This window comes from Hemicordylus capensis, chromosome 3 (genome assembly GCF_027244095.1).
Source record: "Hemicordylus capensis ecotype Gifberg chromosome 3, rHemCap1.1.pri, whole genome shotgun sequence".
NCBI lineage: Eukaryota > Metazoa > Chordata > Lepidosauria > Squamata > Cordylidae > Hemicordylus > Hemicordylus capensis.
Genome location: NC_069659.1, coordinates 120,214,203 through 120,473,748, shown reverse-complemented (window position 1 = coordinate 120,473,748; position 259,546 = coordinate 120,214,203). Strand labels below are relative to the sequence as shown.

General features: G+C 42.8%; 3 protein-coding genes and 2 long non-coding RNA genes across 15 annotated transcripts in view; 3 read left to right on the top strand and 2 right to left on the bottom strand.

Annotated features, from left to right (window-relative positions):
• Positions 1 to 11,733: 11,733 nt before the first annotated feature.
• LOC128348769 (uncharacterized) lies at positions 11,734 to 23,429 on the bottom strand. 3 transcript variants are annotated; one of them, XR_008318315.1, is made up of 3 exons: positions 22,478 to 23,429; positions 17,061 to 17,234; positions 11,734 to 12,143 (listed from the first exon to the last, which is right to left on the bottom strand). It is a non-coding gene; the product is annotated as an uncharacterized LOC128348769 (long non-coding RNA). The 3 variants fall into 3 exon arrangements; XR_008318314.1 differs by lacking the exon at positions 22,478 to 23,429 and adding an exon at positions 22,058 to 22,469; XR_008318316.1 differs by lacking the exon at positions 22,478 to 23,429 and adding an exon at positions 18,297 to 18,369.
• Positions 23,430 to 30,680: 7,251 nt separating this feature from the next.
• On the bottom strand, positions 30,681 to 34,380 carry LOC128348768 (claudin-34-like). Its single transcript, XM_053304401.1, has 2 exons — positions 34,116 to 34,380; positions 30,681 to 31,921 (listed from the first exon to the last, which is right to left on the bottom strand). Exons 1-2 carry the CDS (start codon positions 34,190 to 34,192, stop codon positions 30,934 to 30,936), a joined length of 1,065 nt encoding a protein of 354 aa, XP_053160376.1. The 5' UTR covers positions 34,193 to 34,380; the 3' UTR covers positions 30,681 to 30,933.
• Positions 34,381 to 36,914: 2,534 nt separating this feature from the next.
• Positions 36,915 to 48,515, top strand: LOC128348770 (uncharacterized). 2 transcript variants are annotated; one of them, XR_008318318.1, is made up of 3 exons: positions 36,915 to 37,106; positions 38,179 to 38,259; positions 48,197 to 48,515. It is a non-coding gene; the product is annotated as an uncharacterized LOC128348770 (long non-coding RNA). The 2 variants fall into 2 exon arrangements; XR_008318317.1 differs by lacking the exon at positions 38,179 to 38,259.
• Positions 48,516 to 76,245: 27,730 nt separating this feature from the next.
• Positions 76,246 to 212,287, top strand: WWC3 (WWC family member 3). Of its 3 annotated transcripts, none has more exons than XM_053308470.1 (23): positions 76,246 to 77,354; positions 111,986 to 112,095; positions 121,122 to 121,325; positions 134,558 to 134,634; positions 136,840 to 136,919; positions 137,346 to 137,475; positions 143,820 to 143,969; positions 149,722 to 149,795; positions 155,358 to 155,600; positions 157,935 to 158,024; positions 161,144 to 161,718; positions 174,254 to 174,374; positions 183,326 to 183,400; positions 183,976 to 184,062; positions 184,956 to 185,148; positions 193,166 to 193,333; positions 193,519 to 193,670; positions 194,253 to 194,409; positions 194,813 to 194,977; positions 203,366 to 203,458; positions 204,766 to 204,993; positions 206,309 to 206,436; positions 208,636 to 212,287. In XM_053308470.1, the coding sequence occupies exons 1-23, from the start codon at positions 77,083 to 77,085 to the stop codon at positions 208,700 to 208,702; spliced, it is 3,639 nt and encodes a 1,212-aa protein (XP_053164445.1). In that variant the 5' UTR covers positions 76,246 to 77,082; the 3' UTR covers positions 208,703 to 212,287. The 3 variants fall into 3 exon arrangements, with proteins under 3 accessions (XP_053164445.1, XP_053164446.1, XP_053164444.1); XM_053308471.1 differs by having other exon boundaries at positions 76,248 to 77,354; positions 174,254 to 174,302; positions 204,763 to 204,993; XM_053308469.1 differs by having other exon boundaries at positions 76,250 to 77,354; positions 204,763 to 204,993.
• A 17,708-nt stretch (positions 212,288 to 229,995) lies between these two features.
• The window catches only part of CLCN4 (chloride voltage-gated channel 4), a 63,543-nt gene continuing 33,992 nt past the window's right edge, over positions 229,996 to 259,546 (top strand). For 2 of the 6 annotated variants that reach the window (XM_053307137.1, XM_053307132.1), the window contains exons 1-6: positions 229,996 to 230,103; positions 234,420 to 234,494; positions 238,490 to 238,511; positions 243,202 to 243,353; positions 244,557 to 244,656; positions 253,198 to 253,385. In XM_053307137.1, coding sequence (XP_053163112.1) covers positions 234,468 to 234,494; positions 238,490 to 238,511; positions 243,202 to 243,353; positions 244,557 to 244,656; positions 253,198 to 253,385 — 489 coding nt within the window. In that variant the 5' untranslated portion in view covers positions 229,996 to 230,103; positions 234,420 to 234,467. The remainder of the gene's footprint in view (positions 230,104 to 234,419; positions 234,495 to 238,489; positions 238,512 to 243,201; positions 243,354 to 244,556; positions 244,657 to 253,197; positions 253,386 to 259,546) is intronic. The other 4 variants (XM_053307133.1, XM_053307136.1, XM_053307134.1 and 1 more) reach the window with 4 other exon arrangements.

The following is a 259,546-nucleotide window of genomic DNA, read 5'->3' as shown; positions in this document are numbered from 1 at the left end:
ACTTAGAACAACAGTCAGGAGTTATGTGAGGATTCCAAGTGTCATTTTCTCTGTCTCATCTCATTCTTTTTAAAAAACACGACTTTGTCCTAGAGGATCACCTGCCCAAATAGCCACTAGCAAAATAGGGGAAGAAGAAGGTGGTGGTGGGGTGTCTATAAACCAGTGAATGATTCCTGCCAGCCTTTGTCTTATGATGACTGTTGGCTCATGATGGGGTGGGTATATGTGCATTCACCACACCAGTGCTTCCTTTGACACCAAGAGGGAGGAGGATACATTAGTTTGCCACACTAGAAAGAGGCATTTGCAACAGGAGCAGACAGCCAAGTTCTGCCAGGGCCAAAACCAGCCCCTGCCAGACTAAGAAATCATTGTAATTTGCCCCTTCCTGTCACAAGCAGTGTGCTGTTCTTTTATTATTGACTCTAACTCTCAAATACCCCAGTCATGGATGGAAAAATTCAGGGTCAATTGACAAGAGACACATTTTCTACATGGAAGTTTCTTCTGTGCAGGTGTTGTGCAGAAACCCATGTGTAGTGACCGCCAGGGGCATAGCAAGGTTGGAATGGGCCAAGATGAGATTTTAAAATGGGGCCCCAGCCCCTCAAAGTCCAGGGCCTCCGCACATCCCAGGCCCCCAAGGATTTAAGTCTGATATCTCAAAGTAAGTATGCTGCCTGGAAATACATTTCACTGAATACACACATGCACACTTCACAGTATATAGTGATATACATTGAGTACTATATATTTAATGCCTAGAACACACTAGCAACGCTAATTATTAAAATGGCCCCCTCGCTGCAGATTAGCAAAGGAGACTTTCAACCAGCCAGGGTGAGCCTATGTCTGTTTTCTCAGAATTCTGAACAAATTCAGTAAAGTTTGATTCCTGGAGGTTTTTCACACGAGGCTTTTAAAGCGCTTTAACACACATCTCCTCTGGAATGGAGGTGCTGCATTCACATGTTGGCCAGATTTACCCTGAAGTCCCTGCAAGTTATTGGAGAGAAGTTCACACACAAGAAAAATAAAATAAAATAAAATAAAAGCACAACACATGCTTCACAGTTCTCACTCAGACCTTCTGGGTTGCAAAACAACTTGAACATAAGTGCATTTATAAATGAATGAGAGAATGAATGAATAAATAAATATTTGTTCCAGACGTTTTTGTAATTTTCTGACATGAAACAAGCCACTTATAGGCCTTAGATAGTTTTTGATTTTAAAGCCAGCACATTTTCCAGTCTGTTTTAAATGAAATATTCAGAGACTTCTCAGTCTCGCCCCACCCCCCATATCAGAGCCCTATGGCAAGCAGATCCCTATATATGGGGGTAACCACAAAAAGGAATTCACAGCCTACCTTGCAAAAGCTGTGCTGGATGGTCTGGTCTGCTGCAGGGAGGGTCTGCTGCAGGGAGCTCTGCCAGCCTCCTTCCTGCCTTTCTTGGGGCCTGCCGAGTTCAGGCTTCAGGGAGGCCTACTCGGAGGCCTCTCTGGAAGCCCCGCCGAGCCAACCATCAGCTGAGAGGCGGGGAGAGAAGAGCTCTGCAGTTTGCAGGCTGCTCCGATCCTAGGCCTCGCTGCCAATCCTAGGCCGGAGCTGGAGGCAAGTGGCTGAGCGCCCTGGGGCTGGGCAGGTGGGCAATGGGGTGGGGGTGGCAGGGACTGGCGTGGCGCCCCCACATTGGTGGTGCCTAGGGCACGTGCCCTCCCCCCCACCCCCAGTTCTGCCTATGTCTTCTGCACTTCAGGGCATGTTGAATGTAGGAGGGGAAGTGATATTCTGCTTGGGTACTACAGAGTAAAACTCCCAGCTGACAAGAAGCAAGATGCAAACACCTGCAACTACATCCAAGAATCCCCCCAGGAGGGGGGAAATGGATAATCTGAGTTCTGCAAATAATTCTCATAGAAATCTGTAAATTATTTGGGAAAGTATCATTATGTGGAATCAATGGAGTTACTTTCTAGTAATTTATTCCAAGCTTTGCCGAGGCCCTCTGCTTTCCCCCTGTGGTGGAGGTGAGAGAAAGGGGGCAGAAGGAGAAAACAAAAGCCCATGCAAGGAAAGGGGTGGCGGGGGCTGGGGGGGGGGGATAGTAGTTTAACTAGATAAGTGCCAGAGTGCTCATAGACTGTCCTTATGACACCTGCGTCCAGAACCAGGAAATTACTTACTAGAAATTGCCAGGCCTTGCTCCTCCCAACTTTGGCTTCAGAATTCTCACTGGGCAGACTCAGTTATGCTTTCAGCTAACCCCCTTAGTTACTTTCAGCAAAAGGCACCAGTCCAGTATGTACCTGAAGTTTGGGGTAATACTAAAAAGACATCAAACATTTTAAAAATATACATTCTATGTGGTGAAAAACATAGCCAGCACGTTTTAGGAGTTAAAAATGTAAAGTGAGGTATCTCATCCATTTTGCAACAGGTTTGCGCCAAATTCAGAGAAGTCGTGCCTCTCATCCCCTAGTTGATGTGTTCATGATTTCAGAGAGATTAGGTGGATACCTTTCACTTTATAAGCAACAGAATGTTCAAGGCTTATAATGACAGAATGTTGGAAATACTCACCTGAGCTTTACTGGCATGATTGTGCCACTATAATCCTCAGCATTCACCTCATGAAAATAAGGAGAAGGACGTGACTGTGTGCACATTATTTAGGGGGCATGGCTAAGGACCTGGGAGGTGTGGCACACAGTTCTAACTGCAAGCATGCCCCAAATAGAAAGCAGTTATCAGGTAGCTGAGCTCTGGACGACAGTCACTAGGAGCCAAGAAGGTTAGACACTGAAGCCAGAATAGGAGAGGAGAGCTGGTCTTGTGGTAGCAAGCATGACTTGTCCCCATAGCTAAGCAGGGTCTGCCCTGGTTGCATCTGAATGGGAAGCTTGATGTGTGAGCACTGCAAGATATTCCCCTCGGGATGAAGCTGCTCTGGGAAGAACAGAAGGTTTCAAGTTCCCTCCCTGGCTTCTCCAAGATAGGACAAGATTTTTTTGGGATTTTTTTTATAAGAAAAGATTTTTTTTATTGTACCAACAAACTACCAAAGCATACAGTATGTTGCTAAAGCACAATTATATAAAACGTGGTTGTTTGTACATCATATATCTACAAAGATTTACACACAAGGATTTGGAAACCAACAGGGTTATAAAGTATATGCAGGCAGTACTGTAACTCGGGGATGGGGGATTACAAGGCACATCAGGTAATCGGGGGGGTGGTTTACGTCCAACGTCCATTTCCATAATTTGTCCCATTGCTGTTGAGAAGAGATACACTTGTCTTTTTGCACATAACCATACAAACTTTTCCTGAAGAGATTTACTGTCTCATGCATGTGAACCTCTTGGTCACATCTTCCCTCCCTATTCCTATGTAGGAGCTGTTGGAAATGAACTTCCATGGCATTGACCTTTTGCACCAACTGTCCTAATGACCACTAGGGGCATTGGGAGTAGAGATAGTGAGTAAGGGTCTCCCTATCTGTCCCTACTCTATGACCCCTGAACTGACTCTGCAGCACTTCCTGTGCTGAGTCACAATCCTTCCTTTCCTCCTCGAGAGCAGATGGAAACATCTCTCTCTCTCCTTACCTATCCATTATGTAGTCCTTTAGATTAGATATAGGTCTTTCCCATCTACGTGTATTTAACCAATAAATATTTCGTGTTTAGTCATACAACGATCTCCATGTGTTTTCTCTAAATAGCTGCAATATCCAAACCATCCTCTGCTACCTACTCTGCAACTGGATTGTGTGCTCATTCCTTAGTGCTCTGCTGCTTTACATATTGTGGGTAAAAATCAACAACTTCTAACGGAATTGCATAAATGACATACAGGTTTACTAACCTGATTACGAGAAGGGGAACGTTCCAATTCCCTAGTATGAGGGCACCTGTTCCATCCCGTTTCCTTGAAGGTTTCTTTCTGGGACCTTGAAAAGAGGTTCTATCGCTCAAACCCGAGGTTAGTTCTTCCCAAGTCTGTTTTTCCAAATCAGGCCACTCTAACAACTTGCTTACTCCCTGCCACACTCTTTTGGCTACCACACACTCTTTTAAGAAATGTGAATGGGTTTCCCTGAATGTTTTGCCTAGCTCACTAGCTTTCTGTTTACAGGTAATTTTAGGGCACTCTTGCTGGTCCTCTGGGAGCCCTAGCTTAGCCGCATTAAGCGGTAGTACTTGGTGGTATAAACGCCACCTCATTTCCCATAAATGGAAAGGGACCCTTTTCTCCTTAAAAAGAGCGATAGGGTGATCAGGTTGCAACAAGTACTGTGAAGTGCGGTGTTTGTAGCGTTTACGTTCTAAATCAAGTTTTTAAAAACCCACTTCTAGAATCTCTCCATAAATTGTTTTCCCTAGCTGCTTAACTGAGAAGGATCCTTTAAATAGATCCGGTTCAACCTTCCATTTTTTAAAGTGTGAATAGCTGCCCTGCAAAATAGGGTTGCAGGACAGGTAGGGCTACGCCTCCCCGCTCAACCTCCTTAAATGCTACCGCATGGGCCAAAAGGAAGGACGCTGTGTGCCATACTAGACAGAAGATCTGGCTTTCAACTCTCTGAAGGAGATCGAGCGGAGGAGGGTAGACTACCACCAGGTTATGCACCCGGGGTATCAGGTAAGTCCGGATGTAAACCGCTTTCTGGTACATGGCAAGGCTCCATTTTTTCCACATGGTGATTTTAAGCATTACTTTTTCTTCCCAATCTGTCCAATTCCCCCCCCCCCAGACTTTTTCCTTAATCACATATTCAATCCCCAAAATGTTTACTGTACCTACCCACTTCAGCTTAAACCCTGGGGCCCCTTTGCTTTTACATTCAGAGATGGGTAGTCATGAGAGTTGCTGGCGTCCAGGGTCCATTTTAACAAATACACTTTTGTCAGCATTTAATTCTGAACCCGAGATCTTGCCATATTCCCAGAAGAGGTCTAGTATTACAGAGATTTCATTTTCATTCGATAACAGTAATGTAACATCATCGGCATGAGCTACAAATTTTACCCTAAACTCAGAATGCGGTTCTGAGTGGACTGGTGGTTCAGCTATCCCATCACTCTCCCTCCTCCTCCCTCCCGGGAAGATCTCGCAGGGCGGAGGGATAGAGACCATGAGTCCTTGCAGATGGAGTTCTCTCTGAACCCTGATCAGGATCGGATCCAGGGCAAAACCATAAAGTAATGGGCTCAGTGGGCATCCTTGGCGGACACCCAAATGCAAAGTGATCGGGTCGCCCCGCCATCCATTAATCTGCGCTGTCACCTTTGCATTCACATAGAGCAGCTGTATCCAAGTAACGAAGAAGGGTGGTATACCTTTAGCTTTCAACAATGTCCACAGGTCATTGTGGTTCACTTTGTCAGAGGCCTTAACTTGATCCAATAAGAGGAGGTGACCTTTCCAACTATCATTCTGTATAGAGTAAAAAAGTTCTCGCAGCAGATACAATGCGTCTGTCATCTTTCTTCCTGAGATGGTGCTTGTCTGCAAGCTGTGGACCAATTTAGGGGCAACTTTCGCCAATCTATTATTTAGGATTTTGGCAAAGATTCTATTATCAATATTTGTGAGGGTTATCGGTCTCCAGTTTTGTGGTAAAGTGGTGTCACCTTTTGAGGGGGGGCTGGAATTAAGAGGCCATCCCCAAAAGATTTATTTAAACACCCATTGTCTAGGACAAAATTAAATAATTTTACTAAGACTGGTAGTAGCTGGTCTGCATAAAACTTATAGAAAGGCCATGTCAGACCATCAGGCCCTGGGGCCGCTGTGTTCTTTCCCGCTGAGATAACTGCTCTGACCTCTTCTATCGTTACAGGATGGGTCAAAGAGCTTTCCCCCCCTCAGTGAGGGAATAGCTGAGACCATATTCATTCAGACTGCAGAACCTATCTAGATAAGATTGAGAGTCCTTTACAGAAATATCCTTCAATGCATACAAGTTTGTACAAAACTGGGCCATGATCTTTAACATATCGTGGGGGTCGGCCTTTAGTGGGCTACTTCCATCCGATCGCAGGCCTTGGGATGTCACACTAGATGCATTCATCTTGTCCTTTGCCCACTCCCCTTTTTCAACTACAGACCCTTTGAAGCAATACAACTTATTTTCTAAACGCTTGTGCCGCAGCTCATTTTGAAATGTCCTGGTTGTCTCTTTGTAGCAGCGGCATGATTCCACGTCGAAGGCTTCTCCCCGTTCATCTTATCGACAATCCTCAGATGTTGGGTGATCGCTTTCTGATAATTTTTGACCCCTATCTTATATGTCCAGCTGGTCACTGCCCTAGTACGGCAACCCACCCTCTTTTTAAATGTCTCCCATGCTCCCAAAGGATCACCTTCTGCCTCTAATAGCCGAGGGATCTGCCGCCTCAGTTCTTTCTGATAAAAGGACACCTTTGAGATATTCATCACTTAAAATTTTTGGGTGTAATCGCCAGAAGGGCTTACCATGTGGAAATACCTCAGAGAAATTACAAATAAATCCCACAGCCACATGGTCTGACCATGGGGTAAGTACTAGTTTACACCTGTAGACTTCAAAAGAAGGGGGAGCCCAGAGTCTATCTAGCCAGCTAGCTGATCTCGGGTGGTAATATGTAAATTTGACTCCAGGTTTAAATTTATGTCTATACTATGATTTAAATTTCTCTTCGTGACGGACTGGGGGAAAAATCAAAATCATTATATACCCCCAAGGCCTTATCATCTAAACCCAGAGTCTCACTCAGAAAACATTGGAGAGCTTTTTCCTCATTCGTTAGAGAGAGATTTGAGGGGGAGACTGGGAGGCCTCCTGAAAAGGCTTTCCTGTCACTCAGTTGGGCTCTGTTATTAAAATCCCCCGCGATCAGGAGGTGGTACTTGGTGTCACATATATCTTTTAGTTTAGCCCAAAGAGCCTTCCTAAGGTGTGATTGTCTGAAGGCTCGGTCAAACCTTTGAGTGGTTGCCAAGCTTGGGTCACCCCGGACAGTGAAATCTACATACATTAGTCTGCCCTGATCAATTTCTAACACCCTCTCGATTTTGAGATCAGGTCTGTCTTTAAACAATATCGCTACCCCTGCATTGCCGCTCCCATCGTAGGACCAGAAGGATGGGCCCACTGTCCATTGCTGTTCTGCCGAAAAGTGGTGGCTCTCATTTTCAAAATGGGTCTCCTGCAGAACATAGATGTGATAGTTCCATTTTGTTAAAAAGTGTAGGATCTCTTGCCTACGATTTGGTGACCTTAATCCATTAACATTCCATGTAAGTATATTATAGGAATTGGCCATACAACCCATGATAGGAGGGTGTTATGTGTAAGGCAAGGACCCATTCAGACAAAGAGTCGCTGTTCACATAGAAGCAAGGCAATAGAATGATAGGCATTTGTTCCTCAGATCTCGGATCATGTCGAGTATTGTTCAAAGGGGCTTATTGGGTTAATTCAACCCTTACCTCCACGTCTTCCATGATAACAGTATTACCTCCTACCCCTTCCATGTTTACTTCACGTGAAAGTGTAGACCTACTCTGAGGCAGATGGACCCCGGAGAGGGTGAGATTCCTGCCTGCAACCTTGGAGAAGCTGCTGCCAGTCTGTGAAGACAATACTGATCTAGAGAGACCAATGGCCTGACTCAGTATATGGCAGTTTCCTATGTTCCTAAGTCAGGAAAACATCAAGTCATCACCAGGAGCCAGAAGGTCAGACAGGAGCCAGGAAGAAGCCAAGGATTACACTGAGCAGCCCAGCATGAATAAGAGAACCTTGATACTGAGACAAGGCCTGCCTCAGCCAGGGAGAGTGGGGAAATGCTTGACTAAGAAGCAGAAGGTGGCCGGTTCGAATCCCCGCTGGTATGTTTCCCAGACTATGGGAAACACCTATATTGGGCAGCAGCGATATAGGAAGATGCTGAAAAGCATCATCTCATCCTGCATGGGAGGAGGCAATGGTAAACCCCTCCTGTATTCTACCAAAAGAAAACCACAGGGCTCTGTGGGCTCCAGGAATCGAAATCGACTTGACAGCACACTTTACCTTTACAGGGGCACTTTCCAGACTAGCTGCTGGAACGGCAGCAAAATGCCTCCATTCGGGCAAGTCGTATTCGGGATGTAAAAAATAGGGGGAGCGGTCTCACAGCAACTAAGAACCCAAAAGAACAGCAACTTTTTCATGCCGGATGTACACCGTCCTTGCTCTATATCGCAGCAATTACATTCGCAACAAGGCATCGGAAATGTGAACGGCACCCTGCTGTTCCCATAGGGACTGCAGTGTCACAATGCAGGAAGTGTGGAAGCACACTTCCGAGATATGTCCTGACCCTGTTGAAGAGTCTAGTCTGGAAAGCGCCAGGGAGAGGCCAACGAGCAGTTCCCCAGGGCAGGGCTTGCTCAGGGCTTTAAGAGACTATGTTTCTGCTTGCAATGTTAACAGCTGCCACAAGAGGCAGTGAGGTGCAGGACTTCAGAGCAGGCAGGGCATGACAGCAGGAAATCAAATGCAGGCAGAGCACAACATTTCAGATTACCAACGCAATTGAGACAAGCCCATACCTTCCAGCTAGGGATATGCATGAATTGATTGGGTGCATCCAGAAGACTAAAGGGAATGGGAATAATATTTCTGACTCTAATTTTTTGCTAATGCCATGTGATAAGCAATTTACCAAAAAAAAATAAAAAAAAAATAAAGACCCTACAAAATGACTGTTACAGAACCGCACTGTAAAGATGTGATGCTGGCAACTCTTAAAGGTTCATGGCAAACCTCATGATTTTTGTTTGGCTACGGGACTTGTGTGCATTTGTTTATAAAACAATGATTTTCTGGTTATAAAATGTAGGCGACAACTGGTTTTAACAGCATATTGAGAATTTTAAAAAACATTTATGCTTTTGAAAGCTGATGTTTTTGGAGCCCATCAAGACCATGGTGATGGTCTCACTTTTACAACAAACAAACAAACATAAAACCTGCCATGTTGACAGGAGAAGTGATAAATAATATGGAACTTGATAATGCCCTAAAGCTTCAGAAATCACACAAAACAAACTCTTCCTTGAGTTTTTTTAATGAGTCATAATGTAGAGAATAGGGATGTGCACGGAACCACGGAGGCGTGGTCCGGCACTGGAGGGGGGGATCTGGCTTTAAGGGCGGAGGGGTAGTACTTACCCCTCCCGCCGCTTTTCCCCCTCTGGCGCTCCACTTTGTTGCAAAGTTTTGGGGGCGGCAGAGTTCCTCCCTGCCTCCCCTGCCCCCATCATTGTTGGGGAAAAGGGGAAATTGCTGCCATGCATGTGCCCATCGCGGTGTGTGCATGCGCTGCACACATCATATGTTGCGTGTGTGATGTCATGCGCCCTGACGGATGCATGCATGGCAGCAACTTCCTCTTTTTCCCAACAATGATGGGGGCAGGGGAGGCAGGGAGGAACTCTGCCGCCCCCAAAACTTTGCAACAAAGTGGAGCGCCAGAGGGGAAAAAGCGGTGGGAGGCCTTAAAGCCAGACACACACACCCCGCCGGCCTGGCCCAATTCCAAACCAGTTCGGAGGCCTCTTACATGGCCCCGGACTGGTTCAATGCACACTCCTAGTGGAGAAAATACATGGAAGCAAGGAATGGCCAATGGAAGAAAAAGATTTATTTATTTATTTATTCAATTTCTATACCACCCTTCCAAAATGGCTCAGGGCGGTTTACACAGAGAAATAATAAATAAATAAGATGGTTCTCTATGCCCAAAGGGCTCACAGTCTAAAAAGAAACATAAGATAAACACCAGCAACAGTCACTGGAGGTACTGTGTTGGGGGTGGATAGGGCCAGTTACTCTCCCCCTGCTAAATAAAGAGAATCACCACCTTAAAAGTTGCCTCTTTGCCACGTTAGCAGAGGTAACATCCTATTTTCATGGCTTCAACAATTAACAGGACAACAACCAGGCTAAGTCAGTCATGAGTAAGTCCCATTGAAATTAATGGGTCTTAAGTTAGTCATGAATATTTTGTTTCCTTGATTTCAATTATGCTTACTCATGATTATCTAGCTTGGATGTTGCCCACTCTAAGTTGGCTGCAAATATGTTTTCTGATTTGCTGGATATTCGTGATGAAATTGGAATAGGGACATGTTTTACTTCTTCATAGAAAAGAAGTATATATAAAAGAAAAGAAGTATATACAAAATTTAAGTGCTGCTAGCCACTCATGAAACATGTAATATAGATCTGTTTTCAAGCACTAAATAGGTTTTGAGAATTAAAAAAATAATAATTTCAGAGGGATTGGGTGGATACCTTTGACTTTGTAAGCAATAGACTGTTCAGGGCTTATAATGGCAGAATGTTGAAAACACTCACCTGAACTTTACTGGCATGATTGTGCCACTATAATCTTCAGCATTCCCCTCATGAAAATAAAGAGAGGGCCGTGATTGTATGCACAATAGTTAGGGGGCATGGTTAAGGACCCGGGAGGTATGGCACACAGTTCTAACTGCAAGCATGCCACAAATGGAAAGCAGTTATCAGGTGAATGAGCTTTGAGCAACAATCCCTAGGGGGCACAAGTCCAAAGGCAGGACTGGGAAAATTAGGGGCTCGCCAGGGGTGAAACCAGGCAGGCCAGGGAAGCCAGGAGGATTAAACACTGAAGCGAGAGGTCACCAAGGATCAGAACCAAGTAATCACCAGGAGCCAGAGGGTCAGACAGGAGCCAGGAAGAAGACAAGAGCCACTTTTCCACCAGCAAATTAGATATGAAAATAGCTTCATTTCCTCTCTAACACAGAGCACATTCAAAGAGTCAGTAGATGTTCAATTGTAATAAGATAGGCAAATAAAAATGGTTGGATAAGCAAATAAAGGCAAATAAAAATGGTTGGATAAGAGGTAAAGGCGGCCCTTGACTTAAGATGCTCCAAGTTAAGAAAATTGGCACTTAAGATATGGTTAAGTTGCCACCTCATTTACACACTTGCTGAGGGAGGGGAGGCTCCCGCTAGATGACTACTGGTGCATGGGCTAGAAGAGAAGGAAGCGACCATGGCAGCTCAGGCTCTCAGATGACTACTGGTGCATCCAGACTAACAGTCCTGGTGGCAGCCACGACTCCACCTGCAGCTTTGGAGGAATTGCCTGAATCGCCCATCCATCCAGAAATGCCCTCCACCACACTGGTGCTGTTTTTGCGCCTCCTCCTTCAAGTTCAGCTGCAGCACTGTGATAATGAGAGGGAGACAGCATGGCCCATCCCTAGCTCCTACATCACTTCCTATCTACGCTTCCTCAGTTCTTGTCTAAGGGTTGCCCAGGAGGAGGAGGAAGAGGAGATGGAGACGAGCTAACTCTTCCTTCCATGGAAAAGTGAAAAAGAGCCAGGAAGGGAGTGGGAAGGGAACAGATGGCAAGCATAAGCAACGTCTGATTCACCGCCATCAATTCCTCTGCTGCATGGCTGCTCAGCTGTGACTGACACATCACCAGGTTTAACAACAACAGAAAAAAGAAGATATCTGGCCTTGGTTTAGTAGCCACACCCCCATTTATGACATTGTTTCCTATAGAAAAATAGGTTCTGAGTTACGACCTCTTGGCTTAAAACACATTTTTCAGGATCTAATTGTGTCATGAGGACTTCCTGTAAGCAGAAAGGATTGTACATACACTTTCAAAATTACAAGAGAAATGTAGTTTCTAATTCAACTTCAGGTTTAATACACTGCCTAGAGATACAAACAATATGATAGACAGACAAATAATTCCTTCCATTCTGTCTTCAGATTCATATCTTACCACTCTGAAATTCACTGCATGTTGCGTGTGCTTCAATAGGAATGACACCGAGTTGTCATTCCTATTTATGTCAAGCAGGAATGACACTGAGTTGACTGTATTGAAGATTGCATACGTTGTGAAGAACCTCACTAGCTGTTCCATGCACATAGAATGGGAGTCAGTGGCTTGGATGTTGACTCTGTTGAAATGCACAGTGTAGGCAATGCTAAAAAATGATGAAATTACAGCTTCTTCATACATGGGTAAATAAGTGGTAGGTTCAGGGTAGCCAAAGCATGTCCCCAGCTTGCCAAACAAGCACTGAAAAGAAGCAGAAGAGTTTTATTTATTTATTTTTTATTTTTACATTTCTATACCACCTTTCGTTAAAAACACAACCCCAAGGCGGTTTACAAAAATTAAAACATACAATAAAAAAGCAATAAAAAACATCAAGCTAAAAACATATAAAAACAGCCATAAAAACAATACAACAGATAAAAACACACAGAAGCTGCAGTAAAATTATGTAAAAGCCTGGGTAAAAAGCCAAGTCTTTACAAGCTTTCTAAAAGCTGTGATGGAGTCTGAGGAACGAATGGCCACTGGGAGAGCATTCCAGAGTCTAGGAGCAGCAACAGAGAAGGCCCTGTCCCGAGTGCACGACAGCCTGGCCTCCCTCATTGTTGGCACCCAGAGCAGGGCCCCCTCAGATGTCCTCGTCAGGCAGGCAGCAACCCTTGGGAGCAGGCGGTCCCTCAAATACCCCAGGCCCAAACCGTTTAGGGCTTTAAAGGTCAAAACCAGCACCTTGAATTGGACCCAGAAACGAACCCAGTGCAGCTCTTTCAAAATGGGGGTGATATGTTCCCAACTGGCAGCTCCGGATAAAACCCTAGCTGCCGCGTTTTGCACTAGCTGCAGTTTATTTATTTATTTGATTTATATACCGCCCTTCCAAAATGGTTCAGGGCGGTTTACAATTAAAACAAACTTATAAAACAATGAAAAGCTAAAACAAATTAAAAACAATAACACAACAACTAATTTAAAAACATTTTAAAACAAAAATTAAACATTGTCCCCAGACCCCAGCTCAAGAAGACACGTAGACTTAGTATGGAAGAAAAGGGCCACAACTCTGTTAACTATTACACAAGGCATGGCAGACTGGAACACCAGGTGATTAATCACCCTTAGAGAACAGTGCAGGCCAACAGAAGCAGGTCAGAACTCTGAAGTCCTACCCAGCACCCTACTGGGCGACACACCCTGGCTCGGGAATGGGCAGGTACACCCCACCCAATTCCTTCAAAGCCAACCCCCACTTCTGTAAGAGAGGATCTGGATACTTCTAGGCATTCGTCCACCCGGGACCGCACAGCCCAAAGGTTGGAGAAATCCTGAACAGGGTTCATGGCAATCATTCTCCCCGCGCCGCACAGGCTACAAAGGAGCGATTAACCAATCACCCCTTTTACATATCCAAGGGTGCTCACCGATGTTCTAACCCTCAAATTACCACCCCGCCCTCACTGTTCCTGCCATTGTGGCCGACCTAACTCTAACTACACACCCAGGACACAGAACGGAGTAGGCGGGGAAAAACCCAACAGTGGCCAATGCGTTGGGAACAAAAAATTCCTACTCGGCCCCTTCAGGCGGCCAGTCGCTAGACCCGCTCTGTACTGGGGAGGGAGGGAGGGGAGAGCTCCTTCTCCTGTGACTGCCTGGCCCCAACTGAAGAGAGAATGGAGAATGGGGCGGGGAACGGTCAATCCTGGCCGAAACCCCGCCCCTTAACCAAAAGGGTCAAACGGAACCCTTCTTGGGCTTCGTGCAGGACAGGCTGGGACAAACTCCCTCCCCTCTGCACAGTTTCCGGATATTCTTCAAGGGCAGCCCCACGTAGAGTGCGTTACAGTAATCCAGCCACGACGTGACTAAGGCGTGGGTAACCGTGGCCAGATTTGCCTTCTCGAGAAAGGGACGCAGCTGGCGCGAAGCCGTGCAAAGGCACCCCTGGCCACCGCCTCCACCTGAGCTTCCAAAAGCAGAGCTGGGTCCAGTAGTACCCCCAAGCTGCGTACTTGCTTCTTCAAGGGGAGTGCAACCCCATCCAGAACCAGTAGAATTGCCTCATCCCGATTGGCTCTCCTACTGACCAACAGTACCTCCGTCTTATCCGGATTCAATTTCAGTTTGTTAGCCTACATCCAACCCATCATGGCCTCCAGCCCCCGATTCAGGACATCCACCGCCTCCCTAGGATCAGATGACAAGGAGAGATAGAGCTGAGTGTCATCCGCATATTGCTGACAACTCAGTCCAAATGCCCGGATGACCTCTCCCAGCGGCTTCATGTAAATGTTAAACAGCATGGGGGACAAGACCGATCCCTGCGGGACCCCACAGGCCAACGGCCACGGGGCCGAGCAGTAGTCCCCCAGCACCACCTTCTGGACCCTCCCCCCAAGAAAGGACCGGAACCACTGCAACACAGTGCCTCCGATTCCCATACTCGAGAGGTGGCCCAGAAGGATACCATGGTCAATGGTATCGAACGCCACCGAGAGGTCCAGCAGAACCAACAGGGACGCACTCCCCCTGTCTAGTTCCCGGCGTAGGTCATCCACTAGAGCGACCAAGGCAGTCTCAGTCCCATACCCGGGGCGGAAGCCAGATTGAAAAGGGTCCAGATAATCCGTATCATCCAAGACCCTCTGCAGCTGGGACGCCACCACACGCTCCATCACCTTGCCCAGAAAGGGAAGGTTAGACACAGGTCTATAACTGTCCAGGTTGGAGGGATCAAGGGAGGGCTTTTTTAATAGTGGTCTTACCACCGCCTCCTTGAGGCACGATGGCATCCTGCCCTCCCTTAATGAAGCATTAACGATCACCTCCAACCATCTGCCCGTCCCCTCCCTGGCAGCTTTTATTAGCTATGAAGGGCAAGGGTCAAGAGCGCACAAAGTCACCCACACACTGCCCAGGATCTTGTCCACATCCTCAGGCCGCACCAACTGAAACGAATCCAACACAACGGGACCAGATGGTACCAGAGGCACGTCTGCCGGAACTGCCAAAACTCTGGAGTCCAGGTCAGCACGGATGCTAGCGACTTTATCTGCAAAGCGACAGGCAAACCGATCACAAAGAGCTGTAGATGACTCCTCCCCCATTGTCTGTGGGGATGTGTGGAGCAAGGTTTTTACCACACGAAACAGCTCTGTTTGTCTGCACTGAGCAGACGCAATGGAGGCAGAGAAAAAGCATTTCTTCGCCGCCCCCACCGCCACGGCATAGTCCCTAAAATGGGCTCTAGCCCGTGTTCGATCGGATTCGTGGCGACTCTTCCTCCAGCGTCGTTCTAGCCATCGTCCGAGTTGCTTCATCACCCTAAGCTCCGAGGAAAACCAAGGAGCAGATCGGGCTCCACCAAGCCGGAGAGGGCGTTTAGGAGCAACTGTGTCAACAGCCCGGGCCATCTCTCCATTCCAGAGGTCAACCAGGGCCTCGACAGGGTCACCAGCTCTGGACACTGGAAACTCCCCGAGGGCCGTCTGGAATCCAAGCGGATCCATAAGCCTCCGGGGGCGGACCATCCTAATCGGCCCACCACCCCTGAAGAGGGCAGACGGAGCAGTCAAACTAAACCCCACCAGATGATGATCTGTCCATGACAAAGGAGTGATCTTAAATTCCCCCACCTCCAGATTATTTATTTCCCGGTCTGCAAAAACCAGATCCAGAGTGTGTCCCGCCACGTGGGTAGGGCCTGATACCAACTGAGACAGGCCCATGGTTGCCATGGAGGCCATGAAGTCCTGAGCCGCACCCACTAAGGGGGTCTCAGCGTGAACATTGAAATCCCCCAAAACAATAAGCCTGGGGGAACCCAAAGCCACCTCCGAGACCACCCCCGCCAGCTCAGGTAGGGAGACTGAAGTGCAGCGGGGTGGTCGGTACACCAGCAGAATCCCCAGCCTATCTCGGAGGCCCACCCTCAAGGAAAAACACTCGAAATTCTGAGATTGCCTGACCGGGCACCTGGAAACGGGGAGAGTCTCTCGAATGATGACTGCAACACCTCCTCCCCGACCCTTGAGGCGGGGCTGCTGCACGATCTGGAAACCTGGAGGGCAGAGCTGAGAGAGACCAACCCCGCCCAGCGCATCCAACCAGGTCTCCGTCACACATACCAGGTCAGCACGCTCATCCACAATCAAATCGTGGATGAGAGAAGTTTTTGCATTAACTGACCTGGCATTCAGCAGCAGCACCCTAATCCTCGAGGGAGTGTTCTCAGAGCTCCCTGGGGTCAGAAGGTTGGGAGAAGGGCCGGAAAAAGGAACAGGCCTCAATTGCCTAGACCGATTTCCTCTGTAATGGCCTGCCCAACTCCCACTGCCATACCTCCCTCTGCCCGCTACCCGTGATATTGCCGCCCCCACTCCGTACCCAGTTTTTTGCTCTCCCAGACACATCTCCCCAGACTAACCCACCACGGCTTCTTGGCTTAATAAAAACCAGAACCAGATTCGCGTATAAGTGTATAGTGCACTTGTTCAGAAAGGCTTTTAGTGTGTTGTATTAGAGCCCAGGGTTTTTAATTTTAATTGTTTATTTTAATTGTTTTTATTCTACATTGTGTTATATATTTGTTTTATTGTGTTAAATTTTATGATGTAGAATAAAAACAATTAAAATAAAAGCCTTTCTGAACAAGGCTGAGAGCCACAAGGACGAGAGCCCTTGGGCCAGCCAGCCCTATATAGCAGCCAAAGCCCCAGCACCTAAAGCATGACCCAGGGCGGGGGGGTAGTACTTACCCACCCACCCCGCCGCTCTTCCCCCTCTGGTGCTGGACTTTTCTAAAACGTTTTTGGGGCAGCAGAGTTGTGGTGCACGCATGCCCGTCACATATTCCAAGGACAGATGCATGGCGCCAGCTTTTATTACTTGTAAAATCGGGAGACAACGACGGGGGCAGGGGTGGCAGGGAGGAACTCTGCCGCCCAAAAAACGTTTTAGAAAAGTCCAGCGCTGGAGGGGGAAGATTGGCGAGGGGAGCGGTAAGTACTACCCCCCCACCCTTAAAGCCACACTCCCCCTAGTGCCGGACCACGTCTCCGTGGTTCCATGCACATCCCTACAAAGCATACCATCAGCTCAATGATGTGTTAAGCATAGGTGCAGATGGGCCCTAAGAATGAGGAATCATACTGTGCTTACATTAAGCAAGTGGGATGTTCCTTCGATTGTATAGTGCAGTGGTTCTTGAACTGTCTCCCTTCAGCAAAACCTTTTGACATTAACTTCTCTTCCAAAGGATCAATGTGCATTGCATATGATTCTGGGTCATGCTTTAGGTCTGTGATCATCACTATTGTTCAAACAGAAGCTAGTCTGGCAAAACAAAAACAACAGAATAAACCTTCCATATGAGAGCTTCCCCCCACTGTACAGACCTCTGCACAACTTTGTGCAGACCACTTTGCCAGCCACCAGTGGGTTCCCTTTATGGGAAACAGAGCCTTGTTTGTGCTCCAGCACCATCTTGGAAAGCACACACAGCACACTTGGAAGTGTAGTCCTTCCTAGACTTTTCCTTGGGGGAATGGCCACACTTCCCAGCAATCTGTCCACACCTTCCAAGATAGCCCTGGGATGCGACGAAGCTCTGTTTCCCTTCAAAGAACCCCACTGGCACTGGGCAAAGTGTAGCACCGTGTGGTGGAAGCATTTGCTTCCGCATGTGCCAGGGCAGTTGTGTGGAGTATTTGCCTTCAGTGAAGTTTTGCACAGACTTAAGTGCAGTCAGGGAGCTCCACTTAGGGTCAACTGAAATTGAAACTGGCTCCCAGGCCTTGCAATGAAGAATACTCCTCTAAGTTTCCATGGTTCACATGGAGCTCTGGCCTCATCCTTGCTTTGCATCAGCTGAGGGTAGGCCATACAATCACCCCAACACTTGCTAAAGCTGGAAATGGTAGCAGGGGGCAGCTGTCTTTCAGGGAAGCTCACCTGCAATTGTTGATGCTCTCACTGAAGGAAATCTCAAGAAGCTTCCAAGGCATTCGAGGGTTCAGAAATGGGTGGGGAGGGGGGAGAATCATATTCATAATGCTCCAGCAATTTAAATAGCAGGGATTCTAAGTAGGGATGATGACCACTCTCCTGGCATTTAGTTTAAAACAAACTGCCAACTAAGGATGGGCACAAATCAATTTTTTAAATTTGATTTGTGTCTGAATCAAATCACCCCTGATTTATTTTGTGTCAGAATCTGGATTCTAACTATCATTTCCCCCAGATTCCCAGCTTTCATTAAAAAAAACAAAGCTAAGCTCTAGCCCTTGTAGAAGTGGAGCTATGGAGCAAAATGTGTGGTCACTATTTTTCGTGTTTGGATTCTTTGGTGTATAATAACTTTTCCTCAAAGAATCCCTATGAGGATTCATTACACACCTTCATTTCTTCTATTCATTTTGACTGTCTGGACCGTGCCAACTGTCAACTGCCATGTGCCAACTATACCCTGCTCCCACCCACAAAGCAGTGGGTTACTACTCAGTTTATGTTCTAGGAATTTTTTTAAGTGTTTAGACTCTTTGATGTCTAATATGTTTTCCTCATAATGAATCCCTATGAGGATTCATTGCATACCTTCATTTCTTATGTTCATTTTGACCGTCATTGGATAGTGCCAACTGTCATGTGCCCACTATTTATTTTTTTAATTTTTTAATTTTTACATTTTATATCCCGCTCTTCCTCCAAGGAGCCCAGAGCGGTGTACTACATACTTATGTTTCTCCTCACAACAACAACCCTGTGAAGTAGGTTAGGCTGAGAGAGAGTGACTGGCCCAGAGTCACCCAGCTAGTTTCATGGCTGAATGTGGATTTGAACTCAGGTCTCCCCGGCCCTAGTCCGGCACTCTAGCCACCACACCACGCTGGCTCCACTACCCCCCCCCCCCACCTGCAAGGCAGTGGTATACTCATTTTAATTTTTAGGAATATTGTTTAGATTCTTTGGCATCTAATAACTTTTCCTCATAATGAATCCCTATGAGGATTCATTACACACCTTCATTTCTTCTGTTAATTTTACCCCACTGCTTTGCAGGTGGGGGTGGGGAATTAGTGGCATCCCATGTGCCAACTACCTACCAACCCACAAGCCACTGGGTTCTCCATTTATATTTTAGGAATTTTTGAGGTGTATAGACTCTTTGGTGTATAGTGAATCCTCATAGGGATTCATATGAGGAAAAGGTTATGATTCACTAAAGAGTCTAATCATTTAAAAAAATTCCTAGAACATATACTGATTAGTTCCCCACTGCCTTGCGGGTGGGAGGGGGGTGTAGTTGGCATATGGCAGTTGACAGTTGGCACTGTCCAAAGACATTCAAAATGAATAGAAGAAATGAAGTTGTGTAATGAATCCTCATAGGAATTCATTGAGGAAAAGTTATTACACATCAAAGGATCCAAACACTTGAAAAATAGTGACCACACATTTTAGCAATAGCAATAGCAATAGCACTTACATTTATATACCGCTCTATAGCCGGAGCTCTCTAAGCGGTTTACAATGATTTTAGCATATTGCCCCCAACATTCTGGGTACTCATTTTACCGACCTCGGAAGGATGGAAGGCTGAGTCAACCTTGAGCCCCTGGTCAGGATCGAACTTGTAACCTTCTGGTTACAGGGCGGCAGTTTTACCACTGCGCCACCAGGGGCTCCATAACTCCACTTCTACAAGGGCTAGAGCTTTTAAAATTATTTTAAAATGAAAGCTGAGGATCTGGGGGAACTAATAGGAGGAATCTGAATCTCAAATTGATTCAAATTGAATCTAGCCAATGGACCACAGGGGTGATTTGTTCTGTCTCCAAATTGCCTGAATCAGCTAGATTCAGGTACAGATCAATTTGTACCTGAATTGATTCTCACATCCCTACTGCCAACTATTAAATTAATTGGCAGTCTGCCTTTTTTGCATACAAACTGTAAATAATTAATAGAACTGACAACATCTCAAAATGGTGATCAGGTATTTAAAAGATCTGGGACTGGGGCCCAGAAGTCCCCTTTTGAAAATTAAGCTTGATCATGCCCCACCCTGGCAAGAAAAAATATGCAAGTTATTACACAGGCAAATGTAAAGTTCTGCTATTTGTTTAAGAAAAACCAAATGCGTGGGATAGACCTGGCTTGGCAGTAGTAAAAATGAAAGGGACCTAGGTGTCTTAATATACAAGCTGAACCCGAGCCAGCAATGTATGCAACTGCTAAAAAAAATATGAATGTCAGGAATGTCCACTCTATTCTGCTGGTCAGACCTCACTTGGAATACTGTAGAGATGTGCAAACTGTTAGGGGTTGTTAATTCTATCCTCAGTAGGAAAACAGCAGAGCACGAGGGAACATAAGAACGTAAGAACAGCCCTGCTGGATCAGGCCCAAGGCCCATCTAGTCCAGCATCCTGTTTCATACAGTGGCCCACCAGATGCCGCTGGAAGCCTACAGGCAAGAGTTGAGGGCATGCCCTCCCTCCTGCTGTTACTCCCCTGCAACTGGGAAGAGCACACCAGTTACAGAGTAGTTAGCACAGAGTTTAGTTGTTGCAGCTATTTAGAGAAAACACAAGGAGATTATTGTAGAACTAAATACTAAGTATTTATTGGTTTACACTTTGGACAGGAAAGACTTAATCCTAATCTAAAGGACTACATAATGAATAGATAAGGAGGGGGAGAGATCTCCATCTACTCTCTAAGAAGAAAGGAAGGATTGTGAGACAACAGGAAATACCTGAAGAATAATATCAGGGGTCATAAAGTAGAGACAGGTAGAACAGTTAGGGAGACCCTTACTTACCATCTCTACACCCAGTGCCCCTAGTGGTCATTAGGATAGTTGGTGCAAATGATCAGTGCACGGGAACTCCATCTCCAACAGAACTGGCTTGAAATAGAGCGGCTTCACACTCAAACCTGTTCAGTTCAAAGGCTTGACCTCTAACTGAATCTGACCTTGAGCTGAACCGGGCCGGCTATCTCGGAACTGGCTTGAAGCCCTCCCAACAAAAGGGAATCCAGTAAGGATTCCTCTTAACCGCTAAAGGGGCCCGGGTGTGTATGTCCCTAACCACAGAGGGGACTCAGGCGAATGAACAGAAGTACTTACAAATCATGCTGCCAGCAGCTGCGCCAGCCATGGGGGCAGCAGCGTCATCTCCCTGACCCTTGCAGGCCTCCCGTCGAGGTTCCTGGGCTGGTGGTGGCCCATTTGGGGCCTTCTCCAGCCCGTTTCATGCCTCTGTGCAGGCATGGAAGCCATTTTGGGGACCTTGGTAAATGCACATGGGCCATTTGTATGACCACACAAAATTCCTTGTCATGTAAATGACCCATGCACACAGGTCCCAGAAGTGGCCTCCACACCTGCGCAGAAGCCCGAAATGGGCTGCTGCCAGCCCAGGACACTCAGGGGGAGGATAGCAGGGGTCGGGGAGTTGCCATCCTAAACCCCCATGGTCACAACTATAGCTACCGGGACTGCTGGTGTGATTAGTAAATGCTTCTGTTCACTTCCCTGAGTCCCATCTATGGTAAGGGAAGGCCTCCACCGTGGCTCCTGCCCCTTTACCGGTTAAATGGAGTCCGCACTGGATTTCCATTTGCAGGTAGGACTTTGAGCCAGTTCCAAACTAGTTCAAATTCAAACTGAACCGGGGAAACCAGTTTTGTGCACACCTCTAACACCAATTTGTTTAGTGGCAAAACAGGGCCATTGATTATAAGAGGGTGTTGCTACAAATCTGGGGGGACCCCCAAGTATGCAGAATGTGAATTACATTACTTCCCAAAGTCACCTCTCAAGAGTTTGCAAATGGGAAAGCAATTCAGCAGGCATTCTAACGGTGAAGCTGCAGCAACAGATCCTGGACTCACAGCTTTAACCCCTAAACTTCCCAATCCCAGAGAGCCTCCTCTTCATGGAGTGAATGATTAGGAACCCTCTTCACAAGCTACCCAAACCGACTCGCAGGAGTCTGATACAGCCCATGCCGACAAAATATGGAGAGGCACATTTGGCAGAATCCCCTCTAAACAGCGGAGGAGGAAAGGAGGTGTTTGGTTTTCCTTTCCCAATACTAAGCCTGTAGCAGAGGAGTTTAAAAAGCTTGTAGGAGACAAAGAATACCCACCTGATGCTATCAACTGTCTTTATGATAATCCTGTCAAAAAGAATCCCCAGACTCAAAAGCCCCCTCTCTAAACAGCAACGCCGTCTTGGAGTTCCAAGAGGACTCCTCAAATGAGGAAGCTCTGCCTGTAAACTCCATTTTTGAAAGCCTTGACTCTGAAGCAGGCACCCCAGCAGTCCTACCCCCATACTTAGCCACTTTTAACACCCTAAACCCAGATGCAGAGGAGTTTGTGCAAAAGCTGCATCCTCTTGCCAAACCACAAGAGGCCAGCTCCAGGCCAAAACGTGGCTGCAATTAGCTATGACCCAACTTAGATGCTAAGGTAGGAATACCCCCAAACCTAGCCCAGCGTCTTCTTGACACCAGCGCTGCCCTGAATATCCTGGCCACAGAATGGACTTCTGGTGGCAAACCCACCATGCTCCGCGAAGCTTAGTGGCTAGGGAGGTGAGGTATAGAGAGCCCCCGTCATAAAGGATGTCCCCCTTCAAGCCTCCAAATTGCAATGCAGTTTAGAATGTTCTGCCCATTAAGGCAATGAGAAAGGAATTTTGGGAGTTCCTTTCCTCTGAGCCCAAAATCTCATAACTGACTTAGCAAGCAGTCTTTTGTGGCAAGGGTTAAATCTCCCTTCAGTCATCACTCTGCGCAAGTGGCAAAGGTACAAGCAATCATAGCCAATTTCAAGTTTGAACCCCCAGATGTTCCTTAGCAATTTACAGAGATTCCAGCTGGACAACCAGACAGTTACAACATGGCTTCCGATCTGGTTGAGTCGTGAAATGGAGGCTTCAGATGTCCATCCCATTGCACACACAGAAAAATGGCAAAAATTAAAAGATTTAATCCAGAAAAACAACAACAGCTACCTAGTTCACCCATGTAGCAGCACATCAGAAAAAAGACTACAGCATCAGCACACTGGAATCACAAAGCAGATTCTCAAGCCAAAGAGGCAGCTACGCCCAGTAAACCAGATGAAGCTGAGTCTCTTGCTCCTGTCACTACCTGCAGCCAAAGTAAACCCTCAGAGGAGGACAAAATCCAACTCTGGATCAGAGTACCCTACAAGAAGGGGATCCAGAAATTGAATCACTTGCTTCAGAAGGAAAAGATTCCACAGGCAAATACAAAATAGAAGACAGGTGGATGGAATCTTGGTGCGCCATAGGCCCAGCAAAGACCACCATTGGATTGTCCTAGTCAAAACCAGACATGAGCTTATACAGTTTGTGCATGACATGGGACACAAAGACAAACAGCCCACAGTCGGAGGGATTTTGACATAGGTGGAACAGGGGGGGAGGCAGGCAGGGCACGTGCCCTAGGCGCCACTGAGGTGGGAGCGCCACACCAGTTCCTGCCACCCCAACCCCATTGCCCACCTGCCCAGCCCCAGGGCCCCTCAGCCACTTGCCTCCAGCTCCAGCCTAGGATCGGCAGTGAGGCCTAGGATCGGCAAGGCCTGCAAACTGCAGAGCTCTTCTCTCCCTGCCTCTCAGCTGATCGGTGGGTGGGCGGGGCTTCCAGAGAGGCCTCCGAGTAGGCCTCCCTGAAGCCTGAACTCGGCAGGCCCCAGCAAGCCAGGAAGGAGGCTGGCAGAGCTCCCTGCAGCAGACCCTCCCTGCAGCAGACCAGACCCTCCAGCACAGCTTTTGCAAGGTAGGCTGTGAATTCCTTTTTGTGGTTACCCCCATATATAGGGATCTGCTTGCCACAGGGCTTTGATATGGGGGGTGGGGCGAGACTGAGAAGTCTCTGAATATTTAATTTAAAACAGACTGGAAAATGTGCTGGCTTTAAAAACAAAAACTATCTAAGGCCTATAAGTGGCTTGTTTCATGTCAGAAAATTACGAAAACGTCTGGAACAAATATTTATTTATTCATTCTTTCATTCATTCATTCATTTATAAATGCACTTATGTTCAAGTTGTTTTGCAACCCAGAAGGTCTGAGTGAGAACTGTGAAGCATGTGTTGTGCTTTTATTTTATTTTATTTTTCTTGTGTGTGAACTGCTCTCCAATAACTTGCAGGGACTTCAGGGTAAATCTGGCCAACATGTGAATGCAGCACCTCCATTCCAGAGGAGATGTGTGTTAAAGCGCTTTAAAAGCCTCGTGTGAAAAACCTCCTGGAATCAAACTTTACTGAATTTGTTCAGAATTCTGAGAAAACAAACATAGGCTCACCCTGCATGATTGAAAGTCTCTTTTGCTAATCTGCAGCGAGGGGGCCATTTTAATAATTAGTGTTGCTAGTGTGTTCTAGGCATTAAAAGTAGCACAAATCTATAGTACTCAATGTATATCACCTATATACTGTGGAGTGTGCATGTGTGTATTCAGTGAAATGTATTTCCAGGCAGCATACTTATTTTGAAATATCAGACTTAAATCCTTGGGGGCCTGGGATGTGTGGAGGCCCTGGACTTTGAGGGGCTGGGGGCCCATTTTAAAATCTCATCTTGGCCCATTCCAACCTTGCTATGCCCCTGGCGGTCACTACACATGGGTTTCTGCACAACACCTGCACAGAAGAAACTTCCATGTAGAAAATGTGTCTCTTGTCAATTGACCCTGAATTTTTCCATCCATGACTGGGATATTTGAGAGTTAGAGTCAATAATAAAAGAACAGCACACTGCTTGTGACAGGAAGGGGCAAATTACAATGACTTCTTAGTCTGGCAGGGGCTGGTTTTGGCCCTGGCAGAACTTGGCTGTCTGCTCCTGTTGTAAATGCCTCTTTCTAGTGTGGCAAACTAATGTATCCTCCTCCCTCTTGGTGTCAAAGGAAGCACTGGTGTGGTGAATGCACATATACCCACCCCATCATGAGCCAACAGTCATCATAAGACAAAGGCTGGCAGGAATCATTCACTGGTTTATAGACACCCCACCACCACCTTCTTCTTCCCCTATTTTGCTAGTGGCTATTTGGGCAGGTGATCCTCTAGGACAAAGTCGTGTTTTTTAAAAAGAATGAGATGAGACAGAGAAAATGACACTTGGAATCCTCACATAACTCCTGACTGTTGTTCTAAGTCTTTTACAGAGATGGCTCATGTTTTCAGGTTTTGATCAACAACCATGTCTAGATGGTACAGTGTTCCTTTTAACAAGGATTTCCAGATATTGTTGACTACAAGTCCCATCAGTCCTGTCTGGACAGGGGCACAATTTCAGTGCTTGCCCTAGGCGCTATTTTCCCTAGTTACGCCTCTGGATTTTGAGTCGGGGGGATTCTTGAGAGAGAGAAACAGACTGGATGGTAGCCTGGTATGCGTGAAGCAGTGGATGCATTTTGTGACGGATCTTTGTTGTGTACAAGGGTAAATGCTGACCTCCAAACAATCAAAGTCCCCATCAGACACCAGTGCATGGACTCTGTAATGAGCCACGTTCAATTGGATTACAAAGGGCCATTTCCTCAGATGGCCAAAGGAAATCGGTTCTGCCTTTTAATTTTGGACCACTTCTCAAAGTGGATAGAAGCCTCCCTACAAGAACCAATTCTGCCTTAATTAGAGCCAAAGTACTTTTCAATGTGCTCATCAATCAATTTGGGGTTCCCAAATACCTTAATTCAGACAGAGGAAGTTCCTTTATGGGACACATCACACAGGAACCCCGCAAAGCTCTAGGACTCACACTAAAGCATCACATTGCCCATCATCCACAGTCATTTGGCTTGGTGGAAAGATCCAACCAAACTCTCAAGGAAGCTTTACAGAAAATGGTGAAAGCCGATGGTAAAAATTGGGATGAGGGCCTGCCTATCATTCTCATGGCATTGAGAAGTTCTAGAGCAGTATGTGGGTATAGCCTACATGAAGTCCTAACTGGACGCGCCATGAGGATGCCAGAATTGTGGTAGCTTGTGGTTGAAATCCCAAGATCGTGGGAACCCACAGTAATTACAGAAAAATGGATTCAAGAGCTTATTCAGAAGGTTTCAGACTTGCACTTCCATGTTGCTCAAAAACTAGGCATTATTCAGCAGGATACAGTCAGAAGACCAGGTTGGAACAAAAACAATGAGCCTGTAATGTGGGACGTTGGCCAGCCAGTCATGTAAAGAAAATTTTCAACCAAGGCTCATTCGCTCACTCACAAATGGGATGGCCCCACCTACATCACTGATAGCGCCAATGCAAGCGTTTACAGAGTGAAGCTCCCCTCAAAGACGGGAGGTGCTCCCTGGAAGAAATTGTTTTATTCATCACAGCTAAAAGTCTGGAAAGCGCCCCTGCCTGTACCAGCAGATGCCGTGCCTCTTGATAAAGCTTAGTTCAGATTTTTGTATGCCTAACATTGCATGTTATTCTCAGTCTATTTTTCAGCTTCCATGCTAATTGTTACCTTGAAATTTTTCTATCCTACAGCTATGTGTAGGAAAGCAGCATGCTTTCTTCTCAAAAAGAGATTATTGGAATTTTCCTAAAGTTAGATTCCCAGAGGAAGTTATGTGCCTATCGCCTATACTCCCCTCAGCCTGGCACGCACTCACAATAGCAACATGTTTTCAATTGAAGGGAAAATGCCCTTTCTGATGGCACTCCCTTATTTCTCCCAACAGTTAAATAAGCATGGACAGATGACATTCCTGTAGGACCCAAGCAAGACTATACACTACACATAGCTGCCACTCCTGAAGTTGCCAAAGCCCCTTTTTGCCCACATCTGCCCCCGCAAGAACCATTTGCTTGAACTATTTTTCAAACATATCCTGACAGTTGGAACTTCTCCCCCATTGGAGTTCTCCCACTATGGACAATTCAGTATTATTTTTGTATAGCTCATAACCTTCCCGCAACTCTGTATTGCATTACTTTGCTTTGTGGCTATATTGGTTAGTCACGTGCTTTTCAATTACCTTGTATTCTCATCTGTTGCTTTTAGAATTTTGCCTTAACTCATTATTGTTTGCTAGTTAACAATGTTTGCATGCTTCTTTAGTTACAATCATAGTTTAGAGCTTGGTACTCACCATTTTTGCCTTATGAGGAATTCTCCCTCATGCAGGTGTGGGAGAAGCCTAGTACTGTATATTAAACATTGCTTGAGAAGTGTTAATAGTTATTAGAGATGTTTACCGGTAGTATTTGGTAGTTAACACATATATTCATTCTAAGTTAGCTTTAAATTAGTAGTTGGTTAGTATTTTGTAAGTATCGTTAGAAAAGGGTATACATTTGCCAGCACTAGAGATATAACGTTTTAACCTTTAACTAACATCCCCCTCCCTTTTAACTTTCCCTCTTGATACTAAACTCTCTGCCTGCATGCAGGCGCGCGCAGGCACATGCACACACATGCGTGCATGCACACACATGGAAACACTACACAGGTGCCTTAAGTACCTTTTAGAGAATGAATAGACATGTGCAACATAATTCTGATAGTGATTGGCTTCACCTGCTTATTGACAGGACCTTAAAGTGCACTGTCAAAAGTTCAAGCAACAGCCTTAAGGTGATTTTGTGGCACATGGGGACAGGTCACTTAGTTGACAGTGAGCCAAATTCCCCTAGATTTGGCTCCTAATAAGCAAATTGGAAAGGGGAGCAGATGCATCCCCTCCCTCTCTGGGTATCCTAAGTCAGGGATTCTCAACGTTGAGTCCCCATATGTTATTGAACTTCAACTCCCATAATCCCCAGCCCCAGTGACCTTTGGTTGGGAATTAGGGGAGTTGAAGTCCAATAACATCTGGGGACTCAACATTGAGAATCCCTGCCCTAAGTAGACCCCAGAAGTTAAATGAAGCAAGTTAACTTCCAGCCAAGGCCACTCTGCACTTGGAGTGAACCTGCCGCAGCTCTTTCCCTCTTTTTGCAAAGAATAGCAGCAAGCTAATGTGCCAATTAACTCAGCAGGAAGAACGCAGATAACACTCTATGAGGTAAATCTCCCCCCTCACAAAAGAGGTTGAGTTGGCGATAAGGACCGAGGATGCACCCATTAAAAGTACTGATTGGATTACTGGACTCTCCGTTGGTGCAAATTTCCTCTTCTCGCATCTATGCACTCTATTTTCATGACAAACAGCCTTGGCGTGCCTCAGCAATTCCTGATGATGGGAGCTGTAGTTGACAACTTCTGGGAATCCTGGCTACAGGGAACATGGCCGCTGCTCAGTTCTTTGTGCCACTTGCCAGATCAGTTTTCTTGCCTAGCCTGATCTGCCCAGTCTTCTTCACCAACATAGGAACCAGGTTCCACAGAGGAAGCACCCTTGTGGATTCACCCCATCAACTAACCCTTCCATCCTTCTCACCCCAGCCTCTGACTGAGCTGTCCCCGAGGAACGAGGTCCTTTGGGTGTTCCAGGAGGTCTGAGGTCTTTTCGTCCAGATCAAGTGATATAAACATTTGCCCCTTGCTGGGTCCATATCTATCCCTATTCCTGTTCTAAAATCCCACCTCCTCCTGCTCTAAAGTCCTCTTTCTCTTGCCCACCTGGGGATTTATACAATTAGGACTTTAAGCTAAAAAGCCTCATTGCAGATGAGTGTATCTTTAATAGTAATACTGCTTTAACCACACATTTCTTTCAGCTGTGCCCCATCCTACAATAAAGATTTTTGATTTTGAAACTTGTATCTTGCCTCAGTCATTTCCTGGGTCCACAACTTTGAACAGATTTAATCTGACCTGGAACTGTCCTCTCTGAGCTAATTTCCCCATGCAAGCCCAAACGCAAATTTAGCGGTGTTCACCAATCGCCCCAGGACAGTTTCACTAACACCACCAGTGTTCCCTGTAACAGGGGTTCCCAGATGTGGTTGACTACAACTCCGTAATCTCCAGCCAGGGGCCATTGCAGCTGAAGATGATGGGAGCTGTAGTTAACAACTTTTGGGAATCCTGGCTACAGGGAACATGGCCCCTGCTCAGTGAGGCTCTATGAATGAATGAATCTATTATGGTCACTGACCAGCAATCAACAAATAAAAATAAAAGTAGCAATCAAGATAAAACAAATAAGATCAAAACAACAGAGCTAGATAATAGAACATCAAAGTATACGGAGATCTCAATCACAATTAGTCAATTGCTCCTGTCTCAGTTTACAAGCTGCCACATAGCATCTTGCTACTCCAGCTGTAATGGCTATATACTGGTCTGCCAGAAGGAAGGAGATAAGAGTTCTTTGGAACACTCTCCCCTCGCCAGATTCATTCAGCCCCTTCTTTTAAGGCCCTTCTTAAGACCTACCTGTTTCATCAGGTGTTTGCCCTTTTATTATTTATTTATTTATTTATTTATTTATTATTGTATTAATTGTTATTGGTATTGTTGTTCACCACCTAGAGTCTTTGGAGGAGGTGGTATATAAGAAAATTTGAATGAATGAATGAATGAATGAATATAGTATTCTTCCGATCAACCTGGCATATTTTTAGAAAGTGGTTCAATCTAGGCAATGTCCCTATAATTATATGAACAATATAGAACAACATGTGAAATGGTTTCAATATTGTCCAAGCAGCATGGACATAGCCAGTTCCTGAGCAGTATTTTCTTAAATCTGTCACCCAAAATGGCAGAAAGCAGGGCATTAAACCGCACCAGTGAGAAAGCTCTCCTCTGATTTAGAGTGGTCACATTTGTGAAGTACACAGCTGGCTGAAGGTAGTTTGGGAAACCGTCTGGAATACTACTGGGGGCAACATAAATTAAATCAACTTACTTCTCCATATCCACTATTTGTTTAATAATTTCTTTGGCAGCCTCATATCCCAATGAAAATAAGTAGTGTGGAGAGAAGCCATATTTACCCAATTTATCATAGAAGTTCTTACACCAGTTAGAGTGGAACTCATCCTTCAGTACCAGGGGGGCAAGGCCCTGATGGCAGAAATGTAATTTGAACCAGCAATTAAATGGCCCAGGCCATCCCAGGGCCTCCACTCTGGTTATGCTTAAAGGTATAGGATGGCATTCGAGACACATCTAGGCACCTGAAATATGGCATGAAGGAATCTAGACTGGACCACTTCCATAGGTTTGAAATTACAGGTGGAACAGATTTGTGCCAATATTTTAGCATGTTATACCTTAAAAGCCTCTGGGATAAAATATCCCCCTTTAGTGTGGAAAAAGGTTAATATAGCAGATGCGCTCCTCTGAGCACTTGCTGCAGCATGTTCCCCATGTCCCATTTGCATGAAAAACTAAACCTAAGTACTTATAGGTTCTAATCAGTGAGGCTCTAGATTCCATGCAATGATCTATGTGTTTTGCATGCAGGTACTTTGCATGCAGCACTTCTGCATGGTTAGTGAGAACATCGGTCCATGGTTCTTCTCACAAATATACTCTCGCTTTGTCTTTTCTAGCTTTAGAAACTAATCATCCCTTCTATCATTTTGGATAGTTAATTGCTTTCATTGGCAGATCAGCCAGAAACACTAGAGTAATAACCTTACAACATAGGTGTTCCATCATTAAAGTGGTAATTTTATGATAGTTGGAACTCCCCACCCCCTGAATTGCTTGTGGTTTGGGTATTCAGGCAGGGCAGTGATGTTACCGGGTGGCACTTTAGTTATCAAGGTATTGTACATTGTTTCATACTAATGAAATAGCAAGAGCCAACCATGTGATTAAAATAGGTGGATATTTTTAATAAAAGGTGAGAAACACAAAACTATCAAAGATAATAGTAGCCTATACCATGAAAACAACCATTATTGTTAACAGCACAAAAGTTATCCCCAAAGTATAAAAACAACCCCTACAGCAATAAACAAACAAACAAACAAATAAATATTCCTGCAACATAAACAGACCCACTATCCCTTTCAAAGGTTGCAATAACTTTCAAATGTTCACAGTTCATGTCCTGGTGTGTTTAGAATCTGATTATTTAGATTCATCACCAACTGTTGGTTCAATGTATGGAGTCACCAATATAATGTGACTTTGGGGCAATGATGGAACAGGCTCCCTGGGATTGGTCACGTCTTCAGAGAAGTTATCCATCTGGACAATCACAGATGGGTTTTCAGTGCGTCGCACGTCCAATGGGCTCTCGATGGTCACAGAAGCAGATTCCTCTGGCTTTGGGGTTTTAGGCACTAAGGACAATGAACACTTTTGACAAAGAGTGGTTTCACTTGCCCTTGCAGATGCCTCTGTTGCCATTGCTGATATTTTCTTGACTGCCAAATGCTTACTGCGCAGAATAAAACATCCGCTCAAGATCTGGAAAATAGCAGAAATCAGCCCAACCAAAAGCGCAGCTCCAACATACTGGTATTCTGGTTTATGTGGTAAATGGAAATCTTCAGGGAAGAAAATTGGTGCTTCTGACAAGACGGAAACCATATTCCAAACAATTGGAATGAAGACACCTATTCCCGATGATAAATTTAGAAGGCCTGCAATCAAAAAAAGGTTGGCAACATGTTTTCTCTGTTTTTCCTTCCTATATATATTTGAGAAGGCCACAGAGAGAAAGCCTGTTTGCACTGCCCCCGCAATGGTAGCGAGTACCATGAGATTCTGGGCAGCTATAATCTCACTGGGGAGGAAGGTGTGTAGATTGCTGAATGCTGTACAGTTCATGCGATTTTGCTTATCAATAGACGGATCTTCATCGACACGGCAGATTTCCCAAATCCCAATCCAAGCAATGCTGGTTCCACCATAGTGGTTACTAAAGTGCCACACTCTCCACTGGACAAGGATTGCGGATGTCATACACATAAGCCATCCACTAAGGCTCAGGAAAAAGGCACAAAGTTGAAAGAAGCTGACCTCAGCCAGGCATTTCTTAATTTTTAATACTGCACCAGTTGATGCTACAGTATTCATTACGACGTCGCCCATCTTGGAAACTGCAGATTTACTGGGATAAAACACACACACACACATATATATGTATATGCCATTATACACATGTAAGTACATCTTTTAAAGTTTGGACAAGGAGTGACACCAATTAGGACCCTGTTCAGCTTTGAACCTTGTTCTAGAACATCACATATCCCACCTGCAAACGTAAGAATGGAAGTCTGCTGCCTCTTCCATTATAAGTGTCAGGAACTGTTTCCCCACCTTTGAATGCAGACTTCTTGAAGCTACTTAAACTGTCCCACCACCAAGCTCCCAACAGTCCTTTTACAAGGAAGTAGAAAAGGCTCCTGGGAAAGCGGTCAACAGGTCAAGATTCAAATACTAGGTTGAAAGGTTATGTGCCCAGAAAAGGAGCGGATTCTATACTTTGAGCAGCATCTGCACCCACCCACACAAGCTTGGCTAGCTTGATTACCGTGAATGGTCCTTTTGCTGCAGTTTTCTCTCACAGACATCTAACCAAAGTCACTGGGTCATTCACACAACCAAAACCTGTGTTGTAGCAGGGTTTGGCAGGTGTGTACCATGTGCTCCCAATTTTGTGATTAAGCAAGGTAGGTGGAAACCCGGGTAGAAGTGATTCTGTGGAAACAATGTAGGAGGAAAACCTGGGTAGCATTTCCCACAACCTTGCTTCCACACAATCACTTCTACCTAGGATTTCCTCTTACCTTGTTCCTCACAACTGAAAATTTGGAGTTCCCAAAACCGGGGAGAACCCATTTTTTGATTGTGTAAATGACCTCAATGAATGGCCTTTTCTCAGCAGCCTTCAGTTGCTATATTTTTAAAGCAACTGGTGGAGGAGGATTAAATCAGTCAGAAGAGAGTGGGGGAATTCACAGATGCAGAGACAGGGAGAGAGAATCTGAGGTAGTTTAGGTTTAGCTGGACCAGAAGCAGCCTGGAAAGCTGTGAGTCCAAGCAATTGTTCTCTTTGGGAATCTGAGGCAGGACCAGCAGTTCTACTGTCTGCGACAGAAGTCCATGGCTTCAGCTATGCTCTACTTGTAGTCTTGGAAATACAACCCATTATTACATAGACAATATAATTCTCAAGTGCTTTCTTAGCCAAAGAAAATGGTGCAGCGCTGGACTTCTTACTCTTTGGGAAGGTGGGAGCTCTTAATAGTATATACTTACATGTATCTGCGAAGTACTGTAGCATGTACCAGTATGTATGGCTCAAGACCGTAGCGTGCAAAGATCCAGGTCTTCAAGCTGCCTTCCTCGCCAAAGGAAGACCTGTGAGCGTTTGAGCTGGGCGCCACGGCAACCCCTCTGTAGAGTTCTGAGCCGGTTAGAATGCTGCCAACCACCCTGCTAACTGCTAACTTTAAAAGGGGCACATTTTTTAAAGGGGAGATGGTCCTATTTTTCGCGAGGGGAGAGCAACTGTGCCTATTCAATTTAGAACTGCAACCTTCCCAGAGGATCTTGTTAATGTCTCCCTTGGGCTTCTTTTTAGAGAAGGAAGCCTTCTGGGACAGGGAATTGTTTCATATTCCATTTGCTATGTAAAATGCATTTAGAAATATTTGTTATTGCAAATTAGAGAGAGAGTGTGTGTGTGTGTGTGTGTGTGTAATTTGTAATCACAACCAAATGAAAGTACATGAAGGCCTGACTGCCTGACTTTAGAGTAGTGGTGTGCACGGAACCACTCCCTGCAGGTGCATTGTAAGCCCTTTGGGGACAGGGATCCATCTTATTTATTTGTTATTTCTCTGTGTAAACCGCCCTGAGCCATTTTTGTAAGGGCGGTATAGAAATCTAATTAATTAATTAATTAATTAATTAATTAATTAATAATAAAGCAACTTTACTGGGAACAGCCTATATTCTGCGACGATATCTATAACAATAGCAACAACATTGACAATAAAATTCAGCCATCCCAGCTCCTTGGGAAGGACTCAATGTCTGGATAAAACAAACCAGTCAATAACACCTGTCTGACTGTGTAAATAAATAAATAAATAATAATAATAAATCGTATATTTTTTCCGTTTAAGTGATGTTTCTTCCAGTAACCTTGCAGTCTCCAGCCCTGGTTGCTCAACTGAAGATCCTGAGTCCTGTAGCCCACTTGCCACCAGATGTCCAGGGACTCCAGCACCTGGCGTGGTCCTTGTTGACCCAGGCGCCGACCGATCCAGTATAGATTTATTAAAGTTACATCTCACCATATTGTTGATGGGAGAGGCACTCTTTGTCTGGCTCCTCTGGTGAGACCTGTCCAGTATGGTTGGACCTCTGGCATAGATGCTTTCAGGCAGCAAGCGCTGCCTGAAATGACACAGAAGCGCTCGCTCGGGCTCCTTGGAGCTTGAGGTCATGTCCCCTTTGCGCATGATGTCACATGATGTCACCTCTGGAGGGAGAGAAAGGAGAATAGACCCTTTCAGGCAGCAAACACTGCTTGAAAATGATTGGCAAGCACTCGCTTGTAGCTTGTAGGGGGGGTGTTCGTTCAGGGCACACCCTGTGTGCATAACGTCAAGTGCATGGGATATCATTGGAGGGGCCGTCGGACGGTGGTTGGACCCAGGCCGCAGCTTGGCTGGCTCCGCACCTGACCACACAAGGGGAGCTACTGCTCCGCACCATAGGAGTAGACTCTGCAGTAACTGCTCTGAGCTCCTCGGAGGAAGAGTGGGATATAAGTGTAAAAATAAATAAAATAAAAACTGTAGAGTCTAGTTCAGCTCGAATACAAGATATTTTATCTGCAAAGAACTTATTTAAAGGTTTTTTTAAAGGGTAACTGATGGGTATAAGTACTCATTCAGGGGATGAAGGACAAGTACTAGCCCTCTCACAACCCTAGATAACTCCACTGGACATGAGCTAACAGAATCAATGCGGGCAGAAATGAACTGCTTCTTTGCAGCACATGTTACAAGAGCAAAGACTTTCAGATGTGCTCTGTGTTGTAATCTGTCAGATTTGAGCCAAGTCTTTCTCCACTTGTGCTCAAGCTGTCTACCTTGCCACTTCAACCCCCTAAGTTCTTCTGTATACCAAGGGACTAATTTAGAAGCAGGTTGGAGAGGGCGCATAGGAGCAATTTATTTATTTATTTATTCGATTGTGTCTACTGCCCTAGTAAGTTCATTATTCCAAGTCTGAACAATGGCATCAACAGAATCACTGGCAGAACCAACCTTAAAGCCTTCCAAGGCTTCTTGGAATCCTATTGGATCCAATAACTTTTGGGGGCAACCATCCTAATGTGTCCTTCACCCCTGCGGAGGAGGGCTGAGGCTGAGAGTCTAACCTTAACCAGATGGTGGTCCATCCATGCCAACAGGGAAATCACAGGAGTCCCCACGCACAGAACACCTTTCTGATCAGAGTTTAAAAAAAAACCAAATCAAGAGCAGAGGCCATCTGCGCATGTGCGGGGGCCATTTTTTAAAAAAAAGTTTTAAAAAAAAATGGCCACTGCGCGTGTGCAAATGGCCTCTGCGAGGCCCTGGGCCATGCCAGGCCTCACATATGCCATTTGTACATGTATGGCAGCAGGCAACATGGCTGCTGCAACAGCTTACCATGGCCTGAATGGGCTGGAAAAGGGCTTAAAACGGGCCGCGGTGGTGATAAATGAGGCCAGTGGGGGGAGTGGGAACCTTCGCGGACCCCACCCCCCATGGCCTAGAGGAAGGCCCCCAAAGGGGCTAGAGGTAAAAAAAAAATTAAAATTTGTGAACTGGCCGGGGCGGGGGGGGGGGGCGGGCGTTGGTACCAGTCCAAACTGAACCGGTAGGGTTTGGTTCAACCCTGAACTCTCGAATTGGTTTGCACATCCCTAATGCAAAGCACCTAGACTGCATGCAATTTAGAGTCTCAATGAGCACGGGTCATGTTCTCTGTAGCAGGGATTCCCATAAGTTGCTAAATACAGCTCCCATAGTCTTTAATGGCCTTTGACTGGGGATTATGGAGTTGTAATCTACAGTCGGGATGTGCATGAAATGTATCATACTCTCTTTCAAGCTCGGAATGAAACACAAATGGCTGAAATGTTCCGTCAAAACAACCAGTCCAACCGGTTGTTTTGATGGAACAATCTCAAAATGTTTTGAGTGCTTTAGGAAACAAAGGGGTTTCCCCTAAAACCCCCTTAAGATCCAATGGGGGCTTGGGGAAAAGGTTAAACATTTGTTGAACATCTCCCAGTTGCCCATTTATTTTGTGGATTGGGTGGTAGGTAGAACCCATCATGCCCTAACATCCAACCCACTTTGGTGTCCCTAAGAGCTACCCATGGGGAACAATGGGGTGTTTCAAGTTTCTTCGTTCTTCCCTATGGCTGAAACACTCGAAACTTTTTGAGTTTGTTTAGTCAAAGCAGCCAGTTTGACTGCTATTTCATCAAAACATTTTGGCTGTTTTGTGTTTCATTTTGAACTTGAAACAGAATGCAAAATCTATTTTGTGCACATCCCTACCCATTACCTGTATGTGTATGCATGGTTGTAAGCTCCAGTTTTATCTCTCTGTGTGGCCAGGTATATCCTAGAAAAGCTGCAGCCTTAATTATGTTGGAGCACTGAGTTGGGAAATAAACAGGGCTTCTCCCTACCCACATACATACATGTAACAGTATTCCTTTATTCTTGGGCACCAGGTCAATGGTTGCATTGTCTGGTTGTCTTTGCTATTTGATAGCCCTTCTGCAAATGCTGCAGTTGCAGCCCTCTGCTGTGTCTTTTACCTATTGCTTCACCTAAAGAAGAACCATGTAGATTGAAAGCTACCACCTACTGATCAGGTTCTGATACTAAGTACCAAATGCATGCATTGCACAGCAGAGGGATAAAACAAAGCTTGTTTTCAATTAAGTAAATAAATAAATCTTTTGAATATTTTGAGGCAAGGAAATATAGAAAGATTTCCCCCAAATAATCTGAGAAGAACATCTGACAGACCATTGTTTCAATGTTCTAAGAACCTGTTTTTAGAATTAAGCAACAGCCAATCAGAAACATCTTTAGCTATACAGTTATAGGTTGAGAACATTTTTTCATTCCAAAGTTTACTGTCAGAAGACTACGATTCTGTATTCCTGGTTTTGAAGCTGTTGAACTATTTGCTTTATTGAAAAGTCTGCTGTTTCAAAATTATTATTTTGTCCAGAGTTTGGCTAGGAAGCAACGCTTTCATTTTTAAAGGTACACAATTTTCTTTCCTTTTTTAATGCATAACATAGTACTTATTTACATTGAGGATAGCTGAACTAGAATCCAGAGCACTGGAGTGGAAATCCCAGTATTTAAATAAGTTGGTAGAAGTCTAATGACCTGATCATGTGAGCGATTAACCAACACTGCAGGTGACAGAACTGAATGCAGAGGTACCAACACAGATGTGAGAGTGTACCTATACCTTTATGCCAGCATTTTGTATCTTTATGCCACCACATGAACCTGAACTTAACCAGGACTATCGCAAATGCTACTATTAGTGTGCCTGTTTCAGAGACTTCCTCCTACACTTCCTGTGGTAAACCAAGTCGGTTACATTGATTGGTTGTAGATAGAGTACAGTCTACCTAGGCTCTTATATAGCATTTTGAGGACCACAGAGACACACAGTGCAATGAATGTGGGCGGGGATATAACATAGATTTGAAAATATATTATTTGGTGCACACAAGTGTTTACCTGACTAACAAGAGGAAAGAACAACTTAGTCATCTACTTGGCTTTACTTCTCTTATTAGGAATTGTATTTCCTTCTCATCCTTCCTTTCTTAACAAGAAAACTAATCATTGTCCTAATCATTCATATTAGTAATTTTGTTGCAATACTGCCACATCATGATGAGTCACTGGGGAAAGGGTTCAGCATGTGCAATGGCTGTGGTCTCCACTATATATTTCAGCTGTGAGAACAATGCTGTGCATATGTGTGCAGAACTGTACCACTCTTGAAAGGAACAAAGACAAATGAGTACAAGACAGCTCTACGTCCATATAGGCACCTTTACGTCTGCAGGAAATCACTGGGTCAAGATGTTAGTCTTCACTGGCTAGATGAGTTGTAGATCATGCTGTGCTCTCAGGTGCATGTTGAACAAAATTGTCTTACCATCTCAATTCTAAAATGTGCTGGCAAATCAAGGAGAGGGACAGGACTACTATGGGAGACAAGGCTCTGAAATAGGTATGGGAAAGTCAGCATCAGATAAAAGGGGTACTACTAACTTCTATGCAAAAGAACCTGAAGCACTGTACTACACAGGTACAACAGTTATCAACAGGCACAGCTGCTGGTGTGAACCGGACCAGCTCCATGAATTATTTCCTGTGACAGATCATGCAGGTATGAGTTGCTGCAGAAATAATGCATGCCAGCATTATTGTCCTTTGTTGCTTTTTGTTATAAGAACATAAGAACTGCCTTGTGGGAGCAGACCATAAATCCTTTCAATGCAACATGGTTGTTGACAATATGGTAAAACAAGGGCTGATAATACTTTGATTAGGCATATTCGTAGCTGGACGAACAACCATAGCCAATGGAAATCCATTAATGGTGCGGAGTCAACCTGGAGGGAGGTAATGCTGCACAAGATTTGTATAAATGATTTTGATGAGAGAGTAGAAGGGAAGCTCACCACATTTGCAGGTGACATGAAACTGTTGGAGGTGCGAAGGGATGGGAGGGGCTAACACCTAAGGTTAGAACCTAAAGACAGAACAGGTGATGATCTTGAGAGGCTCAAACATTGGCCAGTCTATAGATCTGAGAAATACATACATACATGAGCATACAGTGTTCCCAACTAACTGCAACATGAATTGAGAACAACAGGAAGGCGTGATCAAATATGGTTAGTGCAATTGCTAACAGTGCAGATCACTCAGGGTAACCTTCGATGTGCCCAGGCCAGGACCAGCCAAAGCCTGTTTTTCCTTCATCACATACATACATACATGCTGCTCACTGGTCATTCTGTTCCTCACTGATGGAATGACCATTTATGCTGCTGTTGCACTGCAATTAATTGGTCTCTTTCTCCATAGTGTTGCGGGGAGGGGGCCACAGGGGGAGAGTGCTCTATGCAGTACACATTCCTAAGACACTTAAGAGGCTTTCAACAACTGGATTTTGAATTGATTCAGTAATTAGCAAGCAGTGATTGGTCACATGCCCATGTGTCTGCTTCTTCTGATGGGATTTCTTCACTCTGCCAAAGGCTCTGCCAGTCATAGTACCTGGAGGTTTTTCACACATGGCTCTATGCCTTGGGGTATCTGAAGAGCAAATCTGCTTCACAGCAGATTGGAGGCATTTTATTCAAGGGATTAGATGGCCATTCGCACAGCCAACAGCAACTCCTTCGCATTGCCATCAGCACCTCCATCAACACCTTCAGAGAAAGCAGAAGCCCCAGAGGTTTTTTCCCCAAAAGCTGCTGGAAATAGAGGATTTTTTTTACCCTGGACATAACTCAGGCTAAGCCTGAATTAACAGCTTCCTTTCAGGGAAAAACAAAGCCCTGTCTGTCCTGGTCCCTGATAGTCCACAGGGAGGTCAGGTTAAATGCAGCAAATATGTGGACTGGCACACTCCAATCAGGAGTGGATTTGGGGGGAAGGGGGAGCCCTGTCTGTAAAACTTCCTGGAGAATCTCTTGGGCAGAGGTGTAACTAGGGAAAATCGTGCCTAGGGCAAGCACTGAAATTGCGCCCCTGTCCAAACAGGAATGATGGGACTTGTAGTCAACAATATCTGGAAATCCTTGTTAAAAGGAACACTGTACCATCTAGACATGGCTGTTGCTCAAAACCTGAAAACATGAGCCATCTCTGTAAAAGACTTAGAACAACAGTCAGGAGTTATGTGAGGATTCCAAGTGTCATTTTCTCTGTCTCATCTCATTCTTTTTAAAAAACATGACTTTGTCCTAGAGGATCACCTGCCCAAATAGCCACTAGCAAAATAGGGGAAAAAGAAGGTGGGGTTGTGTGTGTCTATAAACCAGTGAATGATTCCTGCCAGCCTTTGTCTTATGATGACTGTTGGCTCATGATGGGGTATATGTGCATTCACCACACCAGTGCTTCCTTTGACACCAAGAGGGAGGAGGATACATTAGTTTGCCACACTAGACAGAGGCATGTGCAACAGGAGCAGACAGCCAAGTTCTGCCAGGGCCAAAACCAGCCCCTGCCAGACTAAGAAATCATTGTAATTTGCCCCTTCCTGTCACAAGCAGTGTGCTGTTCTTTTATTATTGACTCTAACTCTCAAATATCCCAGTCATGGATGGAAAAATTCAGGGTCAATTGACAAGAGACACATTTTCTACATGGAAGTTTCTTCTGTGCAGGTATTGTGCAGAAACCCATGTGTAGTGACCGCCAGGGGCATAGCAAGGTTGGAATGGGCCAAGATGGGATTTTAAAATGGGGCCCCAGCTCCTCAAAGTCCAGGGCCTCCACACATCCCAGGCCCCCAAGGATTTAAGTCTGATATTTCAAAATAAGTATGCTGCCTGGAAATACATTTCACTGAATACACACATGCACACTCCACAGTATATAGGTGATATACATTGAGTACTATATATTTGTGCTACTTTTAATGCCTAGAACACACTAGCAACGCTAATTATTAAAATGGCCCCCTCGCTGCAGATTAGCAAAGGAGACTTTCAAACATGCAGGGTGAGCCTATGTTTGTTTTCTCAGAATTCTGAACAAATTCAGTAAAGTTTGATTCCAGGAGGTTTTTCACACGAGGCTTTTAAAGCCCTTTAACACACATCTCCTCTGGAATGGAGGTGCTGCATTCACATGTTGGCCAGATTTACCCTGAAGTCCCTGCAAGTTATTGGAGAGCAGTTCACACACAAGAAAAATAAAATAAAATAAAAGCACAACACATGCTTCACAGTTCTCACTCAGACCTTCTGGGTTGCAAAACAACTTGAACATAAGTGCATTTATAAATGAAAGAAAGAAAGAATGAATAAATAAATATTTGTTCCAGACGTTTTTGTAATTTTCTGACATGAAACAAGCCACTTATACGCCTTAGATAGTTTTTGTTTTTAAAGCCAGCACATTTTCCAGTCTGTTTTAAATTAAATATTCAGAGACTTCTCAGTCTCGCCCCACCACCCATATCAAAGCCCTGTGGCAAGCAGATCCCTATATATGGGGGTAACCACAAAAAGGAATTCACAGCCTACCTTGCAAAAGCTGTGCTGGATGGTCTGGTCTGCTGCAGGGAGGGTCTGCTGCAGGGAGCTCTGCCAGCCTCCTTCCTGCCTTTCTTGGGGCCTGCCGAGTTCAGGCTTCAGGGAGGCCTATTCGGAGGCCTCTCTGGAAGCCCCGCCCACCCGCCGATCAGCTGAGAGGCGGGGAGAGAAGAGCTCTGCAGTTTGCAGGCTGCTCCGATCCTAGGCCTCGCTGCCGATCCTAGGCTGGAGCTGGAGGCAAGTGGCTGAGGAGCCCTGGGGCTGGGCAGGTGGGCAATGGGGTGGGGGTGGCAGGAGCTGGCATGGCGCCCCCACCTCAGTGGCGCCTAGGGCACGTGCCCTGCCCTCCCCCCCCAATTCCGCCTATGCTTGGGCTCTGCCCAAGAATTCCTCATCTTCTCTGATAAGTCACACTGTAGTTAAGCACTCCAAGTCCTTTCACCATCGCATCCAGCAGGGAAGATGCTAGCTTGCAATTGTCACAGGTGTTTGTTTATCACTCACTCAATCATATTTATATACCGCCAGGCGATGAGAGATAGATAGATAGATAGATAGATAGATAGATAGATAGATAGATAGACGTGTGTGTGGTGTACATAATCCAAGTTACAATATAAAAATAAAACAAAACACTTTCACAGAATAAAAACAATTAAAACAATTCACAGAGTTAAACAATTAAATAGTTTAAAGTTAGTTTTAATTAAAATCCTGAGAAAACAGGTAGTCTTAAGAGTCTTTTAAAAAGTAATCAGAGATTGATAAATTCTTATTTTGACAGGGTGTGCATTCCAAAGCCCTGGGGCAGCCACAGAGAAGGCCTAGCTCTGAGTCGCCACCAGACAAGCTTGCAGCAACCATTACCAGACTTCCCCAGATGATCTTAATAGATGGCAGGGTTCATGACAAAGGAAGCAGTCTCTTAAGTACTCTGGACATAAGTCATTCAGGGCTTTATAGGTAATAACCAGCACTTTGTATTTCGCTCAGAAACATACTGGCAGCCAGTGCAATTCTTTAAAAATCAGTGTTACATGGACCCTTGGGGTTGTTCCAGCGACCAACCAGGTTGCCACATTCTGTACCAGTTGTATTTTCCAGACCACATGCAGAGGCAGCCCCATGTAGAGTACATTACAGTAGTCAAGCCTGGAGGTTACCAGCATGTGTACTACTGTTTTAAGGTCATTTACCTCCAGAAATGGGCTTAGATGATGTATCAGCTGAAGCTGATAAAAAGTGCTCCTGGCTACTGCCTCAACCTGAGAAACCAGAGAAAGTTTTGGATCCAGGAGCACTCCCAAGCTACGTATGTGCTCTTTCAGGGGGAGTGTAACCCCATCTAGAACAGGCAGATAGAAACCATCTCTCACGTCTTGACTCCTCACAATCAGTACCTCCATCTTATTTGGATTCACTTTCAGTTTGTTATCCTTCATCCAGCCCATTACTGCCTCCAAGCAGGCAATTTGGGAATTTATGCCATTTACTGATGAAGTTGATAGGGAGAGATTTGAGCATCATCAGCATATTGATAACACTCTGCACCAAATCTCGTAATGATCTCTTCCAGCTGTTTCATGAAGATGTTAAAGAGCACTAGAGACAGTATGGAGCCTTGTGGAACGCCATATAGTAACTCTTGCTTTGTAGAGCAACAGTTTCCAATTGACACTATCTGGAATCTACCCAAGAGGTAGGAATGGAACCTCTGTAAAACTGTGCCATCTAATCCCACCTCCCTCAGGCAATTCAGAAGGATACTGTGGTCATGGTATTGAAAGCCACTGAGAGATTCAAAAGGATCAGCAGAGTCACACAGTAGGGTCAATACTTAGTTGGAGATCATCCATCAGGCTGACCAAGGCAGTCTCAACCCCATAGCCTGCTTGAAAGCCGGTTTGAAATGGGTCTAGATAATCAGTTTCGTCCACAACTGGAGCTGAGAGGCCACCACTCTCTCAATCACCTTGCCCAACCTTTGAACATTAGAGATGGGCCTATAGTTGCCTAAATCTGAGGGGTCCAATGTAGGTCCCCCCCCCAGTATATTCTAATGATAGTCTCCTTAAGACAAGGCGGCATCCTGCCCTTCCTCAGAGAAGTATTTATTATGTTTACCAGACCCTTTCAGATAATCTGATTGTTAGAGAAAATAAGCCAAGTTGAGCAAGGGTCAAGAGAATAGGTGATAGTTGCACAGTTCAAAACAGCTTGTCCACATCCTTAGGAGTCACAAACTGAAAGTTATCTAGTCTGACCGCATAAGAGGAATTGCTGTATATCCCCAAAAGGGATGTGCACGAGGCCATGTTAGAGGCCTCCAAACTGGTTCAAATGGGGTCTGGTCCAGCGGTCCAGTGCCAGTGGGGGTGGGGGTGGTACTTTAAGGGCTTGGGGTTGCACTTACCCATCCCGCCACTTTCCCCCCACCGGCACTCCCTTTTTCTGAAATGATTTTGGGGCAGCAGCATTCCTCCCCGCTGCCCCTGCCCCTGTTGTTAGCCAGAAATACCGGAAGTCACAAGTGCAAGTCCACCCGCTGCAGTGCGCGTGCGCCAACCACGCACGTTGCACTGATGTGCACGGTGGGGTCGTGGGTGTGGCAGCAGGCACATGTGCACTTGTGACTTCCGGTATTTTCAGCTAACAATGGGGGCAGAGGTGGCAGGGAGGAACACTGCCGCCCCAAAATCATTTCAGAAAAAGGGAGTGCCAGTGGGGGGAAAGTAGTGGGAGGGGTAAGTGCAACCCCCCCCCTTAAAGGGAGACCCCTTCCGGCACTGGACCACACCTCCACGGTTGGTGCACATCCCTACCCATAACAGACTCTGTCCTAATTATAGAATCCAGTTTGGCCTTAATATGAGAGATTTTGTCCACATGCAAAGATCATTAAAAGTGTCTCAGCAGATAACTGATGGTTCCAAATTTGGATTCAAGGGGGAGGGGCTTGTACTAGCCCCCTCACAACCCTAGACAACTCCTCTGGACATGAACTTGCAGAAGAAATGCAGGGAGAAGAGAATTGCTTCTTTGCTGCATGACAAACAGATCCAGACAACAGAACTTCAGATGTGCTTATTCATCTTTATTTATTTCTCTATACAAATCACTTTGGAAACTTGTATGGAAAAGTAGTATATAAATATTCATTGCTGTTGCTGCCCATGCTGTAACCAGTTGGATTCGAGTTGAGTCTTTTCCTTTATGCACTCTCGCCATCTATTTTGCTGCTTCAGCTCCTGCAATTCTTCTGAATACCACAAGGCTAATTTTGAAGCAGGTTTTGATTGTGTCTACTGCTCTAGTGAGTCTGTTATTCCAGCTTTGCACCAGAGTGTTGACAGAATCATCGGCAGAGCAAACTCAAAACCCTTCCAAGGCTTCTATTGGATCCAATAACGTTCTTGGGCAGACCAACCTAATGTGTCTTTCATCCCTATAGAGGTGAATTCCTGTTCTCTTAGGGTAAGAAAACAAACAGAGCATATTCCGTGCAGGTCACTCACTGTCCACATTCCTTGGCATTTGATGTGCCTTCCCAGCACAATTCTTTGCTAAGTTCACTTGCACAACTCCCTGATTCCTCTTTGCAAACACATATTCCAGATGGGAACTAGATGGACCACCATCTGGTTAAGGTTGGACTCACAGTCATGCCCCTCCTTCACAGGGATGAGGGGAGTATTAGGAAGTTCCATCTGAGAAGCCCATTGGATCCAATAGGATCCCAAGAAGCCTTAGAGGGATTTAGTGTTGACTCTGCTGGTGATCCTGTTGATGCACTAGTAGAGAACAGCAAGCTCACCAGGGCAGTAGACGGGATATCTTCTAGGCATCCTCTTTTACCCACTTCAAAACTGACCCCTTGGTACAGAGAAGAACTACGGGGGCTGAAGCAGCAAAGTAGATGACTGGAGCACAAATGGGAAAATATTCAACTCAAATCCAACAGATTGCAACACAAAGAGCATTTGAAGATCTATGCTCAGGCAATACATGTGGCAAAGAAGCAATTATTTTCTGCACGTATTGTGTTTGCAAGCTCACGTCCAGCAGAGTTGTCTAGGGTTGTAAGAGTACTAGTATGTGCCCCACAATTACTACAGAGTGTGATGTGGAGGTGTCCAGCAACTCCTCTTAAGTCGTTAAGTTGGATCAGTTCCAGTTTGTGATTCCTGAGGATGTGGACAAGCTGTTTGGAACGGTGCGGCTTACCACCTTTTCTTTTGACCCTAGCCCAACATGGCTCATACTATCGGGCGGGGGGGGGGGGGGTTGTTGTAGAAGGCCTGTGAGATTATAATGCTTCTCTGAGGGAGAGCAGGATGCCTCCTCGCCTTAAGGAGGCAATTATTAGAACTCCTCTGAAGAAGCCTGCCTTGGTTCCCTAAGAGTTAAGCAACTATAGGCCTGTCTGCAACCTTCCATGGTTGGGCAAGGTAACTGAGAGAACATAAGAAACATAAGAATATAAGAACAGCCTTGCTAGATCAGGCCCATGGCCCATCTAGTCCAGCATCCTGTTTCGCACAGTTGCCCAACAGATGCCGCTGGAAGCCACAGGCAGGAGTTGAGGGCATGCCCTCTCTCCTGCTGTTACTCCCCTGCAACAGGTGGCCTCCGAGCGTCAGGCAGTCTTGGAGGAAACTGACTATCTAGTCCCATTTCAGGTTGGCTTTTGGGTGGGCTATGGAGTGCAGACTGTTTTGGTTGGTGTGATGGCTGATCTCCAATTGGGAATGGACAGAGGGAGTGTGACTCTGTTGGTCTTTTGGGACCTCTTGGCAGTTTTCAGTACTATTGACCATAGTATCCTTCTGGAACATCTGAGTGGGTTTGGGGTGGGAGGCATTGCTTTGTGATGGTTCTGCTCCTACTTCTCAGGCAGGTTCCAGATGGTGTCCCTTGGAGACTGTTGTTCTTCAAAATCTGAACTTTTGTATGGTGTCCCTCAGGGCTTCATATTGTCTCCAATGTTGCTTAACATCTACATGAAACAACTGGGAGAGATAATCAGGAGATTTGGTGCAGGGTGTTATCAGTATGCTGATGACACCCAAATCTATTTCTCCATGTAAACATCATCGGGAGAAGGCATGACCTCCCTAAATAGCTTCCTGGAGTCATTGATGGGCTGGATTAGGGATAACAAACTGAAACGGAATCCAGTAGGACAGAGGTACTTATTGTGCGGGGTCGGAGCTTGGGACATCAATTGTGCAGGATATCGGAATTCAACAATTTTGATCTGCCAGTTCTGGATGGGGTCACACTTCCCTAAAAGTGTGGGGGTATACAGTCTGGGGGTGATTTGGGATCCAAATCTCTCCTTGGTGTCCAAAGTTGAGGCGGTGGCCAGAGGTGCTTTCTATCAGCTTCGGCTCATACGCCAGCTGCGTCCATTTCTTGAGATAAGTGGCTTCAAAATAATGGTACATACGCTGGTAACCTGCAGACGTGACTACTGCAATACTCTCTATGTGGGGCTACCTTTGCACATGGTCCGGAAACTGCAGTTGGTACAGAATGCGGCAGCCAGGTTGGTCTCTGGGTCATATTGGAGAGACCATATTACTCTAGTATTGAAAGAGCTATACTGGCTGCCAATGGGTTTCCAGGCAAAATACAAGGTGCTGGTTATAATCTATAAAGCCCTAAATAGCTTAGGCCTTGGAGATTTAAGAGAATGTCTTCTTTGCTATGAACCCCATCACCCATTGATATCATCAAGAGAGGTTTGTCTGCAGTTGCCACCGGCTCATCTGGTGGCTACTCGTGGACGGGCCTTCTCCACTGCAGCTCCGAGACTTTGAAATGTGCTCCCTCTTGAAATAAGAGCTTCTCTATCTTTGACAACTTTTTAAAGGGCAGTTAAGAAACATCTGTTCACCCAGGCTTTTAATTAGATATTGTTTTAATAGTTTTTAACATTGTTTTAAGTTTCAAATTATTGTAATTTTTTAACTTTTTAATTTTGTTTTGTTTATATTGTTTTAATGCAAACCACCCAGAGATGCAGGTTTTAGGCAGTATACAGATATTATTTATTTATTCAGATATTTATTTATTATTTATTTATTCAGATATTTATTTACAGATATTATTTATTTATTCATTCGATTTCTATACCGCCCATCCAAAAATGGCTCAGGGCGGTTTATACAGAGAAATAATAAATAAATAAGATGGATCCCTGTCCCCAAAGGGCTCACAATCTAAAAAGAAACATAAGATAGACACTAGCAACAGTCACTGGAGGTATTGTGCTGGGGGTGGATAGGGCCAGCTGGGGGTGGAGAGGGCCAAATATGTCAAATAAAATAAATAAATATTCACAACTCCCAGATATCTGGGTGTCTCTTAAGAGACAGCTGGTCTAGAATAAGATTTGCCCAGCTAAGAAATGTAGCTCCACTCCCAAGCTGATCAATAATGTATCAATGACTCACCTTAGTAGGAAGCACCACCCACTCTACCATTGCTAGTACACAGCGTCACACAAACCACCAGCCAGAAAGAGCATAAGCTCACACAGAAAGCTTACATTTATTTATTTATATTTATTTGATTTATATACCACCCTTCCAAAAATGGCTCTGGGCGGTTTACATTCTTCAAGGAGAATAGTTTGAACTTTTCAATACAAAAGGAATTTGAGCTACATTTCTTAAAGCAGTACAATATTAGCATTTTGAATGTGTTACAAAAGGCAGGTGGGGTTGGGGGAGAGATTCTGCAGCGCTGGAGAGGTCTTGTCCATAAAACATAACAGCAATTTCACACTATGAAACAGTGCATGTTTCAACACTCACCCTCTATTTTTCTCATCACCAATCCCACATAAAACTCCCTTATTCCTGTTTCAGATTTCCTGTTTGCAAGTTCTCAGTTCTGTGTGGTGTTTAAAAGAGAGAGCTGATGGGACAGAAACATTACAAATAATAATTAATTGAAGAAAATTATGGCATTGAAGTTGATTAAGAACGTGATAATTAGCAATAAAAGTAAAAATTAACACAATACTTTTTTTGTTTGTTTCAGGGCTCTTTGGTTTTTGATTTAACTGGTTTCAGAAATTGTTATCAATGTCAGTCCTGGAGTCAAACACTTTGCGAGTAGCTGGATTTACACTAGGATTGTTAGGCTGCATTCTAACATTCCTCACACTGATGGACCAACCCTGGAGGTTGCTGCGTGTTCACAACTCCACCAAGTATATGCCTGGTATCACCCAGCTGGGATTATGGAAGATATGCCTTCCTCCTACCCTGAAAGGAGCTGATAACTATAGTCTAATTTGTTGTCACAAGTTTAGATTTTATGAGCGATTCTTCCCAATGGAAATGAGGCTTGGACAAATCCTAATGATTGTTGCCTTTTTCTTTGCGTTGATGGGGCTATTTTGTTTATTGCCATTGAACGTGTTTTACCCACTATTTATGTCAAGGTCTAGATGGAAGTTCATAGCTGGAGGATTCTTGAATATAATTGCCAGCATTTGTATCTTTTTTTCTGTGGGCTGGAACACCTACACAGTAACACGGAATAAAACTCTCTCTTTCCCCTCTTCTTTCCATCTGCCCTCAGCATTAATTACACAAAAAATTGGACCTGCAATTTATACAGGTTATATAGCAGGCATCCTTTTGTTCATAAGTGGGATTTGTATTATTGTTAATAAAACCTACAAACCAGACATAATTATGCCCAGCTAGAAGACAAGTTAAACTACCAAATTAATGAGACATCTAACCATTCAGAAATGGTTCCAAAGAAGCAACCCAGATTATCTCCCACATGTCAATATAGTATGTGGATTATGAAATAATTAACCAAGTAGCTAATGCTTTTAAAACCAGAACAATTTTTTACAATTTACTGCAAAATGGTTGAACATTTCCAAGAATGTGTCTCATGGTTTGCTGTGCAATTATCTTTCCAAGTTTTTTCAAATGTTTTCACTGCATCTAATAAAGATGTTTTTATACAAGTATTTATTCATATTGTACTCTCAATGTAATGGAATTTTATCCAATTGTATACTGCATGCACACTGAGCAAACAAAACAGTAAAGAAGGAATTTTTGACTTTTATGTAATGACACATAAGGAGGAGAGCTGGTCTTGTGGTAGCAACAATGACTTGTCCCCTTAGCTAAGCAGGGTCCACCCTGTTTGAATAAGAATGGGAGACTAGAAGTGTGAGCACTGCGCAAGATATTCCCCTCAGGGGATGGAGCTGCTCTGGGAAGAGTAGAAGGTTCACTTACAAGTTCCCTCCCTGGCATCTCCAAGATAAGGCTGAGAGAGATTCCTGCCTGCAACCTTGAAGAAGCCCCTGCCAGTCTGTGTAGATAATATTGAGCTAGATGGACCAATGGTCTGACTCAGTATATAGCAGCTTCCTATGTTCCTATGACACAGGAATCACACACATACATACTTATTAGTAAATGTATTGGAATTGATTGTAATGTGTTTTGCTCAGTGGCACACCTAGGTAATTTTGGTGCCTGGACCACCTCTGCCACGATCCCCCCTCCTGCCATGAGGCCACCACCCCCGCCCTCTGCAAGACCCCTCCACACTGAACCGCCATTTTTCTGTGATTTTAGCCACCATGTGCACGGGGGGGTGAGGGTGGGGCGGAGTCAAGCAGGCCTCCCCCACCCCGTGGTGGCGGCGGCAGGGGATGGAGCGGCCACTGAGCCTGTCCATCTAGCCCAGTGGCCCTTGAAAACTGTAAGGAGCTCCAGCACACTTGTGCAGTTGGAATAGATAGTCGCAAACCTGTGATGTTAGGGGCTTGCGACTATCTATTCCAACTGTGCAGGTGCACTGGAGCACCTCGCAGTTTTCAAGGGCCTCTGGGCCAGCTGGACAGGCCCAGCAGCTGCCTGCCCACCGCCATTGGGGAGAGGCCTGCTTGGCTCACCCCCCCCCCCCCCTCACTGTGCACATGCTGGCTAAAATTACAGAAACATGGCGGTGCGGTGGAGCTTCATGGGGTGGAGGGCGCAGGGTGGCAGCAGAAGGAGCCCACCCAGTCATTTGGAGGTCACCCCGGAACTTTGAGGCCATGGACTGGGGCCTCAAAGTCCGGGGGTGAGAACTCCTCTGGTTTTGCTATGTATTTATGTATGTGATTCCTTTGTTACTTATTACATAAAGAGAAAACATTTCTTCTTTATCCTCTTGTTTGCTTAGGTTATATTGTTGTTATTAGAGAGCTTTTAACATACTAGCACTCATACTGGTAGCTATGAACAGTTACAAAAAATCTAGTGGTGATGGGAACTGGGAGTCTTGTGATGCTACGAGTGGGACAGCTAACGCTGGCCTACATCAGCCATTGCACAACCAAATATTGATGCTACAGCAACAATATGGCTTTACAGACCAAGAAAGCCATGCTATTAAATTCTTTTTTATGCCTTCAGTGAGGCAAAAAATATGAAAGTCACATATACACAGCCTCTTCATACCAAGAAGTATGTATTCTTCCACCACAGAAGAGACAGATAAACACCTTAAATGTTCAAAACAAACTTTGATAACACAGAATATGTGTGTGTACGAAAGTTGATATTAAAGATACATGCTTTTTCCATGGTAATATGCTTTTATCACGGTAAAGAACCCACTTCTTAAGAAGCCTTCCCTAGATCGCTCAGCAATGGAGAGTTATAGGTCAGTCTCCAATCTCCTATGGTTGGGCAAGGTGATTAAGAGAGTGGTGGCTGGCTAAGCAGTTCCAAGTGGTTTTGGAGGAAACTGATTATCTAGATCCATTTCAAACTGGCTTTAGAGCAGGCTAGGGGGTTGAGACAGCCTTGGTCAGCCTGATGGACGACCTTTTCCAGGAAATCGACAGAAAGCGTGCAACTCTGTTGGTTCTTTTGGATCTCTTGGCAGCATTCGATACCATCGATCATGGTACCCTTCTGGATGGGTGGAAGTTGGGGATAGGAGGCACTGCTTTCCAGTGGTTCCACTTCTATCTCTCATGTAGATTCCAGATGGTAGAGCTTGGTGACAGTTGCTTTGAAATTATTTGAAAAGGGAGAGATTATATGGAGTCCTTCAGGGCTCCATTCTGTCACCAATGCTTCTTAACATCTACATGAAATCGCTGTGTGAGGTCATCAGGAGATTTGGTGCTGGGTGTTATCAGTATGCTGGTGACATCCAAATCTATTTCTTGTTGTTGCTGTTGTTGTTGTCATCATCATCATCATCATCATCATCATCATCAGGAAATGACACTCATTCTCTAAATGCCTGCCTATAGGCAGTAATGGGCTGGATGAGGGATAACAAATTAAACCTGAATCCAAGCAAGATGGAGGTGCTCATTGTGGGGGATCAGAATTTGAGGGATGAGTTAGAGCTTCCTGTGCTGGATGGGATTACTCTCCTTCAGAAGGAACAAGTACACAGCTTGGGGGTGCTCTTGGATCCCCAGGCATGACCCTGGTATCTCAGGTGGAGGCTATGGCCAGGAGTGCTTTCCATCAGCTTCATCCATTCCTTGAAAAGAACGATCTCAAAACAGTGGTGCATCAGTTGGTAACGTCCAAGTTTGACTATTGCAATGTGCTCTACATGGGCTGCCTTTGTATGCAGTTTGGAAACTTCAGTTAGTTCAAAACGCAGCAGCCAGCCAGATCTCTGGGTAATCTGGAAAGACCATATTATGTCTGTTTTAAAATAGTTGCACTGACTGCCGATATGTTTCCGGGCAAAATGGTAAAGCCCTGAATGGCTTAGGTCTGGGTTACCTTAGAGAACACATTCTTCTGAATGATTCCCACCACACGTTGAGGTCATCTGGAGAGGTCCGTCTCTGAGTATGTCTGGTGGCAACTTGGAAGCAGGCCTTCTCTGTAGCCACTCCTGGGTTGTGGAATGCACTCCCAGCAGTAATTCATAATTTAAACTCATTGTTGGTCTTTAAGGTTTTAAAGTTGTTCTTAAATGTTTTTAACTGGTTTTATAATGTTTTTATATTGTTATAAGCTGATTGTTCTAAATCAAGCCTGCACAACATAAGGTCCAGGGACTGGATCTGGCCCTTAGGGATCTCCTTACTGGCCCCAGATAGGAATATCCTGTAGCAACAGCAGGAGCTATTGAAGAGTACTTGGTCTGTCCTGCTGATGAGCTATAGGGGCTCAGTGCAGTTGGCCACTTGAGATCAAATGTCCCCTTCCCGTGGGCTGGAGCCCACTACTAACACTACCCCTCAATTTTACACCAGACTCCAACACTGTGCCCTCTCCTTTTGATTATTATTTTTTTTTTTTAAGTTCAATGTAATGTGCTGAAAATTGACCTTGGCTCCTGAAAACTAAGTCATGGTTGAGTCCGGCCCATTTGAGTTGAGCACCCCTGTTCTTAACGGTTGTTTGTTTGTTTTTATTTTTGGTTGTTTTACACCACCCAGCCTTTGGATGAATAGGGCAGTATAGAAATGTAATAAACAAACAAATTAATTAATTAATACACACACACATACACACAAATAAATCATTTACACAGTGTATGAAATTACTTGATTCACAATATTTAATCTACAATTTATTACATATTTATTTGTTTGTTTGTTTGTTTGTTTGAATTAAATTTGTATACTGCCGTTCATTAAAACAATCCCAAGGCAGTTTACACAAAAATTAAAAACAAGACTTTAAAAATGACACAATTAAAATATTAAGCTAAAATAGAAAACAAATCTGACTAAAAAGATGTTAAATACAAACATAAAAACTGTACAAAATGCAAAGAAGCAGCAGTAGAGACAATCATATAAAAGCCTGGGTAAAAAGCCAAGATTACACATGCTTTCTAAAAACTGTGATGGAGACCGAATTGCGAAATAACCACCAGGAGAGCATTCTAGAGTCTGGAGGCAGCAACAGATAAGGCCCTGTGCCACATGCATGACAACCGGGCCTCCCTCATTGTCGGCACACAGAGCAGAGCCCCCTCAGATGACCTCGTCAAGTGGGCAACAACCCTTGGGAGCAGCGGTCCCTCAGATATCCTGGGCCCAAACTGTTAAGGGCTTTAAAGTTCAAAAACAGCACCTTGAATTGGACCCGGAAACAAACTGGTAGCCAGTGCAGCTCTTTCAAAATGGGTGTGATGTGATCCCACCAGGCAGCTCCAGATAAATCCCTAGCTGCCGGATTTTGCACTAGCAGCAGTTTCTGAATATTCTTCACAGGCAGCCCCACGTAGAGTGCATTACAGTAATCCAGCCATGACGTGACTAAGGCATGGGTAACTGTGGCCAGATCTGCCTTCTTGAGAAAGGGACGCAGCTGGCGCACTAGCCAAAGCCGTGCAAAGGCACCGCTGGCCACCGCCTCCATCTGAGCTTTCAAAAGCAGCGCCGGGTCCAGTAATGCCCCCAAGTTGCGTACTTGCTCCTTCAAGGGGAGTGCAACCCCATCCAGAACCAGTAAAATCTCCTCATCCCGATCGGCTCTCCTACTGACCAACATTACCTCCAGATTCAGTCTCAGTTTATTAGCCCACATCCAACCCATCATGGCCGCCAGCCCCCGATTCAGGACATCCACTGCCTCCCTAGGAACAGGTGATAAGGAGAGATAGAGCTGAGTGTCATCTGCATACCGCTGACAACTTAGTCCGAGTCCCTCTCCCAGCGGTTTCATGTAGATGTTAAACAGCATGGGAGATAAAACTGAGCCCTGTGGGACCCCACAGGCCAATGGCCATGGAGCCGAGCAATAGTCCCCCAGCACCACCTTCTGGAACCTCCCCCAAAGAAAGGAACGGAGCCACTCCAACACAGTACCTTCAATTCCCATACTCAAGAGGCGGTCCAGAAGGATACCATGGTCAATGGTATCAAACGCCGCTGAGAGGTCCAGCAGAACCAACAGGGATGCACTCCCCCTGTCTATAGGGATGTGCATGGAACCACGGAGGCATGGTCCGGCACTGGGGTGAGAGTGGCTTTAAGGGTGGGGGGGTAGTACTTCCCCCCCCCCGCCACCGCCGCTCTTCCCCCTCTGGCACTGGACTTTTCTAAAACATTTTTGGGGTGGCAGAGTTCCTCCCTGCCGCCCCTGTCCCCATCGTTGTCTTCTAAGTTTACAAGCAGTAAAAGCTGGCGCCATGCATGCGCCCGTTGCGGTGGCGGCGGGTGCGTGCGTGCCATGATGGGCGCATGCGTGGCACCAGCTTTTACTGCTTGTAAACTTGGAAGACAACGACAGGGGCAGGGGCGGCAGGGAGGAACTCTGCCGCCCCAAAAACATTTTAGAAAAGTCCAGCGCCGGAGGGGGAAGAGTGGCGCGGGGGGGGGAGTACTACCCCCCCCTAAAGCCACTCTTCCCCCCTGCCGAACCGCCGGACTGGTCGAATTCCGGACCGGTCCGGAGGCCTTTTGCATGGCCCTGGACCGGTCCGTGCACACTCCTACCTGTCTAGTTCCCAGCGTAGGTCATCCACTAGGCTAGAATGACCAAGGCAGTTTCAGTCCCATATCCGGGGTGGAAGCCAGATTGAGAAGGATCCAGATAATCTGTATCATCCAAGACCCTTTGTAGCTGGGACGCCACCACAAGCTCTATCACCTTGCCCAAAAAGAGAAGGTTAGAGACAGGTCTATAGTTGTCCGCGTTGGAGGGCTCAAGGGAGGGCTTTTTTAATAGTGGTCTTACCACAGCCTCCTTGAGGCACGATGGCATCCTGCCCTCCCTTAATGAAGCATTAATAATCATCTCCAACCATCTGCCTGTACTCTCCCTAGGTCCTTTTTATTAGCTATGAAGGGCAAGGGTCTTATTCACACTGCAATGTACTATAGGCTTACCATTATTAGCAGTGAAACAGTAGATCTGAAAGCTGAACACATCTAATGCTGACATATATAAAGAGTAGTTTTACATGATAATGGATTGAAGTATCGAGGATTCTTCTTGGAATTGCTAAATGCATCACAGTGTGCCAAACAAGCATGTAAATGAGAAGTAACTGGTATCCTCTATGCATGCTGGTTGTGAAGGAAACAAGTGGGGGATGTTTCTATTTTACAGGAAATTGGCAGCTTAAATCAACATGTTTGCATGAGAACATCATAATGAAATGTGCTGAGTGAGTGGTCATAGTATGACATCACCGAAGCCTTTCCTAGATCTACTTGCACACAAGAGATACTGGATGGGGAAATTCCTCGAAAATTTAAATAACATCTACATGAATAAGATTTCCCATCCACTCCCAAATGTTTCTCAGTTACTGCTGTATTTCTGGCACATAGCACTCTTGCATTGTTTGACCAGATCCTGCACTTTAAAACAAGACCTTAATGACTGTTATAGATTGCATAGATATCATTTTATGGCAAAAAGAATAAGCAGACATTTTATTCTTCAAAGTCAGCTTCATTGGGTTATTCTTACTCTACTGGAGGAGATATGAATATACAGAGGACATAAATTTATTTTACAAACAGATTAATGGGCATTACTCTCAAGAAAGTAATGGTTTGAAAGAAGCAAACCATGCTGGCTTGCCCCTATATTGGGGTATAGGTCCAATTGCAAATTATTTACAGTCATTTACTTATTTACTTACTTGCCAACCACAAAGTTATTTACTTGCCAACCACAAAGGTTCCGTTCTGGGAAAACCTCGCAGTTAGCGAATTTGCGGTTTGCGAGAAATTGAAATATATTGGAAACAGAGTTAGGGGAATCACGATCGCAAAAAAGACTGAAAAATAAAGGAAAAAAGACCCCAAAAATGCAATAAAAATGCTCGGAATCCCTTTAAATCAGCAACAGTTAGCAAGAGGAGGGGCAACTCCCAGAAATCACCCCTGAATCCCCCCAAATCACCCAAACCCTTGAAAATCACAAAACCCTCCAAAAAATTACCAAGAAATCTCGCCAAAACCACGGTTGGTGAGGGACGACTGTACTGGCAAGCTATCTCCATATTTTAACTATAGTTCCCATTTCACCTGTCTTAAAATAGTTAAAGAGGGACATTTTAATACTATTTAACATCTACATGAAACCTCTGGGAGAGGTGGGTGTGGGCTGCACTGCCATCAATATGCTGATGACACCCAGTTCTACCTATATTTTAAATCAGCAGACACCAGGGAGGCAGTGGATGCTCTGAACCGGAGCTTGGAGGCTGTTCTGGACAGAATGGAGACAAACAAGCTGAACCTTAATCCAGATAAGACGAAAGTGTTCTGGGTTGGTGAGACTGACCATCCAAGCAGTGAGGTAAATCTAGTCTTGGATGGGGTCACACTCCCTCTGAAAGACCGAATGGCAGCTTGGGCATGTTTCTGGACCCAACGCTGTCCTTGGAGTCACAGGTGGCGGTGGTGTGCAGAGTGCCTTTTACCAGGTACGGCTGGCACACCAGCTGCGACCCTACTTCAAGAAGTCAGACCTGACCTCAGTCACTCATGCTTTGGTAGCATCCAGATTGGACTACTGCAATGCACTCTTACATGCTTTTGAGGACAGTTCAGAAACTTCAGCTGGTCCAGAATGCTGCTGCAAGGATGCTCATCCCGAGGCAGTTTTGTTGGTTACCAGTCAGCTTCCAAGCTAGATTCAAGGTGCTGCTTGACCTTTAAAGCTCTACACGGCTTGAGGCTGGGGTCCTTGTCAGACTGCATTTGCCCATATGAACCTGCCAGGGCACTCCACTCATTATCTCAGGCCCTGCTCATGGCTCTACCACTAAGAGAGATCTGATTGGTGGGAACCAGAGGCATGGCCTTTTCAGTTGTGGCCCCTCAGTTTTAGAACACCCTCCCAGAAGAGCTTCGCCATACTTCCTCCCTCAGTTTAATTAAAAAAACACACAACATTTTAAAACACATCTTTTCAAGAGACTTTTAAATTTTTCATCTTATATATAATATCTGGTAGGTTATTTCGTTTTAATAGCTCTCAGTTTTTAGCTTTTAAAATAACTTTTAATTTGAAACTTTAAAAAAATGTAATTTCAGTTGTGGTTTTAGCCTAGTCCTTTAACTTGTTTGACTTAATTTGGTTACCTTTATTAGTCTTATTTTACATTGTATATATTTTATTAATGTTCTGAGCTACCCCGAGCAGTAGTGTACTGGAGGCTCAAAGTATCAATATTTTAAATAAATAAATAATAGACTAAGACTGTGCTCTTTTGAGTCAGGACTTGAAACAATGGAACAGGTTTTGTTAGAATACAATTTTTATAATGATAAGAAAACATTTTATAACTCCATTATTGATCGTGCTCCCTGACAGGACATCAGAGTTTTATGTATCATATCTACTGGCTGGTCTGGCAGTAACTGAATATGTAGTTAAATATTTTGCTGCTATTAAAACCAGATGCCAATTAAGTAACAGCTACAGTTTATTAATAGATTTTAAAGACAGGGAATTCTTATTCTTGTAGATATTAAATTTAAGATTTATCCATACATTTTATTTTACATTTTAATGTATCTTTTCTGGTTTATTTTATCTATATTTTGCTGTGGAAATGTCTATGAATTAAATAAACCACCAATTAGGGGTGTGCATGAATCGTTTTTTTGTGATTCAATTCAACCTTGAATCAGATCGCCAAAAATGAATCAATTCATCAAACATTCTATGAATCTATGTACAGAGTGAGCTTTCCAAGCCTGGAGGTTCAAACACAAGTGAGAGGGCTTCTGGGAGCCAACAGAAAAGGCTCTGCTAGCAACAGCCTTCCTCTGTGGTATTAATTCAAAAATTATTTACAATCCCTCAATATAGTTGTGTATAGTCAATGTTCTAATCCTGTGGCTCAAAATTAAAACAAAAAAAATCCTCTCTGGCACATTGTAAAGAATGTTTAGACATCTTTCTGGAACAATTCAAATCAACTCACAAATTTTTAAGGAACATCGATGGAGTTTCATTAAGGGCATTTATATTGACCTTGTTCACATTGACTGGAAATCTCAGAAGAAATGTCCATTTGGACTTTTAAATATTATTATAGGACTGAATTTATATACTCTTAATGAAGTATATTATTTTTAAATATGATGATTTGCAGTGGGTGCAGACAGCATGGTCTGGGTCCCCAGGGCAGTGCTCAGAATGGTCCCACACCACACTGCTCTCAGTCCGGGACAATTTTGGTGGTGGTGGTACTGGAGCTGCTGGTTCATTCTTGGGGCCAACACTACCCTCTGTCTGGGGCTGAGGAGGTCCAGAATGATTTCCTCCTGCTCCTCCTGAGTCCCAGATGAGGGGGGAGTGTTGCATGGAGCGCAATCTGGCTGGGTTGGCAGCCAATGGCACCTCCTCCTTTGCTGCCATGGAGAAAGCTTCTTCCCTGACAGAGGATGACCTACAACTTACTTCTACCTCAGCCGCCACAGGCAGCTCCTCCAGAAAGGAGAGCCTGTACACAACCACATCAGTGGGGACGGGGATAACTCAAGGAGTAATCCTCTCTTGCCATCACCCACCACGACCAGCAGCATTGCCCCTTCCTCTGCCTGCCACTCTGTTCCTGGCTCTGCTTCGTACCCTCCTGGACATCTTTAGTTTTTAAAAAAAAATTAAGCCCTAATCCTGATGGGTGGAAAAGAAGCACATTTAAGGCTGTGTGAGATTGATGGTGGTCTATTTATGCTCTGTGTGCCAACCAGAGGGCTATCTATAGCACTATAGTGCGCACAGAGAGCTTAGAAAAATTAAACACCCCCACCCCCCCCCCCCCAATAAAGAAGCAGGCTTTATTTGCAGGGTGAGAAACTGAGCAACAATGGGGAAAGTCCAAGGGAAGGGAAGGGAAGGGAAGGGAAGGCAAAGAAGGGCAGGGCATTACTGTGACCTCTCTCTAACCCACCCCTCATGTCCTAAAGTCCTGCTACAAAATCCCTTCCTTCTCCCAGCTAGGCCCTATTCAAATTGGTTAAGCAGCTCACAAGTTAGACAACTTGTGCCTCAAAAGTTTACACGTCCGTCATCTTGAATCGTGGTGAGGGGATGACATCATCACAAATTATGCCATTGAGATTTCCCCATGTGCCCCTACAGCTGCAGCAAATTTGGTTCAAATTGGTTAGGTAGTTTACAAGTTAGGTGGTTACCCATGTTAGCCCGCTTGTGCCTCAAAAGTTTACATGTCCCCCATCTTGGATCAGGGTGGATGACATCATAACAAAGTATGCCGCTAAGGTGTCCATATGTGTCCCTACAACTGTACCCAATTTGGTTCATATTGGTCTCGGCATTTTGAAGTTGATTAGGGGGCACCCACACACGGACACATGGAATGCCAAGTGATCTCATAAGCCTACTGGAAAGTAGGCTAAACAAGAAACCACACAAGGAAATAAAATCCAAACAGCACCCAGTTAAGCCACTGGCCTGCTGTTACTGTTAAAATAATTAGAGGGGGAGTGGGACACACAGCACAGCACCCCAGCTATATCTACTGGGTGTGGGGCTGGCTAGAAGCAAAAATAATAAAAATTCCAAGCAGCACTCAGTTAAAGCCGCTGGTGCTGCTAATACAATAAAACAGTAGTTGGCACTGCAAGTTTAAAGGATTAAAAAAATAAATAAAAATAGAGTGAGTCAGATAAGCCTCTGTCTCTCTCTCCACTCACAGTGTGGGGCCAGGCAGGCCGGCCCTGAACACCACCGCTCTGTTCTCAGTGCTGCTGCAGTCTCTCTCTGATAATGCTCTCCTGAAGCAGGAAAGGCAATGGCTCTCTCTGCCTTCAAGCAGCCCCTTATATACATTTTGAAACTTCTTCCTTTGGCCTCCCCACTCCCTGATTCCTCCCCCCCCCCACAGTCAATGGGGGCACAGTTGCTCATGCCAACACTTGATTTGAAAGACAAGACAACCAAGAAGCAAGGAGATCTCAAGCCAATTGGAAGCCAGTGCCAGAAAATCAATCAGCGATTGAAAAACACAAAGATCAAAATGGCATCTGCTAAGCGAATCACATGAATTAATATGCAATGAATAGCTGGCGATTCGATTCACAGATGAATCAGCCCCTTTATTCAATAGGTGATTCGAGTTGCAAATGAATCCATGGATTGCCTCCGATTCGCTGTGAATTGATTCACTAGGTAATCAAATTGCACACCTATGTCACCAATGATAAAATTGACCTTTGTTACATTTTTGGAGGGCTGTAAGGCTCCCCGCTCAACAAGATATTTTCTTTTTGAAATTTTGGTTGTCGATGCATTTCAATATATATAATTCCCTGAAAATTTCAACAAAATCAATTACTATGATGCGAGTTTGGTATGATGAGCACTCTTTGAGTATGGTTTACAACTGGTTGTGAATCCACCAAATAGTATCATAATCTGGCATGCATTTTACCAGTGTGCTATCCAAAATATTATGAACTTTGTTAATTGCTTTGCTAAAAACAAGATAAATTACATCCACTGCATTCCTAAATCTACAAGCTAGTAACTCAATTAAAAAAGAGATAAGATTAATCTGGCAGGATTTATTCTTGATGAATCCACACAGGCTTCCACTAATCACTGTATTATCATCATGATGCTTACAGATTAATTGCTTTATAAACTGTTCTTCTTTAATTTCCCTAGTATTCTCTTGTGGTAGCAAGCATGACTTCTCTCCCAAGCTAAGCAGTCTGACTCGGTATACCGCAGTTTCCTATCTTCCTATGTTCCTAACTATAGTTTCCAGATCCGCCTTTTAAATTGGGACATCAGCTTGGCTCCAGCCTTGTGATACTTCATGCATTTTCCAGGATTTCTAAAAGATTATAAACAGAGCAAGTTCAACAATTTCTTCTAGTAGCTCGAGATGTGGCCATGGTCCTGGAAGACTCCGATTTGGCCATGGAAGACTTGAACTCACTTAAGGTATTTCCTGACTAGCTGATTATCAATCTTAAACTGAAATCCTGATCTGTCACAATTATGCTGCTTTTGTGAAGTTCCCCCAGAGGGCTAGTGTTATGACATTTTTAATATCATTCAAAGCTGCTCTAAGAATGCATCCTAGTTTGGAATTAATGTGAACAGAAAGGAGATAATAGGCCTTTGTTAATGAAATGTACTTTCTAGAATGTCAATTATAAATTCAATACACAGATTCAGGAAATGCAAATTCCATGCAAACCACTTAATTTTTAAAACTTTGCATATCAATATCTTGCAAGCATTTCCTCCCCAATGACTGAATAGACTTGTATGGGACTGGTGACAGGACTGAGCAAGGGACAGAAAAAACACCAATGAGTAGTGTAAAGGTAAAGTGTGCCGTCAAGACAGTTTTGACTCCTGGCTCCCACAGAGCCCTGTGGTTTTCTTTGGTAGAATACAGGAGGGGTTTACCATTGCCTCCTCCTGTGCAGTAAGAGATAATGCCTTTCATCATCTTCCTATATCACTGCTATCTAATATAGTACCAGTGGGGATTCAAACCGGCAACCTTCTGCTTGTTAGTCAAGCATTTCCCCGCAGCGCCACTTAAGGTGACTAATTAGTGTAGAGATAATTTATTATTGGAGACATTTACTTATTGGTTAGCTGTCTGAAGAAAAAGCTTATTTGTGGACATACCCTAAGGTCACAAAGGAACACAGAATGGCTTGAGACTGCTCATCAAAGTTGTTCACTCTGCTTATTAAAAATTTATGCCACTACTCATTCCAGTTATGAATGTTTACGGACCCAAAAACATTACAAATAGCAATACTGAATTATTTTTACTCCTAACATTGCTGGGGCTCCATAGCAATAGAGATTCTACAGCCACCACTTCCTGGTCTGGTGGTAGCACCACTGGTCTGGTGGTAGCACCACCACTTCCTGGTCTGGTGGTAGCAAGCATGACTTGTCCCCTTAGCTAAGCAGGGTCCGCCCTGGTTGTGTCTGAGTGGGAGACTAGAAGTGTGAGCAATGAAAGATATATTCCCCTCAGGGGATGATGGAGCCGCTCTGGGAAGAGCAGAAGGTTCCAAGTTCCCTCCCTGGCTGGATCTCCAAGATAGGGCTGAGAGAGACTCCTGTCTGCAACCTTGGAGAAGCCGCTGCCAGTCTGTGTAGACAATACTGAGCTAGATAGACCAGTGGTCTGACTCAGTATACGGCAGCTTCCTATGTTCTCCCAGATACTCTCCTTACAGAGAGTCTTTGCCAGAACACAGTACCTAATATACTTAATAAGATCCTGCAAGGAGAATATATGGGGAGAGACAGCAATGGATCATTATGACGACTGGGTGGTACTTATAGACTCCATGGGGGGAAACCACACAGGAATGTTCTGTTTTGACTGTGGAATATGGTGTTCCACAGCCATATTGAGCACTTCATAATTTGCTAGTTTAGATCCTGTGCTTCCCATTATTTTGTAAAGATTTAGATTCCATCTAACATCATTTTTTTTAAACCTAGGGAAAATTTTGAGCGGGGGCAGACTGATCTTGGTTCATGATAACATCTATGTTAAATGCATAGCAAAGTTAGGATCAAACAATATTTTGAATATTTTAAATGAAACAGAAATTGTATATTTCATTCACTGTTATCAGTGCATTTTTAAAAGTTAGATTAACAACTTTTCTTGTATAAAATGCACAATTATTATTACATGCAGTAAAGGGAACACACACTCTTATACCTTTGTTGATTCTCTTAACTATTTTCTTTATTTTCTCTTTTGAGCATCCAATAAATGAACAGTATTGTATCCATTAGTAATATTCTCCTAGTGTCTCTTTTGAAGAGGATGCATCAGAAGAGGAGGAAGCAAGGTTTGAATGTGTGGATAGGTCTCTTGTGTATAGGTTGTTTACCAGTTTCCTGTAATTTCTTCTTTTCATAATCATCAGTAGTTATTTATTTTTTCAGCATTTGAATATTGCTGTTGGAGAGAGCTGGGCCAATTTTCTGAGCATACTTTTTTGATAGCTTTTATGAGCAGGGATTCCCCTCTACTCACAGAAAGTGCTACTGTGCCTTCCTCAAATAAGTGCATAGCTCTATGTAAAATCAGGGGATGGTCTTCCCCATGTTGCTTCACTAAAAGGGAATTCCAAGGTCATGTGGGAGGAAATGACAATGTAACTCTTTCCTTCTGGGGCGGCTCTCATACAGTTATGGTAATGCATAATGTCTCACAAACCTTACACTGTTTGCCACTTGCAAGTATTTGAACATATCAGAGCTGTTCATTACACATATGTTGGCTCTCAGATGACCATATTTCTGCAACTGATTGTTCTATTTATTTATAAGGTTAGTTGTACCCTACTTGTCCTTTGACTTTATCCTCACAATGACACTGTGAAGCAGGTCAGGCTAAGGGATAGTGAATTCTCCAAAACCACACAGAGAACTACATGTCTGAATGGAGTTTAAAATGTCAAGGTCTATCCAACACACTATCAAGGTCCATCCAACACACCACACTAGCATGCCAATTAATTACAAAAGTAGACACACAAAATAGATACATTTTGCCTTAACAAAATACTAACTTCATTCTAGCTTTTCCTTTTTCTTTTTGCCACATTCAAGTAAATAACAACCACCACCAAAGTAACTCAACTTAAAACAATAGAGAATTTTCTGTTTAAGGTTGAGAGATGGAGCAAGAGGAATAAGAAACAGAAGTGGACAAATGCCAAACTCCTACACCCAAGTTCTTGAGAAGCTATGACAGAGCCTCTGTCACAGAGGTTCACTAACTAGACTGGTTCATCCACATGCTGGGTTTATATCGTTATGTTTTGGAAATCTTTATAAACAGACAATGCAGTGCTGCTACTTAACATGCTAAGACAAGCTTAAGCCTTCAAGGATGCCTGATGCAACACACATTCCTTAAGCTATGGGAATGAAATAGGGTGTCAAAACATCAGAATAGCAATATATCTTGAGCAATTCTCAAGAAGAAATTAAAACTGTCTAGAAGAAGCTGAAATATATCAAAATGGAGACTGACTTTATAGAACAGGGATGTATTTTTGTGTGCAACAGTAATCCCTCTCTTAAAAGTATTAATGTTAATAATGATTGATGAGGTGGTTTGTAATGGATTAACAAGGACTGATAACTTAAATTACTAACTCTTCTTAGGGCAGATATATATTAATAAAACAATGTCTTGATTTTCAATAATCTTTCACAGCAGGGAAACTTGAAGAAGATCTTGTCGTTCCCTTCTCAATCATTTTGCTTTTCAACTAGTTTTTTGTTGGGTTCCTTTGCTTTTCAGAAGGTATCAAATTCAGAGAGCTTTGTCCATATTGCATTTAAATATAAAGCTGTGGCATTGTATGAGCTGTGCAACCCCTGATAAGAAGGTAGGATATGTTGCACTGTAGAGGATGGCCATGGAAAACGTCCGCTATGCGTCCACCTTTGAAAGATGGCGGATGCATAAACTTTGGAGGTGCAAGTGGGCTAACTTGTGAACTGCTTAACCAATTTGAAACAAATTTGCTACAGCTGTAGGGACACATAGGGATGCCCAAATAGTGTGGTGTGTGATGATGTTATCCACTCCAATTCAAGATGGCGGCCACATGAACATGACACAAGCGGGCTAATTTGTGGCCTGTCTAACCCATTTGAACCAAATTGCGTACAGTTGCAGTGAGTGACACACATGGACACCTCAGTGGCATAGTTTGTGATGATGCCATCCACCCCAATCCAAGATGGCAGACGCATACACTTTGGAGGCGGAAGTGGGCTAACTTGTGAACCTCTCAGCTGATTTGAACAAAATTTGCTACAGCTGTAGGGACACCTCAGTGGCATAGATTGTGACAATGTCATCCAACCCAGTTCAAGATGGCAGACACGTAAACATCTGAGGCACAAGTGGGCTAACTTGTGAACTGCTTTACCAATTTGAACCAAAATATGCTACAGCTGTAGGGACACATAGAGACGTTCCAATGGTGTATTTTATGATTATGCCATCCACCTTGATCCAAGATGGTGGACATGTGAACATACATCTATCTATCTATCTATCTATCTATCTATCTATCTATCTATCTAGTTTATACCCCGCCCAAACTTACGTCTCTGGGCGGCCAACTTACATCTCTGGGCGGTGCACTTGAAGCACAAGTGCACTAACCTGAGGACTGTCAAACCCATTTGAACCAAATTTGATATAGTTGTAGCGAGTGACACACAGGGACACCTCAATGGTATAGACTGCAATAATGTCATCCACCCTGATCCAAGATGGTGGATGCATGAACATTTGAGGTGCAAGAGATCTAACTTGTGAACCTCGATTTGAACCAAATTTAGTCCGGTTGTAGAGTCAGTGAAAGGAAAGTATGCTGAATAGTTCTTACTAGAACAACTTTTTATTAGTGTAATTAGGCTGCCCCCTGTGGTATTACAAACATCTTCTGTCTCTGAACCAAACACAATTCAAATACCACCTTGAGTTTCCCAGGACTGATCTTTTTCTTTTCTTTTTTTTTCTTTTTGCAAAACATCAGTCTGCCTTATATGTGCCCAGATGGCATGCCCTTTGGTTTGAACAAGTAAATGCCAAATGGTCTGGAGCTAGTGTGGTGTAGGGGTTAGAGTGCTGGACTAGGACCAGGGAGACCAGAATTCAAATCCCCATTCAGCCCTGATACTTGCTGGGTGACTCTGGGCCAGTCACTTCTCTCTCAGCCTAACCTACTTCACAGGGTTGTTGTGAAGAGAAACTTAACTATGTATACCGCTCTGGGCTCCATGGAGGAAGAGCGGAATATACATGTTTAAAAGATTTTTTAGATGGAAATGATGTGATTGTCCTCTTTTCTAATTTAAAAAACAGGAACCAAGAAAGCAAACTGGATTGGGGCTGTGGTGTTGTGGGAAGGTGGCTTTAAAAACAACCACCACCACCTGGCCCTCTAGCAAGCCTAACAGTCTTGTGGGGAGAGGAATCTCAAACATCAGGAGGGGCATATGACCTTTTAAAAACCAAATTTGCAGCCTGGGTCGCTTATATTGAAGTAATGCAAAAGTCAACAGAAATTGCAATTTTCTGAATTAGTGTCTAATAAATGCAATAAAATTTCACATTTCACAATAAAATTTCACTCCCCACTCTGTCTCACAAGAGTCCAAAAGTGCACTTTTTTGTCTTTAATAAATAGGCATAAAAAGAGAAGTTTGGTAGCTCCACTCTTCTCCAGCCCTCAAGTATTGTGAGCCATTTTCCTTAATATACTATAGCAGTGTCGAACTTGAGCACAGTAGCACTTAAGGCTTGATTGGTGGTCATGAATTACCCTCACTTTGCCTAGTTTAACCCTAACGATACTGCAGTATTAGTAAATGGAGCTTTCATTCTGGCTTTCATTCTGAGACGCTTGATTAAAGCATATTAAAACATCTAGAAGTTCCTTGTAATCACAGCTGCTCCGCTCCCCTCTATCAGTGATTTATGCATGAGCTATTATAAGCACTGAGCAGATGTTTTTAAGCTACTGCTGTAGTTCTTTTGAGGAAAACCAGAGGGGAGCTCATAAACATTTTTAATATCCTTGGTGTGGAGGGATACTTACTGCTTTGGGGACTTTTTAAATGTAAAAGTGATGTGTGTGTGTATATAAAGAAAGGAATGGTAGAGATGGCAGGCTATCCAAGCAAACCAGTTTAAAAGAGCCAGCGTGGTGTAGTGGTTAGAGTGATCCATATTATGGTAGCCCCAAAGATCCAAAAGACCCATTTGTCTTTGTGCTTCACCAGAGGGCTACACACATAAGATTACATATGCCATTGGCTACCAATGGAAATTCATGTTTACCTAAATCATAGGGTGGGTTCTCACATAACACAGAACCTGAGATTTTCCAGCTTGGGATATGGAGGAGACCTGAAGTTGGAATCACAAATAACCACATATCTTGGTTTGCTGAAAGTAACCAAGTTGAGCCAGAGTACACCTCCTGGATGGACCTCCCAGTAAGGTCCTGGATGCCATCACAGCTTGCCTTACACCACCTCAGGGCAACTGGTCCCAAAGGCAAAGGGGCATGCTCACTGGAATGAATCAGAGGTTTATGAATAGAGTGTAGAACTTGGTTTGGTTAGCCCACTTCAAATCTTGGTTACACATCTCAGTTTGAGACCCCCAAGTGAACCTCAGGTTCCTGCCTTGCTGTGGGTTGAAACAGTGACAGACAAGTTGGTTAATGACTTTGCAAGCAGGTTCTGTGTTATGTGTGAACTTGCCCATAGTCTGATTAAAGAATGTGAAGTGGCAATGGAATTTTCACAACACAACTTTTTGTCTCATATTATTTATTTTTATTTATTCATTTATTTATCAAATTTGTATACCGCCCCAAACTTTTATCTCTGGGTGGTTTACATTATCTATCTATCTATCTATCTATCTATCTATCTATGAACATATGGGGTGTGACCTGTGTCTGGATGGTTGCATCACTTCAAATTGCTGGTGGCAACACACAGTCCAGTGGTGGCGGCAGCAAGAGGCACCTTTAAGCATAAATTAGTAGGTGCTTACCTCCAGTGCCGCTGCACCTGAGTGCTGCTCCAAGCAGCAATGGGGATCGGCTCTGCCATTTGAGGACCATGCAAATGGCCTCCGTAAATGTGTGGTCAGGTGATTGGAGGTGCTGGGAGGCAAGCCACTGCTCAGAGCAGCTTTCAGAAGCAGCAGTACTGAAGGTAAGCAACTACTAATTGACGCTTAAAGGTGCCTTTCACCGCTCCCCTGGTAGCGCCCTCACTCCCACACAGATAGAAAACTAGATGTCAGGTTGTAGTGTTCCAGACTAATCTTCCACCTGACATGCTAGTATTTTATGTGGGGAAATTATATATATATCTAGTAAGGATGCTATTCATGTGAAGGCTGCAGTCTGTAGTCCATCCTGACATCCTTGCCTCCTGTCTGTGATAACACTAGGACTTGATTTCAGTAGGGACATAGATGGGTAATTTCATGTACATTTGGGACGCCGGGTCATCTAGGAGATGTCACGCCCTCGATCTCAGATAGCGAGGAGAAAAGAGAAGCTGACAGCCTTTCAGCTGATGCAGGGGTGCCTAAGAGGCAGAGCCCAGCTGTCAGTTCACAAGAGACGGCTGAGGAAGGTCCGGCTGATGTTTCGGAGCAGGCACAGCAGTCTAAGGCAGCAGAGACAGCGACAGACAGACTAGAAGATGAGCTGTGCAGGCAACCCCCACTGACTCCACAGCAACGGTGTGTCACAAGGTGGAGAGCACAGCTGGAAACTATCAGGAGGAGTAAGCGCCTCTTGCAGAGGGCTGATAAGCCTTGAATCCCTGCCAGCTGAGAGTTATCAGCTTGGACTATAAAGCACGACAGCAGCTTTCTGCTAGCTTCTGGAAGACAACATTTGTCAACCTTCATGTCAACAGCTTTCAGCCTGAGCCTGATATAAAGAACTATTCTGAGCCATGTTTCGTTTCTGCAGCCCAGTTAGTATTGTGGACTATCTTCCTGGACTTTCCTTCTGGGTGGTCAGAATGCTGACAGGAGAGACCATATTACCCTTGTATTGAAGGAGCTTCATTGGCTGCCGATAAGTTTCTGGGCAAAATACAAGGTGTTGGTCATAACTTATAAAGCCCTAAACAGCTTGGGCCCTGGGTATTTAACAGAACATCTTCTTTGTCATGAACCCCACCACCCGTTGAGATAATCAGGAGAGGTCCGTCTGCATTTGCCACCAGCTCGTCTGGTGGCTACTCAGGGACGGATCTTCTCCGTTGCTTCCCTGAGGCTTTGGAATACGCTCCCTAATGAAATAAGAGCATTCTCATCTCTGACAACTTTTAAAAAGTCTTTAAAGACGCATCTGTTCACCCAGGCTTTTAACTTATATTGTTTTAATGTTGTTTTTAAAATATTGTTTTAAAATTTTAAATTGTTGTTTTAAATTTCTTGTTTTTGTTTTAAACTAATATTTTACTTTTGTTTTTATCTTGTTGTAAACCGCCCAGAGACATAAGTTTTGGGCGGTATAAAAATATGTTAAATAAAATAAATAATAAAAATAAAATAAAAATAAACGAGAACTGTAATACTTAATGCAGGTAAGGTATTTGCTTCCCCAAAATATTCCTATGGCCACCATAAAACTATTCACTAATGATCCTACCTAGAATCTAAATGCCCTCCCTAGGCTACTGAGTAAATTATCTGGGACATGGAGTAAAACACAAGGAATATTAGAAGTAATTTTTTTAAAAAGGATATATGTATTCAAAAGAAATAACAAAAGGTAATAGTTGTGGGTTTTTTTAAAAGGTAATAGCTATTTATCAGGAAGAGTAGAATAGGAAAGGAATGTACCTAGGGCTAGGCTAGATACTATTCCCTATTGAAACTTAAAGCCAGATTTTGCCAAGCTTTCCCTTCCAATTCTACTTCCAGAAACGCTGAATGCTTTAAAGGGCCACTTTTTTCTTTTAGCCAGAGTGACACTCTTGGAATGTTCTACACGATTCTACAAAAGGGTTAAGCTACTGCCTAGTATCAGCTTAACTGCTGGTCGGATAGACGTCTTCCTTCTGGTCAGTTCCTCTTCTTCATTATCAGCACTCAGGAAATCCACTAGTCTACTTGTCTGTGATGAGTGAAAATGATGCCTGATGAGTGAAAAAATTTCTGACAAATATAAATGTACCAACATAGCTCAACAAGTAAAATTTTTGTCTGGCTGGTAAGTAGACCCAACATTTCTTGATTTCTGTTCGTCGACCAGTTAACACTTTCATTGCCACCAGCAGGCTTCTTATGTCTTCTCATTCCTTTGCTATTTTTTCAGCTCACTCAACACTCCAAATACCGTAGATGATGTTGCTCTCATGACTAAGTCTGCCAGCACTGAGAAGTGCAGTCTCTTTTTGAAGAGTCTATAGAGCCAGACCAACTCAAATCAGCTCCCCTTTGAAACATTTAATTAATTTAATCATCAAATTTTAGATTTGGAAGAGATGTTGGAAGTCTTCTAGTCAACCCTCTGCTCCTTGCAGGAAATGCTTACAGCATGCCTGACAGATGCCTCTCCAGCTTGTGTTTAAAAACTTCCTATAAAGGAGAGCCTACAATGTATTAGGCAGACTGCCCAATGTTGAACAGCTAATTAGGAAACTATTCCTAATGTCTAACCTAAATCTGCTTCCTTCAACCAATTGGTTGTAGTCCCATCCTCAGGAGCAACATGCTCTTTCAATGTGACAGCCCTTCAGATATTTGAAGACAGCTATCATATTTCCCCCTAGTCTTCTCTTCTCCAGGCTAAATGAATCCAGTTACTCAAACTGTTCCTTATAGGTTTCCCACATCATGTTGCCCTTCCCTGAATCTGTTCCAGCTTATCAATGTCCCCCTTAAAATGTGGGGCTCAGAACTGTAAACAGTATTTCAAGTGAGATCTGACCAGCACACAATAGGGTAGAAAGATTACCTCTTGTGATCTAGTCACTTTGCTTTTGTTATGTAGCTAAGATTACATTAGCTATTTTAGCGGCTGCATCACACTGCTGGCTCATGTTCAACTTGTTGAACATGTTGAACATCTATGCTCCTTTCACATGTATTGCTGCCAAGCCAGGCCTTTCACATCCTGTATTTGTGCATTTGATTCTTCTTGACCAAGTGCTTGATTCAGTTTTCTAAGGGGTTAATTACCGCCCTCTCCCAGTTCTGTGTCATCTGAAAATTTAATATGTAATCCCCTCTATTCCCTCCAATAAGTCATTTATGAAAATGTCGAACAGCACAGGGACTAGGCCTGTAACCAGCCTCAAAATTTTGGGGGGGAGATTGCAGAAGTCAGGAGATGCAGGTTATAAAATGTTCAGTGAAAATGTTCATGAGTCTGAGGAGGAAAGAGAATTTTTCAGTGTGGCATGTACACACTATGCCACCAGCTGGCTACGGGCCTGATAGGGACCAGTACAGAACCCTGAGGTACTGCACTTGACACGTTTGTCCAGGATGACATGCAGCCATTAATTAGTATTTTCTGGGTACGGTTGTTCAGCCAGCTGTTAGGTTGTTCAGTTCAAATAACAGTAGCATCATCTAGCCTACATTATCAGGTTGTCAACAAGGATGTCATGGGAGACTTTGTCAAATGTTTTACTACCGTCAAGATACATTATGGCCGCATCTGTCCCATGATCTCCTGAACCAGTAAATCTGATGGAAAAGGAGATGAGATTCACATGACTTGTTTCTTGCTATCGATGCAGCACTTCCCTCTGCAGCAAACTCAATCCAAACAGGGCCCTTGCAGCTGCTTTTTGAACAACAGAAAGATGTCAGGAGCTCCAATCAAGAATTGCTATGTCATAGCTAGTGGGTGCTTAAAGAATGCAATTTCAAGCAACTCTACATATTCATTGATTCATTCATTCAGTTTATATACCACCCTTCCTAAAGTGGCCCAGGGCGGTTGCATTAAAATGCACAACTTTTACATGTAATTGAGAAGACATTTTATTTTGCCTGTTTATTTTAGAGGGGCTAATCAGTTCCCATCAGTTCACATACCATATTAATCTTTCTGTACAGACTAAAAAGTGCTATTATCCTCCAAGGCATGCTGCAGCATTCCCACACATCCTGTTCCACACAGTGCCTGCCAAAAACCATCCCTCTAGTGATGCAGCACTTCAGCTGAATAGTTGTGCCAATAGGCAGAGGAAAGGACTATTCCACTAATATGCCCAAGTCAATATTTTCTTGGAATATTACACACAAATGTTACTCTTTGCCATTTCCTGGCACAAGAAGAATTCAGAAAAATTAAGGAATCTATCCCTTATTCCGAGTGAACAACGTATGATTAACTTCAGGGATTTTATTTTGTGACTTTAATTATGGCTTTCTATAAAAAATATGTCAGTGGCATATGCTTTTTCCAGAGAAAATTTCATGCCTTAGGAAATTTTAGTTTGTAATTTTTTCTTTATTACTTTCTCTGCTAGCAATGGTAACAAGAGGATAAAGATAAATTAATTACCACGTTTTTAGACAAGTCACAACTGTTCCTATCATTCTGTCAGCCTTTACCCAGACTCTAACCCAGAGGAGGAGGAAGAGGAAACCCCTCCCAGCCTGGATCACCAATTCCAATGTCCGTCCTCCAGATCCTTCAGAGTTAAAGTATCCAGAGCCAGTTGTCCCCTTAGCAAACCCCTGGAACACTGGAGACCCAGTTCCTCCTTGCAAGTCTCCTACCTATGGGCTAGGCAAATCACGTGTCATGGAGTCATGGTGCTTGGAAACTGAAATGTGGCACCTAAATTAGGATATTCAGAAGCAGAATTATTAAATAAAACCTTTCCTTGTGCCAGATAGCCCAGTTTCTGTTTTAAGTATGTTACTTGTAAAGGGATAAACAGAAGCCCAGTTACCTTTCCCCTATACAATATCTGTCACTAAGTCCTGTGATTTTGTCAAACGTCCTTTGTCTGGTTCCTACATTTGGGGGCTCTGAGATCCAAAGCAAAAGTTGTAAAGGCCTGCCCTCCCCTTTTCTTAGAACCCTTTCCATTGGCCCCAGATCCCCAGGAGTACCACCACAATAGTGCTAAACTCCAGCTCTGAAGGTGTTCAGGGTCTCTCTTACTACTATGGGCCTACCCAGGAGGGGGAAGCTAGCTCAGACATGTCTTCTGAACATGTCAGAATGGGGTCAGGGTTTGCAGGTATGCTCTCAGGATGCTGTAAGTGAGCGTGCTTCTTTTACTGATGTTTAAAGTAGGCTTGCTGAATAGACTTTATCTCAGTCTTTATCATTTTCTACCATCAAACCTCTGAACAATTCAAAAACCAACCCAGATAGTTGATGAACTTTTTACTGATTTTCTAATACAGCCAAAACAAGAATTGCATTCAGGCAGCTCAATCTTATGTATGGCTACTAGGAAGTAAGCTTCACTCTGCTGAGTGGTGGGCATAACTCCCAGAAATACATAGGATTACAATTAATAATTTAATGACATATGCCAAAAAAGATCAGTTTTCAAGTATATTTTTCTGCTGGTCATCGTATACAGAGAAATGCTCTGATGTTCTTTCCCACTGATATTTAATAAAGATTGATGGATATTGACATTTCTTCCACTTCCAGAAGCTTGAGTATCTCTCCCTATTTAAATTTTATCAACTTCCAAAACCTGAGGTCCCTTAAGAACTAAAGTGCATTAAGTGCCATAAAGAACGAAGTGCCATAAGAACTAAAAGTGGGTTTCTTCCACAAAAACCATTGGGAACATTTTTCTAATTTTTTTCACCTGTGTGAGGAATGGGTTTTGTTCTTGGCAGCAGCATCAAGGTAGTACGTGTGCACATGCATTCAGAGTGAGACCTTCCAGATTCAACCTGAGCGGGATCTAAAATTATCTGAGTGGACATTAAAAAATGTGCGAGTGCACATATGCGTGCACGCCTTAGAGGGAACACTGATTGGGAAGCTGGATCGTATGGCTTACCCAGCTTAAAACAACACGAAGGAAGAGCATGTATGGCAATCAAAATGATTTCCATTTTTCTACTCTAAAACATAATTGGTTTTTGTCTACTGGGTTCCATTCCATGTGATTAGGTTATTGACGAGGATGTAGTGCCTGGTGTTCTAGCCTTGGCCTTATAACGAGGCAGCATGGTGTAGTGGTCAGAGTGCTGGACTGGGACTGGGGAGACCCGAGTTCAAATCCCCATTCAGCCATGAGACTTGCTGGGTGACTCTGGGCCAGTCACTTCTCTCTCAGCCTAACCTACTTCACAGGGTTGTTGTGAGGAAAAACTTAAGTATGTAGTACACCGCTCTGGGCTCCTTGGAGGAAGAGCAGGAAATAAAATGTAAGATTATAAATAAATAAATAACGGATGGCTCTTAAGCAGGGACTTCTTACTTAATACCAGAGACAGGAAGTAGATATTATCCTTCCTTATGGATTTGAGTAGCATTCTCTGTCCACAATTATCTGTGAGTAGTACACACGGGTAACTCTGTGTTCTGAAGATGTTACTTTAATATCTCCATTTCCATTTGGGGGAACAGAAGTTTATATCACCTAAAGTAAGCTATAGCTACCAGCCTGCATTATTTAAACAAGAGCTTTCCTCTGTTCCTGTTATTTCCATTGAGATATATGTACTCTTATGTAACTACAGTAGTGATGTACTTAATTCTGAATAGCTTGATAGTGCCGTAATCAAAGCTCAAGCCTCAGCAGCTTCAGAAGTTTTGCAATAACATTTCTATTTGGATTGGCTTTCATGAGCAGGCATGAAGCTGGTAGGATTGTGTAATGTAGTTAATTCTATAGCTTTATCTGCCTTTATTTTATTTTAATTGGAAAATATCATTACTTCTGCTAGTGAACTTGGTGGTCCCACACCTATCAGTAGAAGAGCAATATAAGGCTACCCAAACAAGGTATGAATTTCTGCATACTTGGGAGACTCCTCACATATGACGAAAAGGAAGTTGTAAGTTTAAAAACAAGGGTGGTGGTGCGTGGGACACCAAATGCCTTAAGGACTGAGCAATACTCATTGCCTTTTTGGAACCACAGAATGTTCAGTGGCGAAGAGGGCTTTATTTAGCCCCTAATAGTATCCTGGGGGTGAAAAATTAGTTCAGGCAGTGTGTCTGAGCAACACATGCTCTAACTCTAATTTTCCCTCTCCCATCCAGGTTAGTAGCTGACATACTGAGCAGCATCCTGTGGGAATTCCTGGTAGCACAGGAATGGCTGCATGTGTATAACACTTGCACAACTGCAAACACAACTGTGTTTGAAATTGTGCAAACACAGTTGTGCAATAGCCAGCCCATTATTGCTAACCATGCAACTGTGTTTGCAGATTTTATGGCAAGTGTGCAAGTGTTACAAGCACACAGAGCTTCCACGGTGCCAGAAACGCCTGTGGAATGCTGTGCAGTGTGTGGACCACTATAGACTTTTTAAAGCTCTGATCCTTTTGATAATTTAAAAAAAGGCTTGTTGTGAGGGATGCATTATGAAAAGCTCTCCCTCCAATACAAATTAACCACCCTTTCAATGACTTTTTAAACTGAGAAAGAAGTAGAGACAGATTTTAAATATCCTAGGAGGGAAGAAATTAGGACTAAGGAATGTGTACCATGTGAGAACGAGAGGTTACAATAAGCCTTTCCCACACAATAGCTCTGGTCTGGTTTGGGCGTAGATGTACAGCTTTTAGAATATCAGTAGTTTGGCATAATTGTACTATAATAGGGTTGGAAATTTCCCACTTGCTTACACCTCCCATGATTCCTTGCAGGTCACCAACTTAGTATATATGTGTTTCTAATTTATTGTCAGCTATGCTGGGCTCTCAGTATGGAATATACTAGACATTTCAATAATCTAACATGCCTTTCCGTTTTTTGTGCATACACAGAGCAGCCATGGGCAAAATTATGGAATACCCTCACTGGGGTTATTTGTCAGGCTCCCTTCCTTCTTGCATTTAGATAGGTTATGAAAAAGTGCCCGTTTAAGCAACTCTTTTGTGTTGATGTATCTTGTATTTATGTATGCTATCAACTTTTACTTTTTTTTACAACTAAGCAGACTAAAATAGATTAAATTTTTAAAAATGCAGAGAGTAAACAGCATGATTGTCTTTTTTCTGATTGACAACAAATACAGTCTCTTTACAGATGCTTTAGTTATACAGCAGTTATATTTTGTGGCTTCTGCAACCACAGATCAAGTATGACTCAACCATACTTTATTTCACAGGATAAGAACCTGGAAACTTGATTTTCATGGGAGGAATAATCCTAGACACATTTGCTTGAGAGTAAGCCGCACTGAACTCGCTTACAAATAAATGCAATTCTATTTATTAGAGAAACTCATGGCAGCATACATAGTTCTCCCTTTCCCATTTTATTCTCACAAGAGCCCTGTGAGGCGGGAGAGTGTGTGACTACTTCAAAGTCCCCCAGTCTCATTGCGGAGTGGGGATTTGAACCCTTGTTATAGCTCACGGGGTGAGGGAGGCTTAAGCCTAGCTGGTACTCGGACGTTTCTATTTGGCTACAAAGAAAACCAGGCTATTTATTTATCAACCACTGCCAGCTTTTCCTCCTCATTCCCCAAGAGTAAAAAAACTGAATCCGAGCTGACTTCTAAAAACAAAACCCCAACCCATACATGATCACTCTAACGACAGCCCCATCTTTGGCCTCATCCTCCCTTTCAACGCCAGACGTGGGAACAAACTCCGACAACGACTTGCAGCCGAGGACTCTCTCAGCGCTTCCTCACGAGGGAGCCTCAGTGCGGGGCTGGTTCCAGACAGGCCGCACAGGAGCAGCAGGAGAAGGGAAGGGGCGGAGCGGGAGGCGGACGGGGAGTTGGGTTTTCTGTTGGAGGGAGGAAGATGGCGGGGCAGGCGCCCGCAGGATGGAGCTGAGGGAGCCGACGGGGCTGGGAGAGTGAGCAGCTGAAGCAGGCTGCCCGTGGGAAGGCAGAGAGGAAGGAAGGAAGGGCGGGAATTTCACCGTGGCGGCCTGTGGAGAGAGCGGCTCTTCGGACGGGAGGAGGAGGAGGAGGAGGAGGGCTGGGGTTGAAGGGATAGCAGCAGCAGCAGCAGCAGCAGCAGCAGCAGCAGCAGGGCTAGTCCCGGGGCCCGGCTAGGGGTGGAGGCGGGAAAGCCAGAGGATGAGGAGTCCGGCGCAGCGGCGCTGCTGCAGCCGGAGGAGCCGCCCGAGTCCTGCTCCACGCGGCTGGGCCGCTCGCTGCTAGTCAGTGCTGGAGGCGGCGGCTCAGGGCGGTCCGGGCCCCGCGGCCGAACAGCGGCTGCTGGAGGGAGAGCGCTTGCAGCCGAGGCTTCGGCCCGGGTGCGGGGCTATGCCGTGGCTAAGTGGAGGGCGGAGGAGGAGGCGGCAGCAGCAACAGCAGCAGCAGCAGCAGCAGCAGGCGACGGCAGCAGCGGCGGTGGCCACTATGGGACAAGGGACGGGACAGCCACCGGTCGTGTCCGCCGGCGGCGGCCCGCGGGCCCGGGAGAGCTCGGAATTGCCTTTGCCCGCAGGCTGGGAGGAGGCGAGAGACTACGACGGGCGCGTCTTCTACATCGACCACAACACTCGGCAAACTTCGTGGATCGACCCCCGGGACAGGTCAGGAGAGAGAGCGAGCGAGCGAGCGAGCGAGCTCTGATTAGGGGGAGAAAGATTTCATCCTTCCCTCCCTCCCACCCACCCACCCAGCTGGCTCAGAACCTGGCTTCTTCACAAGCCCCCACACCTACACACACACACCCTTTTCCTTCCGGAGCCGTCTTGACCCGGCCCTGTTTGAAGGCAACGGGGCCTATAATAACAGTGTTCGGAAGAGAAGGTCCTGGTGCTAGGAAATAGCATCCTAGGCCTGGCGTCTGACAAGCTCTCTGGTTGACGGGCCGGGCCGTCTTCTGAGGGCGGAGAAAGAGGCTTGACTGGCTCTTTGTGGCCTACGAGCTAACTTAGAGGGTCATTCTCTATTAGGCTTTTTCAAAAGAACTGTAGTATCGCCACAACAATCTTCCAGCATAGAGGTAGTATCTTCAATTTGTGGATACCGCAGCTCCGTTGTATTCCATGTATATAAAGCGCGACCTTTCTTTAAAAACCAAAAACTTTTATAGCCTTGTATGACTTATTGTTCTTCCTGAACATGGATGGTCTTTTTAAAAAGCCTGTGCTTTTAACAGATTGATAACAGAGCCTGAATACTAGTTGTGCCTGATGCAAAACAATTTCTGACCGTAACGTCCCTCCCCCCGACCCATTCTGTCTCTCCAGATCTTGAGGAGTGTGGAAAAAAGAGCCACAACAACTTTTTGACAGATAATTAATAGGCAGGCATGCCTTTTGTGGACTGTATCTTAATGTCTTTGTGTTGACCAGTGCGTTATGTTGAGTCTCCCTAGTAAATAGAGTAGAACATGTTACAAACAAACTACTGCATGCTTCATCATTTAAGTGTTCTAGGCTTCACACGAATTTTAAACATTAGTATTGCTGAATATCATTCTGGTTCTCTTTAAAATATACATGAGGAATAAGCACTAAAATACAGTATTGGCCACAATTTTTTTTTTCAGCATTAACAGCATCAGTCACTAAGAATGTCTTAGGATCCAACTGCTGCTATTTCTTTGTGCATATCTCTGTATTTATGATTGGATCTTTGAAAAGACAAAAACCTTTCGGTCCAGTTATATGTAATATATTGCTGTCAGCCTGCTCTGTGGGATAATCTGGTTTTCAAATTTGAACAGTCTTGCTGCTTTAGTATAAAAACCTTATGCCCTACATGCTGTTACTTTTAAGTAGGTCCTGTAGAAACTAGGGGAACTTAATTATGAGTCAACATGTACATTGGGGATTTTTAGCAGTACAAAATCTTATGCATGGTTACTGTGAAGTAAATTGCACTGAATTCAGTGGATTTGGTGCCTAGTAGGTTTAGGATTAACACTATAACCTTGGCGTTGAAGTTTAAACCTGGGTGCTATTGATACTAATGATAAAATGACTCAAAACATGCTCTCTGTGCAGTTGTCAACCGCTTATTTTATTGAATATGGTTAAAAAGCTGTAAGTCTCCTCTGTCAAGAGCCAAATAAAAACATTAGATTTGGATTAGAAGACTGGTTCCCAATCTGTATTTTAGCTAGGATCGGACAGAAACTGTAATTGATTCAATTTCCTATGTTTAAGCATGGGTGACATAGTAATGTGCTTGACAGAGCATGAGTGAGAAAACATGACATGTGCAAAGTAATTTATTACAAGTGCTATATAAATGATTACTGTAGAAACACTTTGATGATGCAATAGTGGATAAAATAATACTGGATTTATTTTTATGTTCTTTTAGATTAATCTTGTAAAATGGTAAAATTTCATTTAGTCATAGTTACAAAGCTTACTATAGTAGTTGTAAGGCTTGTGTTAATTTTTGAAGGATCGGGAACTTTGTTGGCTGACTTTTGTAATAAATTTCTCTCTCTTGTATTCATCACTATTGTATGTGAGTGGTAAGCAAAAGAGCAAGCAGTGTGTTCTGTGCTTAATAGCCTAACTGTTGTCAGTAAGATTTCCCATGAGAGATTGTGAGGCAGGAATAAAGCCATGGTTTCTGTGGAGTGAGCAGATAGATGCTATCTTTTTTTAATAGCAGAGGTATGTTTTAAAATTCTTTATTTAGTAGGGGCAGAGCAACTGGCCCTATCCACCCCCAGCACAGCATCCCTCCATTGACTGTTGCTGGTGTCTATGTTCTGTTTCTTCTTTAGATTGTGAGCTCTTTGGGAACAGGGGCCATTTCATTTATTTTATTTTATATCTGTGTAAACCGCTTTGGAAACTTTTGTTGAAAAGCGGTATATAAATATCTGTTGTATTCATATGTGTTTGCAGACCCTTTTGAAATATAGCCAAGTTAATCTAGAAAGAATAAGATGTTCTCGGTCACTGGGAAAATTAGAAAAAATGCTGATTTTCGGCAAAAAAAATTTGGGAGGAAGCAGGGGAAAGCTTCTTACCATGCTTTGCTGCTCCACTCCATGTTGCACTGTGCCCCTGGAATGCTTAAAAATCAGTCGGAAATCACAATTTTCTGTTTTTAAAACAGGAGCCATCTTGTGACTTCAAGAAACAAAATGGCGGCTGGAAATGACCTCTGTGGTTCTTTCTGGCCACCTCCAACCCACGGATACGTGAGGTCGATGTGGTTCCCCACATATGCCAAGGCCAGGTGTCTTTTACCCGACGTCCTCCTGTATATCAAAAATACTAGAACAAGATTGTGTTAAGAAGGCAGCTATACAAATTATTGTGCATTTATGATTAATTTAGAAAGAGGTTAGAAATGTTTGCTGTGATAAATTACTTAAACAACCTGCTCCTTTTTACATACATATGTTTAAGTAGCTAACATGCAGACTAATGAAGTGTTGGTGCAGTGAATACTTTGATTTTTGTTGATTTCCTTTTGCTTCTGACACCCACTCTGACTCCCAAAAATTTGCTTCTGAGGGCTGTACAACCCTCGATGGCATATTATAGTGGGGCACAGTGGGCTTCAGAAGGAAGGGGAAATCGACAACAATCGCCCTTTCCTTGTAGTGTGTATTGCACATTTGCTGCATTTCATTAGCCTGGATGTTGACCAGTGTGTCTTTCAGTAGCATACTATCCTTAGGGAATAGGGCATATATATCTTGCTTTGTCTTACTGCAACCTTTTGTTATGGCATACAACCACCAAATATTAGGTGTTTAGGGCTGTGTTAACTTTGATGAATTTGTGGTGGTAGAATTTGAGTGACCCCTAAGTTTTTCCTTGGTCCCACACTGCCATGCCCTTGGTGCTATGCTACCTTGTGCTGCAGTAATGACTGGTGAAATCTCGTTTGTTTTGACAGGAGGTGCTGAGCTTTGCCCACATTCTTTTTCTTTCAATGGCTAATTGTCACAGGCCATGATCTGAAGACACATGATGCAGCAGCTTCACAGAGGCTGAGCAGATGATGATGATGATGATTACATTTATATCCCGCTCTTCCTCCAAGGAGCCCAGAGCGGTGTACTACATACTTGAGTTTCTCTTTCACAAGAACCCTGTGAAGTAGGATAGGCTGAGAGAGAAGTGACTGGCCCAGAGTCACCCAGCTAGTTTCAAGGCTGAATGGGGATTTGAACTCTGGTCTCCCCGGTCCTAGTCCAGCACTCTAACCACTACACAACTCTCTAGCTGGTTCAGATCTAGTTAGTGCCAGCATAAGAGACTGGTTGGGAAACCTATGTATGACACCTTGCGTTCCATGGAATAAATATATAAAGGTTTTTATATACTTTGGGGGGGGGGATTATAACGGCCAACATCCAGACTAACCTTAGGCAGATGTGCCATGTTTTCCTGTTGTGTGAGTGGGCAAGGTGTGATTTTTGTTGATCTCTTCCCTTTGCAGCAGCTGTCTCTGGCTCCTGAAACCAAGTTCCTGAGAGTAGTGATAGCTTCTGTCTCTCTAGGCTCCCATTACAGAGGCTATTGAAGATGCTATGGAAACAGTGATATGAAAAGTCCTGTCCCAGTGCTGATTGCCTTACCAGGCTCACAGGGGAATAGTCACACTGCTCTAGAAGTGTGTTACCAAGCCCTAGAACCCATGCCACAACATGTTAATATCCAAAGAGGGCAGGGGCTTTTCCTCACTTGGGCGGATAGAATCCAGTTACTTCAAATTCAACTGGCTAATGGAGCAGTGGGGAAATGACTTGATTAGCAAGCCAGAGGTTACCGGTTTGAATCCCCGCTGGTACCTACTCGACGGCACACAGACTCGATGGCACACTTTACCTTTACTTAATATGTTCTGAAAACAGAGAGAAGACAAATACATAGATTAAATATTAGTGAACTCCAACCTTAGCAAAATTTCATTGTTTGTGTGTGTGTGGTTTTTTTTTTTAATGAAAATGAGTAATTTTGTAGGTGTGCATTTGTTTCTGTCATAAGCTGTCTAAATTGTAATGAAATTTTCTAAATTACATCCTACGTAAATGTAGAAACTACATTCCTATGAAACAAGAATATCTGTGTATTTTTCAGTACTGAACTGTGCTTTCATAAGTGGAAACTTTGAATATCAGCCAGAACTACCTTACCAAAAGTATTTATGGAATGTTAAGTAAGTCCTAGAAAGGTTTAAGTTGTGCCTTTGTTAGAGGGAACAGTAAAAATGTGTGCAATTCCTGTTTCTTAAACAATGGTGCAGAAAAGAGCACAGGCCAAACTTTCACTAAGTTTAACTTGACAAAATTGTCTTTATTATGTGACCATTTCTTCTGTGGTATACAGCTGAATTTGTCTAGTCTGTGGCCAGGATTCAAAGATCTTTAAGCTTGCCCAAAGGCTGGCATTCACAATAAGTTTGTGTGTGTGTGTGCTTCCTTTTTTGTTTTTGAACAGCAGACTCCCTTGCCATATTACAAAGCTTCTGTAGTTTCAAAAGCAGTTTGCCATGTGACAAGGTTGAAGGGTAGGAACATAGGAAGCTGCTATATACTGAATCATACCATTCGTCCATCTAGCTCAGTATTGTCTACACAGACTGGCAGCGGCTTCTCCAAGGTTACAGGCAGGAATCTCTCTCAGTCTTATCTGGAGATGCCAGGGAGGGAACTTGGAACTTTCTGCATCCCTTAAGGGAAATATTTTACAGTGTTCACACAAGTCTCCCATTCAAATGCAAACCAGGGCAGACCCTGCTTAGCAAAGGGGGAAATTCATGCTTCTGCTTGTAAAGGTAAAGTGTGCCGTCGAGTTGGTGTCGACTCCACAGAGCCCTGTGTTTGTCTTTGGTAGAATACAGGAGGGGTTTACCATTGCCATCTCCCATGGAGTATGAGATGATGCCTTTCAGCCTCTTCCTATATTACTGCTGCCCGATATAGGTGTTTCCCATAGTCTGGGAAACATACCATTTGAACCAGCAACCTCTGGCTTGCTAGGCAAGTCATTTCCCCGCTGCTTGTAACATATTTTAATTATGCAGCCATAACAAGATCTAAACGTGCTAATCCCAAAACATATTCATAGATTTAGTGGCTTGCACGCTGCACAGTGCCCTGCTGATCCAAGAGCAAGGCAAGTGTGTGGATTCCAAGCCACTGAGCAGTCCATCTTCCCAGCTTGCAAAGGTGGGCTTGTTGCATGCCTTCTAAGGAGTCTGTCATTGCTACTGCAGTGCTACTGAGGTTATTCCCAATGGCAGTAGCATCTCAGCAGTGATGTTGCACTCCTTAGAAAACATTCAATAATCCTTCCTTTGCAAACTGCAAAAATGGACTGTTTTGTGGCTCAGATGCAGCGTTTGCGCTTCTCTCTTGGATTGACAGGGCGCTGCACAGTATATAAGGTGGTGTATTTATGCTTGAATCAAACAATAAGTTAGTGTGAAGATAATGTACATTCTTCACCAAGAAAATTGTGCAGATTTTATATATTTGTTTTGCATGATTCTTTGTGTGCCACTTTGTAATATGGCTACTGCAGTCTATTAGTTAGAATATTGGACTTAGAATGAGGAATATCCAAGTTCAGATCCCTGGATAACCATGATGCTCACTGGCGAACTGTGAGGTTTTCAGAATGCTTAGTTATGCTACACCACCAGTTTCCTTGCCAGCACTGTTATAGAATCATAGAATGCTGATAGCTCTGAAGCCAAGTCCGTTGTATGCTTTTTGTTTGAAGTAGTTTAAATATTTTTAGGTTTGTTTTAGTGTTGTGCATTATTCAGAAACAAGCTTATCAAATAAAATCTACAAATTATAAGCTATACTAGATTCCATGACATAGATATCTGTGTTAGCCATTTGTGATGCAATGGTAGCGTCAAAAGAAAGAAAACATTCCAGTCTGTAAAGTGTTTGCCTTGAGAGACAGTGCTAACATGCACAGTTGTTAGTAGTCCTTAGTTAAGAAAGCAGTCCATGCAGATGGACACTGATAAGGTAAACTTTGGTTGCTTTTATCTGTAGGGGGAAATGCCTGTCTTGTAGTCTGAGGTATAAGAGATTGAGGAATCTCTTACTCTTTTGAGATTTCAGAAGAGGTTGCACATATCACATGGGATGCACTGTTGGTATATGCAGAACAGAAAGGAAAGGATTAAATGAGTATGGAATAAATTCATTGCATCTCTGAAGTCAGCAGTTAATTCAGTCCAGTATGCTTACCCAGTATTGTCAGGGGTATAATACTATTAAGTCTCCTTTTCAATTTTCTTCTTGTTTGTGAAGAAGACTTCTTTAATAGCATTTAATTAGGTCAGTCATTTAACTTGTTTAACTTGCTTTTGGCATGCAAAGACAGTGCAAATTCAGAATAGTCTGTTTAATATATTGAACAGTTAAGAGTTGTACAAAAGGTCAGATGAGACTTCTAAATAACTAAAGTTCTTTAATCTATAGTAAAATCAAAACCTTTCTCCTTGCTTACAAACTGAATGCAATATTGTTAGGTGATGGCTTGGTGAACATGGGCTCATGGATAAATGTAGGCACCTGCTTAATTTGTGTTCCAAACTGTGTAGTTGTAAGGTTGTGTCTTGCAGAGATGTGCCCCAAGAAACACTCAGATTCTTGTCTTAGAATGTCATAAGTATAAAAATGAATGAGATTTTAACCTTAAAAATAAAACAGTTTAGTAAACCAGGAATAAATAATTTAAGTTGGAAAATTTAGCTGCTATTGAATCTTGTGTGTAATTGTGTATAAAATCTTGTTTTGTGGCTTACGTAAGGCAAGCACCAATGGTGTGGAGTTGGGGGAATGATATTAAGATGACTAGTTTATATTGATCAAATAATGTACCAGAGGTTTGTTACTATAGCCAAGTATTTCCCTGAATAAAGACTATGGGCAGGATTCATACCAAGTTAGTAGAGTGAGTGAGTGTAAACAATATTCCTGCTAACTGGAATATTGTTTTTTCCCCAAGGTATGGGGAGGGCATCCATCACGTGATGGGTTGTCAAGCTCTGCATGGTCTGAGACAGGGCCAATTAAAATTCTGCACGTCCTCTATCCCTTCTGCTCCACCCCATCTGACCCAGTTCTGGTCCTGTCTTGCTCCGCAGTCAGTACTGTTTTCTTTTTGTGTGATCTCAGCCTTTCTAATTACATTTCTGCTGTGTGCAAGAGGGGGAAAGGAGTTGCCACATTGTTGGATGGTCAGCCATTGTGAGTCTGTGATCGTTTTTGTGGTTAGTTTGGTGCTCTATTGTGTGTTTCCAATCCCTGGTAGGTTTCCCTCCTCCTCCCCCACCCTCTCTCTCCTCCCATGTGTTTTCTCTATTGAATATTGGCTGTTTTCTCCTCCTTCCCCTCGTCGCTAAGAACAGTTCATGGAGCTGGCACATACTGGGGACATGCTCAGAGGTTCCCTTTCAGAGGGCCCTCTTTCAGTTTGTTACTATAGTCAAGTATTTCCCTGAATAAAGACTATGGGCAGGATTCATACCAAGTTAGTAGAGTGAGTGAGTGTAAACAATATTCCTGCTAACTGGAATATTGGTTTTTCTCGTGTGTGTGTGTGTGTGTGTGTGTAAAAACAAATTAAGAGTCCTTTTGGGACAAAGAATCACTTTCTATTTTGTTTTGCTATATAAACTTGATTTGAAAGCTGGTATATTAATATTTCTTAAAGTAAAAATAGTTAATAATATTCCATTGAAATAATGGGATTTAAGTTAATCACAACTAACTTGTTCAATTTTTTTTAATGATACCTAACTCAATATATTGTGTGGACCCTGCCCAGTTTTCTCAATTCTTTCTTGATTTTCATTTCAACTGCACTGTGTACTTATCCTTATTATCCATTCTAATAAAAAACCAAATTATTCTAGGTACAGTGACAGGGATCCTAACTGTGCCCAGTGGATTTTAAAAAAATCTCCTTCATGTCAGAGAAACCTTTTCTATATTGTCTTGTTATATAAAACACTTTGAGAACTTTTTGCTTTCCAAAGATATGTCCCTGATGGCTGCACGACTCTCACGTATATATTTAGTTGCTTTAAATATATATGCTTTAATGTGTGTGTGTGTATGTATGCTTTAAACATAGTCTGACCAAGTCAGACTATTCTGGCAATAATAAAAAAATAAGATAAATTATGTAGGCTGCAAGCTATACAGAAGACCCTGGTTTTTCGCAGGTTCTCCTATCGCAGTCCCTGTTCATGGGTGGGTCATAGAAACCCTGTTGCTATTTTCCGTCCATGAAAAAAGTTCTATTTTTGGCTATCTGCAGTATAGAAACCTGATTTCTTTGTTCACATGTCTAAAACTAAGGCTATTTCTGGGTATTCAGAGTATAGAGACCTAGTGGTTTTTCTTTCTTTTCGCACACTCAAATTTGGGTTATTTTCAACTATTTTGCTAAGTGGTGTCCGGCCACTGGAAATGACACCGGAAATGTCTATTTTGTGACTTTCATACAAACACCCCCAAATCCCCCAAATTGGAGGATTTGGGAGTTGAGGGGGGCATTACTGGAAGCAAGGTTATGTGCTTTACTACTCTTACCCCCCCTGCTTTTTAATGATATTTAAGCACATTTAAGTGTGTTGAAGAACTTATTCCCCCAATCCCCATAGGCTCAAGTTTTATTTTTTTGTGGTTTCTCTGTTCATGGCAATAGGCCAGAATGACAGGCCCATGAAAAAGGGGCAATATTTGAAAAGGCCCATGAAAAGGGGCTATACTATATTTCCAGTGGGGTTTGTTATTGTTGCATATGGGTTTTTGTTGTTGTTGTTGTTGTAAGGATAGTAGATTGTCTAAATATCAAGCAATTATGGAAGGCTTACATTTTCTCCCGCGGCAATTGCTGGGTTGTGAAATCAGAAAGCACATATTTTCAATTATCTGTAAGTTAATGGGCTTTTGTTGTTGTTGTTCCAAAGACCCTCACATCTTGCTAGAGAAGGTCTCTTCTTAAATTTAAGGAGGATACTGTGACCTGGATCCTTAAAAACAAAACAAAAAACAAAAAAACAACAACAAAAAACCCCCACCTCTAAAAAAGTTCCACATGCTCAAGAATGGTATCATGGCCAGCAGCTGTCCATGTAGGATAGTAAATGGCTTTTGAAATTGAAATTGAAATTTTAAAGGAGAGCCAGCGTGGTGTAGTGGTTAGAGTGCTGGACTAGGACTGGGGAGACCCGAGTTCAAATCCCCATTCAGCCATGAAACTAACTGGGTGACTCTGGGCCAGTCACTACTCTCTCAGCCTAACCTACTTCACAGGGTTCTTGTGAAAGATAAACTCAAGTATGTAGTGCACTGCTCTGGGCTCCTTGGAGGAAGAGCGGGATATAAATGTGGTGGTGGTGATGATGATGATGATGTAGCTAGATGGCTCCTCTGGATATCAAATTAAGCCAATGGACTTAGTTTGAATCCTTCTAGACTTCTGGGTGTATGTGGAGTATGTGTATACATACATAATTTGACATACATGTTTGTCCCTAATATAGATAGTGTATATAGATATTAATTTCCTCTAAAAAATTACCTTTAGCCTTCAAAAGACAAGCGTAATAAACATTTCAGTAATAAAACATATAAAAAAGACTATTGCATATTTTATGAAGAACTGTCTTGTAGAGCCTTGTTGTGGCACAATTTGAAAAGTTGTGTTTAATGGGGAATGGGGAATTATTCTGGGAGCAGACCCTTTTAACCTCTATGTCCGGTGATGGCAGAACTTGGATTATTCAGTGCTGCTGTCTCTGGACATGGAATCTTGCTGGCTGCAGTGGTGGGCAGAACAGTGAGATAGATGTAGAATTGACACATTATTACAATTGTTATGATTAGCAGATATGCCATTTGGTACTGATCTGCTTGGCAAACAACCCTTTGCTTCAGTGCTAAAATATAATCCTTATGCTCATATATATGGAAAAAAGACTTGTTGCTCTACTTAAACCATCACTCTCCTTTTCAAAATGCAAAAATGCATGTTACTTCTTTCATTGTGTTCAGAGACTTAATTAAGAGCTGATTCACAGCCCCACTGTATATGTTGCGCATGCCGCAGGACAAGTGAGTGAGCCTCACTCCACTCTGTCTAGAACCTTGTATGCGAACTGGGCTCTGTACACACAAATGTCGCTTGTCTTAGCCATGTAGCACCAATGAAAGAAGAAATTGATTGTGACTTTATTTAAATGCGTGCTTGGTTTGTTGCATCCTACAGAACTTGGTAATTCATTTTTTATAAGATGCAGCGCAACCTATTGATTTATTTGTTGTATATTTCATGTTCATGAAATATATGAGCACATCGGTCATTTTGAAAAAATCCAAAAGGTCTTAAAATTTGCAAAATTATTTCAAACATTTTTTTATGTAGAGTCTTCTCTGAAAACAGCATATACATGTTTCAGAGGGTTTATAAATGTACAGTTATGTAAAGAAAATTTAATGCCTGTTCTAGAAATTAAGTGTAAGGATATGTTTTAAAATTTGAAAATAAATTGCCAAGTGTGTACAGCTCTGGTTCCATGGAAAATATGTATCCTGCCCATGGAAGCACATTCATTTAACTTTTCCCTAAATATAATCTTTCAAAATACAGATTGTGAATATATTGGTTCTGGATTCTGTAATACTTATGTGCTCAGACATATATTTAAAAATATATATTGTTGGGAATGAAAAAGCTTTGTGGTGGCTATCTTGGTGGATATATAAAAATGAATGAGGACACTTATTTTTAAATGTCTTCATGTGTATCTTTTTTTAGTTTTTGATGTTCCATGATAATATTAATTTAACTGCTTGTGGCTTATATAAGAAGTTTAGAAAAAACAAAGCATCAGGATCATAATATAGAAGGATTTTTATTTTGTGTGTCATTTTGTTCGTTTATCACTGAAACACAACTTTTCACTTCAGCAATTAATATTGAATTTCAAATCTGGTGGCACAATATTTGAATAGTGTTTGGTGTTTATTGAGATGGGCTTATGGAAATATTTTATCCAGGGATTTATTTAATTTATTTTGGACATGTTCATTTTTCTGCCCTATTTTTGACAAGCAGGGCAGACTTCTACTTTTACTATTTAAGCAGGGTTGCTATATATAAGAAACATGAAGAGGACATTTATGACTTGTGGAATGAAAGGTATGCTTAGTCCAGCTCCTTCAGGCTGAATAGCAGAATATTTCCTATGTATCAGACAGTTGCATACATAGTATTTGCCTTTCTGGCTCAAAGTATGTCTCCTTCAGTAAAGCCATCAAAAATCCTTGCTCACTGGAAAAGGAACTCTTGCTGAGGTAATTAAATCCTGGCTTAGTTGTCACAAGCAGTTTGATGTATGCCTTAATTGTTAGGGTTACAATTGGTATAATAGCTGAAATTGTATGCTGCCATAGACAAGTGGACCAAGCCTGTTCAGTTCTGCCCCATTTGTTTTTAAAAAATTACCTTCCCCTTAATTGTGGTCTATAGAGAAGGACTGTTTTGAGTCTGTGCCCCTTAGGTAATCCTAAAACCATTGTTTTAAGGTTTAAATTTTTAGAGTTTCTATCTGTATTTTAAATTGTCTCCTCCCCTGGGTCTCATTTCCACTGCCACATTTGAGAAGGTATGAGACAGCAGGAATCTCTTCTAAGCAGTAGGAGAGGACTCCCAGTGTTTCTTACCATCTCCATATCCTAGTGCAAATGACAGAAGATTTGCTCCTCTCCTAAGCCCTCTGCCTGTGGTTAGAGTAGATTGGTGGCAACCAGAAATAATAGCTGACTAGAGAGCTAACCCTAAGTATGTGGAACCCTGTAGGGATGTGCACGAACCTGTTTGGAGGCCCTTTTATGGGCCTCTGGTTCAAACTCTGGGGAGGAGGTTGAAGCGAGGTGTGTGTGTCATATTAAGGGCGGGGAAGGGTGCACTTACCCCTCCCCCCACTTTCCCAGCTGGTGCTTGGTTTCCATAAAAGCCTTCGGGGCGGCAGTGTATCTCCCTGCCTCTCCCCCACTTTGGCTGGAAGTACAGGGTGCACGCGCCCCTCCGTCGCATGCGCGCCCCTCCGTCGCATGCATGTGCTTAGTACTTCTGGCCACTTTCAGCCAAAGGGGGAAGGGGCGGCAGAGAGGAACACTGCTGCCCTGAAGGCTTTTACTGAAACCAAGCACTGGCAGGGGGAAAGCAGGGAGGGGTAAGTGTACCCTCCCCTGCCCTTAAAGTGACACCCCCCCACTCCCTCGAGCCGCCTGGTTCTGTGCACATCCCTAGAACCCTGTTGAAAAGCACTTTCCTGCATCATGCTTGCCCTCCACTTGAGATATGGCATTAAAGGTAGGGTTGAGCAACTGATAGACAACTATAGATTGAATTCACCAGGTTTGATTATTTTGGGAAAACTGAATCAAAAAGTCACCTTCACACAAGAAAGGAATCCAGGATTGCACAAGAACAAGAATCCTTGTGTTCAGTTTCTTAAGTCATTTCTGTATTTACTGTAACACATTATTTTGAAAAGATATATAAAAGGTGGAAAAAAACTCCTCCAGTCTTTGCAAGTTCTTCCGGTTATGCTTCCTGTTCTTATGGTTGTTCATATTATCTGAAATTATCAATTTCCCTCTGGGATGATTCATAAACTTCTAATGTGGGGACAATTCATGCATCTTATGACAATTCATTCATCTTTTCACAGTTTGAAAAGAGATTAAAAACTATAGAAGTGGGAAGTACTGGTCACTTCCTGTTCTCCATCGCAGCAGAAGCCGTTCCTACACTATCTGTTGGTTGAATCTTTATTCACAGTTGGAAGAAGAGTTCTTAAACTCTTTTGTTTTAATGTATGATGTATTGGTACATGTACACTTCAAAACATGATCTTAATGTTGAAATCAAATGTTCAAGATCCCTGGTTTTCATGAATGACATGTTGGTGCAAAGCTTCCAGTTAAAAAGATGCTATGATGTTTCCAACCTAGCATCTTGCTTGGTCCACTCAGAAAATAATCATACAAATACATCTAGTTACAGATAAAAACAGGGTATTTTAGCATGTGTATTTGTAGGCATGGAATGAGACAAGAATGAGACAAGGAGACAGTGGCTGACATCCAGTGTAGTGTAATGTAGGTGGCTGGATTGTGCTGCTGCGGACTCACTGTGAAGTGCTGGCGGTTTTGCAAGAGCACAAGTACTTTGAGTAGTGTGCCTGCACTCCTGAAGTGCTAGTTAGATTGTAAACATGTGTAGGCATGCTACTTGTTGAGCTATAGCACAAAAGTGCAAGACTGCCAGTGCTTCATTATAAGCCTGCAGAAGTTAGATTGACACTGCCTGTCTTACTCTGCTCTGGACATCAATCACTGTATTTGATATCTGAAGCAGAAGATGTGCTACATTTAGTAGGGTTGTTTAATATTTCTGCTGTTGGACATTTTATGCATTGGTTGGCTTTTTATAGCTTCTTGGTTAAAGTGTGGAATTATCTAAAGTTTTAATCTTAAATTCAGTATGAATAGCACAATTATAATTTATAAGTTCAAAGTTTGAGTGCTCAGTTTAGTATTGTAGAGATTTTTATAACAGCAAATCTCTCTATTCTTAAAAATAACATGTTGAAAATATTGGCTTGGCTCTGAAGGTGCCTCTTCAGTGGAAAACCCTTCCACATGAAAGTGTTTCCACCTTAGTGGAAAGGTGCTGGAGGAGTAGTTTCACAATAGTTTCACAACTATTTGAGTTTGCAGAACAGTTAGCTATATGTGCTCTTTGTTGTTCTGGATTAAATTGCTTATAGCTTCCGCAAAGTGACCCAATGGCTGCAGCACATTTTGCCGTTGGAAAGCTTGCTTTGCATTGAAGAACTGTCCATTCTGGCCATCAAAGTTTGTGTTGAGTTTGGAGTGTTGGGATTTAAAGTGGTCAAGCTTGCCAACAGCTGCCAACTTACCAAGGGGGGAACTGTTTGTATACCAGCTACGAAGACTTGATTTGGTTGGGTGAACTAATGCTTGTGCTGTGGTTCTCAGAATTATGTAACCATGTCCTTCCACTTGCACTTGCTTCCCTCCAGTCCAGTATTTTTGATAAGTATTGGGGTCATTTTGTGGTGGCACCATTCCTTTAGATGTCTCTCTCCAGGGAGATGACAGATTCCCTTCCTATTTTTAGGAGATTATTGAGTACCTTTTCATTTTGCAAGGCCTTTTAGATTTGTCTTAATAAGCCACTGGATTTGTTTCATGCTGCCATTTAAAAAAAAAAAAAGATTCTGTCTTATTACATGTAATCTTATCCAATACTTCATTGTCATGGTCTCATTTTTATGGTAAAGGGTGGTGTGTGTGTGTAATGAGTGACTGAATATGGCGTGTGAGAGTGACTGGGGATAGGTTTGTATGTAGGGAAAGTGAATGGGGAGAGGTTTGTATGTTTGAAAACGTCACCACTTTTGAACAAGTGCTAGAACGCTCCAGCTAGCATCTGCTAGAGCCCTACAGTGTACATTGGGATTCTGCAACCTGATGATTTCCCTCTGCTGCCACACAGAAGAAAATTGGTACTAAATTGGTACTAAACTTATCCTGCCCACTTTGACAGACCCAGGAAACCTACCCACCCCTCCTTACATTGGCGCAGTGTTGAAATCACAGAGTATGACTAAAGAAAGTGGTACTGTCGAGTAGGTGTCGACTCCTGGTGACCACAGAGCCATGTGGTTTTCTTTGGTAGAATACAGGAGGGGTTTATCATTGCCATCTCCTGCACAGTATGCGATAATGCCTCTCAGCATCTTCCTATATCGCTGCTGCCCGATATAGTATGACTACTTACTCAAAAAATGAAAATCAGTTGCTTTGGGCTGTCGCTCAGACAGTCTCTACAGAGCATGACCAGACATACAACTATCAATCCTTTGAACTACCCTGACATGATTAGGCACTCCTGTTGACTCTCAACATCAAAGGAGAACAGAGAGAGGAAGAGAGTATGAAGAATGTTGAACAAAAGAGTTCACGCTGTAAACATAGGCACTGAATTGCACTGGTGCAAATCAGCAGCCCTTTAAAGTATCCACAGGGGTCAGGGTGTCCAACCAGGCACACCTCCGTCATTTTTATTTATGGTTTCCACAAAATTGTTCTGTCAAATTGCAGACACTGGACACAGGATTCATAGCTTAAGTTTCTGAATAAATATAAAGTATATTTCATAAAAATACATTTGAGCAACCTGAAATAAGTGAGCTGCATATAGTACTATTCCTTCCATATGTTACTGGAAGGAATAGTACGTAGGAAGTTACATTAGACATTCTGAGTGAAATCTGTCTGGCAGAAGTTACACTGCTTTCTTTACAATTCTTGCCGTAATACATGATTCAGAAGAATATACAAACAATCTGCTGATTTTCAAGGATAAAGATTTCTGTGGCAGTATCAAAGTGTTTTAAAATATGTACATAGGAAGTCGACTTACCAAATAAATACTTCTGGAGCCTGAGAAATAATAAGAGGAAACAGAAATGTCTATTTTTAAATGTTGCTTACTTGGGGGTGGTGGGGCAAGTGGATCTAGAATTCAGTCAGTCTTTATTACGTTATATGGAGTCCCTCAGGGCTCCATTCTGTCACCAATGCTTTTTAATATCTACATGAAACCGCTGGGTGAAGTCATCAGGAGTTTTGGTGCTGGGTGTTATCCGTATGCTGATGACACCCAAATCTACTTCTCTTTTTTATAAGCATCATCAGGAAATGCTGTTCATTCCCTAAATGCCTGCTTACAGGCAGTAATGGGCTGGATGAGGGATAACAAAATGAAGCTGAATCCAAGCAAGATGGAGGTGCTCATTGTAGGGCTCAGAATCTGAGGGATGAGTTAGATCTCCCTGTGCTGGATGAGGTTACACTCCCCCAGAAGGAGCAGGTACACAGCTAGGGAGTACTACTGGACCCAGACCTCACCCTGGTATCCCAGGTGGAGGCCATGGCCAGGAGTGCTTTCTTTCTACTTTGGTTGATTTGACAGCTGCATCCATTCCTTGAAGAGGACAACCTCAAAACAGTGGTAATCTCCAGGCTCAACTGCTGCAATGTGCTCTGTGTGGGGCTGCCTTTGTACGTAGTTCAAAAACTTGAGTTAGTTCAAAACGCGTCAGCCAGATTAGTCTCCGGGGCAACTCGGAGAGACCTTATTATGCCTGTTTTGAAACAGTTGCCCTGGCTGCCAATATGTTTCCGGGCAAAATACAAAGTGCTGGTTATTACCTTTAAAGCCCTAAATGGCTTAGGTCCAGGTTACCTCAGAGAGTGCCTTCTTCTGTATGATCTCCACCGCACGTTAAGGTCATCTGGAGAGGTCCGTCTCCAGTTACCACTGGTACGTCTGGTGGCGACTCAGAGGCGGGCCTTCTCTGTAGTCGCTCCTGGCCTGTGGAATGTGCTCCCTGCAGAAATCCGTAATTTGAATTCTTTATTGACCTTCAGGAGAGCCCTTAAGACTTATCTGTTTGGCCTGGCCTTCCAGTGTTTTTAAATTTTTGTAAGGTGTTTTAATGTACTGGGTTTTTTAAAAGAGTTTTTAAATTGTTTTTTTAACTGATTGTTTTTGGTATTTTTTAAATTTTTGTTTTTGTTGTTGACTGATTTTAACCGTTTTTTGTTTTATTTGTAAACCGCCCTGGGCCAAACTGGGAAGGGTGGTATAAAAAATTCAATAAATAAAATAAATATTATGGTCTTAGAGCAGCATAAAGTAAAAGTAAAGGTAAAGTTGTGCTATCAGGTCAGTGTCAACTTCTGGCGACCACAGAGCCCTGTGTGAGATGATGCCTTTCAGCATCTTCCTATATCATTGCTGCCTGATATAGGTGTTTCCCATAGTCTGGGAAACATATCAGTGGGGATTTGAACCAGCAACCTCTTGCTCCTTAGGCAAGTTACTTCCCCGCTGCGCCATTAGGTGACAGCGTAAAGTAAAAAGAGCATATAACAGGTGATATTAAAAGCTGTTAAAAATGATAGTCTGTGCCTATTAGCATAAAGACTGTGAGGTTACTATAAAATTACTGTAAGGCTAAAATCTGTGCCACCTAATGGCACAGCGGGGAAATGACTTGACTAGCAAGCCAGAGGTTGCCATTTCAAATCCCCGCTGATAAGTTTCCCAGACTATGGGAAACACATATTGGGCAGCAGCGATATAGGAAGATGCTGAAAGGCATCATCTCATACTGTGAGGGAGATGGCAATGGTAAACCCCTCCTGTACTCAACCAAAGACAACCACAGGGCTCTGTGGTCACTAGGAGTCGACACTGACTTGACGGCACACTTTCCTTTAAGGCTAAAATGCTAAAACAGTAGCATGAGGACTATAGAGTCACAGTAGGGCTAAAATGTATAAGATGCTGTTAAAAGTTGCATGCTATAAAATTGCTGCAGTGCTAAAATCTGTAAAACAATGTTTGTAAAATATTAAAGGATAAACTGAGGTAGTAAAAGCAATAGAGCTGAATAACTGAAGAACTAGTTCTTGCTGGCGGTCACAGCCCGGTGAATTCTGCATGCTGCCATGCAGAACTTGGCAGCATTTTGCGTTATAGAGGGATTACAGTCTGAGAGTAATAGGGAGGTGTAGAATTGGCGTGAGAATCCGTCAAGTAGTGGGAGACGAAGGCAACCTGTCAAGTAGTGGGAGAATAAGGGCATTTCATACGTCTCTATAGAATAAGCAGTGAAGGAAGACATGCTTGATAGTTTCAACTTGCCCTGAGTTGCAGGGGCACAGACATTCTGAAAAGGAAATCTTCCTGTATTTTCCTTCTAGGACAGTCGAGGGAAAGGCATCACAGCAGGCCAGGGTAAAGGCTCTTCTGTGATTAGGCACTTCTAGCTTTGTAGGGTATCTTGCAGGTGAGCTAGAATTTAGACAAGATTCTCTTTTCTCCCCAGTGCTGAATTTTGTGAAAAGTGAATTTGTTTTTCAGTTTCTTAAGGAATCCTATATAATAAAACCCTAAGGTACCTGCGTCCGTGTCTCTTGAAGGTGTTCTGCGCATGCGTGGCGCATGCGTAAAGGTGTCCGTGTATGCAGGGGGCACCTGATTGGTCCTGGGGGCACACCCAGGAGAACCAGCAGGCCAGGCTGTGGGCGGCCATGGTGGCTGCGGAGCCGAGGCGGCGGGCCTGGGGAAGCAGGGCGAGGTGGCGGCGGGCGGCGGGCCCGGCCGGAGCCACGGGCAACTCTTCTAGCGCAACTCTTCTAGCGCTCTTCTAACACAGCTCTTCTAGCGCACGTTAATGTAACGGGCCTAATGTCTACTAGTGGTGAATAAAGAAATAATTATGGTATAGTCCTTATAGGTTGGTAAACTCCTAAGCTGCTGAGAACACAGCATTTTGCAGTGTTTGAGAAGAATCATATGATTTTAATTTGTATACTGCTTAGAGAAATTTTAGTTAGGAAGTATAAACATTTAATGAACAATACTGAAAAATCAAAGCAAAACCTTTTCTGACTAAAGGAGAATATCCCATGATTTCATGCAAGTGCAGAAAAGCTGTAGAATCTTGGTATCCTGAAAATATCAGGTTTCTTTACTTTGAAACACAAGTCTCTAGTCCTTATGGTTGTGAAAATGTGCTTAAAAGTATGGATAATGTCTGGTGACATTCCAAAAATCGGAAGGGAGCTCATTAGGGTTACAGGGGTGTAGGCTAACGACCTTGAGCTCAGCTTTGCAAATAAATCCATAAAATGAACTAGTCAGCTTTTAAAAAAAAACACTATTATATTGGCCACTATAGTATAGATTAGTTGTGACATTCCAACAAGTTGGAGAGGTGAGGTGGGGATATTTCTATCAATTATTTTGTAACTTCCATATTTGTTTGCTTGGTTACTTATTTACTGAGATGGGAAAGAAGTGCCTGCCATAGCTAGTTGACTAGCAGAGGCAGAATAAATTATTCAAGCAAAGAAACTATTTGCAAATATACAGATTGCAGAAATCAGTTTGTAATGTTGCAGAATTTAATTACTTTCATGCAGATTTATATTTATTGGAGAAAACATGTAGTACACAAGAAATATAAGTTGCTGAAGAATCCACCATAAGAAATGTTTGTGTTTGAAAGGCATTTTGGGTGAAGCCCAAATTTGAGCATTATATTCTTTTTGCCAGTTATCTTTTATGTGCTGTCCTGGGGGGGGGGGAATAGAAGTAATATAGAAGCTGAGAATTAGAAAGTAGTTTGACAGAAAACAAGATAGGATAGATGGATAACATCTTAGCTGTATACTGAAAGAAATGAAAAGTGTAATAGTTGGAAACAGTTTGTGTCTTTTTTGGTTAAAGAATTGTGATTAGTCAACATAGAACACTTTATGCAGTTTATTTCATTTTAAAGGATGTTTTCATCCTTACAGTTTGGGACAGCTAGTGGTAATTTTGAAACGTGGCAAAATAAAACCAGCAAGCTGAAATTAACCACAACAAACAAGCAGATGAAAACTGTCCATAACTGTTTAAACATGCCCCTAAAAATTCACACCCACTGTGCAATGATATTGCAGTGATTTGAGGAAAGTTCTCTGGTTTAATCTGGATGGACTAGCAGTTTCATACTTAGACAGATATGAAGAAGCTATTTGTCCACTAGGGTTATGCATTCGTGCATGTCCGACGACCATGTCAGACCAGCATGTCCTCTGTTGGCTGTTATTGGAAGGGGTTTTGCAGTGAAGCAGGCAACTTCTGACAGGCAGAACTATTGGCAATGTAGTTGACTCTGAATTGCCCACATTACGCTGTAGAACATGCTGGCAGTTAACAAGATTGTGTCAAAAGTATTTATACTGAAAAAGAACTAGGTATTTTGTTGTTGGTATGAATACAATTCACACATATAGCAGCTGTAAATGTTCTTGTGCAGGCAGCCATGAGAAAAATTAAAGGAAAATGCACTTTCTGTCACAAGTAAAGTATCAATGGGTTCTCTAATCAATGCTTCATTTGTTCATTTAATGTTTAAAAGGGTGTTTTGGATAGCTGGAAGGATTTCCTGCAGGTATTCCTGCAGTAAAATAGACAGTAAAAATTTCAGACAGTAAAATAGTCTGATAACAAACTGCTAATGATTACTAGTTCAGTCAACAAATATTAGCATCCCATCTACCCACATATATGTGTGTCCTAAGGCAACTTATATGGTATGTTTGGCAAGCTAATTGCATGAGTAACATTTCCTTAAGCATCATTAAGAGAATAAGTCTCAGGTGCTTTCATTATTTATACTGTCCTGCTTTGGAAGAATGATGTATAAAAGTGTGATAATGCAAGTATACACAAAGACAACTGACCTGTCTATTTTGAGGAGCTGTTATGGTGATAACAAAAGCACAGTTAAACACACTAGCTTTTTTCCTAAGCTCTGGAATGTACCCCTAGTGAGTCTGTAGCTACAAAGGTGAAGGAAGTCGCTATAGTGCTTCAAGCACTGGAATGTGGCTTAAAAAAAAAAAAACTGTAGTAAGCAGCTTTTCTTGTGAAATACTTTGTGAAACAACAGAAACCTTAACCCCTGGTTTCCTCCTTGTGATTATTGTATTTGCCAAGTTCAAAAGAGATGTGGAAAATTTCAAAAATGTCAGCCAAGCAAAATGAAAAGTCAGAAGCCTGATGATTTGATTGTTACTATTTTTATATACCTTTATATGGAAGGTAAATATGCTGCAGCAAATAATGTATATTATAAAAATGCATGCTGTATAATACAGTTGTTTGACACATTCTTGTGTTTGTCTCTTATTCTGACTTTCTTTCCAGAAGCTGCTGGCAATGTGGTATTAATGTTACTGATTGGCATTCATATTAACTTCAGCATGCAATATCAGAGGGGTGAGCTTTTATTTTTGCTGATCCTTCCCTCTGCCTTATGAAAATATGTCCTTGAGGATCTCTCAGGGTCTTTCCCACTTTAGGGACATATTTTCAGGACACACAGAGGACTGTAGAAAGAAGAGAGGATTGGCAAATATCACCCTCCCCCATTGTTTGAGCAACATTAGTCTGGATGTTAGTCATTCTTTTTAATGATGCAAATTCAGTAGTCAGAGATTGTTCCTTAAAGATAAGTGTATTATCTCTCACTCTCCTTGCATAGGAAAGGAAAGGTTTTGCCATCGAATCGGTGTCGACTCCTGGTGAACACAGAGCCCTGTGGTTTTCTTTGGTAGAATACAGGAGGGGTTTGCCATCGCCATCTCCCACACAGTATGCGATGATGCCTTTCAGCATCTTCCTGTATCACTGGTGCCCAATAAAGGAGTTGCCCATAGTCTGGGAAACATACCAGTGGGGATTCGAACCAGCAAGCTCTCACTCCCTAGGATGGTGCTTTTGTCATAGCCCCATATTTGTCAGTCTGGTACCTTTTTAACCCTTCTCTAAACACTTTTTTTTTTTAAAAAACAACCTTGTATAGCAAGCACATAGCAATAGCAATAGCACTTACATTTATATACCGTTTTATAGCCGGAGCTCTCTGAGCGGTTTACAATGATTTAGCATATTGCCCCCAACATTCTGGGTACTCATTTTACCGACCTCGGAAGGATGGAAGGCTGAGTCAACCTTGAGCCCCTGGTCAGGATCGAACTTGTAACCTTCTGGTTACAGGGCGGCAGTTTTACCACCGCGCCACCAGGGGCTCTGTTTAATTAATATTTTGGTTTTCTCTATGTGCAAGAGAGCTGTACATTTTCTTTTGTTAAGAGCTAGAAGCATTTCTGCATGAGGGCAATTTAAAAGTGTATGGCAAGTCTACTCTTTTTGGGCTTTAAATACTTGCTAGGTTGCTGGTCTCTAATCTTTTAAAGAAGGATTTCCTTGCAGAATCCACAATATATTTTAGATTTCCCTTGCATCTCACCTATATCTAAGCAGGTTAGTAATGCCACTTTGGGTTTACTGAAAACTAATCTTTGATTTGGATGAGAAAATCATGAAACTTAAGAAAACAGCCTATTATTCTGAAGTTGCTTTGTTCAGTTTTGAATTAGAGTCCAGCAGTTCATGATTTGAAGACCTTTCAAACTTACTGATTCATATTTTATTAACCAGGACATGCAGGCTAATCTTGCTTTGTAGTTTGGTCTGTGAAGTAGCTTTGGTTTTTACCTGAACATAAGAACAGCTCTGCTTTATCTGGCCCAAGGCCTATCTAGTCCAGCATCCTGTTTCACACAGTGGACCACCAGTTTCCTCTGCAGAGCCCACAGGCAAGAGGTGAGGGCATTCCCTCTCTCTTGCTGTTGCTTTCCTGCAATTGGTATTGAGAGGCATTGTGCCTCTGAGGCTGGAGGTGGCCTATAGCCTTCAGACTAGTAATCACCATTGATAGACCTGTTCTCCATGAATTTGTCTAAGCCCCTATTAAAGCTATGCAAACTAGTGGCTATCACCACATTCATGGCAAAAAAATTCCATAGATTAATTATGAGTTGTGTGGAAAAAGTACTTCCCCAAAGCAGCATGAGTTTGGATGATAAAGATTGACCTGCACAATATTTTTTTTTAATAACTCAGGCTGCTCTAGGGTAGAATTCTCCCACTTCTAGCACAGTGATGCAATTGTTCTGAAGAATGAGTATAGCCACACAATTCATAGTGAAAAGTACTTCTTGTTTTGCCTGGTTTGGAAAAGTCAGAAGGGCTTGACCAGCCAAGTGCATAACCTGCACTCTATCGCTAACAAAGTTGTGCAATCCAAAATCCTCAGCAAACAGTCTGTTGTTCAAGCAGTTTGATGTCATGTCCCACTTGCAAATCTTACATAGGATGATAAGAGGCCTAAGTGCCAGGGACCCCAGAATTTCATTTGCTTCAGATTCCTCACTCTTCTGATTCAAATGAAAGAATATACCACCCAGTCAAAGAATAAACTAACATGCAAGAGTTGGGTTCTTTCATACAAACCCTCCATTTGAGTTCAAAGTGAAATTTTCAGATTTGGAAGTCATGGATCTTTCAGATACTGGTTTGAGAAATAAATGTATAATAAATACGTTATATTAAAATATGCTAGTATTTTCAAGGATTTATTTATAGAGGTGGATAGAAATTAAAATGAAATAAATATGGTTGAGGATAACACCTAGTTTTTTGCTACTGTTACTATGAACACTTGCACCCGGCTCCTATGCATGTTCACTCAGAAAGAAATTGCAATAAATTAAATTGGATTGATTTTCAGTTAAATGTATATGTTACTACAGCCTATGGACTGCAGTGTACAAGAGAGAGTCGATAAATAAGGTGGCCAACTGTCATCTAGCCACCTCCCCTCTGTGAAGAAGCAAGTCCTCTCCTCTAAAGCCACTGTCATCAGGCTGCAGCAGAGGGAGAAGGCAAGCAGCAAGGCCCCTCCATCAGCCTAAGGAGGACCAAGTACCATCTGGATTAGAGATTCTCAACGTTGGGTCCCTAGATGTTATTGGACTTCAACTGCCATAACCCCCAGCCCCAGTGGCCTTTGGTTGGGGATTATGGGATTTGAAGTCCAATAACAGCTGTGGACCCAATGCTGAGAATCTGGCCGTATCCACCCCCAGCACAGTACCTCCAGTGACTGTTGCTGGTGTCTATCTTATGTTTCTTTTTAGATTGTGAGCCCTTTGGGGACAGGGATCCATCTTATTTATTTATTATTTCTCTGTGTAAACCGCCCATAAACCGAGCCATTTTTGGAAAGGCAGTATAGAAATCGAATAGATAGAATCCCTGATCTAGACCCTTCCCTCTGACAATTTTCCTCCCCCCCCCGCTTTTGACTTTTGTTTACTTCTTTAAAAAGACTTTTAAAGTGAACTTGGAATGTTCCAAGTTCACCATTGCCAATGGTTTCTCCTACAAGACTGTGGCTTTATCTCCAGCGTGGATACCTCTGAGGTCTCCTCTGCTGTTGCTTCTGCATCATCTGCAGGATGCTCTGAATACCAGTTACAGGAGAGTAGCAGCAGGAGAGAGGGCATGCCCTCAACTCTTGCCTGTAGGCACCACAGAGGAAACTGGCGGGCCACTATGTGAAACAGGATGTTGGACTAGGTGGGCCATGGGCCTGATCCAGCAGGGCTGTTCTTATGTTTGACAATACTGATGATGCCTTCTTAGATCAGAACACTGCAAAGTTGCTAATGAGTATGTTAGACTCTACCATCAGCACTCCTGGCTCCACATTCTAGGATTCTTGAGTGCCGGCTTGGACATTGATGTGGATGGAGATTCAACTTCTAACACTCCATCCATGTCACCTTTTACAAGTTCTACAACCAGAACAGGTGTCGTCTCTTTCCAACTGGTACAATCTACTATGTTGACAGTGAATTTGCTGACTACCACTACTTTGTCTTTGTGGAGGCTGTCTTCTGTGTTTGTCCCTTTGCTGCCACAAAGGTACCCGTTACACGTGTGCATTTAGACACACAATGTCTCCTGCGACTCAACTGGGCTTTGCTGAATTTCAGTTATGGAGGGTGCAGCATATGCTACAAGGACATATTAATCAACAGCAACCTATTTCTGTTCAGCAATGGGTAATGCCTCCTCAGCCTGCTGCCCTTCCCCCACCTCATTCTATGCCCGTGGTGACCATGGGGGTAAACCAGGTTGTTCAGGTTACACTTTTTCCATCACACCTGCAGCACCTTCCTTGCCTCAACGTTCAATAATGCCACCTCCTGCTGGAGATAAGTTGCATCCACCTCCACTTGCACGCCTAGCGGGTGCCCTAGTATCAGTTCCAGAGGTGGTTCCTATACAGTCTGATTCCTCTTACGATTCCTCTGATTCATCAGAGCTGGACACTGATGGAGAATTCTGGAGCATCCTTCAGACCCACCCTTGGATGTACCTCTGAAACCTTGCATCTCACCTAATGAAGAATTGAAATTCTACACTAAGATGATACAGCAAATGGCTAAGTTTCTAGGGCTAGAGATTATTCAACCTACTCCGGACCTCTAGGGACCCTGTTTACAAGATGATGGCCACAGTACAATCGACACAACCTGTCGCCTTGTTACCAGTTATCAGTTATCACTAAAGCATCCAAGACAGTGTGGGAAGTCTTGCAAACTTCTACCCCTACTTCAAGTGTCTAGAGAGTTTGTATCTCATCCAAGAGGAGGAGAATGCTTACCTTTGAAGGCATCCTACTCCAAACCCATTAGTAATAGATTGTATGGCCTCATCTAAATCGGGCCACCATCATTTGACCCCCTTCCGATAAAGAAGGGAGAAAGCTGGACGTTTTTGGATGCCATGTTTACTCAACTGCAAGCCTGTCTATTCTCATTGCAAATTATGTGGCCTGTATGGCACATTACAATTATTGCCTGGGGGCTCTTTACAGAAGGAGCTCCCCTCACTAAAACCAGAGGACTTCATGTCTGAATATGAGGAGATGCTTAACAAATCAGCTGAACTTACCAGAAAGCAGCTAAGTACGTTTAAACGCTTGGTGGAAACTGAATCGAGGACAATAACCACTGTCATCATATTAGCCAGTCATGATTTGGTATCATCAGATTAGCCAGTCACGCTTTGGCATGGCACCAGATAACATCAGACCAGTGGGTCTTAAGAATTATCAATATAGGTTATGCAATCGAGTTCGAAACGTTGCCAAGCTTTAAGAGCATGAAGATCACTCCCTCAACTGCTGCTTTGTGGGAAGAAATAAGAACTTTGTTAGAGAAGGGAGCGATAGTGCCAGTATGGTGGATGGACTGGCTGAAGGGATTCTACTTGCATTATTTCCTCATCCTGAAGCGGGATGGCAGGATCAGGGTGATTATGGATCTCCGGGGCCAAAATCAATTCATTGATTCACGCAAGTTGTGTATGATGACGCTGCAATGAATTCTTACACTACTCGCCAAAGAGAAGTGGCTTGCTACGTTAGATCTCAGATGTGTGTGTGTGTATGTATGTATGTATGTATTAAATTTATATACCGCCTTTTACTCAAAGTGGTTTACAAAAGTTAAACATATAATAAAAATGACAGTTAAAGGTATTAAGCTAAAATATGAAAACAAATCTGATTTAAAATATATAAAACACAAACATAAAAACTGTCCATGGATAAAAAAACACAACAGAAGCAGCAATAAAACAATCATGTAAAGGCCTGGATAAAAAGCCAAGATTTAACAAGCATACCAAAATTTAACATAACCACTGGAAGTACTTACGGTTTGCCGTAGGAAGCTCAGCATTCCAGTACAAGGTCCTGCCCTTCGGCCTGTCTATGGCACTGAGGATGTTTACCAAATGTATGGCAGCAGTTATAACTTACTTGCGCACGCAAAGTATCGTTGTATTCCTTTTCCTGGATGACTAGCTCCTGGTACAGTAGGACAGGTCAGAATTGGAGTCCCAGATCCCCTGTGTCTTGCAACTGTTGGAGGACTTGGGAGTCCAGGTTAATTGGGCCAAGTCAAAGCTGTAACCAACAAGATCAATAGACTACATTGGAACAGTGTTGGACGCGCTGTCAAAACGAGCATACCTACCGGAGGAACAATATCTTCACATTTGTTCTTTTGTGGAGTTGTTCAAAAACCAACCGCTACAGCAGGCTGAACAGGTTCAGAAGTTGCTTGGCCTTATGGCCTCTTGCAAAGCAACTGTCCTCCATACTTGTCTATGTTTGCAGCAACTACAGCTTTGGTTTCTATAGCCATTGCACCCAAATGTTGACGGTCAGCAGATGGTGCTGGAAATCCCCCTGCCTGTACTGAAGTCCTTGTGATGGTGGAAAGTGCAGGAGAACCTACTTCAAGGCATATTTTTTGAACCACCAACTCTGACAAGGCGGCTGACAACAGACGCCTCCTTGATGGGGTGGAGGGCACATTGTGGGCATCATCAAACTCAGGGTTTGTGGGACAGCGCAACGGAAGATGCATCTCAACTTCCTAGAGCTCATGGCGGAGTTTCTGGTTCTAAAGTCTTTTGGACCCCTAATAAAGGACTCCACAGTACAACTTCAAGTGGACGATACTATGGCGATTGCCAATGTCAGTTGTCAGGGAGGCACAGTTTCAAGGTCTCTACACAACTTTGGAACTGGTGCAATTCCCAGAATTTGTTCCTGGTTGTCGTTCACATCAAGGGTGTGGAGAACATCTTAGCGGATGACTTGAGCAGGACATTCGAGAATCAACAACATCACGAATGGGGACTCAAGCAAGCATGCCTGGTCCGTCTGACTGCCACGTGGGGGATTCCTCAAGTTAAAATGTTTGCAATGGAAGAGAACAGGAAATTTCTGCAATTGTGTTCCAGAGTGAGCATTGGACTAGCTTCTCTAGGGGATGCTTTTCAGTACAACTGAAACAAAGGTCTGCTATATATGTTTTCCCCACTGCTCCTAGTCAACAGAGTGGTGGGCAAAATGATACAGGACAGTGCGAAAGCTATTTATTTATTTCATTTATAAACTGTCCCATAAAAAGGCTCTGAGCGGTGTACAACAACTTAAAAAATACATGAAAACACACAATTCAAAACAGTGCTAAAAACAATATAAAAAGAATTCAAAATCAATTAAAATGATTTAAAGCCAATTAAAAGCCAGCGTGGTGTAGTGGTTAGAGTGCTGGACTAGGCCCGGGGAGACCAGAGTTCAAATCCTTATTCAGCCATGATACTAGCTGGGTGACTCTGGGCCAGTCACTTCTCTCTCAGCCTAACCTACTTCACAGGGTTGTTGTGAGGAGAAACTCAAGTATATAGTACACCGCTCTGGGCTCCTTGGAGGAAGAGCAGGATATAAATGTAAAATAATAATAATAATAATAATAATAATAATTCATAAGATTCATAATAAGAAGTAAAGTATTCACAGGAGTTGAGCTGGAAGAACTGCAAAGAGCAACACAGGCTCAAGATATGGAAGAAGAATTACCACCAACTGAAGCAGGTGCTCAGGTGCAGGTGGAGGAGGTGTTGGAAATAGAGGATACCACTGTTGCTGAACTGTTTCAAAATCAAAACCAGGCAACCTCCCCTTTGCCTTCACCTCAAAAACCCAAATGCCGTTTAAAAGAAAAGCAACAAGAACTAAAGCAAAAAATAACTGAGCACATGAACCAAACAACCACCAGGGTTCAACTTCCAGCTCTAAAAACAGTTGCCAAAAAACAACTTACTCAGGCATTAAAAGATGTCAATGCTGCACTTGCACAAATAATAACCAAAAATTTTCAAGAAACAAACCAACTAATGTACAGTACAGCAACAATAACAACACAAGAGCTCGGATATAAGATCAGTGGACCTGTAAAAAAAGAAAGCAGTACATCACCTAAATGGAAGATTAGATTAGAAAATAAAATCTCCAGGCTTAGATCAGATGCTAGTAAACTGAAAGATATGAAAGACAAGAAGCTGAAGAATGAAAACACCAAACAGTATCTGATCCAAAAATACCACCTAGATTCAAGGAAAATTAGAGAAGTCCTGGAAATAATAAAGCAGCAAATAACAGCAGTGTCAAAGAAGATTAGCAGATATGAAGCCAGAACTACACAACACAGGCAGAATCAGAGATGTTTCTACCAAAGCATAGAAGGAGAAACTGCAAGAAACATAGAAACACCAAATAAAGAAGAAACAGTGCAATTCTGGGGGAAATTATGGGACAATCCAATAGATTACAATAAAAAAGCAGGCTGGATGAAAGAGGTCAAAAAATGTAACCAACAAATGCAAGATCTAATAATAACACCAGAATTAATAAGTGAAAGAGCAAATAAAATTAAAAATTGGACTGCTCCAGGCGACAATGAACTGCATGGCTTTTGGATTAAACACCTAACAAGCCTTCATAAACAACTATCAAAACAGTTCAATCACATTTTGCAAGGAGGTGATATTGAACAATGGCTAACAACTGGGAAAACTCATCTCATCATGAAAGACACAGCAAAAGGTGCAGTTCCAAGTAATTATAGACCGATAACCTGTCTGCCAACCATGTTCAAATTATTAACTGGAATAATAGCAGATGAAGTGATGCAACACTTATTAACTAACAAACAGCTTCCAGTTGAACAGAAAGGAAATTGCCTGAACACCAGAGGCACAAAAGACCAGCTGCTGATTGACAAAATGATTTTAGAAAATTGCAAGAGAAGAAAAACAATTCTAAGTGTTGCATGGATTGACTACAAGAAAGCCTTTGATTCATTGCCTCACACATGGATACTAAAATGTTTAGAAACAACTGGTGTCAGCAAAAACATTCAGATATTTATTAAAAAAAGCAATGAGCATGTGGAGTACACAGTTAACAATCAATGGCGAGACACTTGGACAGGTTAGCATTAGAAGAGGCATTTTCCAAAGGGACTCACTATCCCCTCTGTTGTTTGTAATCGCCATGACCCCACTTTCACAAATACTAAACAAAACAGGCCTCGGATACCAAACATCTAAAACATCAAGTCAAATCAACCATCTGCTGTACATGGACGATATGAAGTTGTATGGAAAGTCCCAGTCAGAAATCGAATCACTGCTAAACACCATCCGTATATTCAGTAGTGATATAGCAATGGAGTTTGGACTAGACAAGTGTGCTGCATTAATAATGAACAGAGGAAAAATAAGAAAAACAGAAGGAATAGAACTGCCCAATGGAAGCAAGATCAAGAACCTGGAAGAGAAAGAACATTACAAATACTTGGGCATTCTCCAGTCTGATAACATAGCACACACTGAAGTTAAAAGAAAAATTGGAAGTGAATACATCAGGCGAGTTAGAAAAATCCAAACTCAATGGCGGGAACACCATACAAGCCATAAACACCTGGGCTATACCTGTTATCAGATACACTGCAGGAATAATAGACGGGACCCAGGCAGAGCTAGAGACACTAGATCGTAAGACCAGGAAAATCATGACCATCAATCATGCTCTGCACCCCCGCAGTGATGTTGAGAGGCTATACCTCCCTCGCAGCTCAGGTGGAAGAGGAATGCTGCAAGTCCATCAAACAGTAGAGGAGGAGAAAAGAGGCCTTGAAGAATATATCAAGGACAGTGAAGAAGATGCACTTAAAATGGTCAATAACACGAAACTATTCAACACCAATGAAACAAAGCAGGCCTACAAGAAAGAACAAGTCAAGAACCGAGCAGAAAAATGGAAAAAGAAGCCACTGCATGGTCAATATTTGCACAATATAAGTGGAAAATCAGAGATCACCAAGACCTGGCAATGGCTTAAGAATGGCAACTTGAAGAAAGAAACAGAGGGTTTAATACTGGCTGCACAAGAACAGGCACTAAGAACAAATGCAATAAGAGCAAAAGTAGAAAAATCCACCACAAACAGCAAGTGCCGCCTTTGTAAAAAGCAGATGAAACCGTGGACCACCTAATCAGCTGCTGTAAAAGGATCGCACAGACTGACTACAAACAAAGGCATGACAAAGTAGCAGGGATGATACACTGGAACATCTGCAAAAAATACAAGCTACCTGTAGCCAAAAATTGTTGGGACCATAAAATTGAAAAAGTTGTAGAAAATGAAGATGTAAAAATATTATGGGACTTCCGACTACAAACAGACAAACATCTGCCACACAATACACCAGATATAATTGTAGTCGAGAAGAAAGAAAAACAAGTCAAAATAATCGACATAGCAATGCCAGGGGATAGCAGAATAGAAGAAAAAGAGATAGAAAAAATCACCAAATACAAAGATCTACAAATTGAAATTGAAAGGCTGTGGCAGAAAAAGACCAAAATAATCCCAGTGGTAATTGGCGCCCTGGGTGCAGTTCCAAAAGACCTTGAAGAGCACCTCAACACCATAGGGGCCACAGAAATCACCATCAGCCAATTGCAAAAAGCAGCTTTACTGGGAACAGCCTATATTCTGCGACGATATCTATAACAACAGCAACAACATTGACAATAAAATTCCTGCATCCCAGGTCCTTGGGAAGGACTCGATGTCTGGATAAAACAAACCAGTCAATAACACCTGTCTGACTATGTAAAATAATAATAATAAACTTTAAAAACACTTTACAAACGTTGGAAGACCAGGCCAAACAAATAAGTTTTTAGGGCTCTCTTAAAGGCCAACAGCAAGCCTAAACTGTGGATATCTGCTGGGAATGCTTTCCATAGGCCAGGAGAAGCTACAGAAAAGGCCCAGTCCCGAGTTGCCACCAGATGTACTGGTGGTAACTGGAGAAGGACCTTTCTAGATGACCTTAATGAGTGATGGGGATCATACCGAAGAAGGCACTCTCTAAGGTATTTTAGTGGCACCATGGTGGCTACGCCAACCATGGTTTGCGTCTCAACCATGGTTTGCATCACTACTCAGACTGACAGAAAACAATTTATTGCCATCTACCTCTCTTCTTGGATTTACTAATAAGAGACAGAGGTCAAATAGTGCACCAGGCTCTGTGGACATTGTGGTTGACAGCGTGGAAGGTCAGCTATTAAAGAGAACTAGCTGGGCCTGGCGCAGAGCATCTGCGCCTCCGCTGGCCTGTCCCCTCCCCCCACTCAGCCCGCTTCTTCCCCCACCCAGTGCTTTCTGGCTGGCGGGCCAGGCCCGCGCGCTGCCACCTCCTGCTTGCGGCGGCCAGGCTGCCGTTGCCTCCTGCTCACAACGGCTGGGCCACTGCCGCCTCCCCGCTGCTTGCAGCAGCTTGGCACTGTACCCTAGGCAGCTGCTCTTGCAAGAGCTGCCAGATATGGGATTAGTGACAGATACGCCTAGGAGAAATAAATATATAGAAAATCCTACTAAACTGTCGTAGGCCTTCTACGTGGAAAAGTTACACTAGTACATGGAAACATTTTACCACTTATGCTAAGAACCATGGATTTGACTTGTTCAGAGTTTTAATGGATCAGGTTCTAGGGGTGTGCACCGGACCGTGGAGCTGCGGTCCGGCACTGGGGTGGGGGGTTCCATTAAGGGCGGGGGGGGCTTTACTCATCCCTCCCGCGCTTTGCAGCTTTGGCGCCATAATTCTTTTAAAAAAAAATGTGGCTGCAGAATCGCTCTCCGCCCACTCCTATGGCTCCGGGGCTCCTTCTTGTTTTAAAAATCGGGCGGCAGGATACTTCCCTGCCGCCCCCGAAGTCCCCTCAAGCCATTTCGCTTCTTTAAATCTCGCCCGGACCGAGTCCGACCACGCTCGGGTGGGCGGCAGCGAGTTGTCTTTCCGCCCGCCCGCCCCCTTCCCTGCCGTCTGCGAAGTGCAGGAAGCCTTCTGTGCGCTTCACTAATGGAACCACCCTTTGAGTCTCTTCATGATGCGAGCGTGCGTTATTTGACACTGAAAACCGCTTTTCTCATTGCAAGAACTACTGCCCATCGTGTTAGTGAAATGTCCGTTTTAAGGGTGAATGTACCATATATGCAGTTATTTCCCGACAAGGTGGTTATGCGTACCGATCCTTCTGTCTTACCTAAAGTGGTAACAAAATTTCACTTGAATCAAAATGTTGTGCTTCCATCATTTTTTCAAGAACCTGAGACATGCCTGGAATGGACTTTATATTCGTTGGATATCAGGCATTATCTTCTCCATTACCTGAAAGGGACAAAAGACTTTCGATGTACAAAGCTGCTCTTTGTATAATTTAAAGGCAAGAACAAGGGCATGCCAGTATCAAGACAGAGGGTATGCTGGGGTCAAGAACAAGGGCATGTAGGTGTCAAGACAGAGGCTCTCTCATTGGTTGGTTGAGCTGATTTTCTTAACATAGAAGTTACATAACTGGCAACCTCCAAAGGTGGTGAAAGCACACTTCACAAGAGCGTACACGACTTTTGCTCCTCATTTATCGGGACTCCATTTTAAGGACTTGTTTTCAGCTTGCACTTGGACTACACATATGCCTTTCATAAAGCATTATGCCATAGACTTGCGTATGGCTTCTGATGCCAAATTTGGAAGAGAGGTGCTCAAGAGACTAGAGTAGCGGGTGAAATGGCTGTACCCTCCTCCATCATGAGTCACCCATTTCTCATGATAACGGATCACTTCCAGATAAACATGTTGCTTACCTGTAACTTATGATCTAGAGGTGATCTGTTGTCAGGCATGAGACCCACTCGTACCTCCCCATTGCAGCATTGTAAGGCTAGCAGATGACTTGGCTTTATGGACAGAAGATTTGGACACTTCAAGGGTCATCTGAACATCAGGCGCTCTGCAAGAAACTGAATCAAAATGGCGCCTGACTGCTGAGTAAAAGAAGGCAGAGAGCACATGCACAGCAGGGAGGGGTGCCAGAGAGGAGCTAATTAATCCATCCAGAAAGTCCCTCCACAGGAGCATTAACCCATTTCTTGTGATTGTCAACTGATTATCTCTAGATCATGTTACAGGTAAGCAACCTGTTTTTCCTAGACAGTGATGGTGACACACACATATTAGCATGACCTGTTGCTTGTAAGTATGAAAATACATATTCCCAGATATTTTTTACTATTTTAATAATTCATCCCACTTCTTGCTGCTGGGAAAAATACAGTATTAAACTTCAAACCTGTGTCATTTTCAAGCATTTCCTGCAAAAAGTATGTGCTGTTACAAACTGAGCAATGTTGATAATCACATTTTGTCCATGACCATTGGATAAAGATCACAGCATGTATAAAAAGTGAAGCTGATTTGTTGTAACTTTTTGATGGTGCGAAATCATGGTAGTCTCGTGTGATGTCTATATTATTTATCTATTTAAAATGCCGGTGTAGAAAAACAGTATATAAAATAATCCAGATTCCTGTGTGTTCATATTTCCAAAAAGCTGTGTATTTGGCTTGGTTTGTCATGGCATTTAAATTCAGCACAGCCCTTCTTGTTTTGGAAAAACTGGCAGGACTACATGCCGTAATAATTAAATTGTTAAGCCTAGAATGTAGAAAGAGAATCTTGTCTGTCTTGTTTGCAAGGTTTGTTCCAATGTATACCTTTTGGAAGTTGTATGTACTTTCTCCTGTCAGTAACTTTGATGTTCAAAAGAAGGGAAAGTCCTGGTGTTTTTCTAAATTATTCATAATGTACCTATTGCATAGGCAGCTGTGGTGATCAATCAAGTTATAAGCTGCACCTTTGAACCTAATTCCATTTTTAAATAATTTTTTGTAGGATTACAAAGCCATTAACATTTGCTGACTGTGTTGGTGATGAACTTCCTTTAGGATGGGAAACTGTTTACGATCAACAAATTGGTGTTTATTACATGGACCATATAAATCGTGAGTAAAGGTTACTTGATTTTTTTTTTAAAGTAATAAACCTAGGCTGTGAACTGAAGCACAATTGTGCAGAAGGAAATTCTGTGGAAATAGTAACAAGTTTAGGAATGTTATTGGATACAGGTAAAAGTATATCTTTGGCGAATGCTACTTTTGCAACCAGGAGAATTTGCATGGTTACCATGGAGTCCTGTTTGGTGTAAAGATTCCTGATAGCACCTGTTGGAGGTGGAACAACTGAATAGAATTGGCAAGCCAGATAAGCTCAAGTATCTGGATGCTCTGCTGGGGCTAAATGTAACCTTTCCCTCCCTTAAACCTTTGACATGAAATTGCTTTTTCAAAGCTTTAGGAGTCTTTCTAGTGGCACTAGGGCTACAAAACATTTATTCACAATTTAGAGCCACCAGCAAGATTACCTGCTTAACCAGGTTTGATGGAGGGAACCTACACATACCAAAATGAGGATGACATGGAAAGAATTGTTAAGCAACAATGACAGGTTTAGAAAGGGACATAAATGGAAAGAGAATTGAATGGAAAATGAACAAAATAAGAGATTATGGAACGGGCAACAGAAGAGAATGGTGAATTATGAAGAATTTGTTTGTGCAGGCATTGGGTATTGTCTTGCAGTTTTAAGCAGACCAAACCTCAAACTCATGTTGAACCTGCTCCTTATTTAAAAAGATGATTTTAGAGTGTAGGAACCAAAATAAATCTTCATAGCTAAAAGAATGCCTTTGGACAGAAGAAATAACTGAGAAGGATGGTACTTGGATGCCTAAAACAGAAATAGTAATAAGTTACACAAAAATTTGCAAGTTAATGTCTAGTCCATCAGTCATTCAGGAGAGCCAGGAAGCTCAAGTCACTCCATTACAAAGCTCCTGGTCCCCCTTCAGCAGCAGCAGCTGCTGAGATGGTATAGATAGACAAAGAGGGCCTAAGAGAAAAAGGAGGAAGCTGTGGCAAGCCAACTTAAGCCTAAGGTTGGCTCATGTGCTCTAATCAAATCTAATGAAAGTGTAGCAGAAGTAAGAGAAGTGGGAGAGGGAAGAAGTGGCAGGTGGGCAGCTTTTACCAACAGCAGCACACATGCAACGAAGAGAAACTGGTTCCCTGTCCTCTTGAGCACACAATAATTGCCAGGCCCTGGATTTTTAGGTGGTGTTGATACTGGACTGTATACTACGTTTAATGTACCCCTGAATGTCACCATCTTTTAGAAACAAACTCTCATATTCCATCTTCAGTTGAGACTCATATGTTATACATTCAGTTTAATCAGTTATTTGCCTCTTTGCTAACCACCTGCATCAGATAGATTATTTCTGGCTGAGTGTTTGTTGCAAAATTAAAAATCAACTCTAGCTAAAAGAGCACTTTTTAAATCTTGGTTAACTGCTTCAGAAGAGATGGCAATCACTGTTCAAAATCATTTCAGACTGATTAGTTCAAAGAAATGTTAAATGAAGTATGTACCTCCCGTCTCCTTGAGCCACCTTATTTCATTAGCCATAGCCAGTATGAGACTATTGGTTAGGATTTGGATGTTGGAAATCCACACTGGGAGCAAACTAGACTTGATGGGTGCACTGTGTTTGTTTACTGATACATTCCTGTTTATATAAAGGAGAGATGGGTGGATGGATGTCAGATGTTCACAATAAAAGGTATATGCAGCCAAGGAGAGTTGAATCTTCTTCACTTTATTTTGCTGTGTTTGGTCTCTTGAAGCACTTTCATCCCCAGTCTGGCATAATTGATATCAGAGCTGGGCTGGATTAAGAAGTGCCTGTAGCAGTGGATCATGCATGTGGGGGTGAGGTGGGTGGGAATGGCTGCCCTCTCCAGTGTGTGTCTCCCCCCCCCCTTTTCTTTTGCAAAACATAAGTGAATGGAAAGGACAAATAAAAAAATTTACTTTGGCTCTTAAGAGCTGCTTCACAAACAGCCTGGGCATATTCGCATTCAGTCTGTGTTAAAGCCATCTAATGGCACAGCGGGGAAATGACTTGATTAGCAAGCTAGAGGTTGCCAGTTCGAATCCCTGCTGATACCTATATCGGGCAGTAGTGATATAGGAAGATGCCGAAAGGCATCATCACATACTGCATGGGAGATGGCAATGGTAAACCCCTCCTGTATTCTACCAAAGACAACCACAGGACTCTTTGGTCGCCAGGAGTTGACACCGACTTGACAGCACAACTTTACCTTTATCATGTGTTAATGTTCAGAACGCAATACAAGCAGTGGGTATATACACAGTGGGAAAACAGCGTTTTTCCCCCTGTGCTGAAGCTCCTCAGTTCTGGGTTGAATAGATTGCATGCTCAAGACAGGACTGGAATTCTTTTGTGAGGCTAGCTTCCTGCCACTGGAGGGCATCTTAACCCAGTTCTGGTCCTGTCTGCTCAAGCTAGAACACGTACAAAGATCTCTTCAGCATTCTAAAGCTAATTGTCAGTAATTTCTAGGCTATTTTATCTTTTAAAAACTTTTTCACTCCTCTTACCTTCTTCCCTCACCCTTCTCCCCAGATTGTGTGAGGGTGGGACAGGAGCTGCCTTAGGTTTTATTGTTTTTCTCTTTCCCACCTTTTTTTGTCGTCGCCCCCACATCGGCCCAATTTCTTCATTTTAATTTACCCTTTTCTTTGGTTTTTTTTGGCTGTCTTGATTATGGAGCAGGGACATGCAGAGGAGCTATTGGGAGTTCTTTGTCTGAGGGCTCCCATGCAGCACTGCCTTTAAAGGTGGAAAGTGTGTCTCCCTTCAGGGTGCCTTTGGCTTCCACGTCATGTTCCGCACCCACCACTTTGACCACTCAACCTGAGGAAGCTGAACTGGTTCCCGGAAAGCGGAAAACAAAACAAAACACGTGAAGGTGCTAGTGGAGGGGGCGGTCAAGAAGAAAAGAAAGTGCTCACAGTCCATGCAGCTCAGCAAGCGGCTCATTATTAAGGATCTCTGCCACAGAACCAAGCCGTGGCACAAGCTTTCTCCCAATGGGCGGGAGAAGGGAACAGGCGACCTACGCCTGGTGGGCAATGTACTGGCACCTTTACCATTGAGAGTAGTAGTTGAGGATGATGAGGGGAAGCTGGCTGGACTGTGACTGCCCTCCACGCCTCTCTCTGTATGGCCGGCCATATCAATGTCTTTGCAGTTCCTCCTGATCAAGCCATGCTGGCAGATTCAACACTGTCTCTTTTGCCAACGGGGGTGACTTCTGGACTGCCCAGTGCAGCCTCTGTAAGTAACACAGTGCCTGTCCTTCCAGGGGCAGCACCTTCTATTTCTCCTGATATTGGGGGGTGGCTAAAGGAGTGTTTTGTGAGGGAGTGCTTGCCCCTTAGAACAGTGCCTCCCAGCATTATTCCTGCAGTTCTACCAGCCAGACTCATGTTGCCTCCCCAGAGACTTCCTATCTCTTCTTTGTCACCTGATTTTAGCCCTGGAAGACAGGCCATCCCTTTCTCAGAAAGGAGCAGATTTGTTGCTGAAACATTGACACGTAAGCACCACAGATGGAACGGCCAGTCATCCTCTTCTGAGTCACCACCCCCTAACGGGCCGGTTAGACAGCTGCTCACATTATCTCCAGTAGTGCCACCTAAGGTTCCTTCTCCATTGGAATCTCAGCCCAGAGCATCTGCCATGCCTGATGGGCAGCCACCTATACCCATTGGGCAGCTGCCTGCTTCTGTGTCTCAGACCTTGCCAGTTACTTCATCTACACAACTTATGTTGCATGTCCCTTCTGTTCTGTCCAGAGGCCAAGGCACTGCATATAGGGATGCTCCTGTTTCTGGATCTGATTCTGGATCTCCAGTTCCTCATCAACCAGTTGATTCAGATAAGGAGGAAGGGGAATTGTCTGAGGAGGACATAGTACAACCAACACCGATTGCTAATCATCTGTTTATTTCCTCAGATTTTGAATTATTGCTTTTCAAGGCAAAGAGAATCATTAAGGATGTAGCACCAGCTGAGATCGCACAAACCTCTGTTAGGTGACTTAGATAAAGATGTCTTCCCAACATCAGCTAGCTCCTCAGCTTCAGTTCCTTTCCCATCTCTTTTTCAGAAGGTGGTGCTGGTAGAGTGGCAGCAACCAGCTTTGTCAAAACTAATAGGGAATTACCCCAAAAGGCATTATACACTTAATCAGGAGACCAATTCCCTCCTAGCTGTTTCCTGTATCGACCCACCAGTGGCGCAGATGGTGTCAGGGTCACTGCTGAATACAGAGGGTCAGGAACAGTTGAAGCTTTCAGAGGATAGGAAGTGTGATGTTTTACTTAGAAAAGCTCACGAGGCCTCGGCTACTGTTATCAAAGCTGCTACTACCAAGTCTATATTTGTTCATGCCTCTATACTATGGGCTAAGGAGCTTGTCACATTGGTGCTACCTGAGAACATTAAGCTATGTCAGGGCATCAATAAGATGGCCAAGGCAGCTTTGTTAATGGTAGATTCTAGCCTGGATTGCATCCAGCAGGCATCCAGGGCTATGGCATTGGGGGTAGCGATAAGGAGGTCACTCTGGTTAAAATCATGGCAAGTGGATACCAAATCCAAGTTAGCGCTTACAGTATCACCTTTCTCTGGGACAAGTCTTTTCAGTCCGGCCTTGGATCCAGTTTTGGTTGAAACAAAAGAGAAAAAGAAAGCAATGCCTATCAAGGTACCCTTGATAGACTCATGGCATGGCATCTGCTCACTATTCCTAGTTCCCAAAAATTTTTGGGTCATGGAGAGCAGTGTTGGACCTCAAGGGGCTGAACAAATACATTCGAAAGAAAAATCAAGGAGGCAGTCCGTCCAGGAGACTTTCTGGCTTCCGTGGACCTGACCAAGGCTTACCTCCATGTGCCGATTGCTCCACAACACAGAAAATTTCTCTGTTTTTCGTACAATGGTCTTCAATACAATACAGTGCTCCTTTCCAGCCTGTTGCCGGCACCTCGGACCTTTACAAAACTCATGGTCACTGTCATAGCACACCTTCGTCAACAGGGGGTGTACATTTACCCCTTCTTGGACAATTTGCTGATTTGGGCGTCGTCCCTTCATCAGGCCAAGAATGAGGTGAAACTTACCTTACAGTGCTTGGCAGACCATGGATTCATGGTCAAAATGGACAAGAGTCACTTGTGTCCTCCACAAACCCTTCAGCATCTTGGGGCAGTATTCAATACGACCCGAGGCATAATATCACTACCGGAGGAACACAGGATCAAGTTGACCTCCTTGATTTGTCCACTTCTGTGCTTCAGGTCAGTGGACCTCATGCTCCTTGCTCAGCTCCTGGGGTCTATGGTAGCATGTATGTAATGTATCTCATGGGCCAGGTGGCATTCTCGTCCCACACAGTGGCTCCTCCTACCACACCAGGAAGGAATTATGGCCAGGAACTACCAACAGATTCACCTTCATCGCAAGGTCAAAGAGTCTTTCCATTGCTGTTTGTCCCCAGCAATCAGCAAGGGCAGATCCAAAACAGGACTGTGGTCACAACCAACGCCAGCCTCATGTGAAGGGCGCACTGCCAGGACCAATTAGCGCAAGGGGTTTGGTCAGAGACGGAACAGCTAGGAAGCATAAACTGGTTAGAGCTGCGAGCAGCCAACCTGACACTCAAGAATCTTCTTCCATTTCTATGAGGCAGTCATGTTTTGCTACGGACGGACAACATGACGACCAAGGCTTATATCAATCGCCAGGGGGGAAAGCAGTCGAAATTATTGATGGAGGAGACCAGCCTTTTCTCTTGGGCGGAGAAGTACCTACAGTCCATTACCGCAGAACCAGGGTGGATTTGATTTAAATCAAACTGATTTAAATCACGATTTAAATCACTAGCAGGGTGGATAAAAATCAAAAAAATCCAATTTAAATTTAAAAAAATCCGATTTTTTGATTTAAATCGGATTTTTGATTTAAATCGGATTTTTTTTAATTTAAATCGGATTTTTAGGATTTTTATCCACCATGCTAGTGATTTCAATCGTGATTTCAATCGTGATTTCAATCAGTTTGATTTAAATCAAATCCACCCTGCGCAGAACACCTCAGTAGTGTCAGCAACACACAAGCAGACTGGCTAAGTCGGCGGATAGTGGATCCGGCTGAATGGGCACTCCATCCCCAGGTTTTTCATCAGATATCCCAGCATCTGGGATGACCGGAGGTGGATCTGTTCGCAACTCATCTCAGCCACCAGGTCCCTCAGTTCTTCGCCAGGTTCCAGTCACCCCGGGCAGAAGCGATCAACGCCCTCATGGTTCCGTGGCCGAAAGATATATGCTTTCCCTCCTATCACCATCATAACCAAAGCCATCCACAAGGTGGTGGTGAAACAGGCAAGATTAATACTGGTGGCGCCTCATTGGCCCAGAAGACCATGGTAAGATGATCCGAATCAGTACAGGACACAATTATTGCATCCTGCCTTGACTCAGTGCGTCCACTACTACTCAGTACTACTACTACTACTCAGTGCAACTTGGGTGGCTTTTTCCCATTGATCCACCCATAGGCACTAGGATCCTTTGTCCACCTGAGTACCGGAGGTGTTGGCCTTCTTGCAAGCAGGAAGGGAACTTCATTTTCGGGCCAGTACACTGAAAAGACAAGTCTCCTCATTGGCCTCAGTCCTAAAAATTTCAGGACCGGGTTCGGCATCACCACACACATGCGCACACACACACTGCTCATTTTTGAGGGGGGCATCCAATCTGGCAACCTCTTAGGTCCAGAAATTTCCATCATAGAATTTGAACAGGGTACTCAGTGCCCTGACCCAGTCCCCATTCGAGCCTCTGACATCTATTAGTTTGAAGCTGCTCTCATTCAAAGCTCTCTTTTTAGTTGCAATCATATCGGCACGGAGGATTTCTGAGCTTGGAGTCCTTTCTGTACGCAAGGAGGTTATGTGTATTCCAACAGGATGCAGTGGTTTTGAAGTTAGACCCCACTTTCATCCCCAAGATCAACACAGTGTTCCATCGTTCCTAAGATGTGGTCCTTCCACCGTTCTGTCCGGGCCCTACACACCATAAGGAGAAACTTTGGCATAACATTGATGTTCACCGAGTCCTCAGTGTCTATATCAGACGTACCAGGGAAATGCGTAAGACCAATGCAATGTTCATCTCCTTCCAACCAGCTTCCGTATGGCGCAAAGCTTCTAAGGCTTCCCTGTCCAATCGGATTAGATCCTGTATACTTCTGGCCTATAGGGTGCTTAATCTTTCTACCCCAGAAGGGGTTGTTGCACATTTTAATCGCAGTGCAGCGGTATCCGCTGCCTTTTCGGCTCATGCTTCCTTATTGAACATTTGTAGGGCGGCTACATGGGTATCTATTACACCTTCCATTTGACACTATAAAACTTCCTCATTTGCAGCAGATCGGGTGGCTTTCGGCCATAGAGTGCTTCAGCAGGTTCTGTAAAACGTTCTCCCTCCCATTCTAGTCATCATGCTTGGGCATGTCCCAGCAATGAGGAGCTCCAGCACAGGGGAAAAAGGAACATTGGCCTTGCCGTGAAGGGTTCTTTTTCCCTGTGTCTGGAGCTCCTCATACCCACCCAGATGTATTATTATTATGAGATGGACAGACGATATTGGTGGAAATCAGGGTTGGTTTTAGTGGAGTCAGCTCTTAGTGTTAGCTCCTAACACTAGGGTTCCTAGTGTTAGCGCTGCCTATACCTGTTTCTTATCTCTTGTTCATGACTGTTATTATTATATATGTTACTATGCTTGTTGATTCAACTTTAGTGTCGTCTAGGCAATTCACTCTTTCTATAGTGCCACTCTTCGAGTCAGTCCTGGAACTGGGTTAAGGCACCCGCCAGTGGCAGGAAGCTAGCCTGACAAAAGAATTCCAGTCCTCTGTCGAGCATTCAATCTAGTCAACCCAGCAATGAGGAGCTCCAGACACAGGGAAAAAGAACCCACGGCAAGACCAGTGTTCCTTTCTCTGCTGGTGTAGGAAGGCACCCATTTACTTTGTTAAGAAGTGTGAAACGCAAGGTGCCTAGGTTACTATGTAAAGCACAAAGTCACTTTCAGATCACTGACGGATATCCTGACTAAGGCAGAGTTGACACACCAGGAAGACACAACTGTACTAGTTGGAGAGCTTAGCGCCACTGCAGGGGTGGGAAACTATTTTCGGTAATCTTTTCTGTTTTTAGAAGTGTCCTCTGCTCTGTGAGGGTCATGCACCCTCAGGTACATTCTGAGGGCACAGGGTACTTGCTGAGGCAGAAGAGATTGCCAAAAATCTCCATCTACCCCCCACGGGCACAGCAGCAGTGAGCAGCCTCTTGCTGCAAGGATGCAACCCCCACTGCATCGTTGCTACATTGGTCAGGTTGTCAGCCACTGGCTTGGGCACGTCATTGTCCCTCAATCTAACCCCTCATTCAGAGCTGCTGCTAACACTTCTGTGAAATCCTCAGCAGTAGGACTGTGCATGTTGGTAAAAGTCTGAATTCTGCTTCAGAGGAACTATGTCGCTCCCAGGCATCCCTGCGGATCCCAGCCACCCCATCCAAGTGTCTAGCTCGCTTTGTCACTCCCTGCTCATCCCGCAGATGCTCCCAAGAATCGCCACAGCCACCCGGTTTTCCCCATGCCAGTCCTGGGCAGCTTTTAACCTCTCCGCCTTCCTACTTGGGGCAGTTGCTCTGTGAGTAACTGCCTCCTTGTGGTGCGGCCTGGGAATTCTAGAGTGTAATTCCAATTCTTACCAACATGCACAATCCTACTCAGCAGTACGATGAAACACAAATGTAACAAACTACATTCCAATTAAAGGTTATTGTAGATATTGATGGTTGCTCATTTTTCTGGACATAGTAAATTGGTATTTGTCATGTAATTATTTTATACACACACACACACACACACACACACACACACACACACATATACACGCATACACACACACACACACACACACTTCACCATTTAGTATATTTCAATACTTTTTTTCCTTCTTCAGAACTGACCCAAATTGAGGACCCAAGAGAGCAGTGGAGAAGAGAGCAGGAGCGCATGTTAAAGGAATATTTAATTGTTGCCCAGGAAGCACTTAATGCCAAAAAGGAAATTTACCAAATTAAGCAGCAGCGTTTTGAACTAGCACAAGAAGAATACCAGCAGTTGCATAAAATGTGTGAGGATGACAGTCGCTCTTATGCCAGTTGTAAGTTTACCTTTTCTACCCAGATAATCTACATTTAAATTCTAGACTTTTGTACATGTCCTTAGCTGGATTACATGCTCAAAAATATGGTCCCTGCTCCAACAGCCTGGATTGTGGAGCCCTTCTTAAAAAGCCAACATTCCAGTCTTCAGGAGGAGAAGTGGAGGCCTGGATTTATTGCTGAAGTGGAGGAAGTTCCTAAAGATGATGACAAATTATTAATAAAGAGTTTATTAAACATTGCCCAATGCGTTTTGAGCTTGAGATACTCTTCTTCAGAGGCAACTATAAAAATAATGTATGGAGTACCATAAATTTTTGTGTGTGGTTTTTGTGTGTGTACACTTAAAAAAAAAATTTCATACATCGTTTTAATAGCTTCATCTGAAGAAGAGCAGCTTGTGCTTGAAATGCACCAAGCAATATTGAATAAACAATTAATTAATTAATTAATTAATAGCACCTCTGGGAACTTTCCCTGCTTGTGGTTTTGATTTTAGTGCTCTGTCATCCCCCCCCCATCCTGCCTCTTTCCTTTTTTTGGGTTGTGTGTGTGTGGATTTATTGCCCCTTCTTCCCTGTTAAACAACTGATGGTTGGCATTTTCATTTTTAAGAAGTTCTTTGTGCATGCTGAGAATTTGTTTTGATGTTTGTGTACAATGACTTAAGCTCTGTAACTCTTTCTTTCGTTCTTTCTGAACGTTTTTGTTGAAGCGATTGCAAATTTTGCTTTTGTAATTTAGAGTAGGTTCTAAAATCTAAATCTGATCTTGTAGATGTTTTCAAATATATTTTCATTCAGTGACAGTATTGTTTTAATAACCCTGTTTTTAACAATTTTTGTTTTTCATTGTAATAGAAGACTTACATTTTTGTCTGCCTATAGAATCTTGCAAAATCAAAGATCAAACTAGACTTTACATATAGGTTTGTGTAACATTCCCTCAACAATTATTTTTGTTTTTAACAAAAAGCACCCCAGAAGGCTTCTATAATACACGTTTGCTTTTCTTGATATTTACTTCAACTGATTCTCTTTTCCACTCTGCAAGTTAATTTCAGCTGAAAACCGTGGAGAGCATCCAGACTAAGTTAATCATGAATAAGTCCCATTGAAATTAAGTTAGTTTTGACTGAATTGTGTCCTTAATGTCAATCATGCTTAATTATGTCTAATAGTATGTATGCTGTTCTGTGTTTCTGTTGATTGATTGTTTTCTGTACCACCTGATATAGAAATCTCCAGGCGGTATGCAAATTATAACATAATATAAAACAATATAAATAAGTTAAAATTAAAACAGATAAAATCTCAATAAATGAAAACATATTAAAATTTAGATTTCAATTAAAAGTCTGGGAAAACATGTATGTCTTTAGGGTCCTCCTAAAAGCAAACAGAGTCACGTGTGTCCTTCACAAACCATTCTTCTAAGCTTTACAACACTACTTCACATGCAGGAGTATGACAACATCATATGCCATGTCATGTTTTGATTCTTGTTGTGGAATTCATTGACAGTCAGTGTTACTGATATTTTCTGTGGCTGGAGTGTAAGACTTGGGAATATCTTTAAAGGATTGTGCAAATGCAATGGGGCTTAAATTTGTTTCTGGCTTAACAGCAGAACATTCGCTCTTGTATCACGACATCCTTTCTAAATTCAAGGGATTTTAAACAGCAGATTGTGCTGCAATGTAATGGTGCCAAAAACAGCACAAGTCCAACTTGTATGGTTTGATATCCCACTTTGGATTGGGGCCACAGAATGCCTAATAAAAGAAAATTCAGACTATGGGTCTTCAACCTTGTGTGCTCACAAAATGAAAATTAAGGTCAGGAATTCAAGCATCAGACTAGGGCTGGGATCCAGAGAATTTGTATGTGTGTACAATGTGAAGTCTGAGTGTGTATGCTGTGCTGGGAAAAACAAAGAGAGAGAAATGCACACATGTAAAGCAGCTCTCTGATTAGTATCATTACAGAATGTAAGTGCTGTTTAAAAAGAAACTTTAAATGAGTTTTCATTCTTCATCCAAATCAAGTTCTGAAAAATATGTGAATCTAAAGAAGCGCAGCATGTTTAAAATGTTTTTCTAATGCCTTAAAAGCCTGTAGTATAGAATAAAATAGCGCTCCCATGGCTATCTTTGTTTTCCTCATGGTCATGTGCTTAGAATGTTTCAGTGTTGCTGTTGCAATGCCAGTTCAAGCCAATTTTCAATGAAAGTTAAATTCCTCCACAGATATAGATGGTACCAGAGATGACCAAAATAGAATAAGGGAAAAACAGTCCAGTTATAATTGTAGCTTTACAATATGAGTAATTCTGTTTATAAAATATTTTTCCATAGTTTTCAAAACTGTCGGTTATTCCCTGAGATGTTTTTTAAAAAGCAATTGCATGTTGTCTTGAACAAAGACATTTTTATTTATGTAGCATAAATTTAGAGAACCAAGGTCTTTGTCCTCCTTAATATGATTGTAACTCCTCAGCAACCTAGAAAAATAAACTGTTTTTAACAGAAGTCTTCAACATCTGCCTTGCTTTTGCTTGAAGTTTATCTACTTCAAAGCTGTAAGTCTAACTTGTTTTAAGACATCTGGAGCTGTCGGGATATTAGTTGATTTTCCTTAATGACTAAATTCTAAAAGGTATTTCTAACAAAACTGTCTTTGATTTGTGCTAAAGCGGTTTCATGTTTATATATTATTTTTGTTTGCACTGCAGTACTGAAGCTGTGGAAAGGTTGCTGATAATATATTGCTACCAGTAGTAAAGTTCTCTGGTGATCCATGTTCCCTTGCAACTGGGCTTCTGTGCCTGTGCAGTAGTCTTGCAGACAAATATCAAGCTCTGTGAGGAGCTTCCTGGCATTGTTGAGGTGCGCAAAACGTGCCTGTTAATTCCGACAAGAGGGCACCTTTCCCCTCAGTTCCTTCTTGTCGGCTGTGCTTGTCAAATTGCAGAGGTGTCCACTCTTCCCTCTCTCTCCCTCTGAATACATTGTTTTTTAAAAAAAATATTTGGCTTGATTAAAGACCATTTTTTGGAATACTTTTTGGATTTTCCTTTCGGTTTTGGTCATTTATACAGTTTGTTCGTTTTTTGACCCCAGACTAGTCTTTTGACTACTCTTTTGTCTTCTGGACACTGAAAAGACATTCAAACGCTGTAAGTCCTGCAGGGGTACCCTCCCGTCCTCTGACAGGCATGGTGAATGTTTGATTTGGGTTTTTTTTGGTGGGGGGGTGGATCATGATACTGACTCTTGCAAAGTTTGTCGTTCTCCAAACAGACACACTAGAGTAGAGAACTTCACCTCAGAGCCATGTTATGTGAAACTGAGCTCAGACTCCCAATCCTGATGCTGAATCAATTCAATGGAACTAACGCTAAATGGAATGGAGTAATACTCCAAATATTGAAGAACCCGTGCTACACCTTTCTTGTTGTTTTCTCCCAAAAAAATCACATTTTCTGAATCCAACTGGGAAGAAGGCAATATTTTCTTTCATTTTACAAGAAACAGAGACCTCACAGTATTGCAAAGGCAAGCAGCAAGCACGTGTAGCAAGGTGTTACAGCACTTTTTTCTCTAAAAGCTTCATCTTCCTATGTGGGGTTCTTCTCCTCCTCCTCCTCCTCAAATGTGGCCATTTGACTATCCCACTATGACATATGGGGAAAGAGGGCCTTTGCAAGCAGATAATGCTAGGAAAGACATTTAGTTGGTGACTACTTATATTTTCCACACCATTTAATATCTCTAGATTAATTGCAGGCAGCTTCCTAATCCTTTTGCAAACTTCACCCAAACACCTCCCTCCCACCCATTAGCAATTCAAGTTTGCAAAGTGTTAATTTACAAAGAAAATTGATAAAAGCTTGGTTCTTCTCAACTCTACGAAATGCAACTTGAATTTGTTAAAAAGGACACCCAATCATTTCCTCCCCCAGTCTCCATCCTCAGGGACAGTAATAGGGGAGATTACTGTCAAATAACAGACTACACAAAAGGCTGAGATTGCTGCATGTGGAGTTTCTTCTGAGTCTTAAAACACAGAAGCAACAGCAAGGGTAAGGACTGGTATGGGAGGGAAAATGGGTAAAACAAGAGGGAATGTGACAGACGCAAAGAGTAACAGTGGAAAGAGTGAGAGAGAAAGAACGAGGACAATGTGAGGGGTATAGGGATGCATTTAGAGAGGGGAGGAAAAGCAGACAAGAGAAAGCAAGAAAATCAGAAAAGAGCAGAGAAGTGGGGGAAAGGGTGGGTGGGAAGAGGGATTCTGAACTAGGAAGGAAAGATGAAATGGGATGAAATGAGGAAGAGAAAGGGGGAGGAGAGCCCAAAGAGGAGAGTGCTGTGAATGTAGCAATGGGATGTGCAGGAGAAGAGCAAGGGGTGGTGGTTAAGGTCCAAAGAAACGAAACAGCAACCAAAAATTGTGCCCCAAACTCTGACTCCAGAGGGGTCCCAAAAGGAAAAAGGGGCAGAGAAAGACAGAAGAGGAAAAACAGAGCTTACAGTAACACCAGAAATAGTAGTAGCAGTAGTACCAACTACTAAACATAAAAGAACAAACAAAGCCAAGTAAAAAGAGAAACAAGCAGGGAGGAGGATGAGAAGGGAGGAGGATGAGAAGGAAGGGGATGAAGAGGAGGAGAAAGTGAAGGGACGTGAACACAAGGGAGGTGAAAGCGAGACCTGAGGGTGGCTGCCAGGGGCTTATCTAGGGAAACAGTGCCTAGGGGAAGCACTGAAATTGCGCCCCTGTCCAAACATCTGACACCCATCTTTCAGATAACTGCTATGCTATGTTAATGCTATGCAAAGCACAGACATGATCTAGTTCCCACTCAAAAGGCTTACAGTTCTATCTGCAACCCCTCAAAGGCATAAAGGCATAAAAGAATTGCACACCTGAATGCCTGGTTTGACTTCTCTCTGCCATCCCACCCCCGTCTTTAGCATGCAACAGCAAATGAAGGCAGGGGTCGCGAGGGGGAAGGCACTGATTCTGAATGCATCTGTGCACACAGTGCCTTGATACTGCCACCCAGAACAAAATTCATTCCGCACAGAGATGAAAAAAACTAGAGGGACCACTCCTCCCCCAGCCCCCGCAACTTGTTCCAGTACTGCCACCCCCCGCCTTCCGGAACGTTAAAGGAGAGGAAAATGATGTTCTTTCAACTAGAACATGAGGACTTCTTTCCCCAAGGTATCACACATGGATCGGGTTGCAGCAGAGTAAGATCCCAAACAAAAAAGGAAACCATGGGGCATGTTGGGCTCTAATTCTTTTCCACCCTTGAGAGAAGAACTCATATTCAGAATCAATTTTTCTTCCTCTTGTCTAGCATTCAGGAATGGGGTCAGGGTGCTTAAAGAAACCAGTTCAGCAGGGATGCAGCAGAAGAATTACTGCCTCTTTTGCTTGCAATCAGATGCATTTTTACTGGAGCTGAGGAGGTTCCAACTTCACACACACACTTACCTGGGAGTTAGCCTCATAGGCCATAGTTAAGTTTTCTTCTGAGTTAAACACACACACACACACACACACACACACACTCAAGTTCAAGTCCCCTTGAAGTGAATGGGACCTATTTCAGAGAAAATATGCTGCAGCTTCAACTGCAAGAAAAAGAAGCAGATCTCCCACCCAGATCCACACCTGCCCTTCCTCTCGCAACTTCGTTTAAGTTTTTCTTTATTACAATCGCCTTTCTTCCTCCCCCCGCCCCTGTTGCCACCTCCATCCTTTTCACTTCAAACATCCATCGCCATGGCTAAAAAGCAGAGCATTGGGAAGAAGGAAATAATCTATATTATGTTTACCTCTCTCTGCTTCCCCCAAATGGTCTGCTTTACAGTAAAAGAAAACAGCTCACTTTCCATGCTGAAGGTGGAAGAAGCAAGGAATCTTGAGGCCTCTGAACCTAAGCTCAGCAGGGAGCTGCCACCCCTTCCCCGTTCTTGGCTGGAAGTAGCACGTGCGCCCATGGGCGCTACTTCCGGCCAGTTCTGACCAGAACGAACACCCCCCCACGCATGGGCTACTAGGAGCGCCCCCAGCAGCACTTGCCGATTATTTTCAAGCAGCGTTTGCTGCCTGAAAGCCTCTATTCCCCTTTCTCTTTCTCCAGAGAGGGAGAGAAAGGGAGAATAGATGCTTTCAGGGAGCAAGCCTGCCTGAAATGAGACCGAAGAGCTTGCTTGGGCTCTAAGGAACTCGAGGTCATGCCCCTTTTGTGTGTGATGTCACAAAGGGGTGTGGCCACATACAAGGAGGCGTGGCCTTGAGCTCCTTAAAGCCCAAGCGAGCTCTTCGGTCTCATTTCAGGCAGGCTTGCTGCCTGAAATCATCTATTCTCCCTTTCTCTCCCTCTCTGGAGGAAGAGAAAGGGGAATAGAGGCTTTCAAGCAGCAAACACTGCTTGAAAATAATCGGCGAGTGGTGCTCGCTCGGGGCGGGGGCTCCTGGGGATGGGGTGGGCACCGCACACACTCTCTGCAGGCTCGCAGCCAATGGGAGAGCGCCTGCCCGCCCTGGCTCAGAGTCACGCCTGCACGAGTGAGGGGGGTGAGGGCTGCAGCAGGCAGTGGTGAGCAGCAGAGGGCCCGCCGGGGATTTTCACAATAATAATAATATTTTTTTAAAAAATGTGGTGGTTGGGCGCAGGAATGGGGCATGGCAGGCACTTTGCACCCCCTGCAACTGGCTCCTAGGGCACGTGCCCTGCCTGCCCTACCCTGGTTACATGTCTGGTGGCTGCTGAACTGTTGCCTGCTGGTAGCTCCTACCTAGCATTCCCGTGCCATGCATGCTGAGACTGGCTGGCTGACAGGCAGCAGCACAGCCAGTCCTCACTTCCCCGCTGCTGCTTGGGACTCTGTGCTTGCAGGAGAGAGCTGATTTTTGCAAGTCAACACAGCGGAAGGGGAAAAGACAGCACTGGGGAAGGGGGGAAGGCATCAAATAAAGCAGCCATCCCAGCACAGGGGGAGACTGTGTGGCAGCTGGAATCAGCTGAGTGGGAGCTAGATTCCTGTGCTCGTGCACTCAGCTGCACAGAGGGAATACAGCTGGAGGGCCTGTATAGGGTGCAAGAGTAATCCTGCCCCTTCCCTTTTAAGCATCCTCCTCCAAACTCTCTTGTTATGGATTTCATTCTTAGCAGCAAATCGGGAAGGAAGCATTCTGCACTGGTTGATAAGGAGGATAGAAAGCCGGATGAGACGGGCAGAAGGTTTTACTAGGCCTCCTGTCTCTCCTTTGAAGATCGCAAATTATATGGCTTGTACGGCCAAATATCATCACTTCATCCAGGATGCTTTGAAGGCAGATTTACCTGATCTTCCAGACAGCTTTCTTGACAAATTCACCGCTCACAGACAGATGACACCATGGAGAAGTTGAAGAAGTCTCAGTTTACGGCCAAAACGGCCCTTAGCCGACTTTGTTCCCTTAGAGGTGCAAGCCCTATAATAAACAAAGATTTCAATTCAAGCAAAAGGATCAAAGGGACTTCAGATGCTCTTCCATGTTCTCCAAGAATCAGTGTCCCCGCCAGCCCCAACAGGCCAAACCTCAAGACCAGCCCAAGCAGCCCTTTTCACACTTCTGACCTGGTAGTAACTCTACTCCTGCTGCAGACTCCTAACCGCCTCGACCCTCCTTCCCTACTGGAATTTTTAAAAAAATCAGATGCATGGGTGTTGAGCATAGTCTCTTCAGGCGATGCCATTCAATTTAAGACTCTCCCTGTTTATACAGGTGTAAAATACACCCAACAAATCATCCTGGAGAGAATCTATCTATGTGGTCGCTAAGAATTGACACCGACTTGATGTCAGTCAATCAATCAAAATATGTCCACTCAACTCCTACTCTACTTTGAGGTACTTTCAGGTGCCCAAGAGTCACCTGTTCCTCTTGGGCACCTGAAAGTACCTCAAATAAAAACCGGTGCCTCGCAGTCTTTCCACAGCACCTCAGTTGTTTACTAAGTATATGAGTGCTATGATGGCTCACTTTCGCATGCTGGGTGTCTCCATATATCCCTATTTGGACAACTGGCTGATAACAAAGAAGTGCAAGGACTCTCTCTCTCCTTTCTCATGTCCATTACACTTTGACTGTCCTAACAGATTTGTGCTTAACTGTCAACTTGAAGACGTTGATCTTACAAATGCAGAGATGCATCCCATTCATATGTGCCATCCTGGATGTGAATTTGAAACGTGATTACCTTCCCGACGAAAGGAACTCTTCCATTGTCCACTTGATTTGTTTTTTTGCAGCAATCCCATTTTTGTCCATATTCCGAGCAAACCTGGACAAACAGAGCATGTGGCTGACTCTATCCTCTCATGTCCTCCACTCTACACTGGTGGACAGCTCTTCATTCCTTCTCTCAGGGCATCCCCTTTCACCTTCCATCCCCTTCAATCACCGTGACCACAGATGCCTCTCTATGAGGTTGGGGAGCCCACTGCTGTGATCTACACACTCAGGGCTGTTGGCCCTTCAGTAACAAGCTCTTCACATCAATTTTCATGAGCTTCTGGTGGTTTTCCTGGCTCTAAAGGCATTTCTCTCTCTCCTGAAAGATCATACTGTACAAGTCCACCTGGACAACACTACTGCCATGGCATACATAAATCATCAGGGTGTTATCCTCTCAGTCTCTCAACAACCTGGTGATTGAGCTGTGGGAGTGGTTACTGGTCAATCACATCTATCTGATTGTACATCAAGGGAGTTGAGAAAAAGCTGGTCGACTCATTAAGCAGGGATCTAGCTTTCCCATCCAACACAAATGGGAGCTGAACAACAATGTTCTCCATGACACTCTCCTGTGGGGCACACCTATTTGCATCCCTGACAAAACAAAAAGTGCCATCTTTTCTGCTCGAGGGCTGGAGCAGGAAGACGTCTGTTTCCTCCTTTTCTACTACTCAAAGGTGGCAAGCAAGATCTTCTAGGAAGGAACTCACTGCCTGTCTCCATGGTGGCCCAGACAGCAGTAGCTTCCTTCCTTACTACAGTTGTCCAAGGGACAGTTTCTTCACCTCCCACATCTTCATGACTTGCTCTCCATTGAGTCAGGTTGTGTTCTCCATCACAGTCTCAACCTTGCAGCTTGGAGGATAAATTATTAGATGAAATCCTCCTTAATAAATGGAAAAAATCCACCAGAAAATACATGTGCAAATACATTATGCAGTCTCAAAACACTTCGATCCTTTCTCTGATTCTAACAGCAAATCCTTCTATATCTGACATCTCTCAAACAGTTGGGACTTTTGAACACCTCCATCAAGGTACACTTTTCCGCTCTTTCCACCCCTCACCTCGGCTGGGATGGCCATTCAGTTTTTATGCATCCTGACTCTAAGAGGTTCCTTAAGGGCATTAACTTGTTTCCCTCTGTGCAGAAGCCTTTCAAGCCTTAGAATTTAACCCTCATACTCTACCCGACTGAGCTCCCGTTCGAACCTCTTCTTTCCTCCATCTTTACGGACTCTCTCTCTCTCTAAAGACCACCTTCCTTACAGCTATCACAGGTCAGTGAACTCTCTGCTTTATGGGCTGATTTGCCTTATACCAAATTCTACCCTGACAGAGTGGTCCCAACCCATCGTTCTGTTCCAAGGTGATTTCTGACTTTCATCTTGACCAAGATATTATCCTGCTGACTTTCTTTCTCAACCCATTGACATGCTTGGAAAAGTCTATGCACTCTTAGCCTTCCGAGATCGCTCATCTACTATTTGGACCATACTAAGTCTTTCCGTAAATCCAATAATCTGTTCATTTCCTATAGAGGGGGTAACCAGAGACGCCCCATCTGATGCCAAAGATTCTCTTGCTTGTTGACCTTAACTGCTCCTGCTACAGACAGGGCCCTGCTAAGGTTAGGGCTCATTCCACTAGAGCCATGGCTACTTCTGCTGCCCATATGTCATGACAGATACCTGCAGGGCAGCTACCTGGTCTTCAGACTTACCTTTTGTGAGACACGATGCAGTGGATCTCTGCTCAGCTGCTGAGGCTGACTTCGGTCCAGCGGTACTGAAAAAAGTATTATAACTACGGCTAGCACCCACCTCCATCTTGGGAGCTTGTTAATCACCTCATTGTGAGGGAACATGGATCAGCACAGGAATAAACAAGTTGCTTACCTGTAACAGGTGATCTTTCTGGTGATCCGTGTTCACTCACAACACATGCCTGGCCTTCCCCACTGCTAGTGCTTTCCACAAGTATTAATGTCTCACCTTTTATTTGGCTCTCATCGGACCATCTTTCTGGCTCATCGCAGCGGCCACTTCAGGAACTGAAAGGAAAGGCGCTCTCCCACTGGAATTAACAGATATGTCTTGCGCACCTCAGCAATGTGCCTTGTGCGCCCCTCAGCAGTGTGTCTCAGAGTGCCTCATGGAGCTTGATATTCCTTCACAGGACTACTGTGCAGACTCATAAGTCCAGTTGTGAGTGAACATGGATCTCCAGAGATCCATTATAGATAAGAAAGCTATTTTTCTCTGAACTTCCATATGCCAAAGCACATTAAATAGCTTCTTAAAGCACATCATTCTTCTCTTTAATCTAGGCTGTAGCTGCCACATGGTTGCTCTGTTAAGAACAGAAAGTTGTGTGCCCTTCCGATTTGTAGATTACAGGAAAGATGTCCATAAACTAATATTAATCTAAGAAATTAAATTGTAAAATGTGCCATAAAAATAGGTGTACATATCTGGCTCAGAGTTTGATTCTGAAGAAACTGAAATGTTGTAGCTTACTCAGTAATCAGTTAAGACCTTGAGGCATAAGAACAGTCATAATGGGTGTAGTCCAGAGTATGTTTGTGGAGATGATCATCAAGATTTAAGTAGCTCATAGTATGCTCTCCCTGTTTATTCCATGGGCATGTAAGTATTAGCTTAGCTTTATCTAGACTGAATACTTTGCCTCTGAAGATTTAAGTTTAAAAACACACTCAACAGATCCAATAACCAATGGTATAACATTACTTGCTAACTTGGCAAAGAGGCACCTTTTAATGTGGTGATTCTTTTTATTTAGCAGGGGTAGAGTAACTGGCCCTATCAACTTCCAGCACAGTACCTCCAGTGACTGTTGCTGGTGTTTATCTTATGTTTCTTTTCAATTGTGAGCCCTTTGGGAACAGGGATCCCTCTTATTTATCCATTATTTCTCTGTGTAAACTGCCCTGAGCCATTTTTGGAAGGGTGGTATAGAAATTGAATAAATAATAACAGACATAATTAGGGTATAATATGAAAATTATATTTCCAGTAAATCATTTGTAAATGGTGATCACAGATAATTGTATAAAACTAAAAATGCACATTTTGTCCTATATTGGTCAGAGTGACAATAGAAAATATTAAATTTTAATTTAACATGGCAACCATTTGTGCAGTACAATTTGGTACTAGGTTTGTTACCACACCCCAAGTTTTTTTATTCTAATAAGGTCTTAATTTTTTTTAACTTGGGGTATAAATATAATATTAATTAATTATCATCAGGCAGGAAGATATACTGTCGTGAACTAAGTTTTGTATAAGATGTAATCCAAGTTGATCTAAAAGCAAAATAGTGAGGTGTGTGTAGTTTGTTGGGGTTCTTTTGGTGTTGGTTAATTTTATATAAGTTCTTGTTTTAGTAATGATTAAATATAATTCAAGAAAGAAAATATTAATAATATAATATTTTCTGTTATCAGTTTGACCAATATAGTATGTGATTTAGTTTTATACATTTATCTGTGATCATTTACAAATTATTTATTGGAATTATAATTTTCATATTATATTCTAAAGTATGTGTGTTATATTGTATCATTGGATATCAACTCTGTTGTGTGTGTGTGTTTTTAGGTTTACATATTGGATCCATATATGTTGGTTTTTTTGTTGTGATATCTTAAGTTTGACATGTCAGACACCAAAATGAGTTACTGGTGGACTTTTGGTGAGCCCAAGTTTGTGTCTGAGGAGCTGTTCACATCATTATTTCGCAGAAAAATATCACTATAAAAGTAACTTTTTCCTTAATTGTCATACGATAAAACTGCCCTGTTAAAAATGCACCCATTTGTTAAAATTACAAGGTACTGTGGCTCTATACTATATGTCTTTAAAAAAAACATATTCTGATTTTAACAAGCCACTCATCAGAAAAGTTGTATACTGCACACTGTACAGCAGTTTAAGAGCTGACTACACAATGTGTTAATGTGAACTTCTGGAATACAATAAAGGCAAAAGCACTTCTACTTGTCCAAGCAGGGACGCTCCCACATTCCTTTTCCCTGGTGCAGCACACCCTGCCCCCAACATATCCACAACATATCCTATGCCATTCCAAAGGTTTTCCCCATTCTTAAGAAGCAGATTTTGAGGTGGTGCCAGGGATTGATGAGGGAGGTGGGAAAGGCCCATGCTGTGAGTGGCACTCTGTTCATGGAAGTCAGGATCCAAGGTTATCTTGGGGTGGGGTGGGGTGTGGATGGACTCCTATCATCATTCTCATCATCATCTATATTTTTAACGGGTTTAACATAATTTTGTATTTTATTAATTTTCTCAAGTTGTTTGTAAGTAATACCTAGTTAAGCTACTGTGTATTTGCTCGTAGCAGTTCATAAATAGTTTTGTTTTATTAAAAATAGGGTTAAAGTGTTTTGAGTTCAAGATATTTTATTTTCATAACTAAGCTGGCTAATGGATCTTGAGGTTTCCAAAGTACTGTTTATAAGAAAACAAATTACTTTGAACTGGTTTGCTTATCTCAAGGTAAATACAACTTGGAAACCTTTTTCCTTGGCTAAAATATAAAATGCTGTTTTGAAATTCTCATTTGGCTTCTTGGAGAAGTTTTCAGATGGTTTGTCCTGTTGAACAGTTCATATTGCTTTTAGTTCAACTAATGCTTTGAGATGGAAAACTTGTTTCTGTGCTGCTATGTTAGCTGCAGCAGAATAAGAGATTACTGTATGAATACAAAGAAATTAATGTATCTCTATGTATGTGGCACATAAATACTATGCACCATATAGAAATAGTGGTACATCAAATCAAGCTGTTAACAAAGCAAGACAAAAATGTGCTTACTCTATTATTTATTGCCCTTTGTGAACTTTTAAAAACTTGTTTAACTTAAAATGTTTTGCTTTTGTTCAGCATTCTCTGGATTTTCAGCCAATACCAAATATGACCCGTGTCAGATTAAAGCAGAAATAGCAAGTCGGCGTGATAGAGTAAGTACTCTGTGTTGAAAATTGTTCCTAACACCCGCTTCCCCCCACCCCTCCACCCAAGTATTCCTTTTTTGTACAGAGTTTACATATGGTGGTAGCTCTGGAAAGGCTTGCATTTCAATCCATTGACTTCAATCCATGGAAAAATGATCCTGTGTAGCTATCGAAACGATTGGTACAAATGTTCCATGGTTTTTAAAAAACAGAATTATAAGTTTTGAAAGATATTTGTTGAGGTATATGATATAATCAGTGAGAATTTATTCTTTTTAAATAAATTTATTCACCAGTAGCAAATGATGTTTCTTTTTCTGCCATTGTGTGCTACATGACTGCCAGATTGTGCTGTCCATATATACTTTAGCCTAGCCTGCAGTATTCCCGAGACATTGGGATGAAGCAAAGTGAAGACATTCTCATAATTAATATGTAGAACTACTCAGTCTAACTGTGCTTGTATAATTATTCCTATTAACATACACATGTGGTATGTTCATATGCTGTATTGGACTAACCTCAGTAGTGGTGGTAGCATTGTTCTTATTGACTATATTAATCAATTTATAGTGAGTAATAAAAATGTACAAATTAGAATTGACAAGATACTATCAAATATAAAGCATTGTTAAGCACTACAAATATATCGGGAAAAGGAGAGAGAATTGTTACCAACATTTCAATTAATCTAGTTCATGAAATACATACTTTTGTGGGGTAATTGCATCTGTGTTTAGTGACTACTGTATTTTTTCTGTGTGAGCAGTTCTGAAAGCATTTAATTACTGTATTTATTCCTGCTTGCTTTATTTGTAATATACTATTTGCAAGACGTCACAGGAAGATATACTTTTAGAATTTTAATAATAATGTGATAGTAGAATATATATTCAATTATAAGCATATGCTATTTATTGTATTTATAGCACTGTACAGTGAATAACTTTGCAATAATTCTGTAAAATAGGCTAGGCTGAAACACAGTGACTTGCCCAGGGCAGTAGTTTAGTTACCCACACTCAAACCCAATGTGGTATCACACCATGCTGGCCCCCAGGTGCATTGTTATCCGTTAGCTTTTTGAGTCTGGCCATGTTTTCTACTGTTACCTTGGACACCTTCTTTCCTTTTGCTATTAAATCAACACAATTTAATCTTTCAAATACTTATCAAACCCATTTCATCTATATTCCTAAACCACCCCAGCTACTTCTTTAACTTGTAGAAATTGTGGACTCTCCTTATCTCATCCTTTGTCTTAAGTTGTCTGTAGTGCCTTTGCCTGTTCGCATGGGACAAAAAAAATGGAAAGTGTGCTAAACGAATGCAGGAGCTTTCTGCTTTTGCTTAAGCATTCTGGAACAAATGTATTGTGAGATGTGCCCAGGAGTCTGAAATAGGTCCATCTGAAGTGATGCACTAAGCGTAGGATTTACACTGCTGGTAAAGCTTGCAGGCAAAGACGATATTGTTTCTATATTGGCACTAAACAAAAGCTGTAATAGTTTTATAGCAAGAAATACATATCCACCATGGCTGCTGCTTGTGGGAATTTAGAGGAAGCAACTACTAGGAACTGGCACAATGGTCACAAAAAAGTTGGTGTTCCAGTAGTGATTGCTCTTAGTACAAACCTTAGGAATCGCTGCACTAGAAACAGCATGATGCCATTATGTTGTTTGTGTGATATCTATCTATCTATCTATCTATCTATCTATCTATCTATCTATCTATCTATCTATCACATTTTTAGAGACTGGTTTAGTGGCATTTTATAAAAGATTTTTCCATCCAGTTTTTCACTATAGTCTCAACTGAAGCAATTGCAAAACTTTTTTTACCTGAATGTTATTATGCCATCATAATAAAAACATATTAAAACAGCAACATGGATTGAATATAGTCTGTGCAATTTTTATTAAATAGTTTCAATTTACTTTAACCCTTACAGAAAATTGACTCCAGTTATGTCTGGAGTCGACTCCAGTTATGTCTGGAGTCGATGACATAACTGGTTATGTCTCCAGTTATGTGTTAATGAAACTGGAAATTATGGTGGGTGGCAAATCTAGCCTTACTTAGTCTAGGAATGGAAGAGGCTTTACTGAATAATGAAATGGCAAAAGGAACATCTATTAATGTTTAATTGTAGCCATTTAGTTTTCTGTGGTCGCTTATTTTTACCCTGACTTTTTTTTTGGTCTCAAGCTTTCTAGATTAAAGCGAGAATTGACACAGATTAAGCAAGAGCTACAGTACAAAGAGAAAGGAGTGGAGACGCTACAAGAGTGAGTTGAAAAATAGTAGGATTGGAGTAGTGTTCTGTCTATTGTTTGTTAGTATAAATAGTAACCACGCTTTGCATGTTGGTAAAAAAAATGTTAAAGTAGTTTATTGGTGTTTATCTCTTATTCCCTGGACTTTAAATAATAGTAAAACTTCCTATGCGGGTTTTTGCATAGCGCACCATTGGCATAGGATATAATCTCCAACTGCTCCTCATGGAACAATCCCTGTAGGGCCTAATAGCTTTCCGCTTCTTCTTTGGCACATGTGCATTGCATCCTCTGGCCATCACCTGGAATGGGAGATTCCTATGCTTCCTGTTTCTTTGTCTAGTCCTTCCTTTCCCCTTTCCAACCATAGCTCCAGCGCTTTTTCAAACTTGGATATTACCAAAACTTAGTAAACTATGGTGTGTGTTTATGTAATAGGATTGATCGTAAAATGTCAAATGCCCATATGAATTATAAGTTGGACGAAGCTCAAGCAATAATGAATGAGCTGCGGACTATCAGGAAGGCTATCTGTATGGGTGAGAGAGAGAGGCAAGATCTGATGCAGGTGAGAAGCTTTTTCTTAGTTAATAGTAACATTTGTTTTATTAAGGGATGGCAATTTACACCAGTTGTCACTTTCGTATATGTGATTTCTTATCTGACCAGGAATGTATGTTTCATGGAACAATTTATTGCTTTAATAATGTTTTGAAGCAAGAAACTGTATAATTTGTTTATCTCAGTATAATATGTTTGATCACATAAATATTTTTAACTGAATCCTTTTCTTCACTATGTGTCTTGGAAATGCACTTAATGGACTGATTTGAATGTAATGTGGAGCCAAGGTTAAATCTTGGCTTTGCACAATGTTCCTGAGCTTGGGAGAACACACTCTGCCCCCACTTTGCATGTAAGCCTCAGAAGAATTCTACTTTTGATTCTGGTTAGAATAAACTAGGATTGCTCAAACCAAGCAATCATGGCTTACTCTAGCCAGAGTTCCAAAATAAAGCAGAATCATTTTATGTGAGAAATTATCTGTTTTAACTAATCATTCTCATCCACTAATTCATTTTAAGTTTCATGTACCCTTTGATGTTCAGACTTGAAATATATGAATAGTTTTATTTATTTATATTTACATTTATATCCTGCTCTTACTCCAAGGAGTCCAGAGTGTTGTATGTGGTGGTTTATTCTCACAACAACCCTGTGAAGTATGCTAGGCTTATACAAGTTACTGGTCTGGAGTTATTCAGTTTCATGGCTGAAGTGGGATTTGAATTCAGGTCTCCCTAGTTCTCCTAGTTCTGTAAATTGGATTGAGAAGTTTAGGTGATCATGCAAATTCATTGTTAAAATAAGTGAAGGATATATTTTTACTGTTTTAGCTGTAGGAGGAAAATGATTCACAGTTATGGATAGTCAGAATGGTAAATATAGTAAATCGGGAAAGTTTTCCTAGAAGAAGGAAATCATAACCACCTTGTAATTGTGCCCATTGTAAGGGATGGTCCTGGCTTAGATGGACATGACTCATTCTTGTGTGGGTGTTCAGAAAACTGTAGCTGTTGTAAAATTTGATGGCAATTGGGTTAGCATGGTAGGTGAGAGGAATTTTGAGACATGGCAGGAAGGGTTAGGCAGGTCAAATTTAGGCTGTGCTTCTTACAATAATGTTAAGTGCCTAGTGTATCACTGTGAAATAATTATTTTTATAAAGGCTTGCAATAAGTTCAAACTATTTGAGACTTTTTCTAATTAAGATGCTTAGGAGCGTCTGTGGTTCTTATTATAACTTTATATTGTTGACATACATAGATTTGACTTACGAAATATTACTTCATTGCAGTAAAATAAGAAAGATTAATGAGAAAGTTGTAATAAAAGGTTTGTTTATTTATTTATTTAATACATTTCTGTACTGCCCAAAATGCAAGTACCCTGGGCAGTTTACAAAACAATAAAAACCGCCAATAAAAGATTAAAACATTTCAACAATTAAAATTAAAAAGTTAAAACTATTAAAACACAATTAAAACAAAACAGTATCTAATTAAAAGCCTGGGTGAACAGATGCGTCTTGACTGCCCTTTTAAAAGTTGTAAGAGATGGGGAGGCTCTTATTTATTTATTTATTTATTTTTGCATTTATATACCGCCTTTCGTTAAAAAGATAACCCCAAGGCGGTTTACAAAAGTTAAAAACATACAATAAAAAGACAATAAAAACATCATGTTAAAAGTATAAAAACATATAAAAACAGTCATAAAAACAATACAACAAATACAACAAATAATTTCAGCAGGAAGTGTGTTCTAAAGCCTCGGGGCAGCAATGGAGAAGGCCTGTCCCCGAGTAGCCACCAGACAAGCCGGTGGCAACTGCAGATGAACCTTTCCAGTTGATCTTAGTGGGCTGTGTGGTTCATAGTAAAGAAGACGTTATCTTAAATACCCAGGGCCCAAGCTGTTTAGGGCTTTATAGATTATAACCAAAACTTTGTACTCTCACCCGAAACTTACCGGCTGCCAGTGTAGATGTTTTAAGATAGGAGTGATATGGTCTCTCCAAGATGACCCAGAGACCAATCTGGTCGCCACATTCTGGACTAACTGCAGTTTCCAGACTATGTGTAAAGGCACTCCCACATAGAGAGCATTGCAGTAGTCAAGTCTGGAGGTGACCAGCAGATGTACTACTGTTCTGAGGTCATTTATCTCAAGAAATGGACGCAGCTGGCATATCAGCCGAAGCTGATAAAAGGCACCTCTGGCCACTGCCCCAATCTGGGACACCAGGGAGAGTTTTGTGTCCAGAAGCCCCCCCAAACTGCATACCTGTTCCTTCTGGGGAAGTATGACCCCATCCAGAACAGGCAGATCAAAATCATTTCCCGAGTTCTGACCCTGCACAATAGAATCTCTGTCTTATCTGGATTCAGCCTCAGTTTGTTACCTCTCATCCAGCCTATCACTGCCTCCAGGCAGGCATTTAGGGAGGTTATGCCTTCTCCTGATGACATTGACATGGAGAAATAGATTTGGGTGTCATCACCATACTGGTAACACCCTGCACCAAATCTCCTGATGATCTCTCCCAGCGGTTTCATGTAGATGTTAAACAATGAGGGACACCATAACAAAGTTCAGTCTTTGAAGAACAACAGTCCCCGAGAGACACCATCTGGAATCTGCCCGAGAGATAAGAGTGGAGCCACTGCAAAGCAGTGCTTCCCACCCCCAACCCCCTCAGACGCTCCAGAAGGATACTATGGTCAATTGTATTGAAAGCCTTCGAGAAGTCCAAAAGGACCAACCGAGTCACACTTCCTCTGTCAATTCCCAATTGGAGATCATGCATCAGGCCGACCAAGGCAGCCTCCACCCCATAGCCCACCCAAAAGCCGGTCTGAAATGGGTCTAGATAATCAGTTTCATCCAAGACTGCCTGGAGTTGGGAGGCTACCACCCTCTCAATTACCTTGCCCATCCACGGAAGGTTGGAGGCAGGCCTATAGTTGCTCAAAAACTGACTAAACTGGTAAAGCCTGGATTTTGTGCTGTGAATAGGGCAATTCACAAACTGTTTACAGTGAAGTTATTCTATCAAAGTCACCTGTAGAATTTTTTAGAGAACCATCCATTCTGTTTCTATGGTGTGACATTGCCATACTATGACAGGGCGGGGGAGTGCTCTCATTTTTCTATACTTTACAATTTGATTAAGATGCATTGCTGACATCCTGTCTAATGAGTGTGCAGATAAGAAGCAACTGTGGGGACACATGAGGAGCGCTCCCCTTGTCTCCCTCCACATGTGTTGCTGAAGAACTATTAGAGTTCTTAATGCTCCTCATGCTCTTGAAGCACTTTGTAAGATTGGAAACACTTGGCAAGGGCCAGGGTGTTTCTGATCAAACATGGTGCTTCTGCAGTGCTTGGAGCATTCTGAACTCGAATGACTCATGTGCCACAGCCCATAATAAGGGGTACTGGGGAAGTTGCACAAGGACTCTGTGTATCCCTGAAGTTCCTCCTTAGCCTCATGCTTTGTTAGGATGGCAGCTAGTGTAATGGTATAGCTTATAGTCTTAGGGGGTAAAAACATATTAACCACAAGCTGTGTATTTATATCGTAAGCAACACATATTTTAATGTCCATAGCTTTTCACATCTCATCAAGACCAGGGTTTTGAACCTTTCTCCACAGTTGCCAGTTCAGTTCTGGACTATTTTATTAATTCTTCTGAATTAATCCCTAAATGGTCTGGAACCAGCCTTCCACAAGGAGTGCCTCTCAGAATATGTGCCTGCCAGAATTTGATTGGCTTTGAAGATCCTGTTCTTGGTGCCTCTGACAGACACTCATATAGTGGCTTTGAGAACGGGCCTTTTCATTCCACAACTTTGGAATGCCTTTGTCAGGAAGATTTTAGGCCCCTTACTTGGTTGCCTCAGGACACCTTTTCTGTAAAGCTTTTAGTAACATATTGTTTTAACCCTTTGGAGCAGGATTATGGGTCTTTTAGTGCTGATGTTTTACTGTAGAAATTGTATTATTGTTTATTTAATAGCACAGATTTCAACAAATTTCTTTTGGCTCTGGGAGCCACCCCAAAAACTTCGGAGCAAGAGTAGCCTTTGCTCCATTTGCGGGGACAGACTCACAGCTAGCTCCCGGCAATGGTCTCCATGAGCAGCATCTTCTGTTCCAGCGGGGGAGTGGGGTAGGGGCGGACTCCCTGCCTTGCTTGCTCACTCCTCCTCTGTGTCACATCTGTCTGGCTCAGGCAGGCGATGGACTGGCACAATCAGGATGAGGAGTGAGCAAGCAAAGCAGAGGTGAGTTATATCCTCTTCATCCTGGTCACACCTCTCTGGCTCAGTCAGGTGATGGGCCAATGAGACCAGTAGGAGGAGGGGGCAACTTGCCCCCTTTGCTTGTTCTGTTCTCTTCCTGGTTGCATTGGTTCATTGCCTTCCTGAGTTAGAATGCATTCAGGAAGAGAAATGAGTGAACAAGGCGAGGGTGGGTTGCTCCCCCCTCCTCCTAGTTGCATCCATCTGCCTTGGACAGGTGATGGAATGTGACCAGGAGAAGTCAGGAACAACCTGCGTGCTTCTTCCTAGTCATGCTGGTTCATTGCCTGTCTCTGGCATTGCACTTTTAATTTCTAAGAGCTGTCAAAAACTGGCACCTAGCAATTGTTGAACCCTAAGATAACTTTAAATATAAATATAGTATAAACATTAAGTATAAATGTAAATAACAAAGATTAAGTATCCTTATCTATAAAACGCTTGTTTTAGACACACCAAGCGTGTGTCCGTGCCTCCCTGGCCTCTTCTGGGCATGCGCGAAGCGCATGGCCAGAAGAGGCCAGGGAGCCAGGACCGCCAGCACCCGGCGGCCATCTTGGGCAGCCAGAAGCGGCCGCCCCGAAGAAGCCGGGTAAGCGGCGGCGGGGGACACTGGCCGAGGCGGCGGCAAAGCCGCCGCCTCGGCCAGAGGAGACGGCGCGGCCAAGGAGGCGGCAGAGCCATGGCCGAGGCCTGGCCGTGCTGCCGCTTAACCGGCTTCTTCGGGGCGGCCGCTTCTGGCCGCCCAGGATGGCCGCCGGACGAGGCGGCGGAGAAGAATGCGGCGGTGGGCCCGGGCGGTGGTGGGTGGCGGGCCCGGCCGGAGCCGCGGGCGGCGGTGAGTGGCGGACCCGGCCAGAGCCGCGGGCGGGAGGGGTAATGGCGGCGGTGGTCTGGAGCGCAGAGCTCCCCTAGCGCCCGTTATCCAACGGGCTACAAAACCACTAGTATAAAATAAAAAATGTTATTACATTGATCATTGTGTATGTTTGAAATGGCTTGTTGGCTGCCTTGGACTTCTCGGAAAGGCAGGATATAAATAAAATAGAGATTCCTTAACTGATCCTTAATATAACTCACTGAAATTTGGCTGCTACCTAAGTATTTTACAGTATTTTTTTAAAAAGGGAAATTCAGAATGAATATAGTTATAAATATTCTGAATATTGGAAGTTATCTATATTGGATAACTTGGAATTAAAAATGTGTTTTAATATTTAGTGTTTGGTATATAGTGTTCTAGTAGGATCAGAAACTGACAAAATGCCTGTTCTTTTCATGTTGTAAATTAATGGTTGGATTAGGAGAATGGTTCTCTGGCTAGAACCAATGACCTGTGTTGATAACTCAGTCAGTGAGGTTGTTTTCTTCTTAGGAGATCTTGTGGGGAATGTGTTAGTTTTTTCAACGAATCTACATCTGAAGAATCTGTCGAACACTACTGTCTGCCATTCATTCCTCTGTGCCCTACTGGATGGCAAATGCTCAATCTATGGTCTGAGTCATGTGCAGTAGCATGACCTTATAGCTATATGCAACGTGATATATTTTCCATAGCTTTAATTTTGTCAATTAATATAATTATATATATATGCAGTTTGGGGTTTTTTCTTAATTTTTATTTTTTGTAGTGGAGAGAGACCTTAAATTACAAATGCATTTCGTAATGTTTCCTACTTGCTATGTGCATTACATTTAGTTTTATTTTTGTATAAATAATCTTTCTTAAAAAGCTGTGGGCAGGATCCAGACTAAGTCAGTCATGATTAAATCCATTAAAATTAATGGGACTTGGTCATGGTTAACTTGTCTAATTCATTTCAGTGGTCATGACTAAGTCATGACTTAATCTGGATCCTGCCCTTGGTATGCATATTAATTTTTTTATCCAATGTAGAATAATATGCTTATCTTATCATAATCTAGTTCTTAAAATCTGTGGGCTGTCAGTAACTATAATTCTACTTTTTTTAAAAAATCAGCTAATTGTATACAAAATCTATCATTTTTCTTAATGTTCTTATTTTTTTTGTCTTAAAAAAGAGCCTGGCCAAGCTGACAGATGGATTTAGGAATAGCTGTTGTATTACAGAATCTCTGCAGGATCTTCAGCATAATTCAAGGTCTCTCAGTGACTCCGGTTTACCTCAACAACACTGTGACGCTTGTTCTCAAACTGACATCATTGGCGAGGTATGGGTTCTAGTACTATACGTTAGCTATGAAAAAAGAGGCAGTTATTTATATTAAATAGCTTAAATCTACTTTTTAAGTCCAAAAGAAATTTTAATAAATACAAATGCTTAAAAGGAAAGTATTGAGCTTTTATCTTTCATTTAAGCAAGAAAATGGTGTTAATTTTCAGAATACAGGCAATACAATAAGATGTGCTTCACATAGGTGCTGTCTAAATTATTGTTAAATGTCTGTTTTATAGGGTTAGTAAACTTGTTTAGTAAATACCTAAGTTTAAAAATAAATTAATTTTTTACCTCGTCTCTTACCTGTTTGAGAATAAGCTGGAGACATAATGTAGGTGGCTTTGCTTTGAAGCCTATAAACCTTAAACAAAACAAATAAACAACAGAGAAGCAAAGGTGTCAACAAAACAACTTAGGAAAATAAAACAAAAGGCAAAGTTATTCCTTATTTTTAAAATATAGTGGAATTCATGTATATTTTTTCCTGTGTTGATTAAATATCATGGACCACTTACAAGAGATACTTCCAAGAACCCCCTTTTATTCACAGTCTTATATGCTGTGATTATACCTATCCTTCCCTGAGGTTTATGACAGAGTAAGTGCACTGCCACCAGCCCTCTATAAACTGTTTTCTCCTTGCAAGGTAGGGGAGTCCTGACAGATAACTTAGGAGTCTATGACCACAGTCACATCAACTTGCCAATTATTCCAACCTCCTCTTTTCCTGATCAGTAGCTTTACATAAGCATCTAAGTACAGGAGAACCTCGTTACCCACGAGGGTTCCATTTCTTGCCTACTGTCACAAGTAACGAAACATTACAGCTATGGGGAAAGGGCAGTTAAGTTCCAGGGTCGAGGGAAAATGGCAAAAAACTTACTGTGGCGTGATCTGCTGGGTCTGCATATGTCCAGGAATCCCCCATGTGTCTAGGAATGCCCCCAAAAGGATGAAATGCCTCCCAAACTGTTAAAAAAGTCTGCTTTTTGGTCAGAGATGGCTCCTTTAGACAAAATGGCAGGCAGATGTGACTTCTACGGTCACTTCCTGCCCTCTAGGAACCACGAATACATGGGTTTTAACCCTTTTGTATCCACGGATGCTGGAAATGGGTGCCTTTTAGACACACCACAGAACTGCGAATAGCGTTGCCACGAATAATGAGGTTCTCCTGTATGTGGCTGTTGAACTTAGCATTTCTAAATTCTAAATAAAAAAACTTAGATCAAATAAGAAAACTTGCATTGAAATTATAAACATTCCATAGTTTACTCCAATACTCCCACAGAGATTACAAAAACAAAAAGCAGGTTGCTTACTTGTGTTCTTTGAGTAGTCATCTGTGGAGTCTCACAGTCCTCTCTCATCCCCTCTGGAGTATAATTAATATGTATACAGTAATGGCTTGCTGTAGTGTGTCTTATTGAACTGGGGGAGAATAGACAAGGCAATCAGCCCCTGGTGGCGCAGTGGTAAAACTGCCGCCCTGTAACCAGAAGGTTACAAGTTTGATCCTGACCAAGGGCTCAAGGTTGACTCAGCCTTCCATCCTTCCGAGGTCGGTAAAATGAGTACCCAGAATGTTGGGGGCAATATGCTAAATCATTGTAAACCGCTTAGAGAGCTCCGGCTATAAAGCGGTATATAAATGTAAGTGCTATTGCTATTGCTATTGCTAATAGTATATATGCATAGTCACTGAAGGCAAGGTTCCCACCAAAACACTGTGAGGCAAAGTTCTGATAAAGTAATGCAGAGGCACAGAACCTATAGGGATAACTGCACAAATTACCACTAGAAGAGTATCAGTTATAGGTAAGCAACCTACTCTTCAAATATAAAAATAAATTCTAAAAAGTGGCAGAAGCGGTTTTGACACACATTACTTCAGCCACATTAGTATGTAGCATTTTATCCTAATCATTGCTGTGGAAGTGTTCCATGGCTGCTGTTCATGTAAGGAACTTGCAGCCATGAAATAGAGATGTGCATGGAACTAGTTCCATGCACACCTGGGAGGGCAAGGGGTTTCTTTAAAGGGCAGGGAAGGTGCTGTCTACCTGCCACTTTCCCCCACCGGCGCTCTCGTAAAAAGCAGGTACATGGGACTGCAGCGTCCCTCCCTGTGCCACGGTCAGCATCACCTCAGAAGTGGCCAATGAGTGTGCGGGGTGGGGGCTGGCAGGTAGGTAGCACCTCTCCTGCCCTTTAAAGAAACCCCCTTGCCCTCCGAACCGGCTCAAATGCTGGTCCACGTTTTGGTGCTCCTAAAATGGAGCGCCAAACGGTTCTGTGCTTATTCCTACCATGGAATGCCTCTGCATCAGTTTTTAAGCTACGACCATATGTGTGTTCACCTGCACATGCAACTATGTATACTAATGATAGCACCTTCCCTGAGTGGGTGATTTATGTTCCAGCTCATGAGAAAAGTCTCTTTGTTTCAAAAGGTCACTTGAGGGCCTAACTTTTGTTAAGGTCTTGGGTATTTTGCATAGTTAAAAGTAAAGTGTGCTGTCCAGTGTCAAGCCCTGTGGTTGTCTTTGGTAGAATACAGGAGGGGTTTACCATTGTTTCCTCCCGTGTAGTCTGTTATGATGCCTTTCAGCATCTTCCTGTATTGCTCAGCCTGATATAGCTGTTTCTTATAGTCTGGGAAATATACCAGCAGAGATGCAAACCTCTGGTTTGCTAATCAAGTCATTTTCCTGCTGCACCATTAGGTGGCTTGTATAGTTAGGGTTATCAAATTCCCCTGGAGCAGGAAAGGAATAACTGTCTGTAAAGTCAAAGATCTTAACTTCATGACAATTATCAGGTGGGTGGAATGTATACTGTGTGTGAAGAGAAAATGGGGGTGTAAGTCAAGCTGACTGTTGGATGTGCTGAATGTTTCTTCAATAGCCTTTCTCATGGAAATCTCAGGGCCAGTTTTAAATTATAGGCAGCTCAGATACCAAAATATATTTAAAAGGGGGTGTTTAGCATCAGATTGGATCTAGATCAGTCATGATTTTGGCAAGCCACTATTCAGGTTTCTTTCAACAAGTTTATATTATTTTTTACAATTTCATTGGAGAGAATGAAATAAAGGCTTTGTTTGTCAGGTTTCAGATTTACTACTGAGTTTATTCCTTGTGGATTTTACTTATTGGCACATGAAATAATCTCACTGACGTGTAATCTCAGAAAATGGGGGTTTTGCTGTTAGCTATTTCCTGTTATCCAAGAAACTAAACCAGATTATTAATAATATCCTTGGTGGTCATATATTAGGATCACGGTCTGGATTACACTTCCATTAGGAGGAGGATTGAGTTCAGTTCCAGATCAGTTTTTTTAAAAGCTTTCTAGTTCCTTGATTCTGTTATTTCATGTACAGATAAGTAAAGAATACTTGCTTAACCCCAAATCTCTACTTTTCACTGAGATAGATAAAAAGGTGAAATCCATTTCCCTGATTGATATGTATTTTAGCCATTGAGTATTTCATTCATGGTCTTTTACAGCACAAAGTGTACTGAAATTCACAACACACTTACCTGTTTGTTCCCAAGTGTATTTTCTATCATTTTTCTTTGTTGCAGGAGTGGACATCTCTCTCCAATAGGGTATGAATAAGGACTTAATTATGAAACATGTAGATTAATTTAAGAAACAATTATGCTATATCAGAAGAAAACACCTCTTATTTATTTTCTAAACCAATAGAATTTTGGGTCTGGGGACCAGATATTGAGATGCATGTCAATGAGCTAATCACATAAAGATTGTATGATTAATATTTAAAGAACAACTCTGTCTTTTGAAAGGCATAAAAGCCTCATACAAAAGGTTTTAAAATGTCATTTCTTGGTTTTGTTGCCCAGGCATTAGTATACTTGAAATTAATCGCTGATATCCAAACTAATGTTGTGCACACCAAATAATGTTTTGCATTTGCAATATGTGAGGGGTAATTTTTGCCAGTCTCCACCTTCTGCAGCCACTTAGGTTTGGAATTCGGAAGCTTGCAGAGGAAGTGCATATTTGCGGAGGGTGGGGGGCGGCTATTGGTGAACATTGTTCTTTTCCTGTTGTGCTTGCAAAACAGTATTCAGCATGCACATTAGTATGGGTGTTGGTCAATGAATGGCAAATTAGGAAAAAGTGTAAATGGGTTTGGATTATGCTTGAAAGTTTTACACTTCAAAAATAAAATGTTATGCTGCAGCAAACTACTGTATGGGAACTCTATGCAGTGATATTTTTTCCACTTTCAGCATGAATTCAAGAGATCTGTAATTAGGTATAATTATTAATTACATGCTGGCACGGGCGCAGAGCATCTGCGCCTCTAGTTCTCCTTTGTTTTCAGCCCTTCCTCTCTCCTCTTCCCTCCTCCAATGTATTTTCTCGCTGGCTGGCTGGCTGGCTGCCTGCTGCTTTTTCTGCACCCCCCCCCCGGCTGCCTGCCTGCTGCTTTCTCTGCACCCCCCCGGCTGCCTGCCTGCTGCTTTCTCTGCACCCCCCCCTCCCGGCTGCCTGCCTGCTGCTTTCTCTCCACCCCTCCCGGCTGCCTGCTTGCTGCTTTCTCTCCACCCCTCCCGGCTGCCTGCCTGCTGCTTTCTCTCCATCCCTCCCGGCTGCCTGCCTGCTGCTTTCTCTGCATCACCCCCGCCGCGGCCGCCTGCCTGCCGTTTTCTCTGCACCCCCTACACCTGGCAGCCTACCTGCCATTTTCTCTGCACACCCACAGCCACCTGCCTACTGCTTTCTTTGCAACCCCCCCCCCCGGCTGCCTGCCTGCTGCTTTCTCTGCACCCCCACGGCTGCCTGCCTGCCGCTTTCTCTGCAACCCCTCCCCCCGGCTGCCTGCCTGCCGTTGTCTCTGCAACCCCCCGGCCACCTGCCTACCGCTTTCCCTGCACCACCCCCCGGCCGCCTGCCTGCCGCTTTGTCTTTCCATCTCCCAGCAACTCGCTTGGCTGGGCCGGGCACAGAACATCTGCACCTCCAGCCAGCCCACCCACCACCACTTTTCCCTCTCTACCTCTGCCCACCGGCACGCCCAGCTTTCTGGCCGGCTGCTACTTCCTCCATCCGCTTCTCTCTCCCCCACCCCGCTTTTTGGCAGGCCAGCAGGCTGGCCCGCTCTCCCCCCGCTTCCTCCACCCACCCGCTTCTTGCCCTTATCCCACAGTTTCGGGCTGGCCGGAAAGGCGGCGCATCACCTCCTCCCACCCGCCCTCCGACTCCTGGTAGCAGCCACCAGCAGGGCTGGGTTGGCCCACTGCTACCTTCTCCTCCTGGCACTGACCCACTACTGCCTCCTGCTCCCGCTGGCTGGCCGGACCACCGCCGCCTTCTGCTCCTAGCAGCTGCACCGCCCGTTGCTGCTGCCTCCTGTTCCCGCTGGCCGGCCCAGCCCACTGCCGCCACCGGCCAGCATTCCTATTTTTACTCCTTCCCTGTCACTAATCCTATCCAGCAGATGTTCGCAAGCTCTCATGAGAGCTGCCACGCATAGGGTTAGTGATGGGTACATCTAAGAGAAATAAATAGATAGAAGATAGATAGATGCTATTCATATCAGCTATCCAGGATATATTTTCAGTATCCAGCTGAATGTTTTCTGCTGCCTTCAAAATACAGTTTTGGACTAGGTCAAATGTTGAGGCTAAACCTAAATTGCATCTTTCCTTAGAGTGCGACGGTTTTTCTAATGTGTTAATTTTCTCATTTTTATTGTCTCTCAAAAGTTTGGATTTGATGATAAAACAAGACAAGCTGACAAAGTAAAGTTGAGTTGGCAGTATGAAGAGGCCAAAAAGCAGTAAGTAAACTTAAAGTGCAGTGCACTTGACCACTCACAGTTTGACTTCATTCTGGCATTAATAATATTGATTTTATATATGAGTTTCTACACATCTAATATTGATGTCCTGAGTTGTAAATATCTAGTAATCGCTGTAGGTATCAAACAGCTACATTTTAAGTAAAGATTCAGGATTGAGCAAGCTAAAGTCCAGATATGTAGACACAAGAAGTACCTCCTCAAAGGCCATGGTGATTTGACCACTTTTCATTTATATCATGATAGAATATAACATTATTTAAGAAGCATTGCTAATGATTTCCCAGTCTAGCAGCAATGGCAGCCCTCGAGAAACTTGATCTGTAAGGGATCTTTAACTTTTAGGTAAGGAAGAAAAGCTCATATATGCCATTGAGGGGAGTGGGTCACATGAGCTAGGAAAACTATAGAGTTGCAAGAGATCCTGGTTGTATTTTTGTTTGGCAGAGGGCTCAGAAAACTAGATATAGCACATGTTGGGAATTAGTTGGAAGGCCCCTTAACAGGCCAGGGTCCCAATATTGTTGACCTCTGATGCTGATCATGTGAGGTGGATAAGTTACTTTATAGCACATAGAAAAGGAGCAGAAGAGGACGCGAGGCTTAAATATTTATTATCATTATTAATTTCATATATACTAAATGCTTAGATAATTATGTTGCATCATGTGTGCCTAACAATATTTGCCATTGAGTATGGCCATTGTAAAACATATAACAGAATTTAATGATATGCAGGCTGATGGAGAAATAGACCAGTTTATATTTGACACCAGGAGCCTTAGATTTTGAAGTGCGTGGCACAACTTTTTGTTGTGCTTTGATTCAGTGGACCAAGACAGGATTCAGGGAGTGATCTGAGGTCACTTGTTGTTGATCTGATCGGTAACCTAGATGGTGGATCACTGTGATCCCAAAGTGGCCACAGGTTACAGGTATAATAATACTAAAGAAAAAAAAGTAGAGAAGATGATTTATCATAAATGTACAACAAAATAATCACTGGGTAGCATCCAGACCGCTACTTATGACAGTCCCATTGATATTAATGTGACTATACGTTACCTCATTGATTTCAGTGGTGGTTAGTCATGTCTAACTAGTCTGTATGTTGCCCACTGAAACTAATATGTTAAAAAAAATGCTGTTCTGAAGTGTTTGATTTACATTTAGTTCTTATTATTGTGACTTAAGAACTCTCTCTTCCTCAGAAGAGCTGTTACTTTGTACATTGAATATATAGTAGTAAAAAATGTTTAAACTTTTAACTGGAGTAGCTCAAAGAGCATTTGCCTGTACTGTACCAGTTATCTCTGTGGTCACATTCTTCATTTATCATGCATTCCTTCCTGTTAGCTTGCTGGCATTTCTGTAGAGCCTTTGTCTCCACAAAATATTTCTATGTTCAGCCGCATTTTGCTCATGAAACATCTACAGCAGTTGCACAGTGTGGGTGCAGGAATGTGCTGTGTTTGGTTGAAATCTACACACTACAAAATTGAAATGCTGCAGTACATTGCAGATTTTTTAAACAGGCTCCCTGTTCAGTCTGGCAAGTGGGGGAGGGTTAGGGGGAATGGGTAGAGTTGGCACCATTATAGTTGAGTTGATTGGTGCTCAGTCAACTTAACAACAAGAAGTTAATAAGTTGTAAACATGTCGGCTTCTGCTTTATAGTTATCTACTAGGCTAAGAATTCATTCAATATTTATTTGTTGTAGCTTAAGTAACTAAGAAATTTGGGGGAAAAAAGAATAATTTTACTAATATAATAATGAACTTGATCAAGAAATATTGCTCTAGCCGCATATCTGCTTATCTTGGTCACTCTGATATGCTAGGTTTCTGTTCCTTACTAATTTTTTTCTATGTAGTGTGTGGTACTTTTTCTCCTTCTGGCTTCTTATTTACTTACTAGTGTTTGTAAGCCTGTTGGATAACGGGCGCTAGTGGAGCTGTGCGCTCCGGACCCCCGCCGCCATTCCCCCTCCCGCCACCCACCGCCGCCCGCGGCTCCGGCCGGGCCCGCCACCCACCGCCGCCCGCGGCTCCCGCCGGGCGCACAGGTGCCCGGGCCCACCGCCGCATCGACCTTCCCCCGCCGCCTCGTCCGGCGGCCATGTTGGACGGCCAGAAGCGGCCGCCCCGAAGAAGCCGGGTATGCGGCGGCCAGGCCTCGGCCGTGGCTCCGCCGCGCCGCGTCCTCTGGCCGAGGCGTCGGCTTCGCCACCGCCTCAGCCAGTGTCCCCCGCCGCCGCTTACCCGGCTTCTTCGGGGCAGCCGCTTCTGGCTGCCCAACATGGCCGCCAGGTGCCAGCGTCCGCGGCTGCCTTGCTCTGTTCTGGGCATGCGCTTCGCGCATGCCCAGAACAGGCCAGGCACGAACACACGCTTGGTGTCCGTCCACGGACGGACACCAAGCGTTTTATTAGAGAGGATAGAATTCATTGCCAGCTGATATTAAGTTAATTGATTCTCTTCCGTTGTTCAATAAGGTCTCATCTAGAGGAGAACCTAGTTAATTGAGGACTCTGTATTCGTGTATCTGCAGTGGGGTAATTGACACCCAACCTCAGTATATGCAGGGGAGGAGTGGGGGAGGGTTAACCTTGTGTGTCAACGGATCGCGGTGGCCGGAAATGACCTCTAAGGACTGTACAGTGCTTTTTGGAGGAACACTCAACAGAAAATTATTATTTAATATTTATTATTACCACTATTATTAACACAAGACCACTGTATTTAATTTAGGTAGTCATACTGAGATCATATTTCACTATATATTGACTTGGATCTCATTGGGATGCAGATATGCTCTTAAAACAAGTCTCATGGGGAAAAAAACCCTTCTAATAATAGAAATATAAAAGCGGGTTTTCTGTTTTTCCCTACAGCATGGTACACCTGAATAGTGCAGGTGTACTGCAATCTCAAAAGGTTTCTTTGTGGGGCATATAAAGACTATATTTGTGGTGATTCATACATGTATGTCCTGATCTTAAGTTTTCTTGGTTTTTCTATTAAAATACACTAAAAAAATTCAGAAGACTCAGGAAGTCAGCAAGCGATTACATGGACAGACAATATTAAACGCCAAATGTGTTTCTAGAAATAAATCAGTTCAGCTACAATGAGTTTCAAATTTTCTTAGGGGGGACCGTCTGGTTAGGAAGGGACAGAATGAGTACAGAAAATACTGCTATAATAAAGTTTTGAGTATGCTTGGTAGTAGTGACTGCTGCAGGATGACAAACTGCCAGGATGTTACAACTCTGCCCTTCCCATTCCTGCTTACAGCCTATTGCCTTTAAAGGATTTAGTGTTATGTCAAGGAAAGAGAGTAGTAGTAAATTAGTATGACTGGATTAAATTGTGGCTTTAATTTCATTAATATAAATACCAAAGTTTCACACTTGGTTATAATTTAAAAAAAAAACTTGGACAGGACTATTAGTAATTCTTTAGCTATATGTAAATTGCTTTCTTTTAAAATCCACTTTATTTTTTATAGCTCTTCACTTTCACTTTTAAGTCTTTCTATGCCATTACTGATACCTGATATTTTAAATATATTTCTCCAAAAAAATATAATTGAATCAACCTACTGTGTTTTATCTTTGGAATACATTAATAAAACACTCTCCACCCCTTATTCATGACTGTAAGCAACAGCTGCAAACAAATGGAAATGCTGGCATTACTATGCATTTATATAGCCACAATATTTATTATAGAGTCACAAATGACAGCATTTTGGGGTTGATCCCTTGTGCCAGTACCTTGAATGAATAATTTGGTAGAAACTGATGTGAATGGGGAGCTGAGCACTAACCTCTCTTCTTTGTCACATGCTGCTCAACTTGTGCCCGAGCTGGCCAGTTACAACACAGGTTTAGGTTTGTTGTTGCTGTTTTGAAACCTAATGGTAATGATGACTTTTCTTTTTAAATATTGTAACAGCTGTGAAGGTACCATCAGAAAATTATTTTATGTCATGCATGTTTTAGAGCAGATTGAACCATTGTCTCCATTCAGGAGAACTGCTAGTCTGATTATGAAGTCACAACATGTGTAAATGATTGTAGGAGAGGCTCACTATTTCCCTCCTTCAGTGGCGTAGTTCTTGCTTTGTCCAAGACGGCTTTCACAGATCCCATTAGCTTTGGAATCAGTCTGTCAAATGCCACAGGTGGCTTCTATCAGATAATGAGAGCTCCTGTGCCAATGATGTGTACTTTTGGTTCCATTTGATTGAGGCAGAGATTCTTCAAAGCATAGACCTTTTTCTAATTTAATAGATGTTTTAGTAATTTGTTTTTAAAATTTTATCTGTTTAAAAATACATACTGTATTGTTGTTTAAAGACAGAAGAAGCCAGTAGATAAGGACAAGTCCTTTTATTTTTACATCTTGCTCAAGTTTATACTCCTGGTGAATAAACTGAATCTGAATCTTGACAAGACAAAAGTGATGACTGTTGGTTTTGATTCGGAGAGGGTGATTCTGTCTTATAGGCAACATCACATTCTGCTTGAAAGAGCAAATGTGTAGCCTTCTGGAGCAGATCTTGCTATGCTTCTGGAAAGTCAGTTAATGGCAATGGCTAGCAGTGCTTTTTGATCACTTGCACGGATGAACCAGCTGTGATCTCACTAATCTGGGTCTAGCTGCACTAATCCATATTATCAGAGTCAGTAACCTACTTGTTGAATATTGAAATGTGTTCTCTGTAATGCTGTATTTGAGTATAGCTCAAAGATGTTAGCTGATGCAATTGGATACCCATTTTCTATAGCTGGTCATTTGACAGGGACTAACTATAGAGAATATATTGCTCTCATGTTAGATCAATAGCATTATTTGCCTATTAGTTTTCAGGTCCAATTCAGAGTGCTGGCTGTTACTTTTAAAGCCTTATGTGACTGGGCCCAATATACTTAATGTGTTCACCCATATAAAGGTAATATATGTTCACCCTATCTCTGAAGATCTATCAGAGAGTTTATGCTGTGCTTAGTTTCGGTATGTTAAGTAAAGTCTTAATAGAACAGCAAATAGAATGCTAAGAAATAGAACAAACAAACAACTTCTCTATTGCTTCTCCCATTTTATAGAACAACCTTTTTGGAGATAAAGGCTAAGTTTCATTCTTGTATGTATGCTGGATGGCTAAAATTCCTTTTTTTTTTTTTTAAACTGAGGTGCTTTTAGTGTGATGTTCTTTACTAGTAAACCTCTTGCTTCCCTTTTTATGGCCGTCTTAAACATTTTAAATTGTGGTATTCATAGTTTTTCAAGTTTGCATATTGACTTTGGCAATCTTGAAAAGGTGGTTGATGTTTATAAATATGTGAAACAGCATTTTTCATAGTTTTCTGTAGGTTTTCTGCTTTTATTATGCTAAATTTGTGGTCTCAGTTTCTTCTGTCTTATTTCAAATATGCTGAACCTTCATGACTAAATGCTAGTGGTCTTGCAGTAATTGTTCATTTTTCCTTGGTTGTCGTCCTATAGTTTATTAATTTATTTGTCTCCATAAAGGGTATTCAGTATACAGCAACAATTGGCTCTACAAGATCATGAATCTTGGCCCGGAATGGTGGAGGCTGACAGAGATCATCTTCAGCTCATCAAAGAGAAAGAGGCACTCCTACAGGAACTACAGCTTATCAGTCAGCAGCAGCGGTCACCAGAAGACATTGCACGTTTGGAAGAAGAAAAAAGGCGTTTGGAGGATGAGATCCAACAGGCTCGGGCTACATCCCCTCATGGGGCTGCTGAAAGGTTTTGGAATTTTTAATTGATGATTTTGTGGTATGCATATTATGAGACCATAATATAGCAATAGTGAATTATATTACAGTTGCTTTAAATAAAACTCATACATTTTATTTTGCTCTTTTATGCTATTACATTTACTAGTATAGGTCCAAAGCTTATTTTAAACACTGGGAAGGTTCAGATATCACATGGAACAACAGTTAAAGCATGGTTCTGCATGATTTCCCTGAGCCTCGGAAACATGTGCTTCTTTGTCCTCATCTACACAAGTGTGTACTTCCAAGTTAGGTGAAAATAAACCAAGATCAGTCATAGCATCCAAACTGACCAATCTCAGTCTATTCTAACTTTCTTGAAATAAACCGTAATCTGTAACTCACTTCAAACCTTGGTTTCAGATTGCATCTTCTTTCAAGTAAGTTGGTTTGTTCTAAACCAGGGACTAAAACTCCTGTCATTCCTGACTATTGGCCACTGTTGATGGGAATTGTAGTCCAACAACAGCTGGAGGGTTAAAGTTGTGCATCTCTAGTTGTAACCTAACTTGGAAGTACACACAAACAGATAAGGGGGAAGCATGTACTCCTGAGGCTTGGAAATGTTGTGCAGAACCAGGCTTTAACTGTACTTTCATATGGATCTGAATCAGCCCATTGAAATACCATCATTATAGAGCTGGGTTGCACAACTTTGGCCCTCCAGTTGTTATTGCACTGCAGCTTCCATCACCCCCAGCCACAGTGGTCAATAAACAGGGATATGGGAGTTGTAGTCCAACAAGAGTTGGAGAATGAAGTTGCTCACCCCTGATCTAGAGAATCTTTTTGAGGTCCCAACCAAGCAATAAATCATATGGCAGTAATTTCAGTTAGCATTATTGGTTGCTTGTTGAGATTGATATAGCTGTTTTTAAAGCATAATGAATACTTAAATCCTACCAAAAGCAATGCATACCAGGATCTGGAATGAACTGAAAAAACACTGGACAGATCCACCAATCAATACTTTGACTAAACTCTGCAACAAATAGCGGAATTATCAGATGAAGAAACTTTCAAAACAATTGCACACTGGGATACGATCATTTTATGGACATTTTTTTATCATTCTCATATTGTATGGACATTTGGATTTTATCATTCATTTTTTGTATATACATTTCATACATGTATTATTCATTTTGCTACTATTTGGTATTAATAATAATTTACACATCATTGTATATATTATAATACTATTACTTCTATTACTCGGGTTTTTATTTGTTGTAGTCTTCAGTCATAGTACTGATTTGTGGATCTGTCTAGTGTAGGGTTTCTTAACCTTGGGCCCCCAGATGTTGATGGACTACAACTCCCATCATCCCCAGCCCTGTCCATTGTGGCTAGGGATGATGGGAGTGGTAGTCCAACAACACCTGGGTGCCCAAAGTTAAGAAACCCTGGTCTAGTGTTCTTTAAAATTCTAGACATAAGCCCATTAGAATTGCCTAGGTCAGTGTTTCTCAATGTTTTTGCAGTCATGGACCGGTACATTATTTATGTGCTGTTTCCTGGACCAGCAGTTAGTAAGGGGGTTGCTCCCCTTACTCCCACCCCCAGGCACCCCCAAAAAAACCATTTCGGGAAGCTCTCAGGAGTTCATTTCCAGGCAGCCCTCACTGCTGGATAATGTTCATTTCGAGGAAGTGAAATGAATGTTATCCAGCAGCAAGGGGTGCCTAGAAATGAGCTTCGGAAAGCTCCTGGTGGCTCCCGCCAGCCCAAAATTATTTCTTTGGGGGGTGATTTTTATTAGTGATGCCTCACGGACCAGTACCGGTCCACAGACCGGTGGTTGAGAAACACTGGCCTAAGCCATGCTCCTCAGAAGTCACAGGGAAGGCTTGATAGAGATAGCCATCATCTATTTGTTGTTCCCAGCATCTGGTACCTAGAGCTTTGCTTGTGAATAATAAGAATAAAGGAAGAAACTAAGAATGCTGTTTGCTGTCTGAATTACCACCCAGGAAAATGTGTTACAGACTGGAATACTAGAACCATCACAGCAGAAGACTACCAGTAATGAGCCAATATTAATATTGCCTGTGGGTTTTTTGCCTTCTCTATATATTTTACCCATTTTGATGGGAATATTACCCCCCCCAAAATCCAGTTATCCTTTCATTATGATGCATTTTGGAGTGTCTGAGATGTGTTTCATATACTTTATTATTGTTAGAACCTGTGCATGTATGGATGTTTAGAAACTAGTAAACTTTGAGAGGGCCCCTGATGTGGATTATGATGTTGAATGTCTGCCTTTGCAAACTAAAAAGATGAGTTTATTCTATTTTAGGATACTGTTACAGGAAAAGAAGAATTGTCTGCTTATGCAGTTGGAAGAAGCAACTCGTTTAACTTCCTATTTACACTCCCAGTTGAAAAGGTTAGTCCTTCAGAGAAATTGTGTACTAAGGATGTGCCGAAACGTGATTCAGCTGTACAAATCACGGGCACCTCCCTTTAAAACCAAATGCTTATACAGCCCCTTTAAAGTAGAGGAAAGCAGATCTGTACCTGCTCATCTTCCGCTCAACACCATTGCCACCGGTCCAGCGCTCGCCCCAGCTGTGCCCATGCGCCAGTGGGGCATCTCCCAGCTGTCCCTGTGTGGTGTCAGCATGCACATGGCTACTGCGCATGCAGAACCATGCACAGAGGCCATGCCGGCGCTGCACAGTGGCAGTTGGGGGACGCCCCACTGGCGCACAGGCATTGCTGGGGGGGAGAGAGAGGATGGCAGCAGTGGTGGCGAATTGAGCAGCAGGTATAGATTTGCTCTCCTCCGCTTTAAAGGGGGTGTGTAAGCCCTAGATTTTAAAATGCTGCCCACGATTCAGACAGCCAAATAGTGTTTTAGAACATCCATTTTGTGTACTAACAGCAAATTGTGGTGTAGTTCAGATGCAAGGTCAAACTATGATACAAAAATGAGTACATGAGGATAGAAAGCAAAAGAATCATGTTGGCTCAAGCTCATTTGCTTAGCACTAAATTATGATTTGACATCATGCTCAGATGAAACCATTGTGCTTGCTTAACCTTTTGTCCAACCATTTAAAAGCCAAAATGCACAGAGCCAGCTACTGTACATTTATAGAAGAAATGAATCATTAATTACGGGTAGGTCTGCTTTCCCCTTGTGTGATCTAGTGTCTTTTTGATGTTTTCATTCTTTTGATGTACTTTAAAAGGCAAAGGAAAAAATATAGAAAGATGAGGCTTTCTCTCTATCCTATACTGTTCTATTAACCTCCTAAGAACAATCCATGAACTGAAAATAATTTAGGGAAGAACTGTATGTAAAATAAAGCCACTAGAAGCCAAATATGAGAAAACAGCTGAAGATCTAGCTCATGATCCGTTGCCATCCATAAGAATGGGTTCTGCGTCTATGCAAGAAACTTGCGGGTGGAATGCTATAGCTCTCTTTGGCGCCTGTGTTCCACCTCACATGCCTGGATGACTGTTTTTTAAGGCAGGTGGGATGCCAGTCTCTCCAGTTCCTTTGTGTTCCATCACTTTAACTCGGAACACTTCCTTTGCAGAGTTCTCTTATAACCAAAAATGTTTGCTTTTTATCCTGAACTGACATGGACTGCTAACTGACTATTCTTCACGGACAATGGATAGGAAAGAAAAAAAGACTTGTAAAAGATGTTCGGAGTGTGGGGCAAAGTCGCTATATCAGGATCGCCTTGACTTCTGTCTGATTTGTTTGGGCAAGCAACATAACACACCATCTTGTAAAATTTGTATCTTCTTTTCAAACCAAACAAGAAAAAAACAGGTTCTCAGATTGTGCGTGGCTCTTTTTGATTATGTCTGAGGCCCTCGACGCCGAGAACGACTACCCCATGTCAAAATTGATACTGATGAGAACACTGAGGACTCTAGGTTTTTGGTTTTTGGTTTTAAAAACGGTCTAGACTCTCAGCTTCGACTTCAACCAGCTCCAAGTCGACATTGATCTTCAAACCTCCAAAGGTCTCTCCACCTCGGCACAAGGCTAAAAGAGATTACAAGTTCTCAGATGAGGCTGCTTCAGCACCGGCCCATAAGAAACATAGGAGCCACGAACTGATACCAGATAAGATGCCTTCTCCAACGGGGCTATAGAGTGTCGCTCTTCTTTCTAAGCGCTCTGATGGCTTGGTACTGTGCACATCATGGGCAGCATCGGGAGATAAAACTGCTCACAGCATGGCTGATAGGCTTTTAAACAAAATCTTACAGAATCAATGCAAACCATCCACAAGACTTAACTATGCTAGGAAATGGAAAGGATTTGTGCCACTTCAGGCTTCCATCAGGGACGTTCTTCTATATCTGAATTCCCTTAAGGTGGATGGCTTAGCTAATGTATCCATCAAAGTTCAACTGGCTGCAACTTCTGCTATGCATCCAGGATGGGGTGGGAAATCTGTATTTATACCTGGATTGTAAAAGATTCCTAAAAGGTATAATGAATTTTTCCTCTCCCCCGCAATTCAGAAACCACTAGACAAATGGAGAAAATCCTTGGTTCTTTGGGCCCAGACTGTGGAGCCCTTTGAGCCCATAGCAACGGCTCCAGTCAAATTAGTTACATTAAAAACTGTTTTTTCTGATAGCAATTACCACTGTTTGAAGGATAAGTGGGCTAACAGTTCTGTGTATAGATGCACTATTTACGAGATTCTACCCAGAAAAAATGCTGATGCGCATGGATCACACCTTCCTTCTGAAAATAATTTCGGACTTCCACTTAAATCAAGATATAGTACTGTCTACGTTCTTCAGTAATCCATCAACTTAACTAGAGAAGGCTATGCACACATTAGACATGCACAGATTCTTGCGATATTCCCTGGATCGCACTAAGCTTTCCGGTTGACCAAGCACCTCTTTATTTCTTACAAGGGGAAAAGAAAGGGTTGCTGTGTTTTCAGGCAACGCCTGTCACACTGGCTCATAGAACTAATTCTGTTGGCCTATAAGCACCAGGATGTGGAACCTTGCAAGTCTATCAGAGCACATTCCATTTGGGCCTATGCTATGTCCACAGCACATTTGTCTAGTATAACATTTAAAGACATCCGTAGAACTCTAACCTGGTCGTCAGAGTTGCTGTTCATTAAGCACTATGCCACTGACCTTCACTTGGCAGCAGAAGCAAGCTTTGGAAGAAGTGTATTAAAAGGGGTGTTACAATGACTACTGCACTCTCTCCTTAAGGGAGCTAACTAAACACCCATTCTTATGGATGTCAACGGATCACTTCCAGATCATCATTTATAGGTAAGCAACCTGTTTTTATAGTCTGTAGTAAGAGGCTGAAGAAGCACAAGTTGAAACTTTAGATTATTTGAAATAATGTCAAGAGGGAGGAAGAGAAACTGCTAAATGTATCTGTTGCAACAGAGGTTGAATGTACCTTCAGTTATTGATGAAATAATTTTTGTTATTGTTGAACTTGTTCTTTCTGATTACAAATTAATACATAAGTGTGTTTCTGTCTTACAGCTTGTCTGCCAGCACCCTGACAATATCCTCTGGTAGTAGTCGAGGGTCATTGGCATCCAGCCGTGGATCATTAGCATCCAGCAGGGGCTCTCTTAGTTCTGTGAGCTTCACGGATATCTATGGTGTTCCTCAATATGAGAAATCAGACAGTGCTACAGACTATGGGCAGCATATACGTTATGATGCCATTCCAGTTGATTCTCACTGTAAAGATGTACAGTATCTGGATTGCATTGGACCTTCTGCTAGCAGTAAACAAAGAAGATCATTAGATACACCTCTGTCCCTGGCATCTCTGTCATCACGATCTTCTCTATCCTCATTGTCTCCTCCAAGCTCTCCTCTGGACACTCCATTTCTATCTGCTTCTCGGGATTCCCCATTGGCTCAGAGATCAGAAGGATATGAGGAAATGATGGTCACAGGTGCCTTAGAAGTACTTCGAGCTCAGGTCTCTATTTTGGGTGAAGATAAAGTACAAGAAACAGTGTCATCAAAGGCCCTTGAATATTCCTCAGGCAGTGAAGGTCTGAGAGAGGCAGGACTACAGCTGACAAATATTCCAGCCTCTGGAGGTAAGTTAATTTTCATCCTTGAACCTTTTTGTCTTATCCCTATGTAGTTAAAGTTGTAAATAACTTTGATTTCAGAGATCAGGGAAACAAATTGAATTGTATAGGTGGACTTCTCAGATGTTCACTTTTCTCTTGAAGAAAAAAAATCCTAATGAAAACCCAATCAGCTTGTGTACTATAGAACTTTCCCCTTAATATGGAATTGTAGTGGTAGGTTTGGAGGAAAGCAAATAGCTTATTAGAAAAATGGGCACCAGCAATTATCTCCTTCATGTCACGTGTTACCAATTAAAAAATTTATGGTTTTTAATCTGCACAGTTCAGCACATGTTCATTGGCCCTGACATTGGTATCCTGTTTAAAACATCTTAGATAGACTACTGTCCAGCCTTTTCTTGAAAACCAATGAAGAATGAGATTCTTGATCTTTGCTAGTTAGTTTTTGAATTGGTTAAATTGTTCTTATCAGGAGTGTTCCCAGTGTTTAAGTTCTTAACTTTGATGTTTATTCTCTACAGAAGTTTCAAATTGCAGCCCTCCAGCTGTTGTTGGCTTACAGCTCCATTATCTCCAGTTAAAGTGGCCAGTAACTGGAGGGCTGCAGTTTGAACCCCTGCTCTACAGAGTAAAAACAGTTCTCGTTTCTCTCCCACCCGCCCTCCTTTCTTGCTTTATCTATCTTCTATCTATTTAATTCTCTTAAACGTACCTGTTGCTAATCCCTTGTGTAGCAGCTCTTGCAAAAGTTTGTGAGCGAGCTGCCAGTTAGCAACAGGGATGGGAGGAGAAGTGTCCTGCGAGGAGAAGCAGTGGCTGGCCGATGAGGAGAAGCAGCCTGGCCGCCAAGGGAGAACAGGCTGGGTGGGGGTGGGGAGAGAACGAAATGGAGCTGGGGGGGAGAAGAAATGGGGCTGAAGGTGGGGGGAGAAAGAAATGAAGATGGGGGAGGAGAGACAGGGAGAACTAGGGGTGCAGATGCTCTGTGCCAGGTCAACTAGTTTTTATTATTGCAAAACTTCTCAGCTTGTGCTTCTCTAGATTCTTGCTATAGGTCAGGGATTCTCAATCAGTGGTACTCCAGATGTGGCTGACCTACAACTCTCATCATCCCCAACTGTAATTTATTGTGGCTGCGGATGATTGGAGTTAGGGTTCAGCAAAATCTGGCATACCACAGGTTGATAAACCCCTGCTGTGTTATAATATTTTTTTGGTCCCATCCCCCTCCCCCAAATGTTTTAACTTTTAAAATTCTTTTTAAATTACTTTATTACAAGTTCTTCCCTTAATTATTTTCAGTGCTAATAAATAAGAATTATTATTCTTACTGAATAATAATCTTATTTATTTAGTATTTCTCTGTGTAAACTGCCCTGAGCCATTTTTGGGAGGGCGGTATCGAAAAATAAATAAATAAATAAATAAATAAATAATAAAGAAAGAATTATTCTTCTTAGAGCTGAATAGAATGGTATGTGATAAAGTCAGAAAGCCTAAATCTTTCAACACAAATCCTTAGTTCCTCTGATGTCAAATATACAGTAAGTGTGGCTCCTGACTTCCAAGTATAGAGACTTTGAATCATCTTTGATTCAAATCTGTCATGTTCTGTGAACATTCAAGGTCATTGCTGCCACAAGCACTCCTCCTCCCCCCTAATTATGTTACCTTTCCTGGCCTATGAGGAAATTGGGAATATTTCCGGTGAACCCCACAGGGTCGCCTCTCAATTTGGGGAGTCTGTCCTGCTGCTCAGGGGCTGCTCTGAGGAGGAAAATAAACCTCAGAGGGCAAAACTCAACTTCTCCCATGTTGTGGAGAGAGATGCTGTCCATTTCAACAGGCAGGCAGTCTCTTAAGACATGGAGACATGGAGCAAAGACGTGCAGCTCTCTTGCTTTTGCCGGGCAAGGCTAGTGGTAAGGAATGGGTTAAAGTGAGCCCATGGAGGAGCCCTAAAGAGGCCCGGGGGGGGAGTTGTCCTCTCTATCCCCCTCAATCTCCCCCCTCCCCATTGTCCTGAAAAGGAGCCTTGGCTTTCTCCTCCTCCTGCAGCGTCAGCCCCATCCATGGAGCTGGTCAGTGCCAACTGCAGTGGGGAGGGGTGCGGCAGGGAAGTCCTGGGTGAGGGGGCAGACTAGGAAGTGTCTGGTGGGGAGAAGCTCCAGCATAGGTGGGTCTCCTTTTCCGCCCCAACTGAGGGCTGCTGTTTCCTCCCTGTCATCTCCCGCCTCTCCCCACTGCCTCACATTGAGCCCCTCAGCCCTGAAGAAAAGAAAATGCAGGAAAATTAGAGCAAAATAGTCCTGTACAAAAGTATTAAGAGCTTTACAAAGAATAAGAGAGAAGGAAAAAAATGCTCTGACAAGATGGATTTGTTCTTGTTTTTGTTCCTGGCTTTTGTTTCTGAAGATTCTAAACTGCTTATATCTATAATTTGGTCTTTATGTGTGGGGGGTTTTCCCCTTCCTCTCATTAAAAATATGTATATGCTGATTTTTTAGCAACAAACTTCTCAAAATAGCTTGAATAGCAAAATATGAGAAAATGGTTCTTTCTCAACATTTCCTTTTACAATGATTACTATTTTATTTTGCTTTATGCTTGTAATAATAGCTTATATATAAATAACGTACATATTGTCTTTTAATGGACTAAAAAACCCCAACTTCTTGAAAATAACTTCACAAATGACTAAAATAAATTCTAAGCATTTCCCCTCCACAGCCAAATGTCTGTTTTTATACACTTGCTTCAAAATAAGGCTTTGCAGATCGGATCACAAGAAACTCATTTTTAAAACATCGCCAATGAAATGCTTGGTTGTCTTTAAATCCTAAGAAATTGGGGTAACTCCATATATGACATTCTGCTGTCCTGTAAGAGATCAAACCAGGCCTGCTTGCTGCTGTGCTAGGTGTAAAAAAAAAAAAAGCTATTTGAATTTGCTTCTGAGTTTACATGCTTAGGATTGGAGTGCATGTGGCTTAAAGGCAAAATAAACTCAATATATACATATATTTTATTATGATATACATCCTGCTCTTCCTCCCAAGAGTTCAGGATAGTGTGTATGTTATCTGTAAGGAAGTGAGTGAGTAGAGAGAGAGAGGGAAAGACTGGTCTGTTTACTGGTTTAGACTGATCTGCCAGTGGGGTGAGGGACCAATCCTCCAGAAGAGCTAGGAGTTTCCTTTTTCCTCTCCATCCCTTCTCAGATTGTTTGGTAGAATGTGGGGTTTTGTGGGTGGGTGGATGAGTTCCTAGTATTTTTTTTGTTTTCTGATGAAAAGGGATTTTAATCCAATTTTTCAATTTAGTGTTTTGTGAGGAGGTGCTGAGAACTGCTGGTTTCGTCCTGAAAAATCTTATTTTCCAATACAGTAACTGGAATCTTATTTTCCAATACAGTAACATGTACATGCTTTTGTGTGAATAACTGTGCATGAGTTCGTTTAAAAAGCGAACTTTGGTATAGGCCCCTCAAATCCACAGTACAGACAGGAGATGTATTGTTGTGTGTTTGAACATAATGTGTTAATAACTACAGATCTGTATTTGTGTACAGTGTTTGTACATCAATGATTCCTTCACGTTGATGGTGGAATGATGGTCCAAGGTGGGGTGGGGCTTCAATTCCAGACGTTTTTATAATTTTCTGCTATGAAATAAGCCATTTTGGGGAAGTTTTTTAAAATTCAAAATATCATTAAACATCAATAGATTGACCAATCCACTCCAAAGTCAATTCACAGTCCTCCTAAGCTGTCCTACATCTTAGCCCAATTTCAGAATTCTAGGCCAAGCCATTCTGGAAATATAAAGGGGGAGGGGGAGATGTTTACCCTTTTTAATAAAGATGGAAGATGGCAGTGGGGTTGGAATGATGGTCAAGGGGGGATTATGTCAGTTCCAGAAGTTTTTGTAATTTTCTTCCATGAAACAAGTTAGTTTTTAAAAGTTGTTTAAAAATACAAAGATCAATGAAACCGAAAAATACTCCCACCCATTCTGTTCAAAAGCCAGCACCCTCCCCACATACATGACACCGCCCTCTCAGTACCCACAGTCCAGCACTGCCTTTTCCTCATCCATGGCTAAAATCTTGCCCCATACGCTGATTAGATGTCTCCATAACTGCTGCAGCTCTATGCCTTTCATTCTGACTCTTTCTTCCTTGCTGCTGTTATTTGTGCTTACTGACTGACATCCAGACTAATGCAGTCCTTTGCTCTGAATCTGATAGTACCTGTCAAAAATATGTCCCTGAGGTCTGCACAACTTTCAGGGACAAATATTTAGCAGATACTTAAAGTTAACTTTAGCGAGCGGGCGGCGGGAGAACTCCCTACCTTCCGCTCGCTTCCCCGGCTGCGCTGCAAATGGCTTCTAGGAAGCCTTTTGCGCAGGCGCACAAAAGGCTTCCTAGAAGCCATTTGCAGCGCAGCCGGGGAAGGGGACGGGGTCGGCAGGGGAGTTCTCCTGCCGACCCCTTGAAATGGGAAGGGAACGGGCGGCAGGGGTCTTGGGGCTGCACAGAGGGCGGCCGCCAGCCGATCGGGGACATTGAAGAGCCGTGCGGCAGGGACTGGAAGATACCCTGCCGCCCAATTGAGAATTGAAAGGAGACAGACAGAGCCGCGCCAGAGGGGGAATGAAGCGGGCGGCAGGGAGGTATGCCGCCCGCTTACTCAAAAGAATACAATGCCGTTCTTTGGGGGGTAAGTAAAGCCCCCCCCCCGTACTTTCTTACAACCTCCCACCCCAGTGCCAGACCGCAGTTCCGCGGTTCCGTGCACACCTCTAATGACGAAGAAAACGTTCTCTTAAATACCCAGGGCCCAAGTTGTTTAGGGCTTTATAGGTTATAACCAACACTTTGTATTTTGCCCAGAAACATATTGGCAGCCAGTGTAGCTCCTTCAATACAGGAGTTATATGGTCCCTCCGAGATGACCCAGAGACCAACCTGGCTCCCGCATTCTGGACCAACTTTAGTTTACGGACTACATTCAAGGGTAGTCCCACATAGAGCACATTGCAGTAATCCAGTCTGGAGGTTACCAGAAGATATACCACTGTTTTGAGGTGGTTCATCTCTAGAAACGGACTCAGCTGGCGTATCAGCCGAACCTGATAGAAGGCACTTCTGGCCACCGCCTCAACCTGGGAGACCAGGGAGAGGCTTGGATCCAGAAGCACCTCTAGACTGTGTACCTGTTCCTTCTGGGGAAGTGTGACCCCATCCAGAACAAGCAGAACAAAATCATCTCCCGAGTTCCAACCTTGCACAATGAGTACCTCTGTCTTATCTGGACTCAGTCTCAGTTTGTTATCCCTCATCCAGCCCATCACTGACTCCAGGCAGGCATTTAGGGAGGTTACTGATAGCACCCTGCATCAAATCTCCTGATGATCTCTCCCAGTGGTTTCATGTAGATGTTAAACAGCATCAGAGACAATATGGAGCCTTGAGGCACACCATACAAAAGTTCAGATTTTGAAGAACAGCAGTCTCCAAGGGCCACCATCTGGAACCTGCCCGAGAGGTAGGAGCAGAACCACTGCAAAGCAGGGCCTCCAACTCCCAACCCCCTCAGATATTCCAGAAGGTTACTATGGTCAATAATATTGAAAGCCGTCGAGAGGTCCAAAAGGACCAACAGGGTCACACTTCCCCTGTCAGTTCCAATTGGAGATCATCCATCAGGCCGACCAAGGCAGTCTCCACCCCATAGCCAGCCCGAAAGCCAGTTTGAAATGGATCAAGATAATCAGTTCCCTCCAAGACTGTCTGGAGCTGAGAGCCTACCACTCTCTCAATTACCTTGCCCAGCCATGGAAGGTTGCAGACAGGCCTGTAGTTGCTCATCTCTGAGGGATCCAAGGTAGGCTTCAGAAGTGGTCTAATAATTGCCTCCTTAAGACAAGGAGGCATTCTAATTTCCCTCAGAGACACATGTATAAGCTTACCAGCTCCTCTACAACAACCCCCCGCCAGATAATATAAGCCATGTTGGGCAAGGGTGAAGAGAACAGGTGGTAGGCTGTACTGTTCCAGTCAGCTTGTCCACATCCTCAGGAGTCACAAACTGGAACTGATCCAACCTAATCACGCAAGAGGAGTCGCTGGACACCTCCACATCAGACACTGAAGTAATTGTAGAGATGGAATCTAGGTCGGTCCGAATACGAGAGATTTCCCCCACAAAGAATTCATTAAACACATCACAGGGGGTGATCAATGGTTCCAGATTCTGATTCAAGGGAGAAGGGGCACATACTAGCCCTCTCACAATCCTGAACAACTCCACTGGATGTGAACTTGCGCATGCAATACAGGCAGATTGTGAATCCGACCTTAACCAGATGGTGGTTCGTGCTTGACAATAGGGAAATCACAGGATTCTCCACCCACAAAACACCACCCTGATCAGAGTGAAAGACCAAATTAAGCGTGTGACCAGCAATGTGTGTTGGCCCCGAGACCACTTGAGATAGGCCCATAGTCGTCATGGCCACTATGAACTCCTGAGCCGCCCCGGACAAATTGATCCCAAAGGGAACATTGAAGTCCCCCAGCACCACAAGCCTGGGGAGTCCCAGGGACTCCAACACCAAGTCCGAGACCAAGTCTGTCAAGTCAGTTAGGGACTCTGTTGAGCAGCGGGGTGATCGGTACACCAACAGAAGACCCAGTCTATCCCTGGTTCCCAGACTTAACTGGCCTTCTTGGAATATTAAAACAGTAAGAATAAGGAAGTGTCAAAGGGTGTCTTCATTTTCGTAGAAGTGTAAAATGGCTGCCACCTAATGGTTGAAAGGCATAATACAGGATTATTTTCTGTAATAATTTAGAAGTTTGGCATGGTACCTTTCTTTTCATTTATAAGGGAATAGTAACAAATCTTTTAAAGACTATTCTGATTTTATGCAGAAATCATGTGAACTCTGAAACAGATCCACTGTGGTCCCAAGTTATAGCTTTACGTAGGATTTGCCACGCAGTATATGAAATGGTCAATGCCTTTCACATTAATAACATAATTCAAAGTTACAACATTAAGCACACCTTACATACACTGCCCCCCCAATAATCTTTGCAGCAGCCTCATCATGTAGGTCAGTGTTATGATCCCTATACTCATATGTGGGGACTGAGGCTGTGATGGAGCAGTTTGTCTATCTATCTGTCTGGTTTGTCCGTGGCAGATGAACATGGCCAGTTCGCAGTTCAGTCTTTCTAAACACTATATTTCTCTGAATTAGTTGGAGATATTAAATATTAATTAAGTCTGGACCTGTTTTGTAAGTGAATGTGCCTGCAAATTCCCTCCCAGAGAGCTGGGTTAAATAATCTAACCTATATGATAACTATACCACAGAAATGCATGACCATGCAGAGTGATATTCCCATAGCTTATGCTGTCAGCAGGAATCACACTTTCAGTGCAACATATGAAGCTAGCCTTTACAGAAGGCTTAAAGTAGGGCATGAGAATGTGCATAGAAACAAGATTTACAAAAGTTGGTCATGTCCCTGTGAATTTAAAATGAAGAAATGCTTATATAGAGTGATTTATTCTTATCAATGCATTTTATAGAAATATTTCAATCATGAAAAATGCATGCATTGAGTAAAATCTAGAGAAAGTAAAGTACTCTCATGCAGCTTAAACCCAGATATGTGCACTACACTTACCACTTAATGGTGGAATTTAGTTCTGAATAAATTTAAAATTGCTCTGTGAATTATATTTAAATCAGTGAAGCTTAAGTGAATCCAAATAATTGGATAGTAGCTATATTTTTCTTGAGTTGTAATATTTCAGATAGTTATTATGTCACCTTAAAAAAAATACTCATTTAGATTTTGTACTGAAATGATTTTGTATTTTGTTCTTCATGTGGCACAACAGAAAAAAATGCTGTAAGTGAATCTAGAATTTCTTATTGTGGTGGGGTTTTGTTCCTGCCTGTAAATCCTGTGTGTGTAGTTTCTGTGTGTGGTGTTTTTGTTATGTATTGCTTGCACGTAGGAAGGCAGAATATGTGCTTCATTGATTTTGTTCAGTATCTTCATATGTATAAACATTATATCTCTTTCAAGTTCCTGCACTTTCCATTCTTATTTGTTGCTGTTAGTGTACTGGTTGTAGCCTATGGTTTCCTTGGATCTATGTGTCCTTCATCCGGAGCAAGAAAACTATAGGATAAAACTCTTTTCAGTTGCTATCCTAAACATGCCTTACAAGCTTTGGATGAGGATTTAGAAGTGTCTTGTAATAACACTGTTTAGTGCTATATTTTTGGAGGAGTGATCAAAAACATCTGAAACTGAGAAAATAGGAATGTTTGTAGAAGTTACCACATTCTCATAGTTCTTGGTGAATCTCTTGTTGTAGATTATTTGACTTTTTTGTTTTTTGTTAATTAAAATGCAGTTTTAAAGACTTATTTGCCTGCTGCATGGCATTTCAAATCTTCTGTTATCAAGTTGTGTTCCTGCTGAATTTTAATCAAAGGCATGCACTGATATCTACTACTTTCATCTTTGTGTCATTGTCCTGATATTCAGATGTTTACCTGGCCTGCGAATATCAAACAATAACATAGGTTAAAACTTTAATAGCACATTTTGAATTTTGTGACATTTCCATGTTGCATCATGGGGTGTGTGTGTGTGTGTGTGTGTGATGTGTTATGTTTTGTGTTGTGTTATGTTATGTTATTTTGTATGGTCTCCAAGCTACTGAGCCTGTTAGCTGGCTGCCTTTTTGTGCCTGGAGGTGTCTTTTATGGCCATCACTGTTGTAATTCAAATGCTACTTTTTTTGTAGCACTGTTTCACCACTTGAGAAAAATAATTTGCTGATATAAGTTTCCTCACTCTTTTATTCCTCTAAACTTTCCTGTGAGAAATTGACTCTTCTTGTAGAAGAGAGTGAGTGCACTATTTCCAAGTTCAAAAATGCTGATGCTATGCTGAATACTGTAAGATGAGAGTTGATTATTCTGCTGAATACTATAAGATGAGAGTTGATTATTCTGGTGGCTGCTCCTATGCATTTTGTAAAGTATTGTAATACTATGAAGACCCACTAGTGCCATATGATGTGGTGTAAATATGATAAACAAATAGATCTTTATAAAACAATACAATTAGAAGCTTATGATATGGCATAGGAAATTTATTCTTTTGATACATTGATTTTTATGCCTTGATTCCTTGAATCTTACAATTTACTGGTGGGTGTTAGCATTTTAATCAAATACTGATCAGTGGTCCCTCTAATTTTTTTTCACCTCTGTGTGGAATGAATTTTGTTCTGAGCAACTGTATCAAGGCAGTGTGCATGCACGTGCATTCAGAAAGGGGCCTTCCTGATTCAACCTGAGCAGGATCTAAAATGAACTGAGTGGATATCCAAAAACTTGTGAGTGCGCGTACATGCACACACCTTAGAGGGAACAGTGATACTGATTTAATTTTAAATACTGAGCAGGCAAGGAAGGTCTGTAGAATATTCTTGTTTCACAGTCTGTTCTCATGTTCCATATAGCTGCCATACACCAATTTGTCTTATGGGCTAGTTGGTTGGTAGGGAGCCTGGTGGATTATTTGTAGTCTACATAATAGGCCTACTTAGGTCTCAAATGTCTACGTTTGATGTACATGATATTGCTGACTATTGTGTGAGTTTATAATGTTGTATAAGTTAGTCAAGATTAATCACCAATGAAATCAGTGAGACAAGTTAGTAGGGCTTTGTATTGTGTCAGGTCCGACAGACATGTTGGACCAATATGCCCCCTCAAAGGGATGTGCACGAAACACAATTCAGAATCCAAATTGCACCACATCCCTTTAAAATGGAAGATTCCACATCTCCTTTAACATGAAGGAGAGCAGTTCCATACCTGCTCTTCCAGTGCTTCCCATTTCCTTAAGTGTGGTGCCCCTGACACCCCCCCCCCCAGCTGGGGAGGGCTGTGCTTAAGGAAATGTTGGCAAGTGCCAGAGGAGTGGGTATGGACCTGCTCTCCTCCATGTTAAAGGGGATGTGGAATACTCCCATTTTAAAGGGATATTGCGTGATTCGGATTCCTAATCTCATTTCATGCACATCTCTACCATTTCTCATACATTAATAAAATGAGGTCTACAATGATTGGTATGATCCCCAGCAGTCAGAACTTGAACTAAATTCCCTGCTGTCATTATGGTACTCCGTCAAAATTCTGACATGTCTCTCAGACTTCCCATCACTGCCCTCTCTTTATCTTCTGCCTGGAGACAAGAGTGGAATGAGGTGGTTTTGAGGGGCTGCATCCTAGAAATAAGAGGGATAAGGGGAAAGAAGGGCAGACAGAAATATTTATCTAACTCTGCTTCAGGGAAGGTTTGGAAGGGTTGTATCTGGAAATTGAAGGGAAGGGAAAGAAAAACAACTATTTATTTATTTATTTTATTCGATTTCTATACCGCCCTTCCAAAAATGGTACATGGCGGTTTACACAGAGAAATAATAAATAAATAAGATGGATCCCTGTCCCCAAAGGGCTCATAATCTAAAAAGTAACATCAGATAGACACCAGCAACAGTCACTGGAGATACTGTGCTGGAGGTGGATAGGGCACTTTACTCTCTCCCTGCTAAATAAAGAGAATCACCATGTTAAAAGGTGCCTCTTTGCCAAGTTAGCAGGGGTTAGCAGGGGTTAGCATAGGACCCTCTCACCCTGTGGATCTCCCCTGTGGGGAGTTCTCTTTTTCCCCTTCTCCATTCCTGGAGCAGAAGAGTTAGCCAACAAGCCCTTTGCCTTCAGAGGAGCTTGTGATTTAAAGGAAGAAAACCCTTTAAATTTCAGCTCCTGCACTCTGGGAGCGAAGAGAATATCATGTCTTTTCTCTCTTGGCTCCCTCACAGTCCCAGGGGGACAGAGCGAGGGCAGGTGAGGGTGAGGGGAAGGCAAAAGGTCTGACAGAACGTTGGGGAAATGTTAGAATTCTGACCAGAAGCAACAGGTTTTCAGGGGCATATGTCTTCCCCTACCCCCAATAATTTCTCATCCGAATGGATCCACTTTGCAGCATACAAGTTAGTTATGACTAATGTGTCCCATTAATTTTAGCAGAATTTAGGAATACCGACTTTGATAGGATACAACCTCGTTTTCTTTTGTCAGAGCAGATAGGTCATTTAAATACATGTTTACAGTGGCGAGTAATATCCAAATATTTAACCATTTAAATTTGATGTACACTGCTCAGGGTGGTGTATATTAGCCTTTGTAAATTATTATTGGATTTAAACTTTTTACATCAGTATCATTAATATTTTTGATGTGTTTCACATAATTCTTAAATCATCTTTAAAAATGATTTTGTACAGAAACAATATTTTGTTATGTTAAAGCAATTGATTTCAGGTTCATACTTTTCAAAGCAGCCTTTGGAAGTTAATTAAAAGGCAATAATAATACTGTACTTTCTATATCCCACTCATCTTTGAGTTGTTTTCCTATAGTCTTTATTTGTATGTAGAGCCTATATGTTGTCTGAAGTCAGAATTGAAGAGCATAGTTTCAACTTGAATAACTTTAATTTGTTATGTATTCTGACTGTTGCATACCTGTCATTTTATGTTTTTAAAATTGTTGAGATTCATGATCATGATTCTTGATTGTTGATATGGTTTGTATATATTGAATTCTAAACAAAAATGAAATGTAAATGTATATCATTGTTCCCTATAGCTCCATGCCTCTACTGAACCCTCAACTGTGTTTGTTTTTAAAAGTAAGATATTATACAACTGGATTAGAAATAGATACTGTATGTAGGTTTGGTTGTTCTGCATTAAACTGTACAGCAGACCTTTTTGTGGTCTAATATGTGTATTTATAGAATGCTAGAAAAATACAACACACAAGAATCTGAAATCCTAAATCAGCTTACCTTTAGCTAGATAAAGCAGTGGCAGGTACATACTGCTGAAGGCTGCAACTCTAAACATGCCCCATTGGACAGATTGGGATTTACTTCTGAGCAAATATGTATAGGATTGTGCTGTTAGCCTTGTTGAAGCAAGGGCATACATAAAGTGAATATCATTAGATTTGTCAATGTCAGTACATTGCTTCCTAAGCATGTTTATGTCTGGCTTTAGTGAAGTTTATTGTTTCTTAAGCAGCCATTCTTGCCTTAAAATAAACAACACAAAGAGTAGAGAGTGACAGGTGACAAAAGGATAACGTTCACAATCTAGGCACAGTTAAGTGTGAGCTCAATTCTTTGTTGAAATCAGTAAGACTGGATCATGCCTAGGCAATGTCTGTCGTCCCGCCCCCGCCCCCCCCGGAATTAAGGTGAAGGGCTTAAATTTTAATGCAACCATGATGTATTTACTTTTATATTTGTAATATATGTAACATGTATATTGACTTCTCTGATGGAGCTTTGGTTTTTTCTTCTTAATGGATGAGAAGGCCTTCAGTGTGACCTTGCCTTTGCTGTTTTCTCATGTGATAGCTGTGACCCTACGTGAAGACAGTGCTAGAAGGTTGGAGAGGAGAGCCAGGCGAGTCTCAGCATGTCTGTCCAATTATTCACTGGCTAGTGACAGTGGCGTGTTTGAAGCTTTAAGCAAAAGGTCAGGTTGTATAATTGTGTTGTAAATTGGAACTGTACTTAATCTCCCTTTAAAAGCTACAAAAACACTTGGTAAATGTCGTATTTATATCTACTCTTGAATTATGACTAATGGTTAATACTTTTTAACACATAGACTCGATATTTACATTGTATCACTTTGAGTGCCAGCTGACAACAAAGCTCCCCCGCACCCCACCATTTGCTAAATAACAGTATTGTTATTAACAAACTGCTTCTACTCTCTTGATTAGTTGAGTTACCTTTTGCAGATGGTTAGTTGGATAACTTAAATTTCACTTTTAAAAAGCAGTAGAACACAACAGAATAGAATAGGAAAGTGATGGAGAGAATACATAATTTACAGGAACAGAAAATTTAAAAATAGCTTTGCAAAAAGGTGAGGGGGAGATGCCATTTGTCATCTGCACATTCTGTTCTTAAGGTGAAATCTATTGCAGGGTAATCCTCTTAGGACTGATGAGAGCATAATATTGCCAACTTCAAACATTCTTCCAAACTATGGTTAGGAATGGACTGTAAAGTAAAGTTGTGCCCTCAAGTCGGTATCGACTCCTTACGACCACAGAGCCATGTGGCTTTCTTTGGTAGAATACAGGAGGGGTTTACCATTGCCTTCTCCCGCGTAGTGTGAGATGATGCCTTTCAGCACATTCCTATATCGCTGCTGCCCGATATAGATGTTTCCCATATTCTGGGTAACATACAATTGGGGATTCAAACCAGCAACCTCTTGCTCGCTAGGCAAGTAATTTCCCCACTGCGCCATTAGGTGGCCATGGTCAGACTGTAGTCAGCATTAATCACAGTTTTGGTCAGACATAACTGACAATGGGAAACAGCAGGGAAGGAGATTGTGTTTTCTCTCTGGAGATCTGCATGCAGTGTGGATCATGTCAGAGCACAACCCGTGCTCCCACCAACACTGTAGAATCATATTGGGGGAAGGTAAGTTTTGTGCAGCCTTCTCCCCGTGTCCTAGTCAGTGTTCCCTCTAACAGGGATTCCCAAATGTTGTTGACTACAACTCCCAGAATCTCCAGCTGCAATGGTTTTTGCTTGGGGATTATGGCAGTTGAAGTCAACAATATCTGGGAAAGCCTGTTAAAGGGAACATTGCTTCCAGTTGTGTGAATAGCCTTAGTGTGTGGCTGTAATATTATTAAGTTGATTAATACAATTATTTGCCTGAAATACTAAAAATCTCAAGATGTCAGTATTTATGGAAAATGTCAAATATAAATATGTTTATATTTAATATGTTTGACATTTTAATTCTTTTTAAATGCATAACTGATTTAAAACCCTGCAATCAAAGTTGAACATGAGCAAGCAGTGCAAAAAAGCTGATTAAAAAGCTACTGCAATATTAGGCTGCATTAACAGAGGCAATAGCGCTCAGCTCATGAGAAGTAATAGATCTGGTCGTGATCCATTGCACTGATAAGAGTGAGTACTGTGCCTGCACGGGACTATTCAGGCAGAATTGACTAGCTCCTCACAGTGCTTTGCCCCATCCCTTGCACATGGTGCATTTCCTCAGTTTGGGCAGGCTACCGTTTTTCTCCTCAGTTCCTTTCTGACTGCCATTGTGTTGACACCTCAGACAAGAACAGTTTTCTGTGTAAAAAGAGTACAAAAATAGGTTAGTTTTTCACATGTTACGACTCGGACTGGACCATACTATTCTTATTCTAAATACTTTGAACTTAGGTGAAACGGATAGACGGTTTATTCGGTTACGACCTTGGATTGGACTCTGACTTCAATTCACACACTTGATCTCCCCCCCCCCCGCCAATATTTCTCTATCCCGTTATGGAAAAGAAAAAGTCTCTTAAACGCTGTATTCGCTGAAGTGCTAAACTCCTGTCAGAGGACAACCATGATTTGTTTTTACTTTGTTTGTGGGAAGAACACAACACATCGACCTGTAAGATTTGTTTAACTTTCTCTCATCAAACAAGAAAAAAATACAGCACTACGTCTAAGAGCCTCCTTTTACAATGAAGCATTCTACCCTAGCACCCCAATGCCTAGATCTCCGATTGATGCTCCCGTGCACTCGACATCGGGCACGGTGTCGGAGTCTACATCTGGCACGATACTGAAGCCAAAGTCTGGGACTGTCACTGCGCAGTCTAAATCCTCAACCCAAGCTTCCACGTCAGCTTCTACTGGCACATTTAAAATGTCAAAGCTGCCTTCAGATTCTTCTCACTGTAAAAGGCACAAGTCCCAGCATCGGAGTTCCAATGCCAATGAGGCGACACAGCACAAGAAACATTGGGAGAAGAGTACACGGTCTGTCACTCAGGCTCAGTGTCAACTGTTGATGTCGATGGTTCCAATGGGTACTCAAGTCGCTCTTCCTCCGGATCTGCCAGCCCCGACCGTGTCATTAATCTTAGGTCATCGACCATGACATCGACTTAGGTCACCCCGTTGCCACCTCCTCCTTCTGTGACTTTGTTATCGACACAGGTGACCTCTCCACTGTCATGGTACCGAAGCAACCTCATAGTGTCCAAGAAGAAGGTACCTGTCCCTCGAATCGTGATGCTGACAGAAGACTCTGATTCATCTTTGACTGTGAGTTCATCTGCCTCTCCAAGTGGTACACTCCGATAACATTCCTCCAAATGAAGAGATGTGTTCGTACCATCATCAAATTTCTGAAATGGCTTCAAAACCTGGACTAGAATTAACAAAGCAAACTCTAGACATGGTAGTTCCTGTCTATAATTTTTCAGTTCCACTGCTTCAACCCAGCCTGTTCATATTCCAATGCTGCCAGTTATATCCAAGGCGGCTAAATCTGCCTGGCAAACTTCTGCTCCAACCTACAAGTGTCTGTAGAAGGAGACCAAGAGGGGCACAAGTTGGACATCTGAGGATGTAAAATTTATTCCACTCAATGCCTGGCGGTGAAAATAGCTATTTATACTGCCTGTTTTGCTAAATATACCCATTCCCTCTGCGATGATCTTTTCCAGGAGCAAGCTGACCTCGCCCCAGAAGAGTTCCTAGCAAAATTTTAATTATATCCACACCAAAGTGACACTCCTTACTCGACAACAGTTATCCAATGCCAAACACTTGGCAGAGACTGAGTCTCAACCCTAGCTAATATTATTGTATTGAGGAGGCACGTCTGGCTATGCTCTACTGCACTGCAGCCCGACATGAGAGACAGAGTGGAAAATTTGCCCTTTGATGGAAATGGTCTTTCTGTGAGATGACGGACTCCACTATGGAGTCCATCAAGAAATCAAAAACCACGGCAAAAACATTTTTGGCATCTACCCAATTGTACACTCCTAAGTACTGCCAATATGGCCGACGGCAGTACTCTTGTCTAGGGCCTTGCAGGGCCAGCACCCTAAACCTGCTGATCCCAACAAACAACATATTTGATCAGGGAATCAGTTCACCGGTTCACCTCACCCAAGAGTGTCTACCATCGACTTCTCTTCAAACTACCATCTTAGCTGCCTCCAACATCAGGCCAGCAAGTCATGCCATCACATGGTGCAACATAACATCAGACGGTTGAGTCCTTAGCATAGTCCAAATGGGCTATGCCATAGAGTTCCCTACCGGCATTCAATGGGATCAAGTATACACCTGCATCCCAATTACTGATGGAGGAAGTTCAGATTCTCTTGGACAAAGGGTTGGTATTGCCTGTTGGGTGGACAGATCAGTGGCAGCGGGTTTACTCCCACTACTTCCAGGTCCCCAAACGAGGCAGGGACTAAGGCCAATCATGGACCTGCAATGGCTGAACCATCATGTGGACATGCTCAAGTTTTGCATGGTAACATTACAGAGCATCCTTCCTCTTCTCCACGGGGAGGAATGATTCACAACATTGGATCTCCAGGACCCGTACTTCCACATCGGAATCCAACCCAACCACAGACAGCATCTAAGGTTTATGGTGGGTCACTATGTCTACCAGTACAATGTCCTGCTATTTGGGATGGTAACAGCACCCCACGTATTTACTAAATGCATGGCAATCATAGTGGCTCACCTTCGGGCACAGGGCCTAACTATTTTTCTGTACCTTGACGGCTGGCTCCTGGCAGGAAAACAACAAAAGAGTTAACTTTGCAGATCTCGACAGTCCTAAGTTTACTTGAAGATCTGGGCATTCAGGTCAACTGGTCAAAGTCCAGGCTAGAGCTTGTCAAGTGCATAGACTACGTTGGAGTAGTCCTCAGTGCACGGAAGCAGCATGCATTTCTCCCCAAGGAACACTTCCTCCTCATCAAGGCACCTTTGTGATGCAACCCAGACAAAAAGCCACCGAAGTTCAGAAACTACTGGGCCTGATGGCAGCATGCAACTTCACTGTGTACTTTGCCAAGCTACGTCTCTGGCATCTTCAACTTTGGTTCCTGTCTGTATTTTGTCCCAGTGTGGACAATGTGCAGATGCTCTTAACAATTCCACTGCCAATCCACAATCTTCGATGGTGGACGAAACAGATCACTCTGCTGTCCGGAGTCCCCGTTTGCATACCCCAACCTTCTGCCTGGTTGATGATGGATGAATCCTTACAGGGCTGGGGAGCTCATTGCAGGGATCTACAAGCTCAAGGCCTGTGGTCACCAAGCCAAAGCCAGATGCACATACACTTCTTGGAGCTCCTGGTAGTGTTTCAGGTGTTCAGATCCTTCCAGCCATCCCCAACAGGCAAGCTAGTCCAAGTCAGCCTAGATAATACTGCGGTGATCGCTTACTTAAATCGTCAAGGAGGGATGGTCCCCCACTCCTTTGCATGCTCAGTCTGCAAATTTGGAACTGGGCCATAAGAAGACAGATAGGCCTGGTCGTGATTCACATCAAAGGAGTGGAGAACACCTTGGTGGACCATCTCAGCAGGTCCTCACTTTATCTACAGCAACACGAATGGGAGGTCAATCTCCAGAACCTCCCATCCATTGTTCTGGGCCTGGGGTACACCAGAGATTGACCAATTTGCAATTCTTGTGAACAAAAAGTGCCCCCTATACTGCTTGAGGGCTGGCATTGGCCACGGCTCCAGAGGTGATGCTTTCTAATTCAACTGGGATCGAAGGTTTCTATACATTTCCCCACCTTACCCTCTGTTGAACAGAGTTCTAGCAAAAATCCTTCAGGAATCTACAAACTGCATCTTGATTGCTCCATGGTGGCCCCAACAGCCATGGTTTCAGCAAGCACTCAGACTTTCAAAAGGCCGCTACCGGCATCTGCCTCAACGTGAAGATCTTCTCCTGTAAGAAAACGGAAGGCTTTGCCACCCCAACCTAAGGACTATAAATTTAACCACATGGAGGATAGGATCCTGAATGACATCCTCCTCAATGACAGAAATAAATCTCGTGTCAACTACAACAGCAAGTGGAAACTGTTCCAACTTCATGCTCAGGAATACAGCTTCCTGCCTCATAAGGCTACCTCCCGGGAGGTCTTGCTTTACCTCATATCTCTGAAGCACAGTAACGTGGCCAGTGTTTCCATCAGAGTTCACGTGGCTGCTATTTCTGCTCACTATCCCGGATAGGACGAGGAAACCGTCTTCTCTCATCTGGATTCAAAGAGATTCCTTAAGGGGTTAAACAACCTTTACCCGCCTATCCAGTGCCCCATTGATCAATGGAGCCTCCATTCAAGCCCATGGATACATCACCTTCTAAGTTGATAATGCTGAGAACAGCCTTTTTATTAGCCATAATGTCTGCTTGCCATGTCAGGGAGCTAAATGCTCTTCGAATAGATGTCCCCTGTGCAGAGTTTCATGAGAACAAAGTGGTGCTTCACTTGGACTCCAAATTCAGGCCTAAAGTAATCACTGACTTCTATATTAATAGTGACATCATTTCAGAATGATGTCACTATTCACATACCTTCTTCCGGAACCCCCTGATGCTACTCGAGTGCTTGTTGCATTCCCTAGATGTAAAATGTGCTCTTCTCTTCTACTTGAAACTGACCAAGCCCTATAGAAAGACGAAAAGGCTTTTTGATATTTTGTAACATGGAAGGTTACCAAATATCAAGACAGAGACTGTCCCACTGGGTTGTGGATCTGATATTTCTGGCTTAGAAGCACCAGAAAGTGGACCCTCCTAAAACCATAGGCACCCATTCCACTAGGGCGTATGCGGCTTCTGCTGCCCATATGGCAGGAATCAAGTTCAGAGATAACTGCACTGTAGTAACCTGGTCCTCTGAGCTTACCTTTGTCAAGCCTTACACATTGGACCTTTGCTCTGCAGCTCAGGCCAATTTCAGGAGGGGTGTGCTGAAAAGGGTCATACCTTAGCATACTACGCCCACTTCCAGACTGACAGCTTGTTAGTCACCCACTCATATGAGTGCAATGGATCACGCTCCAGATAAACAGGTTGCTCACCTATAACTATTGATCTGGTAGTAATCATAAGACACACACACACACCCCGGTACTGCTGCAACATGCAAAGTGACAATATGTATATCTGCAGAATTTAAAAGACACAAAAATGTAACTCTACTTCCATACGATGTTTGGATTCCAATATCGGTCCTCTAGGAACTGAGGAGAAAATGCTAGCCTGCCCAAACTAAGGAAATGTGCCATGTGCAAGGTGTGGGGCTAAGAGCTTTGAGGAGCTAGTCAATTCTGCCTGAATGGTCCCGCACAGGTGCAGTATCCACTCTTATGAGTGCAACAGATCTCTACCAGATCAAAAGTTAAAGGTGAGCAACCCATTTTTCCACTCTATTCTGTGCTGGTCATACTTCACTTGGGATATTCTGTCCAGTTCTGGGTACTGGCTGAAAGGAGAGTCTGCGGGGACCCTGCAGGAGCCGTCATGCAATCCTCCCAGTCACCTTGCATGTGCACTGTTGCACAGGGCAATTAGAGTTTGTAGTGCCCCTCGTCTTACTCAGTGACATGTCTGACAGAGCACTTGCAGAATATGTGGAGTGCTGCAAACACTGATGGTTCTTATGCAGCAGCACATGTGCAGGGTGCCTGGACGAACTGAGTCGGGGCTCCTGGCACATCCCCACATCCCCTTATATGCTTACTTCGTTAGGATGTCAGTCACTGTATTCTAAGGAAGACATTAATCAATTGAAATGGGTTCAAGGGGGGCAACAAAGATGGTGAGTGATCTGGAAACCAAGTCTTACAAGGAACAGTTAAATAAGAACATAAAAACAGTCCTGCTGGATCAGACCCAAGGCCCATCTAGTCAAGCATCCTGTTTCACACAGTAGCCCACCAGATGCCCCTGGGAAGCCCATAGTCAAGAGCTGAGGGCATGCCCTCTCTCCTGCTGTTACTCCCCTGCAACTGGTATTTAAAGGCCTCCTGTCTCTGAAGCTAGAGGTGGCCTATAGCCCTCAGACTAGTAGCCATTGATAGACCTGTTCTCCATGAACTTATCTAAATCCCTCTTAAAGACATCCAGACTGGTGGCTGTTACCACATATTGTAGCAGAGAAATCCATAGGTTAATTATACATTGTGTGAAAAAGTACTTTCTTTTGTCAGTCCTGAAGGAACTGGGTATGAGCCCCTGGTGGCGCAGTGGTAAAACTGCCGCCCTGTAACCAGAAGGTTACAAGTTCAATCCTGACCAAGGGTTCAAGGTTGACTCAGCCTTCCATCCTTCCGAGGTCGGTAAAATGAGTACCCAGAATGTTGGGGGGCAATATGCTAAATCATTGTAAACCGCTTAGAGAGCTCCGGCTATAGAGCGGTATATAAATGTAAGTGCTATTGCTAAATGTAAGTGCTATGTTTAGCCTACAGAATAAACGACTAAAAGGATATGTATTAGCTGTCCAAGTACATGAAGCAGGGGTGCACAAACAAAAAAAAGTAGTTCAGTTCGACTATGAATCTATTTGAATCGAACCATGTTGCTCCAAACCAGCTAAGTAGAACTGGCCAGCTCAGTCCGTTTGATTGAACCAGTGTGAGCGGTTTGTGCAGACATCCGATGAGGATTCTCCTTTACAAGTACAGGGGGTGGAGGCCCCTTCAAAAGGTAAGGAGATGCTGGACGGAGGCAGTGAGAGAGGGAAAAAGGTGCTTAATCAGACAGCACAGCTGCCAGATGTGTGGCTGCCACTCACTACCGCTCACCCTCCCATCATGACCCCAAGTGCGCATGTGCGGAGGCCGAATCAAGCCACAACTGAGCCGGGGGCTTAGTAAAAGAAGGAGGAGCATGCTTGGGGGCTGTGCCGGGAGGACACGTGGTGGTGCCAGCAGCTTCACTCCCCACCCCTCATGGTTGGCTCTGCACGGCTGCCCCTTACCATGCCGAACCAGGCCTGGTTCGGTTCAGTTGGTCCACAGTTGAATGTCCAAACTGGCCCTGGTTCAAGGCGAACCGCCCTAATCTGAAGGCTGTTGCTTTGCAGGACTGGACTTTTTCTCTGTTGCTCCCAAAGGCAGTAATAGAACTATGGCTTGGAATTACAAGGAAGCAGATTTGGGCTAGATATTAGGAAGAATGTCCTAACTGTAAGAGCTGTTGAACAGTGAAACAGTCTGGCTAGTGCAGTGGTGGGTTCTCCCTCTCTATAGGCTTTCAAACAGAAGCTGGACAGCCAGCTGTCAGGGATGCTGTAGAAGTTTTCTGCACTAAGCAGAAAGGGTGTTGAATTAGAAGACTTCCAAAGTCTCTGACCAAAATTCTACAAATGTTTATAATCACACAATATACTTTTAGCATTCACTGATGAATCACAGAGTTTAGTAGTTTATTCGATTCGTGATGTAGTTTAAATGTTTAATAGAAGCTTACCATCCAAATAAAGATTACTGCTAAGCAATGTGTATATTGTATACTGAATAGATCAGGTTCTTTATGATGGTAAAATAGCCACCTAGTGCTAGGGTCTCATTGTTTGTTTATCTTCCTTACAACATAGGAATGAGGAGGTTGAAGAATCAATTTACAGTGATGCTGTTAATAATGAAGAGCCTCAAATGCAAGTTGGATTTCTGTGAGTATTCTTGTCTCCCTTGGCCAATATTCATTGCTAAAATCCCCATGGATGCCAAGGTGCACAAGATCTGTAATTAAAGGTTTTACTCTCCAAGGCAGTGCTAAATGGTGAATGAATGAACATCATTACATCTCTTTCTAATTAGTATAGAACAGGGCTGCGCAACTTTGACCCTCCGGTTGTTGGCCTTAATCTCCCGTTATCCCTGAGTATTGACCACTGTGGCTGAGAATGATGAGAGTTTAGTCCAACAGCTGAAAGGCACTTGTTTATAAATGTGTCCTGAAACAGAGAGCTCTGTTGTGGTGTGGAGAAAATATCCTGCAGTAGCAAGTTGCTTCATCCAAGTGGTTCACCACAAAAAGATGCTGTGATTTGTGATGGTTTTGATGTGTACAAAAGCCTGTTTAAATAATATGACAGGGTGGAGGGGAGGAGAACTGGATATAAAATTCTCATTTGGATCTAACAATGCAATGCTGACTTGTAATAATGTTTCACTTTTGTGCTTCTATGCAGGCGCATATCAGTTGGCCCATATAAGGCAATTAATCTGACAACTTCTTTTTTAGACATGACAGTGGCAGTGAGTGTCTCCTGGTCCATGTGTTACAACTAAAGTATTTTACTGGGTTTGCTGTGAAAGAAGGCTGTAAAATGTAAGCTAATATTCCTCCATTGGTCTGTTTATTGCTTTCATCCCTTGAAATGTCAAAATACAGCACATCTATCTAAAATAACGAATGGATTTGCAATTTTGAATGTTTGAAATTGCAGTTGTTAGAACTCTTTATAGAAGTGAATGTCTTAAGGAAAAAATAAATTTTAAAACATATATGTTTCAAGAAATGTCTGAAATCTGGTGAATGTTTACGTCCAGAAATCACTGGTGAATGTTGGCAAACACCTAAATGTGGTTGTTGCCATTCATTATGGTATGCCTAAAAAGTGGAGAAATAGTTACTTGTTTTTGGACATCTGCATAATTCTTCTGGAATCATAAGCATTCACATGTGAACATGGACATGTATCAAATTTCAGGCATTTGCAGTAACTTTTAGTCCTTTTAATGCACTGCAGGTTAGCAAAGCACTTGTGTGGTGAGGAGACTCATATATACATTTAATGTATGATATTATGATGCCACCGGCTCATTTGGTGGCGATTCGTGACCGGGCTTTCTCTGTGGCTGCCCCAGGTCTTTGGAATATGCTCCCTACTGAAATAAGAGCATCTCCTTCTCTGTTTGTTTTCAGGAAGAACCTCAAGACTCCTGTTTTTGCAGGCTTTTAATTAGAATTAATTTTAATAATTTTAAAACTTCTTTTTAATATCTATTTTATTCTATTGTCTTTTTATGTATTTTAATTTGTAACTTTTAAATATTTTAAATGTTGTACACTTCCTAGAGATGTACACATAAGGTAGTATAAAAATATAGATATGTAATGTAATGTAATATTGAGTTACACTTTGTCTCATCTTATTTAAAAATTTAAAATATTAAATTATAATTTAATTATATTTTGCTTTCCTTTTTGTCTATTTTTAGACATGTGAGAATATACTTACCATCACTTGAGTCAGGCACATCAACTACTTACTGCTCACGAGCTTTGGAATTCCAAACTCCCTTAATATTTAACGAAGTATTTCAAATCCCTGTACATTCAAGTATCTTGAAACTAAAATCACTGCAGCTTTATATCTGTTCAGTTGGCGAGCACCAGCCAGAAGAATTGTTGGTAAGAGGGTACCTCTTTATTAAAATTCTGTTATAAATGCATTTAAAATAGTACATGAGTGAAGTGGTCTCCAATTTTTTCATATTCTTGTATTCAGATATGACACCAATTTAATGTTATTTAATGTAAATGTTATTACATATCAAATGTAATTTCCTTTTTGTGGATTATAAGCACTGTAACAGTCTTAACAGAGACTTAGGATCTGGATAGTGGTTCCATCATCCATAAATAGTGGGTTCTGCTCCTGCGCAGATCAGCTTCGGGTAGAATTTGTTAGCTCCTTGCGACGCCAGCAACTGCCTGTCGCATGTGACTGTAGTAGCCTCTAGTGGCGGTTGGGCGTCTCTGCAATCAGTTTCTTTCTGACCGCCATTGTGATCAATACTCGGAGATAGTTGCTTCTCGAAGAAAGTTTGTTTTTTTATTATTTGGACTTCTGAACTTTGAACACGGACTTTGACAACTCTTACGGATACTCCTTTGGACTTGGCGTTATTTCGGATCATTTGGCTTAAATTTTGCATACGGACTCGGCTTCCTTCACAGACACTCCTTTGGATTTGTTGTAATCTCTGATTTCCCCCTCTGACGACGGAACGGGCTCGGCATCCCTCACGGACACCCCTTCGGATTTGTTGCAATCTCTGATTTTTTCCGCTGACAACGAAACGGACGACTAATCTTTGAAAATGACTGAGAGATCTGGTAAGACAGATGGCTTGGGGAAGTCTGGGAGGGACAAGACAACCTTTAAGTGGTGCACAAACTGCCATGGGAAGATTCCCTCAACAGACAGCCATGCCCTCTGCTTGTTCTGTTTAGGAGAGAGGCATGACACAAAATCCTGCTTGGTCTGTGTTACTTTTAAAGAATCGTGCAGCACGCCTTAGGGCGTATTTGCTTGAGGAGTCTCTGGTGCCTAAGATGGCTACAGAGAGTACTGTGCCGAGTCCTGCTCCGAAAGGGCAGTCTAAGACCCCAAAGGAGGCTGGTTCCTCGAAATCGGCAGAGAGGGCCTCAACATCGAGTGCTTCTGCATCGAGGGCTATGACATCGAAAGCTGTGGCGTCGACCGCTTCGACCTCGACTGTATCAGACCCTTTTAAGCGACCGGAGGATCGCCATTCAAGCCACAAGAGGAAACACAGAGAAAAGCTTTCGAAGCAGGAGCTGCCTCCTAAGAAGCAGAAGCAGTTAGAGCCGGTTGTGGAGCACACTCCCTCGCCTTCGGGTCTACAGAATTACGTCATCCCTCGACGGCGAGCGGCTTCCTTATCCCCGGCGCCGACACCTCACCAGTCTCCATTGACTCCACTGTCTCGACATCGAGACCACTCGGCGTCGAGGGAGAATAGACAGGAGACGGCAGCACCTTCAATACCAACTTCTCAACACGGACACCACTCAGCATCAAGGCTGGCATCTACAGGCTTCGCTGCTCCGGAGTCGACGGTTGCAGTTATTCTTGACACCGAACTCAACATCGTACCAGACATCGACATCGTGCCCGACGTTGACCTCGGCGTCGTGCCCTATGAAGAGAAAGATTCAGGGGTCATCCAATTGCCAACATCTGGAATGTCCCCTGTGACCACGCCAGGGCAAAGAGAACTTTCTCCCGAAGGCAGGCTGGCACGCTTGCTTAATTCAGAGGAGAGTACACCTTCCACCTACACCTTTACTGGTTTCAGTGAAGGTGACTATAATGCTCTGCATATTCCTAAGACATCCTCTCTTTCAGCAAAGGCTACACCTGTCGTGGGTCTCCTACCCAGAGGTGGTTGGGGAGATTCCATAACAATATCTCAAGAGGATTACTCCCTTTTCACAAGATGGCTGGAAGAACGGGGACGTACCCCCCCATAAAAACACATAGCACGGAGACTGCCGTGCAAACTGTCATGCAAGCTACTAGAACTGAGACAGCTGTGCAAACTGCTGTGCAGCCTATGATTCCTGTGCAGCAGGCGGAGATGGCCGTCCAAGCCTCTGTACCAAGATCTACTCAACGTACGGTTTCGCTTCAGACGTACTTATCACGCAGACTAGAACTCACTCTGCCAACGCAGCGATCAATTTCGTTGCAGACTGATATGCCACTTACGTCGACCCAACTGTTGCTCTCCGTTCTCCACCAGGCAGCAACACAGACAGCTATGGAACCAGTTAGAGCGACCTCTACAGCTGTAGGCAACTCACCTGTTTCGTCTAGAGAAGATGTCGATGATGGTGATATTGAGGAGGACTATACCTCAGACTCAACAGAAGGAGATCCCGAAAATCCAGAGACACCTTCACTCCTGGATCCAGACTCGGATGTTGCAGCAGTTCCATCAATTTCTCCTAATGAGGAGATGAAAGGTTACCATCAGCAGGTAGCAGAAATGTCTCGAGTGCTGGGTCTACACCTCAAGGAAAAAACAGAGGACCCCGTTTATAATATGATGCGGTCTGCCGCGGGCCTCCAGCCGGTTTACCTGCCTATGCTGCCACATATTTCAAGGGCCGCTAAGTCGGCTTGGGAGGTATTACAGACTTCAACACCTACTTCCAAGCGATTGGAGGCTCTATATCGTATTCAAGAGGAGGAAAATACTTACCTGGTGCACCATCCCGCTCCAAATTCTCTGGTGGTAGATTGTGCGACAACAACTAAAGGCGGTAAGCGACATACAACACTGGCAGCTAAAGAAGTCCACAAGCTGGACATGCTTGGCAGGCGGACTTACTCGACCGCATGCTTGTCTATCAAGATAGCTAATTATGTAGCTTGCCAGGCAAGATATACGCGTTCCCTGTGGGAGGCTTTGTATGATCAGTGCGCTGCGCTGGAGCCAGGGGAGTTTGTCAAGAGGTTCGAGGCGATATTTGTGAAGACGACTGCAGCCACCCACCAACAATTGGCGAACGCAAAGCACCTAGCTGAGTCCGAGTCTCTGACTCTGACCTTTTCTATTGTTCTAAGAAGACATGCCTGGTTGCATGCAACGGGTCTCCAACAGGACATGAAGGATCAGATTGAGACACTGCCATTTGATGGTGCTGGTCTCTTCTCTGACAAAACGGATGACAACATGGAGCAGTGGAAGAAATCTCGGATTACAGCTCGGTCTTTCACTAATTCCAGATATACTGGTAAAAACAGACCTTACAGTCAGTATACTCAGTATGGGCAGTATCAAGCTCATCAGGGTTCCTATTGTCGTTCTGACAGGAGGGACTTCAAACGACCTTACCAACGTTTCGGCAATAACAACAGACAACCCTATTACCCGAGGAATAGGGCAATCCAAACTTCTCAAAATAAGAGAACGCCACAAGCAAAGCAGCAGCTTTGATCAGCCGCTGAGCCCACCAACACCAAGCAAAGTACCTCATCTAACCGAGATCAAGCATTTGAGTACCAGGAACACTATCTCCTTGAACACCGCCAGAGTAACCATCAAGCTGGCAAGCCATGCCCAAGCATGGCACCATATAACATCGGATCAGTGGGTCCTACGCATAGTTTCAACGGGATATGCGCTGGAGTTCAAGGAATACCCGCCGTTCCTGGGAGTGAAATACACTCCGGAAACACCGATATTGAGGGAAGAGGTGCAGAAGCTCTTAGTGAAGGGAGCGATCTCTCCGGTGAGGTGGGCTTTCAGTCGGACGGGATTTTATTCTCGCTACTTCCAAATCCCCAAGCGCGACGGGGGCATAAGACCTATAATGGATCTGCGAGGCCTGAATTAGTACATCGAAGTACAAAAATTCAGAATGACAACGTTGCAAGCCATCCTTCCACTCCTCCATGGGGAGAACTGGATTGCAACGCTCGACCTAAAGGATGCATACTTTCACATAGGCATTCAGCAGAATCATCGCAAGTATCTACGCTTCACCATGGGGAGCGAGATTTACCAATACAATGTGCTTCCGTTTGGGCTAGTCACCGCCCCCAGAGTGTTTACAAAATGTGTGGCAGTGATAATAGCCCATCTCTGAGTACAGGGTGTGTCCATATATCCGTATTTGGACGATTGGCTTCTGACAGCCGAGACAAAGGAACAATTGCTGAGGCACATAGACGTGGTGACGAACCTGCTGGAGAACCTGGGAGTGCAGATCAGTTGGGAGAAATCCTTTCTCAAGCCGGCAAATCACCTGCAGTACATTGGTGCAGAGTTGGATTTGTCAGCCCAGAAGGCATTCCTCCCAGTAGTTCGGTTTTCCCGTCTGCGTGCCCTGATTTACTGTTGTCAAGAGAACCCTGTACAAAAGGCAAAGACAGTACAGGTACTGTTGGGTCTAATGGTGTCCTGCACCACCACAGTCCTGTATGCGAGGTTACGGATGCGCAAACTACAGCTCTGGTTTCTGAGAGCCTACAAGCCGAGGTCCGAACCTCAGTCCAAGTGGGTGACTCTTCCACGGAAAGTTATAGAGTTGTTGAATTGGTGGACAAAAGAGTCGAATATGCTCAATGGCATTCAATTTTGCACACGGGAGCCTGCGTTGACAGTGACATCCGATGCCTCCATGCACGGCTGGGGGGCGCACTTGCTGCACCACAGAGCTCAAGGAGTATGGACTCCAAAGGAGAGACTCCTGCACATCAACTTCCTCGAACTGCTGGCTGTGTTCAGAGCCCTGGTCGCCTTTCAGGGAGAGCTTGTCGGGAAAACTGTCCAGTTACAGATGGACAATACGACAGCCATTGCTTATGTCAACAAGCAAGGTGGAACAGTGTCCAGGTCTCTATGCGATCTCAGTCTGCAGTTATGGAACTGGTGCATCTCACTCGGAATTTACCCCGTGGCCATTCATATCAAGGGCAGCATGAACTGTCTAGCAGACTCACTGAGCAGGGACCTAGTGTTGGAACAGCACGAATGGGAATTGCATCCAGAAGTGCTGGATCAACTATTCAAAGCTTGGGGCAGACCAGGGGTGGACCTATTTGCAACCACCGAGAACAGCAGGTGCGAGCATTACTGCTCACGGATGGGAGTCGGACCACTGAGCAAGGGCGATGCCTTTCAGTATCTCTGGAGCCAGGAGCTATTTTATGCTTATCCACCCACGCCCTTACTGCCCAGGGTGGTGGCCAAGTTACTACACGACCAAACGAGAGCAATAGTGCTTGCGCCATGGTGGCCAAGGCAGCCGTGGTACACACAGCTACTCAGACTATCGGGAGGAAATTACAGGAGACTCCCCGAGTGGACAGATCTAGTCACTCAAGATCAAGGTAGGGTGGTGCACCCCAACCTGTCTGTACTGAATCTCACAGCGTGGAGGATAGGCTTCTGAGGAAGATCCTCCTAAATACCCGTAAGCAGTCCACAAGACGAAGCTACAGGGCGAAATGGTGTAGGTTCACTGCACATGCTGCCTCCAAAGGCTATGACCCTAGGGAGGCGAGTCTGAAAGCCGTCCTTCTCTACCTGACCACTCTGAAGCAGAGCAGACTAGCAAACGTGTCTATTAGGGTTCATATGGCGGCGATATTGGCGCACCACGACGGGTGGGATGGCAAGACGGTCTTTACCCATCCACGTTGTAAGGACTTTTTAAGAGGCATCAATAATCTATATCCTCCAGTGTGGCAGCCGGCCGAGAAGTGGAGCCTCTCCTTAGTTCTTTCATCTCTGACGGAAGCTCCCTTTGAACCACTAGCTACGGCATCTCTAAAACACCTGACCCTAAAAACTCTGTTCTTAGTGGCAGTAACCTCCGCCAGACGCATAAGTGAACTGCGTGCACTTCGTATAGACAAACCCTATATAAAATTCTACCCAGAAAGGGTTGTCATGCGCTTGGATCCTGAATTCCAGCCTAAAGTAGTGACTGATTTTGACCTGAACGCCGATATTGTACTACCTACCTTTTTTAGGGATCCAACTTCTCCCCTCAAACATGCGATGCATTCGCTAGACGTCCGACAGGCTCTTCTGTTCTATTTGAAGGCCACGAGTGCTATACGTAAAACACATCGGATGTTTATAGACTTACAGGGGAAGTTCAAGGGGTGTTCACCAACCCGACAGAAACTTTCCTTTTGGTTGGTGGAGTTGATTAAACTAGCGTATGACCAGCAGGGGGTCAGTCCCCCCAAAACAATTAAAGCACACTCTACTAGAGCTTACGCCACATCGGTGGCACATTTGGCTGGCATCCGTTTCGCTGACATCTGCACGGCGGCAACGTGGTCATCACATCAGACATTTGTGAAACACTACTCTATAGACATACGAGCAGCAAAGGCTGCCGACTTTGGACGGGCAGTTTTAAAGAGGGTGTTACAGTGACTGGCAGATTATGCCCACCACCAGTTGGGTAGCTCACAATTCACCCACTATTTATGGATGATGGAACCACTATCCAGATAAACAGGTTGCTTACCTGTAACAGATGATCTGGTAGTGGTTCCATCATTCATAACGCCCTCCCTGCCGTCCCCACATCTGAAATGACAAGCCACTGTAACAGAAACATCGTACGGCCATGTCGGCCATCAAGAAACTGATTGCAGAGACACCCAACCGCCACTAGAGGCTACTACAGTCACGTGCGACAGGCGGTTGCTGGCGTCGCAAGGAGCTAACGAATTCTACCCGAAGCTGATCTGCGCAGGCGCAGAACCCACTATTTATGAATTATGGAACCACTACCAGATCATCTGTTACAGGTAAGCAACCTGTTTTTATCATGGGATGCTCATTTACAGTATCCATTGTACTAAATATTGGTTTGTTCTGCTCAGATTTTGTTCTACTACATTCAACAAATACAGATTTTTTCACTTATGTCCTTAAGCAGATTCAGTTCAACACTATAAATAACTGCATACTTTATTTGTACATTACTATTTTATAACAAGATATGACTAAGTAATTTAGTACATTAGTAGAAGTAGTTTTTAAAAACTAGATAATTTTAATTCACCCAATTAAAAATGAAACACAGTGAACACACTGCCCTGAAATGCAGTCATACACCTCTCCCTTCTTGTCCCTTCCCTAGGAAGCTTCCATTTGCAGTTTGTAATACATTGCAATTTCCCATTATGTCCAAATGAAGGAAAATTGTGTTTATACAAATACAGCTTGCTAACTAACTAAGATATCAAACCAGGATCTGATCCTAGTTCATTAATATAGTGAACCAGGTCATTGTTGCCATAGTGACCTCATTCCAAACCATGGATTGTGCCAACCATGATTTAGAATCCAAACTTGTTGGTCTGGATTTGGTAGTTTAGGTCCGCACAAACTGTATCCTAATTCAGATAAGACAGATATCCTTTTGAGATCCAGAACTGTTTATAGATGACAGCTGTGGCCAAAAGTGCTTTTACTCAGTTTTGTTTGCCACCTGCAGCACTGTGAATCTAGCTTCAGTGACCCATGCCTTAGGCCCATCCAGATTAGACTATGGTAATGCTTTCCCAATGTGAGACCCTGTTTGATTTGGAACCTAAAACCTGGTACAGAATGCAGCTGCCAGAACATTAACTGGAGTAAAATGTAAGACTCGCGTCATCTTGTATCAGTGCACTGATCACCAGTTTAGAGCTCAGTTCAAAGTTTCTGGTTTTGGGCCACTATGTGACTGTGGTATTACTGCTCACATTGCTGCTGTTTATGGTTAATGTTTGTGTTTGTCTGATATTAAAATAAATTCCCATTTCATCCAAGGATGTCAGTATTTATGTAAAATGTAAAATATGCAAATAAAGTTTAACATATGAGAGGTTTTTTAAAATGGGGAAATGGTTGGGACATAAAGGAAGAATATAACATCAGTTTGTGCCATTTTATCTTTGAAAATCCTGTTGTGGGGATGAAGAACATCTGTGAAGTGAATTTTGGGCAAGGGAGAAGGAAGTGCATATGCAGTGTATACATACATACCCTTTTTGTCATTCAAATGAGAATTTCCTGTTACAAGGAATAGTCTTGAAGTTAGGAAAATGTTTTCTCTTTCATTATTAGATTTTACTCATTTTGTGTTAACATCTTCATAGGGTATTGCGCAAATTAGCCTAGCTGATTATGAGAGTTCCAGTGAGATGCAGCTTCACTGGTACCCTATCCAGATCTTCACTGGTTCAGATCAGCAGCAGACAAAGGAAGAATTTAAGTGTGAAGAAAGCACTTCTCTATGTTCTGAAAATAAGACAACAGTGAAAATGGTATGGTCATATATGAACTTAGTTTTTCATGTATATTTCCTTGTGTGTTGAGAAACTTGTTACTAGTATTTCTTTAGTGAGAGCTGCTGTTTGGTCATTCCTATTATCCCTGCGAAAAGTTAACTTCAATTCTTCTGTTCAAGAAGGAGAGTCACACTTGATTTGAACTTCATTTTCTGTTCTAGGATGCTGTGACTGCACTGTTAGCTAGGACCACAGCTCAGCTGGAAGCTGTGGAGAGAGAGCTGGCAGAGGAGAGAGTTAAATTGGAGTATACAGAAGAGGAAATAGTAGAGATGGAACAAAAGGAAGATCAGCTAGAAGCTGTATCTGAGAGGTAATAGTTTTGAGATATGCTTAATTTTGTTAAAGTATAAAGGATGTTACATGCCACATTTTGGAAAGTAAGTTAAAGTAGATGTAAGCATTAGTTATTATATGATGTATGAACAGAAAAAGGCACAATTTAGTTTTTTATGCCCAGATTTAAGCAGACAAAACCTAGTTTTGGGGGGTAAATGTATTTTAAATGTATTAAATGTATTTTAAATGTATTAATGTATGTATGTATGTATTAAATGTATTTTAAATGTATTAATAAATGTATTTTAAAATCAGTGCAAAACCCTGCTTTATCCAATGGAAGGAGTTTACCCCCCCCCCCAAAAAAAAAGGTCTTGGAAAACTGGTCTTGTGATTGCCCTCATAATAACTTCTTCTGTGTCTGAAGTACTACTTTATGGTGCTTGGATATTGCTTCTTGTTGGCCTCATAAACGTATGTGTTAGTTTTTGGAGCAATTATCCACTTATTTCAGATTGACATACACTGCAAAACCAAACATACAAAAATCAACAGGAAATAAATTACCTGGAAGTTCTCAGTATTTGTATTTATCTTCTTAATCTTTTATTTGCAGGAGTTGGCAAGCAGAATCAGTTGATAGTGGATGTAGTAATTGTTTGCAGACCAGTCCTCAGCCAGAGGCCTGTTGTGGTGAATCATTACATGGTCATATCTTTGCACCTAAGACAGATCAGTATACCTCTGGAAAAGTCCATCTGCCAGCTCTCAAGGCAAGTGTAGTATAATGCTTGAAATTAGTCCTCTCTACTCCATTTTTTGCTATCCCACAACTGGCTAAGTCTGGGATATCTCCGTAGCCATATGCCCACATTTACTCTCCCTGGTCCCTTGCCTTTAATACTCTGATTGTTCGGCTGTTAATTAACCAGGGCTCTTGGGGATATTCTGGTGACACTATTCATGGATCCATGTTCTTAAAACATTTTGATGTTGTCTGGCTGAAATCGTGCAATCTGTCAGAACAATCTGTTAATAATTTGATATAATTATGATATAGAAATCAAACTTGCACTGCAGATGCTCATTAAAATTTGATAAGCTGAATGAAAAGTTATTAGGTTTTTGTTTTTTGGAAGATAAACCTTAAAACTGTGGCTTTGAATCTGACTGTAGGTGGACAAGGAGACCAATACGGAAGATCTCTTCCCAGAAGAAATAGCTTTGCAGCATAAAAACAGAACTGGCCGTCGATCCCGAGGGTCTGCATTTGTTCGCAGTAGCACTATTGTTCGCTCTCAGACATTCTCACCTGGTGCACGAAGTCAGTATGTTTGCCGAGTGAGTAGAAATTATTTATGATATTGCCTTAGAATGAACAGTTTTGCGCTGTGACTTATCTGAATTATATTTATAATACTGTATCATTTGCTTTACATTTGGACCTTTTCCTTGACAGTAGAGCAACTGCTTTTCATTTATTAGGGCACATGTTCAATTCTCAGTATTCTCCATTAAGAACTTTTAGCAGAGTTAGGGAACATATCTGCCTGAGGCCTGGGAGAACTATGTTCAAAACCTGCTTCTAGTTAGGAAACACAGTCCTGGCTAGATATTTTTCCAGCACTTGAATGCACAGGCAGATGTAGGAGAAAACTCATACCATTTGGAAGCCACCAAGTGTTGGAAATTCTCCCCACACCCATTCCAAAACTGTACAAATGGTTGATTTGGAACTGGAAAACCATTTGTGTGTACTTTCATAGAGAGCTGATACATAGTCATGCAGCCTCTAGTTTGTGCAACTGGAATGCAACACAGGTTTACTGTGAAAGTTTTGCACTAGCCCAGTGTTTTCTTGCAAGCTCTCCATAGCTCTGTATGTTAGCAGTTTTTAAATTGGTGCAGCTTCTTGGTTTCCTCCCTCTATCTATCTATCTATCTATCTATCTATCTATCTATCTATTTATTGCATTTATATACCACCTTTCATTAAAAGAAAACCCCAAGGCGGTATATAACTGTGAATGTTCTTTTACTAGGGTTCCTATAGTTCTTGCTGTTTTTAGGGTGCAAGTACAGTACCTGCTACTGTATCTGCTTTTATGAAAATTGTTAGAAGGTGCAGCAAACCATATTACTGGTAGTTGTTTTTTAATTTTCTTATTTTAAAAAACCCTACTAATTGCTTTACAATGTAGATTTTCACATGAAATACTTTGGCAGACTGCCTTTGGAGATGTACTTGTCATTAGTCTTCCAGAGTTCTTCCTAGCGAATGCCATGATCTAAATGGTGATCCAGTATCCTTCACAATGTGAATTTTGCACCTGTTCAATAGTCCCCTTGGAAGGATTTCAAGCTCTTTGCAGTGCTCTGAAACTTCACCCTTGGTGCACAGAGTGCATTTGGTATCCTTGGCGCCAGAGCATTTAGTCTCTTAGTTCCTTCTCGACAACCATCACAAATAGTTCCCTTGTTTTTCGCTCCTCATGTTCAGTTCCTGAAAGACACAATTTAAGGTTTGCTTTATTTAGTTACACTGAACTCAGACTGTTCACTCTGACTGCTCCTTGTCTAACATTTGGGATTTGGCTCTAATGGACTCAAAGAAGACTTTTAAGCGGTGTTCTTCTTGACACTGAACCCTCCCCTCTTCCAATACAAATGACCTTTGTTTGCTCTGTCTTGGGGAAGATCATCATATTCACCCCTGTAAAATTTGCCTCTCCTTTTCCAAACAAACTTGAAAAAGCAGAGCATTGTGCTTATTGTGCGGGAACATTATACAATGATTTGGAAACATGGGATTTTTGTGATGAAAGCAAACCACTTATCTAATTATCTTCAGAATACCTCTAAAAACAAGAAAAAAACATCTTGGCAGTCTGAGAATTTGCTCTGTTTTTTTTAATAAACTCTCATTAAAGTAGAAAGTTAATATTTTGTATATTTTATAATGTAAAAGAAATATTCATGTCTGTTAAACCAACAGATAAGGTAATTAACTAGTTAGGCAGTGATTTAACTCATTTTATAACATTAAAATGTAATTCAACATTATCAGAGGTTTGTGGGGGGAGTTGCATGTTCAAGAAACCAGCTGAACCCCAGCTGATCATGACATTTCCCTAGTTATAAGCGTTTGTGGTTGTTTTTGTTATGTACAAGTTTGTTTAATATAGTTTCCAATTTGTGGTTTTTTTGTTTCAGAACCTCAGAGCCACTTAAATATTGTTGATACTGTTTTCGTTGATTAACAATGGAAGGCGTTTCCCACCCTGAAGTTTGTGGAGCTAAAGTAGCAAGATATGACAATAACTGCTCGCTTTGTATCATCTATCCGAGAGAGACAAATGAGGCATTGGTGGAGAAGCCTGTTTCTATATTATTATGATTATTAATTTGATTTCTATATTGCCCTTCCAAAAATGGCTGAGGGCGGTTTACACAGAGAAATAATAAATAAATAAGATGGCTCCCTGTCCCCAAAGGGCTCACATTCTAAAAAGAAACACAAGATAGACACCAGCAACAGTCACTGGAAGTTGTGCTGGGGGTTGATAGGGCCAATTGCTCTCACCCTGCTAAATAAAGAGAATCACCACAGTAAAAGGTGGCTCTTTGCCCAGTTAGCAGGGGATATCCTATGAAAAAATACTGAGTTTTAACAGGGAGTGTACTGAGTATGGAAACAAATGTTTTCCTGAGATTAGTAGGTGCCTCAGTGCTGTCACATGGCAAGATCTTCAAGCAAAAGGATATTCATGGCATAGAAAATGTTATCAAGAGACAGTTAATACCAAAATGCTAAAACGTGCCAAAGAACGATACAAAAAAAAAAAATTAAAATGTAATACTGAAGCAGTACCTTCACTTGATCTCAATTCCCTTATGAAAGGGAATTGTGTTTATTTTCTAAGAATGGACTGGGTTACAAGAACCCTTTGCATTTAGTTGCTACAGAAAATGCTGGTCAGTCACTTAAAGATGCAGTTGAAAGAATGAGAAACTGCTTGTCAAGCTTTGTACATCCATTGATCCTCAAGATGCACATGCTATTGGCATTAAATACCACAAACGGTGCTAGGCAACACATGTAACAAATGTCAATCGCTCAGCACTCAACCCACAAAAACCAAGCAAGGCGAATAAGGTGGCAGCCAAAATTGAATTCCTTAGTCTGCTTGAGAATACATTGTTGGATGGAAATATAGTCGTCCTGGTTCATCTTCAAGAGGCATACACAGGAATCCTTATGACAAATAATGTAGACAGCCATCCTAGCCACAAAAAATGTTTTATACAATTTAAAAAGCATGATATATCAACTGTAGAATTCCATAAACCAAAATGAATGAATGAATCAGAACGTGTTGCTATCAAAATTTTAAGAGATGCTACAATTCAGTTAGCAGAAGAGAACAACACTGATGGAAATTATGTCATGAAAATACTCTATGATGCTACTGAGATTCTATGAAAACATATTACCAAAGCAGAGAGATAGGTATTTTCTGATTCACTTACAGAAGTTACAGATTGGTAACAGTTCCCCGTGAATTGTATAGCTTCTTCCATTGGGTTCTCAAGAGACCAAACACACGCCTATCCACAGGAAATAAAGACTGTGAAGTCAACCATCATGCCATAAGTTTAGTTCAGACTACAGTGTATTTGTTTCTATCCCAGGACCAGGTCCCAAACAAGAAATCACAGATTCTAAGTACCACCCATGAAATGCCTCAATAACTGGGAATTGCAATAGCAGTTTGCCAAGCTTTTCAGAGCAAGAAGCTTGTCAACAGGTTGCGTCAGTTTTGTTTGTGTGTCGACTATAACAGGATTTTAAGACTTGAGGCACAGATAGCTACAACTGTTGTAGAAACAATGCTGGTCAATGATGGCATCTATTTGCCTCCTGATTTAGTTGAAAGAAGATTCATATTCTTTGCAATAGACAATATTGATTTCGCTGAAGATACGCCCGATGGTAAACGAACCCTTCATGCAACAGCAATGGCTATATATATTAGAGATGTGAGGCTGAAGATGAGGCACCAATAACTGAGCTAAAAGGGACAACTCAAAATCGCTCACTGAAGAAACTCCCAAGTATAATAACTAAACATTCGGATTGTCAAACCATCAGCAAAACCAATGAGTCCAGTGTACACCTCATTCAATTTAAAAGAATAATCCCAACCAAAATTACTAGAATCCTGTCTTGCAGACATTGCTTGGTTTATGGAACAATTGGTGGTTAGATCTTACAAACTGAATGTAAACAGCATTCCTTGTACAGATGAAAACAGTGGAGTAGGTGATGAAGTTAATGATGAAGATAACACTAGCAAATGCAACATTTCCACATGGTCTGGATACAACTCACTGTTAGAACATGGACTCCCAAAAACACGAGTTGGTACACCACCATTAATTGTAGCACTTGCACACGAATGAAAGACATTATTGATTATACTCATGCACGCACAGGGTATTAATGCAAAAGTTGTAGGTCCTGACCATAAAACGGTCATCACACTAGACATGGGTCTCTACAAGCCAGCAAAGCATCTGGAGAACTACATATAGTGATGGCCCAGCTGTGTTCTGTTGGGGCTAATATTGAAAACAGTGGACTTGACCTATGTTGGACAGAGGCTAATCTGTATGGACCACTCACAGTAAAGCAGATAATTGAAGGCAAGCATGTGACGAGAGGAGTACAAGCTCACATGGTAACACTAGAAGCTCTCTTTAACCTCTACCAAGATGCCTTCTTTGCATGTTGCGTCAGTTAACGCATGTTGCATTAGATGAGGAAGGGTTTCCTCATCTACTGCCAATAATTACAGCTGCATCTGAAAATCTTGATTATTCATGTGCAGATGGGAATCCTGAGCTAATTAAAGAAGCACACAAACGTGGAGGAGACAATCAAATCACATAGTGTTTTAGAAAAGATCAATCAGGTTGACTCAAAGATGGCAAGCAAAACTCTGCCACTTGTGATGCATCATTTGCTCTAGTAATTGGGAATTGCATTTAGTGTCACTTGAAGCATTCACCAAATACTTCTTTGCACATGACAAGATCAGTTATACACAAATGATCCCATTTTATTTAGCTGAGATGGAATCACTCATGAACACTGACAAGGAAATTTATCAAGAGTTCTTGAATGGAAACTGGATCATAAATAAGAATTCAAAAGTCCCTTTTTGTGCTATTGACACAGATCATGCATTGGAGCACATAAACCGTTCAATGAAAGTAGCAGGTTGACTGATAGGCATAACAGTCAATCCCAAGCTAGAATAAAGTTTTTCCTTATCTCACCAGAATTAGTAAGGCTTGCAGATGGCTGCTTCACAAACCAACCATCATGCATTATTGAGATCACTCAACTTCAAGCAAAATCAAATGATTGAAACACTAACTGCCACTCTTCACAGCTTTACAAACCCATTTACTGAGGAAGGTGATGATCTCTTCAACCTGGCCACAAAGGCAGTCATGCCTGAGAAAGTCAAAGAAGATACCTGTAAGCAAAGTGAAATAGGTAAGAAGCTATTTGAAAGGTTTGTATCTGAGCATATAAACCAGGGAAACATCAACCTGTGGGCTCCAATGAGAAAATGTAAGCTGTAGATTTTTAAGAACACTGGGGAAAAACAAAAAGTGAACACTATAGTACAATTGAGCTGAAAGAAGACAGAAACCTTTTTGCTCAAATGTTATTGGTGACAAAATTCAGATCAGAAATAAATCTTGAAGACTCTATAGAGAAACATGAACTCTTGGTTGTGCCAATGTCTGTTTGCTGCTGCTGGTACAATGCTGAAATGCCAAAACAAAAGCAGTCTGATGGCTCTTCTGGAAAAATTACCCACTAGGAAAGACACATAGCCTTATGATGAGGATGCAGAGCCACTAGCCATGAACACGGGGAAAACAGAAGCTATTCATAGTGAGCCTAATCAGTCAGCTGGATTTGAGGTGGGACTTGTAGATGGGATGGCAGAACTCCAGTCACTTCATAAGCCACACATTATAAAAAACTGTGGCCAGTTTGCTGAACATTTTACAGATTGTTTTCTATAAGATCGAACTAATACATTACTTGTCAAAAAAGATACTTGAAAAAGCACATACAAATGATAAAAATGTGGTAGTGACATGGGGATGTGAATGCAGAGTTACAGACAGAAATATGAGCCATCTTCAAAGTAATCAGGAAGATTACATTCACTCACCAGACATTGATGTTTTTGTGCTAGCTCTTAATTCTTGTAACCAGAATTATGCACTGACACAAATTTTGTGAAAACTAAAGTAAAATGAAAAGAGCCATGAAAGTCTAATATTCTAAATATAATGAAGAAAGTGACCAGAGTTTTCAAGAGACGAAGGAGAAAATAAACTAAAATAAAATAAAGGGTGTAGCAGACCTTAAAACCGTTGTTGATAATATGGCTGTTCCTCTCAAGATGAGACGTTGGGCAGATGTTTTTCGCCAGAGAAGAGTCCAAGACTGAGATGGCTCAGAGTCTAAGTATCACCCCCACGGAAGATCAAAGACTCCAAGCTTCCCTCATAAATAAAAAAAACAGCTCTTCACTTCTGAATCAGTCCATTGCAAGGCTGATTTTCTTGGCTTGAAAGGTAGAACTCAGCTAACTGCTGGTAATCAGATCGCCATGACACCTGGAAGAGTTTATGAACATTTTTTATATGCTGTAATATTAATTAGGTTTAAGGTAGTTCGTTTTTGTCAAAAAGCATGTGTAAAACTTGTAAAAGTCACTTACGCAAAATGTTTATTATCTATCGTTTAATTATTCATTAGCAACTTTCACAGATCAGCCAGACAGAGCAGCTTCTTAAACTGCCAACATGTGTTTTCTTATTCTTTGAGGTATTTTGAAGAGAACTGTGTAGGTGGTTTGCTTTCATCACAAAAATCCCATGACATTGTGCATGCTCCCATACTACTAAGAGCGGCACTTTACCAACAGGCCCTTTGCCCCTTGACCCCAATGCCACGCTCTCCATTGTTGCCAACACCATGGACATCCACATTGTCAAAGTAGGGCTCGACTCTGAAACCATCCTCCACTTCTCCAACTACTTTAAAAAAGCCTCATGAAGATAGTAATAGACATTACAAAAAGCGCAAACATTGGGAGGAGGATTCTCACTCTCATTCAGAACACCAGAAAATTTCTCCATTTTCGGCTTTGATGTTGATGGTTTGACTTCAGTGCTGTTGTTGACACCGGCTCAATCATCAACCTCAGTTCTGAGCCACCCGCTGCTTTCAGCACAGCCTTGTCAACCATCACCTACTACAACGCCGGATTTCTTTTGAACACCGTCCGAAAATTCAGGCCACCCACTCATATTCCTTCTCTTCACCAGAGGTCATCGAGGTGGTTTCCACAGCTCCGCCCTTGACTTCAGCTTCAACACTGATCCTGACATCTATCTCAGTGTCTGCCCCAAGATGCGCCTCTGTGGGATCCAAGGCTCGACATTGACTCCACTACCAACTTCAACTGATCACATAGGGAGGCTTGATTTCTCATTTGCTGCCTACTCTCCTTACCAGAGATGGCTGAACTATTGGAGCTCTCTTGGCGCCCTGGACCCAGGATATATCAGGGTGCTGATGAGCCAACCTATAATTCCTCCATAGACCTTCTGAATGGCTGGTCCAACTAATCATTACCTGCTATAACAAGCAAGGTATTAAGCATCCCCACACCATCAAAGCCAGGGCCACCTCTGCTGCTCACTTACCTGGTATTGCCTTTTCTGAAATACAGAAAGCTGCCACTTGGTCTTCCAACTTAGCGTTTGGAAGTTGGAAGACCTGCTTGCTACTACCACTATGTCCTGGACATATACACTGCATCTGAAGCTGGTTTGGGCAGGCTGTAACTTAAAAGTTCTATAATATTACACCTCAGACCCTCTTCCTTTAAGGAGATCTCGCAATTTGCCCACGTTGTGAAGGATAAAAGATCACCATTAAGATAAACAGGTTGCTCACCTGTAACCTTTGATCTTTTGATGATCTGGTATCATTCAAAACACCCACCCAGCCTCCCCACTCTTTTTGGCTGTGTCTACTGCACTTACCTTATTTATTTTGTAAAGTCCATTCTTCACAGTGGCCATTCCGGAACTGAGAGACTAAGCAGTCTGGCACCAAAGATACCGAGTGCGCTCCATGCACAAAGGGCAGAGTTTCAGAGCACTACGAAGAGCTCTGAAATCCTTCCTTCAGAGCACTACGAAGAACTTGAAATGAGGGGACTATTGCACAGGCACAAAGCCCATGTTGTGAATGATATTGGATCACTAAAAGATCAAGAGTTACAGGTGAACAACCTATTTTTATCAAGAAATGTTGTAAGACAAAAGGCACTTATTAGATGCAAGCAGCAGTGAGGTGCAGGCAAAGTAGTGGCCAGTACTTGGTCAACTGTTTTGCCCATATTTATTATAAGGAACTTTTGGAGCACATTGTTGAAGTTTTGATATTGGAGTGGGTGGGGCTGGAGGGACAGGAGGAGAGTAATCACAGGATTAAGTTCTGATTAAATTTTCTTAATAAGCTAGATAAGCTATAATTTTGTTGCCACAATAAAGATAATGTGTAATGTTAATCTTACTTATGAAATATGAATTACTGTTTGTTCTCCCCCTCCCGCCCCCTAGTTGTATCGTAGTGATAGTGACAGTTCAACTCTGCCACGAAAGTCGCCCTTCATCCGAAATACTTTGGAAAGGCGTACGCTGCGTTATAAGCAGGTAAAACATGTGAGAATATTTCTGTGAATATCAGAGCTTTTCCGTTTTAGAGAACAAAGCTGGATTTTGATTTTGTTGAAATTCTGTTAAGAATATTTTGATATTGCAGTGTAACAAAATATGATGTGAGTTACAGTTATGTCTTGAATTCAGTTAAAGATCAAATATAGAATTGTGAAGGACTACAAATCTAGAATTGTGAAAGACAGAGGTAATGTGGTAACTTTAAAATCTCCCATATTTCTTACATTACCATCTTCCTTCCCATGGTTTGCTTTAGTTGTGATTTAGCATTATGTCAGCATGAACACAAACATGGTTAAAGCTAGCAAACATTTTTCTCTCAACTATGGTTTGTATACCCACTTCAAACCATGATTTAAAACTCTGGCTACAAGTACAGTGCTTATTAGCTGTAATCATGTCGGTACCAGTTCTTACATAACGAGGGCATGGTTTAGCAATCTGCGTGCCAGCCCAGACCTTTGCCATATCATGGTTTACAAATTGTCCCTTAGCTCCACTTTCTCAATGCTTACCTTAACTAGAAGAAAAGAATTTGGGCTAGTTTACCTGTAGTTTGTTTCACAGTCATCTTTCATGCATATAACTTCATTATACTTTTTGGCAGATTGCTTTTTGTTCATCTTGTGCTTGTGCATTTGAAACATATTTACTGTGTGTGCTTTCTTCAGCCTCCCTTACAAATACAGTGTTGTTTGTAGCATGGTCATGAAGTAACACATCTGCCATATAAACCATGAATCAGTCCTCTGCTACAGTGATGAAACTCCCAACTTCTTCTGTTTCATTGTTGACAGCTACCTGGAAATACATAGGCTTGGCTCATCAAATTTTGCTAGAAATGAATGTTGCTGTTTCCTTATTGCCTCAAAACATTTTTGCACATGAGTAGCAACTCATATTTGGGGCCCTTTTGGTGGTGGTGCCTAGGATAGAACCAGGACAAAGCCTTTTTAGTTGTGGATGCCTAGTTGATTTCTCTTTCTTCATCTTTACAAGCAGACTTCATTAGCCAGCTTGCAAAGATGCATTTGTTCAGAAAAGTTGGCAATTATGAATGATTCATATGACTGCTGCATTTTTATAAATGCCTGATCTGATGTTGATTGTTTTTATCTGTTTATTATTCACACTAATAGTATTCACACTAATAGTATTGAATATAGTTTAATATTAATAGTATTGAGTCTATGGTTTTTGTACACTTCCTTGAGCACCCACATGGAAATGCATCATATAAGCGTAATAATAAATCGTACATAACCTTATTAATATTTCAGCAGTCATGCAGATCATCTTTGGCTGACCTTATGGAAAGAACATCACTAGACCTGGAGCTGGATCTCCAGGCATCCAGAACAAGGCAGAGACAGCTGAACGAGGAGTTGTGTATTCTAAGGGAATTGCGACAACGCCTGGAGGATGCCCAGCTTAGAGGGCAAACTGATCTGCCTCACTGGGTCCTTTGGGACGAACGATTCCGAAATTTGTTGAAGGAAGCAGAGAGGCAGGTATGATATCTTGAAATCTGCAAGGGATGCAGTGTGTTTGGTTGTCCAAAAGGTGTTGAATTTAGGAAAGGAACTTTATGTATGTTTAGATCCTTTAAAATTTAATATTTAGTCTACTAAGAATTGCTGCTGGCACAAGAATCTGCTAGCTGTGGCAAGGGACAAAACTTCTAAAGAGCCCCTCAAAAAGATTATTTATGATAATATGTCTGCTTGTGATGTGGATAAGATATGAGAGAGATTCAATAAAGAGCTCTGTGGACATTTATCATGTAGTAGCCACTTGAAATCTGAACATGGCAACACTAAAACATGAACAGCCAGTAATGCTTCTGGCAATAGGCAGGTGCTAAATTAATCATTGCATGTATTTCTGAATGTGTGCTAACTCTTGGATTGCATCACTGGCTAGAAGCTACAGATTACCATCTCTGCATGTAGTTAGACACATCACATTTACTTTCCCTTTTCCTGTCTAGCCACCTTGGGGAGGGAACACAGAAGTCCATTAGGAGGTCAATAGGATTTTGACCTATTGATTGAACACGAGGTCGTTCAAACTGTACAATACTCTCTTTGTCTTTTTTACAGGCTGGGTTCACTGGGGAAGTCGGTGTTCAAATCTACAGTAGGATGCTGGACTAGGGCTTTTATTGGAGAAGCTTGTGGGGGATTACATTATGTCAACAGTCTTGATGGGCTATTTTACTAGACCATTTTCAAGAACTTCTGTAGTAACCTCCAGACTATTGTCCATTGGCTAATAGTAATGATTATTAGCTATTCCATGACTATCATAAGGTGGTGGGTGTTAGATTTCTGTGTAGACTGCTTTTTAAGGCAAGTTTTTTACTTTCAATCTAATGACTCTAGAAATCATATTTTGTGAGACATATTTTCATCCCTGGTCAGTCTTAAGGAAAAGCAGTCTCTACCTCCAGGTTGCCCACAGGTGACCCCATACGTTCCAGGTCTCCCCAACAGATCGTGGGTTTTGGGGGGGGGCGGGGGTTGCAAGTGATTTTGAATTGGATTTATTTTAATCAAGGGGATTTGTCTAGAATGAAGTATGCTGCTATTCAGAACCCCATTCCAGAGTGCCCTTCTCCATTGAAGGGGGGAAAAGAATACTTGCCATCCTTTTGGGGTTCTTGCTGTTAATAGATGGGAAGTCAACAAGACTTTTGTTAGCCCTGCCTTTGTAGCAAATGGGACAAGTAAACTGCTTTAATGTGCTCTCCTAAAGACAATGTACTAAAGGTCCAGTGTTCTTTTTAGAAGTCGTCCCTCTTGTTTCTTTGTATTTCCCCTTTAGACAAGACAGACCAAGTTTGAACATCGTCAGCAACAAGCAGCTGAAAAACTGCTTAAAAAAGCATCCAAAGAAGTATACCAGCTGCGTGGTCAAAATCAGAAGGAGCCTATACAGGTGCAGACCTTCCGGTAAGGAGTTATATGTATGCTGATTATGGTCTATCATTACTTTCTAAAAGTAGTTTCTTATGTGTTCATTGCTTCTGGAAATAAGTTTTGCCATTTCAGTCAAGTTGCTCTCTTCCCATGTTCCATTTTCTTATTTCTTCCTTCTCCACATACTTCTCCATTTTGGCACTGGTGAACTTCTCCAGCTGGCACTGGTAAACTTAGTTGCTGACATGTTGTGCAGTGGAACACAGGCAGCTCTAAATAGCTGCTATGAGCATGTTTTAAAAACAACAACCTGTGGTATTGCACAATAGTGCAACCCTAATGTAAGCAGCATTGCAGAAGTGCAATTGCACCAGTTTAAATATTGGCACAAGAGCATTCTTGCACAACAGCAAGGGTGTCTGTGTGCGTGTGTGTGTACACAGCCGCAGTGACATGGATGGTTCCAAACTGTCCATATTCCACTGCACAACATGTTGGGCAATATGTCCTTTGTGTTCTCATTTTGCATAACAATAAAACATAAAAATGATTCTTGTGAGCTAGAGTGGTGTCTTGTAAATGATAGCAACATTTCTTTTGATTCACTATACATTTCAAGAAAGGAAAAACTTACTGTTCAATCAGTCACTGTTCAATCAATCTTACTGTTCAGATTTACTGAATTGATTTACTGATTTGTTCTTACTGTTCAGATTTAGGCTCCTTTTTCGTGCTCATTGGAGGACCTGATCTCCTTGCATATTTGTAAAAAAGAATCCTATATGCAATTTTTTAAAAGAATAATGAGGTTTTATGGGCTAGTTACCAGAAAACCATGAAATATGTGCAAGGAACAAATTCATCACAAAGGAATAAACAGGTTTTTCATGTAATTCAGTACTCTATGCTAAGTTCTAGTTCTCACTGAGGTGATAAGCCTGTGTCTGGGCTATTTTCTTCAGCTTTGAACTCATATGATTGAATGGTGTGCATATATATATATATATATACACACACACACACACACACACACACACACACACACACACACATATATATACATACACACATATATACACACACACACATATATATATACACACACTCCTTGCCAGGAAGATGTCAGGGTTCTAGCCTAGCCTTTCCCCCCATTAGTTTTCTTTGTGAAGGGATTCTGTGGGATTCTTTTGTGGAGGAGTTATCATGCTACAGCCTGATCCCCACCAGCAGCCTGAAGTGGTACAGTTGAACACTCGTTTACAATTCAGTGAGAATTAGGCCTAAGGCAAGTTATAATACAGGGTCCCTTTTTTAATGCAGTTTGGAATTAAATATTAGGAAGTCTCAGAAATCATATGTAATATTTGCAGTTCACCTACAGTAAAATACAGAAGTTGCTTTTTCAGGTTTGGCAATGCTTTACAGTTTCTTGTAATTTTTGTGTGCGATTAAAGATATGTATATGCACAAGTGAGATCTTGTAGTGTTACAATGTATGTTCAATGTCCAGACAGGAATGCTCCTGCAGGAATAGGAGATTTGCTATGCTGTTTGAGTGGCAAAAGCCAGCACTGTCCTTTTCTTTCTCCCCTCCACCTCCTAAAACCTCCCCATATAACATAGGCAAAGCTTTATTAGCTTCATGGCACATATTTCCTTGACATTAATTCCACCTCTCAGGATACCATGGTCTCCTAGTGGGTAAAGGAATCCAGTTCCTTTCCCCCAAGCGAGTGATACCTTCATTACATAAGCCCTAGACGCCCACAAGTCCTTGCCAGTTCATTTGGTTTGTTTATTTTTTGTTGCTTTTTCTTTAAATATAATTTTTTTAAAAAAATCTAGGTAGTTCCTCAAGTGTGCAAAAACGACTACCTTATTGTTGAGTGGCTCAATTTTGTTTCTGAAATGATAGGCTGGGCACCATTCAATTTTCCAAGTGTAAAATAGAGCATATATTAGAGAGTAAACATTAAAATAACATAAACATTAGCTTGCATGGAAGGTCTAGACAGGAGTAGAGATATTTTCTTTTTTCACAGTTTGAAATGGGAACTACTACAGGATTTGTAGTGCAGAGCTGGGTGCAGATTCTTAGATTAGTTTAATTTAAATTTTCTAAAACGGTGAGTTTAAATTATATCTGGTGCCAGGAACACTTTTCAAAGTATATGCTTTCAGACTAAAGTATGTATTTAAATACTTGTCCAATATTTTTGTCCCCAATGGCAGGGAGAAGATAGCATTCTTTACAAGGCCAAGGATCAACATACCTCCTCTGCCAGCTGATGATGTATGACATGTTACTTTGTGAACATGAAGTATTTATCTGCCTCTTTTTATTTTAAAATGAAGTTATTAGACTAGTTAAGTTTATTTTTAAAATCCATTGTGCAAAAGACTATTAATATACACATTTTGTAAAAAAACCCCAAAAACATATATAAATATATACATATGAATATATATATATAAATATATACATACATATACATACATACACGTGTGTGTGTGTGTGTGTGTATATATATATATATATATATATAAAATATATAATAATGACTGCAGCAAGGCTTGGTTTTTCCTTGTTGTGAAATTGACATCTCTGAAGACAACTTATTTTATATTAAAAAGAAAAATCAACTATCCTGTTAGAGTGTGTACAATTTTTATGCTGTTTTATTTGACTTTAAGGGCTGGAAGACAGAAACAAAGTGAGTTCAGGCAAATTCACTGTATTGTAATTTATTTATAGTAACTAGTTTTCCTTGAAGGAAAATATTTACTTTAAGATGTATTTTAAAGACTGAAAATTTGTTACTCAGTATTTGTCATACAGTAGAATGGAACCATTGAGCTGGTTTTGTTTCTGATAGCTGAAATGAAAATACTATGTTCTAAATTTGTCACTTTTTAATCAGCTTTACTATCTGTATCTTAAAATATAACATGTATTTTTGGCACTGTCTTGATATCAGAATACCACCTGCAATTTTTGTTTTTTTTAAATATCCATTAAAATGCGATTAAATGTTGCAGGGTGCATCTGCATGTTCTTACCGTGCACTAGTAGATTGTTCTCATTTTAGTTGTGTCAACTATGTATTTTATAATTTTTACTAGTTTTTCTGTTTAACGAGGGAAGGAAGGTGACAGGTCTCTATTTAGCTATTGTTTTAGGGAAGACGCTTGTAAGTTTGCCATATTAATAACTAACATAGTATTTGAACAGTTTCACTCTGGTTCTATTCGAGAAATTGTCCCTGATTCAAGAAATCATACCAGTTATCACAGAACAATTAGTTTCCTTATAAGTCTTGCATTCCAAACTTAATTGCCTGACATCCATACTAATGCTGAGCTAGTGCAATGAACAAAGTTGTGCATCCACAAGAATGTGCTGTAGCTTTTCAGAATACAAATGCTCACATTTGTGCAGTCTCTTGCGCTCTTGGCAATCTTGCACAAGTGTTGTGTTTGCGCAACAAGGATAGCAGAACATGATGCAGATGTCTACTTCTACACCTTGTTATGCAAACACAATTTCCCAACTTAGTGCAACAGCCTTGTGTTAGTACAACATGTGTTTATGCGAGTGCAGCATTAGTCTGGATCTCAGCCATTTTTCAGTTAACTCAGCTTTCTTAAATTCTGTTTGAAAAACTATATTATTATTATTATTATTATTATTATTATTATTATTATTATTATTAATTCGATTTCTATCCTGCTCTTCCAAAAATGGCTCAGGGCGGTTTACACAGAGAAATAATAAATAAATAAGATGGCTCCCTGTCCCCAAAGGGCTCACATTCTAAAAAAGCCACAAGATAGACACCAGCAACAGTCACTGGAGATACTGTGCTGGGGGTCGATAGGGCCAGTTACTCTCCCCCTGCTAAATAAAGAGAATCACCACTGTAAAAGGTGCCTCTTTGCCCAGTTAGCAGGGGAGATAACCATTTTGTATCTGGTGCTTGATCTTAGTGCCCAGTAAAGTGAGACACTTTTCTAGTAGAGTTGATGCCATGAATTCAGCTGATGCACTTCAAATAGCAGGTTATGTTTGAACTTAAACCCTCTTCAGTTTCTGAGCCTGTGGCAGATAATACCTATATATTTTCAGTGTCCCCCCACCCACCCCCCATCATGAGCGATGACTATAAACCTTCCTTTCTTCTTCTTTTTAATGAAAGCTGGGGCTTCTCAGAATTCCACATCTGCTGCTATGCAACATTCAACTATGTGGAATACTGTAACAGTCTTGCAAATATTCCTCAAAATGCTTCTGCCCAGCCAGTGGCGCATTTTTATTTTTATTTTTAATTATTATGCTTTCAACAACTATATTTCTTTATTTCTGCTTCTTTCCATTGTTTTTAGTTTTATGTCATTCAGTTTGTCAAATAAAACCATTTTAAGTTGTAATCCTAGCTGCTTTACTGCTGGCAGCCTCTTCCAGCCTTGTATTAGGTGCACTTTTAAAGTACTTCTATGTTCTAATAATGAATCTCTTGTTGAATAGTATATGCCTTGGCAAAGAACTGAGATAGTTACACTGAATGGAATTAACTTTGATCACAATTGGTAAAATGGAAGTACATACTAAAACTAAATAGCTAAACATAATCTTTGAAATAGATTTGTTCTTCAGTTTGGCTCTGTAGCTTTGTAAGTGAACATTTACTTGGCGTTTAGGACAGCTTCATATATTTTTGTTATAGGTTGTTAATATTGGGCTGTCACCTTAAATTCCCGAGAGTGCCACTTTTTGTGTCTTGCAAATGTATGAAAATATTGTTTCTTGTGCTATAATATTCAGCTTCAGTTACCCAAAGAATTATGCCCTTCAGAAGATGACCTTTTGGGAACATCAACAAGAAATCAACACAGTTTTTATATAGGACACTGTTGAGTCAAATTTTGGTTTTCACTGAAAGCTAATAATGCCTTAGGAAATGTCTGATACCAAATAAAGTTTTTAAGTTCAAAACAAGCCAACATTCCTACAGTGTTCCTTTGGAAGTCGAGCATTTTGTTAAGATCATGATATCCTAATGATTACATTGTTTGTTTTCCATAGTCTGTCCACTTTGACATTGTAATTATAAACCATATATAGTGAAAATTATTAAAATCCAGATTACTGACTAAATCTGTTAACATGAAACATGGGTTGATGTGCTATTAGACTTGAAATAGTAATTCCAGAATACAGAAAACAACTTGATAGGAAGAAATGGTTGGAACCGGGATAGAAGTCTAGAGGAAGAACTGCGGGTTATTGCTCCAGTAGTTATAAATAGTTAGGAGAAATTTAAGTCATTTGTTTACATGTTATTTAAATATCAGTATTTTCCAACAGGTATCAGGAAGTGGGTCTTGAGTTATTACATTCTTATATAGTCCAATCCTTGATTTGTTTTGGCTACAATTCAGCAACTCCAGTGAATTTGTAGAATTTAATAGTCAGACAGGACTTTCCCATGTGTTCAATGTGTATAATAATTCTTACCACATATGCAGGGTGTATACTTGGAGAATGAGAGTTGTCAGCATAAATACCTAGCCATGTATTATGAGAAATTAGGATCAGTTCCTATCTGTGTAAGTTAAATCTACATGACATAAGTGGACTGTGCTTCATTTGGAATAGAAAATATTTCCTGATAAATTATGCTGCATTGTAGTGGAAGCTACTGTGCAGTGTGCTCACTGTGTATAGGAGCAATAAGATCCAGACTGTCAAAATGAATACAATTTCAGTGTGTTAAAAAGTAATATACTCTTCAGTATTCATTTCTTGTTTGTCACAATTTCTGAATGATTGTGTTGCATATTATTTGAAAAGTATTCTGTTAAATAAAAAGGAACTTGGCATAAATACGGAGTTTTGTGTTTTATGATTAACCACTACTAGAATCCTTGAAGCATTATTCAAACAAGATTTTTTTTTATGAGAGAGAACTTTATAACCATTGAAAAGATAGCTGAATCCCAGAGGCAGATATTGTACTTATGTTTTGATCACGGCCACTTAATAATTTCTCAAAATGTCAGTAATTAATGCAATAACAGGCCATAGTCTAACAAACCCTCCAGAAGTAATTCTGTTTGGTGCCATAAGAGAGGAAGTATTGAAAGTAGAGAGAGAAATGGTCACTTATCTGTTGATAGGAGCAAGAATTTGTATTGCAAAAGCATGGGGGAAAGCAATGCCACCAATCAGGCTAGAATGGTTGGCTCCTGACTGTGTCACTCACCTTAGCCCTAGCAGAGCTCCAGATTATTCTCGCCCTGCCACAGCCTTGGGAGCACTCCTCAGTGTATGCTGGCCAACAGACAATGACATCCAGCAAGAGAACCTAGATGTGCTACCAGGACATTGCATGAACAATGCTGCAGGACACAGCTGCTGCTAAGCATGTAGACATGGAGGAGGGCAGAGGTGGGGCAAACAGGAGCCTAAAAGGTGGATGGAAGAGGTATATGTGGAAGCGATGGAACAGGCCAAGGAAGAGAGAGGACGGACAGTGGCTGGCACGCAACAGACCCAGAGGGGCATCCATGAGAAACACCCCTACAAAAAAGGAGGAACAGGATGGCAGAGAACCCTGCTCCTCCATTCCTGAGGGGGCCACAGGAGAGGCGGCAGGCTGAGCCCCATGCTTCCTTAACATATATTTGGAATACAATATTTCAAATATTAAACATAAAGGAGGCAGTGGTAAGACCACTATCTAATAAAGCCATCCCTTGCTCCCTCCAACCTGGACAATTACAGACTTGTTTCTAACCTTCCTTTTTTGGGCAAGGTGATAGTGTGTGAGGTGGTGTCCCAGTTGTAGAGGGTCTTGGATGATGCAGATTAATTAGACCCCTTTCAATCTGGCTTCTGTCCTGGGTTTGTGACTGAAACTGCCTTGGTCACCCTAGTAGATGACCTATGCCAGGAGCTTGAGAGAGGGTGCCCCTGTTGGTTCTGCTGGAACTCTGTGGCATTCGAATCCATTAACAATAGTATCTTTCTGGATTGCTTCTTGAGTGTAGAAATTGAAGGCACTGCTTTGGAGGGGCTTCGGTCCTTTCTTGGGTGGAGGATCCAGAAAGTGGAGGGATTACTGTTCAACCCGGCCTTTGGCCTGTGGGGTCCCACAGGATTTGGTTCTTTGCTCCATGCTGTTTAACATCTACATGAAACTGCTGGGAGAGGTCATTTGGGGACTTGGACTGAGCTGTCATCAATATGCGGATGACATATCTATCTCACTTAGGGAGGCAGTGGATTTTCCATGGTAAAACTGCAAGTGAAAGTATATAAGCATTGCTACTTATTTCTTTATTCAACCTACAGGTGTTGTACTCTGCTTCATTATAGAATAAACAGTCCTATTGACATGTTCAGCACAAGTACAATATGTGTACAGTGTATGCATGTGCAGATATGTACACACATACAGTTATTTACAAGTTATATTGAATGCACATATGTTAGTAGACTCCCTATCTGTACCCTGAATTTGGGAGAGCCTATATCCAGGTTCACTTCTGAAGTGAACACATTTACAGTCATTCACATAAAAATGTACAGATACCTGTACACACATCTGATAGAATCTGGTTTACAAATTTCAACCCTTTGAAATTAGCTGGTAAAATTTCTACTTTAATTCATAATTTATTTAGTTTAATAAGGCTGAAAACTGCCCCTGGTCTTGTTTTTCTATTTTGAAACTGTTGGGATTGGGTAAAGTGTGTGTGTGTGTGTGTGTGTGTGTGTGTGTGTGTGTGTGTGTGTGTGTAAGTAAATTTGTTAAACTCTGAACTGATATTTTATGTAATGCTTAATACTTGAGTTTCACTGGGGAATGTTGGGAAAAACTGATATTTTACTCAGGAATCTTGAGAGACTTAGGCTGATGACCAAATTTTATCCTAATTTCCATTATTTACTCATAAAGGTATAAAGGATAATGTGCTGATATATATGGCAAATCACTCCTCTGTTTTGGACAGATCAATCTACTTTCCATCAAGTGAACCAAGTGAATTCAGGGCTGGCCCAAGGTTCAGGGGTGCCCCAGGCAAAGCCAGCCTGGGGACCCCTCCCACCCACCCCCGCTCTCTCACTTTTTTCAGGTACACCAAGCGGGCAGGTGAGCATATGCTCCCTATAGCCCACCTGCCCTCCTTCCTGGCTGCTGCCTCCACCTGTTTCACCTGCTGCTTTCATGGCAAATTATGATGCGCAACACAGCAATGTCATAGAGCTCATCACAAAAGCAGTGGGCAGAGGTGGGTGGGAGTTCTCCGTTGCCCACCCGCCTGCCTTCCTTCCCAACACCGGCTCAACCCGTCATTTTGTGACAAGCTATAATGACATCATAGGTCCCTGTGAAAGAGGGGTGGAGGCAGCAAGACATGCATTCCTCATCGTCTGGCTCACCTTGCCTCGCCACTGCTGCAACCACCTGCTTTCACGGCAGGTTATAATGACATTGCTGTATTGTGCAGTAATGTCATTATAACTTGCTGCAAGAGCGGCAGGTGGGAGGGGGGACAGGGGGTGCCTGCATGCATGGATGGAGGACGGGACAGGCCAGCCCTGGGTCTCATGTGACCCAGGCAGTCGCCACCCCTGCCTGCTTGATGCCCAGGTGACCCTTGTTCGCCTAGAGCAGGCATCCCCAAACTGCGGCCCTCCAGATGTTGCTGAACTACAACTTCCAGCATACCCAGCCACAAACAATTGTGTCTAGGGATGCTAGGAGTTGTCATTCAGCAACATCTGGAGGGCCGCAGTTTGGGGATGCCTGGCCTAGAGGGTGGGCCAGCCCTGAGTGTATGACTTCACTTTCTCAGCATTTTGTTTATTGATACTCTGGGAATTCCTTTTGGCAAGGTATTGCACAGCCTAGGTTCTCTGCCTGGTAATTTAAACCAGGGCCTTAAGGCATTCTGAGAAACAGAGTTAAGCAACCATTCACTTCCAGGTACAGTTAAGCAAACATTCTCCTTCCTCTCTCTTTCTTGGGTAAGCAAGCTTGATGGTAAGCAAGCTTGAATGATGTTCATCAACCAAAGCTAGCAGGTAGACCTACCTCCATACTGCTCTACACCGATGATGCGGTTATATAATCTACAACACTCGTCAGCATGCGAAGAGCTTTGAGAATACTCATGCAATTTTGTGAGAATGAATCGCTTATCATTAATACCCCAAAGTCTAAGCTCATGGTATTTAGTAAGAGACCGAAAAATCATAAATGGGTAATAAATGGCACCAGGTTTCAACAGGTTAAAATTTATAAATATTTAGGTATTGTTTTTCATTCTAGAGGGTTGTGGAAACCGCATGAGTATGTGGCAGCAAGTACCCAAAGGAGTGCAACTGCAGTTAAAAACATTTTCTATACTAAAGGTGGATATTATATTCCGGCAGCCCTCAAGGTGCTCCAGGCCAAAATATTAGCCCAAATGTTATACGGGATTCAGCTCTTCCCTATGGGCAACTTTTCTATATTGGAAGTTGTTCAGGCGGGCTTCCTTCGGGCTATTTTTCATCTTCCTAAATGTGTTTCCAATGCCGCCTTACACCTTGAATCTGGAGTGATCAGAGTTGAAGCTAAGGCGTGGTTATATTATATTTGATTAATTTTTGGCTTAAACTCCATGCCCACCCCTTGGGCCTTGGGCCATTAGTGTTGGAAGATGAATTCCAGTCATCCTGGCGAAATAACTCACAGGTCATCTTTGGTAAGTGTGGATTCTCATGGCAATATCTGTCATCTTTAACACCTGATGATGCTAAAAAGATAGTCAAGCAAAGAGTGCTAGATCTGGAGAAACAAAGAGACCTAAGCTTGATTACTGCAAAGAATACCTTAGGCAGTTTTTCGAACTACCCCCAGCCAGCCGGATATTTGAGACACCTGACCACTTTAAGTCATAGAAGAGCTTTCTCACAGGCATGCTTTAACGTGTTGCCTTATGCGGTGTTAGAAGGGAGGTTTAAGGGAATTCCCTTAAGGAATTGGTTATGCCCTTGTGGTGCTGGAGTTGTTGAGTCAGTAGCGCACGTCCTTTTATAGGACTATTCGCCCTATATGGATAGAACCTCTTTTAAAAGACAAACCTGTTATTCTGATGATTATTATGTTTCTTATTTTTTTAATGGATCGCCACGCGGAGGTCACAGAGAAGATTGCAAGATTTTGTGCTGCAGCATGTAAAATGAGACGAGATAAACTTAGCTCTGTATGACCTTACCATGCTTGTAACTCAGTTTTATGTAATTTATTCTCTTGATGTATATTTTTATTGTATTATATTGTTTTTATTCCTTGGGTTTTTTGTGGGTTTTTTGGTCAAGGACCGTAATAAATTTGATTGATTGATTGAGATTAAGTTTGAATTGTCCCCTTTGTTAAGCAGGGTTCACCTTGGTGTGCATTTGGATAGGTGACTACATGTGAATACTGTCTGCTGTAAGATATTCTTCCTAGGGAATGGGGCTATATCTCAGTGGTAGAGTACCTGCTTTGCATGCAGAAAGTCAGGTTCATTTGCTGACATCTCCAGGGAAGGACTCCTGTCTGTAAACATGAAGAGCTGCTGCCAGTCAGGGTAGATAAGCTAGATGGACCAATGGTCTAACTGGGTTTTGTAAGAAGCCTAGGAAAACTCTTGCAGGTGAGCTGTTTTCAAGGAGCCCTACCCTCCCAATTCTGGATTGAATGAGGGCCTAATCCTGTGTGGAGCAACAGGACACACTTCCTCTAGCCATGGTCTGACTCAGTATATGGCAGCTTCCTATGTTCTTTTTCATTGATTTTTGTTTGTTCCCTCTCTTCCTGTTCTCTCTTTTTGTCTCACCCACACCAAAGTAAAGAATAAAACCCCTCAGCAAAGCTTGGAATAACAACTAGCAGAAATTCTAGGCAAGAATGTGGCCTCTCTATTTCCATTTTCCCTGCTCCAGCCCCGCAACAAAATCTAGAAGAATTTACTGAGGAAAACCTCCACATGGATTTCTTAGAGGTGAAGGCTTGCTTTTGAATAAATATGCATAGGATTTGGACCAAGAACCTCAGGTTAGGAAGATCTAAACAAGTGCAGCAAGGAAATCATATAAATCATCTCACTCATCTCACCCACTATCAAACTAGTGTTCTGGAGTAGACTGTCGGACATGAAAGTTCTACATCAGAGCCAAACTGTCTGTAAATATGGAGGCTTCGGTTGCCCGTACTGAGGAAGTGAAACCTCCAAATTTACAGGCAACTTGGCTCAGATGTTGAAGTTCACTGCATGTTATACTTCAAAAGAAAATTATTATAAGATGATGTACAGGTGGTATTTGAAACCGAAAAAATTAGCATTAATGTATAAAAATGTTTCAAACAAATGTTGGAAATGTGGACAATGTGAAGGAACCTTTTTCCATATGTGGTGGTCATGTGGGAAGGCAAAGACCTTTTGGGATATGATATATAATGAGCCAAAGAAAAAATTTTAAATGACATTTCCTAAGAGGCCAGAATCCTTCCTGCTGGATTCAATAACTCAAGGAGAGTTCTCCAGAAGAAACTTTACATTTTTTATGTATGCAACCACAGTGGCTAGAATAGTATATGCGCAGAAATGGAAAGACAATAAAATGCCCTCAAAAGAAGACTAGTTGATAAAAATTTCAGAATATGCTGAGGTGGCAAAACTTACAGCACTTATAAGGGATGAAAACTTGGAATGTTTACAAGAAGATTGGGAACCATTCTTACTTTATTAAAGAACTATTTTTCTAGCATGGACCTTTCAGCAGGGTTTGAAATTTAGTAATAAGCAGGTTGGGTAGGGTAAAATCGAGTTGCAGTGTGGAGTACATTGAATTACTATGAATTACTATAGCAATGTTTTGAATTACTATATTACTACTATTACTATTACTATTTACTAAGTTTTATTAGAATTACTTTTACAGAATTACTATTAAATATAGAATTACTATTACAAAGTTTTGAATTACTATAGCAATGGTTTATATGTATAGCTAACATGAACCATGCAGACTGGTAAGCAGGAAGTCAATATTTACTTAATTAAATGTAATTGGATTGTTAAGATATTGTAAAAACCAATAAAATTTTAAAATGCCAGATGTTGAACCTCCATGTCCAAGAGCAGTCTACACCAAAATGCTAGTGTGTTGGCAGTGAGTGGGAATGGTGTATAGGGTTTCCTACCTGCACTTCTTTGGAGTTTCTTGGAAGCATTTGGCTGAGCACTTTGGGAAAGAGGGTGCTGGACTGGAGTACACAGCTAGCAAATTGTTTTCAAGCAGCCTTTTGTTAATTAAACCTACAATTCTATAAGCACACTTACAAAGGAGCAAGTGCCATTGAACTCAATAGGACTTGCTACCAAATAAAGAGCAAACCATTTAACTGAATAATCCCTGGAAAATGGTGCTCTGTGCAGTTTGTTTATTCATTGTTCCATTTTTATATTGCCTTTCATAAGGCATCCTAAGGCAGTTTACAAGAGTTAAAATACAGTAAAACTCAATAAAAATCACATTAAAACCTTAAAATCAGTTAAACTGGAAAAACCATTAAAACACCAAGAAACTACGATAAAAAAGACAAAACAGAGCAGGAGAGCTGAAAGACCTGGCAGCCCCTAAGAGGTAAAAGCCTGAACAATTTTTTTAAAAAAATTAAAAGCAGCCACAGATGTCAAGGAGTGGACATTCCCTGGGAGAGCACTGCAGAGCTTGGGGCAACAGCAGAGATGTCCCTGTCCCACATGCATGACAATTTAGCCACACTCAACATCAGCACACAGAGCAAAGGCACCCTCTGACAACTTTGTTGTGTTATGGGCACCACAACATATCAGAACCAGAGGTACCAACTCAGAAGTATGTGAAATATAGGCCTGTGTCTGATTTCATTTTATATTAAGAGTTCAATTAAATGCCTGAACTTGAGGTGAATCTCATGACTGCTTGGTAAATGATTTGTAGAGGCAGGGGTAATCTAGCATTGTTTATCAGTGTTTGTGGAAACTCACTGAGACACAATGGGTCAGGCTTAATTACCAGTCTCACACAGCTGAAATTAACCTGCTGTCCAGTAATCGCCTTACCTCACTGACAGGATGCTTCTGCCTTAGTCAAATGTGTTGATTAACTCGCCTCACACATGTGTCCCTTTTGATGTTACTTTAAATATTCTCTTGTTATAATTACACTCTAGATAGAGGTACACAAGAAATAATGTAATTGCTGTCTCACACAAATAGAACTAACTCTCTCACTAACTCCTGACTTTTAACACCTTTTGGGACCAGGCTAGCAACTCAGAGATGCAGATTTGCTTTGGGCAATGTCCCCTCCTCAAGATAGCAGCTAACAGAAGATGAGATTGAGATCTCTCTGGACTGACCAAATATCCTGAGCTAATTTTGGTAATTAAAAGTCAATATTCAGAGGATAGCAGGAATAAACGCCTTTTGTGATCCAGAAGACTCAAATGGACATCAAAGGATGGAACCACTATAAGAAGGAGTCTCTGGACATGGCAGATTAGCTATCTTGTGCCTACAGTAAGATTTGCTCACAGCAATGCCAGAGTTTGCTGCTAAGCCGCAGGGCTAGAGGCAGGAACTCTGTCCACGGACAGGAACTGTCTCCTACAAGCAGTCTTGTGCCGACGGGCAATCTTTTGCCTAGAACTGCTCAACAAGGATCCCAGAGTTTGCTGCTAAGCCGCGGGGCAAAGCAGGAACTCTGTCCATGGACAGGAGCTGTCTGTGACTTCTACTGCGCAGTGAGAAGTCAAAACTTCCCCAGCCATGGTGCTCTGGCTCTCAGCCGTGATCTGAGCAACTACAAACGCTCCTGTCTCCCGCCAAGCGCTGCGCTCCTTCAAGCTGAAAAAGATCTCCGCTCTCAAGTCTCTGATCCTGGTAAATATGCTGCCCCTACAAGCCTGGAATCCCCTCATCCCTTCCCCTTCTCCTGCTCCCTTCCCCTCTCCCCCTACTAATTCCTGATCTCCCCCAAACCATGCCAGCCCTCAGCCTTCTTCCCCACCCCCACCCCCTCTTTTCTGCCTGTATCTGAATTGTATTAGGCTCTAGGGAGATTTAATACACACATATATGGTAGTTAGGAACACTGGTTGTGGCTAGGATGTTCTGTTTAAAATACTGTTAGTAATATTGATAGAGTGTTCTGCTTTCTGCTAGATTATGTTGTTACTCTTTTATACTCAATAAAGCCCATTGAATCTTTGAGGATTGGTTTGATCTCCTTTCTTCCATGCGCCCAGATCCTACATGGTCACCATATAAAAGAACTTGGTCACTTGGTGACACTATGAGCCAGACCTAATTTTGTATGCTAGCTAATGAGCATATTTAGTATATAAATCAGGCCTGGTCTTTAACAGTTGGGCGGGCAAAAACCCTTGGGAGCAAGAGGTCCTTCAGGTATCCAGGGCCCAAAACATGATAGGCTTTAAAGATAATAACCAGCACCTTGAATTGGATCCGGAAACAAATTGGCAGCCAGTGAAGTGCTTTCAAAATAAGTGTAATGTGCTCCAAGCGAGCAGCTCCAAAGAGAACTCTGGCTGCTGCATTCTGTATGAACAAAAGTTTACAAACATTCTTCAAGGGCAGGCCCACATTAAATGCATTGCAGATAATCCAGCTGTGACATGACTAAGGCATGGTTAACCATGGCCAGATCGGACTTCTTGATAAAGGGATGCAGTTGGCACACTAGTCAAAGTTGTGTAAAGGCACCCCTGGCCAGCATCTTTACCGGAGCATCCCAAAGCAGAGCTGGGTCCAGCAACACTCCCAAGCTGCGTACTCTGTCTTTAAAGGGGAGTACAACCCCATCCAGACCTGTTGGGATCACCCAATCCTGATTGGCTTTTCTACTGACCAGCAGCACCTCCGTCTTTTCTGGATTTAACCTCAGTTTGCTAGCCCACATCCAGCCCATCACCGCCTCCAGCCCCCATGCAGTACATCTACTGCTTTCCTCAGATATGTCAGAAAAAGGTAGAGTTGAGTGTCATCTGCATATTGAATTGGATGATGATCTCTCTAAGCGATTTCAGGTAGGTGTTAAACAGCATGGGAGACAATACTGAGCTTTGCAGGACCCCAGAGGCCAAGGAGTCAGGCAGATCCCCTAGCACCACCTTCTGGAACGCCCCCCCCCCAATGACTGGAACCACTCCAGTGCACACCCCGATCCCTATAACTGAGAGGCAATCCAGAAAGTTCTTCAATGTGGTCTCTGTGCTCTACACAATTGGGCTTTGCACCTGCGTAGAGACCTCATCGGAATTTTTCCAAGCTAAATTCATTCTATAGCGTTTAGGCAGTAGCCCTGCCCCCTCTGGTGATATGCAGCTGCGTGCGACTCCCTCTGTAGACTTTCTTCATCCGCTGACAATTTGACTTCTCTTCTGAGTGGCTACAAGCTAAATTGCATTATTCAAGTAATTCTCCTTTTCATTCTTAGTATTTTCCTTCTTTCTCTTTTGATTTTGTCATCTCTTCTCTATGTTTGTTAGCATTTTTTCTTTCCATCGTGTCCCCTCCCCTCACTGCCTCTTCAGGGCTCAGCATTTATTTATTTTTCTTGCCTCTTATGGCTCTGCATCTGTGTCTGGTGCAGGGTGAAGATCTCCTCCACTGACGGACACAATTGCTGCCTCTTTTGCCTCGTTGAGGCATTTAAAGTAGATGCCTGCACACACTGTGCGAAGTTCATCAAACAAGCCAAAAAGAACCAAGCCTCCCATTTAAGATCTTGGCTCTGGGAGCAGGCATTGAAATCCTCTGAGGCAACCTCTCAGCCTTCTACTATGCAGGCGGTGGCCAGTGTTTCTCCACCAGGCTTGGGCTTACAGCTCCCCCATGTCTACTACCTTGTCCGATGCTTCGGCGCCAAATGGTTCTGATGCTTCGGACCCAAACTGCCTCTAGAGCCTACGGCTCCTACCTTGTACTCGGGATCGACCGCTCCCTCTATACTGTCCACTTCGGTTCCAATGGCATTGAACCTGAAGGACTCAATGGAATCTTTAGCCCTAAAAAAGAAGAAGAAGCCACAACAGACTTCGGACACCAAACAAGTTCTTAATCAGAAGCTTCCCCCACTGCCAGAACCTCCCATTAAAAAGAAAAAGCACAAGTTAACCTCGAACAAGCTGCTTGAACCTGAGGAACAGAACCCTGAACTCGTGCTGGCTGATGCCCCGGACACCCTTGAATCTGAGGACTGCCTCGATATCAAAGACCCTCTTGCTGCTCCATCTGAAACCAAGGAGCCAGCCAATGAACTCGAACCCCTTTTGGAACCGGACACTGAAGGGGAGAAGCCAGCCTACGAACCCGAAGCCGACCTCATGGAAGAGGACTTTGATTCTGAATTTAAGAAGTTCCACCCTGAACACACATATAGAGACCTTAGCCAACCTCGACGTGCATATTACCAGGACCATTACTATTCCACTTATGACGACCGCTGTCGCTATTACTCCTTTCTATCATCAGAGCCGCTCTACCGTTCCAGTCAATGGGACTCCAGTGAGCCCCCACGGTGTCCTACTTACCTACCTTCTCGGCATTATACATCCCAGCTGGACCAGTGGGATTACAGGGGAGCCCCTAGGGACCACTCTCGATCTCCACAACACACTATTGTTAGACCACTAACCACAACCTGGCCTCCTAGGACTGCCACACCTCGTTCACAGTCCACTGCCACACAAAAACCACCACCTCCTCCACCTAGATCAACCTCCTTGTTTCCACCTAAGATTCCATCACGAAATCATCTGGCCCACCCTCCAGCCTCTATGCAATTTGACACTAGGCATCAGAACCTCCCTGAGATGCCAAAGGACCCTAACCACCCCACCCACATCATGGGTGAATCCTTCATTCGAACAATCTGACTATGAAGATCCTGACATCGGATCATCTCACTCCGATGGCTTTTCTTGGATCATCTCCACAGGAACTCTTGTCTGACCAAAAACCCAGTTCTCCCTCGGAGGACTATAAGATTTATGCAGACTACATCTCTTGCATGGCTTACTCCTTAGAGGTACAACTCTCGCAACAGGCCAAGGTGGATCCTGACCAGCTTTTCAGTCTGGTTGAGGCAGATACATGTGCTCCTGTGTCTCTCTCTATGAATTCCGCCTTTGTGGACATCACTAAATCTTGCTGGCAAAAACCATCGTGTCTGCCCCATCCTACTAAGAAATTTGAAAGTTTTTATAGAGTCCATACCCAGGACGAACAAGTGGATAACTTCCTCCTTAAACAGCTGGCTCCTCACTCTGTGGTTGTTGAGTCCTCCTTCTTGACGAATAGAAGCTGTCCAGCCTCCAACCCACCAGATAAGGAGGAAAGGAAGTTGGATACCTTTGACATATGACACTACTCTATCTCCACCCTACATCTTCGAATTGCTAACTACTAGGCTTACAACACTCAGTATAACCATTTTCTCTGGGAATGCCTAGCCCCCTTCCTAGACCATCTCCCTCCTGACAAGAAAGAACCAGCTAAGGTCTTCCTCAAGAAAGCAGCCTAGTTAGCAAAACAAGAACTTCACACAATCAGACACTCCACTGAATGCACCTCTAAGATGGTAGCCAACCCTGTAGCTATCCGTAGACATGCCTGGCTACACTCCTCTGGTTTAACCCACGAGGCTTGAGCATGTACTCTTTGAGGGTGAAGCCCTTTTTGGAGAGAAGACAGACAAAACCTTACAGAAAGTCCATCGTCTTCTCAATACCGCATGCTTTGTGAATTTCCAGGCTCCTGCCTTTCGCCCTTACAGGCCTTCATGATGGCAACAGCACCAGTCCCAATGCCTGCTGAATCAGACACAATGGCCTGATTGCTCCTTTTGTACGGCTAGATACCAACCCTATAGAAAGCGTACCTCCTTTCCTTCTCACCTCCAACCAGCACCCAGATCCATGCCCTCACCTGCCCTCTCAAAGAGACAATGACTCCCAGCCTCGCCTCAGGTGAAAGACCCGTCTATCCCCTTTTCTCTCAACCTGGGAACACATTACAACAGATTTGTGGGTCCTCACTATTGTGAGGATTGGATACGCAATAGAATTCTCAACTCCCCTTCTGTTCAGTTCCCCAATTGCTACTATACTCACGACTGTGCTCTTCTCAGAAATCGAGTCCTTTCTCAACAAGGACGCAATAGAATCGGTGCTGAACATGTATTCTCAGGGTTTCCACTCCACTTACTTTACCGTCCCAAAACCAGATAGTACTGTTCGGCCTATTCTAGACCTCCACTAACTCAACAGATGTGTTACTTACAAATGTTTCAGAATAGTCACCATCCCTACCATCCTAGCGCTCCTCCACAGAGGGGCTTGGTTTGCCTCCTTGGACCTGAAGATGCCTACTACCACATGACCATCCGACCCCAACACCGGCGATACCTTCACTTCACAGTGGCAGGAAACACCTATCAGTTCTGGGCTCTATGCTTCTGTCTAGCCTCTGCACCGAAAATCTTCACAAAATGCATGGCTCCAATAGTCGCCTACTTGCAGCAACAAGGGATACAGGTCTTCCCATGCTTAGATGACTGGCTCTTCGTAGCAAACAATCCCCAAAATCTGTGCCAGGCCTTAACAACTACAGTCACCCTCCTGAACGTGTTGGGCCTCCAAATAAACTATGCCAAATCCAAACTCACTCCAACCATTCCATAGACTTTTGGGGCCTCCTTTTCGACTCTATTCAGGTGAAACTCTACCTCCCAGACCGGAGGATTCAAGGAATCCTCTCCCTATTGACAGAGGTGCTCTGTCGCCCCTGCCACACAGCACGAGTTATTCAGCAGCTGCTAGGTTACATGGCTTCTACAATTCATGTTCTTCCTCACGCGCGTCTCAAATCCCGAGTCCTACAACAATGTTTCTCCATAGCTTTTGTCCTCAATCAGACTCCCCAGTTTGCCATCTATGGATCCCCTTACATATCCGTCACTAGCTTCTTTGGTGGAATGATCCCAACAACCTCATTGTCGGCTTCTTATTCCACCCTCAACAACCCAATTCATCCTCACCACAGACTCATAAGAAAGGGGCTGGGGCGCCCATATCCTCAATCTTCATCTCCACAGCCTATGGACTAGAACCGAGGCCTCTGTTCACATCAACTTTCTAGAACTCCAAGCAATCTTCAAAACCCTAAAAGGGTTTCTTTCTCTCATTGTTCGCTTCACAATAATGATTCAAACCGACAGTACCATGGCAAAGGCCTATTTGAACATACAGGGAGGTATGTCCTCTCCTACGCTGCTGCACCTCTCCATCAGGCTTTGGCTCTGGTGCATCCAACACTCCATCACTCCCATAGCCATTGACATCCAGGGCAAGACCAACATACAGGCAGATGCCCTCAGCAGGATTGGCACTACCTCCCATAAGTGGCAACTAGACCGACTGACGCTAAACTCTCTCTTTCACCTCTGGTTCCAACCAACAATAGACCTTTTCACGTCACCACTCAATGTGCAATGCCATGTCTACTGCTCACGGACGGGCCTAGGCCGCAACTCACTGGGCAATGACTTCGCCCTCCCTACCTCTTCCCGCCCATACCTTTGATCCCCAAAATCCTACAAAAGATCATCCAAGACCAACTGGAATGCATCCTCATCACCCCTTGGTGGCCCAGGAGGCCTTAGTTCCCTCGCCTCCTCCAGCTTTCCAACAATCTGTCATAAATCTGTCAAGCTAGCCAGATGGAGCATAAAACAGGCAGGCAAAAGTAATAGCAAAGTCTTACAGAAAGGAATTTTCCAAACCAGGGCCAGTCTGAGTCAATCCAATCAATACAACAGAGTCCAAAGCAAAATCCACGGGCAAGGTCAACACAGTCCAGGGTCCAAACATGGTCAAGGCAATACACGAACACAGCCGATTAGCTCACAGGAAATTGACATTGCTATCAGCGGGGTAGCAGTGGTACAGTCGTCTTAAACAAGCTGACCCCCAGTGCTGTTAATAAAGAGTTCCTGAGTCAGCAGCTTTGCCTATTGTTCTACCCATGCTGTTCCTTAACTCTTGCTGTCTCTTGGACTGATGCCTCTCCACAGCTGCGACTGGTCATGTCTCCTCCACAAGAGCTGCCTCACCCAGCTCTAACTCATCTTTGACTCCCCATGCGTCAGACCCACTCTCCTTTGCAACTTCTGGTCCTTGCCCTCCCTCCTCTGCTGTCAGCTCCATCCTGTCCTCCAACTCCTCCTCGGAGTTTTCCAGCATGCCCATGACACAATCTCTACAAGCACCTCCCAGAGGTTCCCCATTTTCTCACCCAGCAGTCCAGATATCTTCTCCATCCCGACTTGCCACAACTTCATCTCACTGCATGGTGGATCAAGCCTCCTTCTCACTAGAACTCCGAGTCCTTTCGGCGGCTCACAAACCAGCAACAGTGAAATAATACGGTCAGAAATGGAAGTGTTTTCTTACATTTCTAGAATCCAAAGATGTTTCCCCTATAAAGGTGTCTGCTCAACACGTCTGCACCTATCTCCTATCGCTTAAGGAATCTGGCTTGAAATTATCTTCACTGAAAGTCCATTTGGACGCCATCGTAGCCATTACACCCCATTACACTCTTGCTCCCAGTTCTGCGACCCTATCATAAAAAGATTCTTGAAGGGACTATCTCACTTATATCCAGATTCTCTCATCATGGCTCCGACCTGGGACCTCACCTTAGTACGTACATGTCTCATGGGGCCTCCCTTTGAACCTCTGGCCTCTGCCTCAGTTGACTCACTCTCATGTAAGGTTGCCTTTCTTATCGCTATCACCACCGCTAGAGGTGTTAGTGAACTTAGGGCTCTCAGAGTAGATTCACCTTATCTGACTTTCCACAAAGATAAAGTCGTTCTCCATACAGACATTTCCTTCTTACCCAAGGTTGTCTCTGTCTTCCACTGCTCCCAACCATTTACCTTGCCAGTGTTTTTCCCCAATTCAGAGGACAATGCTCAACGCTGCCTTCACACTGTGGATGTATGCTGCACACTAGCATAGTTCCTTTTCCTCACACACTCCAGACCTAATAGGGGTACACAAGTCTCTCCTCAGACTATATCTCATTGGGTCATCCATACAATTACTTGTGCTATCAGATCGCGAAATGACCCATTCCTCCATCAATCAGAGCACATTCTACAAGAGCCATGGCTGCCTCTACAGCTTTTGACAGATCTGTTTCTCTCATCGTCATCTGCCAGGCCTCCACTTGGGCGTCACATCACTCCTTTATGCAACATTATGCTCTAGATATATATGTGCCTGCAAAGATGCCTCCTTTGGCACGGCAGTGTTGCAGTCGCTCTTTAGCTGATTCCCACCTCCAGGTAAGATTGGCATGGGGTGCAGCTTGCTATGTGCCCAATCATGTAGAGCACAGAGACCACGTCGAAGAACGACAGGTAGCTTACCTGTAACTTGAGTTCTTCTAGTGGTCATCTGTGCTTTTACATGCCCACCCAACCTCCCCTCTTTCGTCTATTTCAGATAGTGGACTCAGAGACTGAAGAGAGAGTCACGTGCAGCTGCATATCACCAGAGGGGGTGGGGCTACTGCCTAAATGCTATAGAAGGAATTTAGCTTGGAAAAGCTCTAATGAGGTCTCTGCGCAGGCGCAAACCCAATTGTGTAAGAGCACAGATGACCACTAGAAGAACCCAAGTTACAGGTAAGCAACCTGTCGATACCATGGCCGATGATATCGAATGTCACGGACAGGTCCAGCATAAGCAACATGGATGCATTCCCCCTGTCCTGTTCCCAGCATAGTTCATTCACCAGGGCGACTAAGGCAGTTTCAGTCCCAAATGCAGTTATTCCAGCTGCTGTTTTGGCTGAGGTATGAGGAATTGGTGTGAGCCTAGACAACTTTCCAGGATTGAAACTAACTATTGAATCCAATCCAAAGTATTTCAGGACTACAGCTAGATAGAGGTGGCATTTTGGGAAAGCGCTGTGTCTTGTAGAGATGCATGAAGCAGGCATTTAATAGGGGCATCTCTAGAAAGTGACTGGGGAAACTGAACCTGTTGAATTTCTGCCTAGATTCATCTTCCCAGGCCAGTCTCAAGCTTAAATACCAAGGCAAAGCATGGTTGCACAATCCTCATTCCTAAATCCAGCATAATATACAAGACTGTACGCCTTCCATGGTGCTTCATAAGGCAGCAGAGGGCCAGGACAACATGAGGCATCCATCCTCACCATCTTGATTTGAACCCCAAGGAAAGTGAGTGCATGGAGGGTGAGCATAATTTGTGACATTGCACAACATCCTTACTGATCATGGGCCACACCTGCTTAGGCATCGGCTTTAGATTCCCAGCTTTGTGGAGCTTGAGCCATGTTGAGATAGCTTTAAATCTGGTCTCAAACTGGCAGGTGTTTTTACCATTAAGTTACTAACCAAGTCTGAAGCAGGATATTTGCATATCTCAAAATAGGCATTGTGTACTTTATCCCAACATAGTTAAATCACTTCCACTGTAACTAGAATGCTAAAATTTGGTCTTGTGTAGCCAATAACTGATTATTAGGGGGGGGGAATTGCATGGGAAACTCGTATTATGTAATGATTTTTTTAAAACCGAGAACTTCTGCTTCACTTTTTATACAAAGCAAGCACAGCAGGCAGAATATTGGCTGTGAAATTCTATTTCCTTCACACATTTAAATCAGTCTTGGAATTGATTTCTAGTAGCAGCCAGGCTTCTTATCTGTTTGGAGGTCGTAAACTGAACTGACCGCTTCCACATGCCTAGAAGAGCACCTGTGCATGAAGGAATCCCCATAGATATCTTGATGGACATTTCTTTCTTATATTTCTTCGACCTCTGTGCAGGAAGAAACAATTCACTAGCAGTCAGTCCAAGGAATAGGTAACCTGAGTGCTACCCATAACTCCAGCAAGCACTCCGTATTGTGGTTAGCTGAGATTTAGAGCCTGAACAAATTGTAGTATGCAGAAATAAATAAATGGAGCAATAAAGGAGGCACACAGACTCCTGATTGTTTGGACTGCCCTAGTGTGGTGCTTGTGCAGCTAAAGGTGGGGAAACAGGAAGTTTTATAGGGTGGGTGTGTCTCATATCTTCCTGTCCTCTTAAATTTAAATAAACTAAGTCTGACTGTATGAAATTGCAGCTTGTATTGATCTCATTCATATATTTTTATTTACTAGGCAATCCATGGCACAATCCTAAATAAAAATAGTTTGCATGTCAATATAAGACATTTCACACTTAATACATTTTGTCTTATTGCTATTAATAAAAATTAGAACAGAGCTAGCTTGGTTAGAAACTCCTCAATCAGATTATAACATAATAGTCCATTGCATTTCGAGCTGCAAACGTGTGAGCAAGCTGAACAGTCTGATTAATCCTGCAGGATCACAAGCCAGTTGCTGCCTGTCTGTCAGGCAGATCTTCAGTAGAGTCCATGCAGTCACGTGACTGTTACTGCCTCCTGCATATGACATCATTGTCTTTGCAGCCATTCCACCAGTGAAGAAAGGATGCTATCAGGGTCTTTGAGACCCAACTAAATGATGTTGCATTGCAGGTAAGAGGAGAACATGCTCTGTAACATAATTTGTTAGGCTTTTCCTGTGCATTTATCTATGAAGCAGGTATTCTGAAAATAAAGCAGTATTCTGTGTGTATGGTGTGTGCGCGCGCACGCATGAATAAGAAGCTTGCAGCTGCAGAGACTGTTTACTTGCTCTCCAGATCGTCCGGCTGGCATGTTCAGTAGGAATGGCCAGGTAGAGCCTCAAAGTTGGAGAAGGCAGTCCGTTTATCAGTGTATTCTGATCAGCACCTTTTAATAAGCAGCAAGCTACATTTTCAGTAGCGTTTGCTAGAGGGGGGTGATTATATTACCATGCAGATATTTTTTAAATGTGTGGCCTTTGCAGCATTCCGACATTAGCATTTGTATTGGAGATAATGTCTCTACCCACCCCTTAAAATGTTTTTAAGGGAAAGTGTTTTAAGGAAAGGAAATCCCCTGTCCATTTTCCCCCTCATTATTAATTTCTGTACATGTAGAACTTATTTGTGTGTGTGAGGGTTTTAACATCCATGATAGTGCAAAAACAGCTTTTAAGGAAAGCACACCCCACTATGGTTGAATGGCTGGATTCTCATATTGGCTATAGATTTTATTTTTAAACATGTTTTTATTCCCTATAGTAGTTGGTATGTAAACTGGTTTATGTAACCAATTTTGAGAGGTAGTGTCTACCTTTTAAATTAGCATATTAGGTGCTTTGATCATGTGTTCAATATCTAGATAATATATAGTGTTGCTTGTTAGAAGAGTTGTGTACAAAAGAGGCTTTTCAATTCATATGAAGGCAGTCTTTGTACAAAACTTGATTTTGTGTTGGTTTTGTTTAAGGCTGTGGTGAAACCTGTTTGTGTCTGAGGAAGAAGGATGACTCAGCAGCAGCACAGCTATCTAGTAATGCAAGGGATTTAGCATGCCTCTGGCCACTGAAGAGTTAAATATTCACATTTATCATTACTGTCACGACAACATAGTATTCCCTTTTACTGAACAAATACCACTGTGGGCTTTGTCATGCTAAGGTGACCTGTGGTAAAAGGAGAAGGGAGGAAAGTGCAGGCCCCTTGGAGTACATTTGGAGAGGGGGCCTAAGGAGGCAGGGAAATCATTGCATAACAGCTTGGAATATAAATATTAGATTATATGTTTAAAGCCCTATATCTATTTATTTATTTAATCAGTTAGTCAGTCATATTTCTATACTGCCTGATATAGACATCTCCAGGCGGTTGTATTATGACTCAGTGATCAGTAGGGCAGAGTCCCACTTGCATGGTTTTCATTATATATTTACATTAAAGGGGCTTGCGCCTTCCTTTAAAAAAAAAAGAAAGCTGAATATTTGGGGTGAGGGAGACTGTTCTGAAAGGCAACCCCCCACCCCGCAATGGCTATGATCCTGGAAAGGTCAGAATCCATTCTTTCCAGGGGGTGTAGCTATAACTGAGCAAATGGATTCAAAGAACCCGGGGCCCCCAGCTCCTCCCCTCCCTATTTTCTTCATTATCACCCTCACTCTGTAGGTCCTCCAGGGAGAGAGGCGAACACGGGGCCCCTCTCACCTAGCTATGCCCCTGATTATTTCTCCTCATGACTATAACAAGACCTAACCTGGACCTGGAACAGGACAGCTGAAGCATACTCCTCTGACTGCTCACACCTGTACTACACCCAAAGGCCATTGCCACGTGGATATGGAATATGCCCAGTTGGCGCTCAGCAGTCCTGCGCTGGACTGGCCCAGTATTGATTTTAACTTGGGATATCACTCAGTTAATTTTACAGCCCAGCCAGTGTTCCCTCTAAGAGGGATTCCCAGATGTTGTTGACTACAACTCCCAGAATCCCCCAACAAAAGCCACTGCAGCTGGGGATTCTGGAATTGTAGTGAACTACATCTGGGAATCCCTGTTAGAGGGAACGCTGAGCCCAGCTCCACTGTAAGAGACAACAGAATTTCCCTGCTAACTTGGCAAAAGGGTGCCTTTTAAAAGGGGTTATTCTCTTTATTTAGAAGAGGGAGAACAACTGGCCTTATGCACCCTCAGCACAGTTTCCCACCAATGACTGTTGCTGGTGTCTATCTTATGTTTCTTTTTTAGACTGTGAGCCCTTTGGAGACAGGGTCCATCTTATTTATTTATTTATTCTCTATGTAAACTGCTTTGGAAACTTTTATTGAGAAGCAGTATATAAATATTTGTAGTAGTTTGTAGCAAGAGAAGTGTTATAGATTTTTGCCTTCAACTTCGTGACACGTGGATATGTTCTCTGGATTGGTTCACAAAACACAAAAGCAGGGCTTATTTTCTCCTCGTGATTTGATTTTCAGCTTACTCAGCCACGGAAATGGCTTTGGCAGTTCCTAGTTAACACTAAAGTTCCTCATGTGAAGATTTCTTTATTTACCTTACTCTTTTATCTCTTTTTGAAAGCAAGTTGTTATTTCTTTTTCCATCAGGTTAACTAGCTTAATGGATTGTGGAAATGCTGTGAATATTATATACTGTATATTTCAGCAAAGCATTAGACAGAGTTCTCCGTGATATTTTGGTTAGCAGACTGATCCAATGTAGTCTAGATGAGGATATTTTCAGGTGTATTCAGAGCTGCTTGCAAACCTCAACAAAATGGCTCTCAAAGGCTCTTCATCAAACTGAAGAAAGCCTTTGGCCTCATTCAGACATCACATGAAACCCGAGTTACACATTGCTGGGGTTCCTATGAACACATTGCTGGGCTTCATAGGAACATCGCTGCCATATACCGAGGCAGACCATTGGTCCACCTAGCTCAGTATTGTCTACACTGACTGGCAGTGGCTTCTCCAAGTTTGCAGGCAGGAATCTCTCTCAGCCCTCTCTTGGAGAAGCCAGGAGAGGGAACTTGGAACCTTCCGCTCTTTCTAGAGCAGCTCCATCCCCTAAGGGGAATATCTCACAGTCCTCACACATGTAGTCTCCCATTCATATGCAACCAAGGCAGAACCTGCTTAGCAAAGGGGACAATTAATGCTTGCTATGACAAGATTCCAGCTCTCCTCCTCTTACAACAGTTCATGTAACTGTTCATGTAACTCTTCTCCTGTTACAACAGTCCGTGTAACTATGTGTCCGAATGCATGAAACCGCAGTTTGGACCCTAACTCAAACTGAGGTTTCAGTCACCAAACTCCAATTTGAACCCTCAATTTGAAGTGAGGTTTGCTGCTCAGGCCTCTGGTTTCCAGCTGCCTCTATTATGTCCAAATTCATTAATAAAGGCAGCCTGTTATGGAACTGGAGTTGAGAGAAGGAAGCTCCTCCCAATCTTCATCCTGGTTGGCTGCCACGGCTGTCCATCAAACAAAGGAGGAAGCCTGGCAGCCACTTCCCCCTCCTCTCTGCAGTCTCGCAGACTGCAGAGAAGAAGCCAGCACTTATGTCAGAATTCAGATAAGTAAGCATGTGGTGGGAATGGAGGAGCGGAACCAGAACCAGAGGTCCATTGGACCCTCAGTTCTGTGTTATGTCTGAATTCAGCTTTTGAGTCAGGTGCTGCAGGACTCTGTCCTGAGCCTGGCACTTTTCAGCAGTGTTATCAACAATTTAGCTCAGGCCATCCAGCTGTTCTTGGACTATAATTCCTATAAACAACAGCCACAGCGGCCAATAGGGATGATGAGAGTTGTAGTCCAGCACATGCAGGAGGGCAGAAATTGTGCAGCCCTGATTTAGATGAAGGGCTGGAGGAATCCATCAAGTTGCAGATAGCACAAAATTGGGATGGATTGTGAACACAGATGACAGAAATAAAATTCGAAGTGACTTGGATAGGATAGAAGACTGGGCTAAAACTAACACAGTGTAATTCAGTTGATAGAAATGCAAAGTTATGCATTTGGGCACACACAAAGAAAAGTCAAATGCAGAAAGCCTTGTGACAAAATATTGCAGAGCTAGGTATGTTTACCCTGGACAAAGAGAACCTAAGACCAGCCCTGCTGAATCAGGTCCAAGGCCTTTCTAGTCCAGCATCCTGTTTCCCACAGTGGCCTACTAGATGAACTGAGGACCCAACTACACATGCAAATTGTTGCTTTGAGAGAAAATTTCCCTGGCACAGGAGAAATCCTCTCATTGTGCACCACACTTCTGGATTGAGGCTCCACTCTGTTTATTTTTAAAAGGAATACATGTAGTCTACACCTGGAATAAACACATCGTCTAAAGATATTCTTAATGTCATATATAGTTTGAGCCTGAGCATGGACATGATAGTACCCTTCAGATACACAAAAGGCTAATACTTGTTCTCTGTTGCCCCAGAAGCCAAGACTGGATCTAACAGAGAAGTTAACAGGAAGTTGAGTTCAGATGAACATTAGGAAGCACATCTTAATGGTAAGAACAGTTCAACAATGGAGCTATTTACAGAGGATTCTGTGTGTGGGCTCTCTCCCTTACTGGAGATTTTCAACCAGAGATTGCCCAGCCATCTATTAGGAATGCTTTGTCTCTGGATTTCCTGCAACAAGCAGGAGGTTTGCCTAGAAGGCGTACAAGTCTTCTCCAATTCTATGATTATTCCTTGGGCACGTTTAAATGCTTTACGTCTTAGAACCTTTTGTAATTTTCCTGGAGCTGTGTAATTTCTTTTTCTGAGATAAGCTGCTCTCACATAATACATTTAAACTAGTTTATTTCTTTTGTATTACATTGTATTACTAACCTGTGTTGGGCACGTTTAAATGCTTTACGTCTTAGAGCTTGACCAGATTTTGAATTTTATTCAAAAAATTCTTTTTTTGAATTTTAGATTTTGAATTTTATTCACAATGGCAGCAGCTTCTTAGTGCTGCCATTGCACTAACCCCAGTCTTAAAGGCAGGGTGGATTTGATTTAAATCAAATCTATTTAAATCACGATTTAAATCACTAGTCAGTAAGACTAGATTTAAATTATGTTTTTTTACATAAAGACTCATTCTTGCTGGTATAATCTTAATATTTGCAACCAGGTGAAGGTTTCATTTTTAGTCCTCTTCTAGATAGAAAAATTGCCCAAAATAATTTTACAGAAACCTCTGGAAGAGTATGGCATTGTGAACGGATTAATGGAATTCATTTACCAAAAAATTTAAACATTGCATATATACATAATTAAAAACTAATCCTTATTTCATGATAAATACCTTTGGACTATAATGTATCTTAAATAAAAAACTATCTTTAGATATATTTTTTTCCTCAAAAAGCATCTTATTTAAAAAATCTGATTTAAATTTTAAAAATCCCATCTTTTTAATTATTTTTTAAAATGATTGATTTTTATCCACCCTGCTTAAAAGTAATGGGAGGTGGCTTTGCTGCAAAAGACTCCCTTTGCAGCTGAAGAAAAATCTGTTTCAACAAACTTTGCTACTGCAGCAACACAATTTCCCCCAATCCCTATTTAAACAAACAAAAATAAGAATGGGACACATCCTTTGAAGAAAAAAATAATGGAAAGAAAATATCCTCAGATTCTAGAGTATTGCTGCTGCCTTCCTTGAGTTTTCTATCCCGCTTTCTCTTAAAATAGCTACTGTGATCACACCTGCAGTAGTGCTGAGAAACATTCATCTGCAAAGTGCTAAAAACCTTGAAATGAACTCTAAAATTCCAAAAACAAAAACAAAACCCTTTGTACAACAGGGAATGGAGGAATCTATAATGTCATGAACATTCTTCATTCAGCATACAATCATGTTAGACAAATGAGTTCTATAAGAATGGCAGAAGTAGTGCCAGCCAGTAGGAATGGAGAAAGACTCAGGGCAACTTGAATGTAACCAACACCGTTGACTTGGTGTTGGTTCAATCAGGATGCTGGACTAGATAGGCCTTGGGCCTGATCAAGCAGGGTTGTTCTTATGTTCTTAATTGTGAGATGAATCTTGATGACAGAATATCTCTCACAAGAGAGTTGCAAGATTATCATCTTCTCTCAAAAAGAGAAATATTTTTAAATGTCCACTAGCATGGAGAGAAGCTTTGAGAGAAAGCCCAATAGTAACTTCCCTGGCAAGCCTGCCATACCCACAAGACTTGTCCTCTTGGCTTGTATGAAGAAACCAGCAATGTATTTGTGAGCTGTCATGCTTAGAAGAACCCTGACCTGTATATCAAATTGCTAGTGGGCTAAAAGTGAAGGTTGATAGAAGTCAGGAAAGGATCACTTCTAGATTGCCCCATACACTGGCAGCTCAAGATCGCTGTGCACTGAGGCAGTGTGCCAAATGCCATTGCCCCTTATATGCACCCTCCTCCCCCTCTTTCCTTTTCTAAAGGGGGGAAGGAAGGCATCTTGCCACCGCACATAATCTGCTGCTTGAAGCAAATGCCTCGCTTCACCACCTTATAGAAGGGCCATCCCTGCTCCCATATTAGGCTGCCCACTGTACCTGTGCTTCAGGTAACAACTGCACTTATTCCATGCCGGTATCCTTGTTCAATATGCAGTGCCTTGCTTGGCAGGCAGCAGAACCATATTCAGATCTGAACGTGGAATTGGCCTTTTTCACAGCTGCCGCACACTGAGTCGACTCTTTCAATGAGCTGCCTACCACGACCCCAAGATCCCTCTCCTGGTCAGTCACCGGAGCTCAGATCCCATCAGCGTATATGTGAAGTTGGGGTTTTTTGTCCCAATATACACCACTTTACACTTGTTTACATTGAACCACATTTGCCATTTTGTCGCCCACTCCCCCAGTTTGGATACACTGTTCCCTCTAAGGCATGCACATGTGTTCACATGTTATTTGATGTCTGCTCAGTCAAAAGATCCCGCACAGGTTTAATCAGGAAGGCCCCACTCTGAATGCTCACACTGCCTTAATACTGCCACCCAGAACAAAATTCATTCCACACACACGAAAAAAATAAATAGAGAAAATACTGTTTGGAGATATCTTTTTGCAGCTCCTCTCAATCTGTTTTGGATTTCACTACCCTAAATAGTTTAGTGTCTCTGCAAGTTTGGCAACTTCGCTGCTTACCCCAACTTCCAGATCATTTATGAACAAGTTAAAGAGCACTCGTTCCACTACCAATCCCTGGTGGACCCCATTTCCGTTTTCATCCATTGTGAAAGGTAAAGTGTGCCGTTGACTCCTGGCACCCACATAGCCCTGTGGTTGTCTTTGGTAGAATACAGGAAGGGTTTACCATTGCCTCCTCCGGCACAGTATGAGATGATGCTTTTCAGCATCTTCCTATATCGCTGCTGCCCAGTATAGGTGTTTCCCATAGTCTGAGAAACATACCAGCAGGGATTCGAACCAGCAACCTCTTGCTCCCTAAGCAAGTTACTTCCCTGCTGCGCCATTAGGTGGCTCCATTGTAAAAACTGTCAATTTATTCCTACCCTCTGTTTCTTGTCCAACCAGTTACCGATCCACACATGAACCTGTCCCCTTATCTCATGACTGCTAAGTTTACTCAAGAGCCTTTGGTGGGGAGCTTTGTCAAAAGCTTTTTGGAAGTCCAAGTATACTATGTCAACTGGATCACTTTTATCCACAAAATGGAAATCACATTATACCCCCATGACTAGATCTGAGGACTGTCAGCAGGCACAGGCAGGGAAGAGGGTCTGCACAGCGCTGTAGCCACTCTGCCTCCTGTCTTCCTTCCCTGCTGCCTACAGCAGGCAGCCTGTCTGCCAGCTAGCACTGGAGAACTTCAGGATTCAGGGAGACCGGCAGCTAGAAGCCTCTCTGGAAGCCATGTCCACCTACCGAACAGCTGAGAGGCGGCAGTGGAGAGCCAGGAGCTGTAGGAGCTTTCCTGCAGGGAACCTTTCAATAGTAGGCAAGCCTGCACCTTGCTAAAAAAAGGCTGGCTCTTGGCTGGGTTGCGGCAGGGGAAAAGATAAATTGTTGGGACTGGTAGAGAGAGCAGGGCAGGCTGCAGTGTGCCAAGAGCGGGGCCTGTGCCAGCATGGGGTCCGGGAGATTGCCCTGGTCGCCCCGCCCTAAGGACAGCCCTGGCAGTCTTTGGAATGAAGTAACCCTTTAAAACCCTGGAGTATATGTAACAAGCACATAGCCCTTTGGATCTTGGTGTGTGTGTGTGTGTGTGTGTGTGTATCCTGACAAAATGCTTGTAGTTTTTGTAACTATTCATAATCTGATGTGAATGCTCCTGATTTTTGGATCACAGGAATCATGTTTATTCAGACAGGCTACTTCTTGCTGAAGACTCAGTAGGAATAACAAAACAGAATGGCTTTTGAAGCCTTTTGCTTCAGCGGTGTTTGAATTATGACACTGTAAAAATACTAGTTGGCAACATTTGAGGAAAACATGTATTCCATCCTTGCTGATATAACAATATGAACCTATTTCTTTCAGCGTCTGGAAGAAAACTCCAACTGTGAGTCCAAATGAGAATTGCTCATGGTCAAATTGATCGTGTTTGATATATAAGTGGGTTTTGAATTGAACTGAGAAGGGAGGAGGCTAAGGCTGGAGCTGTGCATATATACTGGTTTCTGCTACACTGATAAGAGGCTCATGGAATAGCTCACTTCTTCTAGCAAGATTACACAACCTTTTCTAGAACAATGGGACCGCACCACAGTGTGGTGTTTGGCTACTTTCAGGTCATCCTGAAATGATTCTGTTCTACAGGTCCTGTCACCCAGCTGCCTCAGCCTGTGACAGCAATGTCTTTTAGTCAGTCCATGCAAACCTTCATCTGTGCTGACTGAGCATAGATATGCACGTGGACAAATGTGTTGGTACCTCTCCACGAAAAAAGAAGAACCTACAATTGTCTCTGAAATAAATTGAAACTGACAAATGTAATTGTCACCCACACTGAACAAAAATCAGACTTTGCTTTAGAGTTTTGATGCAACAGAATATTTCAAATAATAACACAAATGAAAATGTCATGGACAAAAATGATGGGACCCTTAACCTAATATTTTGTTGCACAACCTTTAGAGGAGGCAATCACTGCAAACAAGCGATTCCTGATGTACTCAGTGAGACTTCTGCACCTGTCAACAGGTAGTTTGGCCCACTCTTCCTGAGCAAACTGCTCCAGCTGTGTCAGGTTTGAAGGGTGCCTTTTCCAGACTGCATGTTTCAGTTCTTTCCATAGATGTTCAATAGGATTCAAATCAGGGCTTATAGAAGGCCACTTCAGAATAGTCCAATGTGTTGTTCTTAGCCGTTCTTGGGTGCTTTTAGCTGTGTGTTTTGGGTCATTATCCTGTTGGAGGATCCATGACCTACTGTCATGGCTCAGACTTCTGATTCAGAAGAGTCAGAGCAGGAGGATTCGCCTGCTAGTGAGGGCTCAGAGGGACAGCAACAGGATTTGGCAGGGAGATCAGACTCTGGATCTGAGGATACGGAACAGCTGCCAGACATGATTTCTGATGAGGCGGAGCCTGGGATTTCACCTATCTTGAGAAGATGTCTCAAGAGGCAGGCTCAGTGGGAATCACACAGTCGCAGGAGATAACAAGGGAGGAAGCAGAAGTGCTGACTCAAGGAAGCCTGATTGGCTGCTGGTTCTCTTGAACCATATATATTTAGCAGTCTGTCAATTGCTCAGATGCTGTGTTAGCAACGTCGCTGACCACAGTCCGTGTGCTATTCTGAATTCCTGACTTTTCCGAATTCCAGTTTGCCCTTGTTTATGCTTTCCTGCTTTGTTCCATTAATTCCTTGTTTCTGGTGTCCTTCGCTCTTTCATTCTTCGCTCTGTGTTTTCTTTTCAGTTCTTACTCAGTTACTGTTAGAGGGGGTATCTAGTTCAGTTCAGGAGGACTTAATTCATTTACTATTTTCTTTGTGAGCCTTTTATTTTCCTTCGTGTAGCTTCGCTGCTGCTTTCTGTTAACTCACAGGGGGAGTGCTGAAGGGGGTTGTAAACCCTGTTGGGTGAGCTGAGCTAACAGATTTACTACACCTACGACTGAGACAGAGCTTTCTGACACTGGGTAGTACGTTTTGCTCCAGAATGTCCTGATAGTCTTGAGATTTCATTGTTCCCTGCACAGACTCAAGGCACCCCGTGCCAGACGCAGCAAAGCAGCCCCAAAACATCACCAAGCCTCCTCCATGTTTCACAGTAGGTATAGTGTTCTTTTCTTTGAAAGCTTCATTTTTTTGTCTGTGGACATAGAGCTGATGTGACTTTCCAGAAAGCTCCAGTTTTGTCTCATCTGTCCAAAGGACATTCTTCCAGAAGCATTGTGGCTTGTCAGTATGCATTTTAGCAAATTCCAGTCTGGCTTTTTGATGTTTTTCTTTCAACAGTGGAGTCCTCCTGGCTCTTCTTCCATTGAGCCCACTGTCACTCAAAAAGCGACGGATGGTGCGATCAGACACTGATGGACCTTGACCTTGGAGTTCAGTTTGTATCTCTTTGGAAGTTGTCCTTGGCTTTTTGTCTACCATTCTCACTATCCTTCTGCCCATTCTGGGGTCGATTTTCCTCTTGCGGCTGCATCCAGGGAGGTTGGCTACAGTCCCATGGACCTTGAACTTCTTAATCATATATGTAACTGTTGTCACAGGAACATCAAACTGCTTGGAGATGGTCTTATATCCTTTGTCTTTAACATGCTTGTCTATAATTTTCTTTCTGATCTCCTCAGACAACTCTCTCCTTTGCTTTCTCTGGTCCATGTTCATTGTGGGACACCCGATGATACCAAACAGCAGAGTGACCACTTTTCTCCATTTCAATAGGCTGAATGACTGATTGCACGATTGGAAACATGTGTGATACTAATGAAAGAAAACAGCTAATTTGAAAAATCACTCTAATACAATTATTTATGATCTTTTCTAGGAGTACCAACAAATGTGTCCAGACCACCTTAGAATATCTTTGTAGAATAAGCAATACTTTATCTCTTTTCACACTTGCTTTGCTTTACTCAATGACATATCAAAGGCATGCAGGTATACACGAGACAATTGCTTTTCATTTAATCGCTTTTCAGGAGGCATAAAACACTTTTTCAATGAGCTGTAAGGGTACCAACAAATTTGTCTTTGTGTGTAAATGTCTTCAGACTGAGACATCTATGTAAATGTCTGACAAACATACACAGAAATCTGCATGGATAAAGTTTTGGCATTTACAACAGATAGCAAAGCACAATCCTTGTATACCTGGAAGCAAATCCTTTGCCTCCTATCAAATTTCCAAAGAGAGGTCCTTTGCACCTCCTTCTCTTTATTATTCAGTTCCCATACTGCGAATTGCTGGCCCACATTTTCTGCAAAATTATGAGAGCAGAGTAAGAGCTCTGCCTTTGCAGGGAGTCAGCTACTACCTGTGCTGAAGGCTTGCCACTCAGCCCTTGGGAAGAGGGATAGGGAAGCAATTTTTGCTTCTTTCCCTTCCCTGCAAAAGTCTTTTTTGCAGCAAGAATTATGTCTCTAAGACATTTCTAGTCCTCTCCATAAATATCTAGAGATGACTAGACTAGACATTTGATAACCAGTGAAAGGACATTTATTCTTTGATAAATGTTTGTTATCGATTTGGGCTTTTGGGGGGGGGGGAGATGATGAATTTCTTATCTCACTGCATAGCACAGGTTAAATAGCTTAGTTCATTCAGGAAGACTCTCTTATCTATGATGTAAATTATAATTTGTACTTCTTTATTGTATTTAGCTTCATATAAGAAAGGTGGACTTGTCATTTCATAGCCATTTTGTCTCATCATTCATAAGTCTGGTTTCACCCATCCAGACTCCAGGAGGAAATTACTCTCTAATTAGTTAATTTAACAACTTATAACTTAGCATAGCCAGGGAATCTGCTTTATCACGATTGCTGTTGTGAATTTCCCTATAGCCCTTTGACCCAACTTTTCGTATTTCCCTCTTATGCTAAAAATAAATGTTTTTCTAAAGTGCTACAAAACTCTTAAATTTTTGACTAGAGTACACTATAGCTTAAAACTAGCTCAGAACTCAAATGCTCTTAGTCTGTATTTTACGTGAAATTCTAAAGCTGATCCTTGAAAGCATTAAGTAGCACAATATTTGAGCATTTTAGCACTATTTATGATTTTTTTAAAAAGATCAGTAAACTCTATTGGACATTTCCAGGGGAGTAGCAACATTGGAAGGAAAATGTTTCCACAGAAACAAGTTCCTGTGGGGTGGAGAGTGAAAATTAGGGCCCTGCCCCACTCACCACCTTTTTCAGAGAGTACTGCTACTACAAATATTAATTTACCGTAGCTTTTCAACAAAAGTTCCCAAAGTGGTTTACAGAGAGAAATTTAAATTAATTAATTAAATGGCACAAATAAATAAAGAGAGGCTAAAGGGGGAGAGCAAAGAGCAAGCTGTCACACAGCTGACATTTATTTGTCTCTATCTCCCTTGTTCAGTTGTAGCTGTGCCCTTTGACATTTCAAAGAGGAGAGCTCCTATTTTTCTGAGTTGCTTTGTTTGGCCTCACTTGTCTGAACTGCCTCCTTGTTTGTGTTGTCCTTGGAGTCTGTGATGTGGCAAATTATTTATAACTTTCCTACCTGCTTCACGCAATATTTGATTTTGGTACTTAGAAACACTTTTGACCCCGTTGTCAGTTTTTGGTCCACTTTTGGGATGTTTCTTAATGGGCTCTTTGTCTCCTTGCAGCTTAGTTGCCCTGTGCACTATGCTGAGGCCCACCGGCCTGGAACATTCACATGGAAATGTAGGCCCAGTTCCCACAAGTCCAAGCTATTTCTCTTTGCAAGGCCAGTCCCTCGTCCAGCACTCATCCCTTGGTTGTGCCCTCTCTCTTCCCTTTCAACGATCTTTACCCTTCTCCTCCTCTAGAAGCCCTCTAGCTGTCTAGTCAAAGCCTGTGAGTCATGTCTTAGTAGAGGTGGTCTGGATGCTGCCGTCCAGATCTGTGCCTACTGCTTCCCCCTTCCTGGGCATCTGAGCTGCGGGTGGTGGCTTGTTTTGAACTCTGCAAAAAGTCAATAGCAGAGATTACATCTTTTCTTCTAGTACTCATCAGTCATTTTCTTAGAATGCTCACATTTGGGATCATAGGAACCATCCCTTTGCTTTGCTTTCTTATAGGTACTAATATGGTTAATGCAGGAGACATGAATGGTTCTGGAAATCTGATGGATTTTTTGGATGAACCTTTCCCTGATGTTGGGACGTATGAAGACTTTCATACCATTGACTGGTTAAGGGAAAAATCACGTGACACAGACAGACATAGAAAGGTAAGTGAAACAGAAATATTTCACACAACCAACTGAACTGATAACTATTAGATTTGTTGCACTGATAGATATAACTTTCAAATGGCTGCAATAATAATGTGAGAACCTGTTGTCTCTATAACACCCATTCAGTTTTCAACAGCTGCTTCTAATGGAGTGTGAAACTTTAAACCAGCCATTCTCAAAGTTCAAATGATAGTTCACAAATAACATATCCTCTCTTATATTGTGGTTTTTATGTGTATGAGTATTTGCTTTATCATGTGAAATCAATCAAATGTCAATGTTCAAATTCAGTCATCAACGGCTACTAAGGGTGTGCACGGAACCGCAGTTCGGCACTGTGGGGTGGGTTCCTTTAAGGGCGGGGAGGGTTTACTTACCCCTCCCGCCACTTTTCCCCCTCCAGCGCCCGTATTCTCTGTAGAAATTGGGGCGGCAGGATACCTCCCCGCCACCCCTTCTGCCTCCTCCAGGAAGGGGTGGGCACGCGTGCGGCTTCGCTTTGCAAAGATCCTGTTGCTGAGGGACTCACGGTTTCAAAAGTAATTACTGCTGCCAATGGTATTAAAGCCGAACGAGAAGCCAAGCTGGCACAGCACCGAGCCGGCCTCCGCTCCGGCACCTCCCCCATCCTGAGCCGCCGCCACCCAGCAGCCACTGAGAACAGCTCCGCCAGGGAGGACGCGCCGATGCGCCGTGGCGCCCAGTCCACCCTCACTTCCGGCTTCCCCACCCTTAAGGGAACCCCCTCCACCCGGATCGGACCGGCCAGGTCCGAACCGGTCCGGACAGTCCGGAGGCCTTTACAATGGCCTCCGAACTGGTCCGGACCCATCCCTAACAGCTACTAGTCGGAGGGCTGTAGGCCATCTCCAGCCTCAAAGGCAGGATGCCTCTGAGTACCAGTTGCAGGGGAGTAACAGCAGGAGAGAGGGCATGCCCTCAACTGCCTGTGGCTTCCAGTGGCATCTGGTGGGCCACTGTGCGAAACAGGATGCTGGACTAGATGGGTCTTAGGCCTGATCCAGCAGGGCTGTTCTTATGTTCTTATGATCCATTTAACCTTTGCTTATTTGCAGCTCTCCTTTATCTGTGTGCACTGTATATCCTATAGGCATAAGCACATGCAAAAAGAATTTGCCTTGACTGCACTATATACATGCTATATATGTTTAAGCTAAATAGTAACTTTTGTTCCAGATTACAAATAAAAGCAAGGAGTCCATATGGGAGTTCATCAAAAGTTTGCTGGATGCTTGGTCAGGATGGGTTGTAATGCTTCTCATAGGACTACTGGCAGGTATGCTCAGAAAGATGTTAAGCCATGTTGATCAGCATACACATTCAGTTTCACTTGGAAGTACAGGCAAACTCCGCCATTCCCAGATCCGCCATCCGCATTTTTGCATATCCATGGTCAAGTAATTGACACCTAGGATTAAAATAGCGTATCCACAGGCTGGGGGTGACTGGAAATGACCTCCGAGGTAATTTCCGCCCACCATTTTGAGGAGAATAGCTATTTTGTGGTCATTGGTTTGATTTTTTTAAAAAAAACACCTGTGATTTTTGGCAGAAAAAATGGTGCAGTTCAGACTTTTGGGGGGGGGGTTGTTATTGCTGGACCGCTGGAGACCCATGGGTCGCAGTAGGGCACTTTCTCCCCGTATTTAGGGCCTCTTTTTTTTTTTTTTAAACTATTTCACACAATTTTTTGAGCCTTCAGGAACCTAGCTCCCCAAGTGCCATTGACTCTGTATCCACAATTCCACTTTCTGCAGTTGTAGTGGAGAATGGAACCTCTGCAGATACCTGTATCTGTTAGTTAGGTTTAGGAGTGTCATCCTGTCATTTTATTGGCTAAGATAAGATGCAGCTATGAATGCTTAATTTTATTTGTGCTTGGGAATATGTGTTCAAAATCTCATGCTGAGAAAAATAAATGTTCACCAGTAATATGTGTTATCTATGGAGATATTCCTCTGAAATGCTTTTTCTTTGACAACCTTGGATTTTTTTGACATTAGTGTGTCCTTTTCTTCACTTTAATTCAAGAAATGCTACAAAAATAGACATAATAAAGGGAAGCTGAATTGATAGTATCAAAAGTTCATTCTCTAGAGCACTAAATGGATTATATGCATCAGATTTTACCTATATTTTCATGTTTAAAATATGCCAAATCAAGCTGACTTAGATCACTGCTCGAAAGACTATATTGTATTGTGTTATTGAATGCAATACAGCACAGTGTATTATTGCAATATTGTAATAATACAATTATTATTGTAATACCATAAGAATCTAATTATATTGCATAATATATTAAGGCTATTCACATGACCCAGGCTATTCACATGACCCAGGCTAGGCTGCTTGGGTGTACAGCATTGGGAGCGAGGCAGCTCTCAGTGCTGCCCTCCCTCCAAACCCTGCTGTTTCCCTGGCCTTTAGCCAAAGTTAGGGGTATGAGCATGTCCTTAACTCCAGCATCTGTGTGAACGCTCGAAGTGTCACACCCTTGCTCTCAGATAGTGAGGAGGAAGGGGAAGCTGACAGCCCTTCAGCCGATGCAGGAGTGCCGGAGGGGCAGAGCCTGGCTGTCGGTTCCAAAGAGACGGCTGAGGCAGGTCCGGCTGATGTTTCAGAGCAGGCACAGCAGTCTGAGGCAGCAGAGACAGTGACGGACGAACCGAAGGATGAGCCGTGCAGGCAACCCCCACTGACTACACAGCAGAGGCGCGTCTCAAGACAGCAGGCACAGTTGGAAACCATCAGGAGAAGTAAGCGCCTCTTGCCGAGGGCTGATAAGCCTTGAATCCCTGTCAGCTGAGAGTTATCAGCTTGGACTATAAAGCACGTCTACAGCTTGCAGTTAGCCGCTGGAAGGTATATCATCCCTGGTGGCGACAGCTTTCAGCCTGAGCCAGGGACAGAGAAATATTTCTGAGCTGTGTTTCGCTTCTGCAACCCAGTTTGGTCTTTTGGTGAACTATTGTCCTAGATTTCCCTACTGGGTGGCCAGATTACTGACAGGGCTGCTTGCAGCCTGAGTGGACACAAAGACAGGTGCTCCAGGGGAAACCTCACAATGCACCATGCTTGTAACGCAGTGCATTATGGGATTCCCTGAGGCCAGGGCACGTTGTCCTGGCATCTGGAGATCCATGCTCCTTGGAGCATAGCATTCTGTTGATTGTCTAGGCAGAAGGTTAGTTGACTGTTAAAGTTACGTACGGTATTCTCTTGCAGAAGTCACCAGCAGCCCTACTGTATGCATGTTTATTTGGAACTAAGCTCACCAAGTTAAATGGGATTTTCTTTTTAGAAAGTGTGATATTGAAGCTGAGATGTCTTCAGTATCTTGTGTGGTTCCAGTAAATAAAAACTATTGCAAGCACTCTAAGTCAGGGTTGTCAAACTCAGTTGGGTGGTTGGGTAGTGGTCCGGATTAGATCCTGATGCATCTCCAGGGGGCCACACACAGCCTTGTGCCACCTTCTTTTGCCTCGTGCCACCTTCAATCTGCCTTCTCTTCCTTTTTCTCACTCTCTTCCCTTCTTCTTCCTTTTTTGCCCGGCCACTTAAATTTGCTGAATGCAATACTTTTACACCAGAATATGTTCAAAGAAAATTTAAATTTTTTTGGTAGAATTTGAATAAATTCTGAATATCATACTTCCCAATGACCTACAGATAGCAAATTTTGTATACACAACCCTTCCACTGAAATTAGCCGAATGCACTACTTTTTACACAAGAATATGCTCATGGAATTTTTTTTGTATTTTTAGAAAAAATTCTGAACATAACAATCATATTTTAATTGTTACAAGCCGACCCTGCACAGAGCATCTGTGCGCTCTTTGGGGCCGGCTACCTCTCCCCTCCGCCGTTGCCACTCCTTGCTGGCCTCTGTGGCCAGCCTCCTCTCCCCCACCCTCTTGCCCAGGCTGCCGGCCGAGGCCTGTGGCTCCGGCCGGGCCCACCGCCGCCCGCTTCCCCGCGGCTCCGGCCGGGCCCACCGCTGCCCGCTTTGCTGCGGCTCCGGCCGGGCCCACCGCCGCCCGCTTCCCCGCATCTTCGGCTGGGCCCACCGCTGCCCGCTTCTCCTCGGCTCTGGCCGGGCCCACCGCCGCCCGCTTCTCCTTGGCCGTCACGCCCGCCCGGTGGCTGCCACTTCTCCTTGGCCGGCCCGCCCACCCGACGGCGGCGGCTTCTCCTCGGCCAGCCCGCCCAGCGGCGGTGGCTTCTCCTCGGCCCGCCCAGCGGCAGCGGCGGCCACTTCTCCTCGGCCCACCCGCCCGGCGGCAGCCGCTTCTCCTCGGCCCGCCTGCCCGGCGGCGGCAGCCGTGGTGTATTGGGGTAGCCTTGACCCCAATAGGGGAGGTTTGTTCCTGGGCAGATGGAGTCAATAATCAGCCTAGATGAGAGGATTTACGATCAAAGCTTTATTATGCTCTTTAGCATAGGTACTGCTCGACTAATGTCAAAGAGCAGGACAAAAAATCATTCAGAAGACAATACCTTTATACTCTAAAAATGCTTTCCAAAAGTCAGCTACACAGAGAAACAGAACGTTGTGGTCAGGATAACGGGCCAAGGTTGGAGAACAACATACAAGCTATGCGGGCAGACAGCCAGTCGCACCAGCCTTATCATCACTTTGACTTTAAGGGAAGGAAAGGTACCAGTAAACAGTTTACAGTTCAAGAACTACTGACAAGGCTCTTCTTCTTCAGGGGACAAAAAGCTTAGTTAAACATAATGGCGTTGCTTATGTCAAGCTGTGCACTTCTATATCTAATCCGCCATACATCAGCCGCTTCTCCTCAGCCCACCCGCCCGGTGGCGGCCACCATGGCCGCCCACAGCCTGGCCCGTTGGTTCTCCTGGGTGCGCCTTACCCAATCAGGGGCCCGCAGCCCAGCCAATCAGCTGGGCTGCCGGGACGCACGTTCGAAAGGCACACCCAGGATAATTAAATATATAGATTGTTCTCAATTGATTTTTAACAATCAACTCTCAGATCAATAATGTCAAAACATCATACCCAAGAAAAGCAGAATCCTTCTCTTGCCCCTTCCCCTACCCTCCTCTTACCCTTTTTCTTCTTCTTCCTCCTCCTCCCTCTCTTTTTCTCTCACTCCCCTCATCCTTCCTGCTCCTCCCTTCCTTGACCAAAGGAGAAAGTGCCTTTTAAAACTCACTTTGTATTCTTTCCTCCTCCACCTCTTTATATCTTCTCTTCAGTGCTTTGTGCACTGAAAAGCCCATCATGTGGCAGGAGGAGTGAAGGAGAGTGGGGAAAAGGAAGGAAGCAACTCACACTTTCCCTCCAGTGCACAGCGGAGAGAGAGAGAGCGTGAGTACATGAGAGTGAGAGGCAGAAAGGCTGGCGGTGGGAAGAAGAAAGCTGGCCGGCCAGCAAATTACAAGACGTGCCACCTCTTTGGCACAGTAGGGGGATAAAAGATGGTGGTATCTTGTCCCAGGACTGTAGCTTTTGAGCTCAGTGGGCCTGATCCAGCCCGCAGGCCAGCAGTTTAACAACCTGGCTCTTAAGTAAACTGGTTTTGTAACTGTATGTTGTATTGTTGCTTTATCCATTTTGAGGCCCATTTTTCAGGGGAGAGCTGGTCTACCAGTTGTTGTTGGTGGGTTGACCCGGTAGACCATTCCTCCGAGGCGGGCTAACACGCTAAGTCTGGAATGGAACGTTGGTCAATGTGCCAATCCCAACTGGTAGACCAGCTCTCTCCAGAAAACTCCATTTTGAGGCAAGTTTTTCCAGCAAAATGGGCCTCAAAAGGGTGCTCAAATCACCCAAATCGATTCAGGTCGAATTGTGGGTGATTCTCTTTGACCCTAAATTGGACCCTCTATTTTAAGGGTGATTCAATTCAAGTTCAAATCTAATTGCAGTGTTCATGAGATTGTTCCATTTTATATTATGGCAACTTTGTGAGGCAGATTAAGATGAGAGAGGGTGGCTGAATGAATATATTTCCCCCTTTTCTCATCAATATATAAGCTAAATGGTTTAGATCATACCACAAATGCGGCAGCTGTGAAAAAGGCAAATTCAATGCTAGGGATCATTAGAAAGGGGATTGAAAATAAAACGGCTAATATTATAATGCCCTTATACAAAACCATGGTGCGACCACACTTGGATTACTGCGTACAATTCTGGTCACCACATCTTAAAAAGGACATTGTTGAACTGGAAAAGGTGCAGAAGAGGGCAACCAAGATGATCAGGGGCCTAGAGCACCTTTCTTATGAGGCAAGACTACAACACCTGGGGCTTTTTAGCTTAGAAAAAAGACGACTGCGGGGAGACGTGATAGAGGTCTAAAAAATCATGCATGGTTTGGAGAATTTGGAGAGAGAGAAATTCTTTTCCCTCTCACACAACACTAGAACCAGGGGTCACTCCATGAAATTGATTGCCAGGAGGTCTAGGACCAACAAACGGAAGTACTTTTTCACACAACGCGTGATCCACTTGTGGAACTCTCTGCCACAGGATGTAGTGACAGCCAACAACCTGGATGGCTTTAAGAGGGGTTTGGATAACTTCATGGAGGAGAGGTCCATCAATGGCTACTAGTCGGAGGGCTGTGGGCCACCTCCAGACTCAAAAGGCAGGATGGCTCTGAGAACCAGTTGCAGGGAAGTAATGGCAGGAGAGAGGGCACGCCCTCAACTCCTGTCTGTGGCTTCCAGCAGCATCTGGTGGGCCACTGTGTGAAACAGGATGCAGCACTAGATGGGCCTTGGGCCTGATCCAGCAGGGCTGTTCTTATGCTCTTATGTTCACACTGGGAGAATAAATTGCCTAGAGATGTACATAACAGGTGGTATAAAAATATGATAAATAGAGGGCCACATTCCAGCACATTTTCTATCATGTTGTAGAGATGTGGTTATCATGTTAAAAATTTTGTTGTCAAAAAGTTTAAAAATCACTTTCCTTTGAAAATTGGTATGGTACAGTGCGTAGTGTGATGGCTTAGGGAAATCCAGGTCACTTCACCTTTTGAATGTGGACTCTAGTAACCATTATACATTTTTGCTCTAGTAACCATTATACATTTTTCTGCTTCCCGCCATACACATTTTAAAATAGACCTGCTCTTAGTCTTTGGTTTTTAAAGTTAAGTGAATATACCTTACCACTTATGCCAACAACAGCTTACATTAACTGTGTTAGAAGCATGGCTTTAGAAAGTACAATTGAATAATCCATTTTTACAAGAAGCAGACATTATGAGGAAATGCCCATAGGATGTGAGTTTTTTTTAAAAGTGAAAATAATACCTTGGGCATTTCAAGATCAACTATATACGATGCTGGCCAGTAAAGCATGCAGAAGAAGGTTTAATATTGTTATCAGGTGCTTTGAGTCAAAGGAAAATCAGAGAGAAGTCAAGAAGTATGAATATTATTAAAACCATAGTAAATCAAGGGAACTATACTGAGCTGAAAAACTTGTAGATTTCAATGATGCATATTCCACCTATCAAAAATTGAAATATGCTGTGTTTGAGAAACTGAACAAGTCAGGCAGGATGCTAGCATATTAGCTGAGAGAGGAATTTAAGAAAAACTTTCTACATACGGAACAGGGAATCAGAATTCCAAGACAGTATATGCATTACATAATACTGGATTGTAAAAGGGACTGACTTAGCCCTATTCAGCCTTACAGTTGGTCAACATGTGTCACGTGCCCAAAGCGAGTCCAGAAATCCTGCCCCTGATGCATCACCAGCGTGTCAGTCATCTAATGGATACTGATCAGAGCATCTTAGAGGAAGAGGCATTGGGACTGGGAGTAATTTTAAAAAAATTATGCACACAGGTCAGATGGCTTTGTGGCTCTTTATTATAAGACAGTGGAAATTCACTGGTAATCCCATTAGCAGAAGTGGTTGATGAAATTTGAAGTTATGGGACATTGATGGACTTAGAACATGAAGTGAAAATAGCTGTAATTAAAAACAAAATAAATATCCATCATTAGTCACTTCTTACTGACCAATTTTGATGATGGTGATGATGATGATGATTGATTACATTTATAAACCGCCACATCCAGAGGCTCTGGGCGGTGATTAACAATGATTATAAAATATTTATGTGTGTCCTTGATGCAAGACTGAATAAATCATTATATAACCATATTTGAGTTTATTGAGCTGGTGCTTTGGCTGCTGTCAGTTAAAAGCACTGGGTAAAAGCTCAGATCCAAGGTGCTCCTGCATGAGTAAGAGGCACTTCTGCATGAGCAAGAAGGTTGCGCTACTCCAGTGCCCCTGTCCCCATGAGCCATCTCACACTGTTCTGGAAGATTCCCCCCAACTCTCAAGAGTGGGATTTCAGGGGAAGTCGTGGATAAGGAAAAGCTCAGTAACACAAGCAGGTTTCTGTTTACCTCTCTTAGGATCCAAGCCATTATATTCTGCTAATGCTGGGATAATTGCAAAAGTTTAATGAGCAGCTTACAAGAAGCTTCCTGAATTAAAATATTTCCCCAGGATTCACAACAGTTCTTACATGCACTTAGATCTTTGGAACATGACAGTTTCTGCAAAAACTCTGAGCTGTGAACACTAGAACTGTCACCATCATTTTAGTGAACAAGAAAGCCTCTTATCCTTGGGAGCTCTGTGTGTGTTCTGTGGTGCACTTGGAAGAGTTCAAATGTTGCATAACATATTTAGCAGCACTCACTGCATGCGCCTTTCAATCAGTGACCACTGGAGGTCACCCTTGAGCTGTATAGTGATTATATATATTAGACGCATGGCAACAAATTCAGGCAAGTTTGACTGATCAATAAGCATACGTTTGATATAAATAAATTTTTAATGCCCTCCAAATCCAAGCCCCATTTCATTATTTAACCATTTCTTCTTGGAAATTCAGTGTGTTCAGACTATAAGAAACACACAATGCTTGCTTGCTTCTTGCGGGTGGTTGGGCTGATCCTGAAACCAAATTCCCACAGTAGTCTTACCACCAGTTTTGACCTCACTGATTTTATTGGCACATGAAGCAGTCTAGACAAGACTATGTTTGCTTGTGTCACAAATGTATTTTTGTCTAGACTAATAAATTTGTTTGTGGTGTCTGTTGTTTAGAAACCTGGAGGAGTAAGCCAAAGCAAAACAAACCAGCAGATTATGTTTAAAAAGAAACACTGCACAGTCAAACATACATGAAGGGGAAAGAGAGCATTTTTTGTCTTCTGTTTGCCCAGTTCCTTTTTTGAGCCTCTGATGTGCTTTCTAAACATACATGAGCAGCTATGAGACAATTGTGTGGATAGGCAGTGGTAAACTGCATATGTTGTTAGTGGAAGAGAAGCTGTTATTTTGGTTACCACAAGATGACTCTTCATAAAAGCATGAATGCCTCCTGTTCATGGTTTAACCTATATTTTGTAGGACAGTTTTGTGTGAACACGCTCTGAATAGCAATAACTTATTCAAAGAAGTCATTCACACAATCAAAAACTGTGTTCTACTAAGGTTTGGAAGCTGTGTGTGCTCCAATTTCGGTTGTGTGGGAACAAGGTAGGAGAAAATCTGGGTAGAAGTGATTGTATGGAAGCAAGGTAGGAGGAAAACCTGGGTAGCTTTTCCTCCTACCTTGCTTCCACACAATTACCCAGATTTTCCTCCCACTTTGCTTTCACACAACCAAAAATTGGGTGTACACCCAGATCCCGAACCTTGGTAGAACACAGTTTTCGACTGTGTCCTCAAGGTCTCTCTTATTTCTTAGATGTTGTACTGATACCCATTTTTTCCTTTTCCCATCCCACTAGGCACATTAGCTGGAGTTATAGATTTAGCTGTGGACTGGATGACAGATCTGAAAGAAGGTGTCTGTTTATCAGCCTTCTGGTACAGCCATGAGCAATGCTGCTGGCCATCTAATGAAACGACCTTTGATGACAGGGACAAATGTCCAGAATGGCAGAAATGGTCTGAACTTCTGGTTAACCAGTCTGAGGTAAGCACTGGGCTTGGGCACTTGTGATCATTTCTCCATCAATTTTCGTCTTCTCTTTCCTCTGCAGTTAATATTTTAACAAGCTCCCATAGAAATGTGTTTCTACTAAAAATGAATAGAACCAAGCATATAAGCTGCAGAGAGCATTGTTGTAACAGGAAGAATATGTGCTAGTTTTCTTATTACATTATCCTCTGGTTGTAACTGGTTAGCTAAAAACAAAGAAAACTAGATGTCAATTTTTCTGAAATATGTAGGAAAGATACTGCCAGCTTACTAGGCCTGCTTCTGTTTATTGAGCATATGTAAAACATTTGTACACAGGCACAGAAATTGTTGTGATAAAAGATGTGATAAAAGATGTGCTTTTTCTGGACCATGACAGTAATTGCATACCAGATAGATTTAATATTGGGTTACAGGATGCAAGGGGAGTAACATTGTGTAACGGAATAACAGGATGCTGAAGAGGATTATGTAAATACATTTTGCCAGGCAAATTTGTAGTTATCTGATGTTTGGTCAAGTGTTGCTTATAAATCTGTACTCAGATTTCTAAGCAACAATTTGCAAGGATTTTACTGTAACTCCCCTCTAAATATGACAAATACATTGATAAAAGGTTTCCCCAGAGCTCTAACAGATAGGTCAGAATGACTGGATAGTCTATAATTAACTTAATAAGCCAATAAGACAGAACTGGTTTTTTCCTGAATGTAACACTCACCTATTTAAAAAAACCTAGCATTTTTTGATACATTGCTTTTCCTGACTAGGGTTAGCAGCTTTTATGACATTAGTATCCAACCCATATTTTGAAAAGAGAGCCTCACACTTATTAAGAACAATTTGGAGTGGATCTATTCCTAGTCTGAATTTAAAAACATGATTTTTCACATAATTATGTCACCACTAAGTGAAAAATTATTTTAGAACTTCAATATTTGCTTGTTTTAATAAATGTATGTGTGCGTGGTGAAACAGAAAGACAAACATAAATTTATTTTAATGAAAATCGAATAGTGTTCATTCTGTTGCAGTGTCTTTTTCTTTCACTGGGCACGAATCCATTTATAAGAACAGCTAGACTCACTGTGGTTGAAGGGATTACTTACCTCATGGTGAGATTTATCTGTTTTTTAGCAGCTATCGAAGCCTATCCAGGCTTCCTAACAACAGCAGGCTCCACCTCAGTTTTTGAGAGCTGTAGTGGTTGAATTCTATTTAGGTACCTTGCCTGTATGGAACATATTTATCAATTTCCTTCTCATGCAGAGTAAACAAATTTTTTAATTATGACTGCATCAGACATTTGCCTGTTTCAATTTCAGGGGAGAAGATAATACTTTCAGGTAGGGTGAGCATGAAACAGTCCCTATATTCTGTCTATTTCTCCTCTTGCCCTGCCTCTTCATTTCCTAGTCAGCTTCTGCTTTGGTGCCAGTTTTGGGTTTTTAAAAAAAAAACTCGGATTGTCTTTTTCCTGGGTTAGCCAATTGGATATCTCAGAGTGAATATGATGACATCACAATGTTAAATATCCAGTCAGCAGCATGAAGATATCATGAAGGCTATGCTTCCTGGACCAGCATCGGATAGAAAAGGTGGAACAGGGGCACACTCCCGGCTCTTTGCAAAGCTTCCTGAAAAGCCAGTGGGGAACATTACTTTTCCCCACTGCCAAAAAACTTTGCAAAAAGCACCCTTCTTTAGCTTGTCCCTAGTCTAGACTCAACACTAATGCCCTTTCTTCCAGCTGCTGTGACAGACTTGCCTAAAGCCCAGAGAAGGGTGCATTCTTAGCGCTAAGAATGACTCAAACTACTTTAGGTACATGATTCTTAGAGGGCAGTGTCTCAGATGTAATCTGTTCAGACTCTTCTTTTCCTGTGCCTGATGAATTCTGCTTATCATAGCTGATAGAATTTGACAATTTGGAGACACAAGTATAGATGGATCTTTTTGCAACACCATTTCCCCCTGCGGTTTTGTGCCTTTTCAGGGCTCAAAGCTCTTTGTCATGCAGCAGTTATGAATTCTGACACCTGTCAAAATTGTTTTAATTATCTCTTTTTGTGTGTGAAAGGACTGCTGAAGCAGATGCTTCATGTGAAAAAATTTGAGGCTGGTCTGACCACACCATGTTTTCCTTTTTGTATGGCATCCTTCAGAAATAACAGTGTTACCAGTACTACTCAGTAAGCCCATAGAAGCTGCCAGGTTAGGCCATTGGTCTATCTATCTCAGTATTGTCTACACTGACTGGCAACAGATCTTCAGGGTTCCAGGCAGACATCTCTCCCAGCACTACCTTGAGCCTGGGACCTTCTGCATGCAAGCAGATGCTCTACCACTTAGCTATGATCTCATCTGCTAAGGGGAATATCTTATAGCAGAAAGTGCTACATGTAGTCATCCATTCAAATGAAAACCAGGGCAGACCCTGCTTAGCAGGAACTAATTCATGCTTGCTACCAGCAGGCTAGCTCTTTTCAAAGCCCACAAAGAGAACATCAACACAACTAACATTGATTCAGGTTCAACCTAACATCTTGGCACATTTAAGACCAATTTTGTGCTAGATCACATCAAATTATGCTTGGGGAACAAATGACTATGATAAATTATCTCATTCCCCCATCCACAACCCAATTTTACCTTGCCACAGATATTCCCTGTCATTGATGAATACCTAGCGAGTGTGGTAATGCAAGAATACCTAGCCAGTGTGGCATTGCATATCCAAGCAGTCTGATATGCAAGTTCCCACTAGCTCTCACTATGTGGCTTTGGGCAAGTTGTTAAGGCTGTTCTCACAACACAGTCTGCTTGGGTAGGAGAGAGTTAACCCAAACAGTGCATGTCATCTGGGCCAGCGAGAGGCCTCCCAATACAGCTGCTCCAGACCCAGGTAGCCTAGATCCACTACCTGGGTACAAAGATAGAAGGAAAATGGAGCCCATCCTACCTTACTTTGTGCTCATCTGGAGCACCGTGGCTGTGTAAACAGCTGCTGGAGTGGCAGCCATAGAGCCTGGTGGAAAGCATGGCCAGGGAGAGGAGTGCTGCTGCATTGGCAAAGGCTGCCTCTCCTCTGCCTGCACCATGCATTGTGGGATGCAGGAGGACCTTCTTCTCCCAATCCCACTTTGGGACTCTGCCACCACGCTGGTCGTGTGGGTGAGTGAGTGGTGGAACTCAGAAGAGGCTTTGGTTGTCTTGAGGAAGGTAGGTAAGCTCTTCCTACCCCAGCCCTTCCCACTTTATTTAGGGATGTGCATGGAACCACAGAAGCGTGGTCCGGCACTGGGAGGAGTCTCTCTTTAAGGGGGGTGGTAGTACTTACCCCCCCCCGCCGCTGTTTCCCCTCCGGCACTGGTGCTGTTAAAAGTCTTCTTGGGGCGGCAGAGTTCCTCGCTGCTGCCCCTGCCCCCGTCGTTGTTCTTTAAGCCTTAAACGGAGAAGAGCTGGCGGAGTGCATGTGCCCTTCGCGGCGCGCGCGCTCGTCTCTGCCGTGGGGGCGCGCAGTGTGACATATGCAGCACGCGCGGGCCCGCGGTGGAGACGAGTGCGCGCGCCGCAAAGGGCGCATGCGCTGCGCCTGCTCTTCTCCGTTTAAGGCTTAAAGAACAACGACAGGGGCAGGGGCGGCAGGGAGGAACTCTGCTGCCCCAAGAAGATTTTTAACAGCACCAGCGCCGGAGGGGGAAGAGCGGCGGTGTGTGTGTGTAAGTACTACCACCCTTCCCTTAAAGAGAGAATCCCCCGCCCTTCTGGACCGCCGGAATGCCAAACCGGTCCGGAGGTCTTTCCAATTGTGCCCGAACCGAACCGTGCACACTACTAACTTCATTTGTGTGAATGACCTTGTTATCTATTAGCTGAACCCACTCTACAGGGTGGTAGTAAAGCTGAAATACTGCTTTGAGTTCTTTTTGAGGAAAGGTGGCATATACATGCAATGCATTTATACTAATGGTACGATTTAGGCAGAGAAGGGCAGGGGGAAGTACCTTTCCATGAGAGCCATAAGATGGTTTTGAGCGAAACTGAAACTGAGTTCCAATTTCTCAGCTGGAAACATTAACCTATTCCGATATTATGCCTGTACCTACATTCAGAGGTCTGCACACATGTACATGTTTTTATGTACATGAATTCATTTTAAAAAGTGAATCTGATGCCTCAAATGGATGGTACAAATGGGAAGTGTGCTACTGTACCTGCATTCAACATAACATGTGAATAATTGTACCTGAGTTGAACATAATGTCTGAATAGGGCTATTGTCCATCTTCGACAGGTTCAATGGGACAGGGTGTGCTTTGGACGCATAGTCACTGCATCCTGAGACATTTCCCCCCCAAGAGGAAAATGTATTTTCAAAGTATTTTCATAACATTTAAAATATCTGCAAATTTTTAAATTTACCTCAAAGATTTAAGGAAAACTAGAAACCAATATAAATACAATAGACATTTAGAGGACAAACAACTCTTTTATCCAATCTTTTGAGGACCAAGTTCTCAAAAACTGCTGTCTTTTTTTCTGAGGCTATTTCCATTTCAAACTGGTCTATCTTAGAAAGGAGTTATGATTATTGCTATAGCTGGCTCCTATTCAAAGCAGGATGAGAAGACATTCATAGGAAAATGAAACAAACGTTTTTCAGCTGTAGCAATAAAGACACACTATAACGGTCATGGAATTAATAAATGTCAAAACAAAGATGCCATTAATCTCTCTGTTGCTGAGGTAAGGAAGTCCAGATGTTAGAATTAGTGGGCAGAAGAGTCACCAAATCAATTATCATTCTGTGCAAATGGGTATGGGTGGGGAGGGCATCATGACTGCTGCAGTAATCTATGTTTACCATCTGGAGATAACTGCTGACTTAAAACAGAGTATGTAGAACTACTGCTATGTCTACCTTAAGTACTGTCATTCATAACATACTGGTAACATCATATTGGTGATTTCATATAGATTCAACAGTGAGTTTAGGGCACAGTTAGTTGTGATTTTGGCAGATCACTTTGGAGTCCTTCTAATGGGCTTATTTTAGACATACCATCATTTTGGGTAGAACAGCCACGGCGGGCATGGGTAAAGTTGTTTATTGCCGCCTGCGACATTTACGCTACGAATTCAGGATCAAGCTCATGTAAAATTTTAAGCATTCAACACAACCATAAAATTAATGTATGATGTCCCCCTTTAACTGCAGCGTTTACGCCAATGCGGCGTTTCTGTTGGGTTTCTGCCATTTCTCAGCCATTTTTCCTTACTGCGGTTTTTACGCTGATGCGGCATTTCTGCCCAAAATTATGGTAATATAGACTGCTCATAAGCTGAAGCCTGCTCAGGGGCGTAACTATAATAGGGCAAGGGAAGACATTTGTCTGGGGGCCCACTGCCAAGTCACATGACTGACTCCCCCAGCCACGCACCTGCCCGGGCTTCTTTCAGTTGTATCCATCCTCCGAAATGGATGTGAGTATTAAGACTTGGAGCTACCAAAACAGCATGTCTTTCTCTAGTACCATTAAAAGACTTGCATCATCCACAATTTACAAACCCTTTAAAAATAATTTAGAATGATGTTCTATTGTGGCACATGGGGGGGATATATATATATATATATATTCTACTTCAGTGAGGGGGGGCCCATTTTAAAATCTTGTCTCTGGGCCCACTCCAACCTTGCTATGCCCCTCAGCCTGCTTGTCCCTCATTCTTTTCCATGCTTTTTAAAAGCGCTTTTAAAAAAGTAGATTTTCTTTCAATATAATTTCCAGTCTTACTTTCTGAGACTTGTCAAGAGGAAAAATGTTAAGGAAAGCTGTTTGGGGACAGAGAAAGCACTGCCAGAAGATGCAGTCTCCCCCGGCTGCCTAAACAACATTTATTGGCTGCCCCACAATTGTTCTCCAGGTGGCTCGCAAATAAAAAACACTGGAGGAAAACATATAATTAAAAGTACATTTTTTTAAAAAGGCGCAGTCAAATACAAAAACAGTTTTGAAAACTTTTAAAAATTGTGCTTTAAATTTCCTCCAACCCCCTATGCTTTTGTAGGCCTTGTGAGGCAGATCCATTTCTGCATATGTCTAATTTGGCAATAGAAGATAAAGGTGTAGTTGATAAATACTTTCAAAATG

Excerpts from the sequence above, each read along its gene's own strand:
- LOC128348768 (XM_053304401.1), bottom strand. The coding sequence starts at position 34,192 with ATGCCAGAGGTCCAACCATACTGGACAGGTCTCACCAGAGGAGCCAGA. Across the intron at positions 31,922-34,115 it reads CCTCTCCCATCAACAATATG|TAAATCTGCAGTTTCCAAGA; the intron begins GTGAGATGTAAC and ends GTTTTATCCCAG.
- WWC3 (XM_053308469.1), top strand. The coding sequence starts at position 77,083 with ATGCCGTGGCTAAGTGGAGGGCGGAGGAGGAGGCGGCAGCAGCAACAG. Across the intron at positions 121,326-134,557 it reads CAGTCGCTCTTATGCCAGTT|CATTCTCTGGATTTTCAGCC; the intron begins GTAAGTTTACCT and ends GCTTTTGTTCAG. Across the intron at positions 143,970-149,721 it reads AAACTGACATCATTGGCGAG|TTTGGATTTGATGATAAAAC; the intron begins GTATGGGTTCTA and ends GTCTCTCAAAAG.